This window comes from Gavia stellata, chromosome 25 (assembly GCF_030936135.1).
Source record: "Gavia stellata isolate bGavSte3 chromosome 25, bGavSte3.hap2, whole genome shotgun sequence".
In the NCBI taxonomy this organism is placed as follows: Eukaryota; Metazoa; Chordata; class Aves; order Gaviiformes; family Gaviidae; genus Gavia; species Gavia stellata.
Genome location: NC_082618.1, coordinates 1,249,001 through 1,457,380, shown reverse-complemented (window position 1 = coordinate 1,457,380; position 208,380 = coordinate 1,249,001). Strand labels below are relative to the sequence as shown.

The following is a 208,380-nucleotide window of genomic DNA, read 5'->3' as shown; positions in this document are numbered from 1 at the left end:
CGGAATCCAGGAGGGCCACTCTCTACAATGGCATTAATGGTGGCAGTAGGAGAACACAGCTCACACCTCCAGCAGGACTTTCCCCCACCATGAGCCTGTTCTGACTTGAGCTACGTTTCCCTGGAAGCATCCCCAGGAGGAAAGGGCACGTTGTGTTGGAACAAGTGCTTGCAGTTGTCATGCCAGCAGGTGTGTAACAGGAGATGCTAAAGCAGAGTTCGGAAATAAATGTCTGAGCAAAGTCACCCCTTGGAGAGAGCAGCCAGCGGGGTCACAGTCAAGAGCGCAGGTATCTCTGTTAGCACAGAGGCTGATTTATTAGTCTCTCTGTGTAGCTACACCCACAGAAGATGTGGTACCCTTGGGGCCCAGTGTCTTCAATCCACGTTTATAAATGTCTCTCCAAGGGACTGCTCAGCTGTGTTACACAGCTGATGACAGCTTCCCTCCATCTTTATGCAAGATACCACCAAGAGGCATAAGACAGGGGTCCTAGGAAGGGAGCCATCCTGGTTAAATGCCATCCTGAGCTGCTGAGGATCTTTCCCCACATGGAGCTGCAAGTGCTCACTCTGGGACAGAGGAGGATCAGGAAGAGGAGAACCTTAAAAAAAGTGGCTGTCAAAAAGAAGACAGAAGTGAAACCCTTATTAACCCCTTGCCTGCAGCACGTCCTCTGTATTTGCCTTCAGCCCATGTCCCACTACCCCAATGAGGCTACAAACTCATCTCTGCCTTAGTGGCAGCTGTGTCACTGAAATGGTTAAGTGGGGAAGCGTTTGCAACCCAGCCTCCTTGGCTGGCCAAGCACCGCAGCGCTCCTGGCCCTAAGTTTACTTCCCTCTTTTGCTTCTCGCTCTCTCATGCCAAGCGTAAGGATCTGGCCCGATCCGCAGCCTGCTTTGCCAGCACGAGCACAGTGACTCATTCAACAGCTCTTCATCACAACACATTCTTTCAATGGGACTTCATTTTGGATGGCACTTGTCTTCAAAATCTGATGCCGGAGAAAGGTAAGAAATGCATAAATGCGGGTGCAAAGCAAGGAGGGGGGAAACAGGGAGGTTGGGTCAAAACTCGTGGAGTGATACTAATTTTCTTTTTAGCTCCACCAGCAGATAACCAATTTCACTAATAAGAGGAGAAACCCAGCTCAAAGGAAAAAGAAAGGTCCTCACATCACTTCTTCCATCAGGCTGACACCTCTTCATCTTGGGGAATTCAACATCTGTTACATAATTCAGAGAACATGTGGTTATTTTCCAGGCTTATTAATAGCTCAAAACTTAAGACTTAAAATGAAAATCAGCAGCTGCTCCAGACTTCACCCCGAAGAGAAGTAGGTGAAAGCAGGTACAATGGCTGGCTGGGGGTCAGGGCTTTCAGTCACTCCAACACTCCTCATTACACACCATAAGGGAGACAGCTTGGACCACATCTCTGATGCGGAGACATCTGGATTTCCAGATTTTCCTCAATACTTTTTTCCTTTCACATCTCATTTTTCCTTCCAGTAAAGGCACATTTCACAGGTGGAGGCAGAGGAGGGGATCACAGATATGAGAGTGGGCTGGAAGGGTGCAGCCAGGAGGGGAGGGAGATAGTGCATCATCATCCCTTTCATATACAAAGCACTTCCATTCACAGGGCGCTCAAACATCCAGGATGACTAGCATGGCTTACAGGCACTTTGATGTAAGGATTTGTTTCTTAATGCATATGTTGCCCTCTAAGCTGGGGCACAGGCTGAAGAAATGCGCTTGGCACCTGGAATAGTGAGAAGGTTGTCTGTAGCTTGGGCTGCTCTTGTTCCTGGTGGGGATGGAAGCACACCACCATGGGCATACCTCTCCACTCAGTAATAAATGCTTTAAATGCTCTCTGACAATATTTTCAGGTAGGATTCAGGCTGGGCAATAGCCTTGGTAATGGTGAGGCTGCGGCTGAGGCAAACGTGTGTACATGGCTGTTCCCAAAATGCAAAACCTGCAGCTCATGTCATATCAGGCAATGGTAAAGGCAAAGCCTCCCAGCCCTTGCCATCTGCAGCCCATCTAAGCATCATTGACAGTATAGGGTCATGCAAATGATCTTGTCATTCTCTCGATCTACTCAGGCAGAGCCTGAAGCTCAGCTTGATCCAATCCCAAATTCATGTGTGGCTTTAAGCCAATGAAGAAAAAGCAAGCCTGACAAAAGATGGTGACTAATGCAAAACACTTCATTTTCTGGCACTTAATAAGGGCCAAGAACATTTGACAAGAAAGGCTGAGTTCAGACACCACAGGTCACTGTAGAGACAAGGTGGCTGCAATGCTCTGTTCGGCTCTGAGCCCCACTGGTTTCAGACACTCGCATGAGAGGCAGGTGACCCATGCCTGAGAGCTCAGTTGGCCAGATTCAGAACAGCAAAGTGCATGGCCTAAACATCAGGCTGTCAGAAATGCTGGTCTGGCTCCAGTTATAAGAAATGCTTAAAAACTCACTAGGACAGTGAGCAGAGCTCATACATCTTGTCCTACCAGGAAAAAAACCAGACAGGGGATTGTTATTTCTTCATGTCCAGAGAATACCCGATTATTTATACAGTGCGAAGCAGCAGCAGGAGAACTTAAGGGAAACCCACCCAAACGCATGATACAAGCTTGGAGGCAACTCCTCTAGGAGACAAAAGTCCTTGGCTCAAGACCTTCCTTCAAACTGAGTAGAGAGATGCCTTCAGCCAACACATCCCACCTTCTGACTCACTGCTGGATCAAAGACTGACATGCTTCCCTGACCCTAGAGACTGCAAATCACAATCTTTCTTGTGGTTCTTGACCACATACCTCTACTATGCCCCAGGAGAGCTGGGGGAAGGGGATCACAGACAGGACACACAGCGCAGCCTGAAGCTGGGTTGGGTTTGTGGCCAATCGAGGCATCTCCATCAGACCTTGCTGGCTTGTTTGCTGCCAGCCCAGAGATGTGGGTTACTCAGCTCTCCACTCCACCCCCTGGAGAACTTCCCATGCAAACTAAAATGATCTGCTGCAAAAAAATGATTAAGTAAACCATTCCTCCAATTCTGAATTTACCAAATTAAAAACTGCTTCAGTTTATCCAAAACTATGCTTTCAGACCAAAACCAGAAGGTACCATTTTGGCAGAGGAAAAGAGTTGTCAGCTTCATCATAATATGACAGAGATTTTCTTTTTTCCTCCCTGTAGCTGGCTTTTTCAGCACCACCCAGCTGAAAGCTCACTCATTTTTATTTTCATAGGCAGCACTTCATATTTTTCTTGTCCACCAGGCCACGCTTATCTGACCACACGGATCTGCAACAATCATTTCTTATTCCTTTCCCTGTACCTGGGCTGATCCTGTAAGCTTTTCTAGAACTTTGACAAAAATATTATTTCTCTATAAATCCAGACATCATGGGATTCTCGCACAGGGTCTTCCATGCCAGCTGTTCCTTTTTTGCCTTCATATACTAATCTCCAAACCTGCAGGACAGCAGTTCCAGGGTCAGTTGGACACAGCTCAGTTCATCAGCATAAATACGGAGCCACAGGATAGTAGGGAAGGAGTGTGCTGAGTACTCAAGAGCTCTTGGAAATTTAGAAAGTATCTAATTATGACTGTTACCCAACAAGGACTTTACACATTGTTCACAGTCTTTAGAAAAAGCAACTGGCAACATCAGAAAAATTATAAATCAAGGATTTGGAGTAAATGACCTCCTGTCTTATTGTGCATTTGCCATGTAATGAAAGAAAAACAGGAAAGAGTCTTGCCAAGGTATGGAGAGGGAAAAAACAACAACAAAAATGAAAGGGATTTTGTTGGCAGAACTTGCAAATTATTACTGCTCCCTTTCACCCAACTTCCGTAACATAATTGCTGTGTGCTGCAGCTAATTCGCCAGAGATGCTTCTGCTGCGAAGGTGGAATCACCTTGTGCAGAGAAAGCGGCTCCCGTCCTCAAAGACCCAACCAGGAGTACAGGCAGCAATGAGGAAACCAAAGAGAAGTAGAGTTTAGGTCAAAATCTGGCACAGCTGGCTCTAAGGTAAGCCTCAGTAGGTATTTATAAGGTTGGCTAGGCTGGAAGGCCAATGAAAATAGTTGTAGAACAGCAAATAGTTATTTTGAACACAGAGCTACAGTCTCTGTCAACCAAGGACTGCACAAATCAAGACCTTGACATATAAGAAATGTCCAGGCTTAATTGGATGGTGCTCAGTAGTTGTGTGAGCACACAGATATGCTCAGCCATCCAACTAAGGAGGCCTCTCCAAACACATTTTCACATCCTACTCCTGAACTCCAGACATTAGCTCCCAGTTATGCAGGCTACAAAGCCAAACTCAACCCCAGCCCCCACCACTACTACCTATGCTGGCACCTACTCAGCAGAAGCAATTCAGGGATGAAATATCTGGTCAAGAACAGGTTTGTCAGGGAGTGGCAGAGATGGGTCTGCTCCATGGTGGGGAAAACAGAAGCAGAAGCCAAGGGTGGCCCTAGTGCAGGCAGTGCCCTCACCAACAGAGGCCCTACAGGGTCCCAACTTGATGAGCAGAGCTGAGTGCTGGTAACAGGGTAAAGCAACAGTCCCAGATAAGGTGATAAATAAGGTTCAAGGTCCGCCCAAGGAGCTCAGTCAGGAGCAGGTGGGGCTGGGAACAAAGCTACAGTGTGGTCCAGAGGCCATCCAGGAGACAGGGGTGGAGAAAAGCTACCTGCAATAGAGGTCTGAGATCCTTCCAGAAGGCAGACACGAGCTAGACACAGACACACCTACAGCACAAACAAGGGCTAAAGGCTCAGGGCTGAGCTTAAATATGCTCCTGGACCATGGGCAGGGCTGTAGGTGGGACCCAGGTGAGGCTGCTTAGGGCAATTTGTGCCCTCAAGGCTCTGATAGCATTAAGGCTTGACCCCAGCATTGAGAAACACGGCGGGACTGGGGTTCAGCTGTTGAATACCAAAAACCTTGTCACCTGTCCTGGCATCTTAAATAGTGTTCCTCTGAAAGTTGCTCTGTGCCATGGTGCGAGTAAGCTGGTGCATGTTATAGCACAAAGCGATTGGTGTTCTGTGGAAATCAATTGCAAAGCAGAGAGAACTGTCCTGGTCTGCTAGATCCATGCATACAGCTCTGCCCTTGCTCAAGAAAGAAAATGTGAGAATTTATAAAAACACCACTGCACGCACTTAACCTCAGCGTGTGCTCATGTGCCATTGATTTAAGTTGCTTCACTTGAAGTTGCATGGTTTTTTAAATCAGGACTTTGCTAGTAGCTCTTGAGTTCTCTAAAACAACTTTTTCTCTGCTTATGTTGTTTTTCAGCAGCACTTTGAGACATTACTTATCAAAAGGTGCTTCATTTCCCCAACCTACATATGTTAAATAAATACTCCATAAAACATGGGATGTAAATTATAGTCAAATGTGCTTTCAAACAAACGTTCTGGGCTTTTTGGTGAAAAAAAAAAACATGTTCTGTTTTTAAACTCTGAAGTTTTACCTTATGCAATATCACTGTGCAAAAGTTTCCATTTGATTATACATCTTATTAACTGTGCTCTTGTGTGTTCTCCCCCTCTCTCCTGTTCTACTTATTTACTTTGAAATAAAACCCAGTCGCCTCTCACACAGCACTGCAATTTTTATCAATTTTTTTCTGCAAGATGTTCGCAAAACACATTTAAGGCTGACCCCAATGACCATACTCATTTTCCTTCAAACATTTCAATTATTACTTAATTTAGGCCTGCTTGAATAGTCCTGCCGCTCTAATATGACCATTGCCACAGCAATGCAGCAGTGTCTTCAAAATGAAAGGGTTTTTCAATTGCCCGTAGAAGCGTTGGTGGATTCTACCTCTAAATAGTTTTACTGCTTTCTGGAGATGTGGCTTAGACAGGTAGGAAAATAATAGGGCTTGCTTTGGGTCAAGATGGTATCCAGGGGTGGTGCAAAGGGCTGGAATCCGGGTCCCTCCCCATGGCCCGGTCTTCTGCTGGCCAAAGAGGCACTATAAGCAATCTCCAACTGGAATTGCTGCATTTTGAGGAGTGGAAACCAGCTACGCTTGTTGCTGATTTGTCCATCCAAAGCAGGCAGGAGTGTAGAGCACAGTTCAGAGCGGTTGCCTTCAATATTTTTGCCGCTGCTGGAAGTCGAAGCATGGGGATACCCCTTTGGGTGGGGATATCAACACAGCTGTCACTCAGGTGTTGTTGGAAAGAGGCTGACTGGGGCGGCTCTGTGGTGCCCGGACACACGCTGGGTAGACTACATTTAGCATATCTCACTTGAGGCATGACCTCTAAAATAACTTTTGGACATAATAAATAACTATTGGAGCTAAAATCATTAACTCTAGAAGCAGACAAGCAACTCTGTTTGGCTCAGAGATGTCCAGGACCTAGTCAAGATGCAGGCATTGCTCATAGGACTTTAAAAATGGAAAGTAAGTCAAAAATGAAAAAGCTGCTTGAAAAGAAATTGAAAGGAGCAGTTAAAAGAGGAAAATAACTGTTTTAAAACTCGGTATTACAAGCCTGGAATAAACATACAGTGCCAAACCAACCAGAGTTAAAAGGAAAAAAGTTTGTGGATCTACACAGCAGAGGAGAAGAGTTAAAAGGAGTTTCTCAAAAAGCACAAGTCATGTTCAAGAGAGGAAATAGACCCCTCAACGTGACAAAGTGCACGGAGAAGAACAATATGGCAGGCCAAAAAGGTGTTTGAGCAGCAACTTGCTAGAGACATAAGAGGTAACAAGAAAACCTCTTCAGAAACATTAGGGGAAGGAAGTTTGCCAGGTGGTGTGGCTGATAGGTGATCACCAAATAAAAAGCATACTCAGGAGAGACAGGTCATAGCAGAAAGGTTAAGTTAATTGTTTGCATTGTTTTTCATTATGAAGAAGATGGGAAAAGAAGGCAGGAAACAAAGATAAACAATCTGTTTTCATAATGAAAGCAACTTCCTACTGCAATCCCAGAGAGACCTGTAAAATAGATCTACTCGTTTACTAAGAAATTACCTGGGGACTGGAGGTGTGTGAGGAGTGAGACGACATCATTTATTAATGATACAAAATGAATCAGGCTAATCAAAATCAGAATTGGTTGCAACAGCTGCAAAAAAATCTCACAAACCCCAATGTCTGAAGAATAAAGTAAGAGCTGAATTTTCATGCCAATCAGTGCAAAGTAATGCACGGGAGAAAAATAGCCTGCAGTCTCCCTGACAAACAGTAAGCTCTGAACTAGCCATCACCATTCAGGAACGAGTTACTGGGAGGACTACGGATAGTTCTTTGAAAACATCCACCCCAAGTTCAGCATAACCATGGGTAAATGCAATGTGAGCGATTTCTGGCAAAGAAATAGAGAACAAAATTGAAACGGTGCTGTTGTCTGAATCTATTGTGCACCTTCATGATGAATAAACTTCCACTCAGCGCATTCGAGAAAGGAGATAGCGGCACGAGGATGGGTGAGAGGAAGGAAGTGAGCTTGGATAGAGACAGAGAGCAGCTTCTGCACGAAAATAGACTAACACATCAGGGACCTTCAGTCTGGCGAAGAGGTGGTTGAAAGGAATGTAGGGGACACCTATTAAAGCAGAGTTTTATCATACCCTCAGCATCACGGAGAAAGTGAAGAGAGAACAAATACTTGCTGTTTCTCGCAGGACCAGACCTAAGAGGTATCCAATGAAATTACCAAGAGAAGATTTAAAAAAAAAGCCAAAGGAAGTATTTTTGCAAATAGTGGACAATTATGTTGTAGAATTTTTCCTGGAAGATGTCATGCAGCTCAAAAGCAGAAATAGGTTCAAGGAGGAATAAAATAATGCATTGAAACAGAAACAGACACAGCTTTCAGCTCAGGAAGTTTCCATGAGTGATTGAGAGAAGTTGGGAAGTTGTAAGAGAAGGTGTAAGCTGCACTTGCCTTCCTCCTGAATATTAGGTGAGAGGGGAATTTGTCCTCATTATTTATAGAGGCTATGTCAAGGCATGGAGATCCCATACCATTGCCCTGAGTCTATGTGGCTTTTTTTCTGCTGACAGAGAAGAAAATGTTTCCTCCTGTAGCTGCTGGACACTGAGAGCTGGAAGACATTCTCCATCAGACTGCAGCAATTTTATGTGGATCACATTTTTGACATAAAGTGTTCAACTAATGGTCAAGAAAAAGCCTAGTGAATCATCAAATGTGACCCTATGCTTTGCACAGAGCAGGTTCCTTTCATAATTCACGCTATTAAATTCAGCTAATCTGCTCTTTAAAATCCTCCATGGTGAATCTGACTTAGGCACATTATCAGGAAAAATAAATATCTTTTTTTCAGGGACATTCATGGGCTTGTCTCCAAGAAACTGCAAACCAAGGATGGATATTCTGCCTTGTCACATACTTTGATAACATTGTCCTTATTAATTCATATTCCCAATACAACGAGGTGCCCCTGGCAGGCCCCAGAAATAGTAGAGGGCCTCGAGGACCTGGAGAATGCCCTTGTCCCACCAGCTGTCCTCACCAAGCCCCGGTTGCTCCCAAGTCCCTCCTGTCTACTCTGACCTGCTGCAGCTACAGCTATTGCACACGTGTGGTAGTGGCTGGAGGCGGTGGCAGGGAGGGGAAGAGGGAAGGCACCGTGGCAGACTCTGGTTTCTCCAGGTCCCAGAAGTCCTGGTGACCTACTGTTAGACCAAGAGCCTGCTGTGCTGTACAAACACCAATGCCAAAGATGCTTGCTGTGGTTTACATCGCAGCACTCTTCTCCACCCCTGCTTGGGGACGTATCTCAGGATCAGGGGAATACCAGCATGTGCCTCCAGCTTTATACTTTCTTCACAGCTTCCTCTCACATGCCCTGCCATTATTTTTATTAAAACCCCCTATTTTCTTCAAGTTTTTTCTCTAGCAGCACGTCAGACCACATGAAAGGGATACCTCCTGGGGATAGTCTGTATGACAAAGATGGGGCCATAGACAATGCTGTGTTGCATTACAAAAAGCCCAGTACAAAGCTCTGTTCTCTGAAATGTGATTTGATTTCAATTCAAAACCAAGTATTTCTGGAAAAGCCCAGAGCAACCTCCCCAGCCTTCCCCTCTCCTTCCATTCCTGTACCTTCTGACAGCAGTGCCCGTGAATCACTACACTATCTGATTCCCTCTCCTAAAAAGCCAAACCATCAATCAAAGAAATCAAATGTAGCTTTTTGAGATCCAGGTGTTCCTCATGTCAGCCAAGCCAAGCCAGAGATGTACCAGCGCTCAAGAAGATGAGCACGGGTCCTATGCCAATGTGACGTCAGACTGAAGCACATGGAGACGGAGGTCTGCAGCCCCATGTCTGCTCCCAGGGGCACTCCTACGCCCTCTTGTTCATGAATATGCATGGACACATAGCGGCTCCTCTCATGCCATCCTACCTGGGACATTCTCATCTGGACACTCATCATATGATTGCCAAGGCTTGTCCCCACCAGTGGTTTTGACAATTTGCAGCTGACCCTGGACCACCCTTGAGCAGTTTGTGAGGTCCACCTCTGACCCAGAACAAGGTCTGCTGGGTTTTTAATAGCTGACAGGGCGCAAAAGTAGGGTCGGTGTTACCAAAAGGATCAGCAGGACCGTTCAAGGTTTCTTGATGCCTCTGGCTGCTCTCAGCCTGTCTAGAGTTGTAATTGTTTTCTCAAGCATTAAATGAGACCTGAGGTGGAGCCCCTGTTGTCTTTTGTGCCACAAATGGTATAAGCCCATATCACCTCATCACAAAACCTCTCATTGAAGTTGCACAGTTCAGCTAGGTTGTAAAGAGCAGTGACAGTGTTTTCCACAGATCCATCTTCTTCTTGTACCCTGGAGAAAGCCTGTATCTCTCATAACTGACATTTCAGAAGGGAATAAAATATTTATCAAACTTCCTGATGACAGCACTGTATGATTTCCTTTCTTCAATCAGCAGGTCACAGGACAAAAGTGCAGCTTCAGCCCATGGTCCAATCCGATGGAGAAAAGAATCCACCTACTCTTTCGGCTTCCTTTTCATGGGTGAGGAATATCAAAAATGCCTGAATCTTCTTTCCCACTCTGTATGGTCATCAGAAACTCAGAAAGCAAACGGCCATGGGGCTGGGCTCCATTGGGTGGGAGCAGTGGGTCTCCTGGCTGTGTCTTACACCCCAGCTGCCCCACCACGGCCCAGGCTGCTGTGCCGAGGGTGGAGTGTGTGTCCCCCAGCTGCGCGGGGTCCTGCCCCATCAGGTTTTTCTCTGGATTTTTCTCTGAGGCCAGTGTCAGTTGGGATTAATCCTACTGGTGCTATTAGCATTACAACGGATCTTGGATCTGCAGCTTTTGTTCCAGAATATTGGGTTTTGCATGCAAGCTCATTGAAAGGAGCTTACAAAAATAACACAGCTTTGCACGGACTGCGTGTGTAGTGCCAAGGGGCAACGCCACCCTAATAGAAGCTTCTTGGCACCATCACAACTCACTCATCACAGCACGTTAACACGTGTAACACTCACATGTTATAACAACATCATCTCCACCACCAACCCGTTGGCCACAGCAGAACTTCTGCCCTTCCCAGGAGCCACCAGCTGGCAACCGATCCCTCCCTGTCCCGACACACTCCTGCTTTCTCCTCCCAGGCATGGCTGCAGATCTGGAGTCTTTCTGTGGTGTCAGCGGTGTTGCATGTCGTTATGAACAGCAAACATCCATGGGGCAGCCAGACTCAGCATCTCCTCCACGAGAACACCCGTCCTGTAGCACAGCAGCTTTCTCATTCTTAAAACTTTACTCTTCTCAAGTTAATCCTTTTCCTGCTTCATAGGCTGTTTGGCCACAGTGTATTTAATACGGCACAAAAAGAAAAATACATTTTAAATAGATTCCCCGTTTCATTTACAGATCTGTGTATGCCAGACTGTTCCTGTCTTTTGCAATAGAGCCTCAGAGAGGAACCTTTGCAAAATCACCCGGGGGCATCCCGCCAGCTTCCAGTAAAACATCTGCAGCTCCTAAGGGCTTATTAATCCACTTTGAAGCAGTGCCTCAGGCTCCCAAAGCACTTGGGCAGTTCTCAAACCGGAGTCAATGCTTTGGTTAGAGCCAGAAGTAATTCAGAGTAATTCAGTTCCTGAACAGATGAGGTTGCAGCACAAAAGGATTTAAAGGGTGAAACCTATATCAAACTGGGCAACATCTGTACATGACTTTCTTGAAAACCTGCTTTCAAGGGTCCCCAGGGCTTCTGATAAAATTTGGCTTAACTTTATTTAAAGATTAGCCTCTAGCAGACAATTGATTTTTGGCAGTCTCTGGGTGGTCACGGAATACAAGGTTTACATTGTCTGTGCAGCCTCTTACCTCCTTCCATTAAAATGTAGGTTTTAAATAATACACTGAAAGTAGCTTATGTTCAAAGGGAAAAACGTATCCTGAAGGAAGAAAAAAAAGATAAAAAATCAAAGAAGAAAATACCACAGCAGATGGTGGATTAGCCTGCTCTGAAAGGCTACCTGAATCCAGCTAAAGCATCCAGATGATCAGCAAAGACGATCAGACAATCAGCATGATCCACATCTGGATCACGCCAAGTCCTCTGGATGTGACTGCTCTTACCCTTCCAGACTGATGTGCCACACTAATGTTTGTATCCATCTATCTCAAGCATTTCGCTTACTAACTGTGCAATTTCATTCGTATGATACATTTTTACAATTTAAGACCTCTGTAGAATTTGATGGCTGTTTTTAATTTATCATACTAATTCAAACTGTAATACCCTGCCAGAGATGTAGAATGGGGCTGACATACGTCCCTTGCTCTGAATAGAAGAATATATTAGATTCTAGCAGCTAGAAAGAGTAAATTCAGGTTTTATCTCAGTCAGATCCATTTTAGTCCCTTCCTGCTCCAAATATCCTGCTATTTTTCTTTTGTTTAAAGGTGGCTGGCAAAGAAAAAGCAAAAAGGAGAGCTATGCCTTTTGTGTTTGTGCTCTTTCCAGTGTACGGAGTAAAGGAAGTGAGAAAGGTTATTACCTACAATAAAAAAAGAATTATTTTTCTACTTGTTATTCAGAAATTCAGGTCTCATTTGTACTAGGAAAATCTCGGATGGTTGGACAAGCAGGGCAAGTCAGAGCAAACTGCCTTGTGGGACTTTTATGAAGCTGTGATCTTTGTGCCCACTTGGGGACTGGTCTCTCTCGGTGTTATCAAGTAGCCTGGGGGGAAGGAAAGGGCTCTGGGATTACAGAAAACTTGTTGCATGGATAATTTTTGCAGGATATTGGTGACTGTCCACCAAACTTGCTGAGGGCTGGCTGCTTGATCGGGGTTCAAAGTTGCTCTTTCCACCCTCAACAACCTCAGTGGCCACCTCAGCCCCCCAGCATATCTGCCCAGATAGGGAGAGACAAGCTTGATACCACTCATCATTCGTAAGTGAAGAAAAGAAAAAGAAAAGGAAAAAAGAGGCCTTTTCATCACCACAAAGCTGCAAAGAGGAGTCCAAACTCAGTTTTCTCAATTTAGAAAAGAAAACCTTATGCAGGTCACCTTTAATTTGAGTGATGCCAGGTGAGCGGTTCTCTGCCTGCGTCTGCCTGCCAATCCCTCTAATTCCTTTTGTCATCGTGGTTCAAGAGCGTTATTGAAACGCTGAATGCAGAGCTTAATTACGGAGGACAAAGCAGTGAATTACACTAACCGCTGATCTCGAAAATGGCTTTTCTCCCCCCCCCTTTTAATCTCAGTGTTGATAGAATTAGGATGGAAAAGCCAAACCTGGCCACCCAGCCCTCCCCTGCCGCAGCGCGCTGGTCCCCTCAAAGTTTGGATATCCACCAGGAGAAAAATCCAGACTTGGGCGTCAAAGGTGGCTCAGGGTGGAAGTCATAGCTGACATTTAAACTCCATCCCCAGGCGGGTTCAGCTCCTCGACGCTGCCCATCCATTTTCGGTGGGGTCCCACCCTGGCGAGGCTTTGCTGGGTCTCCAGGCTGCACACTCGGTAGCGCTGGAAATGCGAAGGGACGGGCCCAGGCAATATCAGTCCGTGCCAGGACGTGTTCCCTGATAGTCAGCAAAACTTTTCAGCCCTTCATTTCACTCTATTATTTCTGCTGATGGCTCTAAAAATAATCACTCCCCACCCTCCGTATGCTTGCGAGGCTTGAGTTGCTTTGCTGAACCAAGATGTACATTTTGTTCATCTTTCCTCTCCCCACTTGTACTTGTCGGTGGTTTTCAATTCCTACTCTGGGTTTTCCAGCTCCGCAGGTTTTGGGGACGTCACCCAAGAAGAGTTTCTCTGCAGCCCTGCTCGGACCACAGGAACGGGGTTTTTTACTTTCAGGCACTTCCAGGTTTCCTTGCCAGGTCATTTGCTCTCCTGCTGCAAGCTGGAAACAAGGGAGCTTTTATCCCGTGTCTCGGTCACAAGGGCCAAGCCCCTTCCTAATGTCACCAAAAGTCACAAACAGTTAAATCACTACCAAAGAGAGAGGAGCCACTGATGAAAGCAACCCTGACCAGGAAAATGCAAAACCCCAGAGCACACAACATTTCTTTCCCTCCGCAGTCCTGCACCCCTATGAGTTAACCGCAGAGCCTGCGCTGCAGATTTCACTCTGCCCCAGCATCTTTGCTTTTGCTTGCAGGTGCCGTGCCTCCTCCTCTCTAAGTTTGATTCCTTCGACTGCTCCAGTTGAAACGTCTTACTGCCCACAAACCACCTGATACCTCCAGGTGCTCTCACTCAGCTGCTCATATGCCGATCTACGGCTCCACTTCCCTTGCTCACTTGCAAGTTTCCCGTCCCATCGCTCTCTCACTTACAGCAAATGCTGCCGGTGAGAAAAAAGCCCGTTTCCCCGACCCTGCCGGGCAGCCCCGCAGTCCCATGTGCTGTGGGCCGTGCTGAGTTCACGGTATTCCCTACACAAGCCCGCTGCCCTGCAAAATGACGGCAAGGCAGAGTTTTTGCCAGTGGATTAACAGAAGGGGTTTTTTCGCTGTGCTAATGTCTCAACATGCCATACATAAACAGCTTGTCTCCTGATTTACTGAGAGCAGTGGCCACCATCTAGCACTTCTGAAGGAGATTAGTGGCTGTTTTTTCAACCCTATTTCAAGCCTTGAGGAGGTCTGCTATTTGTCAAAAGTGTTATTAACCTCAGATAGGCACCAGGATAAATGTTTTCCTGGCAAAGCCTCTGTACCCCTCCGGGGATCCATGCTGGAGGGAGGTTTCTCAGGACCCACGCTCACCTGGGACCTGGCTGCAAAGAGGAAAATGGGCTTTTGTTAAGGTCGGGGTATCCTAACCACGCACCAGCCCGAGACGGCGACAGAGGAACGGCAATACATAATTTAAAGAAATAGCTGTGGTGTGTAGAAATACAAATGAAGAGATCCTTCAGTTAGGAGCAGAGGGGGAGAGAAAAATTGATCAGCGAATGGGATAGTTAGCAGTTAAATGTTCTCTGTGCACAATGTTCCCGCTGAAGGGCAATTTATAAGCCCAGCTAAAGCTGCCATGGGTTATTCTGCTGAAGAGATGAGACTCCAGTGTGAATACAACGCCGTCTTTCCTAATAACCCCGGGATTCACTCCGTGAGGCTCTTAAGAAATGCTCTGCATTGAGAGTGCAATGCGCATGAAAGGATATGGCAAAACTCTCTTAACCTGGTGCACTTACAAGGGGAGGAAGAGGGGAGAGGAGCCGTGAGCGGAGCTGGTGGGGGCAATCAGCGGCGAGAGCACGGCAGGGACCAACTTCTCCGGTGATTTATGAAACAGGCATCCCAACTTATCTTCTGCTGAATGGCAGCTCTTTGATTTAAGGAGCGAGAAAAAAGCCAAACCAATTCTAGGTCATGCACTTAGTTATTTAAAAGGGAGGGAGAGAAGAGGGAAGAGAGCGATGGTGGCAGGATGAGGACCCCCTCGTCCCCAGGTGTGCTGCAGGAGGATGCCTCCTGCCACCGTCCCCGCGTGAGGCAGCGAGCCAGAAGCAACGCGTTAGACTTTCTCTCCGGCAAACAAAACGACATTAAAAAAAAAAAGGGGGGTATGCTTCCAGCTGACAGCGAGGAGAGGGGAAGAAGCCATGCAAGCAGCCCCGTCCCTCCGCCCGTACCTACTGCCGCTGGTCCCAGGTGAGCAGCTCCCCCCATCCATGCCGCGGTGCCGGTGAGCCCCGAGATGTCCTGAAGAAGCGAGAGTGATTGCCGTGACTTGGGAAGACGGAATATGGTACAAGCTTTAATTAAAAGAGTCTGAAGGCTCTCTCCTGCTCGCTCGCCCTTTTTTTGCAGTACCAGATTGGATTTAAAGGGCTAGAACCCCAATTTGGTGTTGCTGCTCCCCCAGGAGCGATTGTCTCCCACCCCGGCCTGCCAGCTCCAGCAGCGTCTCGCTGCCCGTCGGGGGCATCCTGGCAGCCAAGCAAGTCCGTAGTAAGCAGCAACAGTAGTTACTTGGTGGCAGCAGCAACAAATTGTAAATCAATGCTCCGGAGAGCAGGCACGGCGGGTGGCAAGCGGGGATGCTGTTGGCAGCGGGGTGGGCAAGGGCAGCCCGAGCGCTCCTGCGGATGCAGGGAGGAAAGTTTGTGCTCTACCAATGTTCCGATGAGTCAGGAGGAGGGTCGTGTCCCCTCTGTCCTGGTGCTTCCACCGCTCTGCAACGGTTCCCAAAGCAGCCCAAGATCTGGGTGGAGGGGGGGGCTGCGGGGAAGGGTTGCGTCACCCTAGCTTGGCTCTGCAAGATGGGGTCCTCGGCCTTCTCCTGCCTGTGGCCAGCGAGCAGGGCAGCGTTTCCATTTGGAATTGGTGGCCGCTTGCTTGTGCCAAGGCAGCGAGGAGAGGACCTGACGCTGGCGGGTGTGCAAGTGGCGCTGATCCCTCCTTTGGTTTCAGGTTCCTCCAGGCGTTTTCCAGATCTCCATCAAAACGCCCGTCTGCAACAGTCCAGGCTCTCAGAGCATCCCAGTCTGCTCAGCGCGGCAGGGACGGCCAAAACACGCCGTGAAGCCCTGCTGGACTGCTTTCCCATTCCTTCCCCAACAAAGAGGTGCTGAAGATTGAGTTCATAGTTTTCACTGAGCACTGCTTGGTCCAGATTTTGAGTTAAAATGAGGAAAAACCAAGGTGAACAACCAGGAAAGAACAAACCTCATCTCCTCCTCCTTCTCCCCGGTTTGGCCCCGATAGGCAACCCACCCTCGCCAAGGCCAGCTTCAGAGCATCCCGGCCGCGAGCTGTGGCACTGGCCATGTCCGATCAATCCCTTCCTCGCGCTCAGGGCTGACCCGCATGTTCTGGCTTTCTCTTGTCTTATTAATTACACGAAGCGGTGCATGCCAAAAGGAAAAGCTGGTTTTAATTCCATGCTGCAACCCAGTTCCAAGCTGCTGAGATAATTAGCAGGCTTTTAATGAATGAGAAGACTACCAACATGGAGGAAGGAAGGATGGGGAGGGAGGGGAAGCACAATTTGGGCCTGGTGAGGGAAACCGCATTCAAGTCAGAGACTCCATTCTCCAAGCCCACGCTTTGAACCGCCCTCAGTGCCCGGCAAGATGTTCCCGGCCGCGGGGCTGTCGGACGGCTCTGCAGAGCAGCGTGCTGAGGCGTCTGCTTGGCCAGGGGCCATGCCGGGGAGCAAAACGGCTCCGTCTCATCACCGTAGCCTGTTGACATCCATCTGGATCTGGGGAGTGGAGAGGAAGCAGTTTTGGAGCCTGCTTTTTCACAAGTCTTGGGCAACCACAGCTGCGAGTTGTATCAACGCAGGGCTTTTGGGTTTGCTGGAGCATCATCTCCGCTCTGCAAGGGCTTCTGCTGGCAGGTGGAGGGTTTCACCCCAAAATACAACTATCCAAATTGCTTATAATCTGTGTGAAGACCTCTGCGTCTTCCTTCAAAATCAATCTGATAACAAGCATAGATACAATTTCCCAGGCTAATGTTGAGCTTAACCATCAGCTGCAAATTGCTAGGTAAGACGTTCCTTGGCAGAGGCTAGCGGGAAAGTGCTTTTCTAAATAATGAGCTATACCAGGCGGAGGTGAAATGCCAGCAAAAATAGTGCGTCCCCAGAGACTCCAGCCTCCGGCCTGAGCTGCCGCTTTCTTGTGTGTATCTTGGAGACATGTGGTTGTTGTTCCTTTAATTATTAATCCTTGCATTGACGTATTCAAATATGCACGGGCTTCTAAAGGATGCGCCGATGTAAAAAATGAAGACTATATTTCCTTCTCTCCCTTAAAACTCATCTCAATCCCATGACCAATTTTATTGCTGTTCCGCTCTAATTTTAAATATAACGAGAAACATTAAGGCTTTCAACTAAAAGATCCCTTCCTTGAGATACTGGAAAGTAGCCTGAAGTATAGACCACATGTGGTATTTTTCATCAGGATGGTGTGTGCTATATCTGATTTCCAGATCAGACGCCTTGGCTGTCGGGCATGGGCTTGCATGCTGTCTGGCTTGGCCAGGCTCGAGTGGCAGCCCAAGCTGTCCAGCTTTTGGAAGAGCCTCTGCCTTGTTTGCATTTTCAGCCACAGGCACGTTTCTGAAACAAACCTTGCATTTACTCTACCTGTTTTGGTCAACCTGGAAGTCTACAGTGAGGGGCACATAAAGCTCAGTGTGATGCCACTCTGGATTCTGGGGGTTTTTTGGTGTTTGCCACTGAATTTTTCATCTCTTCCCTTTTCTTTATAATGGGCTGAGCCCTGACACAGGAGATCTCCTGCAATGAGCTCAAAACCCCTCATTTGCCACGATTTCAATGTTGGGTTCATTGGACGCCATTAAGCGTGAAGTTTGCTTCATTGAAGGTTTTGTCATGTCTTCTTTTCTCCAGCAACATAAATCTTGCACTTGACCTCATCTGGTCCTGTCCCTGCAGGGCAACAAGTCTCCTGGAAAGCTTGCAGCTAGGGAGATATTTAACCTCAAGCAGAAACCAGTGTTTGCAGGCTTTTGCATTATCAAGGTGCCGGCAGCGCTAGACCCAGCTGAGGTCGCAGCATTGCTCGGTCGGCATCGTAGCAGCTGGCAGCCTGTTTTACTTCTGGTGGGTTGCTGCTTTCTTAATGGAAGCCGTGTCACTTTGATTTTATTACCTATGAGGACGTTAGAGGATAGCTTCTCATGACGCTGGGGAAAACAGTGTGTTTCTGAAGATAAGCTGAAAAGGTAGAGCTGGGTATTACAGCAACATGTAAAAAGAGCCAAGGCAAAGGCACTTCAGGTGACCGGAGCTGCTAGACTGGATCAGACTCTGGGTCCATTTACCTTGCTCAGAGCACCCAGACTCTACAGGAAGCAGGGACGCTGCTTGCCCTTGCATGAGGCATCTCTCTTATTTAGCCCAGCTAATCTGTCCTTCCCCGAATTCCGTAGTTAGGCAGGGTGGGAAGGGCACAGAGGCAGGGAGATCACATGCAATCCAAGCAGCGGGGTGGCAGAAAACCCATCAGCCAGATACAGAGCTGTGCAGGATCTTGTCCAAAAACCACATCATCTTGCCGCTAAATTCCTTCTCTGACCCAGACGGTGAGGCTGCCTGCAAAGCCAGGGACGGCCGAGCACACAGGCAAGCTGACTCTTCCGCTCTCAAGCCAAATAGTGTTAACTTTTGTCATTACTGCACGGTTTTGATGCATCGGGATGCATCTTGTCTGTCTACACCATGTTTTCTGGACGGCAAACCACCTTCTCACTTGCATAGGTTTCGAGGCTGGAAGACCCCATCGCTGCTTCAGAGTTTCCCACAACACAGACTGGAGAGTTTCATTGACGTAACATATTGCCACAGGACAGCCACTCTGGCTGGAGACCCTAAATCTGATTTAATTAATTCATAATCCAAGGAGAGGCCTATATGATAATCCTTTTTTCTGCTGACATGAAAGCAGGATTCAGTGTATCTGCTCTGGGCAGACAACGGACTCTCAAAGTGCAATATTGTGTTAGGCCAAGAAAATAGCCATATGCATTTGCAATTAATCACACAAATTACAGCCCTTTAATAAAGATAAAAAGCAAAGAGAATAAAACATGCCGGAAACCTATAGGCAGAGTTTTGGTCTCCTGAATTCAAACGCAAAGCTTTGAAAGCCTTGTTTGCTTTCACCAAGTGTCACAAGGGACTATTTAGAACTTCAAAAGGAATTTGGAAACAAACAAAAAAACCTAGTTAAACATGGAGGAGGTGATGCTTAATCCGCTTTTGCATATCCGCCCCCAATCTCTCCTTTTGCTGACCTCCTGAATTCCTATTGGACATTGATGTCCAAGCTCAGGCCATGGAGAAAGCTCTCATCCATCTCTCAGAATAAAGGGCTACTTAAGTAATTTAATCACAAATTATTCTTTTTACCCAGATTTGCAAATGAAACTAGATTCATGCCACGTCGATGTACACGTGTCCATCTGTCTCAATGGCTTCTGCATCCCTGGAAGCACTTTAGCTATATTCAGCAGGGTCACGCCCAGCTTCAGCCTTACCCTGACCCTGAGAGATGCCAGGCTGTCCTCCAAGGAGAGAGCCCTTCAAAAGGTGCAAATCTGGCAGAAAACTTCACCTGGGCTTGCAAGACAGAAATCAGTGGAACACTAAGCTTTACTAGGTCTAGTGCAAGGGGATAGGATGAAGACACATAAAATAACAGTATCTGCGCTCCAGCTAATGGCTGTTCAAAATTGGAAAGGAAAAAAGGGATTTTTTTGTTTCTGCAGGTAGTGGGGGATATTTTGTGCAAGACACGCTGACAGGAAGGGCTTAGCAGAACCCGGGGAAGGACTGCTCGCAGGCAAATGATGGGAATCCCTACTTCCACTGGCAAACAGTTTGAAAGAATAATGTGAAGGAGACCTAAATCATCCTGCTTCAGGACATAAATCAGCATCTAACAGTGGAAACAGAAGAAACCTTATTGATGGGCTGGTTTAAGTTTTCAAAATGGAAAAGAAAAATTAGGAAACTGTTTGCTGACAGTTTTAATAACTGCTTCTCATTTTATGGCTGTTCCTAGCTTTAGTCTAAGGGAAAGCCAAGGTCACAGAGCCAGTGCATCCACTCATTTAACTGTCTGTCCTTCTTCACCAAAAATAATTTTGCATATATTGGCCAACTCAAACTCAATTTCATCCTGGAGCAGAGATCTCAGTGATCTGGTTTTCCAGCAGGTTTCATGACAACTGGCTGGATAAGAAAGCAAGCCCAAAATAATATCCGTAAGAGGAAGAGGCAAATTCAACTCTGCCACGCACTTACAAGACAACACGTCTACTGTCCAGTCCATCAGCAAACACATAGCTCCAAACCAGCGGCAGTACCTGGTGCCACCTGCCCTGCCAAACTGGTGGGCAACAAGGGAGGGAGCTGGGAGTACTGGGTAAAGAGTTTAAGGTCATAAGTCCATAGGAAAGCAAGTCCTGTTGATTCTGCTGTTCGCAGAGTTATTTGGCTGCTTTTTTCATCTTTGACTGAGTTACAGACACAGTTAGAAAATTTCAAGTTGCCTTGAATCAGGAGAATGTTCAAATAAAACCCGCAAAGGCTTGGTCCACGCAATCTGTTCTGCTCCTGAGCATGACCTCCCTGCGCAACACCTGCAGGACTGGATGGATTTGCTCATCCATCGTGGCAGTTCCCACCTGCCAGCCTGCGCCGTGGCTATAACATGATCACCATCCCTTTGTCGCTCAAAGCCAGGCTTGGCTACAGGAGGGGAAAGCCAAAGAGAACCTCTGCAAAGAGCCCACAGTGCCTTATCCCCAATGCATGTTTCATACCGTTGTGGTCATTTTCTTTTCTTTTGCTCTTTCAGGAGGACACAGAGCAGCCTGCACCCACATGTATGATGGAGCAAGAAAAGACCCTGGTTTTGTTACGAGCCACCACCCCGTTTGTGTGGTTTTACCATGTGCTGTTTCACCAGCTCTCCATCCAGCGTGGCCAAACCCAGCTCTAGAGCCATTCATGTCCAGCGCCAGGAACCCTGTCCTGGGGCCACCAGTCCTGCTGGGTGGCCCTGGGGGTGCCAGATGGACCCAGCCCTGGCATGGACAATGCGAACCTTCAGCACTATGGGCATCAAGCCCAGCCTTTGGGAGCCCAGCCGCTGCCATCTCCATCTGAGCTAAATCACATATGAAAAGGACATGGGAAATAGCAGTTTCCATATTTTTATGGCAGCTCCCTGCTTTCCAGCCTGCCAAGAGCCAAGAAACAGGGCTGGCAACACGCTGGGAGAGGAGATGAGTGGTAAATGGGTGCTCAGATATTTGCACATGGCAGCAGCACCCGCTCAGGAAGCGGGGTCCCCATGAGCACGGGGACCTGGTCTCAGCATCCTACCCTAGCTACATGAAAGTGTTCCCTGAGAGGATGAGAAAGTTTGGCTCCCCTCTTCCTAAGAGAATAGAAACATGTCCTGACAACCAGGGGATCTTTCAAGCACTTTCCAGGCCCTCCGTGCTTGCTCTCCGCTGTGATTTTGGATGCATATTGGCACGCCGGGTGCCGCGGCAGAGGATGCTGTGCCCACAGGCTGCTGCCTGCCCCACAAAACCCCACTCGGCATTTCAAGAGCCACAGCGTGCTCACAGCAGCTAATTGGGTTTTTATGAGCTCCTGCGCTGCTCTTGTGTGAGCAACTCAGAGGGCTCAGCAAAAGAGTCATTAAGCAATTCTTTGAAATGTAGCTGTTATTACCTAAAATGTTAAGCACAATTTAATGCTACCAAATTGTGTAACCTGCATCCGGCCACACGCTATGCAACCTGTGTTTGCTCGTTTATGTGCAGCTGGCACATCAGTGCATGCAGGAGAAGGAAGGTTTCAACCTGTGCTTGAATATTTACAGCCCATAGGGAGCTGAGGCATTTGCTTAAAATAAAAGCACCAGTGAATAATCCTGCCAGTGATGTCAAACTGTGTGTTTGCAGCTGGGGGAATGCATCTTTCCCCACTCTCCCCTAGCAGATGCTGCAGGACTCAGGGTGAGCTCCCTGCTCCCAGGATGCTGCCAGGAGCAGCGTGGCTCCTTACCTTGGCTTTCTGTCTCCATGGCAATGGCTCTGCGTCATCCTTTTAGCACAGCAACCTCAACCTATGCAAAATTTGGCCTCATTTGGGGATCCCAGGGTGGAAACAAGTGCAGCAAGTTCTCCTCACTGTCGTATGCTGGGTGGAAGGTGCTGTCCCACCAGGATGGCCATCACAACACGTCCACGGTGCTGAGCTGCCTGTCCACGTCCAGCCCTCATGCACGGGAGGGATGGACAAACCCCACTGCTCAAGGTGGTCTGCAGTGCCCAGTGGAAGGTTTGTGCAGTCGCCTGCAGCATCACCTGCCTTCGCCCCGTGGCATGGCGGGTGAGCCGAGCCGAGGAGGGGTTTTGTCACCTTGCCACCTCGTCCCCTGCAAGAGCAGCGCCTGGTGCTCGCTGCCAGGGGGGTCTGGGCTGGCGTTTTCAGGCTGCTTTTTGGTTCTTTGAGCCCTGTGGATCTGAACCCAGTTGCGAGCGGTGTTTCCTCCACCACCTGTCAAGAAACCCTCAAACGCAAAAGCAAAACACCAGGGCCCTGCCTGACTTGCATGCCAAGGAAAGCCCAGAGGCTGTTCGATGGGCTGTGCCATACAACGACCTCAGGATCCATGCTGCCCCTTCCCTGGGGCTCTGCCTGGGGCTGATCCAGGCAGGGCTGGGTCCCTCCTGCTCTGGCACCAGCTGGGAGGTGCAGAGGGGCTTCTCAGCACAGCTGAGAAAGTGCGGGGCAGCAGCAGCAGGGATGGGATGATGCTCCCTCACTTGGTACCTGGTGTGCAGGTAGATGTGGCATCCACTTTCATCTGCCTCGATTCATATGTTCATGCAGTCCCCAGAGCAGAGGAGATGTCCTGAGTGTCCGCTTGGGGGAAAAAAAAGAAAAAAAAAAAAAAGTTAAAACCACAAGGTTGGGAGGAAGAGCTTATTAAGAGGTCTTGGAGGGAAGAGGGGAGAGAAGAGAAATGTGTTGGGTTTATTTGAAGCAGTCATCAGTGACCGCTGTGGCTGCCCCAGAGCCCACCCACCCCCATGCCTGTATTCTTTCCTAAACCACATCCCCTCAATCACCAGAGTGATTTTTTCAACACATTTTAGATTAAAATTAAAGAGTAAGAGATTCTCCATCCTAAATCCTCATTTCAGGTTAATCTTGTGTTTATACTAAATGTGAATGAATCAAATAATTGAAGGACTAGGACATGGCAACAACTAATATCGTCATACAGAGCTTTCCATTAGCGTATGTGGGATTACATCAATTCAATTCGGTCCTGGAGAGCAAAGATTAACCCTTTGTGTGGCCCTTACCTCCTCATCAGGCTCCTGGAAAACCTCTCTACTGGCTGCCCCTCGCCGGCCATCCCCCATGCTGGAGGACAGGCACGAGCAGAGCAGCCCATGGACCCCCCCCCAGCCCTCCTTTTTGGGGTGAAGAAGGAATCGAAGGGTGCTGGTGGGTCCTGAATGTGAGCAGATGGGGTGATAGGATGGGAATAAACTTAAACGACCAAGGGAAGACAGGCAGGTGACACAGTGCCCCATTGCCACCCTTTGCTCAACCACAGACCTTCTGGCCATGCTGCAGCCACCCAGGAGCTCCCTGGGGTGTAAGAGGACCTGTTCTGCAAGAGAAAATACTTCGAACACATGTTTACTCATGGTTTTGGTAGAGAAGCTGGTCAGAAGAGACCATCCAAGCAGGGACAGTCCTCATTGTGGAGCAGGGTGGGTTGGACGGCAGAGGACCCCAAGGAAGGGACCTTCACCATGAAGCCCCTCCAGCCTGGTCCCACCCTGAAGAAAGGTCTGAAAGGGTGCTAAAGACAAAAGGCACGCTGGAGGCGATGGGGGTGAGAGGGCAGAGGGACAGCGTGGTGGCAATAAGGCAGGAGGTGGGAGACCCACGATAGGCTCGTTCCTGGGCGTGTGGTCCGCCGTAGTTGTTCCTTTCTAGCCCACTCCCCCGGCACAGGCTGAGCCAAAATGCTTGAGCTGGGCTCGCCTGAACCGCATCCACTGGGCCATCGTGCAGGAGCTGGGGGAGGGTCTGGGGGCTTTTTTCCAGATGGATTTACAGGCGCATGCATGAGCATCCCTGGTGCATGAGCACATCTTTCCGCGCAGGAAATCTCCCAGCTAGGAGGGTGCTTAGGAATAATCCCCTGGCCTTTTCCACGAGCAAAGAAGAGGTCCCCCACTACAATCCCCTCCCCGAAGGATTATCCGAGGAGACGTCTGCAAGACAACCCTCGCAAACACCTCCTCCCCCAGAAGCATTTTTCCTCCTGTGGTTGTTCAGCGAGTGACTAAAGGCCTCAGGATTTTGCCCACAAATAATATAAAACAGGTGCAGGAGTAGGAGCGGGTTGCCAGCTCCATTACTCCTTTACAGCTCCTGGCAGTTCCAGAAGCAGCCTGGCTTTGCACAGTGGACTGTGGTGCGCTAAACATGCAAACCCAGTCCTACGGGGTTTATTCGGATTGCAGGAATCCTTGAGTTCAAAGGAAAAGAGGCAGCACGTCCCTCTGCCAGGTTACCTGCCATCAGGCCATTACACCAGCGCAGTCCTGCGCCACAGAAATGCTAACTTGAACACTAGCCCCTTGATCGACGGGAAACACATTTCCCAGATTGAACTGACAATGGAAATTTCTGGGCAGTAGTCCTGCTCCAGTTTCCCATATGTACTCACTCTTAGTCGTGGTTGCATTATTATTTTTATAGCCGCACCTGATATTAATCCATTACTGATATCACCGTAACACGGTGATGGCTACTTGCGGTGCATGCTGGCAGCAATGCAGGACTCTGTCACCTGCATAACTTCCATGGCATATTTAAGGGTCAAGAAAGGCTGCTTTGACTCTCCAGCCTTGTTCTCTTTCTGGCACCAGCCAGGGAAGTCCTCCCAGCCATGTCCTCAGCATTAGAAACCACAAAAATACCTTAGCCAGAAAGATGGCTCTACCCCCAGCTCTGCCTGGGAGTCACGCTGGTGCACAACTAGTAAAGGTGGAAGACACCAGGTTCTCCAGTTTAAGGACAAAGCATCGAAGTGGTGGCATATCGCACGTGAGCTCAGCAGCTAAAAGAAAGAAAACTTTAGAAGAAATTAAGGGGAAAAAAATCCGAAACCCAGGGTTCTTGCAATGTTGGGCACCCCAAGCGATGTGCAGGCATCTAATGAAACTGGACTGAGGGCAGTGGGTGCAGACAAGGACGGTCCAAATGCCAGCAGCGAGCTCGAGCTGACGGGACAGTGCTTAGGGAAGGCTGCTGAGGACACCCCGCTTCGCCTCTGCCCATCGGTGCTGCCTGCTTTTCCAGCTAATTTTGGGATGTTTCCTCACCCCCACCCTGTGCTCCCCTTTCACGCTTTTTGTGCGGATAAAGCTGAGCACCCAGAGGTGCCCTCAGGGAGGGGTGTCTCCCATGGGCTGTCCTTCCACAACACCCTTCTCACCATATCTCTTGCAGACATGGTGCCACAGCTCGGTTTCGGAGCAGAAGTGCCCCTCCTGAAAATCTTTTGCTGGAGCAGGCAGCAATTGCAGGCAGCTGGCTCAGCGGAGAGGAGATGGGATGTAAAGGCACAGGGTGGGAAAGGACCTCACAAGCCCCGAGGGATTTGGCTAACCCAGCCCAGGACAGCACACTGCGAGGGAGTCAGGGTGTGATCTGGGGTGGCGAGCTGCCTCCTGCCAGCGAGGAGCCGCTGACAGCATGCCATCATCCCCATTGCAAGTTGGTTGGGTCAGAGCAGGAGCTGTCACAGGTTGGGGGCTGGGGTTTATGCCCTCATGGTGGGACAGAGCCTGCGGTCACACCGGGGTCAGTGGCTGTGCTAAACCCACTGTGATGGTAGCATCAGCCCTGGGGGGACAAAGCCCTGTACCACCTCTCCCCAAAATGAGACACGCATCTCCAGGTGTGAGCACAAATGCTGCCTACGTGCAAAACCCCCCCAAATCCTGGCTGAGCGCAGTTGGGTTTGTCCAGGTTTCCCAGCGCATCGTGCAGTGCCCTCTGGTGCACGTTCAAGCGAGGGAGGTTTTGGGTTTGCAATAGTCTCCCACTTCAAACGTCATTTCAAAGCTAATTCAACCCTCTCTTCACTTAAATGGAAAAAAAACCCCTAATCCAAAGAGTTGGGTTTTTTTGCAGGAGCTCAATCCATTTAAGATGGGATTTTTTCCAAAATGATAGAAGCTATTCAGCATTAAAAAAATATCTATGTCATAATATTTCGCATATGACTGATGGCATTACAGGCACTGATAGAGCATTAGACATGACATCACACATTTCTATTATTTAAAGGGACAAAGTCAAGTTAAAATTAACAGTCCCGCCTGCTCGTTCAGCAATACAAGACGGGGAAACGAATCCGGCTTCAGTAAAATTGCTCTTGACTTGTGTCAAAGTGATGTGAATTTTTCAAATACATATAATTTCCTTTCCTATTATGTTAGGACTGGAGAGAGACATGGTGTCAAAATCCCGGTTGAAATGGTCGAGCCGTAACAGTCGGCAAGGGCTTATCAGCTGGGACTGTCGTTCAGCATCCCTGCAGGAGCGGAGGTCGGTGGGGAGCTGCGCCCCGTTGCTCTGCCCCAGCACCCTCAAACCTCCTCAACACCCACGTCTGGCTGAAAAAACTTCCCTGGAAAAGCCTCAGGGGAGTGCGAAAAAAACCCACAACATTTCTTGCCCAACTCTAGAAATCTTCTCCGATTTCTGGAGTTAGCAGCAAGAAGCTCCAGGGATGCTCAGGCTTGGCAGCACACTGTCAGTTAGAGTCCAGGATATAAAGCGTAATGAGCCAAAGTGAGCATGACTATTTGATGGGAGGGAGGTATAAAAGAAGAGTGAGCGACCAGGCTGCTCAGCCCGCTGAAGCACTTAATGCCGTGAGGAAAATAATTAGCACCTAAAATGAAAAGGAACCAGAATCTGAAGATGCCAGGAGAGTTAGAAAAGAAAACTTGCCATGGAGGGTCCAGATAAACAGAAATAAAGATGCAAGTAGAGACATTAAGTGACATTTTCAAAACTGGTTTAGGAAGCCTAAATTCCATTTTATACAGGACTTCAATTTCCATGGGCTGCCAATGAGGTCTGAGCTACGGGGGGCCTGACTTGAATATTTAAACACCTAAAATACAGTCCTGAGCTCAGGGGCTGCAAGTTATTCACTATGAAGAAGTCCCTTGGTGTGACCAGCATCTTTAAAAGCCTCTGGCCAGACTCGTGCAGACGGATTCCACCTCTGTCCCAGGAGCCTCAACCATTTCAGAAACAGGATTTAGGACAGCCTGAAAACTTTGCCCAAAATCCCATTTCTACAAGCGAATGTTGCTGAGAGTTTGGCTCAAGTGTCATTTTGAAAAGCACTCCAAGTGGCTCCGAGCCACTAACAAAAGCCCAGCGCAGTTTGGGCAGTGGCCGCACTTACAGCTTGTAAATAGAGTCCAGGAACAACAAACAGAGATCCAAAAAGGACTTAAAGGTAGGAGGCTGCAGACATGGACTTGTACAACATGAAAACGGAGAATAAAGCAATGGCAGGGAGAACCCAGGTGCTGCCCAGAAGATGTGTGGGTACCGTGTTTATCACGGACACGGATGCGTGCTATGGGGTGATGCAAGATCAGAGCTGAGCGGCGCAGTAATAACAGCAGAGAAGATGTTTAGTAAGCACGAAAAGGAAGGATGGCTGGAGACAGCCACTTCGTTACCGTGATTCACAAAATGGGTGCCCAGGGTGCGATCCAAGCACAGCTCCTTGCTTTGGGGACCCATCTGTTATTTCCCCATTGGTAAATCAGCCTCGTAGGAGAGTCTGTCTGATAATGCTGCCTAATTCCCAGCAAGGAGGTACAGATAAGCCCCTCCAGTGCCTTTTTTGTTTTTTCATTAGTATTCCTGCTGTCAAGGAAGCTTATTCTGATCCATTTGATCTCCTCTTAGTCATCCAGCCCAGGACATGGGCAGCTCTGGAAGTACAGGCTCTACATTTCACTCAAATTTGCATTTCCATTTGTCCAGATGTTTTCTCCTCCAAATGATCCACTGGCCCATCAGCTAGCAAATGCACAGGGGACCCACAGGGTGTTTTGTCCAGCAATGTCCATCAGTGACAGTCCCACATCACTCACCTCTTCCAAAGCCACTTGCAGCCAGCTCAGCCCAGTGCCAGCATTCCTGGGAACTCCACACCAAGATCCTAACGGGATGCTCCTGGCTGTAACAGCCACATTTCCAAACATCCCCTCATGAATGTGACACCCAAGTGGGTTATTAAGTCCCCTTCCAAAAATCTACTGGAGAGGCTCCAGCACTGCCCTCGGTGCATGCAGCTGGGAGCGCAGTGGTAGGTGAAACCACCTTCGAGCACCACATTTTGAAGTCCATCAAAGCCCCTGATCATGGATTTCCTCCGGAGTCTCCATCACCCCAAGACAGAAGCAGTGCAACATAAGGAGGGGCATAGAGGACAAAAATAAGCAGAGAAAAAGAGTCAGGTACGACTCAGCTGAGGGTCTTCAGGATTTTGGCTGGCTTTTACTTGGAACTGCCTCAGCGCATTTCTCCACCTTGTCCTGGCCCCTGCCAAAGCTTTATTTTCTCATTCCAGAAAAACGACAGAACAGAGAAGCTCTAGAGGACTGAGGCACTTGCATACGCCACAAACGTGCTGCTTCCTAAGCCCTTGTGCGGCTGAGATGTTTGAAGCTGGAAGAAGGAACTGAAGGATGGTTTATTCCATCCTTATTCAGCTGGTCTCAAAACAACTTTCTTTGCAGCCATAAGGCCTTGTTACCTCCTCCTTTCTGTCTTTGGGATACTGAGCAGCCAGGTCTAGGGCAAAATGAGAATACGCCTTTTCCTGACATTTCCTCAACCAGATACCAACCAAACCATCTCGACACGTCGAGGTTTTATCTTCACACTTTTGCAGGTGTTGTTCTGTTGGGAAATTTGGGGTGTCCCTGCGGGGCCTAAGATGAGGTCTTGATGTGCCAGGCTCTCCACACACACATGAGAAATTATGACCTTCATCTGAGCAACTTCCAGTGTGTGGTTACTGAGCCAAGACTTCCAGGGACATGACGGGCAAAGCTCAGTCCCGCAGGCACCGAGCTCATCAGACAAACCACCAGCCTCCCTTCCCTCTCTACAAAACTTAATATTTTCTTACCTTCAGGTGAGAATATAACATCTCAAGTACATAATTCCCAGCAGAGTCAGGGATGATGTGGCTGCAGCCCTAAGCTGTTACTCTGGGAATGGTGTTGATGACTTGGCCACAACTTCTGGTGTGAAGCTAGACAAGTCTAAGAACCCTTACGCCTCGGTCTGCTACCTGCAAAAGCAGGACTGTTAAGGACTGGTTTTCTTCAAGTCTTTGATATTCTTCTATATTAAAAATTGTAAACTGCCATGGCCAGAGATGGTTCAGACAATCAGACTGCCTCTAGGCTTTTCCTTAATGCAAATAAATACTTCCATTATGGCTGTGGTAATCAAAAGATCAATAATGCTGACGCATTATCAATAACAGTGCCTTAAGTGGATGAATGTTACAATTTGGGATCTTTGAACAGCCATTCCTTATCCCAAAGCTTTCAGATTTAACATACCACTATAAAAAAAGCCTCAGTGAGGACCCTCGGCAACTTGTAAACAGGCTGATAGCACCCGGTAGCTGTCAGTGACACGCTGAATTACCGGGGTTGCCACACGTTTGGGAACGGCAGATATACCTGGCAACTCTCCTTTGAGAGGTAGAAGAAAAATGTCAAAACACCCCATTTGATCCCATCTAGCTCTGTTATTAGAAATGTGAAGAAAGTAACCACATGCATGCAGGTAGCACCAGGATGGTTTATATTGTTATTCCTACAATTATTATTAGAGCTGAAAGGATCCTTAGGCACAGCAAGATCATTATAGAATAAAATATGAAAGTAAATTGCAGAGGAAGGCAAAATAATTGAAGTAATAAGTGAAAACACATAATGCACAAGAAAACACTGTAATCCAACAATGACTTTCAGTGCTGCAGAACTGGAAGGCTTCCATAGGAAGAAAACCAAGAAGCACCCATTTAGGAGCCTCCATAACGCTGAATTGTTTCCGTGAGCTTTAATGCGGGCAGCAGAAAGCAATTCTGCCTGCACAGCTGATTTTGGGGGAGAGCTGGGGGGGAAAATGCCAAGACTGGGATATTGCAGGCAAGGAGACATCATCTCTGGGTCTCTGCTGGAGACAGGAGCATGGGCTAGATGGAGCCAGGTCCGGGCTGACTCAGCCTCAGGGCAGAGCCAGGAGTGATGCAAACCTGCCCCTCCAACCTCTCCCAAATTCAGGGTGTCCACTGGGGCATCAGTTACAGCAAGGGAAGCTGCCTGGGGAGTCCTTATTTCAAAAGCTGTGGTGAAAACATCTAGGTGTGTCTTACCTCTGTTTTCTGCACTTTGTTGCTTTCCAAGCTTGCTGGGCTCCTGTTCGGTCCATGGACCACGGTGATTTTCCCCACCTCGTGTCCAGATTTTGCTTATTAACCAGCACGGTTGGGGCTTGAAGAAAGCTCTCCCCTTAAGCCTCCTGAAGCAGCAGCTCTGCCTGGGTCATTAAAGTACATTCCTGTGGCCTGAGAAGATGCTGCAAACCCGCTGGAGGCTTTGCAATGCCAACACCCCCACAAGCACAGAGGAAAGGTCACCACAGCGTCTTACCTTGCTCCAGCTTTTCATTCCACCTGAAGCACAGCAGATCCAAGGCTGCAGCACGCTCAGCACAAGGTCCCGATGGCTCAGGAAAGGAGGAACACTCACAGCAGAGATGAAAGACTAAAGGGCTGGGACTTGTCATGCCTGCAGCACAAAGTTTGCAATGGTTAGAGGTACAAGGAGTCTATAGAGCAAGATGCTAAGAAGGAGTGTAAATGAAGTATTGGCCAAGAGCTGTGGGAGTCCCAGGTGGAGAAAGGCACAATTTTCTCTTTACAGTGAAGGTCTCTCCAAAGTATTACTGCCATTCCCACTGATCTCTTTACTAGTAATGGTGTGGCACTTCAAATGATGGGACAAGAGCACCTCATGGTATTTTAAGGATCATGCAGAGCAATTCCTTATTCTCCTGCGGGATTTGTTCTTCTCCTCCTGTTTCCAAGCAGCAGCAATCACAGCCGTCTATGTGTCAGGGTTATGCTAGCATTTTACAACTGCCACAAGAAATCAGCAATGGATGCAGATGTTGGACACCATTTCCCGAGGGCATTAATGACTTAGCTGTCATCCCCTCTACCACCACCTCCGTCAGTGGTGTTGGTGGAGGATAATGAGCTACCATGCAAAGAGCACCTGCGAGAAGGTGGGAGGCTATTTATGGTTGGGTTTTGTTCTTTCCAGCTTCTTTACACCCCTCTACATGGGGCTGGAAGGGTTTGGTCCTGCTTTAAGCTGTATTTCTCACAGCAGCCCTCCAACTCTCACCTACCTGTGAGGATCAGCGGGATGCTGTGAGGCAGGGGAAGGAGGTAGTCTTGCTTCTTCCTGGGGTTCAGGTGGCTCCCCTGGACCTCATGAAGAGCAGGTGCAGCAATCCCGCTTGGTTATACCTGGAAAAGGGAAGCTGCATTTTAATCACAGCTTTTACACCACAGGCTTACGCCTGCCAGGTTCACAGCAAAACAAGTTGCCCTCCTAGTTGCCCTCAAGCATGATGAACCTCTTTTAAAGCATATTTTCTCTTGCTTTTGCATAAATGTTATTTTGGATGCATATAGGAGGACTACGTATGGTAGAAGATGAAGTTAACATCAAGCAGTCACTAAACCCTTGTTCAGTAATACAACCTCACGTGGTGCCGTCGAGGCCCAGCTGTCCAGTGTAGGATGTTTACAGCAGCTTCTTTACTGGGAAGAAAGTTCCTCTCTTCACTACCATGCACCAGCAAGACTTTTTTTTTTTTTTAAATCTTGGACTATATCAGAGTTTTTTCTCTCTTCCTTCATTTTGTTGGTTGGATTTCAGGGAACTTGCCAGTGTGAGGTTATCAGCAAAGCTTTTCTAAGCTTACTGATACGATGCTGAAGGGACAGGTCAACGTGAGGTTATCAGTTCAGCCCTTCCACATTGGCTGGTCTAGCAGGGCAAGGCAGAGGACTCCACAAAGTCAGTTTCTGGACCTTGGGACCTCTAGGTAGATCTTTCGTCGTTGGCTCAGTCGCTACTGCTGTCTTCACATCAAAACAGAGACTTGGGTGTATTACGGGCTCAGCTGCCTTAGTTTCCCAGCAGTGCAGGTCGTTCCTGAAACAACTGGATTTCTCAGGAGGTGCGGGCAATGTCTGCACACAAGGACACAGGGCTACGCTGTGAAGGGCTACAGGCATTTTGCCTCTTGGTGTGGTGAAGATGGCAGTAGGCACATATGGGCAGGATTCTTGGAGAACTCATCTCCCAGCCAGGCACCAATATAAGCCTCATTATTTCAAACAACATCCACCAACCTCTGATGGGAAGCTCACAGGCAGATGTTCAATGTGCAGTATGTGCGCTCTGTGCTTTTGAAAATCTGACCTTTCTGGGTTTAATGGGTTTTTCACAAAGAAATGAAGCAGAGGACAAAGGGAGAGCAGTTGGAAAATGGTTTTGTTTCAGGCAAAGATACAGAAAAATGTGAACTTTCCAAAGCTGCTGGCATTTGCCAAATTGCAGTGGGAAGAATGAAGTGCAGGGAGTAAGCCTGACTTCTTCCTCCAGCATTACAATTATAAACAAATCACTCCTGTTTTCTTACCATTTTCTTTTTGTAGCTGTAATTTTTTTGTTGCTGATATTTTCCTGTGACTTTAACACTGGGCTTTGAGACTGCTGCAAAATCCGTGTCAGAGGAGTGAAGAGCATTATCACTAGGGGCTTTGCATTTTTAATCAAGGAGCAGAGCTCATCCTGAAGGGAAAGCTCTGGCCAAGCCATGAGTGCAGCCTGTCTGCCTTTGGGACCTGGGTTTTGGAGGTGAGCTTAATTTTATCGTCATTAATTTCTTCAGAACATGCTGTACCTGCTGCTCTGGAATGGCGGAGCTGGTACCTCAAACTCGCACCCAGCAAAAGCACCAGAACTCACCCATTTTGCAAAGACTGCAAGAGCAAACCATGCCCACCCGGTGCTCCTGGACTGCTCAATGCACTCAGCCAGCATTTGCAAAATAAAGGTAAAGATGTGCTATGCCACCGTCCTTTCTTAGAGAAAAAGGCTGATGAGGAACTACTTAATTATTAATGCAGTCTCTTAACTCCACTTAACTCATATCGTTAGCATTTACAGCCAAGAAAAGACAGGTCATGGAGCGGAGCCATGCAGAGACCAGACAACCCGGGCCAGGGATGCTTTCCTGGCGCCACGCTGGGATGCACAAACCGGGAGACGAGTGCTCAGCAAACACAACCCACAGTCAGCCTACCACCAAAACGCAGACCTAAGTGTAAAGGTCCTGGAGGGATCAAGACCAATGGATCCAAGCGGCCATGCTCCAAAGCACGTCTCCCAGATCAAGGGGCCGCTGTGCACCACCCATTGGCAAAGGGGCTTCAGTATCAGAGGTGTTGGGAAAAGCTTAACAGGGTGGCCAGGAAGGGGGAAGAAAGCAGACACAGTTCACAGAATCACTAAGGTTGGAAAAGACCTGCAAGATCATCAAGCCCAACCATCAACCAAACACCACCATACCCACTAAACCATGTCCCGCCGTGCCACGTCCACATGTTCCTTGAACCCCTCCAGGGATGGTGACTCCACCACCTCCCTGGGCAGCCTCTTCCAGTGCTTCACCGCTCTCTCAGGAAAGACATTTTTCCTAATATCCAGCCTGAACCTCCCCTGGCACAACCTGAGGCCATTTCCTCTTGTCCTATCCCTTGTCACTTGGGAGAAGAGACCAATACCCACCTCACCACAACCCCCTTTCAGGCGGTTGTAGGGAGCGATAAGGTCTCCCCTCAGCCTCCTCTTCTCCAGACTGAACAACCCCAGCTCCCTCAGAAGGCTCCTCAGAAGGCTCATTATTGCAGCTGTTTTCTCGCTATCCAGCTCACACATTGTCATTGGAAGCAAAGACCTTTCTTTTTCCCAAAGCCTGGTTTTAGTGTTAAAAGGTTTAACATCAGCAGAATAAATCAATGGCCTTTAGACTACCGGAGAGTGCTAAGGTCAGCTGAATTAATCCAGTCCAAGGGTTTTAAAATCTCATAGCAATGCTTTTTTGGATCCGTTCCCTCGGCTGTAACACACCGGGGACACGACTCCGCATGCAAACCAGGGCAGAGTGATCCCGCCACATGCTCCCCGGTGTCTTGCAGCGGCAGGAGTCAGAGGGAGGGGGTGTCAGGGAAAACACCCACCCTCCAGCCCCCGCATGATTGCAGACAATACTGCAGGAGCAGCTGACACCCTTTGGAGATGGGCTGTATCAGCATGTAAAGTGGTGGGAAACGTCTGATAACCTGGAGCCACAGTAACACAGAGGTTTATGATGACAGAGTAGCTCCTGCACCATGGTAAGGGGTGTGATGAATATACTGTAGCTACTTCTACTTGCAACGCACACCAGATTTACAGCCTCGTCTCCAGACATCCCTCCAAGGAGACCAGCTCTGTGCCCTATGGAAGAACAGCCACTGCCTCTCCTTCCTCTTCTCAGCCATCAGCTCCTTCCCCGGCACCAAGACCCCATTACACAGCCACAGCCCAAGCTATTATCCCACCTTCCCTCCAGCTCAGCTTTTTATTAGGCCAGATACCCCCACCGCCCATCAATCCAGAGCAAAACCAGCCAGTGCCACACCAGCTACACTGTTTGCTCTTGCAGGGGACCAGCGCACCGTCACCCCCAGCCCCTGCTCCCCACTTCTATCTTACTTTCAGACGTGCACCTCTCGCTCCCCAAGGCACCGGCTCACTGCTCTGCCTTGCAAACCTCTTGTGCCAGTGTCTGTGTCCAGAGCCGTCTGTCTGCATCCTCCTTGTGCGTGGTCTTTAGGGAGAGGTGACTTAGGGACTTTTCTGAACCCCTCCTTCTGCACTATACACACACACATATATATATGCATATACACATATATCTTTAGATCATTAACTACTGATGAGATTAAGCATTTTCAATGTAGGGAATTTCAAGAGCCTGAGGGCTCTCGGTTCCCTTTGCTTTCCCTCTCCCTTCCCACCCTCACAGCCCAAATACCATTTAAAGGAGGTCTGTGCATGGCCTCGCTGGGGGACCTGGCACGTGCAGGGTGCCGGGGAACCCCAAGCAGAGATTGTCAGAGCTGTTGCTCACTTTGATATATGCAAAACAACTGCAAATAACATCATTCAACCCAGCTTACTGAACCTTCATACCACCCACCCTCCAAGGTGTTCCCTGAGGCTCACATGAATTTTTGCCACAAGGTTTTTAGTTTAGTTTTGTGGATTTTTTTTTTTTCTTGCAAACATAAAACATGTCCTGATAAATGACATCCCTGCTTTTATGGCTCTTCCCCTTGTGCCTCTCATATTTTCCCCATTTACGCAAGTCTTTCTTTCCCCTCCCTGCTGTCCCTAGGCTTTATATCTTATGCATCATTCATCCCAGCTTACTGTCTTCTTTTAACACAGGCTTCTGGGAGATGCATATCTCCTTGAATTCCTTTTTCTCCTTCTGCCTTGCCCTGATTTGCACTCTCCCATCTCTACAGCTGCCGGCAGTCTTGCTGAGAACACTACATCCACGGAAGAGCAGAGGGAAGGAGAGCAGCCTCAACGCACCTTTCACCAAACCTTGGAAAATATCCGTGTGTTTTTAGTGACCAGAGCCTGGCCCTGGGATATCCAGAGGGATAAGCTGCTGCTTAGCAGTGTCCACCGGCATTAACACATAGGCAATGGAAGGGGACAGGGCAACATAATTGCGTTAAGCATAGTAAAACGCAAGGCTAATTAGTGGGAGAGCTGCCAGGCACGTTTCACCAGGCTTTGGGCACGCTCCGATGCTAAGGGAGGATGCTGTGGTGGCTTCACAGCAGGGCTGGTGAGGACACTGTGTCCCCCCACCAGCGTGCTGCAGGGTGATGCTCGTATCCAAGCTCCATAGTTGGTCTTTCCCCGAGCAGCCTCTTTGGGAACAGCCACTACAGGTGCCATCCCTCAACCTGCCAGGTGGATTTTTAACAGTGGTTCAAACACCCGCGGGCCACTGCAGTGTCCTTGGCGTGCCCACCACTGCAGTGTCCGTCGCAGCAGGTGCTAGTATATCCATCCTGAATATTTCTATTGCATTTCTCTGTTTGCCAGTTCTCAGCAGGGGACCAGCCACGTTGTGGGCACAGCTCTGGGACAGCTAGGTCCCTCCTCTCCTCTCACCCCTTCCCTGTGCTCCCGTTCAAAACCCCAGTCCTCCTTTGGTGGCATCTGCCACACTTGCCGCGTTACAGCTGACAGCTCAACACACCAGAAAGCTCCCTCAAATTCCCCAAATGTGCCTTCTTCTGAACAAAAATGACAGTCTTGGGTAACATGAAATGAAAGACAAAAGCAAGCATGGAAGTAAAAGCTTGGGAAGGGCTTTCCAGTCCTTTTGTGAAGGCTCTCAGCTTTCTATAAGCTACAGAAGCCTGTAAATGTCCCGTCTCTTGTTTCTGACGCTAGTTAAAAGGGTAAAATCTTTGGAGAAATTACCACCTATACCCAGGGCTGTTAGGAGAGCTCACAGCTGGGGATTTGGCCTCTTGCTGGTGAGAAAGAACAAGACAGAGCCATCTCCATCTCCTGTCATCAGGTACTGGCCCCGGTGACTGCACCGGGTGTTATTCTCCAAAGTGTTCACACCTGCCAAGCACATGGGACTAGCACATGGCCAGCACTTTTGCTGAGGAGACTTAACAGCTTTTCAGATGGTTTTTTTGCCTGTACTGAATGAATTAATGCATTGGGTCCCTCCCTCCAGCAGCTCCTCTGCTTACCAGTAGCTCAGAGACCTTGTCCAAGCAAGTCCATAGCTCTTGTGCCTTGTAGAGCTGATAAATACATATATAGGCTGGTGTACATAAGTGTGGCGTGGCTTTCAAACTTTCTTTAGGGTAAGATGTGTAGAGCCACTGTTGACCTGCCAAAGCAGAGTAGCAGGAACCTCCATCCCAGCACCGTGGCCATGGGTGCTGTGGAGCAGAAGCAGGGCTGAACCACGGAAAACCATCAGTGAAGTAGGAGCTGGACGTGGGGCAGCCTAATGCCAAACCACCACTGGAGACCTTCTGGGAGTGATGGACCTTCCCCGGGGTGGGGAGAAACACAGGTGAGATGCCTCTGGAAGCAAATTTGGCCATATTCAATTGCAATTCCCATAGTCTTAGTGGATCAGAAATGCTTGGGCACATCCCAAGGCAACGCTGTCGGGCTCCACCCAAGGATTGACATCCCAGCAAAGGAGCGGGGACCCATTCAGCTGTTTCAAAGCACATATGAGGAGTAAAGCAGAGGTGACCAGCCATAACGAAGGACACCGGGATTGCTCCAAGACTCTGGCCGAAGGTTGATCCCACCTGGAGCTCACTTCTGCATCCAGGTGTGGGGTACACAACCGAGCAGGACCCTGGGCGGGTGATCAGCTCATGGTTCCCTTACTCAGCATTTCCAAAGTGCAGTTCACTTCTGAGAGGATTTCAGATTAAGCTCTTTAAGTAACAAAGCAAGATTTCTCTTTTAAACCTCTATTTAATCACATAATCCTGAGGGAAGACCTCTCCCCCCCCTTGAGGAAAGAAAGAGAAGTAGGTTTGCTGAGGGAGACATAATTACTCTATCCCCATATAATTGGGTGATATTTGCTGATTAAATATAGAAATCCTTGGGGGAAGTTTGATTTTTGAAAACGATTTAAAGATCTTTAAGAAAAAAAAGCAGATACCCCTCCAAAAAGCAAAAAAAAAAAAAAACCAAGAAGAGGCAACCAAGAGACTGAGAAAAAAAAAATGGATCTTCTGGTGGCTTTGTGGATGCAGGAAGGATTCATGATGACTCCCGTTATGGTCCAATGTGGCCAGGAGCTAAACCACCCCAAAACCTGGCTGGCTGTGGTGGGAGCTGGAGGGGCTCAGTACCAGGGAGGCTGTCATTTTGGATGACCCGTGGCAAAGCTCAGCTCTTAAATGAAGAGGATCAGCAGATATTTTGGGTTGGCAGGTACCTCCAGAGGTCTCCAGCCCAACCTTCTCCGTAAACATGGTCAGCTACGGGGTCACACCAGGTTGCTCAGGGCTTTATCTGGGTGGGTCTTAAAACCCTCCAAGGATGGAGGCAGCAGGGGTGCACAGAGCCGGAGTTTCACCTCCACCCAAACACAGGAGGCTGCACCGCTCCCATCTCCCACGTTTGTTAACGCCAGGGCTGCGGGGGGACGGAGCAGCTGCAACTACTCTGTGTGTGCGTGCAAAGCCTGATGCACCAGGAGGCTTTGATCACCAGGGCCTCCAAGCAACAGAGAAACACAGATAATGAGGACCGCAAAGCCCACCCAGCACAGCCATGTGGGGAAGCGTGTTTCACTGATGGCAGCGAAGTGCTTTGAAGACTTTAGATGGAAGATATGAAACACAAAAAACCCCCGCATTATGTTATCAAGGCAACAGTGAACCAAATCTGGAAACAGTCTAGAAAATATTAAACACTATTAATATAAAAGACTATTGAATACCTAAACAATATTAAGTCTTATTTTCTGTCTCAGACTCTCCTGATTTTTCTATGAATCTTCCTGAGTTTACTCAGCACTACTTATATTTAATGTGATTTCAGCACATATATACAAAGGAAGCAGCTTATGTGAGTTTGAAATTTGTTTCATACATGGAGCAGTTCACTGTTGCCAGTGTTCCTGCAGAGCTGATCCTCCATCCATCAGTTAAAATTTAGGATCTCAGTCAGCTGTTAAGATAGCAAGAAAAACACTTACACAGCTGGTAGCTGCTTTTTATAGGACTCTGAGACCACAAATGGTGATACAAATAACAATATTTGCATGCGTTACTGTTGGGTATTTAATGATAATGAATACTTTGGGCCATTACACATCGCACCCGAGAAAGGAGCACGCAGATGCGTTTCAGTCAGGAGCCCACACCACATCACACCAGTGCATCACCTGCAACGAGGACAGCTGATTGTTGGGACCACTTTGTAAGCGCTCTGTGGAGGAAGCCAGCTGCAAGGAAATCCCAGAAGATGTCCCCAGAGCCGCCGCCTCCGCTGCAGCGATGCCAGCAGCCCTTGCGCAGGTGATTCCTGCAAAGCCCCTTCCCTCCTCTTGCTGCAAACCCAGTGGCAGCGATGGCCAGCAAAGAGGCATTAGGGACAGTTGTGCTGGGCAGTGGGACACCAGGATGGGGTATGAGCGGTGACCAGTGCCTGGCACCTTTCCCTGCTGGCCCTCCAGGGTGGTGGTCCCCAGAGCATCACCTCCCCAACACTCCCAGGGCTCCCAGCCCACTCTGCGGACATACAGATCTCTTGCAGAGACAAGACTTCCAAGACTGGAGTGATTGAGGGACATTTGGTGTCAGGTTTGGGTTAAAAGTCTTGCCACAAAGCGATGGCTCAGCTCCCCGGTAACCCAGGACCCTCTGCTCCCCTTCCAGCGGTGCAGACGGCTGCAGCGCTGCACCAGCAACATCCCACCCACGGCCACGATGAGCCCCGTAAGGAAAACCTGCACAGCATCGTTCACAGCAGACATCAAACAGGGCCTTTGAAGAGATCAGAGCTTTACAAGGATTGTTCAAAAAGGTCTGGATGTTCCCTGTGTTCTCCATTAAATCTTGGGAGGAGGAGAGAGAAAACAGGGAGGAGGAGAAACACAAAACCAAGAAATATCTGCTGCACGGGTGAGGACAGGCAGCTGGGATAAGGCACCGACCTCAGTCCATCAGGGGTCTGGTAAGCAAATGCTTCCCATGCCCTTGCAACAAAACTGATACCCGAATTAACCCCCCACATCAGCTGCGACTGGGGAAACTGCTGCCCCATCACTCCTCACTCTCTGCCACGGTCACCTTGGCATGTGCTGCCAGAGCCTCTTCCGAAGGCAGCTCAGCACATCACAGGGTTGGATGGGGTGCCCGGGAAAGGCCGCTAACAGGGACAGAAAATCTACCGACCATTGCTCAACCTGAAGAGGCTGACTATGAAAATAATGTGAAGACCTGGTTTAAAAAAAAATACCGGAGCCCACCTCAGAAAGGCACAGGTCCCTGTACAGAGCTCATTTGGGTTTTTACGGAAGCATCACAGGATTACAGTTATGAACCATCATCAGTTTGATGCACTTGGTTATTAGAATATTAGCAGAAAATACACACCAGAGACAGGCTGGCCAGAATGAAGTTAGGAAAGAGACACTCACCTAACAAATTATTGTCTGAAACTCAAGCTTTCTATATAAATATTGGCAGTTTTGCCTTATTTTTCTTTTTTCCACTGAAAGTATTGCTGGTGCTGATGTGTTGCCAGACCCAGAATTTGGGCCAGGTTTTGGGAAAACAGGCAGTTTGGCATGCCTGGGCTTTCCCGTGGCTGGTCTGAGGTCAGAGGGGTCCTTAAACCTGTGCGTGCTGGTGGTGTGTCGGCTTGGATGTGCAAGTGCAGGCAGGGACCCCCGGCCTGAGAGCCTGCCTGCTGCCCAAGATAAGGGGGATGAAGGCAGCGAGAAGCCCCTGCCGCCACAGGGAAGACTGAAGCATTGCTGGGGGCTCTCAGCATCCTTTGGGGCAATTGCTCGCCGTCAGGAAAGAAGCACCCAGAGCCCGACCTTGCAATTGCTTTTCTACAACAAAGGAGAGGAGCACACGCTGTGGAGTGCGAGCACCCAGATGGGGCAGAGGGAGGACCAGCAGGATGAGATGAAGCCGTGCCAGAGGTAGGAGGGATAAACAAGAGCTTAAATACAGTAAAATATATATACATATTTTGACATACAGTAATACATATTCTTATTTTGACTTTTCTGGGAAGTCAGAGCATGCTTCTGGCAGCTCCTGCCCAATCCACGCCAGAGTGCCGAGGTCATCCAAACCCCTGCAACTCATCTCCCACCATGTCAGGCTTTAATGGAGTGAAACAAAGAATTCAGGGAAAAGGAGAAAAAAAGAATTCAGGGATCAGTAACACACTGTTCCTCACAGCTCACGGGGTTCTTGGCAGCACCGCAGCCCCCAGGGAAGTGGCCCATGCCAGGGGTCCCAGTGGAGATGATCTTCTACCCTCCGAGAGGCCAGAGCAGATCTTAAAAGGATGCCAGAGGTCCCTTTTTTTCTTTGCTCTTGAAACTATAAGATTAATTTTGCTAATGTTGTAAAGCAATTGCTGCTCTGTTTCATAGCCATTTCCCAGCAGGTTTCCCACCCGCCGTCTCCCAGGATTCATTCGCCACCTCTAACCCCACTGCCAGGCGTGGGGTGCACCCCCCTCATCTGCCTGCAGTGGAGCCTGGTCTGGCAGGGCAGAGCTCATGGGTCCCCAAGAAACGCAGTCAAGGGGCCTCAAAGCCATACTCACCCCTAACCCCACCAGCACAGTTTGTCCGATGAGGCACCACGGGCAGCACATCCCCATCCCTGGTCCCACCAGGCTGCAAAACGCACCTTAAGCACCGTACGTAAGCAGTGACATCCTTCAGCATCAACTCCCCCACACTCAAGGATCTACCTTTGAAGTTCAAAACCAACCTCCTTCCAGTTGGGCACCCTCAGTAGCTTTTATAACCTTCCCAAGAGCTCTGCCTGAGTCCCTCCCTCCTGCTGTCCTTACAGCAAACTGGGTCCACCTGTAGACAAATCACCTGCTGCTGGTTTTCCTCCTCCAGAGCCCTTTGCCAGCCACATTGCTGCTTCCACGCAGCAGCATGGCCCTCAGGGCTGTGGGAAATACCCTCTAACACTGACCTGGGAGAGCACAAACTGCAGAAAATGGAGGTTTTATGAAAATAACTACAGGGACTGAATGGGCTTTGCTGTTGGCCATGTCCACCTTTACTGCGGTGCATGAGAGTGCAAGTGGAGATGGATGCACCTGCGGTGCAGGTGGAGATGGATGCTGATTTCTGCTCTCCAGAAGCACCCTCAAGGAGCTGTGGTGGGCTGCTGGGGAAGCAGCAAACACCTTGAAACCATGGATAAACACATCTCCTTCCCATAGATTTGATATTACTGGCTGCCATGGGAGCGTGTATCCCTCGAGTTTGGGCTAAGCATGGCTCTCCCATACCTGGTAAGCACCGTGGGAGCACCAAACACGATGCTTCCAGCCATGCACACCAGCCTTGCTGTGAGTCTTCCCAAAATCTTTAGGAAAATATAAAGAAGGAAAAACATGGGAATAACCTGTTCTTAAGCCCCAGCACAGCACGCAGCACTGGCAAGCTCTGCTCGCCTGAGGAGGTCTTGCCTGCAGCAGTGCGATCAAAGCCGGCCATCCCAGCAGGGAGGACTAAGGGACCCAACTCCCATTTACTGTTTTCACATTTTCCCTTTTAAAATAACAGGCAGCAGATCTCGCTCCCTGTAGATACGCCCAGGACGAGCACAGCATCACGGGCTGGCAGCCTGACAGCGGGCACAGACAGCCCACGGCAAAGCCAGGGCAGGGAGGGGTGCTCCATCCCCGCTGAGAGCCCAGCCGGATGTTATCCCTCATTCTGTTAAGTGAAACTTGCTGCTGTCTTATGGGGCTGTTGAAAAACCACATCGTGTCCACTCCTTGTCTTTAAGCTCATATTAACCATCCCGCTAGGGCTGGTGGGACCTCTCCCATCCTCTTCCCAAGGGCAGGGGCAGACCCAAAGGGAGTGAAGGGGAAAAACGTGGTGTCCCCTCCACTCTCCAGCCGTAACCCCCTTTGCAGAGAGCTCCAGGACCAGAGGAAACCCAGGGACAAGGTGATCCCCCATCCCTGAGGAGGGCTTTGCCCCAAGCACGGTCCCTCTTTGCAAGGTGAGCCGCAAAACCGCCGCAGACTTAATCATGGAGGGGCCACCTCCATGAGATGAACAAGTTGGTTTGGTTACAGGGAATTTGAGCAACGAGCTTTGTCTCTGACATGTTACAAGTAGCCACAAATGCGTTCAAGGAAAGGTGGCGATTACCTTGGCACACTCCTCCGAGTGATGCACGGTGCCTGCAGCAAAGGAAGCGACACCGTTGATTTTAGCTCCCTGTCTTCACATTGTGCATTACACAATTGCACGCCGAGGCTACGCTGCTCCTTGGTTGCTTTCTGCTCCAGCAGTATTCATTGTGGCCAGGAGACATTCATCATCGCTTCCTCAAACCAGGAGGCATCATTTGGTCCTTCATTTTGAGCAGCTTTAATGCTGTTCTCCCAAACCATGAGCTTTTCATCTTATTTTCTCCCCTTCTTGCCACGGAGGGAGGGTGAGCGAGCGGCTGGGTGGGCACCTGGCAGCCAACCAAGGCCAACCCACCACTCACATCCACGCACGTTTGCTCCTGTTCCAAGCGGACATTTGCAGACCTTCAAGAAACTGTGCTCCCCAGGGTACAAGGACAGCGGGAAGCTTGGCATTGGAGATGGCTCCTGTAGGACAAGGGAATTTGTGCCCCCATCTCCCCAAGGGCTCCGCTTGGCCACTGCATGGGGCCATGCACACAGCTGCACCACCTTGAGATGTCACAAGTATGACCGGACCCGGAGACCTCACCGGGAATGGAGATCACCAGCTCCATCCCCCATCCCTCCAAGTGAGGCGTGAGAAGAAAACACTGGATAATAACTTCAATTTCTGTGGCCTTGCTTTCTCACTGCTGTTTCTTCACAGTGTTTAGCAGCTTTCGTAGTTATTTGTTTAAAGAAACCAAAAAGCTTTGTTCTGTGCAGAGGTTGGGAGAGCAGCGGCGCAGGTATTTCAGCGCTACCCACATAAGCTGAGCAGAGCTCAGAGCAGCTTTTCTTGTAACGCTGTAAGCCTGCTGCCAAAGAACAATATTTTATTATTAGCATGCTAATGCCACGATCTGGCATTTCGCAGCCTCGGCTCCTGCCTGCAGAGCTCACTGCTGGTATAATTAATTAATTTAATTAATTAATCCGAATTAATGTGGAGAGCATATTTCCATAATATGTGGATGATCTATTGTATCATTCATGGGCTGGTCTGCCGGAGGAGACTGAAGCACGCTAGAAATCCCTCCAGAAACCCCATGTTGTGCTGAAATATGCCTCACAGCATCAATGCCACGCAAAGGTTCCGAGGTGGATTTTTATTTATTAGCTCCCTCACCAGGACCACGCAGCCTCGATGCAACCACCGTCGCCACTTGCTGGAGAGGACAACTCTGTTATAACCCATATCACCCCGATGCTGCAAGCACAGCCCATGCTGGCGGATGCCCCACCAGCCCCTGATAAGGTTTGACCATGGCCAGGGGGAATAACAGACCCTGGCATGCAGCAGTTCACAGGTGGAGGGCTGGATGTTAATCAGAAATAGAAAAGATGGGTTAAGGCTTTACACACCCAGCCTGCACCTGGGCAACAAGGAAAAAAAAAGGAGAAAAGTCCAAGTTAAACCCACAGGCTCAAAAAAATGTGTCTTCACTTCTCTGGCTTGCAACTATAGAGAGATTGGAGCTGGTGACGGATGCCTGGGAAGAGCCATTCCCAGTTCGGAGGGGCTGGAGCGAGGATGGGAGCCTCTGGCTCCCCAAAACCAAAGGGCTCCTTGGTGTGCCGTCAGTGTCCACCCCCTAAGGGGAAGAGGAAAGCAGAATCTGAAGCCAAAGACTTGTCTCAAAGTGGCAAATAGAAACTGTAAGCCACAACTAATTCTCTTTGTTGTTATTATTATTATTTATTGTTTTATTATTTATTGTTTTATTGTATTATTGTTGTTAATGAGCCTATTTTCACATAGAAAAGGACTTGCAGGATCTCCTTAAATGATACATAACGTGTACTTTTTATTTTAAAAAGTCAAGAAGAGTTATTTCACTTTTATTTGCGGCAGCCTTAACGCCACGTGTAAATGATACCCTCACCCGTAGCAGGCTGATGTGACTTTGCCCTGGCAGCAGGCGCTGCAGCCGCCTCACAGGGGAGCGGAGGTGCCCAAGCCGCAGCGATGGGCATGGCGTGATGGGGGGGCATCACTTGCCGACGGAGCCGGACACACCAGCTCAGGATGAAATGCTTCTTCTGACGTGGCTTCCTTCAAACCACACGGTTGATGAGCAAATATCGCCCTTAAATGAGTTTTTTTTATTTGAATCACGTTGTTTGTAAGCATGAATTGAGGGATGGAATAAACACGGGGTTACTGGGGGCATTTTCTCCCGAGCTAAGCATATGTGTGTCTCAATGAAATAAAGTACCGGTGGCTCTGGTTTTGTATTTCTGGACTGGATTCCTATGGATCTTGCCTTTTATTGAAAATAAACCCCAAACGAACATATTTCTGAAAACCCTAAAGCTGCTCCCCCCAGGAAAGGACGGGTGCGTGGGACCCAGCAGTGGTGGCAGGGTGGGGAGATGGGGAAAAGCGCAATAATTTACCATCATCTTCTTGCTCGGCAGCTGCCCCAGGAGGGTTTCAAGCAGAACCACAGGACCTGACCCAAAATAAAGGCTGAAATTTCTGCACTTATGAGTCCTGCGACCTCCTGGATGTCCGGGACGCCCCGTCCCTCCTGCGCTGCCAAAACGTCAGGGCCAAACACGGCCAGAGAGGGAATTCACAGCTATGGGAAGGGAATGAGTAAAACTCAGATTAAGCAAAGATTTAGAAGCAAGTGGATGTGTTTTATATCACATATTTAAGCAGGGAAGGCAGGAACTTGTGACCGGGCACAGGGTGCAGGCAGCCGTGCAGGCAGCGCGGCTGCCTGCGATGCTGGTGGCTCCATGCAAACCTCCCTGCGGGCTCTCCATCCCCCCAGCACTGGTGACTTTTTGGGTTTTGGAGAAAGAAGTGGAAATATCGATGCTAAGGCCGGTGAAGCAAGGCAGCACTGCCTCTCTGCCGGCTCCACCAAGGGCGTGAGATGCTATAGGTGATCCATCAGCTGCCTACAGGCATCATTCCCCCCTTATAGACCCCTTATAGAGCTTCATGGCTGAGATATAGCAACACCACAAGGTGCAACAAGCCCATTTCGCTGCAAAACTTCACAGCCAGGTCCCGTCTTCGTGATTACGGGGGAAAACAACCTGCCAGCGGGGTTTCACCTGCCATCCTCCCCCAGCCCCAGCCGGAGGAGAAATTACCAGTTGCCGATGACAGCTCAGCAGCGCGGGGGGCTGCGGATAATTTGACAAGCGGCTTCACATTTCCTGGGGCAAGCCACCGCGCCCGGCTGCGGCATTTAACAGCTAATTATTCATGTCTTTGATGCTTTCTCTCTGTTTTCCAAATAACATGTATTTAGCGCTAAGATGATTTAAACAGCTGATCTAATCTGAGCCCCTGGCAAAGAGGATGAAATTTAGTGAGGCAGCGGCGGTTTAAGCTCCCAGATGGCTGCCCCAGGGGTGAGGATTATGTTATTATCAGTATCCCTAAAAAATCCCAGCGATAGGAAGACATACGGCGATGCGGTGGCAGGATGGAGGTGATGGAGCCGGCCCCGGCGCAGGTGCAGGTGTTTGTAGGAGGCGAATGGACACGTCCCTTGTCCCCCGTGGTCACCCAGCTGGGATGGCTGAGGGCTTCCAACCCACCCTGCAAACAAGGGATTGGTCCATGGCTGGTTTAGGGAGCTGAACGGGTTCACGCTTAGGCAAGTCAGGCTCCATTGGAGAAAAAAAAGGGCACCGCATTTTGGAGGATTTCTCCCATCAGCATTTAACCACAATTTTTTTCCAAGCAATTGCTGCTGTTCTGAATTTTTTTCAAGTTTTTTTTTTTTGGCTGGAATGATTTCTTGCGAGCCTTCTAATGAGAAGATTAGATAGATTTTGATCTATCCTGAAAAGGCTTTTCTGATTTAGAAAGTTTAATTCCAAAGATGCCACCAGTCACCATGCAATGGGGGAGCCGGGTCTGTCCCGTCATCTGGCTTCCTGCGGCCAGGACGTCCCGGCAGTGAGCACCCACCCACCCTCGCAGCTGCCCAAGGGGCTTGAGCCCACCCTGAAATGAGATGGGGAAGAATGTGAAAATACCAAATCACTGAAGCAGAAAGTGTCCATGAGGAAAGACCCTTCCCAGCTCATCTCCCAGTTCAACTGTTCATTTTTAGGTTGTGAAACCCTTGAAAAGTTTCCTTCTTCATTCATTCAAAAGAGTAGTTTATTTGAAAAAAAAAAAACCCTTTAGTTACTCTGTTCCTTAAAAAACGTTTAAATACAGGAAGGTGAAGAAAAGTGTAGAGGACAATAAAATAAAATAAATCTAATTAAGTCTCCCAAGAGATTTAATCTAAATTTCACGGAAAACCAGAACTGAGCTTTTTACCACTTACTGGAAATCTTGGACCCCCAGGCCAGTGCGATTGCTCCCGGCTCCTCTCTGACCTGGACCACACCGGCACAGCTGGGATGAGGGATTAGCGGCTACCGCTTCTTCCTGCCTTAAGAAACCCTCTTGTACTGGAGATCCAGCAATATTTGGCATCTTCTGTGTTGCATCCTCCCCAGATTTCCCAGTGAAAATGGGGAGCCCTATGCAGGAATGCCATCCCCAATGCAGGGCTGCATCTTCCCTACCCCTGTAGCATCTTTCGGAGGAGCCCACAGCCGCCCTGGGAGATTTGTCATTGGGAATAACCATTTTGGACACTTTTAATACACGTACAGAGCCGTGGCCTTGGCAGCCTAAAGCCAGAGAGGCTGGGAGACAGAAAGAGAGAGGATGCTCCAGCCCTAGGATGGGGTGTCCCCGGGATGGGGTGTCCCCAGGGTTGGGCACTGCAGCCAGGCAAGCACCCTCGAGGGCAGCGGTATCAAGTGGCATTTCCAAGCCACCACATTGGGGTTTTAGAGGTATAAAAGGAAAAGGCCAGGTCAGGCACAGCGATATCCCATCAGGGACGCACACGCCAGGTCCCCCTTGGCTGGGAAAGGCAGCACTGGGAGCTCTGGCTACATCGGCCGCTGGGGAGGGGGCAGAGGGTCGGCCGGGAACGAGGGAAAATTCACAGCCGGGGTACGAGACCTGGGGGATAGTTCCGAGAACACAGGGCAGGCTTTTGTTAAAAAAAAGAAGAAATAGTAAAACTAATGGAAAGCCTGCTGTGGCAGTAAATTATTTCCAGTCCAACACGAACAGCAGCTTCTGGGGGAAATGCTTTAAATCGCCAGACTAAATATAACTGTTCCCAGCATCTGCCTCTGCATCTCCAGGGCCCTGCTGCGTCTCCGGCCGCCCTCAGCATCAGCGGCTGCAGGACTTCGGGAGCCCTCCCCTGCCCCCTGCCCGGGCCAGCCTCGGCTCTCCCCACCCCGGGCACCCCCCGCCCTCTCACTCCTGTGGCCTCTCTCCACCTGGGGCTTCCCCAGTGGTAGAAGATGCTGATAATTCATTTAAACCAGCGATTTGCTCTTGGAGGTGGTTATCGCCACTTCTGCCACCTTTCTGAATCACAGAATCACTAAGGTTGGAAACGACCTGTAAGATCACCAAGTCCAACCACCAACCCAACCCCACCTTGCCCACTAAACCATGTCCCGCAGTGCCACGTCCACACGTTCCTTGAACCCCTCCAGGGATGGGGACTCCACCACCTCCCTGGGCAGCCTCTTCCAATGCTTCACCGCTCTCTCAGGAAAGAAATTTTTCCTAATACCCAGTCTAAAATGTTCCATGAACAATTCCCAGCGTCTCCTGGGATGGGAGATCATCATCTCAGCATCACCTTTGTGAGGATTGCTCATGACATGGGGTACTAGGGCTGTGCAAAGGGCAGAAAGACCTTTTCTTCCTCAGTCTTTCCAATAACAGAGGAAGGCTTTGGGATGAAGCGAGAGGCCGGGATTTGTCTAAGCACCAGGAGACAACCCAAGCACAGTGGCCCTGCTCCGGGAAGCTGGAGGATGCAGCCCCGGGGGCTTGTGCCCCACGCTGGAAGGGGGACATGGGCACCAGGGATGGGGTGGTGGATAGTGACAGCCATGAAATCACCCCCCGCTTCACGCTCTCATTGGCTTCAATCATGCGTTCAATTGGATTTTGGGAGCGAAGATTTGGACTGGCTGAAGGAGCCGGGCGATGTCTGGCGTGGGTTCCCTGCGAGGGGATGGCTCCTCCTAAATGTCCCATCACTGCTGGATATGAGACCCAGGAGCTCCTGCCACCTCCATCCCTGCTGCAGCGAGTGGCCGCTGGTCGGTCTCGCTTGGCCCAGGAGGGGAAGAGACAGAGACGGAGCCGAGGAGGAGGAGGGAAAGGAACCCGTGAGCTCCCACCTCCGGGAAAGCTCAGCTCCAGAAAAGCAAGGGCTTCCTTTGAAATATTTCCCCAGGATTAATTGCCTCCCCTTCATTGCAGCGAGCTGCTAGAGCAGCACGTGTTCTCGCCGCTGGGTCAGGTCCCCTCCCGTGGGACCCACAGCCTTTGCCAGCTCCTGGCTCAGTTTGCAGCTGATGAAATGAAAAAGATGCCCTTCCTTCAATTAATTCAGATGTCTTCTTCCTCTCCCCTCAAGGCACAATAGCGGCTCTAACATCGTAAATGATTTAGGAGTGGAGCCAGATGAAGACAAAGCTGATGGATGACAATTCTCTGTTTGGGGGATGTTTTCCTGCTGGAGATTTTTGGAAACAAATACATTTATCCTCATTAAAAAATGAAACGCAAACCCTCATCCCAAATGACTCACCCCGTGAGTCAGGACACAACGGCAGCGCGGCTGGACAGAGCCCGCAGCGCGGTGAGGAGGGATGCCAGTCCACGCCGTGCAAGGATGAGCTGGACCAGGCTTTAAGTGGTTAATAAAATAATTTTTGCCCATTTTGCCTTTAGGATCGAACCTCCCGAGCCTCCAGGTTGACTACTGAAGCAACAAGTCCCTCTTCACTGGATGCGGCACCTGGGAAGCCCATCGTGCCCTGCCTTTGGGGCAAAATCCCCCAAACTAGAGGGAGGGCAGTCCTTTGGGGGGGTCCTGGGCTGCCCTGGGGGCAGCGAGGAAGATGGAGAACCCCCTGCACCCCCGCGGGCACGTGCTGCTGGAGGGTGACTCTGGTCCAGATCAAAACCTATGGAAATTGGGTTGGCATTACGCAGTTATTTTCAAAGATATTTAGAGCGACAGAGCATCACCATGGCAAGAGCATGGGCTGATCCTGAAATTGTGACTTTGGAGAGGTTTTCCCAGACTGGGATCTTTTACCAATCTCTGGCACAATAGAAAAGACCTCAATTTAATGAAAGATCACTTTTTTTCAGAGTGCATCCCATACCATTAAAGCTCCCCTGTGGAAAACCCCCAACCTCCAACCAGCACGAGCATCCTGGGGAGTGGCAATCTATTTTAAATCTGAAAGAAGCAATTTCAGGTGATGCACGAAATGCTGCTGTTGGAGAGCCGGTAAAAAAACCCCTCCCAGCAGAAGCGAAGCTCCCCGGCCCCAGCACACCCAGAGCACGATCCCCACGACCTACAGCAGCAACCCACTCTGGCTGGCTGGGTCTTCAATTTAGCGTGTCCCGAAAATAGCTATAGATAGCGATTTGTATGAAGTTGTACAAATGAAAGCTACTTGTGTAAGAGGATTGCTTTCGGATACGTGCGTTGAAAGATTTGCTTTAAGCACAAGGCAATTCAAGTGTAATTGCAGGAGCGAATCCTGCCCAAATTGCTCTCAGAGCAGCTTCCAGATGTCAGAGGGACCCCAGGAGGGACGAGCGGGCAGGATGCAGCCCTGGTTACCATCCTGCCTGGTATTCGGGAGCTGGGTTTCCTCTCTAGCCGCTGAGCAGGGGATTTTTCTAAGACATCGCAGCTGCCAATCCCCGTGGGGATGCCGCAGCGTCGGCCTCGGGGCAGGTCCCCCACCTCGTCCCTCTCCACTGTCCTCTCCTCCAAGCTCCAGCGGTGGTGGCCCCATCTCCAGGGCTGCAAACCAGCCACCAGCACCCGCTCAGGACAGACTTGCCCTGGAGCCCGGTGGGGGAGGATCAGGGAGAAGGATGGAGGGAACGTGAGGTCACAGGGAGGATCAGGAGAAGGACGGAGGGAACATGGGGACACAGGGAGGATCAGGGAGAAGCCTCTTACAGCGCCAACAACTTATTTCCACTGAGCCAAACGGCCCACAGAGAAGCACTGTGTAACGGGGACAGCAGCAATTTGTGTGTCCCGGGGGGGCTGGGAGAAGAAATAGTGCTAATGGCACAGCACAGAGAAAACACACAGAGTTTTCTTTAGGAGTCCCCTAGGATTTCCAAGGAAAGGCACTGTCAGGGTTTTATGGAGCATTTTACATAAAGTGCTAATCACCACGGCAGCCGTCGAGGACAGCAGCCCCAGGGCTCCTCCGACACAGGGGCCACCTCTCCTGGGGCAGCACCGGCTGCTACCAGGGAGCACCGTGCACGAGCAAGGGATTGGGGTGAACACTGGTGATTTATGGCTGCTTCATCTAGATGATCTCCAGAGGTCCCTTCCAACCCCTGTCATTCTGTGATTCTGTAAAAAGCTCATGTCTTGCCTAAGCTGCTAACGACCTCGGTTAACTTGACCCACAGGAGATTGGTAATGAGGAGGCAGTGAAATATTTGTGAACCCTTATTTCTTACGGCATGAACAACTCCCCTTCCCTAGGACTTGGCTACAGGAACCACAGAATCACTAAGGTTGGAAAAGACCTGTAAGATCATCAAGTCCAACCATAGGTCCTGCTGTGCTCTACAAGAGGTCACGCAGAGGAACAAGGATGACAGCAATCCCACAGCTGATCGGAAAACAGGGAAGACCACTACCCAAAACACACATCTGGTGGCTTGGGAGAGGCCCTGGGCCAACTGCGAGCCAGGTCTTCCAAGAGTCTTGCAGAGCAGAGCTGGTGGCTGGAGAGGTCTCTGCACCTACTAAACATCTGTGTTCAGGTAGCTGCATCTCACCCCCAATATCTTTACTCAAACTGCCTTAATTCTGCAAAATAAGCCCAGAACGCAACAGTTTTTAACTCAAACGTGGTCCAACACTAGGAATTTCTGAGAAGTCACCTTCTCCACACAGCATCCCGCCCATCAGAAGCAGGAGTCAGAGTACAGTTCTCATTAGTAAACGTATTTTTTCCTGTTAACAGCTTCAAATCTTTCAGCACGGAGCATTTGGGCTTTCCGGTGCTGCTAACCTTCACCCCAAAGCCCGGATTGGAATTAAACGGTGTCAAACGTGCCCAAGAGAACAGCGGACTGACTGAGCAGAGGATGGGACTGCCCGTGGTGAAGCCGTGGTGGGAACAGGACAAATCCTCCCTGAGGGGAAAGGAGAGCATCCTTTCTCTACCCTGTTTCTTAAGGAAATCAAATCCCTAAGACTAACCTCCCATGAGGATTTAGGAGGTATTTTTTGAAAATATGGTTAGGAAAGGAAGAAAAAAGTCATTGTGGAGACCTTGCTTGAACACAGATGCCCACCACTGACCCGAATACACAAAGATAGACACCCAGAGTTTTCAATGCCTCAATGAATCCATGTCTTTCCACTCACTGAACAGCAAAATGCATCGCCAAGATCACAAAAAACCCCACCCATTTTCTGGTGGAAAGAGGCAACAAGCAGGTGCCCTCCCAGCTCAGCTTGGTACTGGCCAGCTCCCATGAATGGGGCTGTAAAGTGTGAAACACATGGACGTGTCTTAGCTAGGAAGCTGCACTAGCAGCCCAGAAGATCAGACCTCACCATGACCGTGGCCTGGCTCACCCCGACAGCAGCTTTCAAGGCAGGCCGTGACACACGGTGGCTTGGGCACAGGGTCCCACCAGCCTGGCTGGGACACTCGGCACACCAAGCTCAGCCTCCAGCCAGTCGCAATCACGTAGCGTGGACACCTTGGGGTTGAGAGTCCCATGGTTGGACTTTGGTGATGCAATGCACACAAAACAGCAACGTTATCGTGTCACGTTTCTGTTGTAGAAAGACAGACAGTTGAGTTGAAAATGTCCTGTCCCGCCCCAGAGCTTGCTGGCGCTACTTGTGTCCTGCTTGGCATTGGCCTGAGGAAACATGGTGACTTCTCCTCACCACCTCCAACCTCCATTCAGTGCTTTGGGGAGAGGAGCCCGGTGACCGACCTGGTAGAGCAGCCTCCCACCAGCCAAGCCCTGTCCCTCGTCCACGGATACACAGATGCTCTCCCTTCCACTCCACATGCTATCAAGAAAAAAAAGAGGATATTCTGCGGTGTTTGTGCTTTTGATCTCCTCAAAATCCCTTTAGCACCCCCTCTTACAAAGTCTCATACGGCAATGACAACAAAGGTGCTCTAGGGAAAATTACTTTATTTTCTTTTTCTTTAGAAACACTTCTTACAGTTTAAGAAATGAGGTTCTTTTTTAAAAAATAATCACAATCTCAGAAGCAGTCCTATCCACAGTGCCACGGGCTCTAGGCATCGCAGGCTTATGGACCTCACTGTTAAGGTGGGAGCATTATGAACGCCTCTAATCTGCGCTCCTGGACTTCAACAGGAGAACAAAAACACTCACCCATGACTGTGTTTTTCTTCCCACCGGCAGCTGACACCTCTGGGTCTAAATTAAAGCTCTTTCTGCAGCTGGTTCAGTCAGGCTCCTCAGCTGAAGGGCTTCAGCTGGAGCAGGTCAAGCCACCATGCAGCAGATTGAGGTAGTGGGGGAGCCCCGCTGTCTGCTGCCCTCCCTCACCACCACAGCACATTCACCCCAAAACATTGGCTGGGCACAGGGAGGGAGGAGGAGGATGGCCAGCGCTGCCCCGTGCCTCGGGGGCTGCCAAAGGGTCGAAGCCATCGGCAGAGGCGTGGGAGGCTAGCCGGGAATCGGGAGCATTGTAGCCCAGTTCAGCCATCCGGCAACTAAAGGCACAGCCGGACATGGGGGTCTGCCCCAGGTGTTTGCATGCTGATCCTGTGCAACTCATCGGGGACCGCAGCCGACATGGATATTGCATAAACAGAAAGGGAAAGGTGGTCGGCATGTGAAAATGGGGATTTTCCCAACACAAAACAACCCACCCCCCTCTCATTTAAATGCAATTTTCCAGCCAGGCTGCAGTACCTCCAAACAGAGCACCAGGCACAGCCCAGGGTCTCCGAAAGCAACACCCAGGGACGTGGCACTGGACCTCGTGCCTAGACGTCACCTCTCCAGACTGAAAGAGCTGGTTTCTTGACATGAGAGATCTCAAGTGGATTCAGTTTTCATTTACATCTGATTACCACCTCCACCCAAACCAGCAGCGACACTGTCGGCTTGCCTGTGTGGAGCGAAGGAAGCCACCCGCTGACACCCAAGCCCGCTGGGTCCCCACAGCACGTCCTCACCATCAGCAGGACACTGGACACACACAGCAGGAGCCTAACGGGGCTTTGAAGAATTATATATGTTGTTTAGGACTGCTGGGGGAGTGGGATAAAACTACTCGGAAAATATTCGTTGCCAAACCCATGAAGTTGGAAAATATTTGGAGAGGTATCAGAAGTTGCAGACGGTATTAAGAGCAGTGCTGTTACTTATACCATTCCCAAGCTTCAGCTTCTGAGGGTTGGGGTCTTTATAGAAACTGGCACCAGTGTTTAAAATACATAAATCTTTGTTACTGTCTGTACAATAATACTTCCAACAGGGCTCAGGCTTTTAGATCCAGATCCTTCTGCGGTCCCACCTGCACAGATCCAACCAGCCCGCAGCGTTGAAATCCCCTTGGCACTCATCCTCATGGACGCGGAACGTTTTGCTGCCAAGTTGGGTGCCAGCACATGCCGGGCTCTCCTCGCAGAAGGGCACAGAAGTCAAACAAATGCTCCCCCCTCCACATCCAACTCCAAACACTCTCCACTGCAGAGACCACAGCCACTGCCTCCCTCATCATACTGCCAGTTACGATAAATTGCTGGCACACACCATTTGCGATTTATCTTGAGATAGAGAGCATTGTAAATATTTTCATCCACAAAGCCCTAAAAACAGGAGGGAAGGATTAAGTAAAGGCTTTACCCTCCTTCTCAATATCAAACATCAGAAAAATCTAGGTGAATAGATTCAAAATTGGTGTTAGCCTAGAAATGGAGACCAAAACTCAGCAGCCAGCCAGCCCAGAGTTTGGTGAGCCTCAGCCTAACCTCAGCACCCAGAGATGTCTCTCGCTTTGTTCTTCCGCTGGTATCTTACGTCCAAGGGATCGAATCCCCTTTCTCTGGACCCAAACAGCGCCCAGCGAGGAGTTCTGGCTGCGTAATCGGCCGCTGTGAAAGTCTTGGACCCACCGCTCCTCTCGTGCTCTTGCACCAGCTCCTGGAAGCGGTCGTAGTTGATCCAGGTGCACCACTCGCCATTGATCTTGAACTGGAAGGAAAAGAAAACATGTCACCGAGCCAGGCAGCAATGAGGAGTACCAAGTACCACACTTATGCTAAGACAAGCTGGTTGCGTATTAAATTGGTTACCCAGCTGTAGTCTTTTTTAATTTTCTAGCCACATTAAGGTCCAGGGTAAAGCCATCCAGAAGCTAATGTAGGATAACTGCTTTAATAGAAAAAAAGAAAATTCAGGTGGACAAATACCCAGAACTTTCTGAGCCACATTTTATCCACGGGGTTTGCCAACACACACAGACGCAGAATGGCCATTTTTCTTACAGCTTTAGTCATTTAGTGCTGTCTACCAGCAGATAATCTCCATGAGGGTTTGACTGTTGGGTGCTTTGCCAGATCCTACCACCACTTCAGCCCCACTTTGCCAGGAGGAACGCTTCCCACGGTGCATCCCAAAGCCTTCCCAGGTGTGTCCGCACTTGCCAGGTGTCACTTATACCTGAAAGACCTTGGCTTGGGGAACTGGAAGAGCTCTGGAGGAAACGTGTAAATTTGAGTGCAATGCCCAGGTAGCCCTTGATGAAGGGACCTTTCCAAGGTCAACCAAAAAACCCTGTTCAGAGCATGTCACACTGACTCCAGGGCAGCCACAGCCTTGCATAATGGTACGGGAGCAACACCGGAGCCATGTGCTGTGGTGATTGGGATTGATTTGGCTGATGCTTGAAAGGGGCAAGAGGGCTGTGTCTGGGAACGGCGAAGATTAAAAGGTTTAATGACACGAACCCTCTTTCCACGTGAGAATTTTAAGAACTGCGTATTTTGACAAGCTGAAGCTGCGTTTGTCTAGCAGATCTGCTCTGCTAATTTAGCAACAGCCTTGACAGAATCCTCAATTAGGATTTATCTGAGCTAAGAGCTTATTACGCACTTCATCCAAAAAAAAAGAAAAGGGGAAAACAGACTGACTCCCTGTTTTTTTCCAAAAACCTGACGGCTATGCATTTAAAATGGCACTTGACTTTCTGCCCAAGAGCTAAAAGCTTTTTTGGTTGGAAAAACTGCTGACACCTGCAAAAGTTTGCAATCAAACATTGCTCATGCTAATCTATTGCTGCCTGCGTAATTACAGCGAATTCTTGCAGGAGTCGTCCTCCGCACAGAGCGGAGATGTGAGACTGCAGAGTCATAACAGTGGGGAACAAGTCTCGCCATAAATAAACTCGCCCAACGCTCATTCTTCGTAGGCTAAGGTGGAGGCCATGTTTCACCAAGACAACACGTCCTTTCCAGTGTGTGCGGCTGTGAGTAAAGCAACAGCAGAGGAGACAACGTATTGCCTGTAAAGTAGCAGATCCCAAACAGATGCAGGCTCAGGAGACCTGAACTTCGCTCCCAGTGCATGTGGAGGTGTTACGTGACAAATTCTATGCATTAGACTCCCTGCTCCCTCCAAATTTGATTCACTAACACTCAGCGAATTCTCACACAAATTCAGAGCAAAAAACCCCCAACCCACAGGATCCAGCAAAGCCTTTAACACACATGGCACATGGGAGAGTTGTTTAGCACACAAGCTGTTGAGCTTATTCCCACGATGCGTACGGAGAACTGCTAACACCTCAGATGGGTCCCTAGATAGCCTTGAGGCCAACTAAGAGAAACCTAGCACACAAAGAACAAAAAAGCCGCTGAGACTTGAACTCAGCTGAATAGGTAATTTGGTAAAGCCCGTTTCCTTGAAAACCAACAGGATGCTTTAAGGATGGAGCTTGCAACGAGCCCTGTGGTCAAGATTGGCTCGGCAAGAGCACCAAAGCCACAGGGGATACTTGTGCCACCCAGACCAGCTGAGACGAGGGCGCAGACTGCAGCCACCACCCCCAACCCAAACACTGGCATAGCTATAGAATCGTTTAGGTTGGAAAAGACCTTTAAGATCAAGTCCAACCGTAAACCTAACCCTGCTAAGTCCACCGCTAAACCATGTCCCTAAGTGCCTCAGATATCTGCCTCTCCAGAACCTTAAAGCTAGAAACTGCATAAAAACAGCATACAATTACCTGCAGGAGATATTGAGAACTATTTCTACACTATTTGTAGAAGCAGCCCCGCTCAGACCATTGCTGTGTCAGTCAATGGTGATGCAGCTGCACTCACAACCAATTTAATTGGCAACGAGTGGGTAAAACCCCACCATCCTATGACCAGGCTGGCATCAGTGCTGGTGCTTTCATCATCCACAGCAGCTTCAACATCAGTACAACACTGTCACTGCCCAGCCGAGGGCAGAAGCAGTCTTGTACAGGGATGAAAGTCTGACACAATTTCTGGGACACAATTTGATGGTTTCTCTCTTTTTAGAGGCAAGCTATTTTTTTTTACCGCCGTATCACGCCGTGGCTGTATCTCACCACATCAGCTGTTCTCCCATGGAGTTACTGACCTTTGATGAGGTTAGAGGCAGAAGGAAATAAAACCAAAGATCTCCCAACACCAAAAAGTTCCTGACACCTGGAGTTGGGCAGCAAAGCTTTCAGAGGCCACCGGAGGAAGGGCGCAGTGGAGCAAGCAAGGACGCGGTTGGCCCGAAGGCAGCGTGCCCAGACCCGCCGGCTTTTGGGTTGTGCTCCTGAGCAAGGTGGGATGCTGCAAGGTGCCTTGGTGAGTGGCCAAAAGGGACCTCTGCCCTCTCCTCCCCTCATCGCTCGCTCCCCTTAGCGTAAAGCACTACGTATGCTTTCCTGGGGATAAAAACCCTCTCCCTTGCGGCATAAAACCCTCCAGGCTTGAATAAACCACGTGCGTTGCCCTGCGCCCTGAACTGTGGCTAGGTCACCAAAGTGAGGTTTTAAGCTATTTAATTTTGACTCCATCTGAACATGCAGCTCCTGACACAGAGCTGTTAAGGCTGGAAGCTGCCTGCTGCAGACTATAAGGTGACAATACCATTCCCATCAGAACAACCAAGTGAAGGCTGCCTGGGATTCATTACAAAAGCAGATTAAATAATATTTAATATTTTTAGTGCTACAATAGCACAGCTATAAAACATGAAGAAATGGGAACAATCCTTTAAGTGTGTCATGGAAAGCAATTACTTCTGCTGAGGAATAAAAACCAGACAAACATGGGGTGGGGGAGAACAACCTCAATTGCCCACGAGATTTACAGATTGTATTTTAACAATTTTGTGATTATTCCATAGAAAACAAAAGATTTAAGACTGAAAATAATTTCACAACATCCATATAACAGGTGAGCCAATGCTAAACACTGGTGTTATTTCAGACTAATGCGGTCAGGTTTTTTATTGGATTTTTCACTAGCTGGTTAAGTCTTTTAAGGTGATAAAAACATCGACAAAAAGACAAATGGCTGAAACCCTTCCCTCGTTTGTTTTTTTTTAGCTAACATAATAAAAAAAGTAATAAAGCTCCTTCAGCTGGCTCTGAAGCCAGGCTGCTTTGTCTGGAAAGGCAAACTCGCCCTCCCCGAGGGCTTTGCTCGAGCAGTGAGATGACACAGGAGCCAGCACACGCCTTCCCCTCGGAGCTCGTGCTCACGGGGTCCCCAAGCTCCAGTCCCCATGGTCCCACCACCCATCGCTCCCTACAGACGTGGCACGGATGCACAGCAATGCAAAACCCACAGATCCTACAGCCAGGGCAAGGAGCACTGCCCCGAGCAGGCATTAATGCTGGGAAAATGAGAAGCAAAGGAAACGAGGGGAAACTCCTAATGGCCTTCAAGCCCAGAAAAGCAGATCTAGGCATCATGCTGGACCACCACTGGGGCCGTGTGTCAAGGGGATACGTACCTCTGCCAGGAACGGCGTGGCTGGAACCAGGGGAGCCACAGGGCAGTGGTGCAAAAGGACGGAGCTACCTGCCTGGGGTTGTGTTGTCCATGGACACGGCCAGTCCCTCAAATAGCCTACAGCAAAACTAATATATATACTGCAAAGCCAAGCAGGAGCCAGAACTAAAATGGAGAGCCAAGTTACCTGGGAGCATCAGCAGCGCATGGCTAACACCTCCCTTTTCTCTTATAACTCACAAAAGTGGATATGAACAGGAAATTTCTTTAAATTGTCTTTTGCAGGAGGTTTACAGCTGCTTCGACTGCAGAGAGGGAAGCTTCTTGCTACAGAAACCCATCAACATTAGTGAAGAGCCACACTACATGTTTCTTTTCTTGTCAACATATCTACATAAGCAATTTTTGGGGGGTAAAAACATATGCATATATTGAGAACAATATAGTAGTACAATTTACTACATTCCTTCAGACATGCATAATTGCCGAGAAATAAACACAGGGTTTATACGAAGGGATAAAATACAGAAGAGAGACAGAGATAGTGACACATGAAACGCTAACACTGAAAAATGGAAGTCAGCCAAAAATCAATTAGTTCGTCCTAACAAGGATAATGTTATATTTTCTTCAGAAAAAAAACCACGCTGAAACGAGGAGGCTCCTCTTCATCCATTCACTTTGGCCTTTCTCTACAAAAAAAATAATGTATTTTCAGGAAACGACTAAATAGTATGGGCTACGTAAGAGAATAAAGCAGAGCAGTGGGGCAAAGACTGCTGCAGCTCCTTGCAGACCTCATCCTCGCAGAGCAAAGCCTGGATTGGAAGGACAGAGTCTGTCCCCGGTGGGGTGAGGACCCATAGGAAACCTTTCTCTGATGAGCTGTGGTGCAAGGCAGCATCCCTGAGGAGCAGAGGGAAGACTGGGAAGAGAAAGCAGAGCTTCGGGTCTTGCAACAGTTCACAGAATCACTAAGGTTGGAAAAGACCTGCAAGATCATCAAACCCAACCATCAACCCGACACCACCATGTCCACTAAACCATGTCCCGCCGTGCCACGTCCACACGTTCCTTGAACCCCTCCAGGGATGGTGACTCCACCACCTCCCTGGGCAGCCTCTTCCAGTGCTTCACCGCTCTCTCAGGAAAGACATTTTTCCTAATATCCAGCCTGAACCTCCCCTGGTGCAACTTGAGGCCATTTCCTCTTGTCCTATGACTTGTCACTTGGGAGAAGAGACCAGCACCCACCTCCCCACAACCCCCTTTCAGGCAGTTGTAGAGAGCGATGAGGTCTCCCCTCAGCCTCCTCTTCTCCAGACCGAACACCCCAGTTCCCTCAGCCGCTCCTCATCAGACTTGTGCTCCAGAGCCCTCACCAGCTTCGTCGCCCTTCTCTGGACACGCTCCAGCACCTCAATGTCCTTCTTGGAGTGAGGGGCCCAACACTGAACACAGCATTCGAGGTGCGGCCTCACCAGCGCCGAGTACAGGGGCACGATCCCCTCCCTACTCCTGCTGGCCACACCATTTCTGATACAGGCCAGGATGCCGTTGGCCTTCTTGGCCACCTGGGCACACTGCTGGCTCATATTCAGCCGGTTGTCAGCCAACACCCCCAGGTCCTTTTCTGCGGGGCAGCTTTCCAGCCACTCGTCCCCCAGTCTGTAGCGTTGCCTGGGGTTGTTGTGACCCAAGTGCAGGACCCGGCACTTGGCCCTGTTGAACCGCATCCAATTGGCCTGGGCCCATCGATCCAGCCTGTCCAGATCCCTCTGCAGAGCCTTCCGACCCTCCAGCAGATCAACACTCCTGCCCAACTTGGTGTTGTTAAAGTTACTCTTTAACTACTTGAGGACATGAATATTTAGCAGTCCAACAAAGGGATTCTTCCCCAGGCAGATGCACAGGGTTTAATGGTTAAATACAGGAGTTTCATGCAGAGTTTTCAGGCCCACACGAAAAAAAATAAAGCGGGGAAAACAGCACGCGCTTCAGTTGCAGGGAGGCACAGAAATTGGTACAGAATCATACAGGAGGGCAGGGAGAGCCCGCTGCTCCTCTGATGGCTCTTCTAGTTGTGATTTCCAGCATTTTAAAACCTGGCTTTGCCAAATGTTTCAGTCGACACTTATTTTGGTTTGCACATAGCATGAGACATTAAAGGAGCATTTGGCAAAAGCAAGTCTCAGCAAATCAGCTTTTGTAAGGCAGCAGGTCCGATGCTTCCCAGTCCACACTTTCACACCCCATCCCAAAAACCGAATTAAACCCAACTGCCAGCTCTGCTCTTAGACATTCAGAAATGATTAAGTCTTCTCCCTGCCTGAGTGTTAAACTCGCAGCCAAGCAACACAAGCTGACAGCTCACGCAGGGGCTCTGTGCTGCCGGGGCGCCCCGCTCGCCTCCTCTCCCTGCGGCGTGGCTGGATCCAGCACCGTCTGCACGGCCCCTTCCCAGCTGCCACCCACAAACCAACCCCCAAGTGCCAACGCAACGCTGCTGCCCGTGGCTTTGGCGAGCCAGGGCTGCAAGATGCATTCAGTGCTGCAGGCAGGGGGTTGCTTTCGGAAAAGAAAAACAAAACAAAACAAAACAACAACAAAAACCAAAATAATTTCGTGCACAAAGACTTTTTTTTTTAAGGGAAATAATGCATTCAGAGTCTGCAAACATTAAAACATTACAGTCCCTGCACTGCCTGAGCATTTAAACACACAGAGGGATTTAAAAAAAAAACCCACTACTAAACTCCATTTATATTCTCTCCTAAGTAGAAAACCTATATTTGAATTATCTTTGGGGAAGCAGACAGGATATCCTCAGTCTGTTTTTCAGTGACTTTCCTTGAAGTACTTTCTTTGCTGAGCTTCAATATATTCTTTTGCTATTAAGCAAAAGCATTGTTCTGGGGAGACGGAGGGTGGCTTTGCGCACAGGTCTTAAGCAGATTTATTTATTTTTAAGTCCATGCTTACATATCTACAGTCCTGAAACTCTAAAACTTGTTTTGAAGTATCCGTGCAGCCTCCTGCCAGCTGAGCAGACCGTATCTTGGGCCAGGCAAGCTCACAGCCCATAGAGTCACTGAAGACCACTTGTCCCACATGGGTACACTACAGGGCTCCTATTAAGAGTATTTTGAGAAAAAAAAATCTGTAGTAGAAATGTTTCTCTCCTTAGAACCGCTGGCAGCAGCTGGAACAACTCGGCAGCAACAAAACACTACAGGTTTCATCAATCTGCAGTGATATATGTGAATATTCACCTATGTATATGTGAATACACGACTACAAAAATAAATCCGTCCCGGCTACTCTTTACGCTGGCCACAACTGGCAGGGCAGGAGTTAACACCCATCATCCCTTCTATTTCCTCTTACATTTTCATTGTCACCAAAACGACCAGGGGACACTTATAGACCCCAGGTCTGCTGCAGCTTATCGCTCCTAAAGAAACAGCACAAAGCTTGCAGAGAATCGCTCCATGAAGCGCATCCACATGCTCGGGGGGGGGGTAATGTACACATCTGGAATTTCTATAACAGACAGAAGTCTCATGAACTGTCTAGACGGTGCAGCTGGGCTCTTGCAGGCTGCAGGAATTTAAATACCACAGCAGCCAAAGCCGTGTGCGAAGCCGGGACGGGTAGGTTCAGCCCACTCTCGCCACGGCTGCCTTGCCAGTCTTTACCTTTACGATTCCCCTTCTGAAAAATAAAATCACATCTTCCCACTCCACTTCCCAAGGTCGCTGAGCTTAGAAGCATTTAGGACCACCACTACCTGAAACAGGAGATGTCTGTGTAGAGGGTAATGCCATGTCAAATGTGTTACTTGGGAATTAGTTACCACTCCAGATTTGCAATGCGGCAGCTTTCAGCTACTGGGTTTCTATCGCTGGTCTCCACCGTCAGCCACTTGTTTGGGCACGACATCAAAAAGGCAGCTGGAAAACTGATCTTGATGGCTCCAATCCTGAGCTCCTTAATTTAAATTTGAAGACAGCCCATCATTGCAATAAACAAAACAGCTTTTACGCTTCCACACAGGGCATTATTAAACAGATCATATATAATGGGAGTGCAAAGCACTTACATTACGCAACTGCTATGACTATTTTCACCACCTGCCAGTATGAAGCTCTCCAAGTCAAACAAATAATTCATTGAATTATTACACAAATTTCTCACCTAATTAAAGCTCACAATTATTTAAGGCTCCCTTTGTTCGACAGTGGAAGCGACTGAACTAGAGTGACTCAGGAAAAGAAGGAGAAATATTGTAGATTAATCAATCTTAACAGGGTCATATCGCTTGTTAAAAAGCTAAAAAACTTTTCTTTTTAATTACCAGTTGTAACCTCAGGCTTTAGGGCCAAGAAATTAAGATTAAGCTGGTTATTAAGTTACGAATGCATGCAATAGAAGGCAATAACCAATCCAACAGGACACCAGGCACGCAGAGGTGAGAGTCTCACTACATCCCATAGCTGCGGGGCTAAACGAAGATCTGCACAGTGACACCGAGCCCGGGCAATAACCAAGCTTTAAAGCCTTCAGCCACTTTGCAGCCAGTACCTCTGAACAGTTAACAGTACCAAAAGTTTCCATCAATTTTAGACGGAAACAAAAAGTAGCCGTGTAGTTATACATTCAGTGACTTAAATAAGTGCTCATTAGCAATCAGACACATTAAAGTACGTGAAACACCTTCCAAAGCTGACAGCTAGAATGCCTGGAAATGGGATTCGCTATTATGTTTTCCAAGAGAGTGAAACAAAAAGGCGACACCAAAGCCACACTGACCCGACCGTGCACCGTTCCTCGCCGGCGCTGTACGGCCCTGCGCCCCGGGACCGTTCCTCCACAGCTTGTTAGCTTCTATTTATTACATCTAATCTTGTGTAAGTTATTCTAAAGAAAAGATTCATTATTGCAGATTCTTTTTTTTTTTTTAATCCCTACCCGCTGCAGAGCAGAACAACGCGTCTGCCAATTAAGCCAGGGCTACATCCAGACAGTTTTAATTCCAATGGATGAAAAGAGGGATTACTTTAGCACAACTGTGATCTTCTTTTAATAACTAACAGATCAAGCACAGCAGAGCCACCTTCCTATTTGGAAGGAGACAATGGAAAGAAAAAAAAAAACCTTCGGGAAACGTAACATTTCGCACTCACGCCTGCACTAAGGCTGTTCTTTGGCTACTGAGACACCGTGTCCTCAGCTGGGGAGTAACCCCATCCCCTGCTGCAGACACAGGGATGTCACCTATCTGGTGACCTTCTGACACGAGGCAGCGACCCAAGTTTGTGTTTCCCTTGCACTGTAATGCTGTCACAGGTACGGGGTAACTGATGGGCGAGTGGGCAGAGAATGTGATCCAAATTCTGGATCTGGGATGCTGGATGGCAAGGACAGTTTACACTCTCCAAATGATTTGCAAGACAGGAAGGAAATAAAATGTGATGGACTATTTTTCTCTAATATAACCCTTGTTAGTCGATGTGCAGCTGGTAGTTAAGTGCTTCCTTTTCCTCCCTAAATATAGACAAAATGCTCAGCATGGAACAACTTCAACGCCTTTCACCCAACCTCTCGAGCCTTCTGCAAGCACAGCCAGGACGCACGTGAATCCTTCACGTCCCACCCGAGCCCCCGCGGTACAGACACGGGAGACGCTGGAAAACCCAATGGGAAGTAAAAGGCCGATTCCCACTTTGTTAGGAAGATTTCTTGGTTGATGGAGAGCAACGAGCACCTTTGGCCAGGCTACTATCTCCCTCCAACTCATTTCAGTTCAAACTACCCATGACACCTGCCTCAGTGGTACCCTGTGCACCCTCAGCACCGCATTTTGGTTCCGGGAAATGAAATGATTCCAGGGACCTTCCGAAAAGCGGCTGCCTTGGGTCATTTTGTGGCTCGTCCCTGAGCGCAGAACCCACCCGGCTGCACCGGAGAACACAACGCTAACCCAGACCACATCCAACAGGGAAATAATCCAGCTGGTGAGACAAGGGCGGTCTGGGGCACAGGACTGCACCCGCACCACGAGGGAACATCTGGATCCAGGGTATGGACTCGGATCTGCTTGTGGAAGTCAGGCATATCCATTTATTAAGGCAAAAAAAGGATGGCAGCCACTTTTCTGAGCCCACCAGCCATTTATTTCACCCTGTTAACTGAGACCTCCAGAGACATCAAAAAGCAACAGGATTTCAGGACTATCCCGTGTGCTACGCATGGCTAATCGACACGGAAATCAATCCCGGCATCACAAGGAGGAGGCAGGGATGCTCAGAGGTACTAGCAGACTTGCTAAGGACCAGACCAAGCAGCAGCACACGATACAAGATGCACTAATGAGAAACTCGCGGCTGTAAAGCAACAGGGAGAACGTGGCTGGAAAACAACCCACTTGCAAAAGTGAGGTTAGATATTTAAATGAACGTAATAAGAGGTAATTGGCAGGCACGTGTTTCGACACAGTGGAGCGGGTGGTAAACATACGCGTAAAGCAAATTCAACAAAGCACGGCAGAGGGTTTTGTTCTAGAAATTACCAAGATGCTAACTTTCATTCCAAAAAAAGTTTGCTGCAAGGCAGCTGCAGCACATTCCCCCTTCTTCGGCACTTGTTATGGTCGTATTGAGGTTACATTTATTGTTACAACCCAGGAAAAGCAGCTGCCTAAGGTCTCTCTCTCGAAAAGGTTACTTGAATGAACTATTAAAGTTGCCGTTGTCTCAGTATCTCAGCCAATTAGTTTAAAAGTGCTGTAATAAATTAGATTTTTTCTACCACAGCTTTTATAGGATTTGCTACAAAGCAAATATAATTACTCAAAAATTGAGCGCTGTTGCTAAAGAAAAGAATCAAAGAGGATGGAGCCAAAACACACTGGGCACTTCTCAAGGAGAGATGGAAACCAGCATGCAGGGGGAGCAAAAGGTGGGAGGAAGATGCAGAAGAGACAGGGAAGAGCTCTCCCTCCCATGGGAGCCCAGACCAAGCCACGGCAGGGCTGCACTCAACCCTGGCTGTCCTTGCTTGGCCTTCAGGCAGAAGAAGCTGATACCCAGTTGGCCCAAAAAACCAGTGGAAATACCAGTAACCAAGGGTTTTTCAGGTCACAGTGAGCAGGGCGCAGGCATTCTCTGTGTTATTTTTTAGGGCTCTGTGAAGGGTAACTGGTAAACAAACATTTTGCTGTAAGACTTCAGTTTACGAGACTTTTTAAGCTCTCCTGGGATAGCGCAGGAGTGCCAGATCCAAAGCTCTCCAAGGTTGAGTGGGACACATCTCACTTTCCAAGACTCACCGAGTCCTGACGGCTTTCACAAGCACCTCACCTGTAACTGCAGAAAGACACTCGGACACCAGGAGCCCACTTCTGGTCAGCAGGAAAAAAAAAGGGGATGTCTGTGTAGGAAGAGACTGGGAAGCCTGATGGTAGGTTTTTAAGACACTGAAGTACCCCAAAAATGCAACAGCTCCTACCTCTGCATCACCTCTTGATTTCCCAAGAAAAGAAAGTAACACCAGACATAAAAACTGCAGCTTCCTCTACCTAAAGTCCCTTTTTCTGCCTAAATCCCTGGCCTTAAGAGACTTCAGGGCCTAAGTCCTACACTATTATAAATCAAGTAAGCAGGTGCCAATCAATGATTCTCCATAAATCAAGGAGCAGAGGCTGCAAGCTAGATGCATTCTTTCTCTGACATTTACAGACCCATTCGTCCAGGCTGGCATTTCAATATTGGCATTTAAAAATCATTAATATGAGCACTGTTTGAACACCTTAAAACTAAGACCTAGAAGAACACAGGGAAATAAATCACATTTCCTAATGATTTTTATTACCGTCTTCCTGCAACTCCTTAACTTTTTAAAGATCCTTTGATTTTGCAATTACTCACTACAGTTTGATTGTTCCCAGAGTACAGGTTTTCTGCAAATAATATACACTGCTAAATTTTATTCTCCACTGGAGCCTGAAATTCAGAATTAAATGTAATAGAAATAAATTTATTTTTTATTAGTTATTTTAGTACCGGGTATGGATTGTTTCCAAAAGGTGCCCTCTCCTAATGGCTTTGGAAAGCAAAGCAGCTGTTGAATTCCTCCTGGGCCAGTATCTATCTATTCTTGTTACTAACGGTGTTGCTTAAATTATGCATCAATAAGTTAGGTGGCAATCTGTTTCCTTTCTTTCCCTGGGCCCGTCACCTTAGAAGGGAAAAAAATATTTTGCATTCAAGGATTTGCTCAAGCACAGTTGCCAGTGGCAACAACCAAGATCGAGACTGTAAATAAAGCAACTTTAAGGTGAGTTAACACAAAAATAGTGCCAGGTATCCGGTTTTTCTCTGCTCCTTTACAGCCATTGCTGTAAAACTGCAAGTTGCAAAAGCAAGCAATAGTTTTGTAACTGAGCAGAAGTTTTCAACAATGAGATTCTCATCATTTTCAAACACGGATTTAAAATATTTTAGATCTTTTGCAAGTGGTGACTTTAACCCTGTGTGTACTGTGAATCACCTCACTCAGACAGCCCTACAGCACCGCTCACTAAAACCAGCTCCCATTTAAGGGAGGGAGGCGAGAGTACTGTGACTTCAACAAACACAAGCTAAGAATACGCAAGGAGCAAAATCATTACAATTAGCATAATAAGTAGCTGCTCCATCAATTGCCGAGCTAGCACATTATTACACCTTTTTAGTATCACAGAACCACTAAGTTTGGAAAAGACCTGTAAGACCATCAAGTCCAACCATCAACCCAACCCCGCCATGCCCACTAAACCATGTCCCGCAGTGCCACGTCCACACGTTCCTTGAACCCCTCCAGGGATGGTGACTCCACCACCTCCCTGGGCAGCCTCTTCCAATGCTTCACCACTCTCTCAGGAAAGACATTTTTCCTAATATCCAGCCTGAACCTCCCCTGGCACAACCTGAGGCCATTTCCTCTTGTCCTATGACTTGTCACTTGGGAGAAGAGACCAACACCCACCTCCCCACAACCCCCTTTCAGGTAGTTGTAGAGAGCGATAAGGTCTCCCCTCAGCCTCCTCTTCTCCAGACTGAACAACCCCAGCTCCCTCAGCCGCTCCTCATCAGACTTGTGCTCCAGAGCCCTCACCAGCTCCGTCGCCCTTCTCTGGACACGCTCCAGCACTTCAATGTCCTTCTTGTCGTGAGGGGCCCAAAACTGAACACAGCATTCGAGGTGTGGCCTCACCAGCGCCAAGTACAGGGGCACGATTATCTTTCTATTAAACATTTCTGGAGCTCAGACAGCCAAATTGTACTTGATATTTTTCATATCCCGCATCCTTTAGAATTAATAGGTTTTTGTGACATTTCACTTCTATTTCAAATTGGGTTGACGGTGTTTATGAAGGAACCGAAGTTTCAAACCAAACATTTTTCACATACAGAGGCTGCTGAAACACGCTGGGTCTGCAAAGCACTCCAGCAGCGTAAGGGATGCTGGACTGGTGGCAGAAGGCAGCACCACTACCTCTTCTCCATCGTTAGGATGGAGAGCACAGATAATTGTTCTAGCTGCTTCATTTGTCCTGCAAAACAGTTTTGCAGAAAGGCAGCTCCAGTTCGAAAGGAAAACATCCTCTGTTAACATCCACAAATCAATGTCCTTTGCCAAAATTATTTCTCCAAAGGAAGAATCACAGAATGACGGGGGTTGGAAGGGACCTCTGGAGATCACCTAGTCCAACCCCCCGCCAGAGCAGGGTCACCTAGAGCAGGTTGCACAGGAATATATCTTGAATATCTCCGAAGAAGGAGACTCCACAACCTCTCTGGGCAGCCTGTTCCAGTGCTCTGCCACCCTCAAAGGAAAGAAGTTCCTCCTCATGTTTAGATGGAACCTCCTATGACCAACTTTGTGCCCGTTACCTCTCATCATGTCACTGGGCACCCCTGAAAAAAGACTGGTCCCATCCTCCGGGCACCCACCCCTTCAGCATTGAAGAGATCCCCCCTCAGTCTGCTCTTCTCCAGAGTAAAAAGACCCAAGTCCCTCAGCCTTTCCTCATAAGAAAGATGTTCCAGTCCCCCAATCATCAAGAAAAATACATTATTTCAACTCTGGTTGAAAGAAAGGAGGGCTACCGTTCTGGCAGGTATCAAAGATCCAGAAGAGGTAAAACACAACCCTAGCCTCTGCATAACTTCCTCACCGGGCTGTGTATACCACTGAAAAAACCATAATGAAAACACGGAACGCGCTGGTATTGGCAGGGATAGAGTTAATTTTCTTCATAGTAGATAGTATGGGGCTGAGTTTTGGATTTGTGCTGAAAACAGCGTTGACAATACAGAGGTGTTTTCATTATAGCTGAGCAGTGCTCACACAGCGCCAAGGCCTTTTCTGCTTCTCATCCCACCCCACCAGCGAGTGGGCCGGGGGTGCACAAGAAGGTGGGAGGGGACACAGCCGGGACAGCTGACCCCAACTCACCAAAGAGATATTCCGTACCATACGATGTCATGCTCCATATATAAACTAGAGGGAAAGCTGGCCGGGGGCCCACTGCTCGGGGACAGGCTGGGCATCGGTCGGAGGCTGGTGAGCAATTGTTTTCATTTGCATCACTTGTCTTTCTTGGGTTTTAATTTTTGTTGTTATTTTCTTCTTCATTACAATTATTATTATCATCATTATTTTATTTCATTTCATTTATTAAACTATTCTTATTTTAACCCACGAGCTTTCTCACTTTTACTTTTCCGATTCTCTCCCCCATCCCACTGGGGCAGGGAGGGGAGTGAGCGAGCGGCTGCGTGGTGCTTAGTTGCCAGCTGGGGTTAAACCACGACGTAGAAACAAGACAAAGCCAGCTGACCCACCTCAAAAAGATTTTTCTTGCCTTTTTCAAAATGCAAAGCAGCAAGTCTGACAAAGCACAGGAGATACTGCACTGAGCTCCTCCTGGAGCCGTTAAATGCTTCTTGCCTGGATTGCCACAGTCATGCTGTGAGTTATCGCCACTGGCTGCAACCCGCAGCGGCTTCAGTAACTATTCCACAGCTCACTCTGCAATACACGCTACGCCTTTTTTTCCCCAAAAAAACCCAGTATCCAGCCAACTCTAGAGAGAAAATGTGTGGGAACAAGGCAATTGTGCAGCAGTTCACAGAATTGTTAAGGTTGGAAAAGACCTGTAAGATTATCAAGTCCAATCATCAACCCAAGTTCCAAGGAAAAGATATGGTGCCTGGTCTCACACACTGGCACAGTCTCACCTTCTTGTGAGCTATCAGGAGACAGTTCGAGTGTTCGTGCTCGCACGCGATTTCATAGGCAGGGATGAGGTCGGCCAGCTCCTGGACGAAGCGCACCACCTCCTCGTGCCAGGGGACGTTGGCCATGGTGAGGTTGCTGGCCGAGCTTTCACCGCAGTACGTCACACCCTGAGAAGAAACATGGAAACCATCACTGTCAGCTTAACACTTCACAAGCTCAGGGCAGTGCCGGCACATCAGCCACAGCAAACCCTGACAACGGTCTGTTTTGTCCCCCCTTCATGCTGTATCTCACGGAAAGGTAACAAATTTGAAGATGACATCAAAAAATAGATCTCTTCCTCAGTGACACATCACTAAACCCCTGCGTGCCCAGGCTTCCCCAGCAATAAAACACAGGTTAGCCTTTATCCTGGAAAGTAGCTTTAAAAGCATCCAAATAGACGATGCTTGTGCTCTCGACCTACCAAGGGACCTTCGAGAAGGTCACTTGGTTTTGAAACACAACATGCCTGGAAGAAAGTCTCACAAACAACCAATGCAACAAGTCAGTGCGACACTTCTAGAGATAACTGTCCGATGTGGCACAGAGGTGAGGACCTCTCCCCTTTCAAGCCAAGGCTGTGATTTCTGCCACTGTTCCCTAGTATCCACACAAATCCATTCCAGCCCCTTGTAAAAGCATCCTACATGCCCTCCTCCCTAACTGTGCCCAGGGAAGCTCCCCCAGCTATACAGTGCTGGCTCTCCCTACTTCCAGCTGTTCAATTTAATGACAAGAGAATTAAACCCACCTATTTCAGCTGTAGACGGTTGCTGTAACTGCGCCAGATCAAGACCATTTTGACAATCAAGATGAAGAGACAGTCCCTGCACTCTGAAACCCATTTTCTGTCTTCCCCATGGTGCCCATGCAACAAGACCCAGGTAACCGTAACCTGGGGCTCTATGAATACCTGTATCGGAGATTTTAAGTAAACCAGTTTTATGCACATGATTGTTTGGATCTTGAGATCTCAAGGTTCTTCCCAGCTACTGGTCATTTTATAGAAAAATTAAGATACTCCCCTATTTCAGTGTAAGAAATGGGCATTTGTACAGCATTATGCATCCATGCTGGGATGGGATGGGCAGCGTCCCACCGGGCAGCAGCACCCAGACCCAGCCCTGGCAGAGATGTGGCTCATTAGGAGAAAGGTGCAGATGCTGGCAGGGTAGCAGCAGCTTGAGCCCAGAGAAACAGCAAATTTCTTTTAAACACCTTTCCTTCCAAAGTAAAAAGGGGGGAAAAAATATCTGCAAGTGTACAAATCATCTTTCTTTTCCGTGAACGCACAAAGCATATGATTCTTGAGAGCACAAAAAGCAAAATCACTAAGAAAACCTAAATAGTGGAAAAGTGGAACAAAGCAGAGGATGTTGTGAACCTTGAGGCGTTCTGAAGACAACTGCTAATTTTACATTCAAACCAGAGGGATGGAATTGGGCTTTAAAGGTGGAGAAATGGTGAATTTGCATGGCGCAGTGCCACATCACCCATTCCCGTCTCTAAGACCTTTGCTAAACAAGAAGCAACTCGATGGGGGTGAAAGCATCTTCATAGGAGGCAAAAACAGAGTTCCCCCAGAATAAACAGGGCTTTGCTTCTGCCCCTCTGCTCATCTAAGCTGTTTTTCTGCAGTAACCGAGCACCTAATGATCCTTAACGAAGCAAAGGAGTCAACACCTCTGGGAGGGACATGCTCTTACCCTCTTTTTACAGCCTGGAAAAAAGGGAGACGAAGATTTGCACAGGGCCCTGGGGGAAGCTGGGGGGGAGGAAGGACTGCCACCCTGGACAGCATCATGGCACTGCTGAAACCTTATCTTCCTAACCCAGCCTGCTCCACCCCGGTCTGCTCCTCTCCACGGCAGCACTGCTCCTCTGACTTCCAGTTAGGACAAGACTTCCAAAACAGTCAGAAAATTTCAAGGCTAGAGGAAGGTGCTGCTCTTTGTTGTTCATTCACTCCTTGGGAGGCAGAAGTACCCCAGTTGCTCAGCAATGAGCTTGCTCTTTAGAGGTGACCACGGCACAGACCACGAGAGCTAGGCTGCTGCTGGCTCGGCCGCTACCTCCAGCGATTCCAGGTTCCACCACGACCCTCGACGCTGGCGTGAAAGGATGAACACGGAGCCTCCCATGGCCAAGTGCTTCTAGAAACCAGGTGGGGAACTCTGCTCGACCTCCTCCATCTAGCTAAAGAAACACAAGTCACCAGTTTCTAAGATTATTCTTTAATTCTCTGGCTTGCTATCAGCAGCTCTGTTTGCAGGGAGGTCTGCAGGCTGCTCACCCAGTGCCTGCCAGGGGGGTAGTAGCATTTTAAGGAAGATATTGAGCGTGTTCCTCCCTGCTTTTCCCCCCAGACATCACCTACAGGAGAGGACAGCTACAGCGACTGCCAGGCGTTCAGCGCTCCAGACCCTTGTTGAAAAATAAATAAATAAATAGAGATTGGGAGTGCTTGTCCAAACTGCTCAATATCCCCCTGGATATCGAGGGCCATCAGCTAGATACAAAAATAACATTGGCACAGTAAAGCCAGTGCAAACAGTCAGTAAACACACAGATTATTTTTCAGGGCTGAGTACATGAGCAAACACCCAAAAATATAAAGGCATTTGTAAAAACTCCCTCCAGCTCATCTCACTCTTACTATCTTTTGCTTAAATTAATTCAGTAAATACAGAGAACTGTTTGGAAAAAAGTCCATCTCTGCCTGCACCTCCCACACACGCAGAGGAAGGGTGAAAATCCAGGCTTAAACTGGTGCCGTAGAGAAACTCTTATTGTTTACTGATGAGTAGAATTGACTTGATGACATTAAAAAGCAGCTTGTGTTGTTTCGGTCAAAGGCCACCAGAACAATTGAGGAATTTCTATAATCCTACCAGTCCACAAAGAATCCGTGCTGCTTTGTGAAACACTGAGAGCTGAAGTAATCGCCCCAGAGCGAACGTCCACTGGAAACGTCAAGGGTTGGGTTTTTTTTTTATAAGATTGATTTGCACTGATTGCGGATCTCCCACCCAACACCATCTGCCAGCCGAAAGGCCAGCACCATCGCTCACGCGCCCCCAAAGCCCCCAGCGCTCCCGATCTCCCCTGACTTAGCAGAAGTAAAGGTCATGCAGTGCTGGCACGTTGTATCTGCACCCAAAAAAAAGCCTAGCCCATGGGGTGAGAAGTACCCCGCACGCGCAGGCTGACGTGACGAGCACTACGAGCATCCCTGGGGCAGAGCACAGAGAGAAGTTTCCCAGCGCACACTGGTCTGCAAAGCTCTGTAGGTCACTAGTGTGAACAGGCAGGAGCAGGAATCTTTGGGGAAACAGCTTTTCTGATCGTTTTCAGGAAGCACACTTAAAACTAGTCCCTAATTTAGAAGCGGCATTGTTCAAAAGACACCTTCATCTCCGATTTGATTGTATTAAGTCAGAGATACTGGGTTCTTGCTCCAGCTCCCTTCCCAACTACCCGCTACAGCAAATGGACCAAAGGAGAGCACGCTGGAGCGGGATACGTGTTCCTGCTGTGCCCTACACAAAGCCAAGGCACAAGCAGTGCTGGTTTGGGTGATTTACTTGCCACAGAAGCCGAGGCCCTCTGGGTCACTGCAATACCCACCCCCCTGCAGCAGCCAGCTCCACGCCCTGCAACAATCTCTGGTCAGTGAACGCAGCCCCTCAAGTTCTCCTACACCCCACCCCATCCAACTTCAGCCTCATCATTTTGATATCAGCTGCTTTAATTTGGAGATCTGATCACCTGAACCTCCTCAATCACTGATTAGTCTTAGCCATGACCTTGATTTCACTACTGCCTTGCTCCACCTTTAATTACATTAGTAAAATTCTCATGAATTAGCTCAGCAGTATGTGGCTTACTGAGATTTATTTTTGCTTATTTCTTTCTTTCTGGACAAAATTAAAGGCTCATCCAACTGGTTTAACCTGTGATCTCACAACAGAGGGACCCATAAGCACCCATAAGGGCAAACTCACACAAGAAACTTGGCTTTTCTTCTAGACAAAAGTCCTCCGTACCTCTCCAGGTGGTTCCATCACCTTTGCTCTGTGGCCGAGCTATTTTATTCCAGTCACAAAATCCTATCAAGCACCAGTCTTCAAAACAGAGCGCACACAATTTTATGGATTATTATGTTTTGCACTGTCATGTTTTTCCTCTGTGAAGAACACTTCTACTTCTTTTAAATGGCATTTGCATTCACGCTGTGTTTGTGGCAGCTGGTCCCAGCTGACGCTGCACTCCCAAGACCTAATTCACCTACACTGAAGCTGACCACGTCATGTCCAGCAATAAACGGAGACAGATCCTTTGCAAACACTTAAAATTAGAGCAAGGTGAACGATGCAGTGCTTAAACAGGGCTACAAAAGAAACAGACTCATGCAAATTAGAAACGGTACAAGTTTTGGAAGCAATTGCTTTCTTGCTGGTAAATTTATGAGGGACTTCCTCTATTAATCTGCTCAAGCAAAGGATATTAGAGCCGCGCGCCATAACTCAGAGCCAGCGTGGAAACAGGTTGACTGTGCACAACCGCAGACAAGTCAGGGGAGTGATAAACAGGGAAGTGCATTAATTTTTTTAGCCCAGCTCTGAAAGTGATTTTAAACATTCTTATATTAGAGCAGCCAGCCACACAAATAATAGGATATGTATCTCCGAAGTTCAGCTGTATAGACGCAGCTCCATATAGCAATATTTTCTCCGCCTTCATTATACAGATTATGATTTGAGCATGAAAAATGTATGACTGCAGAGGGGGAAAATTCTTAGGAAGCTACAACATGACTCATTCTTTTAATAAACTTCAAAGATATCATTTACAAGCAAAGAAAGCGCAGAGGCAAATGGAATAACTAAGTGCTCGGATGGCTGATTAATTCACGAGCACAAATCAATGAAAATCAGCTTAGCAGCACACCGAATGAAAGCACATCAGCTTTCAACTTCCCCAACTTCTTAAAACTCGCGTTAATTAACAGTGCTGATACCACTTAAAAATGTGAACAGTTGATTAGGGCGGTCATGTTATATTTTTCAGTAATACACGAAGACAGTTATTAAGACATCAAGTGTTAAAAAAGGAAGCCATTCTATTGTACACCCTGAGCTCTTACACCAACTTCCCTGCAGTAGCAACGTCAACGATCCTGCCTCTTAATTAGTCTTTAATAAGGGTGTGCTTCTAGCATCCTAATCATGCCACATAGCTTTGGCCAAATCCCTTGAAACGCAGAAGCCTTCTGAAAAGCATCTCAGCTATTCTTGGTTATGCCGGTGCGAATCCAGAGCAACCGCGCTGGACGTGCTCTGGATTTCCGTGCTGCTGTAACGGAGCCGAGCGTGCACAACTGTATTTAAGCAACGCCTTGTGCCAAGATGATTATCGCCGCAGCAAGAGCACGAGAAGCACATTTCTTCCACTGCGATCTGGCTCCTTGCCGGAGATCTCGACAGCCAGCAATCATTTTAATCCATGGGGCTATGAAGGAAAGAATACTGGGGAACTAAATATGACAGTGCTTTTGTTGCTCAACTCTGCAACTCCAGGCTTCCCAACTTAATTACCGAACAAGACAATTTTCTTAACCTCTAGCCCACAAATTATAAATTTGTTTAATTGAGGCTCGTGTGAACTAAAGGAAGAACAAAGTGTCGGCCAAGCTGCTGAGTGACAGAGCCACTGTTTAAAAACTGGGGCAGCCCTGACCCAAGACAAATATAAAAAGCCTCAAATGACATGTTGATAGATTGCACTCTCTGCAATAAAAACGCTCGTGAACCGAGCATCAGCACTGTCCAAATTATATACACAAGCTTTCATGCACGTCTGCTCCTCGCTGGAGTGGATTGGGGCTCATTGGTCGTTTTTCATAATCGCTTTCAAGTTGATTTAACGAAGGACGATGGTTTATTTGTCAGTTAAATCTGAAAAGCAGGAATGGAAGTGGTTAGTTATGCAGCATAACCCCGATATTTAACACCAGCTCTCCAGATGCACCACACGTATGGCTATATGCAGATCGGTGCTCCAGAGGCCCATAAATCTTCAGCGACTCCCTTGAAGTCAAAGGAACTCCTCCTGTAAAAGCTAAACTCGGAATGCTGGACGCAGCCTTTCGTTCCAGCTCTTCAAAATGAACCATACGGATATCCGAGAGAGAAATGGCTACTGTTAAATCACTCACCCTCCCTATGCCCTGGTGAAGAGCGATTGCACAGGGGGAGGTGGGAGGAGTAGAAAGACTTAGACCAGAAGGCAGGAGGTGAATGTTCAGCCAGTGACCTGCTTTGCTCCAACCCACCCCTACCCTGCCTCAGTTTCCCCAGCTGCAAAAACACAGTACATAGTGCTAGCCCTTCTTCTCCTGCAAGCAAGCTCTCAGAGCCATGGACAGAAATTTCTTATTACAGACTGTTGAGCACAGCAGCACTGGGCCATCCCACACAACCCGTCTCCGTACACTCTTTATTTTCTACAGCTTCCCTTGGTCATATCCAAAAGCCTCACAAGCCTAATGCAATTTCCATGCTCTCCGCTTCCCACTTATTTTGGATACTAACCTTTACTGAAACAAAAAAAATAGATGAGAACAATCCATTTTAGCTTGGATTTTCATCAGGCTTACATCTGTACCCAAGCCCAGTGCTGGACTGCAAAAATTCCTCTTCAATTTCAGAAACGTGTTTGCATCAAACCACAAGCTTGGACTAAAGACTGACTTTTTGATGAAACTGTGTGGCAGGGTCACTTGAAAATTCAAAATTTAATCATTCACCTATGTTTGCAGTGAAACTTGTTATCAAGCCTTTCTATGTACTCACAGCATGAAAAAACCCACTGATGCCAAGCCGAACTCCTCAGACCCGTCTATGAGTAACTTGTAACCTTTAGCTGGATCAACAGAAATAGCAAGTGGGTCCCTGCCTCTCTCACCCCCAGATGCTAATCAGGAAAGGAGAAGCTTTCAGCAGAGACTGCTCAGGACCCAGCCAGAGGCACCTTTCCACAGCAGTCCAGGGCAACTGGGATTTATCCAGCAGAGCCAGACCCCTCGGGTGCCCAACTGCCCACCAGCACACCTGGGTGATGGGGAGGTGGCACAGTCCCATGGGCAGTCCCGTGCACAGCCCCACCACTGCCTACCTGGCCACAGAATCACTAAGGTTGGAAAAGACCTGCAAGATCATCAAGCCCAACCATCAACCCAACCCCACCATGCCCACTAAACCATGTCCCGCAGTGCCACGTCCACACGTTCCTTGAACCCCTCCAGGGATGGTGACTCCACCACCTCCCTGGGCAGCCTCTTCCACTGCTTCACCACTCTCTCAGGAAAGACATTTCTCCTAATATCCAGCCTGAACCTCCCCTGGCACAACTTGAGGCCATTTCCTCTTGTCCTATCACGTGTCACTTGGGAGAAGAGACCAACACCCACCTCCCCACAACCCCCTTTCAGGTAGTTGTAGAGAGCAATAAGGTCTCCCCTCAGCCTCCTCTTCTCCAGACTGAACACCCGCAGCTCCCTCAGCCGCTCCTCATCAGACTTGTGCTCCAGAGCCCTCACCAGCTCCGTCGCCCTTCTCTGGACACGCTCCAGCACCTCAATGTCCTTTTTGTCGCGAGGGGCCCAAAACTGAACACAGGATTCGAGGTGCCTCATGCATTACCCATGGGGTATGCAGGCAGGCTGTTGTACCCACAGCTCGCAGTTAAGAGAGAACAGCAAGTGATCAGTGGGGGTTTTTTGTTTGGATTTATTTCATAGCAGGCACGAGGACAGGGGATTTTTAACCTCACCTTTATCTAAATGCAGACTGGAATGGCAGCAAGACTCTGAATAGCTTTTTCACAGGTGGGGGCAATCGCTTCTTGCTGCATGCAATTAAAAACTCACTGAAGCAGAGCTCATTTTCCTCATTATTTTAAGCACTTAAATAATATTTACTGTTTAATATGATGAGATTGAGCAGACTGGGACACATACTTCCCTCTGGTCCTTCCTTCCAGACATTTACTTGGTCATTTTAATTCCATAGCAAAGCCTCAGACGCCAAGAGCAGGAGCTGCAGTCCCAGAACGTCGTCCTTAGCTCTGCCAGACACCGAGCCCTCCCACCAACACGAGCTCGGCGCGAGGGTGCTGCGCTGGAGCTGCAGAAAAATCATCAGGGACAAGTGCTTTCAAGTGGCTGAAAACTGATTTCACGAAGGCTTGAAGAAATTCTGTGCAGTGCCACGACTCTCACCTCCGCTCTGCCCAAGTCCTGCCCTCAGACAGCACCATGGTGTGAACAGCCCTCAAACAAAGAACAAGCCAGGCAGGCTTTTTTTTCCCCTCCTCCTTAAATTAAAACAGATGGAGAGAAGCAGCAAGGCTCTGCTCAGGCAGGAAGCAAAAGCCACACAATGAAGCTTCACTTTAGCAAATACAGACCACTTCCCTGGGGATGGCATTTCACCTGCGGCTCTGAGCAGAGCCACCGGATCTCCCACATCATTACAGCAGCAGCTCGGAAATCAAAAGCCATGTTTGCAAGCTTGAGCACCTGACATGCACGCTTGCATAGGCGCAACCTTAAAGCTATTGACAGAGCAGAGAGGATGCATGGACGCAGCCACAATTAAACGTGCAAGTGTGCCCAGCTGCTCCGCGGGCTGCCTGCAATGAGCAAAGGTCCGGACTGGGTTTCTGTGCGCTTATCCGGCCTCGCGCTAACGAGACCCTGCAGCACACTCCACTCTCCCGTCTGAACGGGTTCCTTAGGACCCATTTATGTATTTCATATGAAAATCCTTTTGCCCCTTTGGTTTAAGAAGGAATATAAATGGCGAAATACTGCATGTCAACACAAGCCTCTGGCTTTTAAAACAAAAGAGGGTAACACTGCAAAAAGATGAGTTGCACATTTTAGATCTTAAATATAACAATCAACTGGGTACAACCGTGACAGTGACATTATGGCATTAAAACAGACTAAGGCAATAAATAAAATTGATGCGTATTTAATAACCCCGTGACTGATTCTTCCTTTACTTGGGTTTTACGCAAGGGTAATCAAGGCTAATTTCTATTGGCTTAAGTAAGAGAACAGGGCCCCACAGAGTTACACCGCTGTAAGACACTCATGTAAATGAGAACAAGTATTAAGCCCTGCAAGAATCTAAATCTCTATCCACTCCACCCCATGAGCCCCTCCGGAGCAACAGGGGATTAGCTACATTCATTTTAAATGAACGTCATTTATCTCAAGTATTTAACCAGGAAATCCAGCTGAGATGAGCCTCATTTTCTGGCAGATGCTTTGCAGTATCTTATAATGTTTTTTTGTTTATTTGCTTTGAGCAGGACCTGGTCTTTGCCTTTTGAACCTATCACACTAGGGGTTTGAAAAAGAAATAAATAAATGCTAAGCCTTATCCACATGCCAAATAGATTCTTCAACATGCTTCGTTCTCAGAAGAACAGAAGAAATTACTTTTAATCAAAAATATCAAGTCTTTTGGGGAAAATTCTCAGGTCACAAACGCTGCGCGAACACCACAACTGCTGGGGCTGGACTAAAGGCCAGTTACCCACTGGCAGGAATTTTTGTCCAAGTGCAGATCAATACATGTAAGTGGAGGAAAGGAAATACCAACAGCGATAACGAGTGCTAGATTTGAACACACCTCAACCCTACCTGTCTTCCTTTGGGTCAGAATTTAACTCCTGACTTTATGTACTATTTCATCAAGCATCACTTTGAACGCTGTGGGATTATATCTGTGTGATCACTCTGTTTATGCACAGGTTTGTCTGCACAATCACAAACTCCCAGGCTTTGAGGGGGTATGATGCAGCCCCTCTTCTGCTGCTCTCCTTTGCTGAGAAGGAGATCTGCTCATGTTTTATACTAGAGCAGTCAAACATCACAGGCACTGAGATCCTGGCTCTTTGCTTCACCCCGCAGGTGCACAGGCAGAAGCTACAAAGCACCTTGAAGCATTCTCGGCCCCAGTTTGCTCAATGGCATAGCTCAGATGACTCCAAAACCACTGCAGCAGCCCTCTGCACCAGCAATCCCGCCGTAAGAGAAGGCTGATCTCACAGGTAGGGCGTTGGACAAGAGCTTGGCCCGCCAGGATTAAAAGATGATCAGATGAAAACAAGCTGTCTGCAGAGCACACAGCTGAACGCAAAGGGAGGATAACCTACTAATTTGGTTAGGTCAGAGCACGGGGTAAGGGTCTGAGTGCAGGCACAGCAGCCAACACAACCAGCTCCAGCAGCGCGGGGGGCACACCACCCCCCCAGCAAGCAGTCGACACTTCAAAGAAGGACAGCCAAGCAAGGAAGCCACCCTTTAAGAGGACATCCCCTATGTCAGCTTCTCCTGTTGGTACTTGGCTGGACTCTCTCGCTACCCTGCAGCCATTCCAAAACACGCCACTTACTCCTTCTGGCCAAGACAAAGGAGAAATTGGTTCTGCGCTTGAGGTGGGAAACCATGTAAACCCCTCGCATTTCAAAGTCACAGAGACAGTGCAGCAAGAGGAGAAAGCCACTGCGGATCCCTGCCCAGCCAAACCTTCCCCACTTTAGGAACGCTGCTGTTTAGCAGGAACTGGCAGATGAAACTATGCGAAGCAAGTAAGGCCACTGACTGGGCTAACACTATACTTAGTGTGAGCTGCTTCCCCTCTGCAGAGCACCAAGTGCCCACCTTTTGGAACGTTACACTTGCTCCAAAGAGGCAAGGAAGAAAGGCAACTTGGTTAAAAATAAAACCACCTTGCTCTTGCATAAAAACATCCCATATAAAAGTCTGTGAGCAAGACCTCTCGTCCAACTTAGGGTCTATTTAAACACAACCTAGTGTCAAGCAAATCCACTGCTCCAGGAAAGCCATCACAAGATTTCATGACCTTTTAGAAGGATGGAAATACCATTTAGACCCTAAGTGTTGCACCAGCACAGAGTTGCACCATTTGTTTTGAGACAGTGATAACATCAGTTCAGCTCCCATGCAAATGGGCACTGCCAGCAACACTGCTCGTGAAGGCATGCTTCGTACTTCAAGTGTATGAACCCTGCTTTCCCATCTTCAAAATTAAGGTAACGGGACAGCATAGCTCTATTTAAAAGCTCAGTTAAATGGAAAAAAAAGGGAGACTATTTCAGAGCCTGCTAGTGAACAAGGCGGAGCAGCACCCTGACAATTCATTTCTGCTGCTGGAGCTGAAAAGGAATTAGTGTGTTTTCTTGTACTTAGCTGATTGCTTCTGTCTTGCGGAGCTTAGCTGCTGTCAGACTTCCCGTATGGTTTTGAGAGCTTTGGAAAATCATCCTCCCTCCACTAGGCTGGAAACAAAGAGCAAACTGTAGAAGACGTGGTTTGGAGTTTGAGTATATGGATTGCAATGAAGTTGCGAAACGCTGTACTGTGGTTTGTAATGACAGCTGTAGTCAGGGAAGGGAAGACTTTCCCCCTCACTCCCAGCCTAAGTACAGCAACTACCAGAGACAAGGGAGAGAGATGCTGCATCCTTTGAAAAGGCTTAAACCTGAGTTTCCCTGTGTCCCTGACTACTGCTCTTGGGACTGGAAAGACAAGAGACTTTCCACATGCAAGACAAGAGACTTTCCAACTACAGGCTGCTTTTGTGGCCATAGCACAGGCACGATGCTAAACCATTCACGGAAGAAGAAACTGAGGGATGAGATGTTCTGTCCCTTAGCTTGAAGACACCATGATCTGACAAGGATGAGCAGCCTGGCAGACACTTCTGTCCTGCAGCACTGGCAGAACTTCCTTACCTGCTAGAATATTTCTGAAAAAAAGACGTTTAAATCAAAGCATCCCACTTGCAAATCTAATTAAGTAACACTAAACAGCACACCTTTTTTTCTTAAAAAAAACCAAAACAAACTGCAAACTTACACTTGTATCAGCCCACAAAAAGACCCAAATCCACCAAACAGCACATGGCCATCAGATGCCAGGTGCGCCCCTCTGCCTTCCCTGCCCTGCAACCCCTTTGAACCCCCTTTGTAGCTGGTCTTGGCAGGTGCACGAGTGATGCTGAACCCCCAGCTACACTACGGTGCTACAAGGGTTTTGGGAATGTCATGCAGCCCCTCTCTGCCTCAGTTCATACTTCTGCAAACAGGGCAAAGTGTTCAATATATATCCCTTCCTCAGAGAAAGTCCTCACTGGTTGAGATCTGAAAAGGACTTTGAAGCACTTGGAGTGCAAAGACGACATTTTCAATTGAAGCGCTCTGGGCAGGAGCCCGTCCCAGCTGGAAGGGCGTCTGGAGTACATTTATGATCACCTTGGGAATACCTCTACTACCACCTCTCTTCCCACCTATTTCCCTGGCAGTCCAAGGTATGATTTTGCCAGGGAGGAGCTGCTGGAAGAGCTGAGCTCCACGCTGATGGGAAACCACGACTGCGAAGCTGAATTCTTCCCCGGGCAAAAGGAACGGCAGGCCTCTGCCTTGGAGGAGACAGATGTTCGCCCCGGAGAGCGCTCAGGGGAATCTGCGCTCGGAAACATTGATTAACTTACACCTGATTCATTTTACTAATTAAAGTCGCTACACATGACAGAGCAGTCTAAGTAGCACGTATGCTGACAGCCTCATACTCCACGCTGGTGTGCACACTCATCTCTGCCCTCCTCGCACACTGGAAGAAAGGATCTTGTACTACCAGGCTGCGGTAAGAGAGTCAGAAGATGCAAGGTGGGAAGGGCCCCATAGGAGCACTCCTCCTGCTAGATTTTACCTGAGGATTATAAAACAGTCTGATACACATTGTAAAACTGAAGCTTTTTCCCCAAATCATACTCAAAATCTTATTTTGTATTAAGCTATCGACTTCAACAGCACATTCAGAGAGAAAGAGACCTCTCAATACTGATAATATCAAAACCTTTGGGGTTTGTTTCATAAGGAAATTGCAGCAAATTCCAGGTCTTTCTTCAAAGCAGCAGTAAATAAGAGTTAAATAAAAGAAAGGAAAGAAAGACAAGAGAAAGGAAAGAGAAAGTCCAGAAGTAATAGAACTGCAAAAATACAGACCTGAGGTTAAACATGCTGGTCTGCAAGGGAGCTGCTGGATGAAAATGCTGATAGCGATTCTTTACAGAACACTTCGTAATGTGCCTTTTACATTCCTCTACACACTAAATTGATTAATCCCAAGATAAAGCACCTCCTGCCCTGCTGTATCTCACATGCTCCCGTTAGCAGCTCTTCTAGTTCCCGAGGGTAATATTTCCCCCCGTTTTGCACAGCCTGACAGATACCACATCAGTAAGCCAGACATTATCACCTTTTCCCCCGGCAGAATTCAAGGCCAGGATGGGAAGAATAATACTACAAACTACCAGCTTGTCCCAGAATATTTTGTTTAAAATGTTAGTTGACATAAAAGAAGGAATGTCTATTTATCAGTCTCTGCTTTCATGAGAAATACAAAGAAGACCAGAGAGTTATGATTCCGTTGGGCAGAAATTGATGCTGGCTGGCACAAAGCTTGTCTTGCGTAACGCTGAAGACTACTCCAAATGCATGCATAAGATATTAGAAACCTGGCTGCCTAACTTTAAAAGCAAGAGATAAGTTCCTTATGCATCACTGAAATCTCTGGAAGAATTTAATTTACTCGTTTAAGTTTAAGACCAGGAGGGGCAGGGGGGAGGAAATGGGGAGGAAAAAATAGTAAAATGCTGATGGAAAAAAAAATAAAATAGCTCCATGTAGCTCACCTTGACCTCAATGAAGTCTGGTTTACCGAGGGATATCAGGTCAGCGTAAGCTTTGAGTTCATCCACATTCCAAGCTTTCACCAGTGTCAGCCTATAAACAGTGCGCTGTTGCTGAAATAAAGGAAAAATTACATTAGCGACACATTCTGACACAGGGAGGATGTTCCAGCCTCCCACGCAGCTTCAAACACAAAAAAAATAAATCATTAATTTATTCCAAGAACCCAGGGGCTAAACTAAACTGGACCCAAACCAGGAGACACCTCACTCGTTCTTTCAAGAAAGCTACGTGCAGCATCTGTGAGCTGAGCCACCTTTCACTGTACAAAGACTTATCTTCCCTCTATATATCCCAGGCACTTTGTTTTTACAGGAGCTTTAACTTAATGGGAAAATAACCTGGAAGTTTATCTCTCTTTGATTTATCTCCCCAGGCATAAAATCTCACCATTGGCTGCTACACAGATATTTTTATTTCCTCCAGCTGGATCATCCGGCATTGGTGGCATTTGGACAGGATGAACAAGAATAGACAGAGCATTGTCTGCCCCATCCGCAAACTCTTCCGGCACAGTAGATAGAATATCGCAGAGAAAAGGCTCTTCTGTGATCAGTTATGCAGAACATTTTATTGGAAGCCCAAAACGACAATTAAAATCACAACCAGGAAACACTGAAAATACCCTGCTTATGACCTCGCCTTAGGAAAAGTGCGGTGTGAGCCGTTATGAACAAACAGTAGCTGCAGCACTAACGACTACAAGAGTAGCATCCACCCCTCATTACCCTCTGCAGCAGGGCAGCTGGATTTCTGCCTGGCAGCATCCCTGCGTGGACCTGTCCTCTTTGTCCCACTGCTGAGCACCGCAGCTCCTCATCACACCAGTGCCCCTCCGAGATGCCCAGAGCTGACTTATTTCTGTGCACAGTGGCAGAGAGCACTCTGAGAACTTCTTTCCTTGCAGTTAATCTGATTTTCCCTCTAAGGGCTGCTCACCAAAGAAGTTACTGGTGACAAAAGGACTTCTCCTATCAATATAAGCACTTGGCCGTGGAACAAATCCAGTCTCACTGCTTACATCTGCTTGTTTCCATCTTTCCCCTCTCCTTCCCTTCATCTTCCACTAATGTTTTATTTCACTTATCTCTGGAATTTATTTGTAGCGCAATCTTCCAGCAAAATTGTTTTTTGAATTAACTCGTTTTCTTCCTTGGCACACTGTAGACTGTAAAACATGACAAAAGCACCAGTTTCGCCAGAGCGAAAGACGACCGTAACAAATCCACGGCAACCCAAGACTCCACGGCTGGGGCCAGGCTGTATCCCAGGGCTGGGACCTCCCGGCACAGCAAGGGCCGGAATCAAGTTCTCCTGCTCCAGAAAGTCCAGGCTTAGACTCAGGTTGAGTTAAGAGATTCTCCCTTACCTATTACCCATGACATGCCCACGGCACAAAGTTACCTGAACTTCAGTGCCATGTGTGGGAAGCATGCACACTATTCAGGTTATTACATTTTTCAACCCAGAAGGATAAGCTAAGAAGATCTGCTGCTGAACTGAACTGTCCCTCACTAAACCTCAGACTGTTTCCCACTGCGATACCTCTGAGAGCGTCTGCTGGTCAGGGGCAAAGCAGGGATGGATCCCTGGACCCTGAGTCCCAGTCCAAGGCTACTGAAAAGTTCAGACTACTACCCCCTCCTCACACAGGATCATAGAATCAATTTAGGTTGGAAAAAACCTTTAAGATCATCAAGTCCAATCGTAAACCTAACCCTGCCAAGTCCACCACTAAACCATGTCCCTAAGCGCCTCATCCACACGGCTTTTAAATCCCTCCAGGGATGGTGACTCCACCACCTCCCTGGGCAGCCTCCTCCAATGCTTCACCACTCTCTCTCAGGAAAGGCATTTTTCCTAATATCCAGCCTGAACCTCCCCTGGAGCAACTTGAGGCCATTTCCTCTTATCCTATTACATGTCACTTGGGAGAAGAGACCAACACCCACCTCACCACAACCCCCTTTCAGGTAATTGTAGAGAGCGATGAGGTCTCCCCTCAGCCTCCTCTTCTCCAGACTGAACACCCCCAGCTCCCTCAGCCGCTCCTCATCAGACTTGTGCTCCAGACCCCTCACCAGCTCCGTCGCCCTTCTCTGGACACGCTCCAGCACCTCAATGTCCTTCTTGGAGTGAGGGGCCCAAAACTGAACACAGGATTCGAGGTGCGGCCTCACCAGCGCCGAGTACAGGGGCACGATCCCCTCCCTGCTCCTGCTGCCACACCATTTCTGATACAGGCCAGGATGCTGTTGGCCTTCTTGGCCACCTGGGCACACTGCTGGCTCATATTCAGCCGGTTGTCAGCCAACACCCCCAGGTCCTTTTCTGCGGGGCAGCTTTCCAGCCACTCGTCCCCAAGCCTGTAGCATTGCATGGGGTTGTTGTGACCCAAGTGCAGGACCCGGCACTTGGCCTTGTTGAACCTCATCCAATTGGCCTCAGCCCATCGATCCAGCCTGTCCAGATCCCTCTGCAGAGCCTTCCGACCCTCCAGCAGATCAACACTCCCACCCAACTTGGTGTCGTCTGCAAACTTACTGAGGGAGCACTCGATCCCCAATACTTCCCAGCACCAATCCCCAATCTAGCCACGTTTCACTTCTTCAGAGCCTCTGACCTACATGCCACGTAAGTGAATTTTGCCCTCTGTATAAAAATCAAAACATCATTCACCAAAAACACATCCCTGTTTTCCACAGGGGAAAAAAAACAACCCTATTTTCTACATCACTTTGCTATGGAAACATTCCAGATTATTTACCAACAAATAACTAGAGGACAAACAAATAAAAAACAGGAGCATCTTCTTCCTGCCGATAACATCTGAACACTTCAGGGTACGTACATCCAGAGCACTACAGCCACTGCAGGCAGAGGTGTCCCAAGGCACTCGCTGCCCGTCCTCTTGGGAACCTCAAGCACCAGGTAAACCTGCAAAAATCTCCGGGGGATAAACACGAGCGAGGATTCGATACCTACAAGAAGTCAGTGTCTTGAGAAAATAATTAAAGGTAGAGCTGCTTTTAAAAAAGGTCTGTGGAGAGTAACTTTGAAGGATTATTGGGAGAATGACTATTGCAGGCCAAATATCACAAGAATTAAAATAGCTGTTCTCTACTTCACCCGTGGCATATAAGCGCATATTTAATATAAGCACATATTTAAGAACAAGAGTCTCTTAGGATTTGAATGGATTGGCAAAAGAAAGGTTCAGGCCAAGAGACAACAGGCAAGTATGAAATCAACAGTTAATTATTAAAGAGAAAAACAACGAAGGAACTAATACAAAAATAAACGCAACATTTGCCATATAACAGGGAAAGAAGAAACCAGGGGGAAAATATCTAACAAGAAGAAAAAACTCCAACACACACACGCCTGTCAATCGTCTGAAGTGATTAGATACCCAATTAATCAAGAAACATCTCCCCAAAGGTCAGCTCACAGTGGTAAACAAATGCAGGCAGCTTCAAGGCAACAGTAAATAAAAATCATAGTTTCATACCAGCCCCTACCAAAGGCTGCTGCTCCAGCCCCAGTCCTCAGACTGGGAGGTCAGGTCCCCAGTGCAATCATCGGAGTGGGGAGTCCACCATGAAGTGAAGCCTTTAGGGGCATTTCTTTTTTTTGGCAGGATGGTTTTGCGCTAAAATTAAAAGCAAATTTCTGGACGTCTCTGTCGTGCACAGAAAACGTAGCTCGGCAATGAGCACACATTGAGCGGGACAGTGCATCCTGCTAAATCCAGCACGAGCAGCATCGCCGCTGCTGGCTGAATAGTTCACAGCAGCGGAGGATACAAAAAAGAAAAAAAGGAAAGAAAATCTCAACCTTAACATGGAGAAATAAACACAGGAAACCCATTTGTGGATGAAAGTCTTAGAAAATCCACTTGATCTTCAGACAGCAGATAATTGCTATTTGGGGAATCTGAACACAACCTACAGATAATGGGAGACTGGACCAGGCAGAAACTGGTCTCAAGTGCTGGAATTAAGGGTAATGAATAATATAAATAGAAGTATGAAAAGCTCCTATAGACTAATGAAAAATATTTATACCTAGCCCAGGGGTGAAGTGGATCGACTAGAGCTTTGCACGTCACCTCTGCTGAGCAGCGAGGGCAAGACTTTTAGGTAACGGAAGTGCTGGTGGTTCAGGAGGGCAGCTGGCGACCTGAAGGACACGTGTGACAAGTGTCAGTTACGGTCCAGCCACATTGCTTGCAGCAAGCTTAGAAAATACCACCAAGTGTTCTCCCAAGGTTCAATACCTTTCCGAGATCTCCAGAAGGATAGAAAACGTCTTCTAGAGGCTGAAAGGACCACTCACAGAATCACTAAGGTTGGAAAAGACCTGCAAGATCATCAAGTCCAACCATCACCCCAACCCCACCATGCCCACTAAACCATGTCCCGCAGTGCCACGTCCACACGTTCCTTGAACCCCTCCAGGGATGGTGACTCCACCACCTCCCTGGGCAGCTTATTCCAGTGCTTCACCGCTCTCTCAGTAAAGACATTTTTCCTAATATCCAGCCTGAACCTCCCCTGGTGCAACGTGAGGCATTTCCTCTTGTCCTGTCAACTCGCAACAATAAAAAAAAATAAATTAGTAGCATCTTTGTTGGCAGCAAAAATTGAAGTCGACTGATGGGAGGGAGATGACTCTGGGAGTGCCACACCATGCTTTCAGAGGACCACACTGTGATTTTGTTGGGGGTGCCACACTGATTTCACCCCTCCATCTCTGCTGGCAGATGAATGTGCCGAGCGCACCCACCAGTAGACAACGCTGGAGGGTGTTTTCTTGCCAAAATATAGTGGGAGCAATATATTTTTAAAAAAACCAAGTCTAGTCTATTAAAAATGGATTAAATCAGATTGCAAAGATTAATGTAAACGGTTATTAAAGAGGAAACAAACACACACTTGGTTCTTATTCGCCAATCCTCAGCACTGCACTTACGGCCATCACCAGGACTTCTCTCCCCGGGACAGCTCTCCAGGAGGCAGCACGGAGGAACGTTTCTTGCTCCTACACACGTGGCTCAATCCTCTGCCGACGCAGAGACAGGCATCCCCTGGGGTTCATAAACACGGGATCGACCCTACGGAGCCCTGCTTCCTCCTGGGATCACAGGAACAGCCTCCAGCACTTGTCAGCTTCTTTTATACATGCCTGGTTGTTTCCCAAACAGTCCCGGTGACAGCCAGAGCAGATGGGACAGGTTCAGGGAAGGCCACAAAATACTGACATCAACTGGAAGAGCCGCCTTGCTTCCCAGTGGCTGCCACCGACACAAAGGGAGGGTGTGATGTGAAAGCTGGTGCACAGGCACGTAGCCACCAACAGCTGGGTCTGGCTTGGAGCAGGAGGATATGCACTCAGACAGACATGACCAAAACCAAAAAAACTTTTGCTAAAAGCCAAATATTTGCAAAAAAAAATAATCTTATGTTGGCAGAGGACATCCACGTGCAATGATGACCACCAAGCAGTCTGCCAGCCCTCCCTCCCCTTTCCTCTGGTGTCTGAAGTCCAGTCACTTGTCATCTTGCAAGCCAGGGTGAGTGGGGACCCTCTGCCCAGCATCTTGGTGCCTGCAACTGATGGGACCTTCTCACTTCTCTCTCTAATCTAAAAAATTGGGTTTTAGGGGCTAATCCCTAATCACTCTCTATGCTTTCTTCTTATAACTCTAACAGTTTGTTCTCCCTCCCACTTTGGAATTGGGCTGAGACGTGCAAGCACTTTTTCTGCAAAAAAAAATTCATTTATTCATTTTACACTCACTCTGCAGAAGGACTAAACATAAATGCCACCAAAAAGTGGTTCGTAGCTCCGGCCGACAGGCTGAACACAGGAGGAATGCTGTCAGAGCCAAGTAAATGCGATACCGCAAGAACTGTTTTGTGGAGAGGATGAAGCGCTATCAGTTTACTTCTATCATGACATTTTCTAACGCACATTAAATAAATACAATGCTTCAGCGAGTGTTTCTTCTACAGCAACGAAGGCTTGCATGAAGGGAGGGGGGTTTTTCTCCCATTTAAATCTCATTTTTAATACTCTCCAATATACATCCTAGATCATTTTAGAAGTCTAACTTGAACTTTAAAGTACTTCATAAAACTAAAACTACAAGCGCATTAAAAGGGCTTTTCCCCCCATAGGGCAGCACTAACTGACAGGCAATAACTGCAGTCTGTGTGCATTATCCATCACTTCAGTAACTGAACTATCACAAAAATCGTATTAACTAATCACGACCGGTGGGGAAAGAAGCAGGTAAAGAAACCAAAATATTGCCAAAGGGATACAGAAAAAAGGTAGAAAAAAAATCAGAAGTTAATATTGCAACTGAAGAAACCCCTTTCTAGAGGGCAACATCTCTCCAGTGTTGTCTGAGCAGAGAAAAGCCACTTTTTAAAAAGTGGTAGAAGGGACAGATCAAAGTCACTAAGGGCCTAATACCATAAAATGTTGTATACAAGTAATCCTTACAGACTGCCAGCAGTACAAATACACAATCCTGTTTTATTAATGTATTATTTGTATTTGGTTGTACAATAGAGCCCCAGGAGATCCTCTTATAAGCACTGGAAAACAAGAAATAAGAGCTTAAGCCCTGAGAATTTAATGATCTAAACTATCAGGATATAAAACCAGACTGCAATGCTTTACGCACCACGTTTCAGGAAAAGCAACGACTATTTTGCTTCAGACAGCCATCAGAATAACATTAGCGGAAAAGAAAAAGTTAATACGATAACGAGCCTTTCGAATGGGTGAAAATAGATGCAGCTCTATTTTACACCAAAAAGCTCTTTATGCAGACGATCAGCCTGCCAGGAAGAGGCAGCTCCGGGGCCCGGCAGGACTGCGCGTGCCCGTCGGGTGGCAAAGAAAATAAGAGATGGGAAAGAAAACAAGAGAACATGCCCTTGTAAATAGATACCTAGTGGAGAGAGTAAAGCAGATGGAGCCAGACTCTTCCCAGCAATGCCCAGGGAAAGGACAAGACACAACGGGCACAGGCTGAAGCACGAGCTAATCCTGCCTTGAGCAAGAAGGTTGGACTAGACAATCTCCAGAGGTGCCTTCCCACCTCAACAGTTCCCATCCTGCCCATCTAGGAGTTGCAGATTTTCCTCAAGTGCCTTATGAGGAGCGGCTGAGGGAGCTGGGGTTGTTCAGTCTGGAGAAGAGGAGGTGAGGGGAGACCTTATCACTCCCTACAACCCCCTGAAAGGAGGTTGTGGGGAGGTGGGTGTTGGTCTCTTCTCCCAAGTGACAAGGGATAGGACAAGAGGAAATGGCCTCAAGTTGTGCCAGGGGAGGTTCAGGCTGGATATTAGGAAAAATGTCTTTACTGAGAGAGTGGTGAGACACTGGAATAAGCTGCCCAGGGAGGTGGTGGAGTCACCATCCCTGGAGGGGTTCAAGGAACGTGTGGACGTGGCACTGCGGGACATGGTTTAGTGGGCATGGTGGGGTTGGGGTGATGGTTGGACTTGATGATCTTACAGGTCTTTTCCAACCTTAGTGATATTGTGATTCAGGAGCAGAACTGAGGGCAGTCTGTGGACCACCTCTACGAGGAAGGATTACAAGTGGCAGCTGTTAGAGAAGGTTTCCTTAGATCCGGCAAGCATCAGCACAAAACAACAATTTGGGAGGGCAACAGACAGCACACACCACAGCCAAGCAGCCTAATTACAGATGGAGTTGGAGCCCTACCGCCCACCAGGTTATAATCAAGGGAGATTAAATAACCAGCAATTCAGCCCTCAATGAAGAGCTGGGAGCACAGAGAAGAGCCCTTGACTACACTGAAGCAAATCAATTCAAGGCTGGGGAAGTCAGAGTAACTTTTAAAGTAATACTGTGAAAAACATGGGAGTTCATCAGAGCAGTTATATGGCTCGATGCCTGCATGTCTGCATGGAAAGCACGATGCGTCTTCACTCCAACACAACCCTCTGCTCCAAGCACCTAATACACTCATCCAGCCCAGGCAATAGGACAGCATTCAGCAGCAATCTTCAGCCTTTTCCTGATTGAGCTCATGGCTGAAGAACACGCTCTACAAAGAGCTGATCACAGAAACAGTATAATGACTACTAAAGGGTTATTTTTTCAGTTGTGAATACTCAAAAGCCAAATGAAGCGTCTTTGGCTGCACTCCAGACCCAACAGGTCTCCTCACAGGGCTGCAGCAGAAGATTGCGCTGGACTTCTCGATGCTTCTGCTCTGATCTGCAGCCGAGTGGTGGAGGAGAGGTCATCTCGCTTTCTGTCTCTGCAAGGCACACAACAGAACTGTTGTACAGCTGCAGGTCACGGCGCATTCACCGTGCAGGCGGGAGGGCTCAGGACGGAGGAGTCTGGCCCTGCCGAAAATCTCAGCGGCTTCTCAAGACATTAAGCAGCATCATTGTTGGGTTCCTCCAGGCACCCACACATGCTCCATGCCCCAGAAAGCAGCATCCCTACAGGACCACCCTTCTCTGCCAGAAAATCCCCTCTCCGTCCCAAAGCTCAGAGGTCAGCAATGCTTTTAGTCTTGCCCTTGCTAAATCAGTTGACTCAGGAGATGCTACTCTGACAGAGCACATCATCGTAACGGCAATGAGCACAGGTCACAACACATGGCAGAAGCACGAAGCCCATCCTCATGAGCTGCCAAAACAGCACCAGAAAGGGCCTGTGCTGCTGCTTAAGGACAATTAGCATCAGGTACTGACAGTCCTTCGCATTGGGAGATGTTCCTTCAGGCCACCGCACAGCGCTCGGGCACAAAGGGACAACGTGTTTCTGTGATCCTGCCCAGTTCTGATGAACTTCTCCAACTCTCAATGCACAATCTCAGGTATAAAACGCAGTTAGAGGTGGTTTTGCCCACACAGGACACTGGCCATATAAAAACTGAGCAATTTTATACCAATACCCCTTAGCCTTCCCAAACCTTCGCTCAGGTTATCATAGCAGACTTCTCTAAAATACAGCACATGCAGTTTCTTTGGGATTGTATGTGGTAGTTGGTCCACTGAAGGCACCTTAATACAGAATATTGTCCAAGAAAGATCTTAAAAGAAGGTAACACACCAAGAACCACTTTGGCACATACCACACTATGACTTGTTCCCCCAAGTCTTTCAGATCTTACCCTTCGGAGGACACAAACCACATCAGTGTTGGCAGCACGCTCAAGAAACAGAGATATTGTGCTTTCTCCCTCACTGCATTCTGAAAACTGTGTAGCAACTGCCACCTTTTTTGTAACAGGGTCCCAAAAACATAAGTCAACAGGGGTCAGCTCAGCCTTCTGTTCCCCAAACACTTGAGGACACAGACTTGAGGGCAAAGGAATGAAGAACCAACCTGGGGAAAAGCAGCATTTTCACTTTAGGCAACTCTTGCTGAAGTTCTTTCCAAGCTACCTCAAAAAGCACTGCATCCTTTGAATGCCAGAACAGGGCACAAGGAAGAAAAAAAATAAAATGAATGGGGTGAGGGAAGGATACTTAAAAAAAAATATTTTGTTAACTGGACCCGAGATCCTGGTCTCTCAAAGAGACCAAAGTTTTTTTCTCGAGAGTGTCGCATTGCCCTGGTCCCAACAACAACCATGCCCCACGGCCAGAGCTCAAAGTCACGATCGGGGCCAGCAGACGGGGATGCGGCTCTTCTCCTCTGTCCTCCGCAGGGCAGCCGAGACTCAGGTGAACCCGTGGACAAGTCACCAGGCTGCTACAGCTTGCAGCCCTCCAGCAGCTCTCGGTGCAACACAACGCCAGGCCCTGAAGCCCAGCTCAGAGAGCAGTGGGGCAACCTCCCCAGCCGCCCTGGCTACGCCAAGCCCGGCACGGAGCCCAGCCCTCAGAGCAGCATGCAGCAGCACTGACGTTTCTGTCTGTTTCCAGGGTGGTTACGTTTTCCTTTGAAACCATCCTAAATTTTTTTTAGTCCTATAACTTTTGCAAAGGAGGATTTTCTGCATGGGCATATTTTGCCAATGGCCAAATCTCAAAGGCAAATCACCAAACACACCTCAGACTGAGACAGAGCCCACGAGGTGACACTGCTCTCTCCTGGCATCCACTGGCCCAGAAGATGTTAAAATAAAGGATTCACATGTCAGTTTGACAAAGTGCTCCCTTCTTGCTTCAATAACCAAGAGGGATTGGGGCTTTTTTTTTATCATTTCTTTTTAATTCCCTCCTCCTCAACATTCATCTTTTGGTAGATCAAATATAATTATTCTTCATAAAACATCCCAGGTCTAATCTCAGGAGGAAGAAGGAGGGGTGAACACGTCAACTGTGCTGCAAAGAGGAGGTTGGTGGATTGATACGAGTTCGGCTGGGGCAGAGGAGCATCTCCCTTCTCCAGCCAGGGCAGGGAGGCAGCGGGAGCAGGACTGGACCTCATGGGACTGCAGAAAGCTGGGACAAAGGGCCAAGAGTAGACAAATCTCTTCCTCCAAACCATGCACTGAGGTCCTACGAGACCCTTACCTTGGATCCTGTCACTTGAAATTGCTCTTTTAATAAAATCAAAGTAGTAATGTCCTACCATTTGGAAGTAAACACATCAAAATCCAGATTTCAACGCACTACCTTAAAGCCAGATATTCTGAACACTCACCTACCTTCCTTAGGATATATAAAATACTCAAGTACCTTCCTTAGGATATATAAAATAATTTTATTGCTAGAAAAAATGACATTTCGTTCACAGACAACTCGACATAAATCCGTATTCTGCAGCTAATGAAACTCAAGTAACAAAACTAATATTGTCAATAGAAACAGTGCTTTGCTTAAACAGAAAAAGCTCTCTTGGGGGGAAGAAATTATGGTGCAGACTAAACAAAAATTGCTCTTTCACACAGCGTCACAGATCCTTTGTAGATATTAGATGAAGAACAGGAAGCCACTTCAAAAGCCAGCTTCTTAGTTTCATTAATATTTCTTATTCCCTTCAACGAAAGGCCCAACCAGCAAACTGACTGCATGACACATTTTCAGAGCTTCCCAGCTGGCATGGACCCGCTCTGATCATGATACAAAACAGCCTAAACACTGAAACTGCATGTGCAATCCCGCAGCCTGGCGCAGCACTGGTGCTCTTGGCAGGCTCCTTGCTCTCGCGTGGCGGCAGCAGGCGAGCTGCCCTTTCCGAGAGACAGCCCCTGCGAAGGGAGAAGCCGTCCTCTCCAAAGATTCCATTCGGTTCCCTTGGTCAGGTTATGCAACGCCTTGCTAAGTGAGCAAGCCCTGAATAAAGACATCAAAGCAATTTTCACACTTGGAAATGACTTGTCACAGGGATGCAATCAGAAAAAAAACCCTGCAGCCAAGTATCTATTCACCATATTCAATAACACGCATTTTTATGCATAAAACCCCACGAAGGAAAAAAGATCCAAAACACAGCAAAAGGAAATCTCAAATGCCCACACACCCCAAATTTCACAGCTTCCCAAACCCTTCCACTTCAGCCTGGAGACAGTCTCTGTAAGAGGACTGGAGATCACCGCTGCCTCTCCCGAACCCAGCACTGCTGAGTCTCCAGGCTCCCAGAAGCTCTGCAGATGAGCTGGGGCACCCATCACGCTCCAGGAGAACATTGCCAGGGAAAGACTCGGTGCCCTTGAAAGGACGGCAGATTAATCTAGTCTTTTGGCAACTAGGACCCTCCCCTTAAATAAAGGGCTCATCGCTTCATTCGGGCTCATCTATCACTACACAACCAGCCCTGAACACAGGCACTGGAGAGATGACATCCTCCTAAAATTCACATTGCAAACACTTGAAAGCATTCTGCTGGGCAGATTTGTACAGCAGAGGAGATTTTTTTCCCTTCAAAAATTAACTCAGCACAGAGCACAAAAGTTTTCAGCTTCCTTTCTTCAGGTCAATACAGTCATTAAAGCAAAAAATCTGAATAGGTTATGCTGCGTAGGTATCTACTAAAAACATACATTGTTCAAGCATTTGCTATTAATACACCAGTTTAAAGCAAGTCGAGGCTTTGTCTTCATTGCTAAAAAAAGGTGCATATTACCATAAGATAATTAACACATTAGCTACTCTGCTGTAAAACCAGAGCAAAGCTCAGAACTTTGATTTTACTGCTAGAAAAGTGAGAGTGCTCAACCCCAGCATTTACCTGCAGATCAGCACCAAAGCCCTCGGTCTTCACCCAGGATCTTACAGCACAACAGTTGTCCCCATGTCATCCCCAGGACAGGGGAGAAGAACCAACCTCAGCATCACCACCCTCTTTTTAAAACAGCAAGCAAAAACCCTGCACCAGCTCCAGCTCAATATTCAAGTTCTAATGCCAAAAGAAACTAGAATGTAAGGTTGTTGGGTTTTTTTTTAAACATAAAATTTTAGAATACCCCACAAACCTGGTACTATCTTTTCATGCAAAAGCCATTCCTGCTTTTTGCAAGAGAATCAGGGAACAAAACCAACTGCAAGGTGCACACATCTAAATGATGAGGGACTGGTCCAAACCTCGTCTTGACACCTAGATCCCAAGTCAGTCCCCTTAGACAAAGGCCAAAGAGCAAAGCAGATTGCAGTTTTTCCAGTTTTAACATACTAGAAGCAAAATTGTCTCTATAAAGTATCATTATTCTGAGATGCCAAGTCTGAAAGCCATATAAAATTTCTTCTAGAGCTTTGAAAACAAGATGAAAAAACTGTCATGAATAATAATTACAAAACCATGAAAGCTGGACTTTTGGTTTGCACCAGGCTTTTTTAAAGACGGAAATCAGTCAACATTAACTGTCCTTGTATCATAACAAATCAGTTTGTATTGACCAGCTTTGAAATTCTGCCTCACCATAAAGAGACAATCCTGGGGTGAGACAAGCACATCAGCACTAATTCCCAAGCCAGAATTTTAAACCAGAAAAGCCCCTCAGCCTGTAAGCAGTCCTGCTGATGTATGAAGCACAAGAGTAAGCGATTCAGACTGGAAACCAAGGAGAAAATACATCAAATTTCATTATCTTACCTTCCTAAACCAGCATCCTAGAGTCACATTCCCCTCCATAATCATTCTTCCTGTACTCACCACCTATTGCTTGTAATCTACTTTATTGCTTCACACTTCAGTAGAAATTAATCAGTTTATTTAGCTAAAAATCTCTAGAAATAAAAAAAGTAAAGCAACAGCTTTATTTTGAACCCTAAAAACATTTATCTTAAGTAAATCCAGAATGATGACTGCTCATTATCCATTTTCAATGAACTTCTTTTTAATACATTTACTCTTGTAAATCAGAATCAACATTTCAGTGATTATTTATTTCTTTTCAATATTTCTAAGCTGATTTCAAGGAATCGCCATGTAAAATTTATACCGAGGGGAAACAAGTCCAATGCAACACAACTTAAAAATAGAAGAACAGCATTAAAACAGATCATATCAAATCATCAGCAAAAAAACACTTCAAGCTTGCTGTTAAACAGACCACACAGCCTGACGATATTTCACTTCCTGGGGAAATGGAGTATGTTTAACACCAAACAGCCAGAAAAAGCGTTAGCATGAGCCTGGGTAGTGCTCCCACTGAGCCCTGCGCCAAGGAATTGTTACAAGCAAAGACAGGCTCAAGGCTGAGTGGAAAGTGAACTTGTGGGCAATAACTAAAAAGCTCTTTCACCAGGATAAAAGCCTTCAGCAACACTCCAAGTTTGTGCCCAGGTCCCACTGACTTTGAAAGGACTTAAGCCAGAAGCTTGACAGGAGATGCTCTCGTGACAGCTCCCAAATATAGGCGAGATCAGGACCTCTTCCGCACGGGCGCCTTCCAATTAAGCGCGGCAGCAGTCCCGCAGGTCGGAGCAGCAGCTGCCGCAGCAGCAGGGACCTGCCACACCGGCACCAAGTGACAAGCACTTTGTCCAGCTCCGGCTGCCGCTCTTCAACACAAAGTGAGGACGAGCACAGGAGCTCAGCCAGCAGCCGACCTGCTCGGCCTCTCGCTCCATCCCATCTGCAAAACAGCCGCTTTGCAAAAGAGCTGCAAAATCCATAGGATCACTGACTTGCTTTGATCTGACCATAAAAATGATTTTTCATTTAAGCTGAGCAGGCACCTCCACTTTCATCTGGGCCAGCACTTCACGTGCAAGGTAACAGGATAGGGTAGACATACTTGTGTCTGGCCATGTGTGGGGAAGAGAAGAAGCATTCCGATCCAGTCCTGGGAAAGCTGAAATCACCCTCTGGGACTTCCCACAGCCTCCTTTCATTTCACGTTCTCCAAAAGAGGCACACGTCCCAGCGACAGCTCCATGCTGTTATGTCTCTCAGGCTCCATGACCTGGTGTCTCAGGCTTGGCTGCTTGGCCAAAGAGGAGGGCAGCCTGTGGTAACTGGTGTGGTGGTCCTGGAGAGGAACCAGTTCAAACATCTCACTTCCTAGTGCACAACTGTAACCCTGGCAGTGCGAGGAAGTCGAGACAAGGACAACATCAAAACTAAGCCATAGACAAGGAGGGGGGCAATGAGGAGGGGGCCCCAAAAAGGGGGCCAAGGAGGAAAGCTTGCCCTGAACAGTAATGTCCTAAATATCTTAACACACAGATTGAGGAACTTAAAGATAAAACTTGAACGGCTTTCATTTGTGAAGACAAGAAAAAAAGAGGTATAAGAGCAGTTTAAAAACAAGAGTCCAACTTTAGCCAAATGCTTCTGGCTAAAGAATGAACTGAACATTCACCAAAGTCTCGTCAGATCCAACGGAGGAATCCAGTATCCCCCACGTCAGCTGCCAGGGGATCAGTATTTTTAAACCATCCCAGCAGTTATTTATACATACAGCCAGAGACTTGGATGCTTCCTTATGGACCTCTGCAGTTGGAAATCTCAGTCAGGAAAACAACATCGCACTGAAATTTTGCAGGGCTCTAAAAGAATATGCCTCTAAATCAGTGCTTTTTGCTCAGCAATGGGAGATACAGGAAGGAAGAATAAACTGCATTTTAAATAATCCTATAACAATGATGGTTTAAGCGAGCAATTGCAGGATAATGAAAAAATGAAGAGGCATCACATCCGTAAGGTAAAAAGAGAATCCACGATTTGACAAAATGTCAGCACTTTCATGAGTATAACTCACAGACAGCAACAGCCAGCGATGCAGACACGACGGCCATGTGACTAACGGCATGGCACACAGGCTCAGCCGAAGCCTGGGAAGGGGCTATTGTATTTGAGAGAATAAACTGACGCTCATTATCTCAGGAAACAACGAACCAGCAATGTAACTTCAAGAGTCAAATGATGAAAGCAGAGATTAATCCGCCATAAAAACATAATTACCTCATTAAAAATCACTCTCGCAGTCTGCGAAGCAAAGAATTTACAATATTTTTCTTCTGGGTTTTGTCCAAATCATCTAAAAATAGACCTGAAAGCCCCACCACGATTTGCTGAAAATCCTGCCCATTTCATTTAACAAAGAACAACATAAACAAGGAGTCTGAAATAAATTTCTTTCTTATTGATTAAACAATCCTTGCAAGACTACTGCTCTTGTAAAGCCCTAACTCAGCGGTCAGGCTGTAAAGTAACAAACGTGATGGAAAGGTAAAGAGGCTTTAAACATTTTAACTGCCCATCCTATTAAACAGTTGAGCTCCAGCTTGAGCTGGGGACCTGAGAGCACTCCTGGTGAGCACTGGTGAGACGTGCCAGGAGGTGACGCGTGGAGACGGGACATTCCCCATCGGAGCACACATGGGAGTGATGCTCCGCACGAGCAGGCTTGTGAAAGCAGCCCCTGAACAGCACCCAGACGATGCTCTGCAACACACTCAGGGTCTGAAGATCAATCCTGCTGCAAAACAGCTGTTTGCCAGGGGCTGCTGTTAACCCCACTCCAAACAGTTCTCACTAGCACCCACCTGAGTGTTCCGGTACAGCACTGGGAGCCTTTTAGCAGCTCCTGCAGGCTTTGGATCTGGCTCTTTGTTTTCAGCCTCTGAGCTTTAGCCTCAAGGAGCTGGACTCCTTTCAGTTCCCGCTGGTTTATAGGATTACTCCCTACAGGTAGGAAACTTCGTAGAGTATCACCACTTCAGGGCAGGCAGCAGTACTCAAACTCCTTAGCCCCTGCCCCATCATTTCCATCTGCTGAGCAAGTTTACCCCCCGGCTACCCCAGTCTCACAGCCCAGATAGGTCAGCATCACAGAGCAGCGTCTAGAGGGACTGCAGACCAGTAGCTCACAAGGCAAGCATCGCTTCTGCTTGCAAAGGAGCCGCCGCTACGTTTCCACGCAGCACTCCGCTCCCCTTGCAGCCACGCAAAGATGCGCCCAGCTGCAGGCAGCCATCTCTCCTGTCTCGGCATGATGAAAACCACTACAAGGTTTTTTACACGTCCCACGACCACTGGGTGACCATTTACAGACTGCACCCCTGATCCGGACTGCTTATACCTACTAGGGCGGACATCCCCATGTACACCAACTCTAAGGAGGTCAGTCACTGCCATTAGCAAAGGTCATCTCTTCTCAGCCCCACTCCTGTGCTTGATACGCTCTCAAGTGCGGAGACACGAGCATAAAGTAACTGAGCATCTCTGCAAGCTACCAGATAAGATTCTCTTGAAGCATCATGCAAAATGTAAGAGCTCTCACTTGCTGCCGTGCAGCAGCCTGCCATCCCCACCTCGCTCCATCAGACTTGCAAGTCAGCTCCCCACAGACAACTGCAACAGAAGCAATGCACGAAAATGGAGTATTTAGAGCACAGAGGGATTTGCTCAGTGAAACAGAGGCTGGGTAAAGAAGAAAAGAGAATGAATCTCTTAAAACAGATTGCAGAAGTAATCCTGGCAAAAACCAGGGCTAGCATCAGTGTCTAACTGCCAGGTCCCGCTCCTGCAGAGCAGCCAGCTTCACAGACCTGCCTGAATGCAAACCCCACACACAAGGCACCACACATTGCTACTGAGGAGCTCCATCCCCTCTCCTAGTTTCACTGAGGCACAGGTTTAACTGTTATATTATCCACCTTCCACAGCTGTAACTTATCTGCCTCTCTGGCAGCTTGAACAAAAAGGGCAACTTTCTACTTGGGCAACTGCCAGCACGGCCAGAGCCTTTGCCAGGAACACTGCCTAGCAAATGCTGGGTGAAGAAGATAGTTATACTATGCAGTCTTGACCTTCTGTAAAGGAGTGAGTCCAATCTATAACAATAATAAAACCTTGCACATTTCAAAGGCATTCATGGGCCTGATATATGGGTTTAAAAATCATGTCGCTTCTTAAAAAAAGGATTTCACAAAGTCCTAAGCGTCTCTGGATGCACGCTGCAACTTCTACTCCCACTTGAGGAGCCTGCCATCAGGGGTACATGCTTGACATTACCTGAAACTCTGACATCTCAAATTAAAGCTTTCTTTTAGAGACAGAGTCTCCACAAAAAGCCTTCAAATCTTCCTACTTCCTTCAGAAGAGCCCTACAGGGAGATAAGGCTCCTCAAGATTGTTAAGCAAAATTCAACACACAAAGCCAGAATGAGATAAATGCAATGAAGTAGACACACATTTTTGCAGGTCTGTAAACAACCGCATTAGCGCTACGGATCACCAACTCTCCAGTTCCACGGCTCATCACTACCTATACTCTCTATGCTCCTCTGTTTTCAGAAATAAGCAGTTAGGGGAGATCATGTACAGTGCATCTAATATCAGTTCCTCCAAACAGATTTATGAGCAGCCAAGCGCTCTTCTGGGATAATAAGAAAGGAAGATCCCCAAATTAGTCAACCCAGTAATTGCACTCAACTATTGCACTTAGAAATGGCTGAACAAATTTGAGACAAGGCGAGCTTACCCATCACAGGCCTTAATTGTGTAAAAAATGAAAAAGAAAGCACCTTTGATTTGCCAGTTTGCTTTGATCTTTTGTCACTGTTACTAATTACTAGCTTTCTGTATTCAAGTATGTACAAGACAATAAGCTCCACAAATTCATATGAAAGATGCTCCAGCAATTTAGCAGCTTCAGAGGAGACTCTGAATTCCTGTGTTGTAGTTCCTGCATTTCTTACATTGGCAAATCTAACAGCAGTTTCATCCAAGGAGAAAATGCAGGACTTGGCGCTCAAGCGCACAACTTGCAAGTCAACAAGGCTCCAGATGAGTAACTTCAGCAGCTATGGAAACGATGGATGGGGCACGTGGTTTGGGAGGTCACAGACTACCCCATTGATCACAACCATCACGTACACCCACCACCAAGCAGCCAAAGTTACAATTACCCAACTTGCAACACCAGCTCCCTTTGGATTTTTAAGGGGGGGAGAGCCATACAAAGGAACAAGGCCAAGGCACAAACATCTACATGCAACAAGGAAAAACAGCACTTCTTTACGTGTGCTGGTTTATTGCTAGAAGTCAGTCTGACAAAAGAAGTTTAGGGTCAGATTCTGCTCTTGCTGGCACTCAGGTAACCCCCAAGAAGGTGAAATGAGAGCTGAGGAAGAAGATCACTGACAAGCAGAGCACTGAAGACATGACCGTTCCTTGAGCTCTGTTACTACCTACCTGCTGCAGGATCCTGCCCTAAAGGAGAACCGGAGGAAGAGCCCAAGCCCTCCTCAGCCTCTTCAGCCCCAAACCAACTAAATTAGTTCAAGTCACCTTCAGCAGCAGTTTTGAGCCAGGCACACTGATCTTGCCCTGAAGCAGAGGAGAGCCTTCCCAGAGCCCACCCCACCAGACTACACGCAGCACTGAATAGCCCTGGGGCACCGAGTCTATGCGTCACTTCAGCTACTTCTGCAAGCCTGGACCCAGCAGCCCAGCCTCCATCATCTGACCAGTCCTGCACTACTCAGCCCATTGTAGCTAACCCCGTATGAGAGGATTTTTCACCCCCTCCAAAGCAGTAAGTCTTCCTGATTTTATTTGCCTTGCACGAGTCCATAAGTATGTTCCCTCTGCTTCAGAGGAGCACCAGCACACCCATTACCACATTCCCATAAAATCCATTTTCTTGTTTGCAATGTTTTCGCCTCAGTGATACACTCACCATCCGAGATGAGAAAATAGATCTCTCTTGCAGATGCTTTGTCAACTCATCTTTCCTGAAATGTCAAATGAATAGATTCAATGAACCCAATAAACGCTTCTTATCTGAATCATCATGCTAGAGCCATTGATAATTGGTCAGTAAGTAGAGAAATCCAACTTAGCAGAATGAAATATTATGCAATGCTCTGCACAATCCCAATCTACAGCATTTGGCCCAGTTATTTCAACTTCATAGGCTTAAATAAAAACATGTTTTAAAAATACAGTGCAGATACAAGTTTCCTTTGCCTAGTTGCCACAAACAGAATTTTAGGCTCGCTCATTCCTTTCCTTTGTATGTTTTCACATAAAAACACACACATGCTCCGTCCTCTGGGGGTGCTTTTACATGAAGACTATTGCTCTTTTTCACACAATGAAAATGTGAGAAGATGTCTCCAAAACCATGGAGCCTGTTGGGGTAGTTCAGCTCCCAGAGCCAAGCCCCAGGTAACAGAGCATCCCTTTGCTAGTGATTGGGTAATAAATAAACAGAAAGGCTGGAAGAGGCAATAGAGACTGGTTTGAACCAAGTTCTCTAAAATCCAAGTCTGGCATCTCTCATGCAGCCTCTAGTAAAAGCTCAATGCAAAAGAAAGATCATGTTTAATAAAGGGTAAGAATAACAAACGCTTCTTAAATGTTAAGTAGCAGAAAAACTAGGCAAGCTAAATAATGTGTGCTAGTTAAGGAGTAAAAAAGAACGGTGAACTTGGAAGAGGAGGAGGAGGGCCCTCTGTTTCTCGCATTTACACTTCATAGGTCAGAGCTCATTTCCAAAAGACATGGGAAGGGGGAGAAGTGCCTTCTACCAACAACCAGGGCAGCAGCTGGGCAGCCTCTCTGCAGCCGTAACTGCTCCCCTGGCAAGAACAAGCAGCAAATGAATAGCCCACAGGCCTGGCTACCCCAACACACCAGGCAGTAATGAGGAGGAGGGGATTGACGTGGGATAACGGACAAAGCATTGGGCAAGGGCTAAGACAACATGGATTTTACCCCCACCTCTGCCACAGGCTCACTGGGTGGCCAGAGCCACCTTGCCTTCCCCCCCAGCCTCACTATCCTGTCTTCATAAGCCACACAGTAACAACCAGCAGCTTAGAATAACATATCATTTTGATTGTGGTGTGTTTATGAACATTTTCCCCCTTTTCTTGCCTGCAAGCAAACCAAGAGGTACTGGAACAGACAGAAGAAATAAGATTTCACTCCCTCTGCAGCCAAGAATCTCCCTGAAGCCTCATTTAGATTGCTGCTTGCTGTAAGCTAAACTGAAAGGACATGATGTATTTCAGAGACAATAACTTAATATTAAACATCGTACCTTTGTAACAATCATCATATCGCATTTCAAAAGGCTTACGCCAGAAGTCTCATTAGCAAAACCATTAAAACAAGCACACAGCTGGTGGAGAGCATTTACTGTGCAGAAGAGTCAAATTCTTCTGAATTTATAGTAGCAAAATTGATTACTGATTCTAACATCTGTTGCAAATTTTACATTTAAATTCTCTTTAAAAAGTCACTTAGCTCAGAAACATCAGACTAGGCTCTACAAACCAGCTCCCCTCCCCCAGTAACCAGATAAATAATCACCATGCAAATCAAGTGTGCTCTTTTTGTAAAAGCCATTGTTACTCTCATATATCATATAATAAGCACTAAAACATGCTTAAGATGTAACTCAATGTATTTACACTACGTTTGTAATCACACAAAGCCAAGGGTAACTTTGAAGAAAGTATCACATTGGAAAAAAAAAAGACTAAAGTAAACAGCACCAGATGCAAGCCTGAAAAATGTTTAAATATGTGAGCTGGCGTCTTCATCATCCAGAAATGTAAAAGGAATACCTGTAAGCAGCATGCAAATGCAGACCTTCAAGACGGTAATAGGAGACTTTTTATATTTTGTGCCTTTCTCTGGACAAACCATCTCTAGCACCTTCCAGCAAGGAGTATGTAGCCACAGGCACCAAACCCGTGCCCTGTCGAACATGTGATATCCTAGAACAAGAGCAGCTAAGAATTTCCCTTTTCGGTCCTTTATTAAAAAAGAAAAAAAGACATTTGCTACACCTCGCCCACAGAGCCATGACCCTGTTTCTCTATGAAATCTTAATTCCCTTGAAGTAGAAAAAGATTAAGGGAAAGGTTTTACCCAAGATCTAAAGCAAGAGTTGCATACCATGTCCAAAGACACAAGTCTGTCTGAACTCCAGAAAGTGCCAATAAGCTGTTTCTTTTGCTTTTTGTGACCCTCGTGGAAGGACAGGAAGGATAAGGTTCTGCTTCATCATCAGTTCCTGCAATGCCATAACATCTATTAACCTGAAGGGTTTTTTCCCCTGTTTGTTTTGTGCATGGCTCCAATCTGTTTAAGAGAACATTGGCACCTGCCCTCTGAAAGTTAAAGCACTTCAGCAATGCCTACTTGGTCTCTGGCAGCACAGCAAGTACTGTAAGGTACAGAGTATCAAGCAGATTGGACAAGATTTATCATGATTAAGTCAAGAAGATACAGACAGAAGAGGTGATGCCACATCAAGGTTGGAAGCATGCTCCTCAGAGTACATGAGCAACACCAGCAACCTTTTTCCCCAGCGCTCATCAAGCTCATGAACATCCATGGACAAGCAGCCGCTTGCTTCAAGAGTTGTCTTACGCTCTCAACAGGTGGAAAAAAGCATGATCAGAGGTGTTGCCATGTAAGTGTTTGCTCAGTAAAAAGCTGGCTGGAGAGCCAAGCCCAGAGAGTTGTGGTGAATGGAGTGAAATCCAGCTGGCAGCCAGTTACAAGCAGGTGTTCCCCAGGGCTCAGTTTTGGGGCCAGTCTTGTTTAGTATCTTTATTGATGATCTGGATGAGGGGATCGAGTGCACCCTCAGTAAGTTTGCAGACGACACCAAGTTGGGTGGGAGTGTTGATCTGCTGGAGGGCAGGAAGGCTCTGCAGAGGGATCTGGACAGGCTGGATCGATGGGCCCAGGCCAATTGGATGAGGTTCAACAAGGCCCAGTGCCGGGTCCTGCACTTGGGTCACAACAACCCCAGGCAACGCTACAGACTGGGGGACTAGTGGCTGGAAAGCTGCCCCGCAGAAAAGGACCTGGGGGTGTTGGTCGACAGCTGGCTGAATATGAGCCAGCAGTGTGCCCAGGTGGCCAAGAAGGCCAACGGCATCCTGGCCTGTATCAGAAATGGTGTGGCCAGCGGGAGTAGGGAGGGGATCGTGCCCCTGTACTCGGCGCTGGTGAGGCCGCACCTCGAATGCCGTGTTCAGTTTTGGGCCCCTCACTCCAAGAAGGACACTGAGGTGCTGGAGCGTGTCCAGAGAAGGGCGACGGAGCTGGTGAGGGGTCTGGAGCACAAGTCTGATGAGGAGCAGCTGAGGGAGCTGGGGGTTGTTCACTCTGGAGAAGAGGAGGCTGAGGGGAGACCTCATCGCTCTCTACAACTGCCTGAAAGGGGGTTGTGGGGAGGTGGGTGTTGGTCTCTTCTCCCAAGTGACAAGGGATAGGACAAGAGGAAATGGCCTCAAGTTGCGCCAGGGGAGGTTCAGGCTGGATATTAGGAAAAATGCCTTTCCTGAGAGAGAGTGGTGAAGCACTGGCAGAGGCTGCCCAGGGAGGTGGTGGAGTCACCATCCCTGGAGGGGTTCAAGGAACATGTAGACATGGCACTGTGGGACATGGTTTAGTGGGCATGGCGGGGTTGGGGTGATGGTTGGGCTTGATAATGTTACAGGTCCAACCTTAGTGATTCTGTAATTTTGAACCACAAACGGGGCATGTTCTGCTGGTACATCCATCACCATCTTTCCTCATTATTTTCAAAGTGCTTGGGTATGAATCTGTAAGCACTGTCGCCACACTGGGTTACTGCATCCCCACTTCATTTATTAGCAACTCAGTGGGGGATTCCCTTTTTTCCCCTCAGTCAACATTGCTATCACTTGGGAAAAACACTTGGTGATTTATGGACAACAAGAACAACAGTTTTCAAAGTTTCTCAACCTACAGAACGTGGTCTAGTAACAGAGGGAAACAGAGCATAAAGTCAAAACACAAATGGACCACAAGTCTGACTGCTGGTGGACAAGAGCTCACAGAGCATTGGTTCCTTATTTTCTTGTTCAGACAGCACATCTTTGGTTAATGGTATTTTTGAAAAAAGCATCAACTTGATCATAAAACTTCAAGGGATGGAAAATCTACCTCCTCCCTCCTGAGCTTCTGGACCCTCATTATTAATTTGTACCTCATTTCTCATTTGGATATAGCACTATGAAGCAGCAATGGCTGGAAGAAATGCCTTTCAGCCACTGGAACAGAGATTTCTCATCCTTATGATGACAATAAGGATTCACATCCTTAGTGCTCCCTCCAAGCGCTTGACTATCAAGTCAAGTCACCTCTCAATCATTCTTATGAACTCAAGGCTGTCAGAGGACAAGAGTACAAGACTTCTCAGACGTGACATTTGGAAAGGGCACATTCTAAATTGCACATGTTAATGTCTTTCTTTTTCCTCTCAATTTAATTTGGAGGGCAGAAGACACATGACAAGAAACAAATGGAGCCTTCTGGGAGTCTACCTGCTGTTTAACAACTCCTCTCACAAAAAACATTCTCAGCATGGAAAATTTAACACCTCAATGATCACTTCAATGAGAACCACTCTAGAAAGGATGAAACTTGCTCCAAATAGTAGTGGACAAAGAGAGTGCTTCTTGCTGTTTGCTGCAGAAAGAAATATCACAAAAGATTTTTATCTTTTATTCCTAAACTTCCTTTGAAAATGCTGTAGCAATTAATCACAAACATGCTGTATGATGCTGTCAAATCATACCAGGAATAATTCATTATTAAATTCACTCCTTTATTAAGTGCTCAAGAACTTTGTGCAGAACTTCAGTTAAAACCACAAAATCCATTATCAGTATAACTGCCTCACTAAGACAACAGATTTGCAACCCACCTCTTTGCCCAGGGCCTTCCATTTCTATTTTTAACAAGAATCAGCCTGCTTTTTGATGGCAGGGAAGAGAAGAGCCAAGGAGGACATCCTCACTCCTCTCTCACCTAGGGCCATGTCCTCTCCTCTTCCTTTCTCCCACTCAGCTGTTCGGATGATCAACATTTTTGCAGCAGGACCTGTCTCTCACTACCCATCCCTGCAGCACCGAGCCCCGGGGACAGCCAGCAGACACACAAGCAAGCAGGGTAACTCTGCAGCAACAGCTCTTGCCAAACAACACAATGACAATCACAGCAAGGTACAACTTGCATTTTTAAAAACTCCCTTCGCCCATTTTTATTTTTTAAATGTACATAGATCAAACCTATCCATGATTCTTATTAGCAGTGACTCATATCAGCTGCGATGCCAGCTTGTCTCAGGAGACTTGAGTAAGCCTGCATGGTTTGTCAGGCAGCATGAAAATATGGGACTTGTATTTTGTTTCCAGATATATTAGCATCACTTTCCCAACACAATGCATCAGCAGTTCCCCACCTATTCTGAAACAGGAGCTGCATTTCTCAAGAATCAGCAGATGCATTAGCTTTCACCAACTTTCATTCACCACAGTCCTACAGAATGGTGCTTAACATCACACGTGAACACCAAACAACGTGCTCAGAAGGCAAACAGAAAGGTGCTTCTGCCCAGAAGCAGTTCAAGATAGTTTGGGGGTTCCGGAACCATGTATACCATTAAGAGGAAACACCTAACAGTAGCTTCCCCAAGATTTCTTGCTGTCCCCCACGTGTGATGATGCAATATGCAGCTGAGTAGGGGCTGGCAGAACAGTGTATTACCAACTGGAGCAACTATTAACTGGCTCTTGTGTTATCAGTGTTTCAAGGACCCTTCAAAGTGCAGTTGCTTTGAGGAGAAAATGCACCTGCTAGTTGAGCTTCTTTTTCCTCTCCTCTTCACCTTGACCAGAATATTTTTAGCTGTATGGACAGACTTGCCAATACTTTCACCTTCAATTCTTTGCAAGGAAATTCCTGACAACACACACAGCAATGAATGAACCATATCTATGCAGGGTCAAGAGAGACAGAAGGAAAGAAATGGGGGGCAAAAGCAAGTTCCCAAAAGACTTTTTCAATATTTTTGCCTTCAATATTTTAGCTTCCCTTCTTTCCACAGCTTCCTCTATTCACACAAAGAACTCAGTAAGTTTGTACCCGATTTCCATAAGCTCAGAGTTTGGCCTGAGATTTTGCTTAACAAGACCAGCCGGCACACTTGCATGCAAATAGCTTGATCAAGCTACTCACATGCCTTTGCAGAAGAAAGTGTCACTCAATTACACTGAGTCTCCCAGCTCTACTAATGTAAGCACATTTGGCAGAATATGGTCCAACATTGTCATCTCAGAAGGCAGAAAAACTCATTATTCAAATGAAACAGTCTCTCTTGTCTGTTCATCTCAGCAGGTAACATGTCAACCTCTGCCAAATCAGTAAACAGAAGTACCTGCTTCCATCAGAGCACAGCATCAGTAAATAAGAGACGGAAGACATGCTCACAAAGCACTATTCTTATTAATTCATGTGATGCTGGGACCACAAGTGCTTCATTAATTACTACAAAAACTGTTACACAGTAGACAAAGTTCTGAGCTGACAGCACCAGACATGATCCCATGGGCCTTCAGGTCACTGTTCAGCTGTCTCAGATGGACACAAAGTACTACAAAATGCCAACAGCGTAAAGGGTCACCCTTGCTATTATGCTCAGATCTACTGTTTTGGGTACACCTTCCAGAAATAACCAGATTTCTATGTAGGAGGAGGGCAGCTAGAGCTAGTAAACTCCAGCACACGCATTTTAATGTCCTTTATGTACTGCAATTTCAAGGGAAACTTTGAGAACCAGTGCTAAGTACCACATGGGGATTTATGACTCCTCCTAGGCTCCCCTGAATTTCCAGTTTTCCTTCAGCAGCCTGCCTTCAGTGTAAACGCTTCATTAGGAAATCTTCTATTAGTTTGTAATCTCTTCATCTCTCACAGCATCTTATATTCACAGCAGAGTTTACTGTCCTATTTGACACACATTCTGCTCTCCTTTTGTCATTAAATTTGTCCCCACAGGGAAAACTGATCAAACTTGGTGGACTTTATACACCTTAATGCATAAAACATATATATATGCTCCCAACACATCCAGAACCCATTCCACAGTCCATCTGAAGCCTCTCTCAAGTCTTCTACTTTTCTCCTGAGTAGGTAAGGTGTAAAAGGAAGAAAAAAATATTTAAAAATACATTCTTAAGCGGGTACCTTTTCAGACAAAGCCTTTAAACTGTCTAGAAACCTCTGCCAGAAATCCTTGAAGAGGGGTCGATCAATTCTCTTCAGGCTCTCTTTGGTGCTGGCATCCACGCTGACATACAGCTGCGTTACTGGCTCAAGGTTCCTTGGAAATAAAAAGGAGAAGGGAATTGTTGTTTTCAGACGTTACTGCTAGCTGAATTTGTGGTTTCCTACCAAGGCCCATATAAAATACAGTATCGCCGAACAAGACGCTCTGCTGGTCCAGCAGCGACAGGAACTATACAGTATTTACAGGGAAAACTATCAAAGTTCAGTGGTTCATCTCTGCCAAGTGACCATCATCTTAACAGCAAGATGTTACATCCTACTTTCAACAAATAATACACCCCAAAGCTAAGAACGTCACAGACAGCGGCCTTGGCTGACATTTTCATTGTCTTTTCCTCACTGAACTGGGACGTATTTCACTGCAGCGTAGCTGTAACACACTCAGAAAGGCTTCCCAAAGCAGGCTGCCAGGGGTTCACACAAGGCACTGAAAGGCTCTGTTTCTCCTCACTGTCCCCATGGTTAAAAACCATAAAGCTCAGCCCCTTCCCCAAGTTCTATTTGCCCATTCAATAGAAATACAGCCATAAGTCAGTCAGTTTCTACTGCTGGACACATTGAACTTACCTGACCTGCAACTGGCATCATCAGTCAAATAACTTTTTTGAAGGGAAATCAAAGCTGTTTAGAAAATAAAACCAAGCACAATCCCCCAACACGTTCTCCTTCCACTTCCAAGGCTCTTACTTCCTATAAATCCTGCAGCATAGTCTTTCTGGTCACATAATGCCTGTGAGCACAGCATCTGTGAGCCCAACACCAGTAACTTCTAAAAAGATGAAACCTCCTCTGCTGTGTGAAGAGCCTGGGTCGAGTCTAATCCCTCCCATAAAGCCCAAGGGTATAAAGGAGAAGCAGCAACAGTGCAGCCCGTTAGCAAAGGGATAACAAAGGGCATTAAGAGGAACGACCTAAAAGGAGCTCTCTTGTCACAGACACACTCACTGGCTTTGTCAGGTTTAACACACATCCATCCCTGATGGCATCTTCCACCCTGGTGTCTCCGAGGTGAAATGACAGCATCCTAATTGCACCGCGTAACTCTTTAGCTCTTAATTTTAGGACAACATTTTGCAAGCGTTTTTTGTGAGGTCTTTTAACAAGCAGGCTATAGTCCCAGCTTGATTTGGTTCTTTACAGAAGATGAGAAGAAATCAGAGACTATTATTCAGCTGCCAAACAGTGCCACCTAAAAATACCCCAAACACTCTGCCCTCCCCAAAGGTGACAAAGCAACAAGAACTGTCCAGAATGAGACCAAGCAGAGCTCTTAGCATCCAGAAAAATCCACTTAACATGAACACTCAAACAACCTATCTAAATATATTCTCTCAGAATGTATTTAGACAGAAGAAATAGCTGGGAACAAATATAACTTTTAGGTTAAAAACCTGTTCTGTAAACAAGCTTGTCTGGACCAGCAGCCCAAAGCCACAATCTCCAAAAATGACCAAATGTTCTAGGCGTAAGTGGATTGAAGTATTCTGTTTCAAAGAACATAACCAAAATCCTCTTTCTTTACTTAATGCTGCATCTGCCTAATTAAAAGGGGCCCCACTGAAGATGGAGCAAGTGTTTTTCAAAACATGAGCTGAAAAAAAATCATCTCTTCTCTGAGGATCTCAGTCCTAAGGACAGGGAAGAGCCAGACTCACTGTTACACTGGAAAAAATTAAGGTATTAGAAGAGATCCCAGGGAGGGATTTCTGCCCCACATTGCTCCAAAACAGAGCTGTTCACAGGGCTCTGCCATGGCTGGCACTGGAGCCAGGACAACCTCATGCATGTTCTGCCAAAGGGGAACAAGGAGAGAGGGCAGTCATGGGTCCAGCCAACACCAGGGAGAAGCAGAGCACAAATTGAAGTTCCCGGAACACAGCTACATTTCATAATTAGCAGGAAATTTAGTTGCATGGTACTAGGATGGATTTTCCTACGTTCCTCCTCAATTTTCAGTTTTAATTTCCAAGCTAGCTTAGACAGCTGAGATCACATCCAGGAGATCCAATTCACAGCATTTACCACATATGAACTTGGGCAGAAGTCACAACCAAGTAGCATAGCACAACTCAAGAGCGATAAATTGACTTCAGGCCACCAGCCATGAGGCGGTTTCACAAGCCAGACAGGACACAGCCTAGTCAATGATACAAAGAACAGAAATATCAATGTAATAAAAATAAGCATTTGCTTATGAGCAATAATAAGCATCTACACATTATTATTATCGATGCTTATAAATGCAAACATACACAAGGGTTCTTGTTCACAGCCACTCATCAGAAGCAAGAGGAGGAAGAGGACAAGAGCCAGGTAACTGTTCGATACCAGCTCATGTGCTGTAAAACCTCCATCACTTTATGAAAACATGTGTGAGCCTGGAGGCAGATGAAGCTGCAGTCCAAATACAAAAGGAGGAAGAGGAGAGGAGGGAGGAAGGCACAGGCAGCACCACGCTGGAGACCCAGCCAGCGGGTCCCTCTAAACCCAGCAAACACCCCAGGCCACGCTCCCCATTTGCATGCTGGATGCCAGAGGTCGTGCTGCCTGGTTTAGGACTAACTTTTAGACCACAGCTCCCGACTGCTGACAACAGAAAAGCGAGCTTGGTGCATACTTCAAGTCCCATATTAAGCAAATCATTTGCTTTGATGAGCCTAAGATCAGTTGCAATTTAAGACAGCAAGACTAGCATTTTATCACTTTCTTTTTTGTTTCTTTTTAAAAACATTTAGCAGATCCTAAGAAATGCAGCTTCAAAATATAGCGTGTGCTCTCTTTTTAAAATGCTATTTTTGGGAAAGAGCAATTTCTGTCTATCAGGCACATAATACATGACTTAAAGTAACTTGATTACACAATTATTCAATCATTTGGAATGCCTTTGTAGTGTATAATTACTCACTCAAAAATTGCATGCCCTCCCCTCTCACTGCCATATTCAGACCACGAGAAGGAAGCGAAAAGGAAGCTCTAGCAGTAAGTGCTAACACGGAGAGGCATTGAGCTGAAATGACAAGCTGAGTGACATACCAAAACCACCCTGCGTACAGCTCCGCTAACGCGTTAATGTAACTCCAGGGTTGGACTTTGTCACTGTTACTAGCTGACGGTATTCTGATGAGTTCCCGGCCACTTTACAGCTTGCACTGTGTGCTGCATTTCCTTGCTAGATCGCTTCAGACTTCGTTAAAAGCAGCCTGGGTGCTCAAGAACATCAGAAACAGGAATTCTTTGCATTTGTAAAGACTCTTTCATCGGAGTTCATTAAAACACTGTGAATGTTTAGCTCAAGTCCCTTTGAGAGGGAGGTTAAAATCTACTGATCCCATTTTTGCAGATGAGTGTGCGCTTTCCCCCTGTTCTTATCCTGCACTCTGCGTCCTGCTGGAGATGCTGTGCTGTACAGATCTTTGGTTTGAGCCATTACGCCCGGTCTGATGGAAGTTACAGCAAAGATCAGGCTGCAAGAGAAGCACACGAACCTAAAAGGCAATTTATGAGTTCAGTCTCCTGCTCTAGCTGCCGGAAACACTCACACCAGTTATCCATGTCCCCAAGCACAAAACGCAGCTCGCTGTTCTCCTTCCCTCGCACCTCTGGGAGGTACTATATTGCATTCTCTTCACTTTCAGAAGTAATCACACTTTAAGAGATACAGAAAAGAAAATCAAACTGGGGGAGAGAAAGAGGCAAGAAAGAGAACGGGGAGATTAAGGTTAAAATCAAATAGATGCCAAATGGGCTTTTTCATTGTCAGTGCTCATGCAGAGCTGACTCTGATGAACGATAAAATGGAATTAAAACGCAGGTCAGCACTCAAATGTTTTAGTAGGGAGATATTTTGTCCAACTCTTACCTAATCTCATCTGGGAACTGTGCATTTGTAACCAGGAAACTAGAGATGTTGTGCTGGTGCAGGAGCTTCACGAAGCGGTTGATCTCCGGGTACATGATGGGCTCTCCCACCAGCGAGAGTGCGCAGTGCTTTGCTGTCATCGCTTCCTCAAAGCGATCTGCTTTTACTCCTGACACGCCTGCAAAAACAGGGAAAATAGGCTTAAATCAATTAAGCCCCCCCACCCCCCACACACATCCATATCTAAAATACACCCTGGCACTCAGAAGACCGAGCAAAACCAGCTGGAGCCCTCCTGAACCAGAGGGGACACCAGGCCACAGGCCAGTGCCCACCAAGCCAGCTCTGCAGGAACGCACAAAACAGCGTACGCCCAGACACGCGGAGCTCAGGGCCTCATGTGCCCTGTTTACTAGAAAACTGCTTGCAGGAGTTATGTTCAAGTCAAGCTTTCCCCTGCTAAGGCCTCAATGATGCTGCCTGAATGCCGAGACGCAAGAAACGCAAGACCCAGTTCAATGCCACTTCAAGTAGGCATCTTAAGAAAAGAAAACCAGGTTACATCTGTCCCCATTGCTCCCCCGCTGCGGTCCCCAGCCCCATGAAGACCAGCACCCCAGAGGAGCTGGGCACACCTCGCCAAGCAGAGCACCAACAACCAGCTCTGAATCCATATGGCAACCACACGACATGCAACTCCACAAAGGATGCATTCAGAAAGAAAACCCAACGCATGACACAGTCCTGAACAGCGAGAGACATTTCAGAAGGAAAACACAAGGAGCTCAAATGTAGCGTCCACGTGAAAATGCTATCTGCAGGTTTAACTGATCTTGGTCACATTTGTTATACCCACAGCAGGGCAGGGGAGAGGTGAATACTCCTCCAGCCCATCCATAACCAACCAAGTCCTCAGGACGCTGTATGAAATCATCTGACTACAAACAAGCTTTTGTTCCAAATATGTCACTTCACATTTCCTTGACGTGCCTTGATGTACTCGAATAGTATCTGAGGTTTTGGATTGGGGGTTGGTCTGTTTTTAAAAAAAAAAACAGAGACTTGAGTTTGAAACCAGGTCCTCAGCTCACCTCTCGTTGCCTAGACGCTGGAGCTCAAGCAGTACAGAAAATTACATGCTATGCTGCAAAGCCAAGATAAAAAGAGGTGTTCGTGGATGTTGCTTCAGCCTCACGTAGAAAAGCTGGTTTGCGATCAGAGCAAAGCTTAGTGCATTTTAAACCAGCCAGGCTCAGTCCTGAATAAGTGACGGGACTAATGGTTATTCCACAGAAACTTGACACTACCAAATGAGAACTTTATTTGAAAAGAAAGAAGCATCTCAACCACAGACTGAGATTAAAGGACTAACTTTTGTATTCCTAAAGCTACTGGAAGTCATTTTTTGGAATTAACTAATTTCTCTCTCCCAGCACCTTGCAACTGGACTACAATAATTACTGTGCCAGCTTTATAGGCAGACAGAAAAAAATTCCAACATCACTTAAAGTTTGAGAGTAACTTTCTCAAAAGAGTTTACAGCAAATCTGGCATATAGTAAATACACTCCAGAGGAGGGTAGAGGTTTTGTATGCAGTCATTTGACCACATAAATCACAAGCTAGACAGGGATAAACTAAACAGGATTAGTGGGCATTCCAGGGAGCACATGAACTCTCCTGCACTTTTGGCTGCCATACCACTACAGCACTCAACCTCTGCTCCTGCAGATGAGCCTCCTTCTGTCTTCAGTCAATGAACTTCAAAGTCAGAGCCTGGGCAGATTTTGTATGGCATGCAGCAGGTCTAACGCAGGTGCAGGAGCTTGGAGCCGTAAGAACTAGCAAAGCCTCTGCAAGAGGCAGTGGCACACAGCTTTCAGCTCCTGCCGAGCTCAGATCTCAGCAGAACATGCAGCCAAGCCTCCTCTGATCAGCACATCTCCTTTGAGAAGCTGATTCCAGCTGCTCTCCTACGGGTGCACTTTAATTTGGGAAAGAAAAGCATCATCTGGCACGTCACCCTAGAGAGGCTGGTTGTTGACTTCAGGTACCCCTCTGCAAGTACCTGTACACCAGTCATAAGTGCCTGGGGAGACAAGGAACCTATTTTACCCACTCTTACAGCATGACAAACAGGTAGTCTTAGGATTTCCTAGTTTGGGTCATGCATTTTTGTTTGGTTTTTCATTTTTCCCCAAGTTGAACCAGGGCTGTATTATCAGAGACTCCCACTCTCCAATTTTTGAATTATGTTTCCATTCTGTGTGTGCCCTTCACAAGGGCACAGAGATTTATTAGTCACTACCTAGAAAACGTATCCATCAAATAAACTGCTTCACACCTTCCCACCGTAGCTCCCTATCAGTCAGATGTCTCTTCATCAGTTACTCTAAAAGAGAATTATGTGACATTAACTAACATCTATGGTTTTCAAAAACAGTACAAACTATGGAAACAATAGAAGAGAAGATGACTTATCATCTCTAAAAGCATGCACAGGGACTTGTACAGGATAAAGAGCTGTCCTCCAGGGTATCCTATAGGATAGAGAGTCCCCAAGAATTCTTCTGTTCCTTCAAAGAGGAGCTCACTTTTACCACAATGCATGGAATTAACAAAGCATCAGATTAGCTCACCGTTTCCTTTGGTGTAGGGAGATGTCTGTATGTGTGTACCTGAATGCAAAGCTGTGGTACTGGTACTAGAAAGAGCATCAACTTATTCAAATAGCTTTGGGTATTATCTGAGCAGCATTACTAGATACTCAAGAGCCTTGAGGGCTCGCTAGCTAGGACATTTTCCCCATGCTTTTCTTTGGTAGCCCGAGTAGTTTGGTCTGTTCTACGTTGGGGGTCAGTGTTCAAACATCTCAGCAGACATGGGCAGCACCCTCCTGGAAACTCATCTGGAGTCCCCATGCCTGCCCAGCCAGCGCTGCAGAGCCCAGCTGCAACCCGTCCTCCCTCTTCAACAAAGCAATCTAGTCCATCTCACTGCTCAAGCCTTGGGGTGGTTTGTGGGATTTTGATTTTTTTTTCCCCCTTTTAAAAATGAATCAAAATAAAATCCGACCTACTATTTGGGGAGTGCTGCTAAGTTTGCTGGAAGAAGACAGTCCTGTTTTCTGCCTGAAGCACTTCCAACGTGGACAGAGCACAGCTCTGCCATGGCATGCAGGGAACTTTTGTCCTGCAAGACACTGTGCATCTTAACACTGCGGTGAGCTGAAGCCAGGGAGAGTTTCAACTCAATTTTGCTTTCACTGATTCTATTCTAACAATATTTTCACATGCACCTCAGGGAAGTGACAATGTAAAATTCACAAAACATAACAGCGAGCTACTGAGCCTTTCTTACTGATTTTTCTTCTCCTTAATAAACCTTTTGCTTTTAGGCTCCCAAGACAGGAAGCATGTTGCCATCTATCACTCTGAAAAAGTAACACATCTCTTTTTTCCACTTTGCAGCACAGTTCTAGTCCAGAGCCTTTTTTTAGTCTTTCTCCTTTCACAGTTCCAGGTCAAGGGTAACTGTGCTGAGGATGCACATGCAATTGTTTCAGGGAATATTTTCCATTAAACAAATTTGTAAATAAGCTCCAGAAAGAGAGAACTAGGATGCCCTTACAGGCCTCTCAACACTGTAGGAATATTTTCAGATGCTGCCAAGTCCATCTATAATCTTTCCCTCTCCCCAACCCTTTTTGGGAAGATACCGGGGGTAGTAAGGGGAGGAGAGGGTTATTCCTTAGTCTGAAGTTGGGTTTAAACAGACTCCTGTGCTCAGCTTTCAGAAGAGGGTAGGGCTTTCGAGCATCTGGAAAATAACTTTTGCTTTTCCCCTTTCTTTAGTGCAAACACCACACATTTCTGCCATACAGGGGCAACACTTCCATCACACTGCACCAGTACTGCACACCTCGAGGGCAATCCCTGTGTTCACAAGTATACCCTCGATACTCCATCAGCAACCGCATGCAAATCTAGTCATCACTTTAAACAATGTGTGGCTTCTTCCTAAGCAAATATAAACAACTATTCTGAGTCAAGTCTTGCCTTATAAAAAGGAGGGGGGTTGTTATTGTTATTCTGGGACAAAAGTCACAGAACTACTAGTTAGGAGGGGCTCCTGCAGGGCTCTAGTCCAGCCTCCTGCTCAGAGAGGACAATTGCCAACACTGGACCATTGTGAGAATGGCTCTACTTAAAAGACTGGAAAGCCTTCAACACTGGAGAGTCCCCCACCTCTCTGGGCACCACCTTGGCTGAACAAGCTTATTTTGATGTCTAACTTGAACCTCCCAAACAGAAACCCAAGTCTGTTGTCCCTTGTTCTACCATGGCAGGTGGGTCTCCCAGCATGGACCAACATGGGGTTGTAATGCTCTCATACAGAACCTTCCAAGTCTTGCTGAATTCCACATGCAATAATCATGTTTCTCAAGGTCCCACTGAAGTAAAGCTATGCTAAGTGTGCCTGCCACCCTCCCTAAATTAGTATCACCTGCAAAGGTTGCTGAGGGTGTATTCAGTATTATCATCCCCATCATCTGTTGGTGGAGATGTTGTACAACATAGGTTCCTGGATCAAGCCCTGAAGCACCCTGCTTGTTATCAGCCACCAAACTGACCTCGAGCTATTGATCACAATCCTTTCAGCATGCCCAGCCACATTTCAACTCATTTAAGAGCCTGGCTATCCAGAACAGACTGAATAAAAGAGTAGACTTTTAGAAGTGCTCAGTACCTTAAGCTTTGAACATGAATACTCTCGTTTATAGCTGTAACAGTCTCCTATGGTTGTTATAGCCTTCCAGACAAAATTTGACATCCCACATGCTCTTCACTCATGCAAACCACCTGTACCCAAACTCCTGCTGTGCTGGCACTGCATCCCACCAGCTGAGTTAACAGGCAGCCATGAAACCCTGCCACAGCTCTGGCCCAGCCAGTCAGGCAGCACTGCTGCAGGCATCCTGCCTTAACTCAGCACTCCCCACTCTGCCTACATGGCTGCTGTACAAAAGAAACACCAAGGCTGAGGAGCGAGACCTGCACTTCCTTACAGGCTGCCCTGCCTCAAGCACTGACAGCTGTGCTTTGCTTAGTCTGAAGGAAGACGCACTACTGACGCCAACTACCTCCTCCACCGACTCCTCTCATCTCACCACCTCTTCCGAGGAAAGCTTCCCCTACCAAATTAACATCATTTTTCCCTATCCTGCTACAGCACCTTCACTGCTTTGCCCTGGACGAGCTTCAGAGCTGTGATCCAGTCCACTGGACCACATCTGTGCAACAGGCAGAGTGCAGCCAGGTCTGGTTATTCTGGCCGCTCTCTACCCAGTTCAGCATGGGAGCTCCTAGGGAGCTGGCTTCCCTGGAGCTGCTGGTCTGAGAGTGAAAGATGATTCAAACCAGCCACTTGATGAAAATGAAGCTCAGGAGGCCCTAACTTGAGTTATTTTTCCGCCTATTATATAACTCCAGTGAATGAGACAGAGCAACTCCACTCTGCTGACAGAAGTTTTTTTGCCTGTCATATTTTTAATCCATTGGGTTCTCTCTGTGCACAGCCAACATAAACAAAGGGGTTCCCAAAATGACAGCCAAGACTAAGGCTCATCTTGCACATTTTATGGATGCTTCATTCCACTCGCGCTGCTCACACAGCCTCCACTGTCAGTTAGGAATAGCAGAGTCCTAGACCTGCCCTGCCAAGCTGGCCAGCCCTCCCAGCACACAAAGCTGACCTTAGCAAAGTAACCAACTTTATCACGTTTGGGAAGAATGAAAAAACCCCAACCATCTATATATACAGATACGTAATGAATAAATAACAAACTTGCAAGGAGTTCCTATGGGAAGCAAAACACAGTACTTTTCAGAAGTGCTGTGGAACTGCAGCTTCAGTCACAAAACAGATGTACTGCATAACTCCTGAAAATAATACCCCGAATGCTACTGCTCACTCATTAATGAGAAAAATGCAATCTAGAAGTTTCAGAGCTAACACAAAAGCTCCCAGAAGATTAAGCCTGGGCAGTATATTTCTTACCAGATTAGAGACTGATTCCTTTTGCCTTGTTCCTGCCCTCGCTTTTACATAAGAATCAAGATTCCTCATCATCCAGGCCAGCTTTAACCACTGCGGAAACCTCCGTGCACACTGAGGAGAAGGATATGACAACTACCACGGTGCACAAGAGGCAATTCCACTCTATTCCCTCAAGGCAGCAGCAGATACCCAATGGCTGATTCATGTTCTAATGTCAAAAGCGAGGCAGAACATCTCAGAAAACAGTAAGTGTGCCACAAAAGCTTCTTCTCACTTACCCATCCTTCTGATATTAAAAATCTCCTACCTCCTTCACAGCATTTCAGATGACCAGAACGTTTTCATTTATGGTTTGAAGATGCTACTGCTGGTTATCTTCCAGAAGCATCATTAAGGGGGGAGAAGTGGGAGAAGTTACCTTTGAACTGCTTGATCATATTCTGATGGTTCTCAATAGCCTCCTGCAAGATCATTTCAGGTTGGTCCATCTTCCATCGCCACTCTGTGCCCACTGGATTTGTATGATGTCTGCAGGAAAAAGAGACAGAGTTATTCACTGTCATTTGTAACATACATGGAAGAACCCACTTGTCACCCTTGGGACATTGGCATTGTGTAATAATATTAAAAACAACAAGAAATTCTCAGCAATATCCTGCTTCTGACATAACTTTCAGATGTCATCTTTGAACACCATTCTCGTACCCCTCTCCTTCCAGGCTCTGGTCTCCCCAGAAGGAAAAATGGACCTTGCAGTTTAATGTAAACTTAACATACCTATTTTGAATCACAGGTTAAAAGGTTTCTAAGCTAAAATGATGCTCTGCAGCCAGAAAGACCTCTGTAAAGAAAAAAAACTGGTTCTACCTCCTCTTCTGACCACAGCTGCACAAAGCACTAGAAAAGACTGGATATTAGGAAAAATTTCTTTACTGAGAGAGTGGTCAAACATTGGAACAGGCTACCCAGGGAGGCGATGGAGTCATCATCACTGGAGGTGTTCAAGGAACATGTAGACATGGCACTGTGGGACATGGTTTAGTGGGCATGGTGGTGTTGAGTTGATGGGTGGACTTGGTGATCTTGCAGATCTTTTCCAACCTTAATGATTCTGTGAAAAGGAAGGTCCATTTTTAGCTCCATTGCGAAGGTACCAACTGCCACCCTGAGGAGGACAGGATTTGTTTCTAACCCAATCTTTGTGTAATGCTCTAGTAACAAGACAGATGAGGGCAAACTACTTCAAGCTATATCAAGAGACTAGCAAGTCTGCAGTATGCCAGAGATGCACTGCTGGGGGATGTGATTAATCTCCTGGATTTACTCAATAGCAGCTTCTCATCACTTCTGAGATCTGCTAGCTACTGCATTACTGAAACCCAAATGCAAAAAAATAAAAAGAAAATGTTAGTTTCTCTGAGCCAAGCAGATTGTAGGATAAAAAACACTGATCTTCCATCTGAGGGACAGCTTGTGTCACATTGGGTTAGGAAGCCAACCTTGCCTACCTGGAAAGGACCACCGTACCCATATTTTGTTTTCTTCAAAAATGGAAAAAGCCTACCCAGGCAAATCCACCCAAGCAGCTGGAAGATAGATGGAGTTTCTCCCTATTTCATTAGCATGAGAGGATGTTACAAAGTCATCGGGAAAAAATGCATCCAGGCCAGCAAATGACATATTACAAGCAACTGGTGTGGTACCCATCATGCTTGCACCTGGACAAACACAACCCAGAGAGCGCCTGCACAAGGGCACAGACCTCTCCCTGGTGAGAGGAACTCCCCACTAACCTTGCTGCACTTAGATGGGGATTGAACAGGGATAATTCAGCCTTTAAGTACCATCCCTAAGAAAATCAACAAGTTTCTGTGCTTTTATCTCCTTGTTCTCTCTCCATCTTCTCCCGCTTTTTTCCAAAACATGCTACAAAAGTTCCTCCACTTTTCCCCTACCAATGCTACTGCAGCTCATAGAATAATTTCTTAATAGTAGAACAGCATACTTCACAGTGTCTTTCAGAATAGCACTATTGGATTAACATAGCTCTGAACAATAAAACAAGATCAAGCAATATAGACTCCTGAAACTCTGTTTTCTGACCACCTCATCTGTTTCCTCTACCACTCTCCATCCCTGGAGGTCGGCCACAGAGACGACTGAGGTTACCTGCTGTATTCAGCCTTCCAGATACACAGGCATTAGGACATGATGCCCAGCATTTAACTGAAGAAGGAAAGACAGAGGGAAGCACTTTCTCAGAATGAAGTGGCTGGTCCAGTGCCTGCTGAAGACAATCAAAAGACTCCCACTGACTTCTCCAAGTGAGAAAGACCTGCGGCTCCACACTTCGACAGTGCTAAACCAATAAATTCTAGATCCGGCATCAATAAAAACAGCCCTTTGGCCCAAACATTTCTTCATCCACTTCAAGAGCAAAGATTCAAACACTGCTCTTAAACTACTTTATCATCTCAAAGATTCTTTAAGCTAAAACAGCTTTGCTTTTTTAATTTTGCTATTTTTTTCTGTCCGCCAACATGGAAAGTTTTCTGAATGCCAACTATAAAAAGGCATTTATAAAACTCTTACATCTTTAACCGCATAACTTGTACCTTGTATATTTAATAGGGCAAGTTGGCAGAAAATCAATAGGCTCTTGATGCACGCTGGACAGCTATTAATTATTAGTGTCCAACAGTCCTTGAATTTAACACATTCTAACTGTTTAATAAACATACCAGGTCATGTCTACAAAGCAGCTTATTTGGCAAAAAGCATTTTTTCTTCTAATAGGTGGAAAAAGCAATGTCTTGTGGCTGATGAGATTGTTTCGCAGTCCCTGGCACAGACAGAAGTTCACTGACACCTTCCCGTTCCTCTGCAGGCTCTGTGACCCTCCACATCATCTGCCTCACCAGCTACTCAAGTCTTGAGCAAGTAATTGTGCATGGTATTCCTTCCAAAAATAACACAAGCAAAAATCTCACTCAGAACCACACACACCCTTATTTTATTACAAATTCAGGTGTGAAACAGGTTTGATCTGATACTTCAGAGACAAGCCATCACTGCCACAGCACCCCACCACCACGGAGCGATGCAAGACTCCACAAAACATGATGGGGAGCTCCCAGCTCGCTCCTGCTCTCCCCTGGCTAACAAGACTACCTCCACTCCAGCCTTGTTTGCATTCTCATCAGACCTGTGATTTACCAGTATTATTTGTCAGCATCAAAGTGTCCCTGGCAGTCAGTCAGACCTCTGTGAAGGTGTTTTCTTGAGGGGCAGGGCATCCCCCTCCCCAAACACTCATGTGTTATTTTAATAAAGCAGCTTTTGCTTGATACCCTCTTCTAAAAAGTTTGCTCGCTTCTGTGAGCAATGCTTAGTATTATGAAGTCTTTCAAGAAACTTTGAGGGGAAAATGCAGCACAGGTAAAATATCATTTACTCCAGTGATCAACTGATTCACGTTGATACCTGGTGGGGAACGTGAAGGTGAAGAAAACACTGTTGGCAGTGATCATGAAAGGACAGAGCACATGGCTCCCAGGAAGGGATGGGAAGGAAAGAGCAGAACAAAACCAAGAGAGTTCACTTCAGTGAACCCTGAGAACCAGTGGACGAGATCCCAGCAGAGAAGAGTTTAAGGACAAAGGAGTTCAGGAGAACTGTCAGTTTTTTAAACCCTGTTAAGGGAGAAATGCCAACTGTGGCAATGAACAGCAAAGATATGTAGAGTAGCAAGAAACCAGTCCAGTCTGGCAGAATCACAGGCTATTCTGCAACCTTACGATCCTCCAGCTGAAAATAAAAGGAAGAGCACAAGAACACAGGGTCTTAATCAGAAAGGTCAAGGCAGAAAATCAGATATAACTAGCAGAGGACATACAAAAGGGCTGACAAAAAAGACCTTCCTATAACGATGTGAGGAGTAAGATGACGAAGGAAAAAGCTTGTCCAATGCACAAGCAACCAATGCTAGTTCCTCCGTGATGACAAGAAACCTGTTTGCACCCTTTCTTTTACTTTCTCCTGACAGCAATGGGAAGAACCCAGATTGGACTAGAAAGAGGACAGGTTAGAGATATTTAATCTAAATTAAATGTTTTCACTAGGATGGTTAAACTCACCCTAGAGCATGTTGGATGAATTAGCTGACAGTATCAGAGTCGCTAGCAACAAGCTGAAAGTTTGTGAGGAGCATGTAAAAATGATTTAAAACACACTGAAAAAGTACAAATGCAATGCCCACTTTAGCAGCAGCCAAAGACTTCTACACCAGCCCCTCTTAAACTTCCAGTTCCTCAGGACATAACGGATTAAATAAGTGTGTGTGAGCCCCAGAACACGGCACTGAGATAAATAACAGCCAACACGAACCTGCTAAGAACATTTATGCCCAGACCATCACTGGTCCTTGTAGGCAAAGGGGAAGGAGAAGAGGTTGATCTTTTGACACCATCTTACCCAATATTCTCATAATCTGCCCAAAGAAACGCTCTGTAAGTAGCACTGTTTTGTAAGAGAGCACAAATCAGGGTGGAAAACATGAATCACAGATTAGTTACCACTGGTTCAGTAGGACATTAGATCTACCCCAAAAAGCATCTGCAGGGTTGTATCCTGTACTGGTCCTATTCAGCAGCTCCCAGGAGTAGAACGATGGCTCAGGAGGTACGCTCACCACATCTGAGGTGGAACTGACCTGGCTGGAGATGCAAACTCAGGGAGGACAAGATGCAATTAAAAAGATCCCCAAGCTGATGGTATTACATAGCCATAACTTGCATTTGACTGCAAAATGCCTTGTGGTGGGGATAGAGACTTGAAGTCTTTACTTTCAGATTTACTTTCTACAAATCTGATGACATTCACTTTAAAAAGAAAAAAGAGAAGTTTTGATAGGAAAAACAATTAAAAAAATCCCTATCTAGACTGCTGTCTGAGGACGAGGAATACAACATTTCTATAGAAATTTCCCCATTAAGTAACAGACAATTATTTCTCATGTTGCTCTGAGCAATCTTTTGTTAGCTGTAGAAATGAGAAAAATAATGATTTCTTATGAATAAATTCAGGAAGAGAAAAAGGCTTTTCAAAAGGCATGGAATTATTCCTAAATGCTGATAAATTTAAACAATTTTACAGAAGAAAAAATTGGGGAAATAAGGCTGAAGTCAAATGTTTGGATATCTGAACATCCCAAGAAAACTCATTTTAAAAATTACAAAATCTTCAGTATTTTCAAAAGAAAATTTGGACATAAAATCAACATAAATAAAAAGATTTTTCAGAAACAGGTGAAAAAGCCCAAAATGAATTGATGAATTCTGGAGTAAACAAGATAAATCAATACATAACTTTTACCTTTTCACTAGGAGTGCATTGCAGCTGAACCCTCACTAACTTCCCAAGGTTTTTCGGATCAGCTGCGCAATCAAAATAAATTCAGTCCTCTCCTTGTGAGATTACTTGGTCATATTATACCACCTGGCAGCATCTCATGATAGTACCAGTAATGAGGACTTCAGACCAGGTTGGTTTTGCCAGTTCCTCTGAACTGAGAGAGAACTGAACTTGAGAAGATTTTTAGAAGAACCCACTGCTGGCACTGGTGAGGCCGCACCTTGAATACTGTGTTCAGTTTTGGGCCCCTCAGGACAAGAAGGACATTGAGGTGCTGGAGTGTGTCTGGAGAAGGGCGACGGAGCTGGTGAGGGGTCTGGAGCACAAGTCTGATGAGGAGCGGCTGAGGGAGCTGGGGTTGTTCAATCTGGAGAAGAGGAGGCTGAGGGGAGACCTCATCGCTCCCTACAACTACCTGAAAGGGGGTTGTGGTGAGGTGGGTGCTGGTCTCTTCTCCCAAGTGACAAGCAACAGGACAAGAGGAAATGGCCTCAAGTTGCACCAGGGGAGGTTCAGGCTGGATATTAGGAAAAATGTCTTTCCTGAGAGAGTGGTGAAGCATTGGAAGAGGCTGCCCAGGGAGGTGGTGGAGTCACCATCCCTGGAGGGGTTCAAAGAACATGTAGACATGGCACTGTGGGACATGGTTTAGTGGTGGACTTAAGAGGGTTAGGTTTACAATTGGACTCAATGATCTTGCAGGTCTTTTCCAACCTAAATGATTTTATGATTCTCTTCTAACTCACACTTCTGAAATCTTAAGGATGGAAGATGCCCCGTACTAAAAAACTACACCCCAGCTCTAAGAAATGCTCGCTTTAAGAGGAGCAGTTTCTAGAAAGGTGGGCAATGCTGAGTGCCTCCCAGAACTCTGCCCTATGCTTGTGTCAACATATTTCATTCCTTCCCAGCGAACCATGTTCAGTCTCAAAGATTATTTCAAAACCAGCTTGCACGTCAGGATGTACAAGGTTGCTTTCAAAGCTATGATCACTCCATCACGTTACTGATTACTGTAACCGGGTACCAAGTCACCAACCACCTGCAGCAACTACTAAGACACTTGTGAGCATTTCATAGCCAATAATCTGTTTATATTCACTACTAATGCCATAAATATGTAAACTAATAATGACAACTACAAAAGCCTTCAACAAGTCCAAGACCACGAAAACACACACTGCTATAGAATGAAAAGCATAGAATTCAATCCCAGCAAGTTGCTGGCAGGGTACTTTTTCTTCCTATCATAACCCTTTTGCATAACAGGAGTGAAAATACTGCCCACCGCACAGTGTAAGCTGGGAATCCTCACACGGCAGATACTACTGTGGGGACTAAGGGCATTTACAGTGACCTTACCCCCACGCTTCCGTGCCTGATTTGGCAAAACAGCACCTAACTAATACCGAGAGCCACCCTGAGCAGCAACCCTTTTGCACAGTACCGAGCAACTGATGCAACCCCATCCTGCACAAACAGCATTGCCAGCGCCTTAGCAAAGTGCCGACGCTCCTGGGAGATGGCACATAAGCACCCAGCCGAGACAGTCACCAGGATCTGCTCCCATCTCACCTGATGGACCACACTGACATTTTCTCCTAGAAATGTCTCAGATCATTACAGTGCTGGCAGAGCAGCACATAAAGGCACCAAGACTTTTTTCTTTTACCGTTGACAGGGGCATGAGCTAGCTATATTCTATGATGTCCTGTCCCCCACCCCATTTATACAGTTACTTCAAGAGCTCCTAGAAGAGAGGCCCAAAGGACAACAAACTAGTGAAGAATCAAATCTGAAGAAAACAATGAACCTCACGTCACAACATATTAATTCTGTAATCAAAAAATAATCAAATTGAAACACTGGAATAAGAGAGTATTAAGTTAGTAGAACAAGGACGGGAGGCTGGAAATGCAGAGATACTCTCTGAGCTTTCAGGCTCAGGTTCTAAGTTTCCCAAACCTGCAGTGTTAACTCCTTTGATATCACAATATTCCACATTTCCCTGAAGAACTTAGCCTCTGGAGTCAAGTTACTTAATGAGAAGAAGCTTTTGTTTTAATCTATGTTTTCAGTTTCTTCTTAATTTTTTTAAAGACCTTATTAAGTACCTCTCCTATGGGAGATTATTAGTCTCCATTTTGCAGGGCTTACTGTGATCACTGGCCTTTGGCCACACACTTAGATTGCCTGAACTGAACTTCAGCTGTTATCTACCATACAAGTTAAAGTTGAAACCTTCAGATACAGGTATAAGTGTCATAGAGTTACAGAAGAAATATGAACCAATTTCTTCACGGGGTATTTCACTGTCTGGTTTGCCTCCTCAGATGAAAAAATAAACCCTATTAATTTAAATCTTATTTAGCTGTTCCATCTCTCCACAATAATTGATTGGGCATTAGACACTCTGCCAGAAAATATAATCAAATCAGGTTTGCCTGGTGATTGTGCCGCAATACAGTGTCAGAAAGCCTCTGTCCCCACACTCGCTCTAATTGATTAAAAGATTTGGTCACTTGCACATTTCCATTTAGACAATTAAGCTAAAGAGACACTACAAACACAGTGAGACCAGCTGAGAGCAATAATGGATAGTGACAGACTATTTTTGTAGGGAGAGTTATGACTTAGGGATGTTGCAGTAATTAAGGTGTTTCTTTCCCCCCCCCCCCCCCCCCCCCTTGCTCTTGATGCAACAGTCTCAGGAGTTCAACATAACATGATTGCTGCCTTGCAGGGGGAACACCATACAAACAAACGATCTGCTTTTCCTGCCCTCCAAAGAAGCTGCCACATTATAAATCACGTTTTATCACCAAACTCTCAGCCAGCTCTCTGAAGGGGAGAGGCAGGGAAGCACAAGCCAGCGGTCACACCAGTAAGGGGGCACTGGCAGGCTTGATATCTAGCAGGGACATACTGCTTCCAGGGACAAGGAGGAGAAGGAAGGTCTCCAGTAGAGTCAAGCTACATCTTTCACAAAAAAACCTAACTTTCTGGGTGTGTTTGCACACTGGCTCCACCCATGATTCCTGGTTCAGGGCCAAAATGTGTCAGTCATGACCAGTCAACTACAATGACATCCAATTCCCAGGGAAAGCGGCTGAACTACAACGTTTCTTGCCAAAGTGAGGAAGAGGAAACAGGCTCCTTGGCCTTTTCCTCAGCAATCCTGGGAGAGCTACGGTGGTTATGCAGTTGGAAACACTGGCAGACTCTACAAATGTCAGAATCCTTAAAGAAGAGATCAAGAAAAAAAGAATCGCAGCGGTCTTATCTACAGCTTAGTGTGCAGAGCTGCACAATGAGACCAGCAAGGCATAAAACCTGCATTAAAAACATTTTGCCAACCGTAGATCAAAACTATTGCTTCCTATGTCTCCAACAGCACAGATGGTAACTGCTAATAGGAAGGTAACATGTTTATCCTACCCAGCCACCGGTGCCTGCATTTAGTCTTACATGATGAAGGATCTGCAAGGCCTGGTGGGTTTAAAATAAAAAGTGTATAGATAGCCCTGGCTGCAGGGTTTGTGAACTGTGCTGACATGCGAGCAGTAGGGAGTAGAGAGGGTATGGAAGTCCCTTCTTCCTACACCAAATTAACCTGACCAGCACAGCTCACAGCCACACAAAGGCTGTAGCACCCCAAGCACAGGATCTGGAAAAGCAACCAAAGTGAAGAAAGCTTCTTTCAGCAGCAGTTCTGGTTTATGTCAAGCTTAAGGTGTACATAAAGCGAGCCTTGGGATGAGTCTCAAACTGAGCCTTAAGTCTTCCAACTCAATAGAGGTCTGAGAAGAGAAGACAGACAGCTGCAGTCTATATGGAAGAGCCAAGCAACTGCAACCCATTTCACCTGCAAAAGGTAAATAAATGAGAACACTTTTCAGCACAGTCCCCTGGAAAGCTGCATCCTTGCATTTAGGTTGTTACCACTAGTAAAATAAGCATTCTCGCATTCGTTATCATTAGGGCTACTGTTTCCAGGATTCCTCTTAAAAGTGACAAGTGACAGTTACAGGATGATGAGTTAGAGGCACACGGAATGTATGGCACATGGCAATTTATCCTAATTACTGCACTTTTCAATTTACACTTGTTTAACCTCCCCAATTCAGTCCCATACTCCAGACACAGGCTGCTGCTGCTGCTGAGAAATAATACCAAGTTGGGTCATTTTGAAGGGGAACAGCATTAAATGGTCTTCAATGCAATACTAGGAACAAAACGCCTCATTCTGGTGATGTTATTGCTTTCTATTTGCTGATTATGATGTACCTTCTGTGTAGAGACAGAGGGACAATAACACATGTGGCAATCTTCTTCCTACCAGTACAGTCACCACTGTAAATGCGCCATTGCTAGCCAACACATAGGAAAAAAAAAAAGACACATGCAGTACATTTTTCTTCCCAGTCATTAGATTGCTCTGAAGAAAAGCGGCAAAACTTGCACATTTAACATGCCATTTGCTGTGTCCTTTCAAGCCAGGATATGATGAAAGCTCATCAAGAGCACCAATTAACATTTTGGAATAGACTCCCAAATGCAAACTTAACAGGATGACCAGTGTCTTAACGCTTATACTTAACACTAGCATGGGAAACCGCTTCAAAGTGCCTTGAAAATTATAGCAGTCCTTTTGCACTGATGCTATCATTTAAACATTCTCATGAAATATTTGCATTATTAAAATTTGAGGACTATGAAAGACAGACAACGGTACTTGGAGGAATTTGGTTGGTTTTGCATGGAAATATTCGGATGCTGGACACCTAGGCTTAGGGATGGAATAGGTGTTATTGGCAGCCAGCCCCCTGGGGTAGGCATACATACCAAAGGAAGTGCAGCCCCCATGGTTTGAGTTATCTAGCAAGGTAGAAGACAAAAGAGCTCGAAGAATAACCTCCACATCCTCCCACTAAGTATGCTTTCACGTCACTGCTTTTATTTCTGCTGAGCCTCTCAGTCTCTCTCTCACCAATCCCATTCCGCACTCCCCCAGCCTAGCAAAAACGTCCCTCGGAAATCCAGGCATTTCGGTGAGTAAGCAGTGCTGGAGCAGCTCACAGTTCAGATCCAGGCAAAGCTCATTTCCTTTAGAGAATTAACAATGGAGTAGTTTCTCTGAGAAAAGGGGTCACTTTACTGACTAAAATGGAAAGTCATTTATTAGCTACTGTTTAGGAAGGCAACAGTTACTAAGTCATCACTTTTCACTCACTGAGAATGCAATTCAATCAGTGAGGATGAAGGTACTTTAAATAAGAAAAATGGTCTAATTTCAAAACAAAGATACTCACATTGCTTAGCACCTTGGTGGCTTTGCACAACATGAGCCAGCCCATGTTCTCCAGAGCACCAGGAGCCATAGGGAGTCTCAGGCAGCGATCTCCAGAGGAAATCAAACCTCTGCGAAGTGCTTTGAGCAGGCGGCAATGGGAATGGCAGGGCAGTAGATGGAGAGGTGTCTGTCTCCTGCCTCCCTGATTCCTCCTTCCACGGGTTCCCAGCTAGTCTGAACTTGCTGGGGGCCCAAGACCTGGCTGCACAGGAGACACTTCTAGGGGAGGTGGCAGTGGGGAGCCCTCAGATCCTCTTCAGCCTCTGAGCTGTGGAGCCCACCCACCCAGCTCACCCCCTACCATCCCTGACCCACAAGCTCCACAGCTCTCAGAAGGGGAGGAGTACAGGTAGCAAGGGGGAGCAGCGCTGCTCTCTGCCAAACCCTTCTTCCCCCAATTTCCAAGTGAAAAGGGCACACAAGTTACTCTACCCTAGGTTTGAGGAACAGGAGAGCGACAGAGTGGAACAGAGACCCCATCCCAAAGTAAAACTGCAACAGTATTTTACCTCCAGCAAAAGACGCATTTGTTTGCGCAAGCCAGGCTCGGCGTGGCCTCCATGCAGCGGTGGCTCTCAATTCCATAAAACGTGTGTTTGTAGCAGCCTCCTCTGCCTCGAAGCATCGACTGACAGCAGAGAAAGACACACAGAAATACCAAGAAAGTTAAAACACACCATCTGTAACCAAACTGAGTGCAAAGGTTTGAAATCTGCTCCCTGGGCGTATTTGCAGTTTCCAGTCACTAGTCACTTTGTTGTTCACAGTCACCCGTGACAGACATTGCAAGCGAGGTCACGGCTGCGGAGCAGGTCTGAGTAATGACAATGCAGAAAGAAATTCATAGCACGCAGATCAGTATGCAGTCTGATTGTTTATATATGTCCTTACAGAAACAAGGCATTTATGATGTCAAATTTACAACTGTTTTAGAGGGGAAAAGCTTTAACATAATCAATAACTTCTCACTTGCAACACTACAGCATAACAGTGTGCTTTACTGAAGCTTTTAACTGAATCAGCCAACAAAAAAAAGCAGGTGAAGCCACTTAAGCTGCAAGAAACATTATTGTAAGAGCCCACTAAAAAGTAACAAGGATCAATTTCAAGGCTGCACTACTGAACACTCAATTCTTTTCATTTGTCTAGTAGACTATTTCTTCTAGCACTAAATTAAATAAATACCCTGACCTTATAAACCCTCATTCACACCAGTCAGCGGCTCCAGCAGGACGCTGCACTTTCCTTCAGAGCAGAACCGCAGCAGCCTTCCCACCAGGATATATCTCCTATTTGGCATGCAAGTTGCTTGGAGCGAAGACTGTCTTTCATTATCTCAGTTAAATAATAATGAGAAAGAATCCTTACGACTCTCAAGGGAAAACTTGAAATATGACATAGTAACTTGCAATGTACCTTCCTCTACCTGAAGAGTCCTGATGATCCAAGAGAAAGTCTCCACTGAGCAGCAGGGAAAGAATATACAGGTAACGCCTAACATACGCACAGCCTTGTTATACAGTTGGGAGATTAAACAAAATAGAAAAAGTTGTTTATTCTACCCATCCCTCAAACAATAAAGACTTCAAGAGATTCACAAATTCTAGACAGCAAATCATATTTTGGATTTCGTAAGACAAGCAACTCAGACTCTTTCTAAAATTTGCAGGTTTCATTGCCTTTTCCAGAACATGACAGAACACAATCATTTTCATCTGAGCTGTCACTATGAAACTCTACTTAATACTAATCGTTCTAGTCCTGCTCCTGCTTTCTGCTGATACAAATCTCAAACAAGCCTCCTGAAGATATTCACATATTGGTGTGAATCTGAGTCAAAGCCACTGCCTGTAACCAATTTCAGCTCAATTTATTAGAACACTTTACGTTCAATTCCTGCTTAAGCTAAAAATAGTATGGTACTATCTAAGCACACAGAGCTGCTATTTATTTTGTGAAATGGCTTACAGTGCTGCATTAAATTCTGGGTCTTTAATAAAAATAGGTTCTCTGGTTTTCTCTCTGTCACAGCACTGAAGTTCGACAAGTTTTTCTTTAAACATTTTATGGCCTTCTCTGACACTAAAAATGATAGAAGAGCGAAATATTTGTAAGAGTAAACAGCAGAAGCGTCAGCGGGATCAGTACATCCCACAAATATTCATGACAATACAGCGGTGGGCTCTTTAAACTGATCACGAGAACAAGCCTTTTGATGAGACAGTTCATTGATACCAGGCATTTCAATAAGAAAACCTCGCTGCAGCCACCCACTTCAGTGATTGCCATTCAAAGATCTCTTTTCAAAAATAAACAAAGTTAATCATGCAGCAAAAGAGAGCTGAGACCAAGGAACTGATCACTGTCACAGCAGAAGAATTAGAGATGTGGTGGCATTTTAACGAGGCGATGATTCCCATAGTTTATCATCCCATGAATGCTAAAGGCTTTAGTATGTTATATCAATGTTACTCCCCAAATGCATAACATTACAGACCAGCTTGCAACTTCTGAGCTTCTTGGGGACCTGCAGAGAACAGCCAAAACAATAAACATACTGAAGCGGCTGAAGTTTGTTCTACAGGGCTCTGTGCCTCTGCTGGGAACATTTTTAAGTCTGCAAACTACTTGAAAAGCTCCCGGCTTACACAGCCTACAATAAACAACTGCAGGGCTTGGAGAATGACTTTTTCTCATATATGTGTACACACACACAGAGACGTATTATACACAACTACATACATATACACACGCACTCCCACAGCGCAATTTTTAAAAAGTCCTAGCATTAACAAGTGACAGTTACCTCGCTATCTAAATCTGACTTGGCAAACGCTGAAAACCAGTGGAGGAGCACTGTCGCAAACCAGATATATCCATCACAGAACACCAGGCTCAAACGCCCTTGTGTGCCCATTCGAGTGTAATGACAGACTGTGTTATCTTTGTTGCAGAAGACCTCACACTGGTGATGTAACCTTCCCACTTTTCTCCGCGGTGTTCTGCTCCTGCCATATATTTCAGTAGGCAGGAAATATTTTAGCAGACAGCAGAATAACAGGAAAAACAACAGAAAATGATGTTCCCAGCTCTTTGCCATGGTTGCATTCTCACTCTTCGCAGCGGGATTTTAATAGCTTGAAATGCAAAACTACAGCTTGGAATGTGAAATTTGTTTTCGTGCAAGAAATATCACATTTTTAAAGGACATTTCATCCGGAAATTGTAATACTTGAGTAAGTCTCTAGCTTTTTTTTTTACTCTATAACATGAAAAAGGAAAAGATAGTATACCTTTGTCCATCGGCAGAGCTTCACCCCAGAATGGCTTCCAATCAGCTTGTAACCTGAAAACAAGAAACAAATCAAACCATCAATTTTAACTTACAATAATTGAGACACGAAGCCTATCAATTGGTACACAAAATTATTAAGCCTCACCATCTCAGTGCTGTTCTTCCCCGTTGGCCCAAAGGTGACACACCAGGATGTCCGTGCCTGCCCACAGCACTATCCATTTCATTCTGGGGACCTGCACATCAGAGCAAAGGCCATGGCCGCTCAAGGGACTTCAGCCAACTTGAAATGGTTTCTTTCCATGGGAGATATGTTTATGCTACTCAGTCTTGTTTGAATCAACAGGAGGTGGCCAGAAGACTTCTCCATATAACAGGATAGCAGACTAAGAGGACTAGCCCAGTGATGTGGGACATCTCACTGACCCCAAGGGCCAGCACATGGGAGGGAGCACGACAGGGAACCAGAAGCACCTCCCTGGCCCTAAGCCATCACCCTGGAACAGACTCTTCCCCAGAACAAAGGGGACCTAATTCCCACTGCTCCTTGGCAGGTCTGACCAAGCCTGGAGGACAACATCTGATCCACAGTGCAGCTGCAAGGGCAGAGGAAGAGAACTCAAATGCAGGGCTCAACTTGAACCCAAACTTCACAGGTTCACCAATTCCATCTCCACTGGCTGTGGTGGAGCCACAGTGAGGGAGCCGCTCCTCCGTGCCCGGAGGAAAGCTGATTTTACATCACTTCCCCGTTCCCCAGCCAAGATCAACACAATTTCATTTGAATTTATTAGTCCAGGAGGATTAATTCTACAACATTCGTTAAGCACTAAGTACTATTATTACCCAAACTGCTTGAGTTGGGTTATTTTCCTCTTTGAAAAAAGTGCTTAGAGACCAATACGTCTGAAGGATTAAAAGTCACTTCAAAATCAGCATAAAAATAAGAGGGATTTGAGAAGCCTCACTGTGTCATTCACACAGTAGCATTTATACATCAATGGCCTGGTTGTGCCCAAACCCAGCACATGTCAACTAGCTGCTTTAGGCTGATGTTTATATTAACACTTTCAAGGGGGGAAAAAAAATACCAAATTTTACATATCAAGTCTCCTTCCTGCCAACCAGCATGAACTTAACAGGAAAGTTCTTCTGCTCAGAAGAACTGGCCTTCACCTCCTACAACAAGTAGCAGCACATTTGTCACGGTGCGTCTCTTGCACAGCAAGATCCCAGGAGAGTGCGACTGTGCCCCAAAGTCCCCCACACCTCCAAGGACACCGAGCCCCCCAGGAACTACAGCGACAGCCAATGCCACAACAGCTGCACCAGCTAAAAATTAAGCCATGTGAAGACACACATGGCTAACAAAGAATCATACAGCACCTAAAGCACACTGCTCTAGTTACTCTGCCACTTAAACCCAGCAGAGATCCGCCCAGTCTCCTCGTTCTTCTTGACCTGAGGTTTGCTCCTCTCTCCTCGTGCTGGCTCGAACCTCGCTGGGGGGTTAGGACATACGTGATTTTAGCCTGATCAGTTCTGAGATGACTCTCCAGGAGACTGTACAACCACTTAGGCCAGCACAGGGGAGGTGGCTGGCAGGAGCAAGCAGTGGGGACCCCCCATTAGATGGCAAAGGGTCCAACTGGCAGATTAATTGAGGCTTTGGGGACTTCAATGTCAGGCTGCTCCCATGTCCTGAGCTCCCTCTCCCCTCCAGCTTAGTGAGAATGGACAATATTTCAACCTTTTCCTCCCTAAACGAATAACCCCCCACAAGCCTCACATGCTTTTTCAGAGTTAAGCCAATATAGCAAAGAAGAAAGAACTGCTGTAAGCCAAAATGTCTTGGTAGTTCACATAGCAGATCATCCAATCCTTTCCTGGAGAAAGACATCAGTGTAACCCTGATCAGCACTTCTAACATGGAACTGATAATCTCCAAAGCCATATGCAGTATTGGGAACACCTTTGTCGAGGACTGGATGAGACCCAGAAGACCTTGTAGCAACTTCTGACTGACGCTTGTCAGAGGCACAGCCAAGTACACACAACTGCATTTGGCCGCATCACATCATCTCTCCCACCCTGGGTCTGTCCTGCCTATTTTTTCCAGCATTTCTTTGCTAACAGGCTTGTCCAGCAAGGTCTAATCTCAACTGAGACCTCCCTGAGCTGCTAAAATCTGTGCCCTTACAGGATTTCTTGACGAGCGTTGAAGAGGGTGCTGCATACCTCCTCCCTCTAATACAGCTGTCCAAGCCAGACTCCTTGCTGATGTCAACCAGCACAGCCCCAGCCTTATTTTTTCCATTTTTCAGAATCCAGCAATAGCATTCATGTAAGATCATTCTCTCACAGATCACTTGTCAGTAGAAGTAATGTGGCTGCTTTAAAATGGGTTTTAGATGAAAATTAAATTGGAAATAGGACATGCTTGCCCAGATCTGCTACTGAGTTGTTTGAGGGAAGAGAGGAAGGAGCTAAACTGAGCAAGGTGCCAAGCTCCGGAGCCCAAAGCTGCAGCATTTTCTCTTAAGTTACTTAAATCAACTTCCACCATGTGGAGCACCCACAGCTTCCTTTAAAGGCCAAGAAAATTGTACACATTCAACATCAAAACAGAGTCTTACAAACTTCAGCCAGCTTTAGTGATGAGAAGGGGTTTACTCATCTTGTTTGCTGCTGCCAGGAGTCACAGCTATGGTTACAGGAAGAAACAGCATATACTTGCAGAACTTAAAACCACTGTACAAAGCTGTTGAACTTGGGTCTTCACCACATAGGTAACTCTGGTAGAAAGTGTTGTTACCCTGCTAAGTCATTGCAGGGAACACTGGCCATGCCATGCTTTTTCAGACTTGGAAATTAGGTGAAATATCAATGACCAAGGCTGAACACTTTTTTTTTAAAACACATCTACTCTAGGTGAGCGGAGTCCTACCACCTCTGTAAAGCCTGTTTCTTCAAGCACTTGCTTTACCCCTGGCTAGTAACACAGGCAGCAAACTAGTTCGGGCTAAAAGAAAGCACAAAGGGTTAAGCACTGCTTGGTTCTTGCTAAGTTTCAAAACCAAATATGTGAGAAAATATCTTCACGAACCAGTCTGAGGGTCTTCTCAGTTCCATTTCCACCTTGCAGCTTCTGCTGCACAACCCTTTTGAAAGCTCAGGCTAGCTCATCTCTTTCATCAGCTTTGCCACAACTTCACTGTGGCTCTGCCAAGGCAAATGGTGGTTGAATGAGATCTTACTGATGGCCCAGAAATCCGCACCTATGTACGCCCAGACTCGCTGTGAACACATTCACTTCTTTGCTCTTAAGACATATCACTTGTGAGCAGGAACTCTAAGTGAATATTTGGATACACCACCTTCCAAACAATACAGTGTGTTGCCTTGATGGGGCTCTGCTCACAGTGCCTATGTATCTTCAGATACTAAGGCTGAACAAAACCAATCCATTTATTATTTCTACAGCCTAATATTCAAAGGGTCCCTTAAATTATAAGCAGGCTTATAGTAATCAGGTCAACTCCTGACTAAAGACACAAGAACATCTAATCTGAAGTCTGTGTACTAGTTGATCCCACTCTAGATGATAAATTTTGAATGACCTAGAAGCCTGCCAAACTTCACTGAAATTAAGTGTCATTTTTTTGCTATAGTAAGACATGAATTAAGCTTTTAAACAAGCTTTTGGGGGAATGAGTGTTATCAGGCAGTAACACTAGGCCGATAAACATTTGGTGATTGCTCGCCCTGACAATCCAACTGGATTTTAATAGACCACAGACTTTTAACACCAGAGAGATGGCCAGTGTTGCAGATGGTGACTGCTCCATTGTCTGGGGCAAAACCGTTCTGCAACCATTTAAAGCTACATTGCAGCATTTCAACCCTATCATGTAAATAATAGTTTAGAAGTCCATTCTCTGAAATTCAAAGAATTCATCAAGGCACCCTACTGAGCTCTCAGCCACTGAGCCAGGACACTGCTATCTACATACCCATGTCACGTTCCAGTATATCAAGATGTTCTGGTTGTGGTTTTGCTAGTTTACCAGTGCCATGCATATAACAAGTCTTTCTAAGCTCCTGAACATGGTTGAATTATGCGCATATGTGAGCAGTTACGCTATTTTAATTTTGAAAGCAGAACAGATAAGACAAACCTAATTTCTACAAGTACAACTGTCCATATCAGAAGCACTACCATGATATCTGCGCAGTCTAAAAAAAGCATCTTCAGTAAGCCATACTGAAGAGCATTTAAAGATTGCTGACTATCCCAACATAGCAAAACATCTAGAAGAAAATCCGAAGACACCTTCCAGCACAGATCTCTACACCACCAAAAGCTTGTGCTTTCAATGTCTTCTGTTGAAGCAAAGCAAAAGATTTAATTATGGAAGAATGAAGGAGATTAGTGGTTGACAAATCCCCAAAAGGTACAAGAAAAAGACTTAGCCATCCTTCTCTAAGCATGCAGTCACCATAAGCTTGGTAAATGCCAATCTGATGTCACACTGTGCTTCACAAACTCAAACGACTTTCAGAAGGCTTTTCTTCTGATAAGAGTAATACACAACTGGCAAATCAGTGCAGTTCTATCAAGCAATCTCCATAAATAAAATCCCTCTGGTTTGAAGCAATGATTATCTGTTAAAGCTGAAACTCAGTGTAGAAAGGGGAACTCCACACTAGGAGAATGTCTACAGGGGAAAAAAGTTTCCAATTTCCTGCCGTTTTGCAAGAGTGCAGTTTAAAAGGGTCAGCGACACAGCAGTAATCCATCACCACCACTTTAAGGACCATTTGAAAGTTGTAACACAATTGCTGCATTTGAGCCACTGCCCAAAAGACAACATTCTGACTAAAGCTAGAAAATTAATAAGAAAAAGAAATTCTGTTGGTAAAAGGAACCTTTTCAAATTATATTAGCATTTCATACCAAAATAGAAAGAAGTGGAATCTGGGCAGTGGAATTTTTCAGATTGCCCAAGCACAATAGGAGAAACCTCCAGTTTCATTCCTAGCATTGCTCAATCTTCAAGAAACCCTTGCCAAGCCCATCAAGACTTACTCTTTAGGTTTTTTCGTTTTTCTTGAAAGAGAAGAAAGTGCTTTTAAAAAGTACAAAAGGCTTGTGATTTGTGGAAGGACTTGCTTCCATGAACTCAAAGCAGGAATGAGGACACAAGAAAGCATTGCAGGACCTTGTATGCAAAAATACTGTCATTCCAAAATGGATAGAAAGTTTGGTCTTTCAGTGGAGCTTCTGAAATGCTTCTTCAGATTCTTCTCATTGTACACAAAACAAAGAACATCTTGAACATTTTTATCACATAGTAAAAGCCTACTAAGGTTAGTGAAAGAAATACAGCTGCTTTGGCAGGCAAACCAAACCTAACCTATCACGAAAATGAGACTGGCAAAGTTCAAGGGTGGGAATGCCAGTAGCTATAATAAATTCCAGCCTCAACAGCTGATCATAAAAGTGCTAAACAATTCTTCAAATCTGGCTTTTCACTTAAACCCAGATGTCCACTTTAATCCAAGAGCACCTTTTCCTTTGCAGCACAGAACTGCCTGAGCAGTAGGAATATAAAACCTCCAATACTCAAATGCATAATTTTTTGTTGAAGGCATAGTTTGACAAGAACAGCCACACAGACCACTGATATTTTCACCTACATCAACTAGTACTGAAGAAAAACCAAAAGAAAAGCCTTCTACATCTGGCACCTTTGACAAAGAGCAACACGTTAAGCCAGACCATTTGCTGAGCTGTTGCAAAATGTTTGCCATGAACACGTCACGTTGGTGACTTCCACTAGTAGCAGCCACAGCAAAGCATATCTTATAGAAGTGAGGCCATGAGCATCAACAACGTGGCAGCCCATACCATTTTAATCCGCTTCTCAAATCAACTGCAAGTTCTTTAGACCTCCTCTCACCCAAGGAGAGATGGAGAAAAGATGTCCATCCCTAGCTGAATTAGTTTCACTAACTTCCACATTGGCTTTGCCATCCCAAGAGGAGAACAGCTGCTCCCCTACTCCCAAAAAGCAATCTTTAGGGCTTGGCAAGCAAACATCCATCACCATCCACCACCATCCACCAGAACAATCCTAAGAAAAACAGAACTAACCAGCCATCTCCAGAAGTAACCTTCCAACTGCTCTCAGACACTGCATCCAAGATAAAGACGTGCAAGATAAAAGCCCCTCAAATGTTCTTAATAGCAAAAGGACCCCTAAGTCTCTGCCAGGGAGGTTGGGAAGACACAAGCTCCACGGAGGAAGAGAGCACATGCAATTCACATTCGGGCTGTAAAGCAAGCAGAAAAAAGACAACATGATGGGTCTCTTGAACAGGCTGTCTCACAGAAGGATGAGTTTCCCACAGACACATTCCCTGCACTGCCTCAGCTCCCCCACTAGGGCCAGAGCAACAGCTCCATTGTCAGGACCCTGGGCTTTCCCTCACACTCACCCATTCTCACATGGAGGACCTTTGGGTCCCTCCAGTGCATTCTGTAGCCCTACCTCACATTTCCAGCTCCCCCCACATCCTCTATCTATTTTGGCTGGCCTGATGGCTGGGTAGGAGACAGCAAATGCGTGCCTAGCCTAGAAACTCATCCTTGCCAACTGGCAGTAACCAGCTGGCCAAAGAGGATGGGTCATACCTCAGAGGTCATGTCATTCACTGAGGAGGAAGAGAGCCTCAGCCCCTCTTTATTCTCAGGAAAATTGAAGAAATCTGCAGAAATTTAAGATCTTTAAGAGCTGTACATCAGCACCAGCTTTGGCTGAAAAGTTTCATGTGGAAGAAGGCAGACAGCCTGCACAACTCCCTTCTTCAAGTACCCAGAACAAATACATAGAGACAGAACTACAAGCTGCTGCTACAGACAAGATTTTTTTTGTTCGTGTTTTTAGTCTTTTTCAGTCATTCCAGGCACATTTCTTTCTCCACATTTCCATTTGTATAAACTGTCCCCTTGCTTGAGGAAAGTGTCATGTTATGAAGAAAGGACAGCAAATTTTATCCTTGCCTGAATATATCTTGTATTTTGTTCCAGCTCAATAGACTTAATTTCAAAGACCAATACTCTCCAAAGCCCTTCCAAAACCTGGAAAAAAAAATGGATGCACTTCAAATATAAATGCATTTATGCTTATTTTCCTCTATTATACATGGGGTAATTCCACCAGCTCCAGGAACTACACAAGGGAAGAATCAGGCCCACAAAACCAAGCTTTCACCATCTACTCTGCTCCTGATAAGCTGCTACATCTGCACCAGCAAATTAGTATTGCAGTCAGCTCACCATCAGCTCTTGGCAGCTTCCACACTGTGGGACTTCAGCATCTTCTGCTTCCTAGATTCTTCCTTTCTAACTGTGTATTCACTGTTTATCTACACAGACATTTTCCAAGGAACTGCAAGAAAGTTTAGTAGGCTTAACTTTGCCGGGTTTCAGTCATTGTATTTATTATGCTTACTAAGAATAATTTTCTATTTTGCAAACTCATTTTTAATCTTGCCATGGCCAATATTTGAATTCTGTGGTACATTTTAGGGACTGCACCAGTGTTACTAATCCCTGACCCAGCTGTGAGCTGCTAGTGCCACCTGGAGTTTAATATACACAAAAAGGACGCCAAATCCAAAAGATGCATGCAAACATTTCGGTGCACAGCCTGCAAAAGTATACACCCATCAGCACCGAACTCTGTGCAATGTCTTTGCACAGTGGATCTCATTTCCAAAGTCTGGACACTCAAAAAGCTCAGCACAGGAAGCCAAGCTGAGATGGTCAGAAATGCTCAGAGCTGCAGGGACTGGAAACCTCAGTCCAAGAGTGGACAGAAAAAAACATCAAGTACTTTTAAAAACCTACTCTCAAACAAGCTTGGTACACACTTGAAGAGCCCAGTCTTCAATATTTTTCTAAAGTCAGCCTCTTGATTGCTCATACATACTTTGATCTACGTGTTTTAGCATATCTTTATATCAACCACAAAGTCAAAACAGGAAAACAAGCAGTTACTGAAGCAGCCCATACTATTTCAGATACAATCTGTCTCCTAATACCACTTGTCTTTGAATACAAGGCAAATAGAGGTATTCTGGACACCCTGGTGCTAAATTGTAGGCTCACTTAACCAGTAGAGACAGAACAATCCAACTGGACTACAGCAAAACAGTACCTATGGTAGCAGAGACACAAGAGAATAATTAATACAATGTCAGTGGGGTCAGTCTTTGGGTATCATTAATCCATTCTCACCGTGTTGCCTACCTCAGAAAGCACAGTTGTATTTAGCAGTGCTACTATAGCAAAGAACAAAGCAAAGAGCATGTCAGAAATACACAGTACGAGCATCTCAAGAGATCCAGGTCCTTGGAATTTCCTAAGTGATCAGCTCTTCAGGGTTTTGAGCTTGTTTTTTCTCTGTTTTATTCCTGCACATTTAAAAGAAGCACATCAAAGACGACCTGAAGCACTGCTAAATACAACTGTAACGTAATAGGGATGATGAAACTGGCTGTCACTGTGCCACATCGTATTTAACCTCCAAATATTTCAAGTCGGCTACAGTAAAACTGCGATTCCCCCAAATGCCAGCCTTTGCTTTTGTATTTGGCATGACAATGTTTGGCTTTCAGTCTGACCATCACTATCAATAAAACATTTGTCGAATCACAGAATCACTAAGGTTGGAAAAGACCTGCAAGATCATCAAGCCCAACCATCAACCCAACCCCACCATGGCCACTAAACCATGTCCCGCAGTGCCACGTCCACACGTTCCTTGAACCCCTCCAGGGATGGTGACTCCACCACCTCCCTGGGCAGCCTCTTCCAATGCTTCACCACTCTCTCTCAGGAAAGACATTTTTCCTAATATCCAGCCTGAACCTCCCCTGGCGCAACCTGAGGCCATTTCCTCTTGTCCTATCACTTGTCACTTGGGAGAAGAGACCAACACCCACCTCACCACAACCCCCTTTCAGGTAGTTGTAGGGAGCGATAAGGTCTCCCCTCAGCCTCCTCTTCTCCAGACTGAACACCCCAGCTCCCTCAGCCGCTCCTCATCAGACTTGTGCTCCAGAGACCTCACCAGCTTCGTCGCCCTTCTCTGGACACACAAATCAAAGAGTGGTTAAGACTAACAATGGTTAACAACCCGAACAGAGCACAGGTCTCTGTGCTATTGCTGTACTGACTTTATAGCAGCAGGAAAATGTAAAAGATAATCAATGTTTTTGTACCCATAAAATAAGCCTAGCTGATACAGGGGACACTGAAGGAACCCTCGTGGATTCACACCAGGATTTTTTTTTCACAGTCACCTTTCCTATTAAAACAGCAGCTTGAGACTCCCTGTAAAGCTAAAGAAGGATTTAAATGCACTTCCTGAAAAAATCAGCGAAGGGCCTGATGATCAGGAGCTCTAGAAAGGCAAACTTCACCATATACAACAAAATCCTCTGGTACCCAGAACAAGCAGAAAAAACCCCAAACTTTCAGCCCAGCAGGGATTGTTTTGAGAATCTACAAGCAACTGCAAAAAGCAATTTAGAACATGTTAGGCTGTATCTACTAGTCACCACAGGAAACATTAATATGGAAAGTTTGCTCCTATTTTCAGTTTATTTCATGACATCTACCTAAACAGATGAAATTACTAAAGCATTAACACAGCAAAATGGTACCACTGCAAATTAACACAGCCAAATACTTCAACTATCAGCCTCTCTCCAGCTCTCTTGGAGGCACTAAATATTTTGTGCTGTATTTGAATTTTACGCAAGACTGAACACTGAGGGAAAGGGAATCAGCATTGTCTCACAACACAAGATTGGCTACGACTTTAAAAAGCAACTATTACAGAGCATCTTTTATAAAGGTATTTGCAACCAGGCAACTACAAGGGCTAACAACCCAATACAACTCAAGAGGTGAGGCTATATTTAGCTGAAATTCAACACCAGTGCTAAAATAAAACCATTGTTTAAGCAATATTCAGTTCACTGACAGGAAGGTAAGTTTGTCTGAAGGTGAATCAAAATAAGAGCAAGCATTACAATACTCTGAATAGATGCTGTTCAAAAGCAAACTTCAGTTATGCAACTACCATTTAAAACAACAGCTTTCTCCTGAATCACTAGTACTGGTTTTTCCTTCTCTTGGGCTAATTATGCCCTCAGGGATAATCTTGAAAAGACACTGAACCTACACAAAAAATCAACCAGTTGTTGCTAAATAAATTAGATTCTCTTTTGACTACATTGCACTTATTACTTTGGGGGGAATGGTGCTGAAGGAAGGAAGGCGTTGTTTTATTTTTATAGCCACATAAGCCTGTCTTTGTGTTATTTGCAGAAAAAAAAAGATGTTATATGACATGTGAAAAAAGAAAGGCAGCTTCTCTTCTTCACTGTTGAGTGACCATTAAAGAATTACATGAGTAGCAGAGGAAAGGAGGCGAAGGTTGTGCCAGCAAGAGGCAGTTGTATTGTGTTTGTATCCTTACAGTTAGTCTTACGTCTTTGAAACCACAGATTTAAGTAAGTAGATCCTACTAGTTGATCCAATGCTGACACTCCCCTGAATGTCGAAGGGAGAAATACACACCTACTTATCTGGATAATGAATTCCTGTCCCTGGAACACCACAAGGAAGTCTGAGTTCTCTGGGGAGCTTGCTTTTGTGTCAAAAAAGTTATGGTAGTAAGGTGATCAGCAAAACCTGAGATGTCTGGGGTACTTGGTGCACCCTTCCATGGAGTCGGCAGCCCCTCTAACCTCTCAAAACAGGGGACTTGCAGCAGGCAAGCATGCTCACCTCCCCGCTGCCCATTCCTAGACAGCCATGTCTTCAGCGGCCCACTCCCCCAGCCTTGCTAGCCAAATCCACCTGTCCTCCAAACATCCCTGCAGGCAGGCCGACCGATTAGACTTCTGGATCAAACACAGACAGTAGTAACTAAATAAATGAATAAATAAAAGCCTGTAACAGTGCTCCAGCTGCTCTGCAGCATGCTGCAGTATAACTGCCACCACATTACAGCCTTCAGAATCAAAGCTGAAGAAAATGTATTGAACCAGCCTACTACAATCCCCCCCACTGGTCCCAGCCAGCAGCAGCACCATTACGGACATGAAGAGGAGGCAAAGTCACTGCCACTCCTTGCTAAGCCTTTGCTTTACTCCTTCAGACCACAAATTTAAAGAATGGCTCTTTATTTTATAGCTGTACTAAGGTTAATGCAAAAACCCAATGATCAAACATGTCAGATACTTGATGGGCAGAAGGCAACACCAGTCACCTACAAAAGCTCGGGCTAAAGAACAGCTGAGATCCTGGGGAGCAAAGGTGCTGGGATCCCACAGCTGCTGGACTCACACAGAACGTGGGCAGAACTTCAGAACCCAGCTCTGTAGCGAGGTGCCTCCACTGCAATAACCAGAAGTGCCTTCTCAGAAGCAACAGGAGAGACACTCTCTATTTAGCAGGCAAGAAAACTGAGCACACTCATGCTAAGAGATAAAAGAAATAAGACTAAATTATAGTCTCCAACTGAGCAGCATAGGGGAGCTCACATCACCCTTCCCCTGGCTCCACCACTCAGAACTGAGGCTTCTGAATGGCAGTGTTGTCAGTCTGGCTTTTCTCATGCTTGCCCTTTGTTTTAAAAAAGGCATTACATTCATTAAAACTGTTCTCTACAGCTCATAGGAGAGCTGCTGATCTAATCATCTAGTGGATTGTTACAGGTAGTTGCAACTACTTCCTTTTCTGGAAATAAAGTTTCAGTAACAAAATCAGAGTTTGAAACTGAAATAAAAGCAGAGGACTAAGATGCAAAACAGATGCGAAGTTGACCCTTAAATATTCTTTGAGAATCCTACACTCTGGGAGCTACAGGCATGTGGGACTATCATCTCTCAAGTGCCTTAGCAGATAGATACATTAAACCCCGCGAACTCTCATACACACTCCACACGTTATAGCATGCATCAAGCTGAGACACATTACACAGCTTTAGCTTCTTCCCCTGTAACAATGAGGTACAAACAGCTCCTGCCTAATCTCTGCCCTGCCTCTGGTTAGAGCTTACTATGACTGAGGGTCCAGAGCAGTATCTTTCTTTATGTTACAGAAACCATCTTTCACTTGCTCTGTTAAAAGTCTACCACTAAGACTTCAAAGCCTGGTCTACCATCTGGTCTTTGCAGAACCTCACCTTGTTTTGTGAGTGCTTCCCTCAGAGCCGGGGTAATCATCTCTCTCTTTTCACTCTCCTCCTTCCTCCCAGCGTTCTCTCGAGTCAAACCCATTCCAACATCTCCTTCCTTGAGCTCACGTTCTCCCTGTTTAAAGACAGTGAATTACAACCATTTAGATTCAAGCACCACATTTTAAACACTGTGGCACAGTTCAGCCACAGACCTGCTAAACTTAAAACTGACACAAGTGCCCAAACGTGAATTCTTGCATCTGTGTAATCATGCATTCTATCCCTCTTCTCATTAGACACTGACCCTTCAGTAATTTAGGACAGTAGATTTAAAAAAAGAAAAGCCCAGGCGACACGTGATATTTGTTCTAACACGGCAATAAAATTTTCTAGGACTTTTTAAGAAACCAGGTATTTGAATTTCACTTGAGAGTGAGAAGGACTCCAGGATTTAAACCCAAGTGCTTCACGATTGCACAATAATCTCATCTCTCCGCAGAACGCAAACCAGAGGGAACAAACCATTTTGTGTCTGACACACAATTGCCTGGAGCAGCAAGCAGCTATTGTCCCAATTATTTGGGACAGGTCAGGGAAGAAAGTCACATCACTACTATGGGTTAGACAGCCCAGGAGTTTACAGAGTAGAAGCTGAGCTCTCCACAAGTCACCCAAAAAGGCAGCCAAGCGCACCACCAAGGCCCTGCAAGAAATGGCTGTTCCCCCCAGCCCGCAGTCAACTCGACACACGAGCTGCAGCATCCCACCTAAGTCTGGCTTCCAGCAAATGCTGCTTTATAGCCACAGTTAAGCCTTTGGAGCTTACTTAAAACCAAATGCAGGAATATCACGTATTAGCATAAAGTTACAAGCAGGAGAAACAAACCGTAGCACATAAGAAACTGTAAATCCCCCACAGTGTTAAGTGTCACTTCTGAGACTTTATGGGTATTTATTGTTTCATGTCTGCACAAAGGAGCATGAAAGTGTAAATAATTACTTTGATATTTCATGCAACTCGTAATCTGTCAGTCCTTTATAGCTTTTCTGAAATATTAGAGGAGTTACAGATAAACAACAAACAAAAACTAGAGGACATTTTGTCCTCCTCTGTCTGAGGCTATTTCACATGCAAGCCTCTTTTGTGCCAAAGACATCAAGAAGTTCATACACGCGCTTCCACTTCGAGTCTACCCACCAACTGTGGGCATCACTGAGGAAACCAGCACTCCTGACTTGCCAAACTATGTTCTTCAGACAAAGTAATCTAGCCATTCCTAGACACACAGACGTATTTCTCTGGTACCTGAACAATATTTCAGAAAATAAAGGTGCCTCAGAAGAAAAAAATTTTAAAAGACACAGAGACTCAGAGGTTAAGGACAAAACAGAGTTCCTAATAAGCACTTAAGAAGGGAAGAGGAAAGTTAAATGTTTAGGGACAGAGGTTACTACCTTTCCTACTCATTTTGAATAGAACTTTGCTCACAGTTTCAGTGAGGTTGTGCAGGAAGGTATTTTCTAATGACCAGTAACACAACGTGGTCCTTACTGAAGGACAAAGCTGTTCCTACCTTCTACTTCCTTTCACTCAGTTTGCTGAGTTTAGGCAGGATTTCACTGGTTTCTATAATGCTTCAAAACTTCCCTGAAAGGCTGGCTCTATTAACTACTTGTCATTTGTTCGGTTTAAAAGCTCATTTCTTGAGACTTGATCTTCATTTACTGTTGAAGCATCTTGCTGATAAAATATTAATATTACTGGAAAAGCCTCATGCATAAGGAAGGAAGGAGATAAAATCCTCATCTTTTAACTATTAAGTCTCAAATAAACAGCTTCTCCTCCCACAAGCTACCATTTAACCCAGAACTAGGCCCAGCTGTCCACTGAAAAAGGAAAGGCACTATCTTAGCACAGATCTGTTAGCTACTCAAAGCAAAATGCTATGCAGGATTTACCTGGCCTATCTGCTCTACAATCTCATGCCAGGTTAATTTTCCCAGAACTAAATATGCTTTATGGAGCACATCATAGTATCAAAAATGCAGTAATTGACTTCAGTACAAATGAGACCTCCCATCCAAGATAGCCTTCAGACACAGAAAAAGTCCTTCTGAATTTAAAGGGCTTGTATTTCTACCTGCCTACTGTGCCTGTAACTGCAATGTCTGAGGAAAGTACCTAAACGTAAGAATAACAAATAAAATTGCCTTACCAGCAAGGCAGATGCATTTATTTCAATAATCATTTTTCCCCTCACAGAGCTAATACCTCCCCCCTCATCCTGATGCGAAAGCTTATAAACAAAATTTCTTTTTCTCTGAGCTGCAATACCTGACTTGTTCGCTTTGGCAAGTGATTGGCTTCAGATATTTCTTGTGAGAGATGGAATTCACAGCCCTGGGAGTTTTACTTATTTGCTTAATAAACCTTTCATATCTATTATTTAGAGTTTGAGTAGAGATAACAAAGTTAACTTTGCACAGAGCAAACTTTTCAAGTTCTGGTGATTTAGCAGAAAGCCCTGTAGTAAATCGAAGGCAAATTACTGTCTTTCCATAACAAATCAGCCAAGTAGCGACAAGAGCCAGCTTTTCACGCCCTTGAAATACTTCACTGCCAAAAATCTGAAGAGTCATCCCCTGCTCTATGTTCACAAACAAGAGAGCTCACAGATGAGAAAACCTAGGAATACACTCCAATTTCTTGGTACCGCAAGGCTCAGCACAGCTCTCACTGCAGCCTGCTGGAGGTTTTTTTGCTACTGCCATTGAAGCAGACCTGAATAAAAGCAATCAAACCTCATGTGTAAGGACTTAGGATATCCTCTGCTACAGGTGAATGCAAAAATAAAAGTCTCTTCCCTTTTATTGCCATACGGGCAGCCTAACAGGCAGACGCAACACAGAAGGCAGGCAGAACCCCATTTTTGATGGGTCAAGAGCAGAGAGTATTAACACAGGGCACGGACAGGAGCAAGGAGCTCAGCTTTCCCCGCCAGGGCAGAGGTGTTGCTGCCCCTTTGACAAATCATACTTCAAGTGTTTGAAAGGATTTCCTACAAATATGCCTACCCAACTCATCTGCAGCTGCATCCAAATACGACCAAGACACACTACTGCCACTTCTCCTCCTCTTTCAGGTACTCTCTTCAGGACATCAAAGATGCTGCATCTCTCCCTGTGTTTTCCATTTTATTACATCAAACACTCTTCAAACTAATATTGCGGGGATGAGAAAAATAGAAAAGACAAACTCCACACAAAGAAGCATTCCCTAGATTAACTTACCTCAGCATTTTTAGCCTTATGGCTCTATTTATTGATGAGCCATGACTGAAAAGAAAAAACCTCAAAACACACATGTTCCGAGAAATTTTTACTCCCAGAAGGAAAGTGACACCCAGAATATCCCAATTTTGACTGAACTTCTTTCCTACTTAACCTCCCAGCGGGCAAACAAGAGGGAACCCCTGGCCTTGTCATGATTTACAGCCTCATCCATCAAAAGGCTCCAGGATCTTTTAACAAATGAAAGGCACAAACATTAAGAAAACAGTAATACATCAGGGGCTGGAGCCAGGACTAACAAAACCAGCGCTAAGGGAAAACGTTGGCAAGGCTATCAGGAAAAGACTGCCTGGCAACAAGAAATATTAGTAAGACTTTCCCAGGGGGGTGATTAAATGAAGTATTGAGTCTCACTAATTACATGAATGAAGAGTTAAAGTTCACAGCAAGCAGAGCTCTGGAAGCAATACGCCAGTGGCAAGAGGACAGCTAGAAAAGTGGACAACTTTTCCCCTAGTTCAGGCTCGGCTGTCAGTGGCACCATAGGCAAGAACCACGTGGGGGTTTATTGAAAGTTGATTAGAAATCAGGTTGCCCACAGGAATGGCACTCGTTTCCTTAAAAAGCAGCCTTCCTGCAAGACTAAAACACATGGAAAAGAACAGGACAGGGAGCAGGCTTCCACAAAGATACTCTTGAACACAACAGAAGAGGAGCAGAAGATTGCTAGTGCACTGTGGGAACCTTCCAGCTCCAGGTACAAAGCTCTGGCTGTCACAACCCAACCATAACAAACAGAGACAGAAGTGCAATTTGCTCAGTCCACGGACTAAATACTCTGCCAACCTTACAGCGACATGGGATACTCTAACCGCTGTCAGTCATCAATAAAAATGGCTTTGAGCACTTGCAAGTGAGCACAAAGATGAATACTGGAAACTTAGATTGAGTAATCAGTGAACCAGCAAACATCCCAACAGCAAGAAAATCTTATTGAAAATAGCTACTGGAGTCTACATAATCACAGGCTACATACCCACTCCATACATCACTGCCCAGTTAAGCACAAAAGCCTAAACTGAAGCAAAAAGCAGACAAGGGTTGAAAGCATGACAGCTGAAAGATGGGGAACTTGGCAATCCGTTACCTTGCCCTGACTGAAATAAGAGGTGGCTTGATCAAAAGCAAAAATCATGGCATGTGTTTTCAAGAAGCATCCCTAAAATGGGGAATGTCCCTGAGAAGTTCTGACTGATAGCAACAACAAACACTCCACTCTGAAGAAAGATTTTTCTCCTGGAATAGAAAACTTTGTGAACTTTCAATAATGAGCTGGAAAGAAATCTCCATCCACATCTGCCTTACTATGCTGTAGAATAACAGAAGGTCCCTCACAGTATTCTGAGGCAGCAGGTACTAGCTGCCATGCAAAGAAAGGATGCTATTCAAACAGACCTGCAGCTCAGCCCCTGCAGAGGGAATCTGGCATTTTCTTTTGTTTGAGAAGTCAATGCCAAGATTTTTGGACATACACAACAGCATTTTAAAGCTCAAATTCACACAGACAAGTAATGACAGAAGACTTATGCTGCTATCCAGCTGAATCGGTCTGAAAGGGCACTGTGCATCATCTGTGAAATGCAGAAGGATAAATGATCCCACCAAGGTCCATTTTCTTGTAGGTTCAACATTGGCCAGAATCCTTGAGGACAAAAGAATTCCCAGATCACAACTCTAAAAATGTATCTGCAGGGCTACAGTAGGGTTTAAAATTGCTTCACTGAGCTATAACATCACTGCTCTACTGGAGGGAAGGTTTTTACAAGGTGGAGTTGTGGTTTAACGACATTTCACATATTGCTGCATGATTCTGTCGACATTTGTTTGATTCGGGAAACTTCCTTGGACGTACCATGAAGACGACTGAATTTCAAAGGAAACAAAAGAATCAAAACCAAAAATGTGTCTGTCTCCACCCAAAAGTGGCTAGTTCATGTTTGAAAATTGGGCCATATATTCACATTTTTATTCCTTTCTTCTGTGCTACAATAATCACAACTAAAATCCAGATATCACAATTTAACAAGTGTCCTGAAATGCTCAGCTTAAAACCAGTAAGATTTTCCACTTCATTCTATTCTGCTTTCTCACACACAGAGCATGCAGCACGCATCTTTTCATGTCTTGACATATTTTTCAAACTTTTTTTTAAATGGTTCTGTAAAAGACTTCTCCACTCCATCACTTCTTTCTTTTCCTTACAGTTTAGGACTAAAAGGGCATTTCATTTCAACACCAATCTTTCAAGTGGTCAAAACACCATGCACACATTTTAAAAAAAAGAAAGTGTGATGAATTTTGATTCTGTAATCATTTGCTGTGTTTGAAGAAGCCTAATCTGAGCTAATACCAGCTAGAGATGTATTTGCCAGTAGCAATACTTGCTGTGGAAAAGACAACCCTTGAAAGCAACGAAGCTGGCTGGACTGCAGACTGCTATTTTGTATTAGAAACCCTGAATGCCTCCCAGAGAAAGGCAGGCACCACCCAGCGCATGCTAGCACAAATCAGGCATCAGCGAGAAGCAGCCAGTTCTCGTACCTGCCATAGAGATGCAGCTTTCACCAGTCTTCAGAATTCTTGTAACACAGGAAAGTATCTAACCATAAAATGTTAATACAGGTTATGAAACACTAGGAAAAGTGTCAAGCAGAAGAAGTCAACTCTTTTCCTAGGACCACGAGAGTCCCAAGCACAACTCCCCACTTGGGTTAGTCCTCCCAGGAAGACCATTTTGCCAAAGACTACGCGCAAGCTCACACTCAGCAGAAGTCAGCACTAACTAGAGAGCAGCATGGGAAAGTCCCTATTTGCACTTTCTCCACCTGCCTCCTTCCCTGAGTGAGAGCTGCATACAAGTCTTCTGAGCACCCACATTAACAGTTTTGGTCTGTAACCCATTCAATGATATGCATCAACCCAGCTTTTCAGAAATATGATAATCTTGTGGCCTCTCATCTAATAAGAATACATTATTAAAGTCAAAAGAAAATTGCCTGGTTTCTACCATAATCAATCTTCAATGACTGAAAGATAACGTAAACTAGTTAATTGGGAAAACAGACCAAGAAAGATACCCAAGAGCATCCATCTCTCAAGGCCCAAAGCTCCACTTTCCAAAATTACAGGCCAAAGAAGAGTCAGAAATTACTTGGTGCTTCATCCTCCCACGGGGGACATGACACAGTTCCATACACACAACCGCACAAGCCGCTTTTCCAGCAAATCCTTGTGCTTCACACCTGGGTCCCTTCTGTATGCTTGTTTACAGGAAATGATATATAACAGCACTCCTCTTCCTAAACCTACTGACCCATCATTGTTTCAGCAGTGCTGATCAGAGGCACCCTGCCCAAATGAGCTGGGACAGAATGACCCCCTACACGGCAATCACTTGCTAGCACAGATACAGACCCAGACTGCCTTGCCATGAGCCACCAGTGCAGAGGATCTGGCCACGCCAGTGGCAAAAAGAAACAAGACTGCCTCATGCACAAGCTTAACTGTGCTACTAGGAGAAAACTCCACAGCATGGTTTGGCACACGTGTAAGTACTCTGTGCAGTACAAAAAACAGTTTAATGTCATGTTACTGTCCCGCTCCTCCTGCAGAGCTGAGATAATGCTACTTCCATTCTCTTGGGCCACACTCTCCTGTTCAGAAGGCTTTTAGGAGAGGCTCCACCTCTTCTGCATACCCACACCACCTAGCAAAATGCAATCCCCACCTCAAGCCAATCCTCTGCAAGAGAGGGATGTCAGAATATCAGCTCTGACATGAACAAGGAAAGGTGGATACTTTGCCTGCTTTGGCAGCCCAAGTATCAGCAAAGGAAGCAAAATCGTGGCTCACCTTATAAAAGGAAGAAAAAAAGCAGCTCCCACTGTCTATAACTGTTGCTGCCCTTCACACAGAGGGGCAGGACACTGAACAAGACAAAGATGCATACTTTTGCAGTTGAGAGCCACTTACAAGCTATACTGACCACTGGGCAGTCACAGCAAGTAAGGTTTGATTGGAGACTACGTGTGGACAGGCTTACTGCTAGCTGCACTGCTGAATGACCAGTGCGCAGGGTTTGTCTAGCAGGACATGGATGCATTTACTGTACCTCGTAACACCTTACCCAAATAACCTATTTATTTGGCAACAGATGCTGTGCTCCCACAGGACATCCTTGTGCTACCCTCTCCTTAGATACAGGAAGGACATCAACGGGCCACTTCCTCCATGCTTCTCCCAGTAATTACCATCAGCAGATAATTACTCCGTGCATTGATTTGTGGACTTCTGTTCAACTGTGTTATTTGGCTGGCAAGAACCTTAAAAAATGCACAGGAAAAATAAACAGCCGAGATATGCAGCTGAAAGTCTGTGAGAAATGGTGAGCAGATGGGCTGGACTGCTGCAGGCTAAACCCTGATCATCTCCAACAACAGATGTGGTCAAGAAAAGGTAGCAAAAAAAGAAGAAAAAAGGAAGCCCAATACTCAGGGGGACTTCAGACTTCCAGAATTTTTATATCTATTAGCTCTGCTTCACCACCCATTTACTGACTAATTTACAACAGACTAAAGAACAGCAAGGGATATGGGATCTACCACCCAGGGTAAAAATAAGGCTTTTCGTTCATAGATCTCAAAGCCCTTTAACAAAGGCTCATCAAGGAAGCCAGTATCATACCCCGTGTCAAAGACAGAATGTCCAGTCAGAGCTTACCTTTAAAGTAATTTTTCTTTTTTCCTCTTTCTCATTGGGCACTCCCAATTCTTACATAAATGCAAGAGATCTTGAGGCTTGCCATGCTGTTTATAAATCGTAATTCTTTTCAATAGCCAACATTTAGAGAAGAAAGATTTGAACACAGGAAAGGGGAAGGGTGTAGTGTCCCTGTGACAAATCCAGATTTTAATGCTAGAAGTAGTCCCCAAGCAGTTCAACAATATTTCTTAAAGCTTATTTTAAGATGTAGGATCACGCTGAATTCTGAGCCAGAGTAGCAGAGGTCAAAATCTAGCCCAGAGACTGTGCACATAAGAGCACATTTTTCCTATAGGAATCTTTCACCCATTAAAAGTTAGAGAAAGTTTTTGCAGAGCTCTAAATGTGCACATCATTTTCAGCTCTTTCTAAATCTGACAGTTAAGTACCCCAGTCTTATTTAGTTGGGTTAAAATATGGCTAACAATTCTTGCATACTCTAAGGAGTTTCTGCCTGTAACACAAAGTTGCATACAACAAGGTCTGTAAACCTTATACCTTGAATACCTTAACACTCACTGCCCCATTGCAAATAAAACTCCAGCCAACTTCATTAGAAGTTTCTTCACCCAGTGTCAGCAAGGTTTGGTCATCCATAGCAGTCATCTACTCACAAAGGGCTCTTAGGAAAGATTGCGAGTGGTGTGATTTACAATCCCAGTGGTGGTAAATGGCTAGCATAGGATGACTTTTTCAGGAAGAGTGCCAAAGGGGATGAGGAAACCTCCCCTGTGGCAAGTGCATGTAGAAGTAAACAGAAACTTCTTGAACACGCTCTCTGGGACATATTTTCTTTCCTGCAAACTCAGTCTCGGTCGTGCTCTCTCACACACAGCCCTCCTCTGTGTTTACATTGCAAATGTGACTATCAGCATCACTAAACTTTTTGTTTTTAGAAAACAAGAACATTAATCTCAAAATTGTGTCAACAAAATATGCCCATTTGATTACTTCCCAACCCATCCAAAAGAAATTAGGATATTATTATTACTATTACTCATGCCTGCTGTTTATAAATATGAAGGTTAATAAAGCCATTTCATTCCCTGGGAACAAGTCTAGATTGATCTGCCTTTCTAGTTTATCACAATCTCCCAGCTGTGGGAGATAATCTACATTAAGAAATGGTGTCCCTATGATTAATAGCAGTCTTGCAGGCCACAAACATACCCATTAGATTTCACATTTATCTGATAAATACATTTCAGGGCAGTAACTTTGGAGGACAGGGAAAGTGTGCCACAACTGTAAAACTTAAAAGTCCACTTAGTTATTAAATCCACTAAGAACCACCACTGCCTTCTGCTGCTGCATAAAAGCAATTTGGAGAACAGGCCCAGGTTCTCAGCCTAAAATCAAGCTGCTGGAAGGGTAGTAAATGCAGAGAAAACCCAGCCCTTAACCCACCTAGCTGTGCATCATCCAGCCCCACCTGGCAGCACAGCCTTGGATCATCAGGCACCTGAGAGAAGCTGCCTCAGAGCTGACAGCAATGGATTGACCCCTCCAGCCCTCCTGCGGGCCATGGTCTTATTACGCACTGTTGGACTTTCATGCCTTGCAATTCCCTTCATGAAAGCACAGACATTATCTGTACTGACATAAAGGTTTGATTCCACTTCAGGACCCTAATAAGCATCACCTGCAACTATTTCTCATGGCAGCAAGCTCCAAAAACATAATTATTTGGAAAATAAGGGCTGGATTTTAGCAGCTACGAAATAGTCATCACCACATATTATGAGAGTTGGTAATCAAAGTGTGGAATTTACCTTTGTATCAGCCATCATTTTTAACATTTGAATGATTTCCTGTTGCCAACCAACCTTGTGCCAATTCTTGTGCTCAGATTCAGTGCGCAGAAGGCACCATCACCTTGAACTGTGTACCTTTATCCTCAGAAGCTCTTTGAAAAGCCATCTGTTTTCCCAGGGAGAGTATGTAACAGCTACAACTTTACCAGGAAGAGAGGTTCTGGCATTCACCTTGAACTCCTGAATCCATCTGCCTGATCCAAATGACTGCAAGAATCCAGTACCTGTCGCAAGCCCTTTGACAATACTTCGTAAAGTACAACAAAGCTGCAGTATATGGGGGAAAAAAGCTGTAAAACAAAATTCAGCCTTGATTTCCATCAAGTCAAGCAACACGAGATGGATGCAAAATTAAATTAAGATCCCCTGCAGAGATGTGAGCAAACACTTATTAGATACACTCGCCTCCACAGCCTCACTCTACCATCCCATAAAAGGCAGGGCAACAAGGAATTATGACTATCTGTGACTGCACATCTGTCTTATCTGCTATTAATTCTCACAAGAGGCAACACATGCCTGCAAAAGAGATCAAAGCTGAACCCTAAACCATTTCAAATTAACTATATTGCACAAGGCAGAAACCACTATTCTATCTCCCATACGCAGAGGAGTAATACACAACACTTAAATCCACAAAACTCATGCTGGAAACTGTTAGCCACATTTCAAATCCAAGTAACTCCGCATACGAAGACATGTCTGTAATATAACCCTGAAATACACAAGTTTAAAGAAAACTTGCTAGCTTGTATATGGTAGTTGAGGTACAAAAACCCAAAGCACTTGCCTGTGTTGGTAGGGATTACTGCAAGACAACAGATTACATCACTGTAAAACAAAAGTGTCAGACTAATTTTTACATAGTTCAGCATTCTGCTAGAGAAAAAGACAGCTAAAGGGACAACGCAACTCATCTGAAAAGAAAAATTCTCATCGCACAAACTCATAGCCACTAAAGTGAGGATGCAACTTAAACAGAGATGCACTGGATATAAACAACTATCTTCCCGCCTGGGAGGAAGACAGCCTGATCATGATAAATTACTTTCATAAATGCAGATCATCCTGCTCTTTCATATCAAGTCTTCAGCATTTATTTTCGTTATAGTAAATAACTGCACCTACTGGATCATTTTACAATTCAAGTGTTTGCATAAACCTGCTGCAAGTCAATGGGCACATTTCCCCAGGAGATTCACCACCAAGACAAAGACATTCTTTCTCCCACTTAATGATACAGATAGCCATCAGTTCAGGTTCCCTCGTGAAATATTTACACAGCTTTATCCTGCCACCACCCTGGAAACACCCCCATTCAAGAGAGCTGAGTATTTACATTGAAGTCACCACTGAAGGCCCTTTCTCCATTACCTGCTCTGGTTACAGAAGCATGAAACCAGAAATGTGGATTGCAGCTAGGCAGATCAACCATGCAGAACAGGAATAAAGGGGCCAGTAATGAGAACTACATCAGTTAAGGTTTCAAAATTAATCCAAAAAGCTGGGACATGACTAGGGCAGGGCAGTTCAGTGGCACCAGCCACAAAAAGGCTGATCCACAGTTTTAGGGCCTCCTGTCTCATCAGCTGACAACAGCTTGTATCCAAAAGGGCCAGGACACTTTCATGCACACAATGTACTTCCAGGCCACATCATCTCACACAGAGACTTGCATTCTCAGGACTTAACCATTTGCAGAGGCAAGAGGGCAGCATTCAATTGCCAGTGCAGAACAAGTGTTTGCCATCTCCTCCAAGGAAAAGGCAGATGAGAAACTACAGTTTGTAGTCTGTGCTCAGATGCTAATTCAGAGCCACAAGAACCTGATCTACAGAGATATTCGCACTTTTGCGGTAATTTGTACATATAACACACAGGCCTCTCACCACTCAAGCGGAGCCACAAGAAAGTTAAGTAGTCAATTGTTTGAATCATGCATTAGCCAAAATGGTAGACAGTAATGAGTTTTCACTGCCTATGTATAAAACCATAACCACAATGACGCCTCATGCTCATTGTTTTGGTAGTGAGCATGGCTGAAGCTAAGAGCAGAAAGTATTTTATTGCTGTGCTCGCTTTTTATTCATGAACTGGACTATGATATGTAGTTTTCCTTGTTTACACTACACTTGATCATGGAGTTGCCATATTTTTTTCAGTCAGTGAAAACTCAACGCCTAGTTTTTCATAAAACTACTGCACAACACCACTTCCCTTCCCTGCTCAAAATCATCTCCCAGGGCGTGCTGCTACAGAAAATGCAGTTCCCTTTTTGTCAGTGACCTCTAGCGGTGAGCACATGCAGGAGAGGAGGAAGAGGAGCACTTCACAGCAGTTACACAGGGAGACAGATTGATCCCTTCTCCCTCCAAAGGAAAGCCAAACAGTTCATCCATCCGTCTCTTGCAAGCTGCAGCGCACAAGTCCATACAAGCTCAGGGACAGCAGCTCTCACACAGCAGTCTGCCTTGCCCCCACATCAGTGGGGCTACTCTCCTAACAGAGTTAGTTACAAGCAGCAGAAGTATTTTACCTCCTTCCCCCTCCCTAAGGTGAGGAACAGAGATCCCCATGCTCCCCTTGCGACCCCCTTCCCTCCTAAGCATGCAGCCTCCTGTGATCCAAGGCCTGGCTTGCTGTGGCCCACCAGTGTCACCTTGGCTCAGACTGCTGAGGAGATTGTTAAGTTTCAGGAAAGAGCTGTGAGAAGTCCACACTGTAGAGGCATGCAAGATAAGGAAGGTGTAATTACAGACAGAGGTCGGTTTGTTGAGAGGGGGATGGATAGCAGCTCAAGGGTTCATGAGGAAAGGCACCACCACGGAAAGATCGCTAAGGGGGAAACAGAGTCAGCAGACGGCAACACAGTACATCACAGATCCATCCCAGGGCCAACCCTTCTCAGCCCGACTGCCAACTGCTCGGCCAACAAAGAGTGTGGGGAGCACACTAAGGCTTAGCCTAGTAACTATTTATGTCCTCACTCCTTTTTGTGTGCTAACCAAATAAATGAGTGTGGTATATCTCGTTTGCAGACTCTTTGAACAGAGAAAAAGAAGCATGAATGGAACCGCACAGAAACAGAGATAGTAACACCCTGAAACAAAGCAGGAATCACGATTGTCTTTGACAGGCTCAGCACAGGTCAGATCAAGCTCAATGGCTCTGCAAGCACAGCACCTCATCTTAGGGCAGCAGCAAGCAAGACACAGAAGCTCTTGCAGCAGTGTGTTACCACTCCGCCTGCAGCTTTGTTCCCCGTCATGACATACCAGCACAACACATGCCTGCATTTCAGCTGACATACCCACGGGCAGATACACTAACAGGATTTGTGTTCAGATGCTGGACTGAATTGTAGTGGCAGAGATGTACATTCCCATCCGAATGTTAGCTGTGGAAGTAATTTCTCTCAAACTGAAAATAACAGGTTACCATTGCAGCATTTGCTCAGTGAATAAGTCACAGTTAGCCGGTAACTATATCCAACACACCTCCAAGTATGTTCTTTTTTGGGAAGGGTTCTTCAATAGCTCATATTTTACTCTCCCTCTAACTAGACCCTACAGATTCAAATCCAGCAGGCAATATTTTAATCAATTCAACTGATCAGTGTCAAAGACCTGACAGTTCTACACTCACTGCAACAGCCGTACCTTTGCTTTCTTCATGTGGCTCATGATATTGCCAAGATCTTCAACATCGACGACAGAATTTGTGCCTCCAGCTTCCTCAGCATCAGCCTCCTCCTCACTACTGGTTTCAAACAACTCCCCTGCCTGTGTAAGAGATCAGGAAAAAAATAAATTAGGAATGTAACTGAATGTTAAACATAAGACCTTCATCTATGCTAACAAGTGAAATCAGCCCTCACAATCAGTAAAGACTACTGAAAAACAAGGCATAGTCTACCAATAACCTGTATAATGTATGAGATGCATTTAAACTTGGGGCTTTTATCAGTGTGCATTTTTAAGAGTTCAGTAGCACACAGACGACCTGAAACTCAGTCCAGATATCCTGCCTCCAGATTGCTCTGTTTTCCTCATGCGCTTATCTGATTACGTGATAAGTGATACAGAGGAGTCCAGCTCCCACCGCAGACTATGATGATCCGGAAGACTAAACCCCTTTAACTCCTCCAAGTGCCCCTGCCTGCCTGAATGAACATGGAGCAAGAGATCTGCTTTCCAAGACAAACTCTTCACAGAGCAGAACAGTTGTCTCCCTTTCTGTACACAGCCAAGGTACAGCACCACAGCACTGAGGTAACAGCAAGATCTCTGGTTCCTGCAGTGGCCAACACACTCAAACCCACTCAGCCAGAAAAGCCCCTTATTTTCCTGCAAAATTCAACATGGCCACAGCAATCATTTCCAACCCACAATAAACGGCTTGCAGGGAAGATTAAAGTGCCATAGCAACTCTGGGTCTTGCACTGTAGAGCAAGAGAGAGGACTTCTTATTCAAAACCTGCAATCAACAAACACCCCAGAAGACACACAAATGATTGCAGGCAGACACATTCAGAGGAAATACAGGACTTGCTCAGATAACACTCCCTCAACTGCCTTTGGAAAAACCTTGGGACACAGGCAAAGCACCTAAGCTACAACAAGTTGAAGTGGAAGGAGGTAACTGCTCACAGGGAACTAAATGCTTCACTTGGCCATGAGACAAAGCAAAAAGACTCTGATGAGAACCCAGACTGCCTCCCTGGAGCATCTGTCACAACATATACCTCCCCCTATTCAAGAGGAAGGCTCCCTCATCATAGAAATGCCATCTAGCCTAGGTCCATCACTAATTCTTTGGTCCTTCTTTTTGGATGGCTTATTCTACTTGTTATCTGTCATGCGATCTCATCCCTCTTCCCCCTCTGCTCCAGACCAAAGAAGTATCAAGCTCCCACAGCACCCCTTCTGGGCTGTAGGAGGAAGGAGAGAAGTCAAATAGTGCTCCAAGGGGCACTAAACAGAAATAAGGTCCCATGGATTTTGGCTCTACCTCAGTATTCTCGTATTCTGATGCCTCGTGCTCATGATCTGAGCTCTCCTTGCTCTGCTTCCCCCGAGATTTGCACTTCCCTTTCTTGCACTTCCCACTGCAGGGCTTCTTTTCCCCTCTGCAGAGTGCCTGGAGCCGATTGAGGAACTTGGCTTTCCAGGCTTCAAAGTCAGCCTCAATGCTGCCATGCTTGCTCTGGGCCACGTTGCAGTCCCCCTCAGCACGAGTCATGATACGGCTGGCACTGAGCATCCACAGCCACCTGTCAATATTTCTTCCAACCTAGGACGGAAAGAAAGTTAGAAGGAAATTAAATGAAGCCCAAGTTAAACAAAGCAAGCACCAAGCCTGGAAATAGAGCTAGTGAACTGCACAGGACTGCAAGGCCCCTAGGGACTTCTGGACTCCCCATCACCTGCTGACTCAGAGCACAGACACAAGTCAGTTTGAACACACCCTCGGGCTCCTATTTGAAAATACCCCTGCTATCACACTGATGTGTTAAGAGATGAGCTCTGGGAACAAGCTCCTTTGTGCTATGCTTGTTGGTCAAAATGGCCATATGCGTAACCCATTTCGTGAGGCCCCAGACACACAACCATAACAACCTGGTGACAAGTCATGCCATTTTTCTGACTGAGATGAAATGAATTACCAAGGCATACAGCCATATTTTACATCAGGAAATAAAGCTAAAATCCACGCAATACAGCCAAGTATGTAAGTTCGAGAAAAGTGCTCTAAACTAAAAGGCAACAAGTGATAGGGTTTACACTGCTGTGCCCTCATGCACTGATAGAAAGCTTTCAAAGCTGGAAAATTAACTCAATAAGGATTTACCAAATGTATTACCATACCTCCCACATTATTGCAGTGCTTATGCATCTCCTTTCCCATTTAAAAGGGCAGCACAATTGCTTCGAAGTTGCACTGCTTGTGCCCTAAATCCAGTCCCTAGTCAAGCCCACACAACGGCTGCAATTCTCACACAAACTACCAGTAACATTCAGTTTTGTCGCATTTAGGAAAGCTTAGCCTTTCAGAGGAGCAGAAATCAAAGAGAGGTGCACAGGAGATACTCACTGTGTTGTAATGATCAACATAAACAGAGTTTCCCAAGCCAAACACAGCGTATCTCAGGCCTTTCAGATACGTTTTCCCAAAGCGGAAGTCATTTGCTGTCTCTTCTAACCACTTACAGAACCACGCTGCACTCTCGGTTGGCTGTCCCTCTGTGTACGTAGCTACCAAGAACACACAAATGTTCCTGCTGGTTGTCTAATATAAAGAGAACAGAAGAGATCACTGCATTTTTCAGAACACTTTATATCAGGAAGAGAGCTGGAACACATGGACAGTTGCAAGAAGTCAAAAGACAAGATTTTTGCTAAGTGGACTAAGAATCTTTGGTGTGGGATGCTGCAGGTGATAATCCCAACGGTGGTGAATGGCCATCCTCCCTGCAAAGCCATCTTAAACTAGCCAAGGGACATCAAGCTGTCTCACTTTTACCTAACAGAGACGTGGTAGTAAAACAGAACTGGACACCTACCTTCCCTACCCCAATCAACAGCTTCTTGAACAGACTCTTGCTGCAATACAATCTCCCATGGATTCAAAAAGCAACTATCAAAATTCATGGAAGAAAAATCCATCACTGATTAGTCAATATAAACACACCTCCCAAAAAGTTTAACTTACAAGTCTTTGAAGGCTGCAGAAATATCGTCACCTACTTGTTCTAGTTTTAAACACTTCCCCACATGTACATGGCCAGAGACAGAACAGGGGGACCTGATGCAGCCACTCCCACATAACTTGCACCAGAACTAGCTCATACAAAAATCAATGACAGTATAAAAATGTTCTACATGATCCTTTCCTAGTAATTTTCAAAATTCAGGTATTTCCTGCTGAGGATTCATGGGCTATACTCACCTATGTGGAAAGGAAGCAATTTTCAACACACAACTTTGGGGATTTCCCGGATAACAGGAGATAAATACAAGAGGGGAAAAAAAGCCTTCACAATCCCAGGAAAAAACTTGTATTTATGAGATACTTACCTCCTCCACTAAACAATCATCTGGATCATAGTCTCCCATGCTGATGGCTTCCACAGGCAAATTAAGGGAAATAACTGCTTCAGCCAGACCTTTGGCAAATCTCTAAAGAGAAATGTAGAAAGTTATCAATGACTCCAATCCAGCCACAGTAAGGGTCAAGAACTCTGCTATAGCCAACAGTCACAAGACATCTCCCAGCACAGAAAAAACAGTGACATCTAGGAATTGGACACTGGACCTATAATTCCTCGCATTTAAAAAAGTGCACTGGCTGAAAGAAGAGAGTTACATGAATTTTAATGACTAACGATTTCACATGCACACACACAAATTAAATTTCTTTTTGAGAAAGAAAGCACCTAAACCAGCAGTTCCCTCTACCAAGACCTGCTAGCAAATTAAGAGTATGTTGTTAAGAGTAAACGTGAAGCTTCATCATCAATGTCTCTACTGTATGCCCCACTTAAACAAAGGGAGGAGAATAATTGTTATTTTTATATAATTTTCACTTATCTTTCATGTTGGGCAGTGACTTAATGAACTTTCTGATGCACTTTCAGATGTTTACACAGTGTTTCTAAGGCAAGCAACATACTCAAATCTCAACAATATTTCAAATCAACTTCAAGCACATTAAAAAAAAGTAACTTATACCTTTGCTGTGCCAGTCTGGGACCCATAGAAAATCTTCACCCCAGCAACATAGACCTCCTTTGCCTGCGGGGTGGCATATCCATTTACTAGTTTGTCTTCTATTCCTTCAGAAGCAGCTGGGCTCCCATTGGACTTTTCACCCTAGGAAACAAGCGTTGTGTTTCATTCAATCCCTTTTCAAAGTGATGTTAACCCCATTTTCCCAAAAGCATTTAAATCCTGTGATCAGACTCTCAGCACTACGCAACTGCAACAGTCAAAGCATTTTAGCTTCTCACACCTAAAGAAACACACAAGTAACTATTGCTCTGAACTAGGCCATGCTACAATAAGCTCATCTCACACACCAGGGAGATAACAGGATCCAGCTGAACCTGAGAACCTCCCAACTCGTGCAGCAGAACTTCACTCACTTGCACAAGGAGGTTTTAACTTCCTGAAAGGCCTAATCCCACTCCCATCCTAAAACGAGTCCAACCTCATCATTAACACCACAGGGAACATGAACCTGAAAACATGGGGCACAGAGTGATTTACTTGAAGCAACAGAGCAACCCAGGCTGACACATCCTCTTAGTAATAAAGTGAGAAGCGTTCAGCTGAGATCTGCTCTAACATCAGAGCAACAAGGGCATTTAGTTACCCACAAACATAAAACAATTCAGGCTGAGGATTATAACCATCAGATGAACTAAACTACATTTGGGATTTGCAAGAACCTAGGTGGGCTCACAGTGAAGCAATACATTTCACTGCACCAGCGGCACCTTTACACGGCAGCTACTCACTTCCACGCACAGATTTTAGGGCCTTCTCAGACAAAAGTGCTTACATGTTCAGTTACCTTCTTTTTGGTGGTGAAGAACTGAACGACGATCCAAACGCTGATCCCAAAAGCAACAACAGAATAGATGTAACATCTGTGCAGCCATAAGGACACCAGGCAAGTATAGAAGAAGTTCCACGTATCCATTGAGGTATCTAAATCTGGAATAAATCACAGATTTAGTAACAGCAGATTCCTACAGTATTAATTTAGAATGAGCACACAAAAAATAACCACACAGTACCCGCAGTCTCATGCCATTAACTATTCTCAGGCTCTGCAGAAAACAGCTTTTGGCTAAAGACAGGAAAATACATTTGAACCAAGGAGCCTTCACCTCCTCAGAGGTGCATCAGACAAGTTTCATCTGCATATCTAAGCTAACATTTTAGACTGTCATATGGAAACTCTGGGTTTTTTCTTAGACAGGGCAGGTTCTCTGATAAGGAAAGGCAGAAAATACTTGTGCTGTGCAAGTGTCTGAAAGCAAAAAGTCCTTATGAAACATCCACTGTATCCTACCAGCCTTAGTTTTGCACAGACCCAACAACGTGCAGATCTCCGGAGCTAAAAAGCTCCATTTCAAGGGGGAAATCTCCACAGAGCTTGCTGCAGAACACAACCCTTGCCTGTATGCATTAGGCACCACACTGATTACAACAGCTTCGACCCAGAGTTTCAAGGCCAGACTGAAACCTGGATTCAGTTGAAATTACTTTTTCAGAATACTATCACATGGGTGAGGTTTGAGTCAGAACAACAAAGACTGTTTGGAAACAACTTGAAAATTCAGGGTACATAATGCTGTAGCTGGGAGTGCACTTGCGCAGTCCCTGTGATTAGCCATCTCAAAAACATTCAAGAGTTTAAATAAGGCTTGTTTGCAACTCTTATTGACCAAGAAACACAGACAATGCCATCCTGCTGTTATTCGCAGTCTTCTTGGACTTTGGTTTTGCAGTTATCAGACAAGAGCACAGAAATTGAGTATTTCCAAGAGGCTGGAAACTTTGTTATCTTACTTCTCTCCCCTGGGCTGCTACTTACAGTACCAGATCAAAAGCTTGAGGGATGTCCCTCACCCTCCCACCAGCAACACTGAGCACCCCCCAAAGAGCTGCGAGCGCTTGCCGACAGCCCCAGTGCTGCTGGTCCACGAGTGGCACATCCCTCAAGGGGGGCTCCAGAAACCCGCAGCAGCCCAGGTACCCCACTCCACCTAACCCCCTGCACCTGCCACCCACCTGCAACTACCCCAAGGCACCCACCCCCCATACCTGACCCCCCACTGGAGCTGCCCCCCAGCCCTCACCCCTGTGGCTTCCCCAGTAGCTGCCCCTCCGCACCCCCCCCAAGCCCACCCCTTTAATTCCTCCTCTGTACAAGCCCCTCAGACCTCCCATACCTGCCCCACCAGTAACCACCTCACAGTTATTACCCCCACACACCCCCCCTTACAGTTATTATCTTGTCCCCACACACACACAGTTAGTACCCCCCCACACGTCCCCACACACACACAGTTAGTACCCCCGCCACGTCCCCACACACACACAGTTAGTACCCCCGCCACGTCCCCACACACACACAGTTAGTACCCCCGCCACGTCCCCACACACACACAGTTAGTACCATCCCCACGTCCCCACACACACACAGTTAGTACCATCCCCACGTCCCCACACACACACAGTTAGTACCATCCCCACGTCCCCACACACACACAGTTAGTACCATCCCCACGTCCCCACACACACACAGTTAGTAGCCCCCCCCACGTCCCCACACACACACAGTTAGTAGCCCCCCCCACATCCCCACACACACACAGTTAGTAGCCCCCCCCCCACACACACACAGTTAGTAGCACACACACACAGTTAGTAGCCCCCCACACACACACACAGTTAGTAGCCCCCCCACACACACACACAGTTAGTAGCCCCCCCCACACACACACAGTTAGTAGCCCCCCCCACACACACACAGTTAGTAGCCCCCCCCCACACACACACAGTTAGTAGCCCCCCCCACACACACACAGTTAGTAGCCCCCCCCACACACACACAGTTAGTAGCCCCCCCACACACACACACAGTTAGTAGCCCCCCCCCACACACACAGTTAGTAGCCCCCCCCCACACACACAGTTAGTAGCCCCCCCCCACACACACAGTTAGTAGCCCCCCCCCACACACACAGTTAGTAGCCCCCCCACACACACACAGTTAGTAGCCCCCCCACACACACACAGTTAGTAGCCCCCCCACACACACACAGTTAGTAGCCCCCCCACACACACACAGTTAGTAGCCCCCCCACACACACAGTTAGTAGCCCCCCCACACACCCACAGTTAGTAGCCCCCCACACACACACACAGTTAGTAGCCCCCCCCACACACACACAGTTAGTAGCCCCCCCCACACACACACAGTTAGTAGCCCCCCCCACACACACACAGTTAGTAGCCCCCCACACACACACACAGTTAGTAGCCCCCCACACACACACACAGTTAGTAGCCCCCCACACACACACAGTTAGTAGCCCCCCCCCCACACACACAGTTAGTAGCCCCCCCCCCACACACACACAGTTAGTAGCCCCCCCCACACACACACACAGTTAGTAGCCCCCCCCACACACACACACAGTTAGTAGCCCCCCCCACACACACACACAGTTAGTAGCCCCCACACACACACACACAGTTAGTAGCCCCACACACACACACACAGTTAGTAGCCCCACACACACACACACAGTTAGTAGCCCCACACACACACACAGTTAGTAGCCCCCCCCACACACACACAGTTAGTAGCCCCCCCCACACACACACAGTTAGTAGCCCCCCCCACACACACACAGTTAGTAGCCCCCCACACACACACACACAGTTAGTAGCCCCACACACACACACACAGTTAGTAGCCCCACACACACACACAGTTAGTAGCCCCACACACACACACACACAGTTAGTAGCCCCACACACACACACACAGTTAGTAGCCCCACACACACACACACACACAGTTAGTAGCCCCCCCCACACACACACAGTTAGTAGCCCCCCCCACACACACACAGTTAGTAGCCCCCCCCACACACACACAGTTAGTAGCCCCCCCCACACACACACAGTTAGTAGCCCCCCCCACACACACACAGTTAGTAGCCCCCCCCCACACACACACAGTTAGTAGCCCCCCCCACACACACACACACAGTTAGTAGCCCCCCCCCACACACACACACACAGTTAGTAGCCCCCCACACGGTTATTACCCCCCCACACACCCCCCCCCCTCACGGTTATTACCCCCACACACACAATTATCACCCCGGCCCTCACAGCGACTCGACTCTCCCGCCGCCGCCCTCACCGGCACAGCCCCCTCGCCCCAGGCCATGTGCCGCCGCCCTCCCCTTCCGGCCGCCCTCCGCCGCCTCTCCCCGTTTCCCTCCGGACGCCTTTTGCTGGAGCGACGGGAGGCGGGGAAGGCGTAGCGACGGCCAATGGGAAGGCAGCGTGGGGACGCCCCGCCTCCCGGCCCCGCGCGCGCTCGGCGGTGGCGCAGCAGCGGCCGCCGCCATGTCCATCTTCACCCCCACCAACCAGATCCGCCTCACCAACGTGGCCGTGGTGCGGGCGCGGCGCGGCGGCAAGCGCTTCGAGATCGCCTGCTACCGCAACAAGGTCATGGGATGGCGCAGCGGAGCGTGAGTGACGGGCCGCCACCGCCGGGGCCTGGCCGGGGGGGTCGGGGCGGGGCGGGGGGAAGGCCCATGGGCCCGGGTGGGAGCCGGCTGTGGCGGGGGGGGAGGCCCGTGTGGGGACGCGGCTGTGGAGGGAGCCAAGGAGGAGGAGGCTCGTGTGGGGCCCGGCTGTGAGGGGAGCCGGGGAGGAGAAAGCTTGTGTGGGGACCCGGCTGTGGGGGGAGCCGGGGAGGAGGAGGCTTGTGTGGGGACCCGGCTGTGGGGGGAGCCGGGGAGGAGGAGGAGGCCTGTTGGGGCCTGGCTGTGGAGGGAGCCGGGGAGGACGAGGAGGCCTGTGTGGGGCCTGGCTATGGGGGGAGCCGGGGAGGAGGAGGAGGCCTGTGTGGGGCCTGGCTATGGGGGGAGCCGGGGAGGAGGAGGAGGCCTTTGGGGCCTGGCTATGGGGGGAGCCGGGGAGGAGGAGGAGGCCTGTGTGGGGCCTGGCTATGGGGGGAGCCGGGGAGGAGGAGGAGGCCTGTGTGGGGCCTGGCTATGGGGGGAGCCGGGGAGGAGGAGGAGGCCTGTGTGGGGCCTGGCTATGGGGGGAGCCGGGGAGGACGAGGAGGCCTGTGTGGGGCCTGGCTATGGGGGGAGCCGGGGAGGAGAAGGAGGCCTGTGTGGGGCCTGGCTATGCGGGGAGCCGGGGAGGAGAAGGAGGCCTGTGTGGGGCCTGGCTATGGGGGGAGCCGGGGAGGAGAAGGAGGCCTGTGTGGGGCCTGGCTGTGGGGGGAGCCGGGGAGGAGGAGGAGGCCTGTGTGGGGCCTGGCTATGGGGGGAGCCGGGGAGGAGGAGGAGGCCTGTGTGGGGCCTGGCTATGGGGGGAGCCGGGGAGGAGGAGGAGGCCTGTGTGGGGCCTGGCTGTGGGGGGAGCCGGGGAGGAGGAGGAGGCCTGTGTGGGGACCTGGCTGTGGGGGGAGCCGGGGAGGAGGAGGAGGCCTGTGTGGGGCCTGGCTATGGGGGGAGCCGGGGAGGAGGAGGAGGCCTGTGTGGGGCCTGGCTATGGGGGGAGCCGGGGAGGAGGCCTGTGTGGGGCCTGGCTATGGGGGGAGCCGGGGAGGAGGCCTGTGTGGGGCCTGGCTGTGGAGCCGGGGAGCTTGCATGGTACCCGGCTGTGAAGCCTGGGGAGATGGTGGGGCCTGTGTGGAGCCGGGAAGGGGGAGTGCCCCGGAGTCTGTGCGGCACCCCTACCTTTCCCCGGGGAGTGACATTTCGGTAATAGAAGTTCTTGGGCTCTGCTGATTCAGCCCTTGGCAGCAGGGCTTGTTGCTCCTCGCTAAAAACTCGTGCGCTCTTTCTTACATTGCTGACTTCACAAGTTTTCTAACTTTGTCCTAATCTCTAGGGAAAAAGATCTCGACGAGGTCCTGCAGACGCACACGGTGTTTGTCAACGTTTCCAAAGGGCAGGTGGCGAAGAAAGAAGATCTTGTTCAAGCATTTGGGACAGATGACCAAACAGAAATCTGTAAGATGGTACGTAACTCTGTAGTTACTTGCTTTATGAAAGCTTGAAGAAGACTTACCAAATGTTTTGCATAAGGGTCACACAGACCCTGTTAAGAAATGGTTAGAAAGGAGTGATAACACTGTGGTATAGTCTTAAAATTTATGTATGCATCTGGCTGAAAAGAGTTCTGAGTGTTCTGTGTAATATACAGCTTCTCTGCACTGATGTCCATGGACATGTTAAAAAACATTTACCGGTCCTGAAGTGTTTCTCATCTAAGAGATATTATTAAGGATGCAGAGAAAGGAAGGGGATAGTTGTTTACTTTGGAAGGTCCAGTTAAATGTTAAGAACAGATGTGATTTCTTAGTCCTTCTTGGTAGGATACAAATTGTGGACTTGTTGTAGGTGATAAGAATTCAAGTAAAGCTGCTCTTCTCTTTTTGTAGTTTAGTGTTTTTGTCGTGGTTTTTTTTCTGAAGTCTTTAGAGTGTTGTGTGTCATAATGATGTACGTTATTAATACGGTTATTCTTTTTCTGCACTTCACGTTTGACCAAACCATTCAAGCAATTGTTAAATTTAACAAAGTTACTAGAGTTTTCACTCTTTAGTCAAATCTGTGATGTTTATTAACTGATTTCTTTATTTTTACTGTTCAGATTTTAGCAAAAGGGGAGCTGCAGGTATCAGACAAAGAACGACACACACAGCTGGAGCAGATGTTTAGAGACATCGCGACTATTGTCGCTGACAAATGCGTGAATCCTGAAACAAAGAGGCCATACACCGTAATCCTTATAGAAAGAGCCATGAAGGATATTCACTACTCCGTCAAACCACACAAGAGCACAAAGCAGCAGGTTAGTTTTCTTGCAAAATCAGCTTCTGGTCAGAGGTCTTGTCTTCAAGTGTAATTTCTCTCTTAGCAGTCACACAAGCATCCAAAAAAGCTTGTGATCTGAAGGCTGCAGAATGATTACTCAGCTGGCTGGCAGCAACTTAACATTATTTCAGACAGGGTTTTTTTAGTATTTGAAGTGATCACGAACAGCAAGTACTTTGCCTTTTCTTGTTAATCTATCAAAATAGCGTAATAGCAAACTCTCTGCAGCAGAGTGGCAGTGATCAGTACTGAGAAATGTGCATGAGGCTAATGCAAAGGATTTGAGGTTTTGATCTGTGCAGTGTTTTTTAAGCAGGTGTGTAAATGCTTGCTCTTCTTAATGTCTTTACAGGCACTGGAAGTGATCAGACAGTTAAAGGAAACCATGCAAATTGAACGTGCTCACATGAGGCTGCGATTTATTCTTCCAGCAAAGGAGGGGAAGAAACTGAAAGAGAAGCTCAAGCCACTGATTAAAGTTATTGAGAATGAAGAATTCCATGAACAGTTGGAAATTGTAAGCAATAAAACAGTCCTTGGGTTTTGTACTTGATTTGACTACATCTGTATGGTTTACTAGAAGATGAATTAATATATGGAAGTGGTTTAGATAAGCTGCAAGTTTACCCGAGAGTCTAAATCAGAGATGTAGTTTGTAGTTTTTAATTTTGCACATCCTAGTGATGAAAGCTTGGAAGTAGCCTTTATTACACGGAGGTTGCTACTTCAAGCTGAGGAGAGGCACGCTGTAATTTCTGTTAGCATGACTCTCCTACAACACTGACAAGTTCCTCTGCAAATACAGAATGTTACTCTTACTTATTTGGTGGGTCAGGCCTGTATTTTGACAGTGGTTAATTAGTTTTTTAAATTAATTGTTTATTAGTTATTTAAAAATACTCTGTGGCTATTTTTTTTTTTAATTGAAAATTAATGTTGGACCTTAGAATCATAGAATCATTTAGGTTGGAAAAGACCTTTAAGATCATCACATCCAACCATTAACCTAACACTGCCACCTTGAAAGGGGGCTGATAAAAATCCAATATTATTGCTTGACTGATGAAGTGTGAAATATTTCAGGTGTGCCTTATTGACCCAGGCTGCTTCAGAGAGATTGATGAGCTGATCCGGAGTGAGACAAAAGGGAAAGGAACACTGGAAGTGCTCAGTCTGAAAGACGTGGAGGAGGGAGATGAAAAGCTTGAGTAAAGAAAACCGTCCTGGAGCAGTTTAACAACACCCTACAAAATGACTGGCGTTAACCACGCTCTTCTGTTAGGCCTTTCATGTTTTTTCCAATCTCTTGCTGCCAAATATTTTCTGACACTAATCCTTTGGGATTTCTCCATGCAGTGTGTTTGGTTTTTATCATTTTACACTTGCTTGGTTTACAAATGGGTTTGCCTGTAGGAACATTTTGTGTCAGAGTTGCACTAATGAGGATAGAGTTAAGACTTGATACGGAAGTTACTCTAGCTTTGGCTTACTTTAAGGGTTGCTGTTGAAGAGTGTTTTGACTGATACGGTGCCAATCATTTTTGCTTTAAGTTTGCAGTGTTGAGTGGAAGATCGTGTATGTTGCTGAGGGGTGGGTTTTGTATGTATGTGAGGAGAGGAACCTGAGGAAAAGGGAGCTGCTTTTTCACTTTTAAACAGGTGCAAGGTGTGGATCTTGTCTAAACTGATCTCTTGGCAGCATGAAAACTGACTTAGACTTCCATAATTGGCTGCTTGATAATTAGAGTACTTCAAAGGACCATTCTTAAAGATTTCCTTCACTGGATATAACAGTGCTTGCGGACTTAGAAAAAATGTTCTCCAAATAACTTATTCATAAAGTATATTTAGCTACATTAATAAAAATGAATTATCATCTATTTATATATTACAGATACAGAAAGAAATAAAATAATTATTTTTGTTATTAGTATAGGAGGTGTCTCTGGCCATGGCGATGCTTTTTGTGGGCTGAAGGAGTAGCCTGCGCTTGTGAGCTGTTCTCGTTCACGTGATAAAAGGAATCTCGAACAGGCAGTGGTGGCCTCCAGCCACTGAGCTAGGCGGGCTTTTGTTGGGCCCTAATTCCCTGGCGGTAGCTGTCTGTATGTGCCCCTTCTCTTTTTAGCATGATAGAGAACAATCCTGGCAGCTGTCCTTTATCCTGTCTTTTTATGCTGCTTTCTAATACATGCACAGAATTTGCAGCCAGCTCCCGAGGCACAGTATATAGCTCTTGATAAGTCTTTTAAATCTTGTTTCAGCTGTGTTAAACAAATGCTTTCAAGCTTAACTTGCATATTTCAAAGAAGAGGGGAAGAGAGGACAACAACTGGAGAAGGAGATACTAAAAATACAAACCACCAGGCAAAGCTTATATCCTTGGGTGACTAAAAGCTGAACCAGTGGGAATTTAAGGAGCCTCTCGTATCGCGTACCTGTTTCCATGCTGATAGTACGGAGCAAGTCGGGAGCTGCAGGCTAGCTGACAGCTAGCTCTCTCTCCCAGATGACCATGTGTTGTGTTCATTGTTTGCTATTTACTTTTAGAGCACGTGACTCTGCCCGTTTTACGACAATTCAGCAGGGCTCTGGTTTGTACTCTTGACATGGCTTTTCCTTTGTACCGTTAACACGTGAATTTTCTAGAATTTAAGCAGGGAGAGTTGAAGTCCACTGGAGGAGGAGAGGTTTGACATGTCAGGTCAGCGGGCCTGCAGGACTAGATCCTTAGTCAAAGGCTTTCCCTTGGAAGCCGATTTCTGCAGCAGTCTAGTGACGTGAGCTTGTGCAAGGTTGGGCTAAATTTCTGTGGTAATGTCTTGGAAGGACTTGCCCCTGTAGAGTCTGAGTTTTGCTGATGGTCGGTGAAACAAAGATTTTGAGCCATTTCATTCATTTTGAAAGGCTCTCTCTTGCCCCCAGGGTAATTTTCCATGGTGTTTAAATGCTGCCTAGGGAAGTTTAGTGGCATAATTACTGTGTTTGCCAAGTGGACACAGCTTCAGTGTGGAGATCTGTACATGCATGGGCAGATCGGCAAGATTGCTTGTGTGTACAAGCCCTTAACTGCTCGCCTTTCAAATGGCCATCTCTTCACGCGTACTTTGTGAAGCACTGAAGGTGATGTTGGTATTTAGTTTGTAACTGGCAATTAGCACTAACATGCAATTCATAAATCTGCAAATGAGACACTGAGTAAGAGCCTCAGATGACATTGTGTCAGAAATATTTTATTTCACAATCCTATAATTTCTTTGTTTTCTGTGTTCAACACCTGGAGCACAACAGGATGGCTGCAGGTTAGAGATCTTGAGTTACAGAAACTTAATCTAAGCTGATGTATAAGCTTGGTGCTAGGAAGGCAATTTCCTTAGAAAGTTTTTTTACGAATCAAACATTAAGGATTTTCTTTGGTAGAGGGAGCTTGATTTTATTTACCAACAAATAAATGTACATGCTCGCATTTCTTGTCATATTTGTAGTTCAGCAAGAATGTGTGGTAAGCATCAAAATAAATATCGGTGTTGGTAGCTGGTGTGTTCTTGCCCGTTTCAACACGAGTTCAACTCCCTGCACAACCGTTTCCTTACTAATTAACCAAAATTTCTGAAGGTACGTATCTAGGTAGTAATAGACTCCTCTTGCCATTTGAAATAAGCTGGCAGCTTCCAGGCGAGCGCTGGAAGCGCTTGTCCTCGCCCTGATTCTGATGGGGCTTGGGCTGGTTCTAACTGCCGTAGCCATGGTGATAGGCAACAGAGCTGGAATCCCCACTGCCCGCCCTGCCTTCAGCTACCTCGGAGGGCTCAGTAATTGCTTATTAATTAATCTGTCGCCTGCAGAAGTGGAGAGGAAGGGGCTGTGGGCAGCAATGACCAAGCAGGAGGTGTGCAGTGGGCAGCAGTTGGAGGTGCCACAGCAACAGTTCCACGGCCAAAGGGAGCGCGGCTCCATCCGTGGTTGCAGCCTGGAGACGACTCCACCGCGCAGCGGAGCGGCGATGCCTGCCCTGCTTGCGGAGGGCCAAGGCAGGTCAGCTGGCGCCAGGCAGGGCCGGAAGGCAAGCCTCAGCCAGCGCGTCCAGGAGCTGCGCACCGTCATCGCCTTGCAAGGTGCTGCCCCTTCGGCTTCGCGGGGACGTCCCAGGGTGGGCGGGGAGCTCTTGGTCTCCCCATTGTCCTGCATGGTACCAACGGTGTCTTAATGTCCTCTAGAGCAAGGGAGGAAGTTTTTCACACGGTCATGTGAGGAAAAGCTCAATCAGAAGAAAGAGCTGCTCCCCCGCTTGCGTGAGGTGGTGCAGGAGGACGTCTATGCCCTGGGCATTGTCCAGAAGGTACCGGCAGGTCCCATCTGCTGTACCCCTGCCTGGTGCTGGCCCTGCAGAGCCAGCTCCTCCGCCGGTCCTCTCCAGGAGCAGGCAGCACAGGGCAGCGATAGGATGTGACTGTCCGCAGGCTGGCGGTGATGTTCTCTCTGTCCCTTTCCTGCCCACAGTGCAACAAGCTCACCACCTCCGAGGCTTGCGGAGCACAGAAGCACTTGGGCATCGCTTTGGCCAGGAAGACGGTGGAGGTAACAACAGGGTCCGGTGGGCACGGGCTGCTCACAGGGGGCTGGGGCTCCAAGGGTGCTCAGGAGAACACTGTTCCCAGCGGAGGGATCTGGTGCTGGTGCCAGGACAGCCCCACAGCACTGGTGTGGCAAGACACGGGGCGTTCGCCTGTGGTACCATGGGTCCCTTTCTGCCGTGGGACCCATCTATGCAGGTCCTCCTTTAGCTCCCCCAGCAGATCCTTTGCCCTAGCAGAGCTCCTGGCCGTTCCACCCTGCGTGTCCCTGGGGCTGCCGGGGTTCCTGTGGGGTCCAGCTGCACCCCTGGGAGAGAGATGCTGTCTCTGCCCTTCACCGCCTCTCCCAAGGTTATGACCTGGTTATAAGCCTGTGGAGACAGAGGCGCTGGACCTGCGGAGCTGCCTTTGCCGGGGGACCTCTTGCAGGGACAGAGCGGTGCTGCCACTCTCTGACAGCATCCGCATCTGGGGCACAGATCGATTTTATTGACGCCCAGCCCCAGGCCTGCGTTACGCAGAGTCTCTAAGCCCAACCCGCTACTGCCATCAGCAGATGCCCACCTCTGCCTTACCCCAACCAGCACCCCAAAGCAAAGCTCTCCCAGACCCTGTCCTGCCAAGAGAGTGACGATGTCCTGGAGCAATGTCTTGGCATCCCCAGCTCTGCTTTGGGGGGAGTTCTCCAGGCAGGACCCCCTTCTCCTGCGGGTGCCCAGCGAGCCCTGCCTCCAGCCTGGAGAGCTCTCGCATGCCCATCCAGGTGGCCCAGGAGAAGCTCCGGGCCGAAATCTATGACCGGGTGAACACGTGCAACATGCTGCTGTACCAGATGAGGCAGCGGAGGCGAGCCCGGGGCGAGCTGCGGAGGCGGCTGCAGGAGCTGCAGGATGTTGAGAGGGATGACAAGCAGCACCAGGCGCAGATGCAGGTACCCAGGACCCCTTCCTGGGGTGGCAGCACCCGCAGGAGGCTTTAATCCAACCCCCATCCCTGTGTTGCCTGGGTGGGCGCTGGGGTCAGCATGCTGGGTCCCCCCATGTCCCTCCCTCCCGTCTCTGCCCCAGGTGATTCGCCAGCTGGAGAACAACATTGAGAAGATGCTCACAAAAGTCCACACCGGACAGAAGGTGACCGCCCTGTACCTGGAGGTGCGGGATGTCCTCAGGAAGGTGAGCTCCTCCTCACCGTGCCATCGTCCCACCCGCTCCCCCTGCAAAGGCAGTGAGGTGCCCCAGGGGCTGCGCTGGTGGGACACCCAGCTCAGCGAGGTCCTCCTGCTCCCCTCCAGCCCCTGTCACAGTGTGCAGGGGACCCCCGGGGCTTGGTGGGTTGATGTGCTGTGGCTCCCTGTGTCCCAGGAGCTGGCCCACCTGCCTCTGCACCTGGACCTCCTGTGTGGGATGGCCGAGCTGTACCATGGGGAGTTGGAACACCTGGAGCTCATGGCCTCGGATGCCCTCAAAGCCGCTGATGTAACCGAGGTGAGATGGTCCAGGGCACCTTGGGGCCCTCTCCCACCCTCCAGAGCCCACAGACAGCACCACATGCCCAGGGTGGTGAGTCTTCCTGCAATAAAGAGCAAAAGAGACTGAGCTGGGCTTGGCTAGAGCACCCAGATGCTTCCATAGCTCCTCCCGCACCTTGCTTTTGGGCCAGGCTGCCCTGGGGCCGGGGACAGCCTGCCTGAAGCACCAGCCATGGTGAACGCAGCATGCTCCATCCTCCAGCCCTCCTTGCCCAGTTTCTTTCCCAGCCTGTTTACATGGTGGGGAGGTGTCATTTTTGATGCTGGCCATCCCAGAAGTTCAGCTGGCTCACAAAGGTCCGTTCCGGCTTTGGCAGCCACTTTTCCCTCCTCTGATATGCTCTAGGAGGACATGGCCAAGATGGAAACCCGGTTCCTTGCGGAGAGAGAGCTCAGGTACCGCTCCCTGGCCGCCCAGAAGGTGCACATCGACAGAGCCTGGTTTAAGGAAGCAAGCGAAAAGCATACAAGAGCGGTGAGCTGGTGGGACCCAGTGCAGGCGGGGCTGCGGGCAGATGGCAGGCATCACTGCCGAGCCCCCCATGGGTGAGGGGGGGCTGTGGGGCGAGCTTCCCCAGGGTGCCAGCAGCTTGGGGGGTGACAATGAACGTCCTTGCAGCAAGCCAGATACGAACCTACCACGGACTTACCGACCCTGCACCCGCAGGACTCGCTGGTGGGTAAGTGCCTGGCGGGGTGCGGGGGGGTGGGAGGTGGGTGCAGCTGCAGGCATCCTTCCCTGCCGCTTCCCTCCCACCCCAGGTGCCAGACTGGATGCCACCAACTCCCAGAGGGAGCACAAGGCCTGGGTGACCGAGAAGATGGAGAAGACCAAGGCTGCAGTGCAGTGCTCCCGCGTCTGGGTAACAAAAAAACCCCATCTCCAGTAAAACCCAGGGCTGCTTGAGCCATGGGGAGCTGAGACCTCTCTGCTCGCCTTGTTTCATTGTGGGGTTATCTGCTCTCCTCTGCCCCTGGAGCCCCCCAAAGCCCCTCTTGTGTGGGCAGGGATGGAGCTGCTTTTCTCCATGACATGAGCTTGCAGTGTTCCGTGGTTCAGAAACCTCCCTGAGGCCACAGCCCGGATCCTGTACCCTGCAGGAGCGCCATGGGCTGAGTCCTCGTGCTCTCCCCTGGCCAGGACATCCCCAGCAGGCTCCTGGCACAGCAGAAGTCCGCGGTGGACCTGGAGCAATACGTCAAGGAGTGCAAGGAGAAGAAGCAGGTGCTGAAGGAGACACTGAAGGAGCTGGAGCTGAAGCACGCTGAGCTGAAGTTTCACCCACCCCCCAACACAACCAGGTGCTGCTGGCCTCGGGACAGTCATGCCAACAGGGCCACCACCCTTGGGGGGAACATGTGCATCACGGTGTCCCAACAGGGCATCCCTTCCTCCGGCACACTGCAGCCGCCCACTCCTCCTGCACCAGGAGGTTTTCTGAGCCGGGTGCTCCCCCAGCTCTGGTCCTGGCAGAGCACCCAAAACTCCCGCTGTGGCAGCAGGAGGACCCTTGCTCCTTGCCTTGCATGGGAAGTGGGACCAGCAGCATGGAGTTGGGCTGCAGGCAGCATCACTGCCCTGCAGTTGCGGGGTGGGGGGGCAACCTGAGCAGCTTTTGCAACAGATTTGGGGTGTCTCTGCACCCCTATGCAGTTGTATGGATGTGAATGTGGTTGGCTCCAGGATGCTGGAGGAGAAACTGAGGATGAACCTGCAGTGGGAAGAAGCTCGGCTGGAGCAGATGCGAGCCCAGATGCTGAGGAACCGGGAGCTCCTGCTCGAGTTTGAAAATGGCATCAACCACCTCTTGATCCGTCTGCATGGCATCACTGTGCCCGGCCAGGTACCCTCTGGCACTGGGGTGAGCATGGCCCTGACCAGTGCTTGATGGTGCAACAGCACAGCGCGGTGGCACCTGGTGCAGCCACTGTCACCCCAGGTGGCTCATTTTCCCCACCAAGGTTGTTCTCTCTCTGACTTCAGGATGAGTCTGAAAAGGCCAGGGGGGTGGAGGAGAAGCTCCAGCACTGTGAGCGGAAGGTGCAGTACCTGGTGCAGCGGCTGGCCGACCTCCCCGACAGGCACAGCCCCGACGAGGACAACGAGGTGGGGGGGAGCTCCATCCCTGCTGTGATCTTTGGGGACCCACACCAGGCTCTCCCAGATGGCCCATCCCAAGCCGTCCTCCCAGCTGGGAGGATAGAGGTGGCCCCAGGGAAGAGCCATGGAGTAGCTCAGCCTCAGGTGGCACTGGGCACTGCAGGGTCTACTCGCAGGGGGGCATCGAGGTGGGGCACCCCTTGGGTTGTAACACACACCTCCCCTTCAGCAATTAACCCAGGGTGTCTTTTACAGACTTTTGTGAAGGTCAGAAATTTTCTGGAGAAAACAGCCATGAATGATCCACAGAACCTGAAGATTTCCTTGGAGGACATAGACAGTAGGGTCGAAGGTAGGAGAGCACAGCGGGGACCCATCCCACAGCCCCTGCCCGCTGGGATTTCTGGGTGTCCTTGCCTGTCTCCCACTGTCCCAGCAGACCCCAACCCATGAGTTGCCTCCAGACCTTGGGGCTAACCTTGGCTGTCCTGAAGGCATTGAGCATGGGTGGTGGTTTTAGGTGGGGATGTGGGAGAACGAAGGCAGACGGTGGAGTGGTGAGCATCAAACCACAGCAGGAATAAGGATAGATACTGTAGGGCAGGGAGAGAGACCCTCGTCTTCAAGATCACCTGGTTGTGAAGAATAACCAGTGCTTGGCTCTGCCTGTGACTTCCTCCTGTTGGTTGCTCTTGGAGGAGACAATGAACTTTTGGCAGCTTACCACCTTTTTTTAACAAAGTGGGAGCTGTACCCACCACCCCGTAGCTCCAGACCTTTATGGGGAGCCCCAGCAGTGCCGGAGATGGGCCACAGCAGTGGCATCACCAGGTCCTGCAGGTCACCCTGGGATGCTGGGCTGGAAGAGCCAGTCAGCAGTGCCGGTGCCCAAGGGCTCGGCACAAGGGCTCTCTGGGATGCCACCAGCCCTCCAAAACATGCTGGCTGTCCCTGGGAACACGGGCATAGTGGAGGTGGCCCCACAGAGCCTCCACAGCCCGCTCTTCTCCACTGTCTCCTCCAGACCCCTTCGATTTTGCTGACAAAGACCAGGGCCTTGTCCTCACCCGGGAAGACATCAAGAAGCAGGGGCTGCAGCTGATCGAAAGCAAGAAGAAAAGTGGCAAGAAGAAGTAGCGGTTGCTCCATGAGAGCTTTGGACACCCCAGAGCACCCCTTGTGCTTTGGATGCCCCAGATGACCCATTGCACCCTTTTTCCAGCAGGTTTAATAGAGCAAGTCTGTTTCATTCTTCCTAAACCTGTAGTAAAGCTGGAACGGGGGGGTTCCTAAGTCACTTCTGTCACCTGGAACGCATGGGGTCAAACCCTGAGGGGTGCTGAGCTGGGTTTGGAGGCAGCCCCATCCCCTGCCCCTCGTCCAGCTGCTCTCCCTGCAGAGGTGGGGACAGGCTGGGGTGGGGACAGCTTTCCCTGTTGGAGCAAAGCTGGGAGCAGGCTGGCTTTCTCCCCCTTGGTCCCATGTGGCCAACACCTTCCTGGGACCTCTGTCCCCCCAGACAGCTCTGGGACCCTAATGGGCTGGCATCTGTCCCAGGCAACTATGGGGAAATATGGGGCAGGGGCTGAAGACCTGTAAGGGTATTGGACTTCAGGGTGGGTGTCTTCGTGTCCATGTGTGGGAGCGAAGGGCAGACCCTGCCTTGGACTGGGAGAGCCAAATCTGAGATGAAGCCCCCAGCCTGGGGCTGTCTGACCTGTCTGTAGGCCCTTCATGCCTCTTCCTTCCCCTGGTCCCTGCACACGCGTTGTGCAACTCGTACTCACAACCCTAAACTCGGAGCAAACGTCAGGCATTACCTTTGGGCTGCAGGGAGGTGCCTGGAGGTAAGGTCTATCCCAACGTGACCTAGGACTGCAGAGGGATCCAGGATGGGATCCCCAGCCCTGCCCATGGGTCACAGACACCCAACCGTGGAGGCCACGTTGTCTTCTCTATAAAGGCACTCATAAAACAATGCTGCAAATAGATGGTGCTGTTTCCCCAAGTACAGCCAACACCGAGGGCTTCTGCCAGGGACCTGTAGTCCTCGCTGGAGACCCAGGAGAGTGGCACCTCATCCACTTCCACAGGGGGGACATCAGCATCAGACCGAGCTTTCACTGTCATTTCTACTTGGTCCCTGTACTTCATGCTGACATCACTTGTGACATCATCATTGGGGGGAAGGAATGGCTGTTTCTGCCAAGCCTCTCAGCAGACTGGCGGGTCACACCAAATGTTCTTGGTGGCTTTTGTAGGCCTACAGGTATGGGAATACAGCACAACTTGTGTTTTTTAAAGGAAGCTCCAGAAATAGCGTAACGTGTCAGTGAACACATCTAATGGAGCTTCCCACAATCCATAGCCATATAGGCAGGCTTTTCTGCAATTAAAGATCACACTATAATTACACCCATCCATCTCCAGTCCCATTCTCACATGCCCACCACAGCCAGGGGGTGTGTGCTGGGGTCTGGGTCAGCTCTTCTGCTGCGAGGAGCTGCCCAGCCGTGGCAGCAGAGATCTGAAAATACTCTGCAAACCAGGGGGTCAAGCAGACAGCATGGGTGGATGGTGCTGGGCCACTCTGTAACTGTCCGCACTCAACACACCCAGGGTCTGAAGAAACTCAGCCGGGCCACGTTGGGTAGGCTATACTCAAATAAGTGTCATTAAGAAGCAAAATACCTGCACCCCACCACCCTTCCTGCTGACTTGACATCTCTGCTGCTGGTGCAGAGAGTCACCAGGCTGATGTTGAGGTTGGTGCACCCCAGTGTTCGCCTTTACAAAGTCTGGTGCAGCAGAACTATGGAGCATCAACTTTTGTCTCAGTTGCCCTAGAAGCAGCAGCTCCAGGACATGTCTATTAGTCAACAGTCACCACACCACTGAATAGATATGAATGGTTTGAATCCAGTTGATAAAGAGAGACTCGCTTTATACACCTAGCTATGTGGGGGGGAGTGGTTTCTTCTTGTGACCTCCTCAGGACCTTCTGAAGGGCTTCCCTTCCTCTCTTGGTGATGCAGAAACGAGCATACACCCCAAAGGTGCTGCAAGGGGAAGCAAAGGTTTTCATCTCTCCTCTTACCAAGAATGCCGGCTTGAGCAGAGATGAGCCCACAAACATCTGCCAAAATCTCAGGTAGCTGAGAAACCCACCTCTCAGCAGTGACATGACTGAATCCAAGATCCAACGTCTGTTGGTCAACAATTGAGAATGTCCCAGTTCCAGGTATTCTGATAGCCTGAAGGCCAAGGAGAAGAGAAGGAGCAAATAAATAAGCATTTTGTGGCTGGTAGAAAGGAAGGATGACTTTTTAGAGCATGGTGGTGGTGCTTTGTCCCTTGTGCCCTGCCCTGATGTGCAGAGGAGCAAGAAGAGACACCGGAAAGCTTTGGGGAAGACCTCCATATGCTGAGGTATTTCCTCTCCTTCCTCTTCAGCCTCTAAAAGGTATTTGGTGAAGAGCAGAGATAACATCCCTCAGCTAGACCGGGGGTTCCCATCATTTGGGATAAACCCTGAAAAAATATTTCAAGCTCTTGGTCTGGTCTTTCCACCCTGGCCGTGGAGAACAGAGAAGCCACAAAACATGTTGAAGAGTTCTCTCTACTAGAGCTGGGTGGAGAATCTGGTCTGTGGCCAATTTGCCAGCTGCAAGGTAATTCTGGAATGTTTTAGCTGCCTTTAAAGGAGGGGAAGTGCAATGGCACGCAATAGCATAGGGGTTTCAGGTCTACTGAGATCATCAAGTTGTGAGCGGAGGATACAAAGGCTACCTGCTTCATCATGAGCATTTGCCGAATGCATTCAGACACAGCATCCCAAAGCCTCATCACATCTGCAAGGCGAGGGGAAGGCATGTCACCCCGCCAGCCAGCAGCTCACAGCCACGCAGCATGCTCCCGAGCGGGCAGACAGCGCTGGGTGTGATCAGACTGACTGCCACTGCCTTACCCAGACCCGGGAGAGACGGCGGTGGAAATGGATGTGACAAGCGGCGAAGAAGTACAAGACAGAGTGGGAAGAAACCAGAAGCAGTGCCTTGGTTTCTGGATTTAAAAAAAAAACACCCAACCATGGGTGTCCCAGGAACGCAGTGGCGGGGTTAGGCGCAGCACCCAGTCATCCTCCTGCCAAAGTGACCCCTGAGCTGTATGGGACCTCCCTGCCTGGGGCGCCCTGCCTGCAATGGGCAGGGGAGCTGCATGGGGCATTGTAGGGCACTGCCACCACCCCACAGAGACCATGGGGCGGGAGAGCCACGCAGGGGGGTCCCCAAGCTGGGGGTTACCCCATGCACACATCCCCAAATGCTGGAAAAAGAGGTGGTGCTGCACGGGGCTCTCCAATATGGGAAAATATAATTAATAATATAAGGAATAAATGAATAAATACAGGGGAGGGAAGGAAGGGCTGGTGCCAGTTGGGGTTTCATTAGGTGGCAGGCGTGGGGTGGCACAGCCCCGGGAAGGAGGGGAGAGATTTCCTTTTCTGCCCTGAGAAACCGTTATTTCCTTCCACTGCAATTACTGCCAAAGGCTCGACGGGTGCTCCAGCGCGGATGTCTGCAGCCGGTGCCGGCAAGTAACCTAAAATAGGACTTTGGAGAATTTGCATTGGCGCGTTCACCACGCGGAAATCTCTCTGCCCTGGGAAGGCTGGGTTTGAGTGGGTTTGGCGTTTTTTATTTTTAAAGATGTGATCAAAATCACATGGAATGAAGCACAACGAAGGGTAGGCACAGGCTGGGACTGTCACCGGAGCCTCAGCACTGGGTTTTATCCTCTGGGGAAAAGGGGAACCAGGCTAAATCAGCCAGTTTGGGGCCAAAAGGAGAGGCTCTGTTAGCCTGTCTGGGAAGGGAGATGCAGGCAGAGCCACCACCGTGGGGGTCTGTCTCGGAGTGCTGGGAGCTGCAAGGGCAGGATGTGGGAGGAGGCAGGTCCACGTATCCCAGCCTTTGGGGCGAGAGCTGCTTCCACCCAAGGAAGCACAAACATTTTCCATTTCCATGTTGGTGTTAAGAGTGTTAATGTTTGTGATGGTGATTTTTTGGCCCGAGGAACAGCCTGTATGGGCATCACTAGCCACAGGTGGATTTCAGCATCTTTGTAAAAGGAAGGAGGGAGCAAGGTGGGACTGAGGCAGTGTGGATGAAGGAGGAAAGGACCCCATGGGGGTGCTTTCCTGCCCCAGCTCTGACCCACAGCAAGGGGAGAAGGTGCAGCAGACGGTGGATGGGGCTGGCAGCTCCCCACAAGGCAGCTTTTCTCCATAGCAGAGGTGTTCCAGCCCTGGGACCATGTTGGTGGCCTCCTCTGGCCCCGCTCTACCCAGTGTGTGTCTGTCTTGTGCTGGGGACCCCAGAGCTGGACGCAGTGCTCCAGGGGGGTGTGAGGAGAGCGGAGCAGAGGGGGAGCGTCCCCTCCCTCGACCTGCTGGCCACGCTGCTGGTGATGCAGCCCAGGAGACGCTTGGTTTTCTGGACTGCAAGCCCACGTTGCCGGCTCATGTCCCATTTTCCACCCACCAGTATCCCCTGGTCCTTCTCTGCAGGGCTGCTCTCCATCCATCCATCCATCCCTCCATCCATCCGTCCATCCATCCCCCATCTGTGCTGGCCCTGGGGATTGCTCCGACCCAGGTGCAGGACCTTGCACTGGGCCTGGCTGAATTTCATGAGGTTCTCATGGACCCACTCCTCCAGGCTGTCCCTCTGGATGCCCCCCCCCTTCCCTCCGGCGTATCGACTGCAACACTCAGCTTGGTGGAAAACCAAAACTGGTGTGTCTTGGGTGATGCAGGGATCAGAGAAACACGGAGCCTGGCCTTAGCTCTCTGCCAAGGACATCTGGGGAACCCCTTTGAAATGCTTCGGCCGCTTTAGCAGAGAAAAATAATACAACCATACACTCGACAGGCTTTCGCCATCCCCACAGGGATAAATGACGGCGCAGGGACGGCGCAGCTCTCACTCAGGAGCTCCCTGGCTCTGACACCAATGTTTGTTTGGGAGAAATATTGATGGGAAGTATTTTGTACTCTGTGATTCAGGTCATCCGAAGGGCACAAGCAAGGAGGATAGCGACTGCTGAAACCTCTGCGCTGACCTGACCGGCTCGATCTTACCTCAAGAAGGACGTCTGGCACTCATCCCAGCCCGCCCGTGCCGCAGGCGACCAGAAGCAGCTGAGGGAGCAGCCGAAAGCAGAGCCCCTTTCCGGGCTCCTTTCCCCGTGAGACCGTGGGACAGGGTCCCATCCACGGGGGACATGGGGGGCAAAGCTTGCCCGAGCTCTCGTTGCCCTCGCACGGGGAGCAGAGGAAGGGGCAGAGGAGTCTGGGTGGGCCCAGAGGGACTTGGGGCACACCAGAATGGGGGGGCACAGCAATGCAGGGAGGGTCTCAGAGGTAGCAGGCAGTGGGGTCCGGAGAGGATCCAGGCATATATGGGGAGGGGGAAGGGGACTGGAGGGTGCCCAGGGCGGGGGGGGGGGGGGGGGGGGTCACACAGGGGTGTGAGTGAGGATGGAGGGGACCAGAAGTGAGCTGAAGGTGCTCAGTGGGGGGTAGAGGTGCTCGAGCACGAGGAGTGGGGGGACCAGAGGGGAGCAAAGCCCTGCAGAGGGGAAGAGAGCTGGCTGGGGTAAGGGGGTAAAGAGGAATGGGGGGGACTGGGGAGGGGCCAGGCAGGGATATGAGGTGGGGGGGGGTGCGTGCCAGCAGAGGGGAGCACAGGAGCTGATGATATTTAGGATCAGAGGGACTAGAGGGAAGAAGTGCAGGGCAAGAGGGATGGGGAGAACCTACAGCACACAGAGGGGGGCACAGGGGACTGGGGGTGTCCCCAGGGTGGGGGGAAGGCTGGCTTTCCAGTCATCATCCCCCCATCCACCGGCTTCCTACCCATTCAGTGAAGGGCAGGGAGCGCAGGGTGCTCTGCACAGCGAAGGAGCTGGGGGCTGCAGGTGGCCCCAGCACCCGCCATCCCAGGGTGGCGAGCGGAGCCGTGGCAGCAGCAGGTCCCACTGCACGTTCAGCGAGCGGAAGCAAAACAAGACCTAAGGGGAAGCCAGGAAACCCCAGGAGCAAGTGAGTGGGCACAGAGGACAGGGCTGGGCCAAGCACACCCAAGCACAGGGGCTGCTGAGCTTAAATGGGGTGTCAAGGGAGTGGGTGGGGGCCAGGGGAGGATGCTCAGGGTGATTAAGGCATCAGGGCCAGGGATGCCCATGGGAGGGGAGGATGTGGTGGGGGGCTCTGAGGGCTTGGGGGTGCCTGGGGATGTGCTTCCCCCAGCACCCCACTGCCCAGCCCCGCAGGGTGCCATGCACATGATGGCTGCTCTGGCTGTCACGGTGAGGGACCCAGGATCACCCCAACACGCTGCCCTGGGCTGGGGCCAGCCCTGCACGAGTGCGGGTGCCCTCCCAAACTGCCGGCCCCTGCTCCCGTGCACCCCCCACCCCCCCGGCCAGGCACAGCAGAGCTGGGCTGTGCTGGGATCTGCTGGTTCACAGCAGGAGTTGGGGGGGCCCAGGGAGAGGCATTGGGCACCCCACCCTGTGCTGGGCTGGATCAGTCCAACAGCACTGTGTGGAGGATAGCGGGGTGCAGGGGGGGTGCAGGGGGCAGGAGAGGGTAGCAGGGTGCAGGGAGGGATAACGGGGTGCAGGTGGATGATGCCCACTGGAAGGTAGGTAGAGACAGAGCTCATCCATCCCGGTGCCACTCTGCCCACCCCTCCTACCCCTTCACCCTGCCAGCTCCTGGTGAAGCCAAACTGGGGTAACTGGGCGTTGGTACTCGTGGGGGAGGCCCAGCCCTGCCGAGCGCCCGCGGTGCCTCCCAGCAAGGCTTACCCCACCATGGGGGGTGCGAGGATGCCCGGGGGCAACACACGGATGGCAATTCCATCCCCTGGCTCAGGCTCCCCTCTCTGCCCCTCAGTTCCCATCGCGGCCCCAACACCAGCAGCGCCTGGGGCCATGGGACCCCAAGGCAGCACGTGAGAGGGGGACGAGCCAGCAGCAGGCAGGGGAGACCTCATCCTTGTGTCCCACCTTGTCCCCAGAGCTGGGGCCCGTGGGGTCTCCCACCCCACCCCAAGCTGGGTGCCCCTGTGGGAGCAGCACAACCCCCCCAATATCCATTTTGAGCCTTTGCCAGGGAAACAGGAGCCAGGAGCAAGAGGCGATGGGGCCAGCCACCGTCAGCCCCCACCCTCGCCTGCCTGGGGACGTGGGATGCTCACCGCCCATGCAGAAGCGACTCGGGGTTGCAGACAAGCCGGGTCAGCCGTATTTATTGAGAACGGTTGTGGAGGGATAAAAATATTTCCACTAGCTCTATAAGAATTTATAAACCTATACTCTGCTTATCCTTTAATAAATGCCTCTATGACCGTCATGCGAAGGTAGGTACTTCTGTAAGAAAATAGCAAGATTAAAAAAAGGAAAGCGCTAATACACCCTGCGGGGCCCTGCCCATGGGGGCCAAGGGACCCTCCGGCTGCCACGGGGACACGGGTGGCACATGCCGGACACTGCCCCAGCATACTGCAGCACCCACCCCGAGCCGTGGCCGGATGCAGCCCCCATCAGCCGAGCCGCCTGGATGCAAACCCCTCACCCAGGGGTGAACCCACCCGGGGGTCCCCGGCTCAGGTGGCCCTGCTGGGGAGGGGACACATCCCTGTGGCAGCGAGCTCCCAGTCATCCCACTGCTCCCAGTTCTGCCTCCACCCTGCAGCCTCGCCGTCCCCTTTCACCTTTCCCCGTACCCGGGGGGGGGCAGGGAGCTGGGGGGGTTGGTCCATCTCCCCAGGGATGCCCTGCGGCTGCTGGCCAGGAGGTGCGGGCCAGGGCTTGCCCCAGGGACACACAGCAGTGCATTGCCAGGGAGCAATGCAGATGGGGACATTCTGGGGGGGACACAGGGACACGACATAGTACTCTGCGGGAAAGCAACAAGGATGGGGACAGCCTGGGGGGAACACTCTGCAGTGCTCTGCAGGGCAGCAACACTGATGGGGACATCACGGGGGAAAATGGGGACACGCAGCAGTGCTTTGTTGGGAAGCAATGTGGATGGGGACATCCTTGGGGGACACACAGGGACACACAGTGATGCTCTGCCAGAAAGCAGCAGGGACAGGGACATCCCAGGGACACACAGGGACACCACGGACAAGCAAGTGGTGCCAGAGGCTGAAACGCCAGCGAGGGACGATGCTGTTGCTGCAGGTCGGGAAGCACCACGGGCACAGGACAGTCATTATTGCTTTACAGGGCCATCATCAAGGTGGGGGCCAGGCTGGGGACCCAGCCTCTGATTTAGGGTTCGAGGGACTTTCTCCGGGGACTGTGAGTCCCCAGTGCTCCCCCTGCCATGGCCGTCCCCACCACCCGGGGACACTGGGTGGTCCCAAGGGGTGACGCTCGGTGGGGACAGGGTCCCTGCTGAGGACACAGGGCTCGACACCGCCGAGCTTCAGTCCCTCCTCACAGTGGTGCTGGCATGGAGGCAGCCAAGGGTCTGAGTGCCGGCTCCCACCCTGGCCAGGATGGTGGCTGCTCCTCCATGCCCTTGGTCACCTGTGGTCCCCAGGAGCTGTTGTCCCTCTGTGCCAGCCAAGGCCAGGGGGGAGCAACCCTGTCCCCTGCAGCAGGGCAGCTGGGGGTTTGGGGGTGCTGGGACCGGTCCCCACCCTTTCCTCTTCCCTTAAGCCAGGGCCAAGCTGAGCGTAAATGCTGTAAGCAGGCTGCCGGAGGTGGCACAGGGACAAGGGACACGATGGCTGACCAGTAGCCCTTGCCAGAGCTGCGGGGGAAACAGGGAAAGCCAAAGCTCAGGGGACAAAGCTGTCCCCAGCCTGGGCGGTGAGGGGGGCCGGGGCAGCAATCTGGCTGGGACAGGGGACCCCCAGGCTGGGTGCCCTGTCCCTTCGCTGTTCCCACGGGATGGGCGCTGGCCGGTTGGATAAGGCGATACCGCAGCAGCTTAAGGTGGCGGGTGCGGTGTTGGTACAGAGTCTCGCAGCAGGGCCAGGCAGGATGGAGCATGATGTAAACATTTCTGATCTGGGGGGGTGAGGAGAAGGAGGAGGAGGAGGGGGCTAGTGCGAATCCTTCATCTGCTTCTGGATCTTCTGGAGCATCTCCTGCATCCGCCGCAGCTGGAAGGGAGAAGAGCAGGGATCGTGGGGGGGGCAGCGCTGGCACCCCCCCAGCCACAGCAGCTCCCTTGCAAACATATTTGGGTGACGCATCCCAAGCAGATTGGGATCACCAAGAGCTGTGGGCTGGGATGGGGGGGGAAACGCTCCGCTGCCCCTCCAACACCTCCTCGCCCTGGCCTGAGGAGCAGCAGGGGCTGGGATGCTGTGGGAAGGGTGGCCCCTCACGGCTGTGCCAGCGCTGAGGCTGGGGACATGGGGGGGTGATCGGGGGGGGGCTCAACCCTCCCCCACACTCACCTCCTCGTCCTTCTCCCGGATAAGCTTCTCCGTCTCCGCATCCGGCACCGGGGGGATGACAGGGATGGGGAAATCTGTCCCGCTCTCCCGTGTCAGCTTGCTGCAGGCAGAGAGAGAAGGTGAGGATGCTGCCACAGCCCTGCCGGGCCCCTACGGGGGACATTCCCCCATGGGTGCTGCAGCCCCAGAGACCCCAAACGTTGCCAGGTACCAAGCACCCACCTGCACAGACCCTGAGCCACCCTGGCCAGCATCGCACCGGGCCTTTTTCCAGGCAGGAGGGATATGAGCAGCTCCAGGCATCCCCCCAAACCTCAGTACCCTCTGACCTGCCACGCACCAGTCTGGGGGGGACCCAGGGAAGCACCACCACAGAAAGGGGTGCCAAGGACCCCCCAGGGCACAGAGCCCTGCCTGGCTTTCTCCACACTCTCCCATTTTGGGAAGCATCCCACTGACTGCTTCGAGCTGGGGTCGGGCTCTCCTTGCCCAATATTTTCTCTGCTGCTTTAAAACATCTTAAACTCAGCATCTCCCTTCTCTCCCACAGCCGCAGCCCCACTGCAGGACAGGCTCCCTGGGCACCCCACTGCCCGGCCAGCCCTAGGGATGCTCCGCACGCTTTTTCCCAAGCTTCAGCTCCTGTTCAAGCCCATCCCTGCTGGAGGGAGCTGCGGATGCCCGCCCCCGGGGCCACCGCACCACGCAGGACTGCAGCCAGCCAAATCAATGGCTTCTCCCATGCCAACGGCAATGGGGAGTGATCAGCTCTCCCAACCGGGTCCCTGCGGATGCCACGTGCTACCCCAGCGGGTGACGACATGGCTGGGACACCGCCACTGTGGCTGGCGGGGATCACGCATGATGCCACGTGCCACAGCCACGTGCTGCCGCCGGTGCAGCCCCTCTGCATGCAAAGGGGTGATGGACACGGCGGATGTTGCATGGGCAATCTGGGCCACCCCTGCCCTGAGGGATCCCATTGTGCCGGGGCGGCTGTGCCAGCGTTCCACAGCAAGGGATGGGTTTTGGCCACGTTTTGAGCTGCTTTGGAAGTCACTGCCCGTTGTCACGGCTCCTCACCATGGAGGGACCCAAGGGGGAGCGCATCGAGCTCCTTCCATCCCTGGCAGCAAGTCAAGGCTTGAGCCAGGCACCAGCAATGGGGCAAGCAGCTTCACCAGCCCAGGAAAACCTGCCTTCCCAGAAAAGGCAGCAGGCCTGCCTACCGCTGCCTCCTGCACCCCAAAATCGTATCCCCCTGGGAGGGCAGTACAATGGGGGTGCCCGCCCTGCAGCCGTTCCCTTGGGCACCCTTTGGCTGGGAAAAGCTGGGTGCCACCAAATGGTGACACGTCCCCCCAACCCCACCTTGCAGGGGTGAGCCGGGGTGATGCCGCTGGCACACGGCGTCCTCCCGGCAACACCGGTGGTGCCGGCACCCCAAGGGCAACTTGTGTGGGCAACGGGTGGGTGGCCACGGGGTCCGCTCTCCCCAAGAGCGGCTGCCTGGCCCTTGCGCGGGCACAGAAGGACTGAGACAGGGTTGGACACCAGCAAGTACTTTATATAGGGGCCAGGGGGACGGGCAGGGGGAGGAGGGCAGCGGGGGCCCAACGTGGCCCTGGCCGGATCCTGGCTCAGTCGGCAGAGCAGTCGGCGCAGCACAGCCTCAGCGCAGAGGGATGCCGCCTTCTCCGGCGGCACGTATGGAGAGACCAGCTTAGAGGCGCCTACAGCCACCACCAGCCCCTCCTGCCAGCACTGCTGCTTCAGCCCCCCAGAGCCTCCGCTCGCTCCCGCACCACTCCAGCCTCCTGGCTGGAGGGTCCCACCAGGGACCCTGCTGGGGGGGCTCCCCCCAGCATCTTGGGGTGGCTAAAGGGGATGCGAGTGCCATAAATCCGGCTGGTACCAGCAGCAGAGCCCCAGCACCGGCTGCTTACTTGGCTTCCACTCCGGCCCCGCAGCCTGTAGGGACACAGGGTCCCCCTCGCTGCTGGAGCATCCCCCCTGCAGCCAGTCCCAGGGGGGACACAGGGTCCCCCTCACTGCTGGAGCACCCCCCCCCCAGCCGGCCCTGGGGGGACGCAGGGTCCCCTTCACTGCTGGAACATCTCCCCCTAAGACAAACCCACCCAGCCTTGGGGGGACACAGGGTCCCCCTCGCTGCCAGAGCATCCCCCCCCAGCCAGCCCCAGCCCAAGGGTATGGGAAGGGACCCCCTTAACATTGGGGCTCCCCATCACATCGCCAAGACTTCCTTGCCCAGCCCACCACGCTGCCCAGCATGAACCTGCACACAACCCCAACCCCTCCCCGAGATCACCACTTACAATGGGCTGGGGTCACCCCAAAGAAAGGAGACACAGCCCCCCACACCCCCCATCCTGGCACCCCACTGCCAGCCCCGTACTTGCGGTTCCTCTCCTTCACCACCATGCGGGTCATGCTCTGGATGCACTGCGTGCGGTAGTTCTCGTAGTGGGTTTCCCGCGTCACGTCCTTGAGGTCCTGCATGTGGGTCCTCACCAGCATCGTCCGCAGCTTCACGAAGTCACAGTGGGATGGGTTCTCCACTGCAGGGGAACCTGAGGTCAGGGGCCACAGCCAGACCCCTGCATCCCCCCAAACCCCCTGGGTTGAGCAGCATGGAGATGGGGCATGCGATGTCCCCGTCCCCAAAAGGCCAGTGGGACGCCGGGGGCATGGCCCAGCGTTACCTTCCACGATGCCCCAGGGGTAGAGGCGCCCGCGGACGCGCCGGCCTTTGGCCTCCACGACCGTGTTGCTGCCGATGACAGCGAAGGGGATGCTCTCCTGCAAGAGGATGGCGGGGGTTAGCAGGGCTCGGTCCTGTCCACTGTGACCCGCATCCCTCCACATGCATCTCCTCAGCTGTATCCAGCACCCATTTGCCACAATATCCCAGAGCCCCTGCTATGGAGACCCCCAGGTGAGACAGCAGCAGTCATGTCATGGTTTTCTCCACCCCAGCCCCATTCCACCAAGCTCACGTCTCGGTGACGCATCCGGACAGTGCAGTATGCACCAACCCCACCTTGCTGGGGCTGCCGGAGAGCTTGCGTGGCCCCACAGAGTCCTAAGGATACCCCAGGATGACACGTCCTCCCAACCACAGGGCTCTGCCCCTTCAAGGATGGAGCTGGAGGAGCCAGACCCACCTTCAGTGCCTGGTCTTGCAGCTTGAACTCCTCATCCTCGTCCGAGTCACACTCGGGGAACTGGTAGATGCGGATGCCATAGTGATCGATCTCCTCCCGGATCTGGAGGCAGACAGCCCCGCTGAGGGCAGGGCTCTGGCCCTCGGAAAGGGGGTGGGAAGCGCCACACAGCGCCAGTGCCCCCCAAGGACCCACAAAAGCCTGTCCCCCTCAGCTTAAATGTCATGGACACCCCCCCAGGCCCTTCCAGCCCCCCAGTGAGCACCACGGAGATGTGTCTTTGGTGACCATGTGGGCAACATGGTCCTCTACAGTGCTGCAAGCGTGGAGGATGCTCCATGGCAAAGTCCAGGCAGGGGATGGAGAGAGCCCCTAGCCGAGCAGGGACCCCAGGGCACCCCCATCCCCAGGGACCTGCTGGGATGGCTCCAGGCTGGGCCGACCTCCCCTTACCTTGTTCTTCATGCGCTCCACCTCGGCAGGGGTCAGGGTGTCAGCCTTGGCCAGCACAGGCACGATGTTCACCCGCTGGTGCAGGGCTCTCATGAACTCCACGTCCAGGGGCCGGAGCCTGCGGGGGAACCCGGTGAGCACCATCCCACCAAGCCCCTTCCCCAGCACCCCCCCATCCCAGCAGCGCAGGCAGGGGCTGCCCGTACCCATGGCCAAAGGGCGAGATGAAGTAGATGCAGCAGTGGACGCGGTTGTCCTGGATGTTTTTCCGGTTGAGGCCACTTTCATCGCGGAAATACTGCTCAAACTGCTGGTCGATGTAGTCGGCCACCGGCTTCCAGCTGCAGGGACAAGGAGGTGACCGTCGGAGTCCCCTGCGGGACCCTGGGGCTTTCCTTGGATCCCCAGCTCAACTCCTCCCATGGCTCAGCATCCCACCCTGAGGAGCCATGGGCATCCCACCCTCGGAGCCGCTGGCACCCACGGTGACGCTGCCCCGCCCCGGGGAGACGCCGCTACCACCCCTCCATGGGACACACCACTCGGTGTTGTTGACGGCGTCACCGAAGCCTGGCGTGTCCACAATGGTCAGGCGCAGCTTGACACCCTTCTCCTCAATGTCCACCACGTGCTTGGTGATCTCCACTGTCTGCGTGATGCGTTCTGCAGCGGCAGGAGACATGGAGATGGCAGGGGATACCCCGGGTGAGGGACGAGGGCGGTGACATGGGGAGATGCTGCAGCCCCGGGGTGTCACCCTCCACCCTGGGGGGCTGGGGTGGCTTTGCAGGATCAGCCTTCATGAGCTCCGGGGTCCAGCACCAAGACGGGATGCTCTGTGCCATAGCCTCCTGCATCCCGACATGGGTGTGCAGTCCTCCCTCGGTGGCTGTGCCACCACCACCCCGTGACAGCCTGGCTCCAGCAGCACGGGGATCTGCTGGGGCCAGGCATCACTGCGGGAGCGTTTGCAGCTCCCTGTACCCCCATGTGTGACCCCACAGCTCCAGGACTACGCATGCCCCTTTACCCCCAGGATCCCTCCGTGTCCCTGCATCCCCGCGTCCCCAAGGATGCTCCCGTTGCATCACGTGCGCATGGCAGCACGCGTTTTGGCTTTTGCTCCGAGCAACGGAAACAAATCAAACCACCGCCTCAAAACAAATCAAACCACTGCCTCAAAACAAATCAAACCACGGCTTTGAACCCCTGGGGGTTTGGGCAAGTTTGGGCAATTTTAATCCAAAAACCAGCTGCAGCTGAACCAGCACTGTGCCCTGGACCCTGACTGTCCACAGCCTCGCGGATTTGCTGCGGCTCCAGCCGATGCCCAACAAGCTGGGGCTTGTTTTCCCAGTGGGGACAAAGCCCCTGCGGGGGGTTCCCGTGCCAGGCAGGGGGGTACCGCTGCCTTGGAGTAGTCCCCAGCGCCGGCAGACAGCTGGCACGGTGCCGCACGTGCCTTCAGAGACCCGGAGGAGCCCGGCCGGGCAGGGAGAGGGGCTGCAGCCCCCCAGGAGTGACGTGGGGCTCTGCCACCCCCCTGGGACACCCAGGACACCCCATCGCTGGGACTGTCCCCGCTCACCTTCGGCGTTCAGCAGCTTGCGGTCTCTGTACATGTCCGTCAGGAAGAGGCTGTTGACTAGGGTCGACTTGCCCAGCCCGGATTCCCCTGGGACAGGGGCACAAGGGTGAGGGGGGGCAGCCAGTACCAACCCCCCCGCAGTTTTTGGGATCCGCAGTGGGGTCAGCATCCCCATGCCAGGCTCGGCCGGCCCCGTACCTGCCACCATGAGGGTGAAGTCAAAGCCCTTCTTCACTGACTTCCGATGGACCTGGTTGGGCAGCGTGGCGAAGCCCACGTACTCCTTGTCATCCTGCGGGCAGAGGGGACGTGGGACAGAGGATGCCACCATCCCACCCACCCCCACCCTGGGAGTCCACCCCCTCCCGCCCCACACCCCAGCGTGGTCCCCCAGGGTTGGAGCACCGCAGGATACGATCACGGCTGCCCGAACCCCTTGGGTCTGGAGGGTGGGTGCATCCTCCACCGTGACTCCTGCAGCCCCTCGCCCCATGTGTCCCCCTCCCCACAGACGCATCCTGCACCTCGGAGGAGTCATAGGGGTCCAGCTGCCCCCAGGGGCTCCGCGGGCGGTTGGGGCTGGGGGGCGGGGGGGCGGCGATGTGCTGCTGGAAATCCAAGGGCCGAGACCGGGAGAAGATCCTGGTGTCCCTCTCGTCGGCAAGTTCGTCAGGGGGGACCCTGCCCACGCCGCAGAGGGGGTGGCCAGGCTCCCGCCGGCTCTCCGGGGGCTCCACCTTCCTGGGGCTGTCAGTCGGTGGGCAATCACGCAGAAGCTGGGTCAGCTCAGCCTCCTCTGAGTCCTCCTTCAGGAAACGCTTTATCTGGGGACCAAGGGAGGAGGTGACACCAATGGTGGCAGTGCCAGCCTGAGATGGCATCACCTGACTCGGCATCATGAGCCCCCAAGCCACAGCAGCACATGCACCCCAAGGATGGCAGGGATGGGAGGAGAGGGGGGACACAGCCACCCCAGGGGACTGGCCACCACCCTGGGGACAGCCATGGGGACAGTCATGGGGATGGCAGTGGGGACAGCCATGGTCCCATGCACCCTGGGTGCTTACAGCTTGCGGCACGGGGACAGCAGCCAGCTCCTGGCACTCCAGGGGACAGGGATGGGGACCTTCTCCCTGAGCACCTTCGCCCTGGGCACCCCGCTGCTCCTCGGGGTCTTCTGGGGTAGCCAGGACCCCTGCACAGCCCATGGCCTGCCAGGAGGACGGGGAGGGGCACCGGGGAGGAGGGAGAGACACCAAGAAGAGATGAACAGCAGCGGCGGAGCAGCTGGCAGTGGGGTCAGACCCAGGGGGGAGGCAGATGGTGGGCAGGGGTCTGCCTGTGCCCCCCCGTGCCTGGCCACTCGCAGGGTCTCAGCACAGGCGATGGCCAAGGGACTCCCATCCCTGCAGTCCCAGGGGACAGCCAGGGCGGGGGACCTGACCCACAGCCATCACCAACCCCACGTGCAAAGGGCTCGGGGCAACACAACATGTCACGCAAAGGGGCTACAAACCCCATGGCCACGCTCAGGCCGCGCCCCCGCACGCACTGGGACCCCAACACCCCCTTGCCCTGGCTCTGCCCATCTTGGAGCTGGTGCAGGCAGCAGCCCCAGGCAGGGGCCAGGGGGGCTGGGCACAGCAGCCCCCGAGCTGGTGGCCCCGTGAGATGGTGGGGCTGGGATGAGGGACAGGGACGCCGGGACTGGGACGGCTCCACATCCTGTTTACAAGCGCTGGCGGGAGGAGACGCGTTCCCAAGGGCATGTCCGGCAGCGGCTCCCGCGTCCCTGCCAGCAGGCACCAGTGTCCCCAATGCCCCGTCACAGCAACTGCCAGGAGACCCCAGCCCCATGGGCAGGGAGACCCCCAAATGGGGGGCACACCAGGTCTGGGGGAGCCCCCAACCCTACAGGTTCACACCTGGGGGTCAGTGCCCCCCATGATCAGGGCCTCAAGGTGAGACCCCCCCCCATGGGGACACGTGTCCTCCCCTGTCCCATGTCCCCACTCCATCAGCGGGGAGGGCAGCCGTGCCAGCGGCAAGGCGAGATGCACCGAATTAGCGGGCTGGAAACAAGGTCACGGCGCTGCCGGGGCCGTGCGCTCACACGCCTGCCCCCCGCTCCCCGGTGCCCCCACAGCCACTGGCACAGGGGGCCATGGTGCCATGCTGGGGGGGCCGCAGGTGCCCCCACAGCGGGGGCTGTGGGCTCCCCATGCACCCCTCTCCCACAGTGGGTCAATAGCACTCGGAGCGTCTGTGTGACCACAGCATCCTCTTCCTCACAGACCTTGACCTGGTGGGGGGGGGCTCAGCACCAGCCCCCACCGCAGCACAGCCCGGCCAGGGGCCACAGAGGTATGGGAGATAATGCCGCCACCACCAAGCACTCCCAGCCCCGCTGCCGCTCCATCCCATGGGGCTCCAGCCCTTCGGGGCTCCCACTCGTCCCCCACCCCAGAGAAGCCGATGGCCTCAGCGATGCTGCGGCACGGGGTGGGGGGGGGTTGCACTGCATCCTCAGGGGTCCTGCAGCAAGCGCAGCCCTCAGCAAGGCTGTCCCAGGGACAGAGCATTGGCTGTGGCACCTTCCCGCAGCACCGGGGTGCTCCAGGTCCCCCATCCCCATCTGTCCCCCATCTCACCCCGGTGGGGGGGGACGCTGCCCCCGTACCTCTGGCCCAGGCTGCAGCTCGGGGCAGGTGGCCATGGCAGATCCGGCGTCACCGGTGGCCAGGAGAGGATGCTGAGCGGCAACGGCTGTGCCGAGGGATGGGGAGCCGAGGGATGGGGAGCGGCATTAGCATAACTCCACCCTGGGCAGGAACCCTGGCCCGGGCGCCCACAGCACCCAGCAGCCAGGCATTGCCCCTGTGGGTGCTGGGGGGCAGGACCAGCGTGGGGGGCACAGGAGAGGAGAGGGAGCCCCGAGGCAGAGCCAAACCCAGCTCCTGTCCAGCTGTCGAGACATCAAGGACCAGCAAAGCACTGTTGGCCAAGGAGGTGGCAAGGCAGGTCCTGGGGGGCTGCATGACCACCACCATCATCATCATCACCACCAGCACCAGCCCCAGCCCCCCTGGGCTGAGCACAGAGCTTGGCTACAGCCCAGGAGGATGTTCAGCCCTGGCAAACACCTCCATCCCAGGACAAAAACCTCCTCCATCCCGATGCACGCCAGGTCCTCTACCGCTCCCCACCCCAGAGCGCCCCACAGTCACCCCCACAGGGCCCCCCAGCCTCTTCAAGGGGAGAAACCTGGTTTCCCATAAAAGCCTTTTTGAAAACTCAACATTTTTGCACCCAACAATTAAAGCTTCCCTGCACGGTTCCAAGTCACTGCTCCGGCTGGGCCTGATGGGTTTGGCGGGGAAGGACCTGACCCCTGGCTGGGGGAAGCAGGGATGATGCTCACCACAGGGATCCCTGGCAGGAGCTGCAGCAGTCCTGCCTCGGTTTCCCCAGCTCATCCTTGGGGAGGCAAGGGGTTAACAAGGCCCCAGGAGGAGACGCAGGTGGCATCAAGGGCACCCGAGCTGTCACTACAGGGGGTCACCCGGGACAGTGATTCGCCTTGATGCATGTCAAGATGCATCAGAGCAGCTCAGGCGCTCAGCCGGGGTCGCTCGGCCATGGAAGGGCTGCGCTCACCAGGAAAGCGTTAAAAAGCCCCGAAGCATCGGCTGGGGCTGGGACAGGCGCGATGAACCGGGAGCTTGCCGAATGTGGAGAGGGGCCTGGATGCTTCTGTGCCCATCCCCAGCATCTCTGGATCCCGGCTATGCTCCTAACCCCAGCACCAGGTCTCCCCTCACCCAGCTTCAAGGCCACCCAACACCAGTGGCAAAGACCCTGCCGTCCCCACCCAGCCTCAGCCGTCCCTGCTCAGCCCAGTCCCAGGGGAGCAATGCCACCATCCCCGGCTGACACCGCACCTTCCCAAGGGAGCTTCCGGATGGCGTTGCAGCCCTTTTCCCACCCCACCCACAAGCCATCGCACCCCACCACCACCTCACCAGCCTGGCCAGGCTCTGCACCCCATCAGCAGTGCCCCTCGCCCCCCAAATCCCCCCTGCCCAGTGCAGCGCAGCTTTCCTACGACACCCACCGCTTTCCAACCGTCCCACCCCGCACTCCCGGCAGGAGAAGGGATTTACTGCAGCAAGAACCTGGGGCTGCGCTGGTGCCCCGTAAGCGGATTACACACCCGGCTGCATGTGAGGGCCCAGCAGCTCCAGCGAGGTGGCACACGCACTGCCTCGTCCCCGCCTGTCACACTGCATCACACCTTCACCGCGCAGTGACAGCCCGAGGGCCGTGCCAGAGTGGGACATGGGGGCAGTGGGCAAAGTCTGAGCTGGGAAAGCCACCGGCTGCCCATTAGCATCTTTCCACCTGACACCACATTCCCATGAGATGTGTTTTCCCAGCCTGTTTCTGCAGGGAAAGGAAGGAACATCCCAGTGAGGTGCTGTCGCGGCAGCCAGGCTGGCCGAGGCGTCCCCAGCCCACTTAGGTGACATCCAAATGTGCCACCCACAGTACAGCATGTGCCGCTCCACCGCAGCGTGACGGCTGAGCATCCCAGGCACAAACACCCTGTCCCAAAGGTACGAACCCCACGTGGGACAAGCGCCCAGTGGCCCCTGCCAAAGCCCAGCTCTGCCGGGACCAGCCCGGGGACCCCAGCTCTTCCCCGGGGCAGCTGGCACCTGGGATGTGCCTGCTCCGACCTGCCTCCAGATGCACGGGATGCTCTGGCTGGCATGCTGCAATCAGAGTTTCTTACCCCCAGCTCTCCCCTCCCACCCCGTCAGCAGCATCCCAGTTGGGAAACTGAGTCTACCAACAGCTTTAACAGGAGCAGGGTGCTGGGCACCCTAGGGACGCAGGGGCAGGCAGCGGCATGGGTCCCCAGTCTGGACAGGGTGTCAGCACCAGGCAGGCAAGCACGTGGGACAAGAGCCTTTCCAACACATCCCTTCATGCAGCTCCAGCCCCTTTCCTGCAGGGAATCCTCCAGCTTGAAGGACCTGTGAGCACCTGCGCAGGGACCCCGGGATGGGACAACACGTGGTGGCTCCCCACAAGCCGGGAAGTGACAGCGGGGCCTGTCCAGGCTGGAAACAAGGCAGCACCTCAGCACGTGGAGACAGGCGAGAAGATCCAGCCCACTAAGACCCAGGAGCAGAGGTCGAGGGGGACCATTGCTCATCCCACTTCTCCGGGTGAGCCATGGACCGCTTTGGGGACAGAGGGTTGTGGCACCAGTGTCAGGGGGCACCAGCTCCACCTCCACAGGTCCTTCTGGATGCATCCACAGCCACCTCCAGCCCCAGCTCACCCCACATCCATGGCCAAGGGAGCCCAGCTCCTCCCTGGTACCCAACTGCTGCTGTCGTCCTCCCCCCCAGAAGTTTCCAAGCCTGGATCTGTCCATCCCCAAAGCCATGGCTTGGAGCCCTTCGGGAAGGCGCTCGCTGGAGCTGGTTGCAACACGCTCCGCCAGCCACCCTCCTCTCTGGTTTCACTGCGTCCCGCTCCGGAGGAATGTGCCGGTCCCATTCCCACGGCGGCTGCCGGGCAAGGACGGCCACGATGGTCCCCACCAAGGGCCGTCATCCCGTCTGCCGCAACCCCGGTGCCACGCAAGCCACGGCCACGACCCTCCATCTCCATCCCCACCCTGGGCATGGCGAGTGCCTCGAGGTCCCCATGGGGACGTGGCCCTCCTGAGCAGCTCCTGGGGACCTGCCACCACCGAAGAGGGGTGAGGCAGGACAAGCAATGCAGGACGGGCTCCCGTCGAGCCGGGAAGGCCATTGGCGGCTCCGGACCTTGCCGGTAACTGCAGAGACGGCTCCGAGGCGCAGCCAGGCTCCAGGCGTGCGCGACGGTCCCCGCAGGAGGGCCCGGCCAGCCTGGCAGTGCCGCCGGGACCGCAGCCCGGGGGACCTGCCAAAGGCACGGCTGGGTGACCGCAGGGAGCCACCCGAGCGCAGCCCCCGCCCCTGCCCACGGGGGGACACGCCGGGGGTGCCGCAGGTCGCGGGGACACGCAGGTGCCGCTCGGAGGCAGCGTCGCCTTTCCGGGAGGCGCCCGCCCCGATGCCACGGTGAGGGGCGGCGTGCGGGCGGTCCCGTCAGATCCCTCCATCTCCCCCAAGGCGGGTCCCGGGGCGCTGCCCGGCTGCTCCCCGCCGGGCCCGGGCAGGTGCTGCCCCGCTGCCCGTGCCTCCCCTCCTCCTCCTCCTCCTCCTCCTCCCCCGCCCCGCTGCGGCACCGGCGGCCTCGGCCCGCTCCGCCCCCGCCGCACCGTCACCTTCACGGAGGGCACCGGGCTGCGGGAGCGGGCCCGGCCCCCGGTGCGGTGCGGTGCGGCCCGGTGCCCGCCCCCCCCGCCCCCGGCCTTACCATGGCTGCGGCGCCGGGCGCCGTCCGGGAGCGGCACGGCCGGGCCCCGCCGCCGGGATTAGCAGAAATAGCAGCCGGCGGGGGCGGGGGCGGCCCGGGGCGGGGCGGGCGGCGGGCGGGGCGGGGGCGGCCGCTCGGCACCACCGGCACCGGGAGCAGGCACTGTACCCCGGGCACCGGCACTGGCATCGGCACCCGGCACCGGGCACTGGGACCAGGCACTGCGCACCGGGCACCGGCACTGGGACCGGGCACCGGCACTGGCATCGGCACCGGGCACTGGGACCAGGCACTGCGCACCGGGCACCGGCACTGGGACCGGGCACCGGCGCTGGCATCGGCACCGGGCACTGGGACCAGGCACTGTGCACCGGGCACCGGCACTGGGACCGGGCACTGGCACTGGCATCAGCACCCGGCACCGGGAGCAGGCACTGTACACCGGGCACCAGCACTGGGACCGGGCACCGGCACTGGCATCGGCACCCGGCACCGGGCACCGGGAGCAGGCACTGTGCACCGGGCACCGGCACTGGGACCAGGCACCGGTGCTGGCATCGGCACCGGGCACTGGGACCAGGCACTGTGCACCGGGCACCGGCACTGGGACCGGGCACCGGCGCTGGCATCGGCACCAGGCACTGGGACCAGGCACTGTGCACCGGGCACCGGCACTGGGACCGGGCACTGGCATCAGCACCCGGCACCGGGAGCAGGCACTGTACACCGGGCACCGGCACTGGCACCGCGCACCGGCACTGGCATCGGCACCCGGCACCAGGAGCAGGCACTGTACGCCAGGCACCAGCATCAGCACCCGGCACCGGGCACTGGGACCAGGCACTGTACACTGGGCACCGGCACCGGGCACCAGAAGCAGGCACTGTACCCTGGGCACAGGCACTGGGGCCAGGCTTTGTACACCAAGCACCTGCACTGGCATTAGCACCTGGCACCGGGAGCAGGCACTGTACACTGGGCACTGGCATCAGCAGCCGGCACTGGGACCAGGCACCGGGACCAGGCACTGTACACCAGGCACCGGCATCAGCACCTGGCACCAGCACTGGCATCAGCACCTGGCACCACCACTCGGCACTGTACACTGCACACCGGCCACAGGGCAGTAGTACAAGGCAGCAGGCACAGGGTATGGGGCACCAGCACCAGGCCCTTGGTACAGGACACTGGGTACTGGGAACAGGACCCTGGCACCAGGTACAGGGCACCAGCACGGTGCACCATGCACCAGGCGCAGGCTCCTGGCACAGGGAGCAGCCAGCGAGTACAAGGCCCCAGCACTGGCTACTGGTACCAGTGAGAGGGAATGGCCCCAGCGCCAGGGAGTGGCCTCCCGGCAGCGGGCACCAGTACCAGGCATTGCTCGGCAGGTACCAGGTATTGGCCAGGAGGGCAATACTGGGCACTAGTTGCTGCACACCAGCTGCTGGGTACTGGGAGCACTGGGCAGCGGTTAGCAGGTATTGGGTACTGAGCACCCGGCAAATGTGCTGGCACCACACATCACACGTCAGGCACCATGTGCCAGGGACTGGGGATTGCACTGGGCATAGGGCACCAAATCCCAGTCTTTCCCAGTGCTCCCTCTGCAAAATCCCAGCCTGCCTCCCCCTCCCAGAGCCTTTCCCGGGGCTGATGCCGAGCGATCCTGCCAGCGGCCCTGCCTTGGCTCAGCTGCGACTGGCTGGCAGGCTGAAAATCTGGCAGAGGGAACCAGCAACCCCGCGGGCTGTGTCCCCGTCCCCATCCCCATCCTATGCCAGGGGTTGTAGCCCCTTCCCGGGATGCCCCCGGCCCCAGGCCCGTGCTTTCAAAGGCAGCGAGTGCCAGTGGCACGTGGCTGTATCCCCCCGTCCCCGCCGAGGGCAGGGGAGGACGCTGGCACAGCCGGCCGGGGCGGCGTGGGGCGCTTGTGTTCCCGGCCATGAAAGGGGCCGGGGGAGTCTTGGCCAGCGGTGGCCGTTCCCTGCAGCGAGCAGCTGGCAGAGGCTCAGCCATCCCCAGATTTCAGCCTCCCGGTCCAGCCACCCACTGGGGCTGTCCTCATCCCCCCCAAATGCACCCCATGCCAGGTGGGGTGGCAGGGCCACATGCATCCCCAGAGCATCCCTCTCATGGGCAGCTGCTCTCTGCCTCAGTTTCCCTACCCGTAGGACGAAGCTGGTGGTCATTTCCCAGCAGGAAAAGCTGGATCCCAACCTGCACACAGACTCCCACCGAGGCTGGGTGACTCCGCAGGGAGCATCTCAGCCTTGTCCCCAACTTTGTCACCGCCTAGGCCCTTGACCCCCCCACCGTGTTACGGGGCCAGGCTGCGGCCAGATGGTTCTCCGTCCCCTTTATTCCCATCGACAACTGACGCAGGCTCAACGCAGCCACCCGCACCCTGTCCATCTGGGACGGCCGGGCAGCAAGCCGCTCGCCTGGCAGCCCTTCCTCGCCCGCTGCCGGCCAGGGGCTGCAGGCAGCCACGCAGGCAGGGGCACGGGCAGGGGCAGGTAGGTGAGGGTGGCTGTTTGCATCTCTAATCCCCCGCAGCGAGCGCTTTCCTCTGAGATTACTGGGGATTACAGGCTCGGGTGCTCCAGGAGCTCAGCCCCATCCCTCCCTGCCCTTCAAGGAGCAGCGCTGAGCCCCACGGGGCACGGGAGGGCAGGCTGGGCACTGCTGTGATGAGCTGGGTGTTCTCAGCTGTGCCGGCAGGCACCGCCTGGAACAGCCACCAGCTTGCTGGGGCCTGGCTCCACGAGCCCGGTGCCCACTGAGGTCGGCGAGCCGCAGGCCAGGCTTTAAATAGAGCATTAAAAGCTGAAGGGATCAGCTGCGGCATGGGAGGGGGGATGCAAGGGGCTGCATTTTTCTTGGCCAGAGGATGACGCAAAGGGAGCGATACTGATGCCGAGGGAGGCTGGTGCTGCTCGAGAGATCCCCGAGGTCCCTGAGGTACTCCGGTCTCCCTTGTCCTGGCTGGCAGCAGCGTTATCGGGTCCCGGCACGTCAGCCCCAAGAAGCCACGGCAAGCCACTACCGGGGACCAGAGCTCTATAATTACCATGGGAGGCTGAGTTATTTTGGGAAGTGGCTATGCCGCTGCCAAAGCTTTTATTCCTCCAAACCAAAACAAGATGGAAAGAGCCCAGCCCAGGAGCTGCATCCGGCGGGCGCAGGGAGGTTAACCCCTTGCCTCCTCGCCGCCTGCACCCCGGGGGGCTGCCTGGTCCCCCCGCCTGCACCCGGCATCGCCCCAGCATCACGGCGGGTCCTGGGGGCTTTGGTTGCACCTGAGGGGTTTCAAAGGGCTGGTTCAGTGGGGGATTTAGGGTCGTAGAGGCCACAGGGTGTCTGCCAGGCATGGGACGGGGCTGGGGGGTCAGCCCCGTCCTTGGCTGCTGGCAGGTTCAGAGGCCGCATGTTCGGATGCTTTTCTGCATCCACCGTGAGAACCGCTATTTTTAGCTCTTTCTGTTGCAACGGGTCCAGTTTTGGGGCCTTCCCAGCACGGAGGCTGGGCCGAGGAATGCCAGCCGGAAGCGGAGCACCTCGCCGCTGCTCTGAATAAAATGTCCCAGGGGACAAAGCCCCAAAGGGTCCACCCAAAAGCCACGCCGAATGACGGGCAGAGATGGCAGTGGGGCAGGAAGGCTGCGCTTCCCCATCTCTGAAGCAGCCAAACAGCCTCCAAGCTGGGGATAAACTCATTTTTCCCAACGCGGAGAGGATGAGCCACATCTTGCACCCCATGGTGCCCCCCAAGATCTGCTCCAGCCCATCCTGAGCACAGGGTCCAGGTGGGCTGAGGGTCTGTGCTCAGGGTGGCACCCCAAAAACCTGGGGTTTGATTCCTGCCTTTTGCCTTCTTTCCCTTGATCTGAGCTTGTAAGGGCTGCCTGTGCTGGGGTCACCCCCCATGCCGGATCCCTGCAGGGCAGCAAATAGCCCCCAAATGCATGTGCTGGGGTCCCCCAAATTCTAAACCCATATGCTAGGGTCTCCCAGCCCCCCAATCACATGTGCTAGGGTCACCCCATCCTTGCTCCAACCCCCCCAGGCTGTCTATCTCCCCGGGAGCTGTAGTCCCCGGTCAGGGTAGGGGGGGTCTGGGGGCTGTCGGGGGCCATGCTCCCCCATGTCCGGCCAGTGCCAGCCCCTTGGAGGGGCGCAGGGCGAGCTCCATGAGATGGTGGCACAGCAGTGGGGACAGACAGTCACAGCCATCCAAACCTGCAAACCCAGGAGGTCCCACCCCAAGCCCTGGCCACGTGCCTGCACCCACCCCAGCTGAGCCCTCCCACAACTCATCACATGTCACCAGCCCCAGCAAACCCTTTGCAAAGGATTCACCAGCCAGTGCTGCCTAACCCCGGTGCCAGGCCCAGGGACCCGGTGGCCCTGGGGAATTAGGAGCGCCCCAGTGTCACCCTGAGCTCCCACCCCACAGCCCCAGCCCATCGCTTACCTCCTCCTCTGAAGCCGTGGCCGGGAAGGGGTTTGCACCGGAGCCGGTGGAGGACAGCAGCGGGACCGAGGAGAAACAAGTTTTCCCATCAGAAGCAGATGAGGTTTTCCAGGCCCCCCTGCTAAACCCTGGCTGTCCCCTCCCAGGTCCCTGTGTCCCTCCCCAGGACCACCAGCCCGGTCAGGGATGGGACCCACATGTCCCTGGTTGGCAGAGGGGGCAGGGACGGGTGGGCGATCAGGGAAGGCAGCGATGCTGCAGGGAAGCACAGGAGAGCCGTATCCCCTGTGCTGCTTTTGAAAATGCCGCATTTATGTAGACCCTACAAAAACTGCCGGCAAGCGAAGCGGCAACGTGTGGCCCATGGGATTTCCCCACCCAGCTTTGCCCAGGGCGAGCCTCACCTTTCAGGGACCAGAGGACGTTGGTGTGCCTCTCATCAGCCTCATCTGTGGGGGGACAGGGAGCTGGAGCAACGGCTCCTTCTTCCCATCCCCACATCCAGCACCCCCATCCCAAGCCCCGGCAAGAGGGGAAACTGAGGCAGGTTGGTACTGACCCACCAGCACCAGCCTCAGCACCCCAAGGGGGTTTCTGGGGCCTGGATTTGCCCCGTGGAGCCACCAGCTCCCAGTGACATGTGTGACCCAAGGAGGTGGCTCCTGTCCCAGCCCAGGCTGCTGGGGGGGGACATGCGGGGCTGTAACAGTGACACCTCTCTGCCCAAAACACCAGAGGAGGGCTCAAGCTGCTCCTGGACCGTGCGAAGTCCCCAGTCCTGAGCTGGAAGGATGGACACTGTGCCCAGGGGACAAAGAGTGGCTCTGGGGACAAAGAGTGGCTCTGGGGACAGTGCCCACCATGACAGAGACCCTGCAGAGCCAGGCACCAGGTGTAGGATGGTGGATCAGAAGGGTGTAGGACAGGAGGGACCTCGGGACATCTCTAGTCCAGCCTCTGGCTCAAAGCAGGGATGGGCAGAGCCCCAGAAACGCTGGTGGAAAGGGCTCCGGAGGTCCCCGCTGCCACCTCCCTCTCGCTGCCGGAAAATCTTCCAGCGTGGGCAAGCCTTCCTGTGGCTGAGGATGAGGACCTGTCCCCACGTCCCTACAGAGCTGGATGCCCTGGCCGGACCCCAAAGGCCCCTCCCCAGCTCCCCATGTTCCTGTGGAGCTGGGCACCCTGGTGGGATCCCAGCAAGCCTTCTCTCCAGCTCTGGACATCCCTACAGAGCTGGGTGCACCGACTGGACCCCTAGCACCTCCTCAAGCCCTACTGCCCATCACCCCCTGCCTGGAGGCAGCTGCTGTCCCCCCAGGAGGTGGGAGGGTCCCCCCCAGGGAGGGTCCCCCCTACACCGGTGCCTACCCCGCTGAGATGCCGGCAGAAGCCGCACTCTCCCTCCCACCCGGTCGCCCAAACTTACCCATGAAGAAGGTGATAAACCCAGTGGCTGATGGCTCATCCCCATCATCGTGGCCGGAGCCGGAGCTCTCCGTCTGGGCCTCGTGCAGGATGGTGGAGGACACTCTGCCGAGCAGCACTGGCTCGGCCATGTCCTTGCCAATGCCACTGGTGCCTTTGGCCAT

General features: G+C 49.2%; 5 protein-coding genes across 6 annotated transcripts in view; 2 read left to right on the top strand and 3 right to left on the bottom strand.

Moving 5' to 3' along the window:
* Nucleotides 1–55,428: 55,428 nt before the first annotated feature.
* On the bottom strand, nucleotides 55,429–169,298 carry LOC104250719 (S-adenosyl-L-methionine-dependent tRNA 4-demethylwyosine synthase TYW1). Its single transcript, XM_059829496.1, has 16 exons — nucleotides 169,241–169,298; nucleotides 165,897–166,039; nucleotides 165,053–165,193; nucleotides 164,399–164,500; nucleotides 163,416–163,610; nucleotides 162,333–162,614; nucleotides 160,982–161,104; nucleotides 147,403–147,529; nucleotides 135,132–135,184; nucleotides 132,348–132,466; nucleotides 121,492–121,601; nucleotides 115,015–115,192; nucleotides 111,054–111,189; nucleotides 84,566–84,676; nucleotides 70,730–70,897; nucleotides 55,429–55,656 (listed from the first exon to the last, which is right to left on the bottom strand). Exons 1-16 carry the CDS (start codon nucleotides 169,296–169,298, stop codon nucleotides 55,435–55,437), a joined length of 2,268 nt encoding a protein of 755 aa, XP_059685479.1. The 3' UTR covers nucleotides 55,429–55,434.
* A 181-nt stretch (nucleotides 169,299–169,479) lies between these two features.
* SBDS (SBDS ribosome maturation factor) lies at nucleotides 169,480–175,508 on the top strand. The gene is made up of 5 exons (XM_059829312.1): nucleotides 169,480–169,608; nucleotides 170,987–171,116; nucleotides 171,752–171,952; nucleotides 172,328–172,492; nucleotides 173,059–175,508. Exons 1-5 carry the CDS (start codon nucleotides 169,481–169,483, stop codon nucleotides 173,185–173,187), a joined length of 753 nt encoding a protein of 250 aa, XP_059685295.1. The 5' UTR covers nucleotide 169,480; the 3' UTR covers nucleotides 173,188–175,508.
* A 341-nt stretch (nucleotides 175,509–175,849) lies between these two features.
* On the top strand, nucleotides 175,850–181,369 carry CCDC183 (coiled-coil domain containing 183). The gene is made up of 14 exons (XM_059829495.1): nucleotides 175,850–176,090; nucleotides 176,193–176,314; nucleotides 176,476–176,553; nucleotides 177,313–177,480; nucleotides 177,617–177,721; nucleotides 177,911–178,033; nucleotides 178,424–178,552; nucleotides 178,697–178,757; nucleotides 178,840–178,940; nucleotides 179,219–179,379; nucleotides 179,732–179,921; nucleotides 180,062–180,184; nucleotides 180,434–180,530; nucleotides 181,203–181,369. The coding sequence occupies exons 1-14, from the start codon at nucleotides 175,850–175,852 to the stop codon at nucleotides 181,313–181,315; spliced, it is 1,812 nt and encodes a 603-aa protein (XP_059685478.1). The 3' UTR covers nucleotides 181,316–181,369.
* Nucleotides 181,370–188,794: 7,425 nt separating this feature from the next.
* On the bottom strand, nucleotides 188,795–202,342 carry LOC132319186 (septin-4-like). 2 transcript variants are annotated; one of them, XM_059829436.1, is made up of 13 exons: nucleotides 198,575–198,610; nucleotides 196,962–197,105; nucleotides 196,419–196,718; nucleotides 196,093–196,186; nucleotides 195,895–195,981; nucleotides 194,846–194,969; nucleotides 194,513–194,647; nucleotides 194,307–194,424; nucleotides 193,854–193,955; nucleotides 193,392–193,488; nucleotides 193,085–193,247; nucleotides 190,669–190,768; nucleotides 188,795–190,368 (listed from the first exon to the last, which is right to left on the bottom strand). In XM_059829436.1, the coding sequence occupies exons 1-13, from the start codon at nucleotides 198,608–198,610 to the stop codon at nucleotides 190,309–190,311; spliced, it is 1,560 nt and encodes a 519-aa protein (XP_059685419.1). In that variant the 3' UTR covers nucleotides 188,795–190,308. The 2 variants fall into 2 exon arrangements, with proteins under 2 accessions (XP_059685419.1, XP_059685420.1); XM_059829437.1 differs by lacking the exons at nucleotides 196,962–197,105; nucleotides 198,575–198,610 and adding an exon at nucleotides 202,315–202,342.
* Nucleotides 202,343–208,155: 5,813 nt separating this feature from the next.
* Nucleotides 208,156–208,380, bottom strand: part of LOC132319209 (uncharacterized) — a 1,068-nt gene continuing 843 nt past the window's right edge. Inside the window, exon 1 of the mRNA XM_059829494.1 lies at nucleotides 208,156–208,380. This exon is cut by the window's right edge and continues 843 nt beyond it. Within this exon, the coding sequence (XP_059685477.1) occupies nucleotides 208,156–208,380 (225 nt within the window).

Excerpts from the sequence above, each read along its gene's own strand:
- LOC104250719 (XM_059829496.1), bottom strand. The coding sequence starts at position 169,298 with ATGGCCTGGGGCGAGGGGGCTGTGCCGGTGAGGGCGGCGGCGGGAGAG. Across the intron at positions 166,040-169,240 it reads GGCGGGAGAGTCGAGTCGCT|ATTTAGATACCTCAATGGAT; the intron begins GTGAGGGCCGGG and ends GATTTATTCCAG. Across the intron at positions 147,530-160,981 it reads GCCACATGAAGAAAGCAAAG|GGAGAACGTGAGCTCAAGGA; the intron begins GTACGGCTGTTG and ends GTCTTTAAACAG.
- SBDS (XM_059829312.1), top strand. The coding sequence starts at position 169,481 with ATGTCCATCTTCACCCCCACCAACCAGATCCGCCTCACCAACGTGGCC. Across the intron at positions 169,609-170,986 it reads ATGGGATGGCGCAGCGGAGC|GGAAAAAGATCTCGACGAGG; the intron begins GTGAGTGACGGG and ends CCTAATCTCTAG. Across the intron at positions 171,953-172,327 it reads ACAAGAGCACAAAGCAGCAG|GCACTGGAAGTGATCAGACA; the intron begins GTTAGTTTTCTT and ends ATGTCTTTACAG.
- CCDC183 (XM_059829495.1), top strand. The coding sequence starts at position 175,850 with ATGACCAAGCAGGAGGTGTGCAGTGGGCAGCAGTTGGAGGTGCCACAG. Across the intron at positions 176,091-176,192 it reads CACCGTCATCGCCTTGCAAG|AGCAAGGGAGGAAGTTTTTC; the intron begins GTGCTGCCCCTT and ends AATGTCCTCTAG. Across the intron at positions 178,758-178,839 it reads CCCGCAGGACTCGCTGGTGG|GTGCCAGACTGGATGCCACC; the intron begins GTAAGTGCCTGG and ends CTCCCACCCCAG.
- LOC132319186 (XM_059829436.1), bottom strand. The coding sequence starts at position 198,610 with ATGGCCACCTGCCCCGAGCTGCAGCCTGGGCCAGAG. Across the intron at positions 194,970-195,894 it reads CAAGCTGCTGAACGCCGAAG|AACGCATCACGCAGACAGTG; the intron begins GTGAGCGGGGAC and ends CTGCCGCTGCAG. Across the intron at positions 193,956-194,306 it reads TGGAGCGCATGAAGAACAAG|ATCCGGGAGGAGATCGATCA; the intron begins GTAAGGGGAGGT and ends GTCTGCCTCCAG.